The sequence below is a fragment of the Apodemus sylvaticus genome, chromosome 1, assembly GCF_947179515.1.
Source record: "Apodemus sylvaticus chromosome 1, mApoSyl1.1, whole genome shotgun sequence".
In the NCBI taxonomy this organism is placed as follows: domain Eukaryota; kingdom Metazoa; phylum Chordata; class Mammalia; order Rodentia; family Muridae; genus Apodemus; species Apodemus sylvaticus.
Window position 1 is genome coordinate 75,125,647 of NC_067472.1, and position 257,337 is coordinate 75,382,983.

At 41.7% G+C, this 257,337-nt stretch overlaps 3 protein-coding genes and 1 pseudogene across 13 annotated transcripts; 3 read left to right on the forward strand and 1 right to left on the reverse strand.

The window, feature by feature from the left end:
- The first annotated feature begins 61,585 nt into the window (after window positions 1-61,585).
- LOC127679367 (protein transport protein Sec61 subunit beta-like) lies at window positions 61,586-61,919 on the forward strand (annotated as a pseudogene).
- Window positions 61,920-64,316: 2,397 nt separating this feature from the next.
- On the forward strand, window positions 64,317-80,334 carry Nsmce4a (NSE4 homolog A, SMC5-SMC6 complex component). The gene is made up of 11 exons (XM_052197178.1): window positions 64,317-64,678; window positions 65,659-65,736; window positions 69,011-69,141; window positions 71,568-71,719; window positions 73,806-73,905; window positions 74,635-74,725; window positions 75,996-76,090; window positions 77,587-77,635; window positions 78,986-79,077; window positions 79,165-79,251; window positions 80,168-80,334. The coding sequence occupies exons 1-10, from the start codon at window positions 64,396-64,398 to the stop codon at window positions 79,237-79,239; spliced, it is 1,146 nt and encodes a 381-aa protein (XP_052053138.1). The 5' UTR covers window positions 64,317-64,395; the 3' UTR covers window positions 79,240-79,251; window positions 80,168-80,334.
- A 4,263-nt stretch (window positions 80,335-84,597) lies between these two features.
- Window positions 84,598-88,955, reverse strand: LOC127679416 (putative uncharacterized protein ZNRD1-AS1). Its single transcript, XM_052175351.1, has 3 exons — window positions 88,747-88,955; window positions 86,869-86,944; window positions 84,598-85,434 (listed from the first exon to the last, which is right to left on the reverse strand). Exons 1-3 carry the CDS (start codon window positions 88,953-88,955, stop codon window positions 84,598-84,600), a joined length of 1,122 nt encoding a protein of 373 aa, XP_052031311.1.
- An 11,037-nt stretch (window positions 88,956-99,992) lies between these two features.
- Window positions 99,993-225,193, forward strand: Ate1 (arginyltransferase 1). 11 transcript variants are annotated; one of them, XM_052197275.1, is made up of 13 exons: window positions 99,993-100,115; window positions 103,818-103,881; window positions 106,257-106,319; window positions 109,747-109,850; window positions 111,441-111,695; window positions 112,903-113,129; window positions 115,513-115,641; window positions 116,479-116,607; window positions 130,082-130,114; window positions 142,841-143,022; window positions 146,182-146,281; window positions 189,146-189,266; window positions 222,072-225,193. In XM_052197275.1, the coding sequence occupies exons 1-13, from the start codon at window positions 100,031-100,033 to the stop codon at window positions 222,248-222,250; spliced, it is 1,671 nt and encodes a 556-aa protein (XP_052053235.1). In that variant the 5' UTR covers window positions 99,993-100,030; the 3' UTR covers window positions 222,251-225,193. The 11 variants fall into 11 exon arrangements, with proteins under 11 accessions (XP_052053235.1, XP_052053174.1, XP_052053192.1 ...); XM_052197265.1 differs by lacking the exon at window positions 99,993-100,115 and adding an exon at window positions 100,430-100,643; XM_052197214.1 differs by lacking the exon at window positions 116,479-116,607 and having other exon boundaries at window positions 99,994-100,115.
- The last annotated feature ends 32,144 nt before the right edge of the window (window positions 225,194-257,337 follow it).

A 257,337-nucleotide genomic window follows, 5' to 3' on the forward strand; every position in this document is an offset into this window, starting at 1 on the left:
TACAGTAGGATTAAATTATAAATCAATAACAGACAGAAATCTGAAAACCCACAACCACCTGGAAGTTTAGAAGCTTGTTTCTCAATGGTCCGTAAGTGAAGTGAAGCAGAGGGGAAATGGGAAACGCTTTAATTGAATGGGAATAAAAATATAAAACTTTATGAGATACGGCAAAGACGGAGCTTAGAGCAACACGCGCAGCACTGACAGCTGGGCTCTATAGAGATCTCAGATGAGCTCGGCTTCCACCTCAGAGCACACACAATCTCGGCACGCTGGCAAGCACTCTGAACACCACAGCTTAGAAATGGCGGAGGTGGAGCAGGAGAGATGGCTTAGCAGCTAACAGTGCCCTGACCAGCCTGAGCACCTGAGTTCCCAGAACCTGCAGTGTGGAAGTAGAGAACTAACTCCCAAAAGTTATCCTCTGGTTTAAATGCACGCATGCACGCACATGGACACACACTTTTGAAAAAGATGAAATTGAGATGGTAACTTTCATGCAGTAATCAACATTTAGCAGAATATTAAAATCGACCACACACACCATTTAATCCCATTTCTAGGAAGAGTTAGGGAAACCAATCAGCGGTGACAGGAGTTGGAAGAACTCTTGCTCTTGGGCAAGAACTCAACCGAGACAAAAGAGAACATCCTGGGATGATAGATATGTTCTCACTCTAGGTTTGGATGTGACCACACAGGTATGGAGGGGTATAAGTGTTCACCAACTCCTCAGGTTTAGGCATCTGCCACCCTCCCAAAGAGGCAGGCTCTCCCTGTATAAACTAGCTTGCTAACCCGGATCTCTCTACGTAGACCCAAGCTGGTCTTGAACTCACAGAGACCCACCTGCCTCAAGGAGCTGGAATGAAGGGCCTGTGCTACCACACCTAGCTATCATTTAACAATAACACAAGAAGAAACCATAAGGAATCCTGTTGGAAGGTCAGTGATGGAAAGGATCAAGGATGGGGAACAGAGGAGGAGGAGGTGACTAGGTGAACCCCGAGGGATATACATGGCAGGAAACCGTTCTGCAGGAACAAGGCAGGACAGGTCTCACAGCCCCACAGTGGGAGCATCAGGGTGAACCTCAGTGTAGATGATGCATGGCAGGGGACAATCATCCTCCAGCAATGACTCGGTGATGAGAAGAAACACACCAGTGAACTCAAGGCATTCGCTGTAACAGAGAGCACACAGAGGGAGAAAACAAGGTGCCTGGGGACTTTCCATACTATCTTCTTCCTCCTCTTCCTTCTCCTCCTCCTCCTCCTCCTCACTGTTTTTAAAAGCTTAGACAAGGAGACTCATGCCTTTGCTTTTATTCTAATTATGCATGTGTTGGGGAGGGGTGTCACATGTCACATGAGTGCAGTGTCTACAGAGCCAGGAGAGGACATCAGATTCCCTGCAGCTGGAGTTATAGGAGTGAACCCAACTTGCGTCCACTGCTCTTAACTTGGGAGCCATTTTTGCACCCTATACTATCTCCTAAACATTTCTGTACATCTAAAACTGTTCTAAGAACAGCCCATTATTTTAAAAGTATTCATAAATGTATATATGTGAAGTGTGTGTGTGTGTTCGTGTGCGCACGCAAAAAATGTAGGTTTCTCATACTCAAGAACAGAACTGGAAAGCAATCCCAGAAAAACATGAGAGACCCTAACATTTTGATTGTAGTTAACTACAGACAGGAAGAATAGGAGAGGTTCCTCTGCCTTCCATTCTCCTCTATGTTCCCAGCTGTCCCAATAAATGGGTATTGTCTCATGACAAAAAAAAAAATAATAATAATCCCCTTTCTCCTTTTAAAGCTACAGCGGCCTGGTGCTCCTGGATGGGCAGAGAGCAGCCGCCTTTAGTCAGGTTGCTTCCAACCAGCAGCTAAGGGGCAGGCTCCCAGCCTCCCTTCCACTCGCCCAGGGTTCCTTCTGGCCAGAGATCATAAACAGTGAGTCAGAAGGACAGAGGCTGGCTCTCTTCCTCAGGCAGAGGCCCGGAGAGGAGAGATGGCAGGCTGGAACAGGATGGCAAGACAGTGCTGCGTGCTGCCTGCTACTGAAGAACCAGTCCACAGCTGCTCCTCGTTCCCATCAAATTTGTTTACAGCGAAATTGGGATACTAAGGATTACAGGTAAATCTTCTCCAGGGAGACGGGGACTACCACTCCCTACCAGAGTCCGTTTCCGTTGGTGCATCCCCGCCCTGCTCCAGTCCTCAGCTCTGTACTATGGTTTAGAGTCACTGAAATAAGAATGCAGGGAGGAGCTGGCCTCTCTGAGAAGAACTGTGTAAATCACAGAAACCACAGTAAGGACCTCACAGGATTTGGGGCCATAATCACCCCATTAAACTGTCACTCTCCCCTACTGCCAGGGGCTTGCTTAAATAAAGGCCAGATCAGGAGCCTCCGCAGCCAGTCTTCACTCCACAGTCTTTCCCTCTCCACGTCTAAGTTAATTAATTTCTCCACAGTTGCTCACAAGTGGACTGCCGGGTTTCTTTGGGGGTTCTTGGTTCCCAACTTTAGCATCTTTGGCTCATCGATTCCTCTTCATCCCCAGGTAGCACCAAGTCATGAGATCATAGGGAAGTCTCCCACATACACTGGACAGAATGATAGGCTGGCCTAGAACTTAACAATATAGACCAGGCTGGCTTCAACCCCTCACCCCAACTCCAGAGGTCTAGAACCTCTGCTGCTGGCATTAAAGGCATGTGACATCACGCCCAACAATATTCTCTTTTACAGAGATTTCAGAGGAGAATGCTAGCAACCATGCTCGAGGCCTAAGCACGGCTGACCTTTGAGAGTCACTGTCCTACTCCTGCCGGCTGTAAACAGTAATGATTATGAACCTTGTTTATAGTCAAAACAAATGCCTTACCTTTCTTGTGACCTTCTTATAATAAGGAGGTCTTTTTGATGTATTTTTTTTTTAACCACCCTATAATCCTCTTCAATGTGTCTGAGGAACTACCCTACAATCTCATTCCCATTAGAGGAAAAGAAAAGAAAACAACAATGACAAAAATGTCCCTTACAAACACTATGAATACAGCCAGGAAGACGGTGCCCCGGGTAAAGGCACTTGCCACCAAGCCCTGTGACGTGAGTGAGTTTGATTGCCCAGAACAACATGGTCAGAGAGAATCAGCTGCCACAAATTGTTCCCTGACCTCCTCAAGTGTTCCATGGCAGATGCATACCTCAATAAATAAAAGCAATTATAAATGAAACCCTGTGAACAATGACTTCAGAAACCATCACCATCTCCCTATATAATTGGTGTTAAGGCGGTCACATGCACCTGCCCCCTGTGAGAATCCTGTCTTGAGTGTGCACACTCTCTCATGAACATCTTTCTTCTCTAACACATGTGCTTAAATCTAACTTAGTCTTTAAAATTATTTTTAAAATGTATGTGTACATGTATGTGTATATGCATGTGAATCCATGTATCTGCAGAATCTGGAGTGCTGGCTTCCTTGGGGATGGAGTTACAGGCAATTGTGAGCCTCTCAATATGGATGTTGGGACCTGAACTCTGTTCCTCTGCAAGAGCAGTAAGCAGTCTTAACTGCTGAGCCATCTCTCCAGCCCCCTGAATCTATTCTAAAATCTTTTTCTTATTACACTCTAACTTTGCTTCATATTGAATCCTGAACTTTTTTTTCTGTGGCAGAGTCAAAAATCCTGGCTCCACCTGAATAGAGGTTTCTCCAGAGTCACCCCCCCTGGGGCTACTGCCCTGCTTCCTCCATAGTGGCCTCATAGCTCAGTTATTCTATGAAAGTTGTATGACAAGATCAGGGCATGTTGTAGGGACACCATTCTTGGTCGTTGGTACCTAAGGAGGGAAAGGCTCCGGCCTGTGATGGACTCGGAACTAGGCAAGATGCAGACATCTGGGCCAGCTGTGCCGGGTGGGCATGGGAATCAGGCAGGGGTGTTACCTGGATTAAACTAGCTTCACCCTGGAAGGCAGGACTGACCTCCCTCAGGAACCCATGTCCAGCCAGGGATGGACACTAACTGAGTTTGGAGTATGCAAGGTCAAGTTATAACAGTGACACCGTGTGGCAATCAGGAAGCAAGGCTCCTCTGTCAGCTACCCTAGGGGACATGTAAGCCCCTAGTTCTCCTATAATTCAAAGAGGGAGATGGTTCTTGAGGCAAAACAGGGACTTTCTCCCACTGATGCAGATATGTAAAGTTCCAAGTCTGTGACCTTGTTTGTGGGGTGAAGATAAGCCTGGGTAGAGAGATAATCCTTGGTAAGATTAATTTATACCTTTCTCCCTGTATATTCTACCTCCATATTTGTTGAGAGCTGGCTCTAGGGCCCCCTAAATCAACTGGTATTCGAGTATGCATGACACAAATCCACCATGTATTCTCCCAAATACCTTAAATCATCTTAATTCCTTATTTAAACCTGTCTGGTTGTGGTTTTTGGAAACAATGTCTGGCCGTGAAGTCCTAGCCAGCATGGAACGATCAGTTGTAACCCATACCAGTCTCTAACTCAGGACAATCCTTCTGCCTCAGCTCCAAGTACTGAGCTAGCAAGCATTCACTCTAACATGCCCGGCTAGACCACTCATATCCAACAGGATGAAAATAGATGCTACACTGTATTGTTTAGGAATCATTTTTTTTTAAGTCTGCATAAGCTCATTACAAATGTGTTTTCTCCTGTCCACAGTGGATTGAACCCACAGATGCAGAGCCTCAGAGAGGCTAAAGAGGACAACTGTTTTCCTCCCACACCTCAGCTGCCACAGGCCTTTCTGCACTTCCTGTCTCTGGAGTTTTGACAAGTAGAAAACAGTCTGAAGTTCATGGCTAGTCCTAGCTCCTGTAAGGGATTCAGAGTAGATGCCGATTGTCCCACTGGGCCACTGGAGAAGACAAATGAATTTGAAGATGAAAGAGTGGAGAAAAGTCCTGGAGCAGGGTAGGGTAGGGAGGGTAGAGGTATGTGTTGGGGAATGTGGTAAGGGAGCCCTCCCCTGGCTTTCTGACTGTATTCTCAGGCTCAGAGGGGGATGAGCATTGAGGAACAGCCCCAAGGGAATGCCATGAGGCAAAGGTGACAGGGAGAAGCCTGGTCATGTGGTTAGTGTGGCTGGACCAGCAGTGGATCTCTTGGTAGCACAGGAGGGGGATAACAGCCTCAGTACACCAGGCTTTAGAGAAGGGGTGTCAAGTCTGCAATGGTGGCTAAATCTTCAATCCAAGTTATTGGGAGGCAGAGGCAGGTGGATCTCTGTCAGTTTCAAGGCAGCCTGGTCTAGGACAACCAAGTCTATGTAGAGAGAGGCCTTATCTCAAAAATAAAACAAAATAAAATAAAATAAAATAAAATAGAAAAAATAGAAGAAGACAGCAGTTGTGGGAATTCCCCCCAGCCTGGCAGGGTTAAAGATTCAGAATCAGAACCTTATTGGTTCAAAGAAAGCAGAATTTTATTTTGTATCCGTAGCTCATGTGGCACTGTGTCTGGCACCCATCTGCAAGTGAGTGTTAGATGCTATTGTTATCCTTCTGAGTGATGCCAGGCTGGTGTGACTCACTCAGGAGCCTTACCCCATCTTGCCTCCTACAAACATCCTGACTGCCTGGTGGATACATTAAGTGCCTGGAGAGCAGGGGAGGGGAGCTTTGGAGTGGATTTGGCCCTGCGCAGGCTCAAGCGCTCCCTTACTGAGGACTGCCCTGTTTTCAGCTATGAACAGGCTTTTGCATTTTCCCAGATGTTGGCTCTTTCATGCTCAGTTCACATGCCCATGAGAGAGACAGTTCTTTATGAGGAAACAATAATTGACTGAAGCTGAGGAATAATCAACTAGAGACCTCTGAGCTGCTGTTACTCATCAATCTGTCTGTGACACAAACTGGGGACAAGTCCTCTGGTCTCCTAAGAGACTCCCTGAGGATGAGGTGGGAAGAATTGGACCTTTAGTGTCAGTCAACAGTAGGTTCTCTTATGTGGGATTCCAGGAAAAAAAATTCTATTAGTCTTACAGCATTGGAGCCAACCGAGATGTCTGGTTAGATCCGGATACTAAAAGTTTTGTCCTATTACTTAGACAAAGGTAAATCAGCTGATAGGGATCTGGTGAGACAAGGAGGCTCCCACGCTGAGACCACAAAGATCATAGGTACAATTCAAAATATCACTCCTGTGCCCAGACAAGAGCTACATGCCCAATCCCAGCTCTCCAGAAGTAGAGGCAGGTGAATTCTTCAGTTCTGGGCCAGCCTGGTCTAGAGATAGAATTCCAGGCCAAACAAGGCTTCACAGTGAGACCTTATCTCAAAATCAAACAATTGCTGTTGCTACCTAGCTCTGTCCCATCTGACTATTTCCCTAAAGACAGTGAATGTCCATGCCAAGAAGACACAAGAATCTCTGGACAGCCCTACCCAAACTACCCAGAAGACACTCACCCTCTACATGTGGCAATTCCTGCCATTAGGGGCCGCTCTTACATATCCAAAGCAAACAGTGTCACCTTTTAGATGTAGGCTTGAAAATACTGAAGATTCTTACAGAATAACCTGCTCCTGCCAGTTCTCTAGAGAGTATCAGGAAGTAGGATCTTCCCCATGTCAGATGTGGCAGGTCTACCACATCCGACGAAATAGGGCAGTGGTAGCCACTCTGGAAATCAGTTTGGTGATACCTCAGGAAATTAGACATAGTACTACCTGCAGACCCAGTTATACCATCCTGGGCATATACCCATTAGATGCTCCTACATATAATAAGGACACATGCTCCACTATGTTCATAGCTGCATTATTTATAATAGCCAGAAGCTGGAAAGAACCCAGATGTCCCTCAACAGAGGAATGGATACAGAAACTGTGGTATATATACACAATGGAGTACTATTCAGCTATTAAAAACAATGAATTCATGAAATTCTTAGGCAAATGGATGGAACTAGAAAGTGTCATCCTGAGTGAGGTAACCCAGTCACAAAAGAACGCACATGATATACACTCACTAATAAGCAGATGTTAGTCCAAACACTCAAAAAACAAGTTACAATTTACCTAGCACAGGAAACTCAAGAAGAAGGTAGACTTAAGTGAGGGTGCTTTGGTTCCTCTGAGAAAGGGAACAAAATACTCACAGGAGCAATAAGGGAGATAATGTGTGGAGCAGAGTCTGAAGTAAAGGCCACCCAGAGACTGCCCTACCTGGGGATTCATCCTATAAACAGTCACCAAACCCCAACACTACTATGGACAAGAAGTGTATACCAAAAGGATCATGCCATGGTTGTCTCCGGAGGGGCTCTGCTAGAGCCTTACAAATACAGAGTCAGATGCTAGCAACCAACTATTGAACTGAGCATGGGGTCCCCAATGGAGGAGCTGGAGGGTGGTCCAGAGGAGCTGAAGGAGTTTACAGTCCCATAGGAAGAACAATGATTTCGGCCACCCAGATGCCCCAAGACTCCCAGGGACTGAACCATCAACCAAGGGGCACACATGGTTCTAGCCAAAAATGTGGCAGAGGGAGGCCTTGTTGGGCATCAGTGGGAGGAGTAGTCCTTGGTCAGGTAAAGGCTCAATAGAGGCCCCAACAAAGGGAAACCGGGGGGGGGGGGGGGGAGGGAGTGTGTTGGGTAGAGGGGCATATATGTGGAGGCAGGGGGTAGGAGGAGGGGTTGGGGGTCTTTGGGGAGGGGAGAAATCGGGAAAGGTTTTACCATTGGCAATGTAAATGAAGAAGATATTCAATTAAAAAAAAGAAAGAAAGAAAATGCTGATAAAGCATGTTATGGTCCAATTTCACTGCCTGTGACAGGGGCTAACTCAACTTTGCAGTTTTGGTTGTTCCCTCAATACCTGTATTTACAGACTCCTGGGAGCTGCTCAAGAGAGTTAAACTAACCAGATCTAAGGCCTAGTCAGGACTTGAACCCACATGTGGTCCCTAATGGGCTCTCCTATGCTTGGCCTGTGTTCCTGTTGGGACCAAGTATTCACATCTACTAGCTCTTGGCTTGTGAATACCTTTACAGTCATGGTCACAGAACACTGGGTAGAGCAAGGTTTGGTAGGTAGCCATGAGCAAACCAGGCCTGGTCATAGGTCATGATGAGGACACACTGACCAATGGGCTACACCTGGACTGGCCACATGCCATGGACACAGTGTGGCTGTATTGGCTTCTGGACTTCATCTCCCAGCCTTACTGGGTGTCTTGAGGAAGGCCTCCTGGGTCTGCTGTTCTGTGGTCTAGTCCTTCTACCCTGGAATACAGACTACATATAACCACATATTAAGGCCCTTGGGAGTTTCTTTCTCCCTTAGTCTTTCTTTCTCATTTTTAGTTCTGATTATAAAGCTGAGCTAGTTGGAACATTACTGGAATGGAAATGTATGGTTACTAATTTCATCTTTGGGCAGAAAAATATGAATTTTCCAACCCTGCAGGCTTAAGTCGATCACAGAGTTCCTCGAATCACTGAAAGCTCACCCTTAGGACTTCTGAATGGACACCTCTGAATTTCCCAACACAAATGCATTAAAGTAAATGCTGGAGCAAGCAGTGTGTGTGTGGGGGGGGAGGGGGCATGCTGCAGGCTGCGTTTGCCCTGCTCCGGAGCACGCTCCCTACCTTTCAGCCCCAGATCCAGGCGCGTCTCCTTGCTTCTTCTGTAGAGACTGACTGTTCCCGGGAGACTGCAGTGATCTTGGACTCTGAACTGAAGAAGGACTCTAAACCAGAAAAAAAAGATATTGGAAAGAAAGTCAAAAATCTAAAAAAACCACAGCAATATTTTTTAATAGGCCACTGACCAAAGGCATGCTTGATACAGCCCGTGGTCCGAAGCAGCTCTCCTATGAGGCAAGGAAGGGAGCGAGGATCAGAGGATATGTGGAAAGCCAAGCAGAGGCAGCACAGTTCTCTTCAAGCACACAGTTCCAGTCCAGCAGGATGACTGTTTCAGTGTGAAACCAAGAGCTGGGTCTGGAGAGATGGCTCAGCGGTTAGGAACACTGGCTGCTCTTCTGGTAGATCTAGGTTTAATTCCCAGCACCCACATGGCAGCTCCTAACCATCTATAACTTCAATATCCTCTTCTGGCATTCATGGGCTCTGGGCATGCTGCACATACATACATGTAGACATAGGAAGGAAGGGAGGAAGGAAAGAAGGAAGGAAGGAAAGAAGGGAGGGAGGGATGGAAGGAGGAAGAGAGGGAAGGGGAAGAGAAAAGGGAAGGGGAAGGGAACAGAAGGGAAGGGAAGGAAGATACCAAGCCTTGAGGATACCTATCAATCAAACTCTGAAGGGTCCCTGAAGAAAGAGGGTAGACTTTGTTAATTTATTTTTATCTACAGTGCTAGGGGTTGAGCTCAGGACCTTGCATATGCTCGGCACAGACACGTGTTTAGTGACACATCTATGTTCCCAGCCACTATTGGTTTTTAAAACCAAAGTGCAAAAGCATCATGCTCAGAACTTAAGTCATGGGACAGAACAATGAGATTTTGTCCTATCAAACACTCAGCTTCAGGGATGCTTGCTGAAGCACAACTCAGAAATCAGGGGGGGTGGGTCCTGGAAACCCTAAGCCCTATTTCCAAAGGCAGTCACTGTGTTTTGTCTTTCCAGGCCTTGCACCCCCATCTCGCCACTAAACAACACTCCCTTTGGGGATGGTCTGCCTTTGTTTAAATGTTCTACCTATGCCCCCAGTCCCTCAGGATCTCTTAAGAGAATGTAAAGTACAAATACCCCTAGCCCCACCCACTGCAGTGGGAACAGACACAGGTATGGCCAGGTCCTTCCACAGGATTCCTTGAAGACATAGAGATGGTGGTGGTTGAGTTTCCTTTGACTTTGGTCATGGTGGAGAAGGCACCTGACCTGGTAAGCAAGGGAAAGAAGGTCACATAGCACAAAGCTAGGAGAGTGATCTGAGTGTCCGGGTCTCATTTTCAGGACCCTTGGATCCATCCTTCCTTCCTATGTATATGAGCACAATGTAGCTGTCTTCAGACACATAGAAGAGGGCGTTGAATCCCATTACAGATGATTGTGAGTCACTGTGTGGATGCTGAGACTTGAACTCAGGACTTCTATTAGAACAGCCAGTGCTCTTAACCGCTGAGTCATCTCTCCTTGCCCATCCCCCAATCTATTTTAAGCTGGCCCGCCTGCCTAGAGGTGATAGAAAACGGCATTGAACTATTTACCTTTCTAGTACAAGTTGGACATTTGTTACTTGGCAACCAAAAGATATCTGTGCATCTATTACTTGTTCAACTCGGAAGGAAACAAAGCTGTCTGTGGTCAAATGAGTCTGAGGTATTGCTAGAGTCCATGGCTCCCTTTCAGAAATCCATGGTGCATGTTAACATCTTAAAGGTTCTATGGGGTCCCACATGAACTCAATTATTGAATTTTTTTAATTTACTTATTTATTTTGAGACAGTCTTATTATGTAACCCAGGTGGGCCTGAAATTTGTGGTCTTACTGTCTCTATTTTCCCAGATCTACTATTACAGATATGTACTACCATGGCCAAATTAGTTTATTGAACTTTAACTCAGAGCACCCAACAGTCTCTTGAGCACCTGTATTTCTGATCCACCTGGTAATGTCTCATTGAGCTGGTGATGCAGGCACACACTTTCGAAGGCTGTTTACACAAGGCCTACTTCCTCCTGCTGTTGCCTGCTCAATCTAGAGGACAATCCAAATCCTCAGACTAAGAATCTCTTTGGTGCCTCTGGCTTTGTAACTGGGAGGGTGGCATTCCTCAGGGTCAAAGGCATGGCTTGAGAGCTGGCTATGTCTCTTTGGGGTGTTCTTGCCATCTCGAGGGAGTGGCGGGAATGGCACTAGAATCTGCACTAGAAGAAATTCTGCAGTCCCCAATGCTACCTGCTCACCATCTTCCCCACCTCCATAGCACTGTCCCTCACATGGCCCAGGGAGAGAGACCTCCTTTGTGCCTCCACTTCACTGGGGCAACCACAGACGCAGAAATCCTCTCATGAGCCAACCAACTCACCACCACAGACCTTGCTGCCCTAGAACATTTGATGAGTGTCTTCTCTCGCCAATAGTCTGGGATAGAATTATTTCCACTGGCTGTTGATTCATCCAACTACCCAAGAAACATCTATCTAAAGCCTGCCGTGGACCAGAAAGTGGGCTTGGGAACATCTTTCTCCCCTGAGCTGCTCACAGGTTAGGATGGCATGCACACACTGGTACCATGGCTGGAGGCTGCAAATCTGAGGGACACCTAGCAATGTCTCCCAATGTGGAATGGCACACGGCCTTCTTGTGTGCACATTCTTGTGTGCACATGCACATGTGTACCCCCTTCCTCCAAAACACCCTCCCAGCAGGGGATTTTTGGAAGTTAGTTTTGAAGTTTTAGGAGGATGGATCCATGAACCTTCTACCCTCTCTGAACTTGAGGCTCTTGAGACCTTCGGTCTCCTGTTACTTGGCTACAGCCTTTTCCTGGCTTTGCTTCCTCACCTGTTACATGCCCCCCAGTGGTTATCTGGGTTGATTCAATTGTATCCAAAGATAAACCACAAAGGGATGCCTCAGTAGCCGAGAGCCTGAATGGTCTGGCCCGAGCATGAACACTGCAATGGAAATCTCCCTTCGCTTTAGCTGACAGATGAGCAGCAGATGCCTGCTTCTAACCCTAGCCCTCAAGAAGGAGGATGGTGAGCTTGAAGCTACAGAGCAAGGTCGGGTTTCAAAAATAAAGAACTATGGGTGAGAGGAACAACAAGCAGTCACTCACAGGTGCTGGCTGGCATCTTGTCTTGACATCACAATGGCTGGCCTCTCAGCAAATCATCGCCACTTACAGGAAGACGCTGTCTACGTCCCTGCTCTAGGGCCAGGGCCTCAGAGGGTCAATAACTGGGACCACAGAGCAAAAGTCTGAACAGACCTGCTACTCTCTGTCCCCACAGCTGGGACAGGCCATTTCTTGTCCTGGCCCCCTCATTAAGGAAGTGTAAAAGGAGGCAGACAAAGCTGCCACTGGGCCCCCACCTTAGGGGAGGCCACTGCTGCAGCCCTGGGGAGTGACTATCCCCTTCCCTACCTGCAGAACTCAGCCTCCAGCTGAGCACTTAGGGAGCACCCATCCCCAGGGCAGGAACAAGATGCACCTTTGGATCTCTACTCTTCAGAGGAAGGGTCCTCATCCATGTGCACTCTCCACCCTTGCATGCATGGTTTTATATCATCACTCAATCCCAGTACGAGGGGGCTGGAGAGATGGCTCAGTGGTTAAGAGCACCGACTGCTCTTACGAAGGTCCTGAGTTCAAATCCCAGCAACCACCTGGTGGTTCACAACCATCTGTAATGAGATCTGACTCCCTCTTCTGGGGTGTCTGAAGACAGCTACAGTGTACTTACATATAACAATAAATAAATCTTAAAAGAAAGAATCCCAGTATGAAAGGAATGACATTTTTATAATAGAGTCTTGGATGTTTTAAGATTTATTTTTATTATAATTGTGAATGGGAGGGAGTCTGTATGTGCCCTGTGCACATGTATATGGGAGCCTATGGAAGTATCTCATCTCCCTGGAGTTGGAGTTACAGGCAGACTGTTGTGAGCCGCCCAATGTGGTTGTTGGGGACTAAACTCAGGCTCTTTAGAAGAGCGCTCCTGACTGCTGAGCCATCTATCTAGCCTCAGGGACTTGAAGTTTTAAAATCACTACCCAGTTCTTGCTTTCCTGGGTGTCATCCTGTAACACCCGCACCCAGCCCCCTTCTCATCACTACCATATCTGGGCTGAAAAACCCTGTTAATAATTGGCATGAAAACCTTCTACCCCATGTGCCTTGATCAAGGTTTCCTTCAAGTAACTTTGGAAACTCGTTAATTCATCTAGCAGCTCGAGCAGACACAGCTGACAGAAGGAGAGGAGGCCGCAGATCTCTGCTGCAGCGAGAGGCAAAGGGAATGGAGTGAAGCCTCAGATCCGCCTCTGGAGGAATCACAGGGTCAGGCCTTTCCTCTGTCAGCAGCTCAGCTCCTCTGCAGGCACAGCACTGGTCTCATAGCAGAGACCGGTCTCATCAGAGTTCAAAGCACAGCACAGGGATATCACTCAATGATGGAGCACAGGCTGGGCTTAACCCTCCCTCCTTTGACATAACAGCCATGGTCCCCGCTGTCATCATCATCAAATACAAGCAAGAGAGCAGACCACATAGGTGGCATATTGTGCTTTTCAAAGACACCCCATGACTCTTGGCAGAATTCCTTCTTACTAAACAAACAGTAGAAAATGTTTTCCATTTTCTAGATAACAAATAGAGGATTAGGGATTTGTCCAGATCTTCTGACCAAAAGTCGGATGCTCCTTCCATAACAGTAGTAACAACTGCCACTTAGAGAACATCCTGCTATGGCAAAAAAAAAAAAAAAAAAAAAAAAAAAAAAAAAGCAAATGTAGTATTAGACATACCCACTTGACTATTTTACATATTTAATCCTGATAAATTAAAAAAATCTAATTTAATCCCGGTAAATAAACACACAGATAAACAGAGAGGTTAAGACACTTTGCCAAAGATCATAAAGATCACCATTGAGGTAATGGATTGGACCTGGATGGTCTGTACTTTTGTTTTAGGTTAGAGACAGGGTCTCTCTATGTATCCCTGGTTGGCCTGGAACTCACAAAGACCCATCTGCCTCTGCCTCCTGAGTGCTGGGACTAAAGCTGTGAACTACAATGCTCAACTCTGTGGAGTTTTACCACACAGTGGCAACAGTTGCCTTGTGATCTCTGCCACATTGTCATGCTACATCATGCTCCTGAACGGCTGGGCCTTGGGGACTGATACAGCCCAAGAGCCTAGATCCAAAGCCTAGATGTGTGTTGACTATGAAACATAACTTACATCCATTCATTCTGGTAGATATGTCCACAAAAGCTGCCGCCTTTGTTCAATTTCCTACAGTGCCTCTGAACCCCCTTCCTGTTTCCCCTTCTTGGTAAGTAAGACCTACTGCACTGGGGTCCCTGGTCTGTCCCGAGCATCACTGTATACGTGGCCCCTCCCTCCACTTCCAACAGCAGGCTGGGCGAAAGTGCTCACACGACAGCCCGGCTGCTCAGTTGCTTCTTCATGACTCCTCTGAACTGTCACTGCTTGAGCAAACAAACAGCCTTTCCTGGCCCAAGAATACTCCAGAGCCCTCAGTCTATCTTAAAGCAATCCTTAGAGAGTGACAGCATCTTTCCAGTCCTGAGAGTATTCTCCATCCAGAGTATTTACCATAAAAAAAATATAAACGTTTTTAGTGCTCTTACCTTTATACGTACTCCACCTCTCTAGACCATGCCAACAAAGCAGATTAAAGCATGCTTAATCAGCACAGCTGGACCATGCCTAGTGCGTCTACCTGCACTGTCCACTCTGTGAATAAACTTCTGGGGAGCAGAACAAGTGCAGGTGAATGCTGGGAAGTAGATCAAAGGTCATCCCCATGGTACTAAGAGAGTCAGATTTCAGAAATAACTGCCAGGCTGGCCAAATATGGGAGATGAGCACATGCCCGTGCTGGAGCCAGGAGGCTGCCCATCTGCCTGTCAAGTGAAGGGAACTGCTCGTACCAGTTCTGATCACCCTGTGTCTGCACCCTAAGAGGAACACAGGAAAGGACAGACTCCCCAACACAGGCTGAGAGGACACCCCGGCATCAGGCAGTGGACACTTCAGTTAGGTCAGCAAGGGAGAGACCCTCAGGGTGGGATCTCAACCCATCAGACCTCAGCGTTTTCTAGTGTGAGTCAGCATGAGGTCCTGGGAGGAAATTAACAGGCTAAGGGGACAGAAAATAGGTCTGAGTCCCTGCTCCTCCCTGAATGGATGGAAGTTCAGAGTATGTAAGAGTGGTGTGTGTGTATGTGCGCGAGCGCGGTCGAGAGAGAGACAGGGAGACAGAGAGAGAGAGAGAGACAGAGAGAGAGAGAGAGAGAGAGAGAGAGAGAGAGCGAGCTGGCACATGAGCCATTGCTAGCCAGTAAGAGCCCAAGTACTCAGCAGACATAGATGTACCGTTATCAATGGAGGTGGCAGCAGTTATAGAAGCTGGTGGGGCATCCACATAAGAAAGCGCTCTCTACATTATTTGAAACTTTTCAATAAGTCTGAAATGCTCTAAAAGTTTAATTGTAAAAAGGCATAAGGCCAGGTGTGGTGGTATATGCCTTTAATCTCAGCAATTGGAAGGCAGAGGCAAACAAAAGCTCTGTGAGTTCAGGCTGCCTGATCTACCAAGTGAGTGCCAGGCCAGCCTGAAGTATTTAGTGAGATCCTGTCTCAAGATAGATAAGTAAACAAATAGGCACGAGGGCGGTCTGGCTTATAAACATCCCACCACAAAGCAGGGGAGGGGCCCCTGAGTCCCTACCCCTTCCTGAGAATGTCCGGGCAGTTAATGGTTGAGGAGAAAGAGAAACATTTTCTTCATTGTTGAAGCCACAAGCACCTGCAAATTATCCCTCATCTATGCTCCCAGAAGTAACTCTAAACAAACTCAGAGAGTCACCAAGAGAAAAACACACGAAGACAAAAAAGGGACTCAGTAAAAGTGACAGGGGAAAACAGAGGGTAATGGAGGGTAAATATAAATCATATATGATAATATAATCAAAGCTATTAGTGTATATAATCAATACATATTAATAAAACCATTTAAAAGACCCGTTTCTTTTTAGAAAAGGATTTCTTTTTAACTTTTATTTATGACTGTATGTGTGTCTGTGTGCATGTCACTACATGTAGGTACACAGACCAGAAGAGGGTATTGGGTCTCCTGTAGCCAGAGTTACAGGTCACTGGGGAGCCTCCTGATATGGGTGCTGGAAACTGAACTCAGATCTTCTGTAAAAGCAATACATGCTCTTAACCACTGAGCCATCCATCCCTCCAGCCCCAGTGAGAGCCTTCAGAGTCCTTCCTTCTTGATCTTCTATAGTACAAGTACAGTGAGCAGTTGTTACCGACAGTCACAGAGCTTCTTGCTAGAAGCTGGAACCTAGCTAGTCACTCATCACCACAGGCCCACTCCCCTCCAGCCCCCTTGGTCTGTGCTAGCCTCCGGTCAACTATTGATTTCTGTGATATGTTTGTTGAGCTCATGAGAGCAAGCTCACACAGCATTGTCTTTGTGTGCCTGGCTCACGTCCATTGCCATAAAGCTGTTCAGTTCTATTCGTTCCTTTACTTTCTGGCTTATTTGTTTATTCACCTGCCTGGTTCCCCAACTGCATGTAAGCTCCATGAAGCAAGGGTTCACCTTTAAGGGTGGTCCACAAAAATGATCTTCAAATGGGAGTCTGTGCCTGAGTCATGGGCTCTGCAAGGGATCATTGTGCAATGTCCTAACCTAGAAGACCAAGCTGCTGCTATCCTGGCAGAGGCACTTAGGAGCTTAGACCTGAGGCTTCCAGGACAGCCTGTTGTCCTCAGTTTGTCACAGGTTTAGGGAAATGGGCAAATGTCTTGACCTTTGGAACAAACACACAAAATTGAAAAACAGTGGAGATGGAAATGTGAAGTCTTCCAGTTTTGACTCCAAGCCTTAAATAAGCCCCATATTAGGCAAGCTGTCCTGGTTAGTGACCTGGATTCTCCTGTCAACTTCCTCTTTGACCTTGGGCCAGTCCTTAAGGCTAGAAGAACTCAGATTGGAAACCACTGGCCCGGGGCCTTTTTTTTTTTTTTTTTTTCAACTTGCTAGAGGCCAAAGTTACAATCTTTACTCCTTTCATTCAAAAGTCTAAACTGATTAACTACCAAGCCCCCTTTTCTGTAAAATGTGAGCCATCCACCCAGGCTGCTCACTTAAGGGACAGCGTGTGTGCAAACAGGCCTCACCACGCTCCACATGAGCAACTGCGTCACCACACCACTTCAGAACTACCGGGTTACGGGAGACAAATACTTCAAGCACACCCACCTGGCAGCCACCTTCAGGGTGGTGGAGTAGCTCTCTAAAGCAGTCCCGGGTCACCCGAGGACAAACACACTTGCACAGGCAGCACTGGGATTGTAGAACAGGCCTCCCCTGGCCACCCCTTGGAGGCACTCATCCCCCAACTTCTCCAGATAGATCCCCTTCCTTTCAACTACAAACACCTTGACCGGTCACCATGAGCTCAGTAAGCTGCATTGCTCTGCAATGACACCCACAGCTGATTCTGAATTGAAGTTTTCTAATGACAAATCAGTTTTGCCCACTGGCATGGAAGGTAGAGCCACCACACCATTTCCCAGCCTCCCTCTAGGACAAAAGAAATCAAAGTGGAAGCCTGGGGGGGCGGGGAGGGTGGAATTAGTGCTGGTTCACAGCCTCTGCATTCTGTTCTGTTGACAACACAGGCCTTATTCAGCACCTTTTGGCCTATCAAACCAGCCAGTTCTCAGAGAGCTACATTCAACTTGTTATTTCTAAAATTCTAAACCCGAGTTGCTGATTTCTAGTGTGTTTTGCAACTTAATAGGGATGGATGGGGATAGGCAAGAGAGAGGTAGGAAAAAAGCTAATTATTCCAAAACCTGAGCCACGCCCATTGTCAGGAGCCACCTGGATGTTAGACAAACAAAAGGCTAGCCATGCAAAGCACGCACACCTGTTCCTGTGGAGGGACAGGGTTTGGAGGCCACAGGATGGTGGTGTGTGAAGGAGAGTCCTCCTGTGGAAAGCAAAGGGTCTTCCTGTAAGGACTTGGCATGAGGAAGAAGCATTTGTAATTCCTGCCCAGGGTGTTCTTGCTCTGCTCATGGCTTCTGTCTCTCTTTTTATAATTTTTTAAAAGATTTATTTATTATTATATGTAAGTACACTGTAGCTGTCTTCAGACACACCAGAAGAGGGCATCAATATCATTATGGATGGTTGTGAGCCACCATGTGGTTGGTGGGATTTGAATTCAGGACCTTCAGAAGAGCAGTCAGTGCTCTTAACCACCAAGCCATCTCTCCAGCCCCACTGTCCCTCTTAAGTTCACTATTGTTGTGATAAAATGCCGAGCAAAAATAACTTGGAGAGAAAAGGGTTTATTGCATCTTCCAGCATGGAGTCGATCATCTAGAGAAAGTTAGGACAGGAGCCTGAGATAGGAACTGATGTAGAAACCATGAAGGAGTATCGCTTACTGTCTTGCTCAGCCTGATTTCTTATATTGCACAGGACCACCAGTCTAGGGTAACACCACCTATTGTGGCCTGAGCCCTCCCTAATCAATCAAGAAAATGTCCCACAGGGTTGCTCACAGGCCACTGTGGTGGGGGCATTTTCTCAATGGAGGCTCCTTCTTTCAAAATGATTCAAGCTTGTCTCAAATCGACTTAAAACTAGCCATCACAGACACCCAAGGGAATCAGAGAACAGAGGGAGAGGAAACTCTTAACATAAAGATGTGAGAAACAACCAGGACTAAGATTCAGCAGACTGCCCTGGTGACAAAGTGGGTTCTTAATCTGAGGACAGAAGACCCACAAAAGCTTACATCTTCTAAGAACTCACTTTTAAGCAGAATACAAGAAATCCTCCAGCTGGAGAGATGGCTCAGTGGTTAAGAGCACCCTCTGCTCTTCCAGAGGTCCTGAGTTCAATTCCCGGCAACCACATGGTGGCTCACAACCATCTGTAATGGGGTCCGACGCTCTCTTCTGGTAATGTCTGAAGACAATGACAGTGTACTCACATACATAAAATAAATCTTAAAAAAAAAAAAAAGAAAAGAAATTTTAAAAAATCCTCCGCTGAGTGTTTCTTCATGGATGAAGAATCTAGACAGAGTGGATGCTTAGGCCGGACAGGGGTGTGGGAGGAACCAAAGCTGCAAGAATGCAGGTGTGAAATGAAAGGGTCATGGAATGTCAAGCGGCAAAGTGGCTGCACAGGAGGATGGAATGGGTTTGTTTTTTGAGAAATTGCTCTGAGCAATGTCAACAGACAATGTAGGGTTGCCATTGTGCCCTACAATGTGGATGAAAACCTTGGGGTAGACTATTTCACATATGAAAATATCTGACCCCCATAGGGGGACTGTGACACACTCAGAATGGATCTGATTCTTTACAAGGGTCAGGTCAGGTCAGACCATTAACTGGGAGAAACCCTGACATCTTTTTTTTTCCCACAGACATCTTTTTTTCTCCCCCACCCCCTACAAGCCTGAAGACACCCCCTGAACCTTAAGAACTGAGAAAAATAGAGCAAGATCTAGAGGACAGAGCTTCTGCAGTATCCACTGGAGCTCTGGACTCAGCCAATATTGAGATGGTCTTCTCAGTTCTATGACCCAATACCCCTTCTCTAGTTATGGTCATTAGAAATGGGTGCCTGTCTCTTAGAATCCTCTAAAGACCTAAAAAGAAATTCACAAGGATAAATGGCCAGGCTACCAATTAATTAATCAATTAATCAAGGGATGATGTATGAGGTGTGTCAGGGGACAGTAGGTAACGTCAGGGTGACCCTCAGATTGATTTTCACATGGCAGGAAAGCCCATGTTAGCCGGGAATAGAAATGAAGGATGAGAAGAAGAATGATGAGAAAAGTTGAGTTGGATCTGAGGAATTCAGGAGGCTGCGGCCATACCAGTAGAGGCATCCAAAAGACATAAGATATCTCCATAAGTAGCCCCAATCTGCAGCCAAATGTTCCCACACTGTTTCTCTGTGGAAGGCAAACCTCATTCTGTTCCTGTAACCCTAAAGACAACCCTACAAAGGCTCACTGGCTTGTGCCTGGCTAGACTAGAGATGTGGAAATATTCCCTGTGTATTCCAGGAAGGCAGAGCTAGAGGACAGATGAGGCTGGAGCTGGGAGGAGGGAGGAGGGAGGAGGGAGGTATTTCTCATTTAAAACATCTTAACCTTGAAACATTAAAATAAACAGTGAAATATGGTGAGATGTGGTCAAAGAACAAGACAGCATCACCTTGGAAAGCATTTTACAACATGCATACCAAGAACCTTGCAGGATTCCTTGCCCCATGACCCAGGGGTCCCATCTCTATGGAATCTGTGCTTGGTAAATAGTAAGTAGCTCATTCTGGACAGCATGATTTTTAAGAATAATAAGGAGAAGATGTGAACTATGCTAAACTGCCAGAATTAAGGTTAAAGTTCATCTTTAGTAAGGCAAGTATGGTAGTTTGAATGAGAAAGGTCCCCATAGGTGCATGTTTGAATATGTGGTCTGTGTTTTTGGATCTCTTTGGGAAGGATTAGGAGGTGTGACCTTGTTGGAGGAGGGTTCAAATATACTATTCTCTGTGTGTGTGTCTCTCTCTCTCTGTGTGTCTTTCTACCTTGTGATTGTATCTTAAGATGTTCTCAACTATTGCTCCAGGGCTGTGTCTGCTTACCTTATGCTGTGCTCCCCACCATAATGGTCATTGACTCTAACCCTCTGAAACCATAAGTCTCAAATGAAATTCTTTTTTGTTTTTGTTTTTGTTGTTTTTCTGTGTTTATCTGTGTAGCCCTGGCTGTCCTAGAAATCACTCTGCAGACCAGGCTAGCCTGGAACTCAGAAATCTGCCTGCCTCTGCCTCCCAAGTGTTGGGATTAAAGGTGTGTGCCACCACTGCCTGGCTCTTTTTTTCTATAAGTTGCCTTGACCATGGTATTTTGTCACAGCAGATTTGCTCATTATCCCTATGGTTGTATTAAAAAATTTACAGCAAGTATTCCTCTAGTCTAGAAACATTCTACAACCATGACATGGATGATGGCTTATGTTAAGATAATTCTTTTGGGGCTGGAGAGATGGCTCAGCAGTTAAGAGCACTGACTGCTCTTCCGAAAGTCCTAAGTTCAAATCCCAGCAACCATATGGTGGCTCACAACCATCCATAATGAGATCTGATGCCCTCTTCTGGGGTGTCTGAAGACAACTACAGTGTACTTACATATAATAAATAAATAAATCTTTTTAAAAAAAAGATAATTCTTTTTTGGAGACACTTCTGCTTTGTAGAATAGTTTGCACAATTCTGACTTATGCCATCTACAGACCAATAACATCTTTTATCCCTGTGGTGAAAACCAAAAACTATGGCTCAGTATTGTCACATGACCCTTAACCATGGATGACAACATGATTCCTGGGTCAGAACTACTCCCCTGTTTGTAGATACCAGTGGAGCCTTGGAGTTTATATAGAACTGCTAAGACCTCAGAGGAGGAACGTTAGCTGGTGTACGAGGAGGAATAGGAGACAAAGTCTATCTAGTGCCCCTCAAGGGCTCTCAACTGATGGCCTTGCTCTCTTCCACTCAAGCTCATGATGGAATGTTCCTGTAAGGGATAAGTCCAAGGAGACTAACCTGGGACAACCCCAGCCAGCAGGCACCTGTATTGACTCACAGAGCATTGAAAAATAATTGAAATTAGTTGATAACATGTTTTTATTGTTTTGAGAGGGTATATCTTGTTTTTTGTCTTTGTTCTTTCTTTGCTTGCTTGTTTTGTTTTTGAGATAGTGTCTTTCTGCTGTGTAGACCAGGCTAACCTTGAACTCTGAAGAGATCCACTTGCCTCTGCTTCCTATTAAAGGCATGTGCCCCCATGTCCAGTTATGAATATGTTTTTAAATGTAGGATTTCTCTTCTTCAGTCTTTGAAAAACACAGGAGTAACCATTTTCCCATTTGTTTTGTGAGGTTGTAATACTCAGATACCAAAACCAGACCCCAAAAATCTTCCTTTTTGGATACAAAAGTCCAAAAAATACATTAGTAAAACAAAACACTGTAACATGCTGCCAAAATAATTATAGACCATAGCCATGTGAGATTTATTCCAGATATTCAAGGAAGGAAACATTGTAGTTGTGCCAAGTAATGCAGAGAAATCACTAGCAAAATCCAATTTAATGACTTAAAACATCATAAGGCTGGGCAGCAGTGGCATATACTTTTGATTCCAGCACTTGGGAGGGAGAGGCAGGTGGATCTCTGAGTTGAAGACCAGCCTGGTCTACACAATGAGTTCCAGGATAGCCAGGGCTAAGCAGAGAAACCCTGTTTCAAAAATCAAAAGATAAAACCAAAACATCATAAGTAAACTAGATGCCTCAACAATTTGGTAAAGGGCATTTGTTTAAAAAACAACTTACAGCCAATATGTTCCTTAACACTAGAAAACTCAATGTTCTCTGCTTGAGATTAGGAATAATCTCTACCCTTAGTTAACAAAGCAATGGGAGTGGTTGTTACTGTAAAATGGAAAAAGAGAAAAAGTGAAACTGGTCTTTGGTACTTTGTGGGTTCTTTTTCTCATCTTTATTCCCTGCCCCATTTCAACTCCCTCAACACTAGATTAGAGAGAAACAAGGATAGAGGGTAAAAGAATGAAAGAAGGAGGGAAGGAGGGAAGAAAGGAAGGAGGGAGAAAAGAAGGGAGGGAGAGAAGGAGGGAAGAAGGGAGGGAGAAAAGAGAGAAAGAGTGAAAGAGATCCATGAATCTAATTATTTCTTTTTATTTCTTCTTTGACTACTAACAAATCACAACCAATCCTAAATGACCACAACCACTAACCACCTACTGGGGATCTAGCATATATTTATGCTTTTATATATATAAAAAGTTCCCAGAATTTTTTATATATATTACACAAAGATTACACAATTGTAGAAACTGCAGCTGGCAAAACCATGCTTTGGCCAGAGCATGAGGCAAATCACAGTCAGCTTCTGCAGGCAGGCCGAAGCAGCCCACATCCCACACCTGGGATTAAAATGAAAGCACATTCTTAATAATATGTCTGTGTTTTTTAAAACCAAATTTCCAGAATTCCCACTACAAGAAAGGGCAAAGAAAAATAAAACTGTTGAGAAGGGTGTGTGGGGAGTAAAGCTCTATTTACAATCACGATTTTATAGGAAATCTCAAAGAAGTAATGAATATAGCAGCCACAAAAATCATTGGAGCTCATAACCGAGTGAATCAAACTACAACAGTATACAAAACTAAGAGTCTACAGACAAATGTGTGACCACAAAAATGATTCCCTACTATTCATAGGCATTCTAAAGTAAAATGTAGTTCTTGAGTAAAAACTTGGCAACACATAGGCAGGACCTGTTTGTTAAAGATTATCAAATATTTTTTTAAAGGCCAAATAAATGGAAACATGCCATGGGTTCATGGAGTAGGAAATTTGACATAGCAAGGAAGTCAATTATTTTCTACTTACTTTACTCTTTAGAGTGATTCTTACCAAAATCCAGCAACTCTGTTGTAGACATAGGTTTATTCTAGTGTTTATATGGAAAAACCATCGACCCTAGAGCAACTAAGACAACGTTCTTTGAGAAGAATGAAGTGTGAAGACTATGTTTGACTTCAAGACTTAACACATAACCACCATAATCAGGGGGACAATCACACCTTCCATTTTTGATGACTGTTTAACTGTACAGAAGGTCACTGAAGTGACTAGACTTTGAATCTGGTTAATGTTGGTGTGATGCTTTTATTTATTTGCAAAGTTTTTAAAAATGAAGTTTATAATATTTTAATCTAATTAAACAGCCAATGTTATAGAACAGAGAACTTAAGCTAAACCCACACAAATATACCTAACCAATTTGTGACAGATGTGACATCCATTCATGTGAGGCAGGTGGACTGTGTCACCAGTCAGAACTGGTAAGGCTGAGTGAGGCCAAATCCCATGGATCTCAGAATTGAGAATGGTAGGAATGAGGCCAACTTGCTGCCTAATTCTACCTGCTCTAGAACACATAACCAGGACACCCCACTGAGGACTATGGCAATCAGTCATATAGCATAAAAACCTGGAGTTCTCCATGCTAATGAGGTATCTAAGGCCCCATATGTTCAGTCAATGAGTTTTCCTTTCTGCAGAAAGTGTTTAATCTCTGGTTCACCCTGAGTAAGGTGTATGCATTCACATCTGCCATCAGTTTGAACAAGTGGGGGTGGGGAGGCCTTCATCTGTAAAGAGGCACGTCTAAAGGCCCCTGAACCCCTCTGAACTCTGATGCACCCCGCCCCACCTTCCCTTCTTGCCCAGTATGTGGGCGCCCTGAGGGGAACCCTTGGATTCCCATTCCCAACTCCCAGCTGTCTACTAGCAGTGCCTGAGTACACAGGGAACAACAGCGATTGTCTTAGATTCTGCTGTTTCTCACCCAGACTGAGGACCCCCATTACAGACTGGGTTCTGCCTCCCCCGAGTGGTGTCCCAGCTGCTCTCCAGGCACCCTAATGGGCAAGGTAGACATGTTCTTTTCAACAAAAAATGCTGGGGCAGAAACATTCATGGCCAAAACAAGAAATGTCAAAAGAACAAACCCCCATCTTCAAGAGAATGAAACATAAAACCAGAAACTGGGAGAAAGCATTTGCAAAGGAAACATCTAAAAGAGGAGTGCTATTGAAAATATATTTAAAATGAACCCTTACAATTTGATAGTAAGATGCTGAGCATGATGGGGAGACGCCTTTAATCCCAGCACTCTGCGAGTCTGAGGCCACGAGTCTAAGGCCAGCAAGTCTAAGGCCAGCCCAATCTGTACAGCAAGTCCCAGGCTAGCCAAAACTACATATTGAGCCCCCAAGAGGACATGAGTGTGGGAGAGCCAGCCCTGCCTCTTGACTGCTGGGAGGTTGTATCAGCAAGGGAGAGATCCTCTCCCTCCCTTTTGCTCTTGCCACAGGCCATGAGGCAAGATTGCTGGTGCCCAGTGGGATCATGGATCAGGAGAGCTAACCCTGCCCCTCACCTGCTGCAGTACTTTGGAGAGCAGGCCCTGCACCTCACTTGGGCAGCAGAGCAGAGCTGACACTGATGGTGGAGTTGGGGGTGAGCATGGGAGGAGAGCTGGTCCCCACAACTTGCCTGAGGCACAGCTGCATGGTTGAGAGAGAGATGCTCTCCTTCACCCTTGGCCTTTGCCCCTTATGGCAGGCAGGAGAGCTGACCCCAGGGTCATGAGAATGAGAGAACGGGTCATGTTTCTCACCAGCTGCAACACTCGGGAGAAAGGGCCCTGTACCTCACCTGGGCATCAGCCTAGAGGAGTTGGGCTGACCATCACTGATACCTCTCAGGCTCAGATCCAGGGCTTTGAGTTGGCCCACCCCAACACCTACCCCACTGATGAACTGCTGGAGTACACGAAGGGACTGGTTCTATAGATCCAAAACTACAGGATCTCCATGACACCCAGGGCAGCAATGGGATATCCAAGAGGAGTTCCAGTGACGTTCTAGGATTGATGAGTAGCAGAAGCCAGAGGCCTCGAAGCAGACCAATGAATCATTACAGTGAACATTTGCAAGCAACGAAGTGTGGACAAAGTGTGTACTGTGGGACACACTGTGACACACTACAGCTTCCATGAGATTCTTTTTTTCTAGGTTGGAAGGGAGGTTGCAAGGGCAAAGATGGGTCCAAGGGAGGGGGAGATGGGTGGGATTGAGGTGCATGATGTGAAATTCACAAAGAACCAATAAACAGGGTTAAAAAAAAAATGGTTCCATGACTTTGAAAGCTCACCAAAGGAGACACAGAGGCAATAGCACAGGACAGGATGTTCCTCATTATATACCATCAGGAAAGTGCCAACTAAAGCAACAGTGAGACACCAGTACACCTGTGAGGATGACTGAGATCTAGATCCCTGCCAATACCCAACACTGGGGAAGAGATGAAACAAGAGGAAGTCCATTTGTTAGCAATGGGACTTGAAATGGAATAACATTCTGAGCAGGGAGCTGGATGGCTTATGAAATTAAACGTTCCCTTATCACGTGATAGAGCAACCACACTCCTTCATATCTACCCAAAGGAGTTACAGCGCATGTCCTCCTAAGACATCAACATGGACGTTCACTGCAAGTTTGCCCAACACTTGAGAGTATCCGGCATGGTTCTGGGCAGATAAGTAAACTGTGTCTAAAAAGTAGGATGCTATTCAGTACTGAGAGAGGTGGGGGAGAGAGGGGAAGAGAGAGAGAGAGAGAGAGAACTATTAAGATATGAAAAGAAACAAGACTTTTAGACAGATGTGGCTAAATCAAAGAAGTGAATCCAAAAGCACGGTGCACTATATAATTCTAATTGTATGATACTGAAAAAGATACAACTGCTGAACAATACAAAGAATTGTGGTTGGACCAGCAAGATCGCTTCTGGACTCTGTCATACAAGCCTGGTAACCTGGATTCTTTTCACAGAACCCACATAAGGGTAGAAGGAGTGAACTAAGTCTATAAAGATGTCCACTGCACACACACACACACATGATGCGGCATGTATATGTACATACATACACAAACACTGATGAGGATAAAATATGAAAGTAAGTGGTTTTGAAGATCTGCAGTTGCTGGGGCCTGAAGGATGGGCAATGGTCAAGTATAGGGGATTTTAGGAATGTGACACTCTGCACAAAGTACATGTGGTTATGTATGTCAAAGTTCACAGAATGTAAATCATCAAGAATGAATCTTCATACAACATATGGACGGTGAGTGATAAGATATATCAATATGGCTTTGCCACTTCTAACAAGCATGCCACTCTTGTGGAGAAGCTGATAATGAGGATAGCTATGAAACTTAAACTAACCTAAGAAAAGAAAGTCCAGTATGGGTGGCACACACCTGTAATTCTAGCACCAGGAAGTGGAGGCAGGAGGATTAAGAGCTCAAGGCCATCCTGGGTACCTGAGTCCCTGTTGGAGTTGGGGAGAGGAGACAGAGACCAGAGTCAAAGAGGAAAAAGGAAAAACTGTTGAACCTCAAACCTAACTAAGCCTTGTACCTACCTTATGAAAGTTAACTCATGGGTCACCATGGCTTTAAATATAAAATGTTAAACTTTAAAGATTTTAGGAAAATAGCATTAAAGAAAATCTCCAGGATATGGTGCTAGGCAGAGCACTTAGACTTAACAGTAGAACTATCTGCAAGAAAAAAATAGATACACTGTGCCTCACTAAAATTAAAAATGTTGTTTTCGCCGGGCAGTGGTGGTGCACGCCTGTAATCCCAGCACTCTGGCAGGCAGAGGCAGGTGGATTTCTGAGTTCCAGGCCAGCCTGGTCTACAGAGTGAGTTCCAGGACAGCCAGGGCTACACAGAGAACCCCTGTCTCGACAAAACGAAATCCAAAAACCAAAAACAAACAAACAAACAAACAAACAAATGCTGTTTTCTATAAGACCTTAAGAGAATGGAAAGAAAGGCTATAGCACAAGGAAGCATCCACAAACCACAATTTCACTTCTAGACTACATAAAGAATTCAAAAGCAAGCTCTCAAAACCCATCACCAAAATAATAATAACATTTATAAAACAAGTAAAAGATATTTTCACCAAAGAGATTAGTTGTCCATTATCCACAGGAGATACACTCTTAGTCCCTGGTGGTTGCCTCAAAGGTGGGTAGAAATTATGAGCTACCCAATCCTGCGTTGATTATACATGTAGACCTATGATGAAGTTTGCTTACAAAGTAGTCAAGAAAATAACAACAGTAACTAATAAAAAAAATTACAACATACTATATAGTAAGTATTATGACTAGTCCCTTTTCTGATTGTTTTGTTCTTTGAGACAGGTTTTACTGTGTAGCCTTGGCTATCCTGGAGCTCACTCTGTAGACAAGGCTGTCCTTGAACTTACAGAGAGCCACCCACTTTTGCCTCCAAAGTTCTGGGATAAAAGCTGTGTACCACCACGACCCAGCCCATAATGGGCTTATTTTTTCCCCTTCAAAGCTCTTTTTAAAATTTTACTTGTGTGTATGCATCTGTGGGGTGGGGGAATCTGTGTGTATGTGTATCTGTATATCTGTGTGTCTCTGTAGAGTTATGGAGCAGATGCCAAAAGAGGTCAGAAGAGGGTACTGAGATATCCTGGAGATGGAGTAACAAGGAGGTGTCTGCTTGATATGGGTGCTGGAAACGAAACTCCTCTCCTCTCTAAGAGCAGCAAGTGCTCTTAACCTTTCTCCAGACCTCAAAGATCTTATTGTACTGTGTGTGCCCTCCATGTGATGGTGTAAGATGACAGTGTCTATGGGGTGGTAGAGAAGTGCATGGTGGCACTGTGATGTCACCTTGGGCTGCTTGAGAGGACAGCTTGAAGACAAGCATGCGGTATGGTTGGTCTGACACTTGAGATGGTTACTAAGTGACCTGTGCAGCACACATAGCTTCTCCAGTGACTGATTTCATGTCCCAGAGAGCCTCTCAGATGCAGGAAACTGATCATTCATTATATCATGGTGGGAAGGTAAGAAGGCACCGTGACTGGGAAACATCATGAGTGGGACAAATCTTTATGAAATAAACATGTAATCATTATATGAGCCAGAAACTGAACACTTGGGTGCCTATCTCAGAGAAGTGAAAATGAATACATACACACTCACACTCAAAGATTCACACTCACAATACTCACACACACACTCACATTCATACTCTCTCACACACACATACTCACACACACTTATACTCACACACTCACACACACACACACATACACACTCACACACACATACTCATACACACACATGCTCACCCACACACTCACACTTTTAGACACACACACACACACACACACACACACACACACGAACGTGAGTGCATGCATGCCTGTACACAAATGCACATGGCAACTTCATTTGGAATAGCCAAAAACTAGAAACAAAACAAAAATGCTTTGGGGGGGAGGAGATGATGACCTGAGAATAGGATTGCATCTTTGTGGCAGGGAATACAACTTTATAGTATAAGAAAACAATACATAATAGCTTGGGTGTGTTGCAAGAGCATTCTGCCTGCTGAAATAAAACCAGTTTTGCTAGTTCTAAGAGACAACATGCTGCCTGACCCTATGTCTATAATAGTCTTGAAATGATAAAACTGCAGCATACTATCAGCGGCCAGAGTGGGCGTGGCCACGCAGGGCAGCCTAAAGCATCTGGCTATAGACAGGTTCCTCACTCTTGGCCATCTCAAAGTCTACACGGTAAAACTGCAGAAGAATTTTGCAATATGTCACCCTTGAGGCTCTCTCTTGGTAATTTTTTTTAAAACTATACATAAACTTGCCACTGTCTTAAGTTAAAAAGCTAAAATAAATAGCCAACAAGCTATTGCTGGGTTTTGTCACTTTACTTTGTTTTTTTCAAATTAATATTTTCCTGCCGGGGGGGGGGGGGGAGGGACTTTACAGATTGAAAAGAAGAAAATAAGAAAAATATGCTTTGTATTTTTTAAATGTGTGTGTATGTGTGCAACTGGGCTCATTGTGTGTAGGACACTCTAAATCCTGGATGTCACTCCTCAGGTACTATCCACCTTGCTCTTTGAGACAGGGTCTCCCACTGAAACTAAAACTTTCCCAGGGTGCTCCCATCTCCACCTACCCAGTGCTGCCGCTGTACCTGCGTTCTGTTCTGTGTGATTGTATGTAGGTTCTGGAGGATTGAATTCTGGTCCACACAATTGGGGAGCACACACTTCAACTAAAGTATTCCCCAGCTGCAGGCTGCTTCTAAAATCTAATTTCTCCAATCAAAGAGGCCCATACCATTCATCCAAAAAATTCACACTCTTGAGAGACAATGGGAGAGTGTCTGCCTTTGTTCACCAGGGCACTGAGCTAATATCTTCAAACTTAAAGTAAATAATGACAGAATTTGGCTATGTATTATTAACCCAAGCTTACAGGATGGAAGTTAAAAGTCCATTCAACTGTGAAAACCTTGTCTGACTCGAAAACAACTATTTGCATTAAATCAGCTCTGCATTCGTACATTTGCAAATCATTTTAATCTCTGCCTAATCTGTGGAAGTTGCTGAATAGGTAAAATAGGGAGGAAATGTGCTCAATTCCCATTATAACAGTTTTAAAAGCACAGGATAAAAAGGAGCGCGAGGTACTAAAGGAATTCAGAAAATGTAAGGAAGGAACAAGGTACAAATACACCACGTGGATCCAGGCGGAAGATGTGTCCTCCCTTGCCTCTTGCTGGAGAAGAGATGTTGGGGGGCTAGCTGGTGGTGTCAGCAAAGAGACCTGTGCGGCAGGAGGCGGGAGAGCTTCCTGAACCCACCTGGTGGTCCGAGGTGCTGTTCTCGTTGCCCATGGTGACTCAGGGTGCCCAGCGTCCCTCAGAGTGCTGGTCAGAGTGACTGGAAAAAACGAAAGGGCATAAACACCTGGAAAGGGGAAGGAGAGCTGAGGCTTTCTCTTCTGCTCATCTCCCCAAACTCAGAGCCAGACAGCGAATGTTTATCTCTTCAGCCACATCATGGAAAATCACTTTGGAAGGGCTTTCTTTTGCAACATGCCGCCCAGACCTCTTTCCCAATACGGGCTGGTGTTTTCACTCCCCGCCCAGGGCTGGCTGCAGCTTCTGAAAGGCAAGTTTGTTCCTGAATCTTAGTTAGCCCAGTGTGCACATAGATGCACATACACAAACGAGGGACAGCTCCCCCACCTCAACCGCAAATGCCAAGTAGCCTGGGGTGCACCGCTCCCGGGAGGGTTTTCTGTTTCCACCAGTACTCAGTTTGGAAACTCAGAGTGGCTCCTCTCTCTGTTCACGACAGCACAGCCTGCTGTCAGACACTGTTTTCCTGCCCTTGCCTCTGAACACTTGTCTCATCCACCCTGCCTTCACTTCTGTGTCTGAGGGCTCCTTGCTGAGGGAAATGGCGATCTGGCAGCCAGGCTGGGAACAAATACCCATATGAAGCTGCGGAGGGGCCGTCAGTGATATAGGAACAATCCTCCTAACGAAACTGGGCCCTAAACTATGATCAGGGAGGCACTATCCCTTGCCTGACATCACTTGCTAGATTTCAGCAACCAACCTGGCACGCTCACTTTCTTTATAGAGAAACCAAACCATAGAAACTTTAAACAATCAGATGCCTTTTAAAGCCAGTGCCTTAGGGACCACCAGACACACACAGTGAAGAGGACCAGAGTTCAAGCCCTGGAACCCATATAAAAAGTCTGATGGGGTTTCATGCATTTGTAATCCCAGCAATCTTATAGCAAGACAGGAGGCAGAGGTAGAAGACTGGAAGGAAGCTTGCAGGACAACTAGCCTGGAGAGGGCCCCAAAGCAAGAGGGACCTTCGTAGCCATGGTAGGAAATGGTGAGGAGGATTCCCGAACATTGTCCTCTCACCCCGACGAGTGAGCAATAGCAGGAGTGAGTGTGCTCGTGTGTGTGTGTGTGTGTGTGTGTGTGTGTATGCACACAGACAAAAATAGGAACTAATTAATTAAAAGAAAACTTAACCTGTTGGCTTGCTTAGTCATTCAACTAATATGTAATAACCAGTACAAGCTATGCATACTGACCAATCATTGACCAATAGAATGTAAGTATTGCGAGCAGGACCAATTAAACTTGGGATTGGGAATGGGGGCTCAGTGAAAGAGCCTTTGCCTAGAATACACAAGGCTTTGGTTCCATCCCTAGTACAGCTAAAATGAAATTCTTCAAAGTATATGACATGGCCATGATGTCAGCCTCATACTCAGGTCCCTTGCTCCTGATTCTTAAATTAATAGAATCCAGCTCATTATTAGTATCTGAAAGCATTATCATTATAAAAGTCAAGATATCAAGTTCATATCTCACTTAGTAATACTGAAATCATTATTAATATGTGAAATCAATAATTTCAGATAACCTGCTTTGAATACTCACTCCACGTATATATCATACTAAGCTGTAGAATGATTAAAAACTATCATCAATTTTAAACTGATCTGTTCAGTTCAATTTTTATTTTCATTTTGAAGATAGTTGCTCATAAGTAAATAACATTGCTAGAACCATTATCTCCTAATCAACTAGTAACTTCTTTATATGTTCTAGGCTAAAACACGTGATATTAAATTTCATAACATCTATTGTAATATTCCTTTTTAGCTTTTTTGATACAGGGTCTCTCTACATAGCCCTGTCCTGGCTGTCCTGGAACTCACTATGTAGACCAGGCTGGACTTGAACTTTCCTCTGCCCCTCATGTGCTGGAATTGAAGGTATATATCACAACATCAAGATGAAATATTAATTTTTGATACTCATTTACTAAATAAACTAAATTTTGCTTAAAACCATAAAAACTAGTTTTTTTTAAAGTGCCCTCAAACTCACAATGTTGCTAAGGATAGCCCAATCCTCCTGCCCCCACTTCCTAAGTGCTGTGCTGGCTTTTTAACAGACTAAAGCAAATGGCAAATCTTCTGGCATAGTATGACTGAGGCAGCAAAGAGAGACGCACATTGGAACCCTCCTGGGACTGCAGGACTGGCCTCCTCAGCTGCCCCAGGCCAAAAAGGCAGGCTCCCCTGCCCGTTTCCACTTACCTGCAGGGATAGTCTGCGCTTTGAAGGCCCACAGAAAGTTTGCTTTTTTTGAACAACTGGACTTTCTCCTTATCCATTCAAAAACCTGTGAGGGCTAAGCCAAGCCCTGCTCCACTTGTACAAACAGCTGTTCCCCACCCTGTCCTCATACCTGGGCTGTCCTCATACCTGGGCTGTGGCTGAGCTGAAGGAGGCCTTTCTGCCTGGGAATCTGTACCTCCCAGCTGGTCACTCCCAGGGCCTTTATGCAGAGCATTTTCCCCAATGGTGATATCAGCAGAGGCTCCTTTCAGGACAGGCTTATTCTAACCATCTCTGCCCCTGATTGGTCATACTTAGCACTGCTTGCTTTTGTGCATGAGATCAGGGAACAGATCTCTTTCTAGAAAGAAGTCACATGTTCACGGAGCTTCTTGTGCACACCTGGGGAAATTCCACTGCAGATACTATGGAAAGACAAAGAAAACTCGGAAACCAGATGACAGCGGCAGTCTGGCACCGTCGGTGTGTACAGAATGAACTTATCCAGGCGTGGTTTGAGTTTCAACAAGTGAAGTCATAAAAAAAGCACTGCATGACTGGATTTGCTGATAGGCGGGCTGCCTGCCCTCTGGGGTGGAGGAGACCTGCAGACCTGAAGAGTCACAGGCACCCAGCCAAATGGTCTCCTGCCCACGGTCTCCTACTCCCACAATCCCTTCACCTTTTACTCCCCAGTAAGCGAAAGCCCCTCCCCACCCCCCCCACCCCCCGCAGAGAGCCCCGACCCTGTGACTAGACAGAGTCACTCTGGGAAACAAGCCAGTGTTTTGTCCAAGGATCCCTGGATACCAGGGAGAATACTGCATACTCCCTGGAGGTGTTTAAGGCCCTGGGGGGGGTGGGGGAAAGTTGTCTCCAACAGAGCTCAGTACCCTACTTTACATTTAAATAGAGGCAGAACTGTGTAGGTGTGGACAGACCAGGTAACCACACCTTTTTTTCAAGCTGAACAACGAAATTTTATTTATCCATCAAAAGGAAGCATTGGTTCATGACCCAACTTTGCTAATTGTCAAAAGCATTGAGAAGTGAACATAGACAGACACAATGGGCCACACGTGTGAACATAGACAGACACAGTGGGCCACACGTGGTGTGAGAAGTGAACATAGACAGACACAGTGGGCCACACGTGCGAACATAGACAGACACAGTGGGCCACACGTGGTGTGAGTCCACTCATTCCACCAGCAGAGAGTGAACATAGACAGACACAGTGGGCCACACGTGGTGTGAGTCCACTCATTCCACCAGCAGAGAGTGAACATAGACAGACACAGTGGGCCACACGTGGTGTGATTCTACCCATTCCACGAGCAGAGAGTGAACATAGACAGACACAGTGGGCCACACGTGGTGTGAGAAGTGAACATAGACAGACACAGTGGGCCACACGTGGTGTGAGAAGTGAACATAGACAAACACAGTGGGCCACACGTGGTGTGAGAAGTGAACATAGGCAGACACAGTGGGCCACACGTGGTGTGAGAAGTGAACATAGACAAACACAGTGGGCCACACGTGGTGTGATTCCACCCATTCCACGAGCAGAGAATTCCCAGAATTGACAAATCCACAGGGACAGAAAGTGAGGCTGTGGTTCACGGGGGCTAGGGGGAAATAACTGCTGAGTGGGTACAGGGTGTACCTGATGTGATAAAAGTGTTGTAGAATTAGAGGTAACAGCTCCACGTGCGACACTCCGGAACAGTATGTGCACAGAATGTCACTGAATCACCCACTGAAATTACTTAAATTTACATTATCTGAATTTCATAATTATTTTGAGTTTTTGAGATCTGTACTCCAGGGTGGCCATGTAGCTCTGGTTGGTCCTGAACTCCTGATTCTTCTGCCTCCAACTCCTAAGCATAGGGATCAAAAGTGTGCACTGTCATGCCTACCTATAATGTTTTTTAAAGTTGCGTTTCACATCTTAGGGTTCTGTGTAATACATAGTTTTGTGGTAAGGAAGAATTCCAGCACAGCTGGGGAAAGGATGGAAGACCATTTCTTTTGTGCTTATCAACACCAAAGGTGTTCAGAGGAATGAGAAACGAGAATTCTCTCCTCTGTACCCTTAAATGACAGGGGAATTTTTCTAGGGTAGAGAAAACCCTATTAAGCAAAGGTCTTGTGTGAACACTTGTGGATGAAGAGTAAGTCTTCTATAAGCACAAAGCACAGTGAAAGTTGGACACTGAGAAGAAAGAAGTGGGGATCTGTTCCTGAAGGGGAGAACCATGAAAACTAGCCAATTCTGAAGGACGCTGGGCCCTGGATGTGGGCATGCACAGTACCATACATTTTGTGACGTCACTTCCTTTCACTGCCCCACCCCCACCCCCAGCTCTACAGATTATACAAAAAGGTGTGAGTGTTCAAGATTTTGCCAAGTGTGAGTGGATTGAGGGCCCAGAGCCATGGAGGGACGGCTCTGAGCAGGGAACCCTGGCTAAGTCACTGAGGCTCATGCAGGGAACGCTGTGGATTTAGGTATACACAGCAGTGAGTCACCCTCTCTCAGGGCTGGTGCCTTGGGATGCCTTTCTCTGCCAAGAAGAGTTCTGTCTTCTTCTTGTACCTTCCCGCAGTCGTCTCTCAGTTGCTGTCTATGAGGACACCAGACGAACTATAGATTAAGGCCCACTTTATTTTAGCTCCTCTTTCAGGGCCCTGTCTCCAAATACAACCATACAATACAAACACCCAGCCTTATGAGCTCCAACTACGAATTCCAGGAAGATACAAAATTTGAAATCCACCAGAAGAAATCTGGAGAGAAGACACTTGGAAAACACAGAACCAAAGAATTATAAGAAGCCTTTGGGAAGGCAAAGACACTAGCAGGACTCAGGGTGGAACAGATTAGACATCTGTATTGTGAGTCTAGAGGTCACTAGGCACATGGTCTGCTTGGGGCTGCTAGGGTATAAAGTGCCAGATGGAAGAAACAGCAGACCTGGCTTGGAACTGGGAAGCTGTAAGAAAGAGGAAGATTCGAAAGGGAGAAAGAGAGTGGAATTGGGCAATTGTCTGGTCAGCTTGATCCTGGTGCTGGAAGATTACAGAGTCAGAGAAGAGGCTGGGGGGACAACGCAGCCATGCAAAAGCCCCCAGGCACCTTGCTCAGAACCATGCTACAGGCAGTTGCTCTTAAGAAACAAGCACCAGCCTTGAATCTGTACCCTCTACTAGGCCGCAGCCAGGGCCTTGACACAGTATTTTTGTTTCTTTTCTGCTGCTGTGATAAGCAACCCTAAACCAAAGAAGCTTAGGAGAAGAAAGAATTTATTTGGTTTATGATTCCAGGATAATCTCCACCAGTGAATGCGTCAGGGCGTCACATCCCTTAGAAATAGGAGGGAGACACAGAAGCACAGGACCCTGTGCACAAGAGTTTCTCCTCAGCCGTTCTCCTCCTGTCCTCCATTGATCAAAACCCGCTGTCTAGGGAAAGGCACTGACCACATTCAGGGTGGCCTTCCCACCTCAAACATCAAAACAGAGCCCGGAGGTGGTGGCTCATGCCTGTAATCCCAGGACTTGGGAGGCAGAGGCAGGCGGATTTCTGAGTTTGAGGCCAGCCTGGTCTAAAGAGTGAGTTCCAGGACAGCCAGGGCTGTCTCAAAAAACCAAAACCAAAACAAAACAAAATACTAAAAATCATAACAGGCCCACACAGACATGCCAACAGGCCAGTCCTCATTTCCAGGTGATTCTTGGTTGGGCCAGGGGGACAGCTCAAAGTAATTGGCACACACAAGCATGTGCTGCCCTTGTAAAGACTCAGATCTAAAATCCAACTGTTTTAGGTTGGACACAAAGAGGGCCTCCTCTTCGTTCCCCTGAGAGCTAAAATCCCTGGGCACCTTGGGACCAGAGGTTTTCATCTTATGACTGTCAGTGAAGTGAGGTGACTCTTCCTGAGTAGTTATTGCTTGCTGAGGGCTCGCCATGGTCCTGACGCTGTGCTTGATTCCAGTGTAATCTCTGTAACAAATCTGTGTAGTCAGAACCATTATTGCTCTTTGCCAAGTGAAGGACCAGAGGCTCGCTAGGGTCAGAATGTGGCCAAAGGTAATGGAACTAGAATTCCAGGGAGGTCTCTTTGATCCTCCCCCATACCCCTTTCTTCTCAGGGCTGGAGCACAGGAGGGATTTCTCCAGTGTGTCTCAAACATAAGATAGTTGCCCAGGGGGAAATATATGCTTCTATGGATTCATCCTAAGACAGAATGTATCGATGGGCTGTGTCTCAGAGGGAAAACAAACACACAAAAAACAACCAAACCAATAAAAACAACAAACAAACCAGAAAACAAAACAAACAGACCGAAGTGATTGGGGGAGAACCAAGAAAAAAAACCAAACCACCGGTCACATTGCCCAGCAGGGTGCATCGCTATCTGGCACACACAGGTCGCTCCATAAAGCCAAGAGCTCATGGTTGGCATGGAACAAGGAAGCTGGTGGGCAAGCAGGTCAGGACATTCAAGGCGGTTACAGCTTCAATTGTCCCCCTTGGACATATGTGGCTCTGTCTCAGGATGGCCTCCAGGTCCTGGGCGTCAGTCCCTGCTACTGTACCTGGCTCCTGCCTAAGGCACCTACGTTCCATCCCACACACTCCAGCTATGGCCTCAGAGTGCAGACAGCTGCTGTATCCAGACAAGGGAACCTGGGGAGCATGGGATGGGCCACACTCATGGAACTGAGGGCACTGAGGTTGCACAAGCCTGAGCCACTGCCCACGACTAAGGCCCGTGCCAAGAATAGGCCTGATTGGACATTTACTTGTCTTATCTCAGTGGTGGCTTCTGTAACTACTCTTGGTGCCATCACTCGACTTGGACATGGCCAACAATCACCATGACTGTGGCTGCTGGATATCCCCTCTGACACCTGCCCTGGCTACCATCAGGCACCCACGGCTACCACTGCCAAAGTGGAAGAAAGCAAATTAATATTAATGCATAGACCATGCTGATGACCTTTCTTACTGTGATAAAGTATATAGCAGGAACATCTTTTGGGGGGAGGGGGATTTTTTTTTTTTTTTTTTTTGAGGCAGGGTTTCTCTGTATAGCCCTGGCTGTCCTGGAACTCACTCTGTAGACCAGGCTGGCCTCGAACTGAGAAATACACCTACCTCTGCCTCTCAGAGTGCTGGGATTACAGGCGTGTGACACCACCGCCTGGTGGCCAGCAGGAACATCTTATGAACTGATTTCTTTGTTGTGTCTTACAGTTTTACAGCAGGCAACGAGTGGCCGTCATTCGCCAGATGGCTCCACCCCAAACTCAGTGGCACCAAGACCTTGAGGCAGGTTGTTGTTGCGGGAAATATTTAAAAAGACCAACCCTCTTGGGGAAAAAGAAAAAAAAGACCAACCCACCAACTCTTGTGCCCTGCCATGGCACAGCACCATGTCTTAGCAGGGTCCCGCTCTGCAGGACCCCAGCTCCCCAGCAGTCCTGCCTGGCCACATCTCTAGTGGGGTCCCACAAGTTCGTCTTGCTATTACACAACGACCCACACATCCATGGTCTGCCAGATCACCATCCAGTTACCCAGTAGAAGCATGACTCTTAAAGCTTGAGTAGTTAGCCAATTAGATTTATGTATATTATAATCACAATTACAAGATGCCAATACAGTAAAGCCTTATCCCAATATTTCTAACCTTTTGACACAGGAACACACAGAAAAACATCAGAAACCATGTTTCTTCTCTGACCTCCCAGACCTCACTCTCCCTGCTCGCCCTTTTCCCACAACTCCTAGCTCCATCCTCTATTTCCCTGTCCAATCACAGACCCTCTCTGTACTGATGAAATTGAACAGGAAAATTTCTGCAACAGGCCGCCAGCTCCTGCATTGGTAGATTAGGAAGCAGACAGACCTAAGGCCCCACCCATAGGCAACCTATTTTCTTCAGTAAGGTCCAACTTCCTGAAGGTTCCACACCTTCAAAAACAGTACCAGTATTAGGGATCAAGTGTTTGAATACATGAATCCTTGGGGGACATTTTGCATTTAAACTATAATACAGACTTTTTATCTGTTACCCCAGAACTGGGTCTGTGTCTCTTAAGATTGATGAGGGTCTGGGTATTGAAACAGAGGCTCAGCAGTGGAGCATCCAGAGTGCCCCAATACTCTCCCCAGTGGCAGAATTTCATTGGGGTTCGGGCATCAGCTCTGTGATACCCCACGATGTACATGAATCGTGGCAGGTCAGCTTCTTCCATTGCACACTGGCTTGTCTAACCCAGACATGGTACAGACTGGCCAACCACCCACCCTGACAGATAGCATGTGTGTGAGGGCTTGTCCATCCATCTTTCAGAATAGACCCACTAGGAAGGTAGCAGGCTTCATTATCGAGGAGACTCTAGGGCCAGAGTCTTTCAGTACAAATACTAATTCTGCTGCTCACTTGATATGCAAACTCTGGCAAGCTGACCTCTCCTGCTCAGTTTTGTCACTTCTGAATGAGTATCACAACAACCCCTAGAACTCACTCCTGTAAAGCTCTTGAAATCAGACCTTTAACGAACCATGAACTGGTTATTTGCAGTGGGTCACTTTGGCCCACTCCTCCAGGCAAATTGCTCTATACAAGGAAGTTTTTCTCCCCAACAGAAAAACTGTGATTTTTCAGATACAACTAAGCAGTTACACTAGAAGCAGGTCACATTTGCAGTAAAGCACAGTCAATTAACCGATGCACTGGTGGAAAAGAAATACTTTTTGAAAAGTTAAGGCCTGATGAGAAGAAAGTAGATGTCAGAAATTTTTCACCGAGCCATTTATACTAAAATAATCACTGTGCTAGTGACTGGGCCAGTTCCTTAGTGTGGCTACTCCTGGGTATTGGATGCTCATATAGTTACAGATCCATCTCTCTGCTTTCTGACCCACCAGGATATGACTACACCATGCATGGGCTTCTGCTGCCATGTCTTGCTGTTATAATGGATTGATATCCCTGACACCAAGATAAGTCCAGCAGCTTCTGTCAGGTATTCTGGCTCAATGATGAGGAAAAGAACTTACACAGGAGCCAAGGGAATGCAAGGGGACATAAGGTGCGGAAGAGAACCGCTGTGCAGGGCCTCTGGTGGGTAGGCCAGGTGGAGATTGCTGGTGCAGCCCGAGATTGTGAATCCAGGCTATGCAGGCGTGGGGAAGAAGAGAACTGGAGAACAGACATGAAGAAGCTAAGTGGGAACAACTCCATCCATGATAGAACAGCTGCACAGGGAGGTTTCCCAGCCCCACCCTGGTAGAACACTGTAACCTACTGGGCTTGTGGATATCTTAGCAGATCAATTATATTATTCTATTTTAAAAATTTCTCCTTTTCCTTGATGTGCTAGAAAGCATGTGTTTCAGTCGATGATGATTCTAGGGTTTCTCCTGATAGAGATGGAATGCGGGGAAAATAAGGAGGTCATTTTCTCCACTGCTTCATCTGTGAAGAACTGAGACTCAGAAGGTGTCAAGGATATCCCCCAGTGTCTCTCAGGATGAAGGGCCTGGGCCAAGGACAGCCTCACGTAAGCTAGTTCCAGGCGGTCTCAGCTGACTCGCCCCATGCCTGCAAGGCGCTTCTCTCTCCAGCAGGAGCAGAGAGGCCAGTTCAGGTGAGAGAGAGGTCTGTGTGCTGCCTGCATGGCCTCTGGCCATCAGGCCCTGGCGGTTGGGTGTGCACTAGTAGAAAGTGGAGCCCAGGTCACATGACTCACCATGGGAAGGTCACGGTATTCTCCAGCTGCTCGCTCAGTCCAATTGCCCACACCAGGCAGTGGGTCCTGCAGACCAGCGAGCCCTTGTCCTAGGTAGCCAGAAGCCTCGGCTTCTCTCTCCCGGGATCCAGTTCAGTTGTTCTGACACCCTACCTTGCACGGCTAAGCAAAGAGCTACTTATAGCCCTGTTATCATATTCCTACTTTAATACAAACAAACAGCTGTCGCCCGGCAAAGAGATTTATGAAGAGACATTGCCTGCTTTTTACTGTGGCAAGGGACCTTCACAAGCACCACAGATCCGCTTACTCCCTGACATCTGAGTCAAACGACAGCTCTTCCCTCACGCACACCCCGCCTTCTCCCCTTGGGCCTCTTGCATTTTGTCCTTCCTCCATCCCTCAGGCCACTGAGAATTTAGATATCCAAAGTTCATTCCCACAGAACATTGGAGTGCTGTGGTAAATATTTGTTTTACCTTACTTAGACCATAAAGTTCCCAAATAAAAGACACAGAACCTTTATATTTGTAATAAACCTTCAAGCACTAGAGCTGGGCAGATATCAACCCTCCAGGCTATTTTGCCACCTTCCCTGTTAATAACACTGAGATGTCACTTGCTATGTTTCGATCTGAGTCACTCCTCCAACTAGTCAGCCCTCAGGGCCATGAGCTCATCATCTATCTATCTGTCCTTCTCCTTCTTCCTCCTCTCTCCCTCGTAGTCCCTGCCTGAGACTCCAAGCCTGGGAACTTTACTGTGCCCTCTCTCTTCTGCCCAGCCCAGGCTGTAGGCATCTTTATGGCCCAATCAGGAATAACTTGGGGATCAAGGTTTATACAACAAAAGGTGGTATATGTGAAGACCAGGGACAACCAGATCTTGGGGACCAGTATATAGTAGTACCAGACCACAGGACCTTGTGATCAGAGACAAGACAGACATATTCACTCCTGCTAGGAAAAATATACAGCCTGGACCAGCTTCTGAAAGACGTGCTCCACACGGGCTGTGTCATTTGCACCAGTCAGCTCACACCAGGAGCACACAGCTTAGTTCTAGCCACACAGCCCAGTCATGCCGGTCTGCACCAGTGGGGAGAGGCATCTTGACGTTCCCTGCCTCCCACCACACACATACACATTCACTTTGTCTTGGTAGGGCCTACGGGGGATGAACTGGAAGAAGCAAAAGCCTGAAGGCACGGCAAGCCAGAGAGGATGAGCCCTTGGGAATACATAATCTTGGATAGACCTCAGAGTTCTATCTGTTGTGCAGACTTGAGCTTGAGTCTAAGAGACAGAAACTCAGGTGACACCTGAGGAGACATATAGATGTTTATACCATACTGTCTTAGTCAGGGTTTTGTTTTGTTTGTTTTTTTTTTTTTTTTTTTTTTTTTTTTTTTTGGTTTTTTGGATTTGGTTTTTTTTAAGACAGGGTTTCTCTGTGTAGCCCTGGCTGTCCAGGAACTCACTCTGTAGACCAGGCTGGCCTTGAACTCAGAAATCTGCCTGCCTCTGCCTCCCAGAGTGCTGGGATTACAGGCATGCACCACCACCGCTGGCTTAGTCAGGGTTTCTATTCCTGCACAAACATCATGACCAAGAAGCAAGTTGAGGAGGAAAGGGTTTATTCAGCTTACACTTCCACATTGCTGTTCATCACTAAAGGAAGTCGGAACTGGAACTCAAGCAAGTCAGGAAGCAGGAGCTGATGCAGAGGCCATGGAGGGATGTTACTTACTGCCTTGTTTCCCCTGGCTTATTCAGCTTGCTTTCTTAAAGAACCTATGACTACCAGTCCAGGGATGGCAACACTCACAGTGGGCGCTTCCCCCTTGATTACTAATTGAGAAAATTCCTTACAGCTGGATCTCATGAAGGCATTTCCTCAACTGAAGCTCCTTTCTCTGTGATAATTCCAGCTTGTGTCAAGTTGACACACAAAACCACCAGTACACCTTCTTTCATTCCCAGAGCCTCATGAATGTAAGTCATCTATCAAAAAGCTAGACTCAGCCGGCGGTGGTGGCGCACGCCTTTAATCCCAGCACTTGGGAGGCAGAGGCAGGTGGATTTCTGAGCTAGAGGCCAGCCTGGTCTACAGAGTGAGTTCCAGGACAGCCAAGTGAGTTCCAGGACAGCCAGGGCTACACAGAGAAACCCTGTCTCAAAAAAAAAAAAAAAATTTTTGGCCGGGCAGTGGTGGCGCATGCCTGTAATCCCAGCACTCTGGGAGGCAGAGGCAGGCAGATCTCTGAGGCCAGCCTGGACTACAGAGTGAGTTCCAGGACAGCCAGGAATACACAGAGAAACCCTGTCTCGAAAAAAACCAAAAATCCAAAAATAAATAAATAAAAATAAATAAATAAATAAATAAATAAGCTAGACTCAGCCGGGCAGTGGTGGCATACGCCTGTAATCCCAGCACTTGGGAGGCAGAGGCAGGTGGATTTCTGAGTTCGAGGCCAGCCTGGTCTATAGAGTGAGCTCCAGGACAGCCAGGGCTATACAGAGAAACTCTGTCTCAAAAAATACAAAAAAAAAAAAAAAAAAAAAAAAAAAAAAAAAAAAAAAAGCAGCTAGACTCCCAAGCCATGTGGTGCTGGCGCATGCCTTTAATCTCAGCACCCAGGAGGCAGAGGCAGCAGGATCTCTGAGAGTTTGAGGCCAGCTTGGTTTACAGAGTGACCAGGGACAGTCAGAGATACAGTGAAACCTATTTCAAAAAACAAAAACAAAAACCCACAAAAGCAAATCCTGATCTTGAAATGGTCTTTTAAAACACTTAACAATAACATAACAAGATTTCCCCATGTCCACCAAAGAATGTTTTACAACTCTAGTGAACCCCAAGTTGTTTCCCAGATTTATCTGTTTACAAGCATATCCCTAATTCTCTGTAGCTTGTCTCTGTCTGGGATATTGATGAGCGTATACCAAGGGAGCCCAGGCCTGCCTTTGGTGAGACCAAGTGAGAGATTGTTGAGACAGGGGAATTGTGAACAGAGGACAGAGCTGAAGCAGGTTCCAGCTGACAGTGTTAAATGTGAGCAAGGACCAAGTGGATGCACGCAAGTGGGGCAGAGAGCAGGCCACGGCTGGAGAACAGGAACACAGGGTACTTGGAAGAAGGAAGGAAAGGCTGTAGCCAAACTGAAGACAGAGGCTAGCGCAGGAACAAGAGCTCCTGGAGGCAGGGGAGCTCTGCCCTACACCCCCCGTGCTGCATTGTAATGGGGAGACAGAGTACTATTGTGGGGTAAGTGGAACCGTGCCACCAGACAGAAAAACTGGTAAGATCAAGCAGATTAAGGAACTCCAGCAACTCTCATAATTGAGAACAGCGGGCATTCGAATATGTTCCTGACCCGGCTCCTATCCAGGGAGCAAATGACCATGACATGTCACTAAGAGGACGATAACACTTCATCACGTAGCATAAAGCCCAGAAATCTCCATACTAAGGAGGTATCTAGATGAGCCCGGAGAGTTTAATCAACAAGCTTCTCTTCCTGGGCATTCCTTCCTGCAAAAGGTATTTAATCTCTGATATACCCTAAGTTAGGGGTATGCATCCTTGTTTCTACTATAAGTAAACAGTTTGGACAAGCAAGGACTGTCTCTCATCAAGAACCACTGTGGGGGGAAGCCTTGGTCAATACAAAACCTGCAGAAGGCCCATCCACACTCCAGACACTCACCCTGAGGTTCGCAGTGGTGTTTGGGTGCATGTGAACATGAGAATCACAGCCTCGGTCTTAGCCATTTCTTACCCTGAGGAACATGGCTGGGATCCCTATCTTAGTCTGCTTTCTGCCTCCCCTCAGCATGCCAGGAGCCAACACCCTGATGGTGCTGGCAAGGAAGGAGCGTAGCAAAGCACCCCTGTGTTAAGTCTCCCAGAGCAGTGTCCCGGCACCCCAGCATCGAGGTAGAAAGTGGACCCACATGCTATGATGGGATGTTTGAAGTAGGTCTTGATGGCCCAGTCTGTCAGCTGCCATTCTTTGGGAATGAAGGTTCAGTTATTTTTGGCACTGCTGTCTGTCAAGTTATGACCCTTTAATGCAAACCTGGGCTAGTTATAGACTCTCCTACTATTTGGATATTGCTAGTAGTGGGAAGCCCACTACCTCCTGATGGAGTAGACACTCTGGCTGGAGAAGACCACTCCGGATCTTTAAGGACTTATTTTCTTTGGGAAATCTAGATCCCCCCTCCCCAGGATTCTGCCAAGTACTGCCCCAGAGCTCTCTGAGCTATGGTGATGACACTGGGTATGGACTGGACAGCAGTCGGTGGTGGAGCCTGGGGACTAACGGGAAGAATCTCATTGTATGCACCACCATCCTAACTAGGTTATAAGCCCAACTTACATTTGCCTTCTTCTGGGATTACACTGAGCCAGCATGTCCCTCTGCGTCTAGGACTGATTCGTGGTAGCTGAAAGCCAGCCAGCCCATAGTTGACCACAGACATATGAGAGATCCTGACAGAAACCATGAGAACCACCCAGAAATACAGATGGCCCAACTAAAAAGAGAATAAAAGCTAAAGAAGTTTCTCTTGTTTAGACCACCAAGCTTTGGGGTAGTTTGTAATATAGCCTAAGTTAGTCAATCATATTTCATCACAGGTCCTATTAACTCTTTTTCACAGCAGCCTGTACCCAGCCCTGGTTGGCCTTGGGAAGACCTGTGCATCTGATCACAACGTGTGTTGCGCAAGGGAGGTCTGAGTGACTGGTCTCTCAGTGACAAGCATGGTCTTTGCCTGATGGCTACTAGTGTTCGTCTGGGCCAGACTTAGACCTCTGGGGATGAGGCTCTGAGGATCCTGTTCTGGAATAACAAATGTGATATTAACTGTACAGAGCCCCCCGGACCCCAGATAAAAATATGAGCCTGCATCTGGATTTGCAGTACAGGGTCTCTGTTCCTGCTACGCAGATATGTGAGGACACGTTCCAGGATGTGGTTCTCTTATTCACAATTTCCACACGTCCCTCTCTGCAGAGGAGATTAGCAGAAACCAGACTGCTTATGAAAGCAAGCTGTAGTGGCCCACAAAACGTCCAGACATCAATTTGGATCCAAAAGCTGAACTGTGCTGTCACATTTGGGAATCAAATGCAGTATCAATCTAATTGGAAACTGTGAGCTAAGGGGAGGGTTGAGGCAGGATAGAGTGAGGGTGGAGACTGTTCCAGGGCAAAACCACATGTCAGGGAGCTTAAGTGGAGGCAGGATGGCATTGAGTGCCAGCAGAGCCAAAGGTATCCGTGCTAACAAGACATCCGTTGAGGCCCAACCGAGAAACTGAAGACATCTGCCCTCCATATGACATTGTAGGACTTTGTAATACAGTTATCAGACTTCACAGTTATTATATAAATTGGAAGTAGTTTTTATTTTTAAAGGATTTTGAAATTATTTTTAAAACCAGTTTATGTCTGTACGTGGGTATGAGCCCATGAGTGTGGGGGCCCTTCAAGGCCAGAGGTGTCAGGCCCCCCAGAGCTGGACTTCTGAGCTGCCCCATGTGGGTGCTAGGATCAGCAGTTAAGAGTGCTTCCTGCTCTTCCAAAGGACTCAGATTCAATTTCCAGTACCCACATAGCCACTCACACCCATTTCTAACTCCAGCTCCAGGAGATCTGATACTCTTGTCTGGCCTACCCAGAAACAGGCACACAAGGGGTCCATAGTTATTACATGTAGACAAAACACCCATGCACATAATTTAAAAAAAAATCAACTAGAAATCTAATTATTATATAATCTCAAGGGTTAGTAACTGAAAAGTCCGGAGTGGACCGAGAAGTTCCTGAAGGGAACTTGAGTTGACTGGTAATGCCCGTAGAAGCTGCTAATCAGGAATTCCACAAACGAATATCGCTGATATCTGCTGTGTCCTGACTTCAAGGGAGCCGACCTGTGAATGGACTCTTCTGTTCCCAAACTTCCCACTTTTCCATCTTACAAAAATCCAAGCCCCCACATGTCATGAGAGCATGGTCTCCTTTGTGCAGGGGAATGGGGCCCTTTACTTCTTCTGAATAGAGAACAATTCTGCCCGTGGGGACACCTGCCTGCTCTCTTTCATTCCCATGTCACTCCAGCAATTCCAGCGTTACTCCATCCATCCAATCTAACATAACCTAAAAGTCTGAGCCAACAGAGTTTGGTAAATGCTGTTTGGGTCAACTATACAACCCCCACCTCACCCCATCCCCATCCCCATCCTGTGCAGTACATTTGCCAGTTTTTATATTAGCTTTCCAGGTAAAAGGAAATAATAGAAGCACTCCAGCTCACAAACTCCTTTCCTGTGTGAGGAAAAGAAAGGAGGAGAGTGTACACACAAAACAAGCTCTCTGTCTTGAGGGACTAGAAAGAGAAGGGTAAGCACGCGTGGTGGTTTGAACAGGTATGGCCCCCATAGACTTTTGTGTTTGAATGCTTGGCCCATAGCACTATTAAGAGGTGTGGCCTTGTTGGAGGATGTGCGTATCACTGTGGGGGTGGGCTTTCAGGTCTCCTCCTATGCTCAAGCTCCACCCACTGTGGAAGAGAGCCTCCTGTCTGCCTGCTGAAAATGGTCTCCTCCTGACTGCCTTTGGATGAAGATGTAGAACTCTCAGCTCCTGCAGCATGAAGCCAGCCTGCATGATGCCAGCCTGCATGATGCCCTGCTTCTGCCATGGCAATAATAGACTAAACCTCTGAACCTGTAAGCCAGCCCCAATTAAGTGTTGTCCTTTATAAGAGGTGCCTTGGTCATAGTGTCTCTTCACAGCAATAAAACCCAAGGTAAGACAGCACTCTGCAAAACAACTGTGAATAGAGTGTAATCAGAAAACTCTAGCACATGTTGTCAATTTTTGGCTTCATACTCCTTTGAATGTTTATAAGCAACAGGCTGACTGACATCCCAAGAAAGTCATAGGAAAGCAGAAGCAGGTACTGATGGAGCCTAGATTGAACTAGAATTCATGTCAGATCCTTTAAAATGGCCAGAGGAGGATTAAGAGGGAGGGGTTTCAAAACATAAGGGACTTATAGGGACTGGTGGAAGTTAAAGACAGTCCTCAAATGCATGGACTCTGGGGGAGAGTGCAGAAACAAAAGCACCCCTTGTGTTGAAAAGAACATTATGAGCCGGGCGGTGGTGGCGGCGCACGCCTGTAATCCCAGCACTCTGGGAGGCAGAGGTTGGCGGATTTCTGAGTTCAAGGCCAGCCTGGTCTACAGAGTGAGTTCCAGGACAGCCAGGGCTATACAGAGAAACCTGTCTTGAGAAAACCAAATCAAAAAAAAAAAAAAAAAGAAAGAAAGAAAGAAAGAAAGAAAGAAAGAAAGAAAGAAAGAAAGAAAGACAAGACAAGACAAGACAAGACAAGACAAGACAAGACAAGACAAGACAAGACAAGACAAGACAAGAACAAGAACATTATGAGTTTCCCAAAAGGAAAAACCGAACAAAACAAAAACAAAAAACACAGAGTCAGAGGCCTGGGAAACTTCCTCCACACTTGATCACAGAAATCGTGGCCTCTCAGGTAGAATCAGAGCCAGGACTGACAACCAGGAGTCTGGAGATGGCTCAGGTTGACAAAGATGCACAAAACTGTCTACAGAGCATGCAGAGCCAATGAAAAGAAAGTCAGGAGACAATTCTTCACAGACATCATTAAAAAAAAAATCTCTTCTAAACACACTAAAAGCAGCCATGAAGTAGAAAGAAACTGTAAGCTAGCACTCTCAAATATTTGAATATATGAAAAAGTACCTTGAATAAGAACCTTAACAGTGTAAATAGAAATGAACAAAGGTATATTAGGAAAAATCAAAGATCAAAAACTTACAATTATCTGTGACAGAACAAGGGTCAGAAATGATTGAGAGACACGGAAAAGAAGGAATGGACCGTGAGTAGGCGGGATCAAAGAGTATTGATTAAATGCAGGAAAGACTTAGAGAAAAAGACAAAGCTATTCTGGAAATAACTAGATCACAGACACCCGAGGAGGAATAACTCCAAATCTAAACTTAATAAAGGTATTTGAGGAACGTGAGGACATAAAGAAATTGGAGGATTACACAGAAGTAAATAAAAAGGGTCAGGGAGAAAGGAAGACAGTGAGACGGGCAGGAGGAGGAGGAATATAGGTGAGCCTGTATACCTGTGAGAAAAGCAAACAATAGAGGCTGTTTTGTATGTGCGTGTATATAGCTTGTGTGTGTGTGTGTGTGTGTGTGTGTGTATATACACATATATATTTTTCATACATCTCTATCCACACGTAAAGCAAGGTAACAGCTGAATGAGTTTCTAGAACAGCCAAGGGCTAGAGGGATAGCTTTAACAGAGGCAGTGAAGGAACACTACTTACTGACTTGCTCCACATTGTTAGGGTCACCAAGTCATCCCAGAATGGCAGTACTGTTGGCAATGTTTTAGAGCAATGGCTTCATCCACATCTGAACTGGGCTTCTCTGGGAAAAAGAAGCCTAAACCAATTCTCCGAAACTGTCAGCACCTTGTCTGTCTGAACGTCTCCCCACTCTAATCTGACTTTTCAGTTTCTGAGAGCTTTCCTCTGCCATAGACCCATATAACCCAGCAGGTGTTTGCAACTGCTGCCCAAGGCAGCCTGGCAGGCTTGCTTGCTTGATTGGTTTCAAATAAACTGCTTTATATCCAAGGAGTGGCTTTGTTAGGTGCTTTCCTGCTGAACCTACTTACATTTGGTGTTGAAATCTGGAAGGTATGGCTGGATGCCCCTTTGGGACCACAGTCCCTTTTAAGTTAACCAAAAATGCCAACTTGGCCTTCCTGTGGAATGGATCATTTACCTCTCCTGGCCTCTGTCACCCACCATATCTGGTTCGAAATGTTAGAGTCTGTCTTCAGCTGTTTCTCTCCTTTGCGCACTCTACCTACTTGTGTCTCCTCACTTATTCAGATAAGAATCCTCTCAAAGCTGCCTGCTCTCCTCTGCCCTCCTCCTCGTCCTCCTCGTCGTCGTCCTCCTCCTCCTCCGAGCCTGCTATAAAAGTTGTGCTGGTACACCAGGCAGCCTCCTTGTGCCCTTTTGGGTGCCCCATCACATGGAAGATGACAGCACCCAATTGCAGCTGTCTTGCAGCCCCTCTCCCTTCCCTCCCCTCCCCCTTCCCTTCCTCTCCCCCTCTCTGTGCCGCCATTCCTACACCTCTGGACTCTTCCCTCTGGCAAGATTCTTACTTACAGCTCCCTTTCTAAGTCTCTCCCACCCCCACCTAGCTCTTGGGAATCTTTTACCTCACCCTTTTAAGGATGTCTCCGCTCTGCGTTTCCCGCCCTCTGGGAGTTTTCTCTATCCCTCTGGAGTCTGAGCCAAGCACGGCACTAGACTCAGTGGCCCCTCACCTGCCTTCTCTTGTCTCTTTCCTTACACTCACACCCCATTAAGCTTCACTGTCTTACTACAGAGGGCTCAGTCTCAGTACAAACCAGATAAATTAGTCTCAGTGGCCAGAAAATGACAAACTTGGTTTCTAAATTCTCAAAGATTGTGACAGTTTCTGACACTTCACAAGCAAATGGTCCCCAAACCCCTTATTTCTAAGCTTTATTTACTCCCTGTTCTCAAAAATGTCTTATTTCTAAGTCTTCTTTGCTCTCTGCTCCTATCCCTCCCTCCGATCATTGGATTCAGTTTTTCAGAAATTGAAAGTCTTTCAGGTATGAATAACGTAGAACTATCGACACATACTGTTCTACTCTGTTAAAAACTGGCTCTGGAGAGATTGCCATGCCTGTTCCGGACCCAAGTATGTTTATTTAAAAGTTTCCTCCAAAGTCTTTGTCCTGGGTGTCAGGCTGACCACCTGACTGTGACTGGGAGAAGTAGAACAAAGTCAAACATTCCAGAAAAGACACTGCATGCTTGGGAACAGCTAAGGAGAAAACTGTTCCCATAGAGGTACCAAGTGACAAGGTATTATTTCAATTGTTTAGCTCTCTGAATACCACCTCCTTTCCCTTGATTTTGTTTACTACCAACCTTGGTTGAAATGTAAATTTTCTTTATCTTAGGTTCTATAGGAATATTGACACTGTTTAAAAAAAAAATCTCTAAAATCTGTAACAGAAAAGGTTATCTTGAAACTTGTAACAGGCTGATAGTTAAAAATCTACATATAGAGCCCAGAGTCAGGCGGGGTGGTGGGGCAGAGGCCGGCAGATCTCTATGAGTTTGAGGCCAGTCTGGTCTACAGGGTGAGTTCCAGGACAGTGAGGGCTACACAGAGAAACCTGTCTTGAAAAACAAAACAAAACAAAACCTGTGTAGGTAATCTTAATTTGATATACCATACTAAAATAGACTTGCTAAAGCATACAATGTGTATAACTTAGATTCAACTCTCATTTATAAAAAAATAGAACTTACTAGCAACATGTGTTTGATAAAATAAGGTTTATGAATTCCTAGGGTTATAAAGTTCTACCTGAGCTAATGAGATGACTTAAACATCTACATCTAACCACTCAGTCTTTGCTAAGTTTAAGCTTTAGTTTTTTGGGGGAAAATGCATAGCAGAAGAAACTGTGATATTTTATACTGGTGTACTATGAAAGGATCAGGGACTTGAGATTCCTAGTCTCTCCATGGACTGTATTTATGGTTTAAAGTTTATTCTGATACTAAAGAATCTTCAAGCCAGGCGGTGGTGGTGCATGCCTTTAATCTCAGCACTTGGGAGGCAGAGGCAGGTAGATTTCTGAGTCCGAGGCCAGCCTGGTCTACAGAGTGAGTTCCGGGACAGCCAGGACTACACAGAGAAACCCTATCTTGAAAAACCAAAAAAAGAATCTTCAATACAAAAGTACAAATTTTAAGTCTCAGACTTAACAGGGATAAAATTACGAAAACCTTCTCTTATAAAAGCTATTAATTTGTTATAAAGTGTTAAAAGATAACTAAGGTGTGTAAGGTATGTAAGTTACTGGACAGTCAGTCACCTTACAAATGATCAAACTCTTTAACATGCTCAGAATTACTTTTGTAGTCATGCCAAATCCAAATGTAATACATTTTCAGGGATGAGCTTTAGTCTTCTTTATATCTTGTATAACTTACATACCTTAGTTATCTTTTAACACTGTATAACAGCTTAGTAGTTTTTATAAGAGAAGGATTTCATAATTTTATCCCTGTTAAGTTTGAGACTTAAAATTTATACTTTTGCATTGAAGATTCTTTAGTATCAGAAAGTTAAGACTAAAACAAGTAACCGAAAATAATGTTTGTTTATTATAAAAATAATATTCAAATCAGGTATTTTTAAGAAAGCATTTAAGAGGCTAGACAATGAGCCTCAGCCTTCTTTGGAGAGAACTGCTGAATGTAATGTTTGAGTGTTTACTGAAAGAGAAGAACAGGAAAAGATTCCATGGCCTCCTGTAACAGACAGATACCAGATTCTGGCCACCTCTAAGAAAACTGGGCACCAACAGACTCAACGTCAAACCTGCTGCATATTTGCCAACATTGATCACTGGACAAAGAACTGCCTTTCACCTCCCCTGCTGCCAGTACCCTGCCCAGACTGTCAACAGGCAGGATACTCGAGGGTTCACCGTCTTCTTTTGCCACACTAATATAAGTCGGTCACCCAAGTTCCTCTTCTGCACAAAAATCTTGCACTGCTCTGGGACCTCAGCCCCAAGAGCATCACATGGGTGCTGAAAATCAAACCCAGGTCCTCTAGAAAAGCAGCCAGTGTTCTGAATGGTTGGTCGATATCTCTATCTCCCTACCCTCCTTTAAGACAAGGTCTCACTTTGTAGCTTTGGCTGGCTTGGAACTTACAAGGAAGATCAGATTGGCCTTGGACCTGAATGATCCGCCTGCCTCTGTTTCCTGAGTGCTTTGGTTACAGGGATGTATCACCAAGCCTGACATATTCTGCATTTTCCAAAGTGAATTTATCTGCTGTACTGGAGACAGGGGAACCATGGCCTCCAGTGAACTCTAAGTTTAAGAGTTGTTTCCCAAGCTCTAGCTCAGTCCTCCTCCCATCTATGTGGGTTTGGAACACTGTATCTGACCACGACCCACTCCAGAACTTGGACCTGGGGACTGTTCTTTCCATGTGTGAATGCATCTTCTAAGGATATCTCTTTGATTTCCCTTGTGCTCATACCTATCTGACACAAGTTATGCTGCCAATCATAGCCTGTGGGCTTGCATCATCTCTTCCTCAACTGCTTTTCTCCAGTTGGTATCTGTAGACCAAGATACCAAGATCAGCTGAATCTCTTTATGCTAAATGAAAAGATGCTTGCAAAAATTAGAAAATTCTGGGGCAGCGAAGCAGGCAGGAGCTGGAAAAGGAGAGGTGTTCCAGACAGATGTTTGTTGTTGTGGATTGGTTTTAATACTACTTGTGCTAATTTGGCTCTCAAAATTACACAGGAACCCACACATCTGTGTGAAAGATGCTGAGGGTCCCTGGCCCCAATTGGCTTTGATTGATAAAGTTGCCAGCAGCACAGAACTCCAAATACAAGAGGGGAGGGAGACAGAGGCAGGATTCTCAAGCAAGGGACTGAAGAAGAAGGGGAATCACCATTGCTAGGAGAGACAGAGAGACTGGCAACATAAGCGTTGGGGATTGAGACCAGGGAGGGCTGCAGGCCTGGGTCTGGGGTAGCGAAGATGGAATATAGATTTAGTAAGTAATAATTCAGGAGTATTGGAGTGGAGGTGTTAGCAATGTGGAAGTTTGGGTGAGGCCTAGCCATTGAGCCATGAAGGCATATTAAATAGAAGGGTGTGTGTGTGTGTGTGTGTGTGTGTGTGTGTTTCATTTGAGAATCCAGAGCACTGAGGCAGTAGTGAGGAGCGGGCACTGGTACCACTGGTGAGTAGAGGGAATTAATCAACTACAGCCCAGCAGTCTGTCATGGATATTCCCAGAGCAACGCAAACATATCACCACCAGGCACTATTCAGAGGCCTGGGACACATGACACCATGATCTTATGACAGATCAAAATCCAAGGCGTAGTTGTTATTTCTGTTTGCTATGAAATATGACACACAATATCACGGTCAATCCTGTGTCACACCTCACTATCCATCTCAGCAGAAGCATATTTAGGGATAGTTTTTGGAAAGACCGAAAGTTAAACTAGAGCAATATTGTTGTTATTCTTGTTGACATTGTTGTGATTGTGTTTTTTGAAATGGGGTATTATGGAGTGCATCTGGCCTCCAACTAACAATTTATGCCTCTGGCTCCAAAGTGCGCCTGTGGCACCACACTCAGCTAGAACCACATTTTCTTTTTCAAGCTCACGGGTTCACTTATAAAATTAAGTCCCCTCGAAATGAAAAATTGTGTTGTACTTATAAATGACCAGTCTGGTTTCACAGACTCTACTTATAAATGACCGGTCTGGTTTTGCAGGCTCTATTTTAACCCTTTTAAACTCTGTTCGCTCTATTTGCTTCTTCATATGCAACAAGTCTCCACTCTCACCTCCTCACACCCCTCCATCGCCTCCTCCCTTTTCCTCTCCTTCACTAGGCCAAGATCCCCATCAGAGCCAACGCAGAAGCAAGCTACTTCTGTCCAGCAAGAGAGATCTCAGAGGCAATGGCAGCAGGGATCTCTGCGTGGCTCTTTGCCGGGTTTAATCTCTTCACGATTCTTTGGCACCAGTACTGGCACAGAGCCCTGCCGACACTGTTCCCTGACTTGAGTGCAGAGAGAATTTCCCCTTTTTAGGTCACAAATTCGGAGCCTTCACACATCACAGCCTCTCTCCATGGGGTCAATTTTAAACACCGACATTAATAACATTCACGGAACACTGGCAAGTACAGTGATCTTGACTCTCTCCTGCTATATACAGGCATCTTGTTGGATTAAAACTCAGGGACAAATCTGCCTCTGCAGGCTAGGCGTAACAAAACACCGCCTTTAAACACAGATGAATTAACCCAGGGCTAAGAGTCCCAATGGACAGAGACCTACAAAAGACACCATTGACAAGCTTGTACCGGCTTTCAACTCTGCTGCCATGAACCACACACTTGAACAGCCACGTCTAGAGGCTTGTTTTTATACTTCACTCTGAAAACTCACTCAACCCCTTTCCACCTGTTACCTCCCAACCCTTTCCACATCTTCTTACTGATTGAGTAGCTTTGGGCCACTACACATACCCGCCTCTGGGTACTACTAGTATTGGTACCAGGACTAGATTCTGGCTCAAAATGGGTCAATCAGATATTCTCTCCGTATAACTGATAGGAGCCCTGAAAGTCAACCAAAAGAGTCTCCTAGTGATAAAGGGTAAAGATCAGTGACAGAGAACTCTCCCCTATACTTACTGAAATTAAGGAGGGCAGGACAAGGAAACCAGCTGAGACTAGTCTCCCTAAGAGCTAATAGAAGCCATCACTTGTTGAAGCTGATGTGAAGGCTGCAGTAGGCTGCTCTCTAGCCGCACAACAAATTCTCCCAACCTTCTCCCAGATCCCCTCTCAGGACCTGCACAACAGGGGCCCCTTCTGGCTCCACCTTCCTCTTCAGTCTCTTCCCCTTAAGCCTTTACTTAAGGTGCTGTTCAGTCCTGCGCTTCTCATGTTCTTCCCACCTCCCAATAACTCTGACTCCTGAGAACTGGGACCCGGTTATCGAGCTTGATCTGTTCCTAAAAGAGTCCATAGACTGCCATGGACTTCTCACTTCTACCCTCTTAATCTCTCTCTCTCACTCTCGCTCTCTTGCTCTCTCGCTCTCTCGCTCTCTCGCTCTCTCCCCTGGGTATCTCTACTTCTAAAAGAGTCCATAGACTCCCATGGACCTCTCACTTCTACCCTCTTAATCTATCTCTCTCTCTCTCCCTCCCTCCCTCCCTCCCTCCCCCCCCTGGGTATCTCTACTTAGTGACTACAGCAGACTAATCTATTTAAAAGTAAATTCCCCATCTTCCTCCCTAAGAAAGTCCCTGTTTTTTGCCTTTCCATTTCTATTTAGAAAACCCATTCTTAAAGTCACAGGGCCTGAGACCACCGTAACTCTGTACGTCATGGTGATGGTCTTCTTCATATCTGCCTCATCCAGTAGAGCAGGAGCTCTGTGTGGGTGGAGCTTATGTCTGTGTGGAACATAACCATGACATTTCTAGTTCAGAATATCGAAGAATGGTACCCTTGATTGTTGCTACACAGAAAGAAGGGATGGATGTCTGGCTCCTGCTCATTCTTTGTTTAATTTCTCTTGCTTTTTCATACATAACCAGTTTCCAGTTTCTGGATGCTGGCTTCCTCAGATCCGTCCACTGTCTCCTCTCCTCCCCTTCACTTAGGCGAGATCCCTGTCAAGGACCCCACAAGCTACTTCTCTCCAGCAAGTAGAGTTCTCAGAGACAATGGCAGCAGGGATCTTTATAAACTGCCCAAGTCCTGTCTGATACACCTGCAGATCAATGAGATGCAAAACCGGAAACCTAGGACCATATTTATAGCAAACTAGCTAAGAAGTTTTCCTGTAAACCTAGCTATACATGAAGAACGTAAGGGAAGCCAACAGGGATCTGCCAGACCTGAGCACAGAATCCCAAATACAAAGGACAGTGAGCTGATTTGAAAGCAAGAAGCAACTAAACCTAGAAATGTTATGCTGCTTTTGGGGGAAGTGGGGGGACCAGGCCTTAGGTAGCTTAGGCTGTCCTTGAAACCTCTGTAAATTGAGAGGGTGATCCTGGAGGTCTTACTCTCCTGACTCCAGTGTAGAGTTCTACATCTTACCCACCACTCCTGGGTTATGCAGTATTGGCCAGGTGCTGGGGATTGAAGCAAGGGCCCCTTGTATGCTAGGAAATACTCTGCCAATTGAGCCACACCCTGTCTGAGTTCAGCCCTCTGTGCAAATGTAGAGGCTGCTATTCCATGATAGATCATAGGTGATGGAATCTGGATAAGGAATTCGAGTCTCACTGCCCTTATGATTTGGGGGACATGGTAAAAAACAGTACATAAACACACATACCCCTTGGAGTAACTGAACTGATTTTGCCTAATTCCAGCTTTGACCTGATGATTCAACTGTAAGTGATACCAAGTTAAACTCAGAAATGCAGCCTTGGAGAGACCAGATGGCAGCTCATGGAGTTGGCAGCCACAACATCAACAAAAGGTCTGAAAAGCTACTAATGAAAGTTGACAGAAATATATTCTCAGCTACCTCAAGGCCAATAGCAAGATGGATTTTAAAATAACAGTTCCCTCTGTCTTAGGGGTTCTCAAGTGCTTATTCTGCACAACCACCAACACTTGAAAAGAACAGAACCTCAGAGCCCACGAGAAATGACTGTAGTTTTCTACTGCCCCGATCCCTCATTTTATAAACGGAGGGACCACAGTCCAGCTCCATGGGTTTGTATTCTACCCAAAGTAACCAGTAATGTATTAGAAAGAAAGAAAGGCAGCTCACTTGGTTTAGGAGGCTGTGTGGGAGGAGGGGAAGCACAGATGTGCTTTGAATTTCACTTTATAAGGAGAAAATTGTGAAACCCTCTAACCTCAGTAGCCAAACCAGGTTACCAGCATGCATCAAAAGAATGAAGCCATCCATCTAAGACTCACTTACCCAATGTCCTCTCGGTGTGGAGAGAAGTAAGAGGGTAAGAGGCCTCTCTCTGAGGTCACATCGAAGCACTGTCCTCTGGCCGTGGTCTGCCTTTCACAGGATCACATGGAATTGTTCTATAAATGTGTACTGGCTTAAGGTTGGGAACACTGGCTTGGAAGGCAGCGGTGTGTAAGCAATCTTACCCATGCCAGGCGGCAGCTTTCCAGAAGGCTCTTGCAGCCCGGGAGGGGAGTGGAGAGTGAAGAGGAAAACAAGTAGCAGGGAGCTTGCAGGTGCTGCCCAGCCCAGCTGCCTCCTCCTTGTTGTCCTCCAAGTTCACCTGGAATAGTTCATGTCTCTGGCCACAGGCTGCAGTTGAGTCCACCTGGAACGGTACCACATTGAGGGAGACAGCTCCTTTGCAAAACAAAGCAACCTTAAATAAACATGCAAGGACATGAGAAGTGTTGCTCATAAATCAGACAGGTCCTTGCCAGCGTTAAAGTGTCCTTACTAATCTCAGGTGGTCCTTTCTGAAATGCCTGTAGGCTTCCTTGAGAAAAGAACGAAGAGCTATTTCCAGTGCACCACTTCTGAACCACATGCCTACGATCCATCAGTCCTTAATGGAGAGCAGGAGCGACCAGGCAATGGCAAACTTGAAAGGGAGATGGGGATCTCACTGGGCCAACACTGAAAATTCTCTAGTCACAAGTGACACATGTAAGGAGCAGAGAAGTGTCTAGAACATGCTGTCACATGCTGTCACTGGTGCAAAAGAAAGGAGAGCGGGGCTGGCCTTGATCTTAGGTGATTCTTTGCCTCACTCCCAAATGCTAAGAAAAAAAAAAGAGAGTTTGTAGGGACAATAATGTTACAAACTGGAGAAGCTGTCTGTTTATAGGAGGCGTCTCTGTGTGTGTGGACATGGAAAGTGGGTGGCAGTCTGGTCACAGAAACAAGCAGGAGAAATAAGGCTCAGTCTAGAATGGGGGTGACATCAAGGTAGAAGGGACCCAAGTAGACAAGATCCCATTCCTGCCTCTACTTGCCCATAATACTTGCTTGCTTAGAATTGCAAGCAAGTAAACCTTCTTTTCCCTAAACCACTTTTTGTTACTATGCTTTTATCACAAGAGAAATGAAGCCAGAACACAGACTGTTACATAAAGCTACTTTCCATGAAAGGTAGAACAGGGAGGGGCACAGAACATAACTGACGTTCTTGTTTTAAAAGAGAGAAAACTTTATTCCATGCTGCAAAGCTGGCCTGCCTGGGAATTCGGCTGTTATCTCTCCAGCTCCTGCTTCCCCAGGTCAGTTACACAGCTTGCTTCTATCTTGATGATGAGCCACTCCACTGTGTTCTGGTCTCTTGATCCTAGGAGCTCAGTCCAAACCAATATCCTCCTATGCAGAGTTGGGTCGGAGGTCTGCCAGGTGCCGATGGGGCCGATAGGAGATACAGGCTTCGGCTGGGAATGCAGGTGTGGCCTCCATGAGGTCTGTCCATGTGTCTTAGGTTTTTTTACACAAGATGGCAGGTGGGCTCCAAGAGTAGGGATTCCAGCAGACAGTGCAGAAGCTGTCAAACTCTTCCAGAGCAGATCCAGACGCTGGCATAGCGGGCCAAGCAAGCACAGGAAGGAACTATGCTGGGACTCCATTTAGCTTGAGCCTTCACACCCCTCTAATGATGCTCTGGGCAACACCCGACCCTCATCTGCACCCAGCTGTGCACTGGCCCCACCCCAAGCACTGGAATACACCAATCAATAACTTCCCTTTCCTAGACAATTTCTACTCAAATGTATTCCTGGGTAGATTGAGGATTAAGAGGGAGTAGATCTGTCTTAGAATACCTGCGTGCCTGGGTGATAAGGCAAACTGCATCCTCTGAGTGATTTTTTTTAGGAGGAATCTTCTAGATATCAACGATGCTTATGCATACATGGGAGTATGTACAATTAAAATCAGATGCATCAGCTGGGTGGTGGTAGCGCACGCCTGTAATCCCAGCACTCTGGGAGACAGAGGCAGGCGAATTTCTGAGTTGGAGGCCAGCCTGGTCTACAGAGTGAGTTCCAGGACAGCCAGGGCTATACAGAGAAACCCTGTCTTGAAAAAACCAAATCTACAAAACCAAAAAAAAAAAAAATAAAAATAAAATAAATAAATAAATAAATAAATCAGCTGCAACACAAGAAGCAGATGCACAACAGAGGAAGGGTTACGTAACCCAAACCTGTCCAAAAACCGAGCCTCTTACTAACTGACTCCTCCTCCTCTTGAATCCCATTAAAAGAGGCTCCAAACAGTAACCTGGGCTTCTATATCCTCTCAGGGAGGCTTCTGCCTGGTTAAACTGTTTCTGACCTATAGTAACCCTTTGCTTTTGAATAGTTTCTTTGCTACTTTACTTTTATTTCAATTCCAAGAACCCGGAAGCAGATGGTCCAGATACTGAGCAACAGGGAACAGATCCTGAATCATAAAGGAATTCATGGCCATCTTTTGTCCACTATAACTCCTAAATATTTACAGAAAAAAAAAAAACAACAAACCGAAAACCAAGGGGTCCGAAGGGGTCCAGAACCTACCACAGTAACAAAAGGATCATTTTGAGCTGCAGATATCTGAGACTCAGAAAATGCAGAGGGGAGTGTTTACTGAACTCCCATTGTAGGCCTGAAAGCAGACCCTCCAAGGAACAAACTCATCTGTTTTCAATTCTCTCTACCCGGCTTCCATCAACAAAGGGAGATTGACTCTTAGCACAAGACTAGAGATCTGTCAGCACTACACCCAGACAGTACCACACATCCAGATGACAGACAAGCCAGAGCTAACTCTTATCTCTTAGAGATCTTCTTAAGGTCCTTTTAATTTTAATTTTTTAAAGACAGCATTTGGCTGGAATTACTACTTTCTAACCAATTAAAAAAAATCTGGTCCTGGAGAGATGGCTCAGTGGCTAAGCTCACTGACTGCTCTTCCAGAAGTCCTGAGTTTAATCCCCAGCCACCACATGGTGGCTCACAACCATCTGTAATGAGATCTGATGCCCTTTTCTGGTGTGTCTGAAGACAGCTACAGTATACTCATATGCATAAAATAAATACATATTTTTTTAAAAATCTAATAACTCTTGTCCCATAAAGGAATCAAAAGATGAAAGCATTTGTTTAAGCCAGATCAAACTGAACCGATTCAAGCAAGCAAACAAACAAACAAGACTTTCCTTATGCAGCCCCAGCTGGCCCAGAATTCAGAGATCCACCTGCCTCTGCCCGTAGGTGATGGGATTAAATGTGTGCCACCACTCCCAACAATTTAAAGGACACTTTTAAAGTTGTTTAGTTTTCTTTGGGACAGTGTCTTTCGTGTCTTAGGCTGGCCTAGAACCCATTTGTAGCCGTGTCCTTGAATTTATGATCTTCCTGCCTTTACCTCCTCAGCCCTGGTTGTCCAGCTGTGCGCCATCATACCTGGTTTTAGGAAATGCTGAGGTTGGAAATCAGGACTTCCTGTTCCATAGACAAGCACTCTACCAATTTAGTCACATGTCTGATCTAGCACAGAAATTTTTTATGGTTTGGGGTGGGTCATCACAACATGAGGGCCTGTATCAAGGGGTCACAGCTTTAGGAAACTTGAGACCCAACTGCTCTAAGCAATGTCTTAGAAGGAGGCCTCCTTTAAGTTCTTTATCAAAATTAATTTTCAACTAAATGTTCTATATATGGTCAATTCACCAACCAAATTAGGGGGTAAAAATAAAGATATTTTTCTTTTCATTTATTTATCTAATCTTTTCAAGACAGGGATTCTTTATTATATAGTCCTAGTTGTCCTGGAATGTTCTAGGAATGTAGACCAGGCTGACACAGACTCACAGAGATCCATCTGCCTCTTCCTCCTGAGTGCTGGCATTAGGAACATGCACCACTATGCCTCACACAAAGGCATTTTTCTGGACTCTTAAAACTGTTGGGGTTCAGGAATCGCCTCACAAACCACAGGAAAACTGATCTCAGCCAGGCAGTATAGCTTACTGAGCATAGGCCTCAGGACTTGTCGACCAGGGCCACGATCCAGACTCGGGAACTGGACCATGAACCTGAGTTAAGATCCTACAAGGTTGTTAAGCCTTAAATCCACAAACGTCTGTGCCAAGTTACTTCACCAATCAGGATCTAGGGTTATGGGATTTCCTTGGGAATGTGTCTTTGTTGTACACTTATCCTGCTCCCATTGGTTGGGTACAGTGACAGGGGACTTGACTTGTCTAACATTCATGTCTTTACTTGTCTACCAGGATGGGTAGCCTGGCCCTGCTTCTTTCCCTCCTGTGCCAGCAACTGCCCTCCTGACCTGCTTTCTGGTCTGTGTCCAAACCTGCTTCTTGTGCTTGGGTTGTGAAGGGGGCTCCTCAACTCAACACAGGCATAGGACAGGATTTTGGAGCTAGACCACTGAGCCACCCGGATGCTGTCTGAATTGTCCTTGGTACAAGGTAACAGTGCAATGTTAAATGCTTTCACAGTGGTGGCTTAAGTGGTACTATGGGAAGGAGATGGGATAGCTGGGATGTATCAGGTGTTAGAGATGTTAAAAAAAAAAATGGTGGCCACAAGACTACTGCTAAGCTTGATTAACACTTTGAAAAAAAATAGCGCCCCGATTACCTTCTTCGCGCCTCCTGTACCCACTGTTCTTAGACATTAGCATGCCGGGTCCAACGCCCAGTGGCACAAACGTGGGCTCCTTTGGGCGCTCTCCCAGCAAAGTGGTGGCCGCACGGGCAGCGGGATCCACTGTCCGCCAGAGAAAAAATGCCAGCCGTAGAACCCAGAGTGCAGGCCGCAGCACCTCTGCAGGGATGGGGGAATGTGGAGATTCTACATGCAAGATTCCCCAGGGCTCAAAGTGGGCCCTGTCCCAGAGCTGGTGATGACTCTTCTGTTCATCGCTTCTGTATTTATGCTGTACATTTGGGGCAAGTACACACGATTGTAGATTGGGCTACATCCATCTGTCATCTGAAGAAAAAGAAGAAGGACAAAATCCAACATATCTTGGATCAAAAGTGTAGTGATTTTCTGATTTTCTGCTCATGTGTATTATTTTACAGAGAATAAGAATTGACTTGAAATTAGTTTTTTCTATGGCTAATAAACTTCAGCATTGCTTTATAAAAAAAAATAGCAAAAGCTGAATGATTCATCAGCAACCAAGAGAAGCATGAAAAGCTAAGAGCCTTGCATAGCAAGGATTGCTACAAACGGGAGGATTAGGTAAACAAGGAACCACACTGATGATAATAGAAACCAGACTTCTCACTGTTGAGGAGGAGTTTATAAATATAAAACCGAAATGTATCTGTCAGGGCTCTCTAGAGACACAGAACCAACACCATTTACATAGATACGAAGGAGGAGTTTTATTGTCTGCCTGGCCTCACAGTCAGAGAAGCCAAGAAACACCCCCCCACCCCCCCACCCCCCGCCAACCACTGTGTGGTTTGTGTTCGAAAGCTGAAGAACCAGGGCTGCTGGTGGGTTCTGCCTAGTCCAGGGTCCAGGGCGTGAGGATGTGTGATAAGGAGGACGGGGCAGTACTGTAACCTAGAATGAGGAGTCCAATGTCTGATGTCCCTGCTCAAGAAGAAAGATAGAAGGTTCTTTTTGTTGCAGCCTTGTTCTTCCATTGACTAGACCCTCACGAATCAGATGGTGCCCAGCCAGGCTTCTGAGGGCAGAGCTTCTGTAGGGATCTGAAAGCCACCCACAAATAACATTTTTGCCAGCGTTCTGGGCATCCCTTATTAAAGTTATCATGTAAATAAATGCAGTGTCCAGAGATACTGCAACAAGCTTGTGTTTTATTTCTTAAAGAGATTTGCTGTGTGTGTGTGCATTTGCTATGTGTACACATGTGTCCCTGGTGATGCTACATGCATCACATGTGTGCAGGAGTCCAAAGAGTGTGTTGGATCTTCTAGAACTGTTGTTCTAGACAGCTGTGAGCCACTATGTGGATACCAAGGACTGACACCAGTTCCTCTGTAAGAGCCGTAAGTGCTCTTAACTGCTGGGCCATTTCTTCTCAGTAGTCTGTGTTAATATAGAGAACAGTAGATTTCATCGATCACATTCACCCGTTCTTCCCTACATACTCTTCTGGGATGTCAATGCAAATTTGTGTTTGAAATTAACCCAGCAATATAAAATATAAAGAGATGCAGATATATTTGTGTAAGGGGTTTATGCACACCATCCTAGCTCTTTTTTCTCCTGCTTTGGAGGCTCAAGAAGCAATTATATTTCAGTAGCAATGGGCCCACTAGGCTTTGGATCTTGATTTCAAAATCCACTCAGCCCTTGGGAGGTAATTAGATTCAAGAAGATCAGGAACTCAACATTATCTTCAGCTACAGGGTCAGTTTGAGGCCAGCCTGGGTTACATGAAATCCTATCTGAGAGGGAGGGATGTAGGAAGGGGAAGGAGAAGTGGGAGGGTAGATTACCTTAGGATTCCTAGGGTGGCATAAAAACTGGCACATGGCAGTATGGATCTATAATCCTAGTGCAGTGGAGGTGAAGACAGGACAATCCCTAGATCTGTCCTGTCAAAAAGATGAATTCCAGATTTAGCTAGAGATACCTTATGGAAGAAGATGTGGAGAGTGGGCTGGAGAGATGGGTCAGAGGTTAAGAGCACTTGTTCTTACAGGAGTAGGGTTCCATCGCCATTATCCACGGGGCAGCTCACAAACCCTTCTTAACTCCGGTTCCAGAGGGGGTCTGCACGTCCTATTCTGACATCTGAGGGCACTGCATGCATTTGATACACAGTGTGCGCACGAATAAAGCACGTATACACAAATAGCAAATCTAAAAAAAAAAAAAAAAAAAACAGTGGAACTGACCAAAAAAAGAGGAAGACCCCTGAAGTCAACCTCAGGTCTGTATCCGGAGATGCACACTTGTGCATATGTATCTATGCACAGTGCGCGCGCACACACACAATTACATGGAATGAAATGTATACATGTATTTTTGAAACCACATTGCTCGTAATTATCTTCCTCAGACCTGTTATTGGGTATTTGTAGTTAGAGAATCAGCTGTGTGCCTGCCGGGGTGGTGCAGGTATTTAGAAGGATGTTTAACAGTTTACTATGATACAGTCAAGGAACTGTTTTGTTTGTTGTGTACTCCACAAGGCCAGAGGAGCCAAAGAAACAATGGGAAGAGGCATGGCTAAGTGGGGTGGGCTTTAGCATCAGAGATCCAAAGTCCTAAGTCTTTTGCTTGCCAGGCACATACACAGCCAACCCCGCCGCGGGCCTCCGGGCCACAGGCGTCGCTGTGCGCTCGCGCGGCAGTCCCGGAGCTGCGTTGCGCCTGGAGCCGGCGCTCGAGCCCAGCCGGGGGTTTCAGTTTCTGGCGCGAACTTCCGCCGCTCCGAAGTTGCAAGGCGAATTGGCGCGATGTCTGGCGACAGCAGCGGCCGCCGGTCTGAGGGCCGGGGCCGGGGCCGCGATCCTCACCGGGATCGCACCCGTTCCCGTTCCCGCTCGCGGTCCCCGCTGGCCCGCCGCGGCGCCGCGCCGGATCGCAGGGAGGCGGCGGAGCGCCCGAGCTTGGAGGACAGCGATCCGTCTGATTCCGGGGACGAGTTGATGGACCCGGCCTGCTTGGAGGCCGAGTACGACCAGGGCCTGTGCCGCCAGATCCGCCATCAGTACCGCGCTCTCATCAACTCCGTCCAACGTAAGGTGGCGCTTTGGGGCTGCGAGGGCTGGCGGCCTTCAGTGGCCCGGGAGGGCGGCGGAGGTGCGGGCGCTGGCCGCGCCTTGGCTTGTTTACTAAGAGCACCCTACGCGACCTTGGCGGCGGGCGCGCAGGTGCTCTGTGGCTGGCTGGACCAGACCTGGTAGTGACATGCTTGAGCAAAGCTAGCCAGTAAGGAAGACAAGCAAATAAGACCAGGTGCTTTTTGTTCAATCTAGCTTGCTCCGGCGCCTGAGCTACGGAGTCCCTTGGGATTGCTAAAATGCACATTTCCCTGCCTAGCTCGGATGCACTTAATCAGAAATGCTGGGTAGGCCCAAGCGTTTGTTGTGTGGCTCTCCGGGTGAGCCTGTTGCTCGAGAAGTTGACAATCACTTCTTAATCGAGCCCTTGTATTGGGACGTAGAAGCGGCATCCTTTTGGAGTAAGGTTACATACGGGGAGCCAGTGTTTCCGGTCAAGAGTTCAAGTTTTGGGAGCTAGGGAGATGGCTGAGTCGGCAAATGCTTTTCTTGCAACCTTAATTAGATTCTCCAGAACCCCTTAAAGTGTCCCCTAAAAATAGTGCTGTAAACCTGTATCTTCAGCTTTGGGGAAGCAGAGACCCTGGGTCTCTCTGACCAGCCCACCTAGCCTTGGCTAGTTCCAGGTTAGTTGAGATTCTGTCTCAAAAGGCTAAGGTGATAGTGAGCTGAGGGAAGGACAGCTAAGGTTGCCCCCAGGCCTTCTACACACACACACACACACACACACAGAAAGAGAGAGAGAGAGAGAGAGAGAGAGAGAGAGATTCAGTTTGCTTGAAACAATAGCATTTTGTTTGTGTAAAAGATAAAGCCTTTTTCTGTTAAAGAGATGAAGACCTTCTAATCGTGACTCAGGAAGTAGGAGCGGGACTAAGCGGCTACTTCTTAGTGACGCCTGAGCACAGCTCCCTAAGTGTGTATTCTTTTAAATAGAAAACCGGGAGGACATCCTGAATGCTGGTGACAAACTAACGGAGGTCCTCGAAGAAGCCAACACTCTGTTTAATGAAGGTAATTCATGATTTTAAATCTGTCATTGCATCTTATACTCAATGGAGTACTTTCACAGAAGCCAATTATTGTCATGCCACAATTCCCGTTCACTAGCGCCCAGGCCCAGGGCCGCCTTCCCTTTAGCAACAAGACTCTCTCGCCGTGTGCTTACCATTTAGCTCAGCGTATACTTTAGGGTTCTTTCGGATTTCTGGGTATCAGGGAGGAGTTGTACAGTCTGTTTTAAGAAGCCTCCTCCATGAGCTGAGCAGTGGTGGTACATACCTTTAATCTCAGCACAGGGGGCTGGGGGGGGGGGCTGGTGGCAGAGGCAGGTAGATCTCTGAGTTCAAGGCCAGCCTGGTCAACAGTGTCCGTTCCTGTGCATCTACAGCTACACAGAGAAACACTGTCTCAAAAAAAAAAACAAAACAAACAAACAAAAAACAACAACAACAAAGAAGCCATGGTTCTCTTGCTGGCTTGAATTTGAAAGTTTCACTTGTATGTTCCATTAAGCAGATAGATGAACTAGAGAAGACTGCAGCTAGCCTCAGAGAGCCTTTCTTTTCCTTCCCTGGTCTCCACTCCTTTAGCTGTTGGTCCACCTATAACCTAGTGGAGGTGATCTTATCTACGCGCACACCTATTGTGTGTGGTTGCGGGCAGTGGGGAGGAACTTTCAGAGTTGAATTCTGGCTCCTGGGAGGTTTTTATTTGTTTGAAGTTGTGTGTGCGTGTGGGCTTGTGCACACGAATACAGTATCTGTGGTGGCCACAAGAGGATATTGGATTCTTGTTGGTGCTGGAGTTACAGGGAGGCTGTGAATTGGCTGACAAGGGTGTTGGGAACCCAAGCCAGAGGCCCCTTGGAAGAGCAATACTCTGTGTTAACTGCTGAACCTCCTCCCCAGCCCCATGGGGGCTTAACACTGCAATCTTAGTTTGAATTAAAAGCAGCAGCAGTTGGTTGTCGTGGCAACCGCTTTGGCTGGCATCCAGTGATGGAGGTGGATACACTCCCTGACGGGAAACCAGGACAGCTACACAGACCATGTCCTCTTCAGGCGTCTCTCACTGCTTTGGGCACAGACAGGGGCGACTGCAGTGATGAGGAGAGAAGGCATCCCTGCTAACCACAGCTCCTCGTGCTTTTGCAGACAGCTTGCTCTTAGTCATCTAGGATGCCTGGTTGGTTGTGTTGTGTTAGTGAGTTGTGTTGTGTTAGTGAGTGTCGCCCTTCTGTCTTTTCTGCTTTGGCTGTGGCCTCCTTACAGTTCGCTTCTTGGTCTAGAACATTCACTAAATCACCTCCAGAACTTGAAGGACCGGGGCTCCTCTTCCACCTTTCCGCGCTGTCAATCGTTTTCTTCCATCACCGCCTGGACCCAGGGTCTCACTTGTGATTGGCTCACTCTCCCCCCTACTGTCAACCATCCATTTACTGACTTTTTCCACGCTGCCTTCCTCCGCTGCCTTCCTCCGCTACTGCCCACGTCTAAAGTAGAAGACAAAATTATTCCTTCAGCTGGGCCCTCAAGAGGCACCCCGCTGGGCAGCCATGGGTTACACCTGTTTTAGTTCTATTGGGAACTTGCTCTCGTCCAGACAGAGCTGCACTTTTCTTGGTGTAGCCTATGGGTGGGGGGAGGGGTGGTAGACGAGAGCCCAGCAGCGCTGCTCTCCCTTTCTCCGTCTCTTCTGCAGTGACTCTTGAAATTATTAAAATCTCTCCTTCTATAAAGAGAAATGATGGGTAAGAATGAACGCCAGAGCCAGCGAGTTTCCCAGCTGTGTGTTTTCCTACTTTTGTGAGGATTCTTTGGGAAATCAATTGGCTCAATCACTTTCAGTGGCCTTGAGGGGCATGTTGGACCCAGGCATTTCTGTTTGGATTTGTCACGGTTTGTTGGACTTGTCTTACATTAGAGTCTTCCTAGACTACTATTTCAGATCCTCTGTGACCCATAGGATACGGGCAGTAAGACCTAGCCCCCTTAGCGTAGGCTGTTGAACCCTCCCTCTAGAGAGCCCGTATCATCTCTCCCTATCTGTAGTGGCTGTTCCCTGGGAGTTACATCAGCTCAGGTGAGGATGGCGATTAGAATGTGGGAGTCAGAGAGACAGGTGTTATGCACCACCCAAGTCTTTGTTATACTGGGATTATTACGAGACTATGGTACGGTCAGTGTTTTGGGAAATACTAAACATTGAACCGTCACGTTCCTGCACTTGTGCCTCTGCCCCAGTTGCCTCGCCAGCCATGCACTGGCGCGCAATGGTCGACCTGTTTTTAAATCATGGAGACTGACTCAGAACTCCACAATCTCTTCACCCAGCTCGCTAGGTTCCCACTGTAGAGTGGCTATCACATCAGCCTCATGATTCAAAACCCCCACAACCTTTGTGGGGCACCTCAGGCAAACCCACCATGGCCGCTGTATCTTTCTCTCTTGAACCCAGAAAACGCAACACAAATTTCATTCAGAAACAGTGGTAACTCAGTCTCTGGGCACAACTAAAACTTAGTCTTGTAAGCCTTATTAAAATCTGAATCCTCCGGTGGCAGATCCTAGCGGATACTGGGGAGCTCTAGCAGCTACATCTTACCCATATGTTGTCTGTGTTCCAAAAGAGAACTTAACTCTCTCCTGCTTCTTTGGTCCAACCCAGAAGTCCCACCTACTCAGCCCAGTGATTGGTTCCTTTATTCATTAAGGGATTGGTTCACAAGAAGCCACCTTAGTACCTGACTCATTCCTTATTCCAGACAGCCTCTCTCGGGAGGGGAGAATTAACCTAAAATACAAGCTCCACAGAGCCATCCACTACAGGTCAGGGCTGGAGAGATGGTTCAGTGGTTAAAAGCACCTCTTGCTCTTGTAGAAGACCTGGGTTTGATTCCCAGCAATCACCTGTCTACGCATAACCATCCATAACTCTAGTTTCAGGGGATATGTTGACCTCTTCTGATCTCCATGGGCTTCAGGTTCACACATATATGCAGGAAATACTCATACACATAAAATAAATAAATCTAAGTGAAGAAAGAAACCAAGATACTGGTTCAGTGACCAGGAATATGCAAGCTAGAGAGAGGCTATAAGACTGGTCAGCCGGGGTTGAGGTTTTGGTGTGGTGGGGAGGGAACTAGTTTTAGAAGCCCATGGATCCATTTCCAGCCTTGTGAGGATTACTTTGGCCTAGTGGAAAGATCCTAATACGTACTCGGGAATTTGGGGGAGTACCGTGGATTATGTGGGTTTCTTAACATGTATTTCTTGTTCTCCAGTGTCACGAGCAAGAGAAGCAGTCCTAGATGCCCAGTTTCTCGTTCTGGCTTCAGACTTGGGCAAAGAGAAAGCCAAGCAGCTGCGCTCTGACCTGAGCTCATTTGATATGTTAAGATATGTTGAAACACTAGTAAGTTCAAAGCTACAGAATTTTAATTAAATGCTTCTTTAAAATGTCTTATTATATAATTCTCTACTTGCCCATATCAGTTTGCAGATGGTTTCCTCTTTTTTTTTTTTTTTTGGCCTTAGAGTATTCCACAGAGGTCTTAGAGTTTTCTATGGAGGTCTTAAGACATTAACAGATTAAACAGATCTCTATGGAACTCTGTGGTCTATCTGCCAGCCTCTGCCTTCTGAGTGCTGGAATTGAGGCTGTGAGCTTTGAGCAGTTGGAAACCTCTTAGTGTTCTCTTCTGAGACTCTGGATCTTCTGGTTGTTTAATAGCCATTTCCTCTGTTACTTCCTAAATGTTTTAGGTCATCCTAGGACATCTGTCCTGAGCTGGACCAGAGCTCACACTGTGGAGATGGAGGTTGAGGGCAGCTCAGGGTAGAGGGCAGCTATAGATGAGTTAAACCTTCTTGTACAGGCATATTCTGTCTTGGAAAAAAATTTTAAAACCATACAAAGATGATGGGCAGTTTTGTATTGATTTTAGTTTTTAATTCACCTACCTTTGCCTCTTAACAAATGTGAATCATTGGTACCTGGAGTTTTCAAACTTTTTGATGCATTCGTCCAAGAATAGAATCACTTTTTTTTTTTTTTCATGTTTTTGGTCTTTGCAGTCCTGGCTGTCCTGGAACTCACTCTGTAGACCAGACAGACCTGGAACTCATGGAGATCTGCCTGACTCTGCCTTCTGAGTGCTGGCATTAAAGGCGTTACCCTACCACACCTGTCGGAACACTGAATTTTGTCAGTGTTTTTATGCTTAAAAGGTTATTAGAATGGTTTAAGCTGTGTGTGCTGGGACAACTATGTCATCTCAGCTACTCAGAAACCTGAGGCAGGAGGATTTTAAGGCTAGGTTATATGAAGAGGCCCTCTTAACAGTTGCAGAAAAGGGGGTGTTGCTCAGTAGTAGAGCACTTGCCTAGCATCTCTAAGGCCCTTGGTTTAATACCCAGTGTTGGAAAAAGTCAGCATTTGTGAGGTTGGACCAGATAAAGTGGGTGCGGGTTATTTGCATTTTATTTAAAATCATGAGGGTGCGGGTTATTTGCAATTTGTTGTTTTTAAAGTTTTAGTTTTCTTAAACTAAGTCTTGTGAAGTACAATGTATTTTGGAAATGTTGGCATACACATGCTAAGTGTTTTTAAATAAAAGTTAGTTACGCTTTAACCTTTAAATAACATCACATCAGTTAAAGTCTTAAAGCAGGAAGTAGTTTTCTGGAGTCTAGTATAACTCCAGTATAACATCCAAGTATAACATCACAATAAAACATTAAAGGAGAAGGCTGGGTATGGTGGCTCACGCCATTAATCCCAGCACTCAGGTGGCAGAGGCAGGCAGATTTCTGAGTTCGAGGCCAACCTGGTCTACATAGTGAGGCTCTCTGGACTGGATGGCAAAAGAGTGGAGGAGAACCAGTGGCCACTCTGATCGGGGCCCTACAGCTTCCCTTCCTCCCTTCACCTGGTTGCATTGAAGGTTTTCTAATTATTGTTTATATATACTACTACCTTAAGAACTTTTAGGCATATAATATATGTTATTTCTTAAGAATTATTTCTTAAGAATTATTACTAATGTAATATAATACCCACTACACCTGGCTGTAATAATTCACTTCTGTAAAATAAGAGACAAGAGAATTGTTTGATTTGTTGCCAAGTCTCCTCAGGAAGAGACACTGTTAGGAGTTTCTTGTGTGTTACTGCTCTCTGGATATACTGAGGTCCCGTTTACGAAACTGACCCGTCACTAGGATTAAAGAGACAGCTAGACTTCTGGTTCTATACTGTAGTGCTTGGTTTGGGGTCTTCAGTGTCCCTGCTAGCTTTGCTCCTGGTGGGGTGCTCCTGTACCCCAGTAGGCCTCTATGAGCTCAGTGCCTGCCTTTCTCAAGCCCCTTGGGCTGGAGTAGAAAGGAACGGGGTTTCTCTGCCTCAGCACAAATGACATTTGGGCTGGGTACCGCTCTATTCTGAGTGCTTCTACTGTGCACTATAGGATAGTTTCCCTGGTCACTACCTACTAGGTGCCATAGCATGTCAGTTGTTGACTGCCAAAAATGTTTTGTACTTCCAAAACATCCTTTGGAGGCAAAATGCCTTGTTTGAGAACGGCTAAGCCAAATCATCTCACTGCCCACCCAAGTTCTCAGTATACTGAGGAATATCTTCTCACAACAGAAGGCACTTTTGAATAGAGATCTATATGTAATATTATCTTTGCAATAAGAAGTCGAACTAGTATGAAGACAGGTATTCCCTCTGGCCTCTATTGACTTTGGAGAATGTTTGCCTGTGGTTTAACTTCTCTCTCTCTCTCTCTCTCTCTCTCTCTCTCTCTCTCTCTCTCTCTCTCTCTCTCTCTCTTGTAGCTGACGCATATGGGTGTAAATCCACTAGAAGCTGAAGAGTTCATCCGCGACGGAGACAGAACTGATATTGAATTAATTGTCTATGACTCCTGGAAAATATCAGGCAAAACAGCAGAAAACACCTTTAATAAAACCCATACATTCCACTTTCTGTAAGATTATTTTCAAAATCCAACAGACTAGCCATAGTCATAATTTGTAAATCTTAAGTTATTTTTATGTAGGGACAAAGATTTCTAAGTAGTAAGGAAGTCGCAATCATGAAGCCACTGTTCAGAGACTTCCCCGACTTGATCAGAAGGCCATAAATGTCACTTGAGTCAACAGGTCTCTGCCTTCCCTTAACAGGAAATGTCAGGGGCAGGACCTTACCAAGGGATTTGGGGATCTGTAGCGTGTTACTGAATCTGTTTATGATACCTGAAATCTTTATCATGCAGGAGGATGAAGGCTCCTACTGAGAGAATCTTGAGATTGTGGCAGGTTATTATTTATTAGAACCTCCTTTTGCATGATCACTCACTGTATTTGAAGACTGTTTAACCAGCTCATTGTCTCGACTTAAGAAATGAAGTGGCTGATCTAGTATGTGACAAACCAAGGACGGCTCTTGCTGTCCTTTTAAGACAGCCTATAAGTGTATAACCCCTTCCCCAGTAGATCCTTTCCCGGGGGCAGCTGGCCAATGTGGTCTAGTCCTTTTTTTTCCTATAACGCTAGGATACTGGTCTCTAATTCTTTTTTTTTTTCTTTTTCTTTTTTTCTTTTTCTTCTTTTTTTTTTTTTAGACTTTATTTATTCATTTAATGTATATAAGTACACTGTTGCTGTCTTCAGACACACCAGAAGAGGCCATCAGATCTCATTATGGGTGGTTGTGAGCTTCCATGTGGTTGCTGGGAATTGAACTCAAGACCTCTGGAAGGGCAGTCAGTGCTCTTAACCGCTGAGCCATCTCTCTAGCCCATCTCTAATTCTTTTAAGCCTGAGATTGGTAGAGTCTATATTAGAATGATTTGTGGAGTTTGGGCTGTGGCAGGGCTAGGGCCTGGCCCAGGCATCTATAACACACCTCTGGCAACTGAGATGCCCAGAACTATTGTATAAACTATACACACTTTTTAAGACTACACTTTTAATGTGTGTGATAAATTCCAAGTCTGCTTTTGTTCAGTGCTAATCTCTATGTCTTAAGTCCTGGCATCTAAAGGGAAAGCCTCAGCCTTTGTCATCACCCAGCCCAATTTGTAGCCATAGGAATTGTTCATAACTCTGCCCCATATTCTGTTGCCTTGCCCTCTGATGTGCATCCCCTCATCTTCCTGCTAAGCTTAACTTACCCATTGGTCCTAACCTGGATGCCTCCAGCAAATTCTCCCTAGGGAATATCAACAAATGATCAGATTTCCCAACTGGGTCTTGTTAGCGTTTGGGTAGCTATTTCTGCCAAAAAGGTTTTCTTAACACTATAGGAGATATCACATTGAGGTGATATGCAGATTAATCTCACTCCATCTGTATTACATATGTTCATTTCAAATATATCAAGCAAATGGGACTAGATTCTAGAGACCTTGAACTGTACATGATACATGAATTACTGCAACTGAAGGCTATATTAGGATTAGTTTTTGTTGTTGTTTGCTGGTTGGTTGTTTTGTGGAGGAGAGGATAGCGTCTTAATCATTATGACTGGTGTCTTTAGGTGTCCTCAGCTGCGAGCCACTACCCTGGCATACCTAGACCTGTGCTCCTCTTTCTGAGCACAGTTGGCTCTAACCGGATGTGGTAGCACATTCCTTTAAGCCCAGCACTTGGGAGGCAGAGGTAGGCAGGCAGATCTCTGTAAATTTAAAGCTAGCCAAGTCTACAAAGAGTTCCAGGACAGCCAGCTCTACACAGAGAAACTCTGTCTTGAAAAACCCAAAATCCAAAACCGAAACCAAAAAAAGTTGCCTTTGTGTGACAGGTAAGAGGTTAGTTTGGAGGGTTCCCCAAATAATTCAGCAGCTTACTGTAGTCCAGAGCACCCGGAAAGTGTCAGAGAGGGCATCTGATCGACAAACTCAACTTCTTATAGAAACATAGATGGAACAGAAAAGATGTCGCCACCTGAATTTCTGTCTCTAATGCCTGCCCTGAAGTTGACTACACTACACCAACAGCTTTTATTTAGTCAGTGAAGGGGGTTTGTGTATAAAAGAAACAAGAAAGACATGAAAGCATATTTTTCACTAGGTTGGGTTCAATCCATGGGGAATTTCCTGTGCCGAAGCCACGGAGTGATCGGCCGAGACAGCCTCGCATGATAGAAGAACAGCGTGCAATGCCCGCTCAGGTTTGCTCTTCAAATATTGGCTTTTTAGACTAACCTATGTTTACTATATATGAGGTTGGGTGTTGGTGGAGTTGGTGGCCAGCTTTGCCTGCTTGCCAGCTCTAGGCTAACTGGAACTACATAGTAAACACCCTGACTCCATTTAACAAAAAAAAAAAAGTCTTAAGTATCTAAGTGTTATGGTCTAGAGTCAGGTTCTTGTCATTCAACTATTTTATTTCAGATGTCTCTTAACATGCTGTTGGATTGTTCACTTTCACTTATTTGCATGATTTTAATTACTTCTCCCAAACCTGAGTTTCTCAACCTGAGAGATGTCAGCCCTAGGGCTGCATGATTCCTATTGTGAGGGAATTGTCCAGGGCATTGTTAAGATGTTTAGAATTCTTGCCTCTACTAACTAAATACTAATAGCACTACACCAGCTATAACCAGAAAATGTCTCCAATATTGATCCCTGTGGGACAAGATCACGTCCAGTTGTGAACTACTTGTCCTTAAACCATTGGTTGTGACTTTGTTTAATCTAAAGACAGTTGAGCTAGCTGTTTAGTGCCATTGCCTGTCTACTAAGAATATAAGGATTTTACTGAAATGAGAAAACTTTTATGACACTGGAAAGTTTAAGACATGTAAGTTTAAAAGCTAGCAAGCCCAACCAAAACTTTGAGCTTTGGATGTGCAACAGAGAAGGAAAGATTGTTAACTGCCGTGTGACTTGTTTCTCAGTTGAAATGCATGGAAGAATCTCATCAAGAAGCAACTGAGAAAGAAGTAGAGAGGATCTTGGGATTGTTGCAGACATACTTTCGAGAAGACCGTAAGTATGGCGCCAAGTTAAAAAGTGCTGCCAGTGGTGTGTACTGGGCTTGCCGCTTTCTACAAGGTTCTTTTATTTAAAAGGCACTTTCAGTTGTATATATTTGAGTTATTGTGACTCCTCCCTGTTTTTCTTTTTTAAAGTATTTATTGCCCAGGCTGACCTGGAACTCAGTAGTTTAAGCTGGCCTCAAACTCACGGGTGTCTGCTTGCCTTAGCCTCCTGAGTGCAGGAATTACAGGCAGAAGATACAAACCTGTCTCACTTTCTTTTTTTGGTCAAACAAATGAAGCTTTTCTTCCTTAATACCTCATGTGGCGATGATAAATTAACTTAAAAAGTGTTTAGGTCACTATTTTTTTTAAAGATTTATTTATTTTATGTGAGTAAGTCACTATTTTTTTTTTTAAAGATTTATTTATTTTATTTTATGTGAGTACACTGTAACTGCCTTCAGACACACCAGAAGAGGACATTATGGATGGTTGTGAGCCACCATGTGGTTGCTGGGATTTGAACTCAGGACCTTCGGAAGAGCAGTCAGTGCTTTTAACCGCTGAGCGGTTTGTTATTTTAATTTTATGTGTATGGGTGTTTTGCTTGTCTGTATGTCTGTGTGTCTGTGTACAACATACGTGCCTGGTCCCATGTTCTTAAGCTTTGAGGCATGTCGCCAGCCCCCAGTACAGGCATCTACCTGTCTTCTATTCCTCATGGTGGTCACTTGTCAAATGGGTGCCTGCTTTAACAATGTTTTCTGTTTATTTCATGTAAATATACAGGTTGTTAGTTTTTGGGGAGGAGTACCTTCGTTTTCCTTTTCTTTATTTCAAGCTAATCATGACACACACTTTCTGTGGTATGGCTTTTTCCTGAAGACTTTGTTTGACATCCCCCAACTTGCGCTTGCTCTTTTCAGGGTTTCCCATGTAAATATAGTTAATAATCCTTATCACTGGAAAGGTTCTTTGTTGCACTTTCCTGTTGTACTGCTGAGGTGGGATCTTTGTCTAAGTTGGTGTGTTTGAGCCACTATCGATGAGAGCTGCTCTTTGGGTGGCTGACAGGTCAGTTATCTGTATTTTAGTAGAAATGCCCAGCTGACCTTCAGAATAGTTTACTCCCCAGAGCAGGAGGCCTGCGTGTTCCTTTTTGTCTGATGAATGTTAAGGCATAGATTTTGATGTGAAACAAATAGGGTTTTTTGTTGTTGTTGTTGTTATGTGTGTGTTTTGAAGATTGTTTTTTTTTTCTTTTCTTTTTTCTGCAGCTGATACTCCAATGTCATTTTTTGATTTTGTGGTTGATCCACATTCTTTCCCCCGTACTGTGGAAAACATCTTTCATGTTTCCTTCATCATACGGGTAAGGTTTTAGATTTCTCTAACATCTTTTATGTTTTTAAAATGATATACAACTGATAGAGGTATTTGTCCATTGTTGCAGAATTTTATTTGGTATGTAAGGTAAGCATTACTAATCTGAAATTGGAAAATTTCACAACTACTAAAGCAGGCCTATTAAAATAGGATATGAAGTTACCCTCTGGCAGTGTAGAGTATATATGGAGCAAAGATGAATTTCAGGCTTAGATTAGGTCCCAATTCCAAGATACCTCATTGTATTTATGCAACTAGCTCCAAATCCCCCCAAATTTGAAATACTTTTCGTTCTAAGTAAAATGGTAAAGCTTGAATATGAAATGACTACAATATGGTAAAGTTCCTGAAGTTTTCATGCTATATAAAAATAAGCTTACCAGGCAGTGAAGGCATGTGCCTTTAGTCCCAACACTCAGGAGGCAGAGGCAGGCATATCTCTGTGAGTTCAAGGCCAGTCTGGTCTACAGAGTGAGTTCCAGGACAGCTAGGACTACACAGAGTAACCCTGTCACAGGGTGGGGTGGGGAGTGGGACAAAAAGAAAAAACTTACTCCCAAGAAACAAGAGACCAGCCGGGCGGTGGTGCAGCACGCCTGTGATCCCAGCACTCTGGGAGGCGGAGGCAGGCGGATTTCTGAGTTCGAGGCCAGCCTGGTCTACAGAGTGAGTTCCAGGACAGCCAGGGCTACACAGAGAAACCCTGTCTCGAAAAAACCAAATCCAAAAAAAAAAAAAGAGAGAAAGAAAGAAAGAAAGAAAGAGAAAGAAAGAAAAAGAAACGAGACCAAAGAAGCAGGAGAAAGGAACAGTCTCATATCTCTCAAGTAATAATAATAATAATATAGAAAGAAAGCAATAAAGTTAATGTGGCAAAACAGCTGGCAGATATGGATAGAGGATCTATGGGAGGGCTTTACAGTCATTTTGTAGCTTGTTAAGGGTGGAACATTTACACATCATTAAACCCCTTTCAGTCTGTTAAAGATCCCTGAATTAAGCCTTACATCATGTTGCATTCTTAAACATGTAAGATAAATTTGGTTTTTAAATTTAGACAAAAGCTTCTATTTACCCATGTACTTTGTCAAACGACAGAGGCATGTTTGCCAGTGGTCCCAGTAACAGAATACTGCATATTAAATTCTGCATTAAAATGGAATGGAATGCACAAATCAGCTAAAGGGGAAGATGGTTGTCCCTGACAGTTTCTCACGCTCCTCAGGGTTCACATGATGGGAGGAGAGGATGAGCTTCACAGGCTATCCTCTAAGTTCCATAAGTCCACATAGTGCCGCGTCTGTGTCTGGTAAAAATCAGGTAGAAACGTGAGCAGTAATCTTCGTGAAGGCGATGTGCGAAAAGCCTTATCTGTGACTCAGGGTACATGCTGACTGCCTGAAGTAGAGATTTTCCTAAGTGATTAAGTATTTGTATGCAGTAGACTTTGGTGTTTGCCTCAAACCATGCTTTTTGTTTTAGGATGGTTTTGCAAGAATAAGACTTGACCAAGACCGACTGCCAATAATAGGTAAATTATACTATGTTCATAGAAATCAGTTTTAGAAAGTATTAAGAGTTGGGGCTGGAGAGAAGGCTCAGGGGGTAAGAGCACTCATTGGTTGCTTTTCCAGAGGTCCTGAGTTCAAATCCCAGCACCCACATGGTGGCTTACAACTATCTGTAATGGAATCTGATGCCCTCTTCTGGTGTGTCTGACGACAGCTATAGTGTACTCACATATATAAAATAAACAAATGAATCTTTAAAAAAGTATTTCCAAAAAAAATATTAGAGTTTTTGAAATGCATTTTATTTTACTAAATGTAAGGGTTTTTGTTTTGGTTTTTTTTTTTTTTCCTTTTCTTCTCCCCCACCCCCCCCAAATGGCTCAGGCTAGCCTAGTCTAGTCTGGCCTTAAACTCTCAATCTTCTTAGTACTGGAATTAAAAGCTTCTGTTTTGTTTGGTTTTTTTTTTGTTGTTGTGTTTTTGTTTAGGGTTTTTTTGTTTGTTTTGAGACAGGGTCTGTCTCCTTAGCCCTGGCTGTCAGGAACTTACTGTGTAGACCAGACAGACCTGGTACTCAGTGATCCACTTGCCTCTGATCTTCCTGCCTCTGTCTCCCGAGTGCAGGGATGGAAGGCTAGTGCCACTACAATTTTTTTTCTTTTTTTTTTTTTTAAACCAAAGAAGTTCAGTTACTAAGATGGTCTTACCATGTGTCCCTGGCTAGCCTAGAACTTGCTATGCAGAACACACTGGCTTTGAACTCAAAAAGATCCACTTGTTTATGTCTTCTGGGTATTGGGATCAAAAGCATGTGCCATCTTGTCTGATAAATTCCCATTTCAATAAAATTTATATAAACAAAATGAATCTGTCCTAGTTAACTGAAAATTGTGAAAATAGGGTGGTTTTAAAACTATCTGTTTTAAAGATTAGCAAAATGGTGAGTCCCCCTAACTGTGAATGTTTGTAACTTCTGACCGCCACTTGTCGGTGTTGCCAGAGCCTTCCGTCCGAGGTTCTGCTCTCCTTCCCTCTTACCTGCATACAGTCTCTCTTGCTCATGCCCTTCTGAAGTCCCTGTGGAGAACTCAGGACTTCCATGGCAGTTACTTGTTAGGTGCTCTCAGCTTCATCTCACTAAGGTTTAGCTAAGTGGCGAGTGCATAGATACGCTAAATGTTTAGAAAAAGACACTGCGATTAGTGGAAATCAGCGGGGTTCCTTGCTGCACTACTAAACTGCTTATGGTACATGACATCTAGAAAGTACATACAAGTATCTTCTCAGTGCAAACTTCAATCCTATGATCATTTACTGTTCAAGCAACCTGTTCTGACTGATAATGTTTTAAATCTTTGTCTTTTAAACAGAGCCAGTGATTAATGAAGAAAGTGAAGGAGTTGACCAAAACATTCAAATTAGGAGTCAAGGAATTATAGCTTTGAGTTACCATGACTGGGAGGTAAGGCCCTGCAGGTCACCCCAGGGCGGTTCTGACCTGAACCTTCCTCCCCATGAACCCACTGCCTAAATGTTTGTTTCTGAGCAGGAGATTGTGAAGACCTTTGAGATTTCTGAGCCCGTGATCTCTCTGAGTCAGAGCCAGCAGCGGCTAAGTGCCTGATGCCAGCTGAAGGTAACATTTCCTACACAGACAGCCACAGTTGTATTAAAATTTTATCAGGCAACCTGAGCCCTAAGAGGTCCTCATTCCCGTAACATCTGGAGTTTGTCTCCCTCTAGCGTCCCATTCCTGAACTGCGGTAACTGGTAAAGGCAGGCAGCAGCATGAGGCCAGCCAGCTACTGTGGTTGGTGTTCTTGAGATCTGTAGATGAAAGAGCAGTACAGGGGAATTCTTTGTGGGTTTTTCTCACTAATGATAAGTGAAATATGGAGACCTCCACAGTGTTGTGACAGCACAAAGCAGAAAAGGAAGATGGAAATAGTTCCCTCAGACAGATGCTAGTAAATGCACATTTCAGAAATGAATTATGCTATGAAAAAAAATAACCTTCATTTTTACAAAGGGTGACATTTCTAGAAAGAAATCTTAGTATCAATGAAGTGGTATTCTGTCCTGAAGACAGCCATGGGTGGAATCGATCTTGAATCTGTTGGCCCTGCCACTTGATTTTTTGGGGTCACTTTGTTTTATACATTTATTTTCTTTATCTGTAAGTCTGTTTATAAAATAAGTAGATAATCACTCTAGCTCCATAATTTTCTAATTTTGAGAACTAAAATGAGCTTTTAAAGTACTTTATATAAATTCAGTGTATTTCAGTATTCAGTATTTGTCTCTGGGAGCGTGTGTTGGGGAGTGGGGTCCTCATTTTTGAACTTTTGTTCCAAGAGAACTTACCTCTGTCAGACTGTATTGAGAGAAAGGGAACTAATTCTGTGAGGAGTGCAGCTGTTTAACCTGGCTGTACTTGTCAAAGAGGGGCTAGTCACTAGTTTGCATTTATGTGTATACCGTGAGCTTTGGTTTATCAGCTACTAACCAGATATCTTCCCTTTTTTTGTATTTTTTTTATTTTTATTTTTTAGAACTGGAGGCAGTAGTGAAACGCTGAAAGGAAAGCGGCATGTATTGTATATATGTATGATTAAATGTTTTTAAAGATGAAGCTTTGTTTCCAGTAAAATGTAGCTTTTGATAGTTCTCGGATTTGTCGTGGTTGTCTTTGATTAAAGGAAATCCACCACCATGTTCACCAATGATTGTCGTTATTGTCTGTGGGAGTGTGTGTTCGGGGGTGGGGGGGGTGGGGGGGTCTTTTTGTCTAGTCCTGTCCCAATAAAGGTTTTGCTTAGGATGTTAGTGCCTGATAGATAATGTAGTGCTTTTTATGTCTCTTTAGTTTTAAAGTTAGCTGGCCAAGTCAACAGATAGGTTGTGCCAGATGAAAAAAATTTTTTTTCTTTTGCAGGTTAAAAATGATGAAATGTTTTTGATGTGGCTTGGCCTTTGCTTTACACCCTAGGAGCTATACCGTCGTCGGGTGGGTTGGGCTGGACCGAGCCCCTAGCAGCACCAAGTGTCGGCCCATCCTGCTGCACGCTCCTCTGCCCCGCTCCTCCATGTTGGGCCCTTGATGTTTTCTGGGTACCTTCTCCCGAGCTTTCTGCTTTAAGACTTTGCTTATTTCAGGTTCTCTTTCAGCAGAAAGCTCTGGGTTCAAGTTCTTCCTGTCTCCCAGGAGACTCCCCTAGCGGTCTTCTACTTTGTCTGGGGGTGGGGGGTTACCCTTCCCCATACTTCTCTCTTTAAAAAGTAAGATCTGTCAGGCAGTGGTGGCTCACGCCTTTAATCCCAGCACTTGGGAGGCAGAGGCAGGTGGATTTCTGAGTTCAAGGCCAACAACAACAACAAAAGATCCTATGATTCGCATGAGGCTGTCTTACTTCTTTAAATAAGAATCTTGGCGGCTGGAGAGATGGCCCAGTGAGTGAATGCTTCATACCCACGTTAAAGCGGAAGGAGACCATCAGTTCTGCAACTCTGGGCCTCCACCTGTGCGCAGTGCGATGTGCCCCCTCCCCATGATCTGCCCACTCAGTAATAGATGAGAATTTAGTAAGAATCGCTTGGAAACCTGTCTGCTTGCAAACCCTGGCAGAGGAGTTCCTCATTTCCCGACTCTCCTGAGTCTGTGTTTTGTCACTTTTTACCAGTTTCTTTCCAGATGAGCTCAAACAGATAATGCTGTGTATTTGATGTGAACTTTAATACCTTGAGTTTACATTCTTGATTGATGTCTGTTTCTCCCTGGGTCCCCTCCCCACCTCACCCCCACCCCTGCTGTTTACGCCAGTGCTTTATACAAGCATGCATCTTTATTGGGAATTGTCCCAAAACCTTTTATGTGCCTAAACTTCAAGAGGCTAGATCTATGTTAACTGATTATTGGTCCACTCATGGGCCATTTAAAAACATATACTAAAAACCACTTCCCAAAATCTTAAGATTTTTGTACCAACATTTTTACCGTATTTCACAGGATTCTTAAATTCTGTAATGCTCCCCACCTTTCCCATCCCTAACCAGTCAATACTTTCCTTGTAGTCTTTTTGTCCATCTTGCACAGACTACTGCTTAGACACCTACTTAGTATCCATTAGTCTATCCAAACCACTTGCCAATTTCTTAATGATTACCACACTACCTTCAAGATTTTATTTCTTTTTGTGTATGTGTATATATGATATGTGTGTGTGCACGTGCAGGTCTCTGCTTGGGCACATGTATACCATAGTGCACATCTAGTGGTTAAAGGATAATCTTTGGTCCCAGGCCACTCCCGCCATGTTTTTTGAGGCAGGGATTCTTTTATTTGCTGCACTGTGTACTACTTACTGCCCAAAAGGTTTCTGGGGATTTTATTTCCACCTTCCTTCTAACTATGAGAGTACTAGGACTGCAGACATGTGTACCCATGTCTGACTTTTACATGAATTCTGGGGCTCTGAACTCAAGTCCTGTGGATTGGGTAACAAGCACCCTTGCCTGCTGAGATGTTTCCTTTGCTCTGCCTTTGGGGTTTTGAAAGGGTAGACTCTAATGATCTTTAGGATCTTGGCAGGATGATAGGCCCTTTGTCTACTGCCAGGAGATCCTGGCTGAGGTGTTTCTTCTTGAAGCAGTGTAGGGGGGAAAAGCATTGTTGGGGGTAAGACTTTGCCTTACAAAAAATTTAGGGTTGCTATATAATAAAAAGTTTACTTATCTAAGTCTAAATTACTATGCTAATGTAGCTGACCTGCCTTCTGTGTTCCTCTGAAGCCAGAGACTGCAGTCTCAGGCATTTAACACCTCATCCTAAAACAGCAGGAGATTAAGTAAAGGATTAGTTGCTAGAGCCTTTTCCCTATTGTCCAGATGCCTCTTGCTTGTCAGTCTAGGGGGAAGTTAGGAGCAATAAACTTCTATTGAACCAGGAGAAGAGAATAACACTTGCAGAAAGAAAAACTTCTACATAAGTGAATATGCATAATCTCACATAAATTCATACATACATATTTCCAGGCAAAGTCAGTTGGGCCCAGCTTGCATGCATTCTCACAATTTCATGCTTATACACACATATGCATACATTCTCACAATTACATACACACACATCCATAATTACATATGCATATGGAGCAAAAGACCAAGCACCGGTGCAAAAAGAACTCACTCATTCTGGATGAAAAATCCACTCCAGTATTTATTGCTTTGAGAAAGAAAAAGCTTCCACCCTTTTAATGCTAAATGAATTAAATCCATGTTTCTAAGAAAAAAGCTTTGTTTCTCTTAATAAGACTGAGCCTGCCTTGTCCTTACCATGGGGCCTGTCCTGTCCATGGTAAGGAGAAGCCTGCCTGCTCCTTCTGCTCTCTGCAACATCTTTTTTCTTCTTTCCCACTGCTTCCTGCACATTGTTCTCTTAATTATTTTATTTTACCTCTAGTTTCTAAGTTATTACACTCTGCATTCTCCTTCTAATCTTGTTCTCTTCTGACTAAAAACTTCTCCCTCAGTTCAGTTCTTCTCTCAGCTCTGTTTCACCTAAATTCTTCTGGTCTCTCCTCTCTTTGTCCTCAGCCCTTATACATCTTTCAGAATACATGATCACATGTAACAAAGTTCATCACAAGTTCACACAAAATACAAAGTCATAAATTGAAATAGAAGTTTACAACAGAGAATGTTTGCATGCATATCCATTAGGAGTAATTATCTAGCTAGACATCCATCATTTGTCTTCTCTACAGGTTCATAGAAAGTTTCAAACCATAACCAAGTTATTAGTGAAGTTTTGTATAGATAAACCCAGTCAATAGTTTATCTTCTGTCCTAGCACCTATAATAAATTGTTAGTTCCCTTTTTACGACTTTGGTTAATTGGTTTACAACCTCTTGGAATGTTCTCTGAGTAGGAGAAAGTCTGGTTGCCATCTAAGAGCAATTAACTTGTGACATTTAGGAGACTGGCAGAGTTCTCATTGTAGTTTTGACTATCAGAACAGGACCTAGTAGCAGTCCCATTATAAAAGAACTTAATAATCCCAGATAAAATTTTAGGAATTCTTATAGGATCATCATTAAAACTTAAAGTCACCTATTTGTCTACATAGCATCACTATAAGACAGTACATCTTCGTGAATCTGCAGAGATCTGCTCCAAAGGGGTGTACTATTACTTATTGATTATTATGTATGTTTAATAATAACAGGAAAAGCATATTAATAGCAGGAATCTTTCCTAAAATTAGTCCCACACAGCCTTGCTGAATGTAGGCTCATCCTTCGCAGATTCTATAATAATCCAAAGCAGGCATTTCAGGATGCTCACCTGCTAGTATATTAGGTTCTCCTATTATGGCTCCCGACAGTCTACATTGTCAGGATTACTCTAAACACTAGCAATCCTTTCTTTTTCTCTCAAAACAGTTTGGATGAGCATATACATACAATCCAACTCAATTAGGGTGTGGTTTGGTGTCTTAAAATCAATTAATGGGACATGCAACCATCACCCAAAAAAAAAATACTACAGACCCTCCTCTCCCAATCTTATACCATTAGCTGTCATTCTGTCTTCATTTAAGTTTCTTTCTTTTTTTAAAAGATTTATTTATTATATGTAAGTACACTGTAGCTGTCTTTAGACACACTGGAAGAAAGTGTCAAATCTCATTACAGATGGTTGTGAGCCACCATGTGGTTTCTGGGATTTGAACTCAGGACCAGTCAGTGCTCTTAACCACTGAGCCATCTCTCCAGCCCTTCATTTAAGTTTCTCACTCCTAGCCCAGAGACGACTATGAAAATAGCACCATATAGCTTGAGGTCTCAAACACCACCAGGCTGTGTTTACAGCACCAGGTATGTGTGTCTAGAGCTGACATTCCCCTTGCTTCCCTTTACTGTCTGGTTTCTAGGAGTTCACTGTACTAATTACCATGAAATATGCTCATCTAAGAAAGAACAGTAATCAAGGAAATAGCTTAAGTTTTTTATTTTTTTCTAGTTGACTTTTCAAAAACGGTGGCATACTCAGGAGTTCCCTTTGGCGATCCCGTCGGGGTGGCTTTTGCACGTTTTCCGCTTTCGACTTTTCCATCAGAACAGTCACTTCTATAAGTTTTTCATTGGAAGGCTGGAAGATGGGATACGCCTTGACCTTTTCAAACTCTTTCTCTTCCTCTTTCTTGGCTTTTGGTTTCAGGTGAGGGCGGGCGTGGCCAGAGAGCTTCGGCGGGGCCTCCCGTTGTTGGTCCTTTCTCTGGTCGCTGAGCGCTCTTCCTCTCATCATCCGGTCTTTATGTTGCTTCATCTGCTCCTTTGCCCAGGCCATTTTAGGCTTTCTGGGTAGTACAGTTTTATGTGGTTTCTGTGGTCTCGGGATATTTTTACTCTTTTCATCCTCTGGTACTAATGGTTTTGGGGAAAGCGTTTCACTTGAAACGTTCTGAGAGATAAGTCGGTATTTGTGGTCCCTGAGGCCCCGAGCCCGCTCAGCTCTGTGAATGTGTTTCTCTATGTGATTCATTTCCCTCTCAGGTACTAGATAGTCCCATTTTTTATCATTCTCTTTTTTTTTGCTTTTTGGCTTCTGCTCTTCCTCCGGGCTAGCGTCCCATTCTGCATCTGGTTTACAATTCCATGCTCCTCTGATCATTTCTTGTTGCTGTTGATAGTAGTAGGAATCTGCTTTAGCAAACCGGAAGTCAAAAGACATGGTCTTAAGTTTATCAACTGTTTCACTCTCCTGTTGGAACTCCTGGACTAACAGTTTTCTCACTCGTGAAGAATGGGTGCCACCTAAACACTTGTCAGAGGGAGTAATCAGAACTCTTTAAGTTGGATGTTCTTTATTCTAGTTCCACACTACAGCTGTCAATGGGCTAACACCTCTGCCTGGCACGCCTACACCCCTCCCCCACACCATATTCCCTCCTAGGTAAGGAATCTGGTTTAGACTTCCCCGAGAAAATGGAAGCACCCAGCACTGGAGTCCTTCGTCAGAGCACTTTCCCTTTCCCACCATCAGAGCCACCCACCCATCTACCTAGACTCTGCCTTCTTGCTTTTATACCGGAGACATTATTGTCTATCAAAAGCAAATTCTTCACCTGTGCCTATTGAGCTTCAAAGACTTCATTTCTGTATCATCAAAACTATCTATCTACTGGGTCACTTTAATGAACACATGAGACACCTCAGCACAAACGCTCTCCAATAAAAGAGACTGTTCCTTACTTCATATTCTTGACTTTTACCTGTCTGCTATCTCATTTGCTGAGTAGCCCTGCTCTTTTCCTATGTTATGGCTACCCCTCTGTCTGCCTTACTTGTCTGTCCTTAACACCAACACATTTAGCCTTTCCTATATGGACACTCATTAAACGGTGCTCCTCCGTGGCTTAGGTACTGATTTCAAGCAGCAGTAGGGCTGAACCAATCTTATAAGGCACATTGACAAGGCACGTTCCTGCCCTCACCTCTCAGCTTCAGCCCTGGTCACTGTATTTGTGACATCGCCACTTACTCCTTTCTCCAGTTTCCACCATTTCAATTCTGTCCCCTGCAGCTTCACTGTCTTCCCCTTTAATCTTCCTGCCTCCACCACGGGGTGTTAGTCCACACTTATGTTCCAGCTGCCCCAAGCCCACCAAACTAATCACTGTAGCCAGAGTGATCTTTTTACTACATAAATCTGAGCGTGTTACTTTCTTGCATAAACCTTGGGGCGGAAGCTACTCCATTTAGGAGAGGACCTCGAATCTGTGTGGTGTCCAGAGCCTCCCATTAACTCACAAACCATGTTTTCAGCTCCCTGTATATTCTTTGTGCTTCAGCCACACTAAATTTTGTTCCCTAAGAGTCTTTCCCATGTGAACACATTCTTCCTAACCACACACCAGGAGTTCTACAATAAGCACTTTTACAACTTTTACAATCTGGGCTGCCATACAATTTCCTCCATCCTCCCGTAGTCTTTATAGAAAACCCAATCCTGTTGTGACATCACAGTTTGTGGAAACTGTTTCTTTAGTATCGTCTCTTACTAGAACTATAGTAGTATTTGTTCTGTCCGATGCTGTCCAGCCAGCACTGTTCAAAGAACCAAGTATGGAAATAAACCTGGGGATGGACTGTCCCCCTTGACCTTGGGCCTTTACCTTGGGCCCCCTTTACCTCCAATAAACTTTATATGATCTTATTATAGAATCCAAAGTCCATGCCAAATATATTTCCTCACCTTAATTTTCTTTTCTAGTGGGGAATAGGGACCTACTGCAATTCGAGGGTCTTGAGTACTCTTAGCCCAGGCCAATCTAGAAGAAAAGAGAAATTATACTGGGATTGGAGAGAGGTGTGAGGAAACATGATCTGGGATGAGCTCCCATAGGGAGTTGATTTGGGACCTGCTCTTAGGTAGCAGAGGCCCCTCTCTGCCAGCATATAGAACTCTATTGTGTGTGTTTAGCTTCTGTCTACCCATGAGGAAGGAATGTTTATGATTTTGATTGAAGTTTAAAGAAGGAGCCATATTTTGTTTGAGGATATAACTGCCAGAAATGCCTTTAAAGCTGGAGAGGAAAGATTGAGTTGCTATTACTATTTCAAATACCACCATCCGCTCTATTTATATATTGTAAGAAGAAAAGTTTTGATATGAAACATTTCAACTTTTCAAGAACAACTTTAAGTTACATAGACATATACTATAGATTTCCCACAATACTTACCTAACTTTATGATCCATGATTTAATCACTTAAATTTGACTATTTAGTTTATTGGTTGTAAATCTCACTTTTAATGGCTGAGCCATCTCTCCAGCCCCATTTTTTTTTTTTTTTAAGACAGGTTCTCGCCATGTAGTACTGACTGGCCTGTAACTCACAGAGATCTGCCTGTCTCTGCTTTCACTATGCCTAACTCTAAAATTTACACTTAAAATAGATTGATTATAAAACAATTGGAAGGCAAGTTTTTAAACTGAATGAAGAAAAATATTACTGGGCGGTGGTGGCACACGCCTGTAATCCCAGCACTCTGGGAGGCATAGGCAGGTGGATTTCTGAGTTCGAGGCCAGCCTGGTCTACAGAGTGAGTTCCAAGACAGCCAGGGCTATACAGAGAAACCCTGTCTCGAAAACACCAAATCCTTCAGCCATTAGAAACAATGAATTCATGAAATTCTTAGACAAATGGATGGAGCTGGAGAACATCATACTAAGTGAGGTAACCCAGTCTCAAAAGATCAATCATGGTATGCACTCACTGATAAGTGGATATTAGCCTAGAAACTTTGAATACCCAAGACATAATCCACAAATTAAATGATGTCCAAAAAGAATGGAGGAGTGGCCCATGGTTCTGGAAAGACTCAATGCAAGAGTATAGGGAAATTCCAGAACAGGGAAGTGGGAAGGGGTAGATGGAGGAACAGGGGGAGGGAAGAAGGCTTATGGGACTTGTGGGGAGTAGGGACACAGAAAAGGGGAAATCATTTGAAATGTAAATAAAAAATATATCAATAAAAAAAAGAAATACAAAAAAACCCCAAATCCAAAAAACAAAAAACAAAAAAAACAAAAAACAAAAAAAAAAAACAAAAAAAAAAAGAAAGAAAGAAAAAAGAAAAGAAAGAAAAAGAAAAAGAAAAAAAGAAAAATATAGCTGGGAAATTTGTTCTTTAGGATAAAAACACATGCAGACATCGTGGAGTTATTAACCTGATTAGTGGAAATTAGTGCTATGGTATTCAACTTAAGAGTATTAGCAGCAGAAGGGTTTTTATAACAGAACTACACATAATCTTCATCATATGTCTTTAATTTCATTTCCAATACTACTTTAAGAGTTTATGTTGTTTCTATAACAGCATGTCAGATTACAATAGATACCATTATATACGTATATGTGGAATTACTTAATATTCCAAACAGTCTTATGAGGTTAGTATTCATTATTCCTATTTATGAAAGAGAGGATGGAAGCCACGAAAGTTAGTGGCTTGTTGGTGGTCTGGGTGTTAGTTTCTTAGGCCAATGAGTCCTATGGGACTCCATTGGTTCCCAGATGTGGACATACAGTCTTTTGCCTATATCCCAAATGGAGGGAACACTTACTGTTCCTCTGCACTCAAATCAAACCACTCTGAGTCTGTGACCATAGGTGACTGAGAGGTGACAGCCCTCAGTGTTGTGTTCTGCTGTGGTAGTCTTTCGCTGCATGTTCTTGAAGCCTTTGTGGTCACTTGTGATGGCTCTGTGGTCTGGCTCTTTTTCTTCTCAATGCTCTTGGTCTTAGCAATCACCCTACTGTTTCCCAGCTTCATGAAGAGCGTCACTGTTCTTTACTCTTCCTCACTGCCTCTTCTCCCTGAGCTCTAATGTCGCATTCTCTAGTCTGCAAAGAATTTCTGCCTTCAGTTCAGATTTTCAGTTACGTACTGTTGATCCTTGAGGATGCCTTGGGTTGATTTCTAAGGCAATACAAAGCAGTCAGTGCTTCTGTGTGTCATCACTGTCCCAGAAGGAGCCCACTGTGAGGTGGTCTATGATGATATAGCCTGTTGGCAAGGGATACACTTCCCTCTGAGCTGCTCAGCAGCTAGAAGGAACCATTTCTGAAGACATGGGAACTCAACCATAGTATATGTAGTCAGAGACAGATCTAAGAGCACTGAGGCCATCTTTTTGAGTTTTTGTGTTTAGAATATAAACTGTTCTAGAACCCATGTGAATGGAACCAGTAGAAATAACTTGGTAAACCTACATATCTAGGTTGTTGGTGGCTAAATGGGTGTGCTGCTGGTCCAGATATGGTCTCATCATTTCCCAGCTGGTATGCCACTCCGCTAAATACTATTTTGACAGAGGTTTTAATTTAGCTTTAGTCACACTATTTAATTTATGCTCATAGCTGACAAACATTTAAAGACAAGGAAGCAGAAAGTACCTCATTGCTAAAAAAACAAATTAGTGAAAATTATATTCAATTCATGACATTTTATGTGTGGAAACTATTGGGATAATTTTCATCCCAAGAAAATTATCATGTAGCCCATTGAGATATCTCTAGCGCTCAGATATACAATGCGAAAAGGAGAAATTGTGCTCAATTACAACCTGGCTTCTTATCTATTAGAAATAAAATCTGTCCCTCCCAAAATGGGTTGTCTGAAAAATGCTTGAAACTGCAAGCTTCAGATAAAACATTGAGAAGCAAGGCTGTAAAGGCAGACTTTGCTGACACACAGGAAAGGTGACTAGAGTTGTAGTTTATGGTAAATAGATTTATACTAAATTTTAATACTTCATACAAATCACAAAATATCTTTAGTTATGAGAAATCCTGGCTCATGAAGATGGTTTCCAAAGAAAAGTTGACATGTCAACTGAACTTCACAGTGTAATGTCAGAGTAACTTCTGGCATTGGGATAACTTTTTGTAGGGGTTCATTCTTGGGCTTTCCTTTCATCAATATCACACTGTTTTGAATAATATAGGTATGTGTATGTGTGTATATGTGTGACTATCTGTGCAAAGACCCAAAAAAGGTATATTTTTCCTTTGAGGAGAAGTATCTCCAGAAACTGGGGCTCCTGTCTTAGCTATGTTGGAAGTCAACAAGCCATAGTGTTCCTCCTGGTTTTGCCCCTTCTCAGATCTGATTCGTGAGGATGCCCTGCTTGTTATGCCGTCACGGGGATCTGAACTCATATCTTTTAGAACAGCATTTTTTTTCTTCCTTTCCTTTTCCTTTCCTTTTCCTTTCCTTTCCTTTCCTTTTTCCTTTTCCTTTTTCCTTTCCTTTCCTTTTTCCTTTCCTTTTTCCTTTTCCTTTCCTTTTTCCTTTCCTTTTTCCTTTCCCTCTTTCCTTTTTCTCTTTCCTTTTCCTCTTCCTCTTTCCTTTTCCTCTTTCCTTTTCCTCTTTCCTTTTCCTCTTTCCTTTTTCCCTTTCCTTTTCTTCTTTCCTTTTTCCTTTTTCCTTATCCTTATCCTTATCCTTTCCTTTCCTTTTTCCTTTCCTTTCCTTTCCTTTCCTTTTTCCTTTCCTTTCCTTTTTCCTTTCCTTTCCTTTCCCTCCCTCCCTTCCTTCCTTCCTTTCTTTTCTGTGTTTTTTTGTTTACTTTGTTTTTTGTTTTGTTTTTTTAAACAGTTTCTCTGTGTAGCCCTGCTGTCCTGGAACTCCCTCTGTAGAACAGGCTGGCTTTGAACACAAAGAGATCTGCTTGCCTCTGCTTCCTGAGTGCTGGGATTAAAGGCATGGGCCACACACATTCTTTTTTTTTTTTTTTTAAGATTTATTTATTTATATGAGTACACTGTAGCTGACTTCAGATACACCAGAAGAAGGTGTTGGATCCCATTAGAGATGGTTGTGAGCCACCATGTGGTTGCTGAGAATTGAACTCAGGAAGAGCAGTCAGTGATCTTAACCGCTGAGCCATCTCTCCAGCCCAGCCATAAACATTCTTAACTGCTGAATCATCTCTTCACTCCATTCCCCAACTAATACAGTTTTTACAATAAGTTTTGAAGTCAGATAATGCTAGTTATCCAATTTTGTTTTTCAGTATTTTGGTTTTTCTGGCTTGTAGGGCTTCCCATACAAACTTAAGACAGCTGTTTAAAAAATAACCCAGCTTGTCTATGTTCATAACATTTTAATAACTTGCTGTGTTTCTGACTGAATTTCATTACTTTAAAGATCAAGCTATCAGGAACTGGTATTGAAATGTTTTCAGATTTTTAAATAAATGAGCATTATTTTAACATTTACTCAGATCTCCTTTCTTTCACTTCAGATTCGTAGTTTTTAAGAGTGTAGCCCTTGGAGCTGGAGAGATGGCTCAGCTGTTAAGAACACTGACTGCTTCCAGAGGTCCTGAGTTCAAATCCCAGCAACCACAAGCATCTGCAATGGGATCTGATGCCCTCTTCTGGTGTGTCTGAAGACAGCTACAATGTACTCATATACATAAAATTAAAAAAAAAAAATCTTAAAAAAAATCAAAACAAAACAAAAGTATAGTCCTTGCCTATTTTTGTAAGATCTGTATTTATGCATTTGATTTTGGATGCCAATGTAAATGGTATTATTTTTAACTTCAAATTCTAAATTTCATTTCAGACATACCAGAAAGCAAGTAGTTTGTGCATTAATCTTCTACTCTATATTCTTGTTATAATTGGTTATTACTTTAGATTCCCTCCACAGGCAATTGTGAACAAAGACAGATGAATTTCTTCTTTCTACTCTCTATGCCATTAGTTTGTCTTATTGCATTGGCTAGAATTCTTCCTATGATGCTGAACAGAAGGGAGTAGTGTGAAGGGATATCTTTGTTTTGTTTCTAATTATGGAAAAATAGTTTTGTTTTGCTTTTTACTGTGGATATTAAAAAATAAACTTATTTATTTGTTTGCTTATTTAATAGACAGGGTCTTCTTATGTAGCCTAGAGTGGCCTGGAACTATCTATAGAGTCCTCTTGTCTCCACATCTTGTGCTATGGAGTGTGCGTGTACGTGTGCGTGTGTGCACACGCATGTGTGTGTGTGTGTATGCGCGCATGTGTACACACGTGTGTAGATGTTCTTTATCAAGTTCAAATTCCTTGTTCTCTTTTGACAAAGTTGTAATCAAGGATGAGTTCCTTTGTCTATTACTAATATCATCATGAGTTTTCTTCCCTTCCTTTATTGGTATGATAAATTATATTTGTGGTTTTTCTAATGTTGAGTCACCTTGGGTATCTGAACCCCGCCTGGTGATTGTAATTTTTGTGTGTGTGTGTTGGATTTGATTTCTATTATTCTGTTGATTTTTGCATGGGTGTTCATGAGAAACAATGGTCTATAGTTTTCCTTTTATTCTTGGTTTGGATAATAAGGTAACGGTGGCCTTTCGGAAAGGCCAGAACATATTTCATTTGCTTTTCTTTTCCATAAAACCTGCAGAGAATGGGGATAATATTTTCCACAAATACTTGGTAGAACTTACTAGCAAACCAATTGGGACCTTGTATTAGATTTTATAGCTGTGAGAGACACGAAATAAAGATGAGATGATGGGTGGGCCTTTCTCCTTTATTGATAGGCACAGGGGGTGGGCCTTTTACATTTAACCCATGATAGGCACAAAGTTCTCTTTTCAAAGGCCATTAATTATTGACTCAATTTCTTTAGTAACCATAGGCCTATTCTTACTTGTCTTTTATGGTTTTTGCTCAATTACTTCTTGTCTTAGTTAGGTTTCCTTTACTGAGATAAAAACTATGACCAAAAGCAACTTGGGGAGGAAAGGGTTTATCATCTAGTTCTTATGTAACACTCCATCACTATTGGAAGTTAAGACTGGAACTCAGCAGAAACTGATGCAGAGGTCAGAGAGGAATGCTGCTTACTGGCTTAATTATACACCTAAGGACAACCTGCCCAGGGGTGGCACCATCCACAATTGGCTGGGCCCTCCCACATCAATCACTAGTTAAGAAAATACCCTACAGATTTGTCTACAGGCAAATTTTATGAAGGCATTTTTCCCAGTTGAGAGTACCTCTTCCCAGATGACTCTAGCTTGAGTCAAGTTGACTTAAATCTAGCTAAGGCAGTGTCTTTTAAGGAATTAGTCTGTTTCCTCTAAATTGTCATATTTGAGCACAAAGGCATTAATAATCCTTTATTACCCCATTTAAATGTTCATGGTATCATTAGGGATTTTTTTATTGTCCTCTTCTGGGGGCCAACCCTGGGTCCAACAACTCTTGTTCTCCCTTATCTCTGATACTAGAATTTTCTTTTTCTTTCAAGTACTTTTTTTAAAAAAGCTTTATTTATTGTTATAAGTACACTGTAGCTGTCTTCAGACACCAGAAGAGGGCATCAGATCTCATTATGGATGGTTGTGAGCTACCATGTGGTTGCTGGGATTTGAACTCAGGACCTTCAGCAGAGCAGTCAGTGCTGTTAACCACTGAGCCATCTCTCCAGCCCTATCTTTGTTTGTTTTTAACTTACTGAACTTTATCCCCTTTTTGGTTTCACAGATTTCTCTCTTGATTTCTTTAATCTTACTGATGTCTGCTCCAATTTTTAATTTCTCCCAGTCTTGGATTTAATTTTTAATTTCCCAAACAAGAAATGTAAATTATTAAATTTTTCTTTTGTATTTACATAATGCTTTATAATTCTAAGTGTGGCTTTCACAAATTCTAATTTGCAGTTTTAATATTTTTAAATTTGTATTGAGAGTTGACTCAAGCTTGCTTGCTTTCTTTAAGACAAGGTAGCCTTAGCTGGTTTGGAATTGCTGAGTGCCTGGGGCTGAAAGTGTGTACTACCACACTCCTCTGTGTTACTGAGAAGTGTTAATTAGTTTCGGAATTTTCTAGAGCACTATTATTGATGCCCTAGTGTAATTTCACTGTGCACATTGTACATAATTTCAAATTTAAGGTATTTATTTATTATATGTACACTGTAGCTGTCTTCAGACACCAGAGGATGGCATCACATTTCTTTATGGATGGTTGTGAGCCACCATGTAGGTGCTGGGATTTGAACTTATGAGCTTTGGAAGAGCAGTCGGTGCTCTTACCTGAGCCATCTCTCCAGCCTTAGGTAGTTTTTTCATAGCCAGAATATGGTCTATTTTGGGGGTGCTCTGTGACCTTGAGAAGAATGTATTCATTCTACTTTCATTGGATGAAAAATTTATAGGTGACAATTAAATCCAGTTGGTTGAGTACCCCGTTCAATTTAATGTCATCCTTACCAATTTTCTTCTACCACTTTTCTTCTGGATCTGTCAGTTATCGAGAGGGAAATACTGAGGTCTCCAACAAATACAAGTGGACTCACCTATTCTCTTTCAGTTCTATCAGTATCTACTTCATATGCTTTGCTGTTCTATTATGTGCATACACATTCAAGATTGTTGTGCCTTCTCAAAGAACTGGTCATTGTATCATTCTGTAATGTTTCTTTATAATTTGTGCTATTGAGCCTTTCCTATGAGAGTGACAAAGTTTCTCAAAGCCTGTCTTTACTCATTTTACTTTCCATCCATCTATTGTTTAAAGTGAATTTCCAGTGGATATTATTTATTTTGAAAATGCCTCTTATGTAGACCAGACAAGCCTCTCCACTTGTTTTCCTCCTACCTCCATTTTCTAGCTGATGGGATTACAGTTATGTACCACACAGGTAAGCATTGTATCATGCTGTGCCTGCCCAGGGACATTTTGTTTTTTTAAATGATGTATTGAGGTCACTGACATTTAAAGTAATGATTGATTGGATTGTTGCCATATTTGTTGCTTTTCTATAAACTTTTTTTTTTTTAAAGGTAGGGTATGGTTATGTAGCACTGACTGGCTGAACTGATCTGATCTCCTTGTAGATCAGGTTGGCTTTGAACTCACCAAAAATCTTCTGCCTTTGCCTCCTGAATACTGGGTTCTGGGACTGAAGGCATGAGCTATCATTCCCAGACATAAGTTTGTTTCAGCATCTCACTTTTCCTGGATTTTAACAATTTAATGATTAGGATTCTACTTAACTTAGCACATCTACACTTGCCCTTGAATTTGTAGTATATGTTTACAATTAATCCAAGTTCTCTCTCAAATACACTATACTACTTTCTGGATTGTTTGTTTTTGGTCTTTTCGAGGCAGGGTTTCGCTGTGTAGACCTGGCTGTCCTGGAACTCACTCTGTAGACCAGGCTGGCCTCGAACTCACAAATCCTCCTGCCTCTGCTTCCCAAGTGCTGAGATTATAGGCATGCGCCACCACTTCCTGGTGCTACTTTCTGGATTGTGAGAGGGCATCTGCAGTTCCTGTCTCCTATCCTTATAACCCTGCTGCTATCCATTTCCAAAGCTGTAATTACCTTATTCATAACTTGTCTACACTTATCCATAAATATAATTACTGAATACAAGTTGCTATTATCTCAAATCAGCCATTATGTTTGAGCAATTAAGATTTAAATACAAATTATTTTACATCCTTTTTTCCTTTGTCTGGAGGTCTTCTTTTCCTTAGAACATCCCAATTACCCGTCTTCCTTGATTTCCTTTTTCTGAAGAATATACAATTTATTCCAAGCAGGAAGACACCTTCCTTCATGGGAAACTCTAGATTTTTCTCTCATGTTTGAAGGATAAGTTCTCTGGATATCGAACTCTAGGTTTTGTTTTTCTTAGAATACTCAGAATATTTCATTCCTGTTTCTATGGCTTCTGAAGAGAATTCTTTCTGCATTATTGCATTGTTTTCTGCAGTTTGAGTATGATAAAACTCTGGGTTGCTTTGAAAAAAATCCTTTTCTGTGTGCGTGTGCGTCTGGTGCATTTTTCCTAAAGTGGGAGGGGAGGATTAGAAGTCAGACCTCTCTTACCATGTGGGTCCCAGGGATGACATGTGCAGATGATCAGACTTGGCAGTAAATGCCCTTACCTTCTGAGTCACCTCACCAACCATTTTCCTGCTTGGTATTTGTTAACTCTAATTTTGCTTCCCAGTGATACAAGCTACATTTTAGGTGTTCAGTATCTTCATGTAGTTAGTATGTAGCAGACTGAGGTGCCAGGTCTTGACAAGAGGGAGTTCAATCCAGGTCTCCTGAGGACAGCATGTTCCGGGACTCTGCTGCCTCTGGTGCTCCTCACCATGCTACTGCCCCCTGTAGAATGCTCTGCTCTCTGCCCTCAAGTTACCTGTTTGCCTCAAACCCATTGTTCTCTGGCTTAACTTAGGTTCTCTCACAGAATCCTCTGGAGGGAAAGGAGAATGGCTCGAGTCCCTTACTTAATTGCACTGTGTGGGCCTGCTAGTCTCACACAAAATCTTCCACAGTTCCAGTGCTTGGTGATTTATAGACCTGATGCTTGGTCATGTAAACCAATGTTACTGAGTTACTGAAAGTGAGCAGCAGTAGCAGCTTCATTCTGTTAAGAAAACTAAAAACAAAGAACTCTGTATTGCTCCTTTAATAGAGAGGCACAAATAAATCAATACTTTGCTGTTCCCTTCTTTCATCTGGCCAAGAGTAGGAAAAAAAAATGTGTCTTTGGCTTTTAACAAAATGTAGCCACCCAGGAACCATTGTCTCACATAGGTCGACACACCTAGGAACTTTGGCTCTGTTTCTGTTTCTCCCCAGGGAAGGTCTCATTGCCTAACTCTGGCTAACTGGAACTCACTATGTAGATCAGCCCTCAGATTTACAGTGATCCAATCTGCCTCTACAGTGCTAAGATTAAAGGCGTTTGCTTTCTTTTTATTACTGTTTCTCCCCTGTATGTCCCTTACTTATTGCAGGGCATTCAGCAAGCTATTCAGTCTGCTTTACAGCTTCCATCTGGCAATGCTGTTGTAATACAAGGTGAATTAACATATATGCCCAAGGATTTGGACATTCTCATTATTACTGTACAAGGTTGGAATAGTCTAGAGTGCACTGGCTCAGGCTGAGTCAAAGTGAGAGGAGAGTACAGTAATTTCCTTTTATCTTTTTTATATCTATCTTATCTCAAGACCCCCAGTGCATATCTGAAACTGTAGATAGTACTGAAGCTTATATATATATTGTTTTCCTCCCAAACTATATCTTTAACCAAGTTTAATGTATAAATTGGTCACAGTAGAAGATTAACAATAGTAGGACCATTATGACAATGTACCATAACAGCAAAAGTATGTGAATCCAGTCTATGAAAACTAAATATTGTTTGTGTCGGTAACTCTGTAGCTCAGGCTGGCTCCCAATTTGTGATTCCCCCTGCATCAGTTCTCTGAAGATGTCTTATTGCACTGTATTCTTACCTCAGCGAAGAATTTTTTCTCATTAAGTGGAGAGTTTTTAGAGATTACAATAGCCTGACAGTCAAGGATGGAGAGTAACTGATGAGAGGTAACACACACAGCATAGACCTGCGGGACAGATGGTTCACATGCCAGGCAGGCAGGGACAATGAACAATTCCATCACCTGACACAGAAAGACACTCAGCTTAAAACTTCTGAGTTGTTCATTTTTTTTTGAATATTATATACTCTAATTCTGGTTAGTGGTTGACAATGGACTAATAGAAATCAAGAAAAGTGAAACCAGTACTGGTCATCATAGTGGTGCATTCCTTTGATCGCAGCACTTCAGACGCCGAGGCAGGCAGAGTTTGAGAGTGTCTGGTTTACACAGTGAGTTCCAGGACAGCCAGGACTGCATAGTAAGACCGTAACTCCAAGGGGGGGAGAAGTGCACCGAAGGGCTGAAGACATGGCTCCAGCTAGAGCACTTGTTGCCATGGCAGGGGACCTGGGATCTGTTTCCCAGTGTCAACAAAGCGGAGCACAACTGTCTGTAATTGTAGTTGCAAGGGGTCCTATGCCCTCACATGGATTCTTTTTTTTTTTTCCCCAAGATAGGATTTCTCTGTAGCCCTGGCTGTCCTGGAACTCACTCTGTAGACCAGGCTGGCCTCGAACTCAGAGACCCGCCTGCCTCTGCCTCCCAAGTGCTGGATTAAAGGTGTGCGCCACCACTGCTCAGCTCCTCATGTCGGTTCTTTGGTACCAGGCATGAACTGGTATGCACATACATACAAGCAAAACAATCATACATAAAAAATAAAAATAAGTAATGTTTTAAAAAAGTGAAGTCATGCCGGGCGGTGGTGGCGCACGCCTGTAATCCCAGCACTCTGGGAGGCAGAGGCAGGCGGATTTCTGAGTTCGAGGCCAGCCTGGTCTACATAGTGAGTTCCAGGACAGCCAGGGCTACACAGAGAAACCCTGTCTCGGAAAAACCAAATCCAAAAAAAAAAAAAAAAAAAAAAAGTTAAGTCATTTCCTCAGTGTGGGATGGGGAGCTATTGTTCAAGAAAAGGTCAAAGCCTTTCTTTGCAGCTTCTCAGTAGAGCATGGCATTCTGCCCTTTTGGGTCAATCCATTGATCCTTGCTATAAAAAAATAAAACAGATGAAGTGTTCCATAAAAATATGGGCGCTGAGCTGCAGCAAGTTCTCTCTCATTTTACACTTCTGTATTACAAGGCCACCTGTTAGGTTCTTGAACAACTATGAGCAGTGTTGATCACCAGGCCATGAATTATTAAACTTAACTAGATATATCTTCAGCACAGAAAACCTTAGGGTCAAAACCACTGAGATTTCCTTTAAAAGTGTATAAATTTTGCCAGGTACAGTGGTGCACACCTGGGATTCCAGCACAGTGGAGCCTGAGGCAGGAGGGCCCAGAGTTCTAGGTCACCCTGGGCTTCATTAATAGTTGAAAAATAAGTTTGTTCACCGGCAGGAGAGATGGCTCAGTGGTTAAGAGCACTTGATGATCTTGCAGAAGATGAAGAGTTTGGTTCCCAGCATCATATTTGATCTTACATGGTGGCTCAGAATTATCTGCCAGTTGGGTTTCAGAGTCTACAAGGCCTTCTGTATTCCTCCAGCATTGGCTGAAGGTGGTACACATATCTACTTGCAGACTAAACACCCACAAACACAATTTTTTAAAAAAACATTTGTTTCCTGATTGCACTTTCTAGACACTGCAAAAAACGAATTAACCATATTGTCCACTATGGAAATTATGCCAGACAGTCTTAAAGGTCTGTGTACCCAGAGGGAAAAGCTAAGGAATACTGCCTTGGTAGAAGTATGCACTCATTTTTATACTCTGCCTCATAACCTTATTCCCTAAAATATGCTCTTTAAAACTGGTTGCAGCTGGGCAGTGGTGGCGCACGCCTGTAATCCCAGCACTTGGGAGGCAGAGGCAGGCGGATTTCTGAGTTCGAGGCCAGCCTGGTCTACAGAGTGAGTTCCAAGACAGCCAGGGCTACACAGAGAAACCCTGTCTCCAAAAAATCAAAAATAAGTAAAACTGGTTGCAAATTGGAGACCCATGGAATGAGTTCAGATTATGTAAATGTTCAGCCTGAAGGGTTAAAAATCCTTTCTGGGTGATATTTAAAAGTCCCTTTAAAAGATGAAAGTGTCACTTCGTCTTTGGATATCTGGATCTGGCAGAGTTGTTTCTAGAACCCTACATCAAGCCAGCTTCAGTTCTTCATCCCTTTCAGGTGGTCAGGCGCAGTCGGAGAGGTTAACCTTCAACCACAGAGCGCAGAAGATGACTGGGTCAATCACAACCCGGAGCCTCAGTTTCCTTATCTGTAAGCCGGGCTGATAAATCACATCAGTGACAAGGACGGTGGTAGATTGAACAATAAACTGCTGGGCAACCCAGACTGGCGGCCAGAGGCCGGTCCTGGGATCCGGCGGAGAGCCGCGAACCCGGCAACCCCCGCGCTCTCGGCCCTCCCGCCGAGGCTCCCCGCGCTGAGAGGCGTGGCCGCTCCTCAAACCCACAGCGGCGGCCATGGCCTCGGTGGTGGAATACAAGGGCCTGAAGGCCGGCTACTACTGCGGCTACTGCGAGTCCAGGGAGGGCAAGGCGTCGCGTGGTGAGTGTGCCGCGGTCCAGATCGCCATAACCGGCTCCAGCCAGGCTCTCGCCAGGTCCTGGCAGGTCTGTAGCGCGGGTGAAGGCCGTTGGTCACCCGACCCCAGCTTCCCGGTCCCATTGGTCTCTCCTCAGCCTGCTTCCTTCCCATCCTGGTCTTCCCGCCTTTACTCTCACAGAGGGTAGCCGCCCCTCAGTGAGGAGGAACGGAAATAGCGGACAGCTGCCCTCAGTCAACATGGCGCGGGCGGCGTCAGTCACGTAGGGTACCAGGTCCTGCCGGCCCGCGAGCGCTCGGGTGGCTTCGCGCGATCTTCGGAGGCGCGCGCGCTGCATTGTGGGGTGCTGGAGGCGAAGGCCGCGATAGCGGCTTAGCGGCAGCTGCGTGGGGCTGGGTGGCGCAGCGGCAGCGGGGCCGAGGAGATGGCTTCTTGGAGCGCGCCTTCGCCTAGCCTTGTAGAGTATTTTGAGGGCCAGACCTCCTTCCAGTGTGGCTATTGCAAGAACAACTTTGGCAGTCGTTCCTATGGTGAGCGAGCCGGGCCGGCGGGCGTGTGCTTCGCGGTCGGTGAGGGTCTTGGGTGGCCGCAGCCTGGGGATCGTCGAGGAGAACCGGGTGTCCTCCACCCCTGCTCCCTCAGCTGCTGGTCTGGGAGACGGGAAGGGAGATCGGGAGGCTCCCTGGAGCTGACGGCTGCCCTGCTTCTGTCCCCGCGACAGCCGAGGCCTCTTGCTGCTCGTGTAGAGGGGCGTGTGCATGCACACCTGTTCACTGTCATTTTGGATAAAGTGTCAGGGAGAACGTACTGGAAACCGAGATCTGCTTGCTATTTTTATAAAAATACCTGCTCGATTATTATTATTTTTTTAAATCAGGGATGTATATCATGTCACTGTGTCAACCCTCCTCGAAGACCTCAATAACGGTGTTCCGTCAGGATTTAGGTTTCTTTTCTTTACATATATGTATATATGTATGTGTGTGTGTGTGTGTGTGTATATATATATATATATATATTTTTTTTTTTTTTAATATGGCTTACCGAGACAGGGTTTCTCTGTGTAGCCCTGGCTGTCCTGGAATTCGCTCTGTAGTCCAGGCTGGACTGGAATTCAGATATCGCCTGTTCCTGCCTCCCGAGGGCTGGGGTTTAAGGTGAGGGCCACCACCTCTGGGCTAGGATTCAGGTTTCTTAAGGAAGATTTGTTTGTAAACCGAATATATACTTACCTTGTCTGCCGGGTCACGATTGGCAAATACAGAATCTAGGATGGATGATTTAGAATAATCCTGCAGGTGGAAAACAAGATAACTACGAAAATATAAGACATTTGTCCATTTTGAAAGACAGGTAAGTGGGGAATGATGTTGCTGAGCTCGGTATGCTGGTTTATGGGTGCATTAAAAGTGTTTATTGGGAGAAAGTGTATTATTAGGTGAAGCGCGGTCTTGGGTAAACAGTTACACAATCATCAGACCCACGGATTACAACGACCAGTTAAGTGGAAAAATGCTTGGAGCATAGGGTTAAATAAACAGGATGCAGATGACAGCTGAGAACACGTGACAGACAGCTGAGAGGAATAAGGCCCAAATAAGGCCAAGAAAGCACATCAAATGACAGTGGCTGCCTTTGAGAGATAGAATTTTCAGAATTTTTATATTTTGACAATAATTTGCCAGTATCATAAATGTGACTGAAACTAATATTTTAATAGGACCTTGCCACCCCTCCCCCCAGTAATTGTATTAGAGAAAATTGGCCAATATAAATGCTTTCTGTTTCAATATTTGTTGAAGAACAGTTTTAACATCTAGAAAGATAATTATAAATTCCCAGCATTTCAGTTCAGCTGTAAGGCACCCTTCTGTTGGGTGACTGTTATTCCTATTGTAGGAACTCCGATTGTATCTGAGTGGCCTCAAAACCACAGGCTTCATTTGAGGCTCAGATTAATTTGGTGTCAGTGAAGGACTACCTTTTAAAGTTGTTACTAGATTGCTCTGTATTGCTGTGATAAACACCACAGTGCAGTTTGTGGAGAAAAGGGCTCATTTCATCTTAGAGCTTACACTCCAGTGAAAGTTGTAAAAGAACTGGTATAATGATATTTTTACTAGACCCTGACACCATTTTCTCCCCTCCTGCATGACATTCTATAAAGTATGGTCCTATATATAGCTGATAGAATTTCCTAAGGAAGAAAATATCTGTCCTTTTAAACTAAGTTCAGGTATGTCCTTTACATGTTAATCCACATTATTTTTGTTCCCTCCCCCCACGGTGTCACAGTGTTTCACTGAATTGATAATCTCAGAGGCACTGTCATCATCATCTTGTTCCCTTGGGATCTGAGTTACTGTCAGTTCATTTATTTCGAATGAGTATTTCTATATATGTTTGTCCTGTTTTTAAGGGTCAAGCCTGTGCTATACATATTATACATATCAAGTATTAGAACTAACATAGCTTTGTGCTGGTTAGTTGTCAGCTTGACACAAGCTAGAGTTATCTGGAAAGACGAAACCTCAACTTAGAAGATGCCTTCCTCCCATGGCCTGTGAAGTCTTTTGTGGCATTTTTTTTGATTAGTGATTATTGTAGAAGGGCCCAGCTCACTGTGACTGGTGCCACCTCTGGGCATGGGCTACTGGAATGTATAAGAAACCAGTTTAAGCAAGCCATGGAGAGCAAGTCAGTAAGCGGTGTTCTTTCATGACCTCTGCTTAGTTCCTGCCTCTAGATCCCTGCCTTGAGGTACTTGTCTCCAGCTCCCTGCCTCCAGTTTCTGCTCTGACTTCCTTCCCTGATGGAATGTGGGTTGTAAGATGAAATACACCCTTTCATCCCTAAACTGTATTTGATCATAGTGTTTATCACATAGCAATAGAAAGGTAAACTAATGACAACTCTCAAATAGGTGAGACCAGTGTATTAACTCACTGGAGATACTATGAAAGTTTGTGTGATGAAGTCTACAATCCAGTGAGAATTTAGATTGAGGTCATAGAGATGATTTATTAATTTTTAATTAAATGTAGTTGGAATCACATTTGATTTTTTTTTTAGATTAGATTTCTTTTTTTTTTTTTTTGTTCCTGTTTTGAGACAGGGTCTCTTATATAGCCCTGGCTGGCTAAGACTCCTAGACTTGCTTTGTAGCCAAGGCTGGCCTTGAACTCATAGAAATGTTTCTTCCTCTGCCTCTTGAGTGCTGGGATCGAAGGCATGTGCCACTATACCTGACTTAGTCTCCCCCTTCCCCCCAGGATCTTATGTTACTCAGGTTGATTTCAAATTTATTATGTAGCTGAGGTTGGTATTAAACTCTTGTTCCCTCTGACTCCACCTGCATTTAACTCCAAAATTCTGGGATTACAGGTTTGTGTCACCACTCCTATTTTGGAATTAATATATCTTATTTTTGTTTGTGTTGTATGTATTATGTTAAGTGCAAAGTACATGCAAACTTTTTATTACTCAAATATGAATGTGCTAAAATTTTGGTCTAAATTTGCCATTTTTATATTTAATTTATTTTTTACACAGGGTCTGACTAGGTAGTCCAGAGATCCACCTGTCTCTGCCTTTGCATTTTTGCCACACCTAGTCTAACTTACCTCTTTTTTTCTTGAATACTGAAGAGTGTTAACAAGAAGATGATGCAGTGTGGGGAACTAGCATGGCTCTTACTTTTTCAGGCATGTGGGCACATTCCATGACCGTGCAGGATTATCAGGATCTTATCGACCGAGGATGGCGAAGGTAAAGTTCTGTAACACAGATGCTTTCTGTTATTGCTTCGTTGCTTCTCATCACTGTACAGTGAGAATTGCCTTTATGATACTCTTTTACAGTATAAGAAAGTTTAAGGAACTGTTTATTATCTTCTTTTGTGTACTGTAGTGATTTGTTCTCAGAAACTTATTAGCAAAGTTAAAAATTATCTATAAGGTAAAATACATTATAACAAACCTCGTGTGCTTATTACTAACCTTTGGCAGTTACTGGAATTCTTCTAGTCTGCTAATTCTCTGTGCTCTTCCTCCTCTTCAAAGCGTTTGACAGCAGGCTACATGTTAGCTATTATGGCAGAAAGCATATTGCAACATATATATCTGAGAAGAAATATTTTTTCTTTTAACTTATCTACCATGCCTTTATCATCTTATAAAATTAATAGTAGTTTTTGCTGAAAGTGGTGTCCCATGCCAGTAATCCCAGCACTGGGAAGCAGAGGTAGGTGGATCTCTTGTGAGTTTGAGACTAGCCTGGTCTACATAGTGAGCTTCAGGCCAGCTGGGGCTACTTGATGAGGGCCTATCTCAAAAACAAAAAAGAAAAATTAATGTAATTTTTTTGATGAATGCTAAGTACCTGGGTTTTGTTTTCTAGATTTACTTCTTTTTGTTTTTATACATGTTTGGGTGTACATGTGTATACAGGCTGACTTCAGAAGTTTTCCTTACTATACCCAGACTTAGTGCCATTTTGGCTAGTTGGGCTAGCCAGCTTGTTCCGGAGTTCCTATCTCTGCTTCCTGTAGTTGCCATTACACACCTGGCGTTGGGGATCTGGACTCCAACCTTCACGCTTGCACAGCAAGGGCTTTTATTTCTGCGTCATCATCCCAGTTCCTAGGTTGCCTTAAAAAATGTTTCCTTGTTTGTGTTGGGGGATGTGCTTGTATGTGCTACAGTATAGGATGTGCTTGTGTGTGCTACAGTATATATGCAGCTCAGAGGACACCCCTTGGAGGGTTCTTTCCTTCTACCCTGTGGATTCTGAGGATGAGATCAGGCCTTCAGTCTGGCAGCAAATGCCTTCATCCACAGAGCTATCTCACCGACTCAGGAGACACAGACACACTCCAGTTGGTTAATTGACTCTGTAATCGTTCATACACTGTGTTTTCTTGGTAAGCTTTTTTTTCTTTTGAGATAGGGTTTACTATGTGCTCCGGACTGTTCTGGTACTCTGTGAAGGCCTGTGTCTGCTGCCTGAGCACTGGGGTTAAGGTGTATGCCACCAAGCCTGGCTTGATAGTGATTTTTAAGTAACTTTTGGGAAATAAATGCAAATAGTATTAAGCATTAAGTACCGCATGCTGGTGTTCTCTAAAGCTAGGATTGAGCAAACCAATTAAAATGTTAATACTCATTTTAAATTTAATATGAGTCTCAAAATGTAGAATGAGGGTCAGATGTTGTAGGATTTTGGATGACATGATAGGGATCATGTTTAAAGTGAGGAGGAGACATTCAGAGATTTTATATGAGAACGATGTGATGTAATTTGTTTCAAAAGGTTCATTTGTGTGTCAGAGAGGTATTTGAGAGGCAGGAAGACAGAGTTCCAGAGAAGAAACCAAGACTTCTATCTTATCTTAGTGTCGATGAGGAGAGGACAAATTTAGGTATGTTTTACACATAGACATTTTCAGATAGGAAACAGAGGTGAGTTACAGAAATAGTCTAAAGAGACTCTGACTTGAGAAATGATGGAGTGGTTCTACCCCTAACCTGGCTGCAGTTTCTATGACTGAGGCTAGTTGTGTGGTACTGAGCTATGCAGGCAGTGTGTGCCTGTGTCATCCTAAGCAGGCTTTGTGAGTCCTATAGCCTCATGGACATTTTTTTTTATTATTATTTTCAAAAGATTTTTATAAATGTAAAAATTATGTGTCTGGGTGTGTGTGTGTACGGCAGCATGCACATGTGAAAGCAGGTGCCTGTGAGCAAGAGGAGGTGGAGCCCTGGGGACTGAAGGGAATGGGGGTGGGGGTGGGGAGGGTGGGAGTGCTGAGAGCTGAACTTGGGTCCTCTAGAGAAGCAGTCCATGGTCATAGCCACTGAGCCAGTGCTGCAGCCTCCTCACACGGCAGTTTCATTACTGTCCCTGTGGTACAGGGACAGTAGCAGCTGAAGACGCCGAAGCTCGGAGCTGTGGGTGCTGGCGAGACCATGAGAGGACTGACCTTGTAACACACCTGTTAAGGTTTAGGAAGGAAAAAGTTGCTTTTTGGTTTTTTTTTTATGCTATTGAGTAGATTTTTCACCCTTATTTTAGGGGTTTTCTAATCTATTTTGGTACATGTGAAAAGTACATAAGAAATTAACAAGCTATTTTTATAATTTTAGAAGTGGAAAATATGTGTACAAACCTGTCATGAATCAAACATGCTGTCCTCAGTATACAATAAGGTAAGATCTACAATGAAAAGATTGTGTGTATTTAAAGTAGAATTTTAAGACTTTTAAAATACTATTTCTAGTTTAATTAGACATTGGAAGGAAAAGGAAAGTAAATGAATTGTCTTTTGTACATACTGATTTGATTCATGTATTGACAAGTAGATTCTAATATTGTTTAGTCAGTTTAGTCCTGATACAAAGATGATAATAAAAATCTTTGGTAGGGCAGTGGTGGCGCACGCCTATAATCCCAGCACTCTGGGAGGCAGAGGCAGGCAGATTTCTGAGTTCCAGGACAGCCAGGGCTATACAGAGAAACCCTGTCTCGAAAAAACCAAATCCAAAAAAAACCAACCCCCCCCCCCAAAAAAAACAAAACAAAACAAAAAAAACTTTGTTATATAGTGGATATTATGAAATATTGCTGAATATTTAAATTACTTTGTTTGGAACAGGATTTCTCTGAGTAGTCCGGGTTGCCCTGGAACTAGCTCTATAGACCAGGCTGGTCTCAAACTTAAGAGATTGACCTGCCTCTGTCTCCTGGTGCTGGGCTTAAAGGTGTTTGCTACCATCCTTTGGCAGTCTTTTTTTTTTTTTTTTTTAACGGAAGAAGTAAACTCTTTCCTTTGCATGTCAGTGTCAGTTGTTGATAGTTTCTTGGCTGGGGTGAAATTTCCTGCTTCCTTTTCCCTCTTAGTTCTGGGTCCCTGTCTTAGTTAGGGTTTCTGTTGGTACAGTGAAATATCATCACCAAAAGCAAGTTAGGGAGAAAAGGGCTTATTTGGCTTATACTTCCACATCGTAGTATATCATTGGAGGAACTCAGGATAGGAACTCAAGCAGGGCTAGAACTTAGAGGCAGGAACTGATGCAGAGGGCATGGAGGAATGCTGCTTACTGGAGCAAGCCATATTCCCCATGGCTTGCTCAGTCTGGTTATAGAACCCAGGACCACCAGCCTAAGGATGGCACCACCCACAATAGGTTGGACCTTCCCCCATCAATCACCAATTAAGAAAATGCCCTACAGTTGGATTTTATGGAGTACTTTGATCTATGACTCAACTGGATGTAACCTACTCACTGTCTGTTTCACTTGGTGGCAAAAGATGTCTGGCTGGGGCTTTGTCTCCAGTATTTGGTAACTCCATTTATATTTCTTTCATATAGTTTATATTTTAGGAAACTTCTAGAGTAGTGGGTTATCATATGACCCTTAGTGTTAGTTGTTCCTCCACATTCTTACCATTCTTATCCTTTTATCCAGTTCCCCCCCCCCCCCCCCCAGAAATATATATCTACTTCTCTGTCCTTGGGGGAATCTGTTTTCCTTCCTTGGTCCCTTTCTTAATGCCTAACCTCTGTGGCCATATGGGCTATAGTATGCCTTTTGAAGGCTTAAAAGCTAACATCCATCCATATGTAAGGAAAAATGTACAATATTGTATGGGAGATTTTTGGAGACAGGGTTTCTCTGCATAACAGTTTCGGTTGTTCTGGAACCCACTTTGTAGATCAGGCTGGCCTTGAATGCACAAAGATTTGTCTGCCTCTGCCTCCTGAGTGCTGGGATTAAAGTGATGTGCCACCATGCCTGGTGACTTTTTCCCCCCTTATTTCTTTGTCTGAAATGTATTTTTTGAAGTCTTTGTCCTCAGTGCTCTGGCATTTCAAGTTTAGTCTTATGTCTGTTTTCATTAGTCACATGTGGATATAAGAGGATATGAGAAAGCCCTTATCCGAGGTGTTCTCATTGTATCCCTCAGATTGGAAGCATTTGCTTGAAATACTTTGCCAATAGGTTATTTTTTGTCCAGTGCTTCTATTTAGATATTGAACCTGTAGTTTGTTTTCTTTACTTTTCCCCCCAGTTTTTCATCTCTCTCTCTTTTTTAATCTTTTGAGAAATTTCCTTTATTTTTTAAATCTACTTAATTTTTTTCCCCATCATTTTCTACAACTGAAAACAATTTTTTCTTGGGGTGTGGTGGTGGTGGTACTGCTGTTGTGGTTGTAACAAGCTTAGAAAAATAAGAGATTTCCTCAAAGAAGTTTTTGAGTTTTTGTTCATATATATATATATATATATATATATATATACACACACACACACATATTATATATATACATATATATGTATATATAGTCTGTATTCTTCAGTTTGGGACTTATCTTTGTAGTAGAGACTCTGCTCAAGTGTTCTGACTCCAGCTTTTCAGCATCCCAGTAAACTCATCTAAAGAATGGGTCATTTTTTTCTATAGGTGTCAGATAAATTGCGTTAGGTGAGCTAGTCTGTGATGTAAATATTTTTAGATCTGATCACTTTTTCGAGAGAACGTGTGCAGTACTTATGGCCAAGGGTTAGATGTATGTAGATGTCATTCTGCTTCCTGTTTTAAGTATGTGACACACAGAAGGCCCTGCCTGTCTTTTGCTCTCCCCTGAGAGCTGACGTGTGTAAGGAGTCAACTGTGTGGAGCTAAGGAGGAGGTCTGACATGGGACTGTCTTGAAAACAGATTTTGAATAGGTCTTCTTAATTTTAGACCCAGCTTCAGCACAATTTCAGAGGTATCACATATCAACAGTATGTAAGATTTTTAGAGGTAATATATAGAGCAGTGCTTCTTTTAATGCTGTTGACCCTTTAATACCCATGTTTTGGTAACCCCTAACCATAAATTTATTTTTGTTGCTCTTTCATAACTGTACTGTTATAAATTGTAATGTAAATATCTGGGTTTTTCTATGGTCTTAGGTGTAACCCCTGTGAAAGGATCATTTAGTACCCAGAGGGGTCATGACCTGCAGGTTGAGAACCACTGATAGAGGGAAAATTGAATATCTTACTGTTTTTCCCATTATTGAGTTAGGATTGGATTTTGTTTACCTAAGTCAGTTACCACACACCTACACACAAACGTGTGTGTGTGTGTGTGTGTGTGTGTGTGTGTATCTTGCTATCTACCTATCCACCCATCCATCCATCCATCCACCCATTCATCCATCCACCCATCCATCCACCCATCCATCCACCCATCCATCCACCCACCCATCCACCCATCCATCCATCTATCCATCCATCCATCCATCTATCCATCCATCCATCCATCCATCCATCCATCCACCCATCCATCCATCCACCCATTCATCCATCTATCTGTTTTCCACTTTCCAGTATTTTTTTTTTTGCCTTCTCTTTTTCCTTTGGCTTATGTTTTTTTTCTCTTCTTCCTTCTCTTTTTTTCTTACCTTTTAAAGAAATCCCTTATAGTTACAGTGAGGTTTGGAGTAGGATTAGAGGCCGCCTTAAGTCTCTTCTTCACAAAAAACCCCAAGCATGAAATTTGCTGCAATCTACAATATACTATCCTCAACTGATCTTACTAAAAGCTTTAGTTCACTTTTAAAATATTTATTTGCTTTCCTAGGTGTCATCCTTTACAGTTTCAACCATCAAAATCTCACAAGAAAGTTTTGAAAAAAATGCTGAAATTTCTGGCTAAAGGGGAGATCCCAAAAGGCAATTGTGAGGGTAAGATGAGATCTGGTCTGGAAACTATTTGCTGTAAACATTAAAATGTATCTCTTCAATGCTCCCCTTTCACATGTCTAGCTCAGGTCAGGCAGGGGAAGGAGGTTTTTATAAAATAATCCTATACTCATATCATAAGGCCAGGGATATAGTGACACCACCATTTGTCCCACTAGACCCTCCAATAAGGATGTAGGGAGTACATACTAAGAGAGCCTGTTTTTAAAAGAAAATTAAGGGTCATTGTAAAATGTTGTGAGTTTCTTAAATTTAAGTGTTTTATTCATATGCTTTGACAACTGGTCTGACTTGATTCTAATGATGTCTTTGTGAGCAGATGCTCAAATGAGGGAGAGATGACTCAGCAGGTTCTGCTTAGGTGCCTCAGGTATGCTGTGCAAGCCTGACTTCCTGAGTGGGATCCTGGAGTCCAGGTAAAAAGTCAGAGCTAGTGTTGTGTAACCCTGGCATTCCTAGTGAAGATGGAGCTGGAGATGAGAGGATTGCCCCAGGCTTGCAGCCAGGACGTAGGCCTGGGGTGCGCAACACAGTCCAGCACAGCAGGAGAGAAACAAGGTGGAGGGCAGTGGCTGACTCCACACGGAATGCATGACAAATACAATAGAAAAAAATGCTTTTCTTCACTAAACAGTATTTTATGAAACTGTCTTAGTTATCTGATCAATTTTAAATTATCAGTGACTTCCCTATACCTAAAAGATTATTACTATCATTTAATTTATTTTACTTTTTCAGATTTTCTTTTCAGTGTTTTAACTATTAACCTTTTAAGTTCTCCTATAATTGATGCCTACTTTGGGGAGTGTCATTCTCTGAGCTCTTTCTCACTACTGCCATAGGCAGCACCTAATCCTCCACCCTAGTTTTAGCTTGTTCACTCATTCCACAACCACAAGTAGGTTTTCAATGCCTGTGGTTGTTGTGGTAACTGTTTTGACCACTGGAAAGACAATGGCTGGCCAAGCAGGTGAGTTCTTTGGGACTGTCCTAGAGTAGGTGTGGCTTAGCTGAGGCCAGCAAAACGAGGCCAGAAGACTTGGGTTTAGAGGTTAGGTGCTAATTAGAGGCTTGGAGATAGTTTCGATGTTTCTCTGATGGAGTATATTATATACATAGTTGTAAGAATTAAATAAGTGTTGAATTTCTTTTGGTGTCTAGAAATCACAGTCCATAGGTGAATTGATTGCTTATGTTTCATGCGGCTTGCAAACTTGGCTCTTGGTTTAACTTGTTATGGGCTTCTCAGTTGTGTTTAAACTGATCTTACAGGTGATAGAGTCACCAGGCCAAGGGGGAAAGGTTGAAATCTTAGGTCACAATTTTCTTTAGGTGAGACAAGATTCATTCCATCAGTTGGGTATATCCCATCCTTGGGAGCTTGACCACAGCTGGCGCAGTGACATATTTTCCTGCTAGAGCACTATGTCTCAGGTGAAGTAGCTGCCTTGCTTTGGAAGGCAGGCCATGGATTTGTTAGCTATAGAAACAAGATTACTTACAGTTATATAATCCTAAATGTGTCAAATAATATAGCTGATGATGGACTTTCCATTGTTTTCTCCTTTGTAGATGAGCCCATGGATTCTACAATGGAGGATGCTGTTGATGGTGACTTTGCATTAATGAACAAGTTGGATATAAAGTGTGATCTTAAAACACTTAGCAGTGACCTCAAAGGAAGCATAGAGAGTGAAGAGAAGGAGAAAGAAAAGAGTTTAAAGAAAGAAGGATCTAAAGAATTAATCCATCCACAAGCTATAGAGGAGAAGTTGGGCTCTGGTGAACCATCACATTCAATCAAAGTTCATATTGGTCCTAAGCCAGGTAGTGCACATTTTATATCACTTGATAGTTATACCTGGAGACTTTGATTAGATTTTCTTGTGTTGTGATTTTTTGTTTTGAGGGGGTGGTGGGGATAAGGTTTTTTTCCCTTCCCTCTTTCCTTTCCTTTCTTTTCCTTTCCTTTCTTTTCCTTTCCTTTCTTTTCCTTGCCTTGCCTTTTCTTCTCTTCTCTTCTCTTCTCTTCTCTTCTCTTCTCTTCTCTTCTCTTCTCTTCTTTTCTTTTCTTTTCCTTGGTTTTTTGAGACAGGGTTTCTCTGTGTAGCCCTGGCTGTCCTGGAACTCACTCTGTAGACCAGGCTGGCCTTGAACTCAGAAATCTACCTGCCTCTGCCTCCCAAGTGTTGGGATTAAAGGAATGTTTTACCACACTTGGTTTGGGGAAAAATCTTAATCAGATTAGCTAATTATTTATTTGAGGACAGTTAATATTACTTTAAAGAACTTGTATGTTCTTCCAGGGAATATGTAATGTTTGGGCTACTCAATTTTTATTGGTTACAATAGGATGCATTAATTCATGGTTTTAAAAATTAACAGAATTCATCAACCTTGAATTCTGTGAGCACAGAGTGTAATTGCAGACACAAATATGTTAAAATGAGCAAGGATTTTTTTTAAAAGATTTGTTTATTTTTATATATGTGAGTACACTGTAGCTGTCTTCAGTCACACCAGAGGAGGGCATCGAATCCCATTATAGATGGTCGTGACTCACCACGTGGTTGCTGGAAGAGTATCCCTGGAAGAGCAGCCAGTGCCCTTAAGCAATGAGCCTTCTCCCCAGCCCCAAGGATTCTTCATAATTAAAAGAAATACTACAACAATCCCCCACCAAAGTTTGTCCTAGATTCAAAATGTCCCCAGAAATGTGGGCCACAGAGGTAGAAGATTCTTGAAGTGCTTATTTCTACTTGCAGAAGCAGAAGAGTGGGCAGATGTTTAAAATGGATGAATAAATGGATGAATGAATGAACAGATGAATGTCTTTTGGTAATAGAACTGCCTTGAGACAGACATTTGTGTGACCTTTAACCTTCTTTGACAGCTGTCTCTAGGGTAGAATTTTAATGATCCTGTGAAACTTCATTGTGAACTCTTTGGACTTATTCTATTTAATCTATAGTACTTGAAAAAGACATTTCTAGAGGCAAATGCCATTGGTCTAATATTTTGACATTCTTTTTAGGTAAAGGGGCTGATTTGAGTAAGCCTCCATGTCGAAAAGCAAAGGAAATGAGGAAAGAAAGGAAAAGGTTAAAACTGATGCAGCAGGACTCAGCTGGAGCCTTCGAGGGTTTCCAGGCCCAAGGCCAGCCAGTGTGTTTGTTACCAAAGGCTAAATCCAACCAGCCCAAGTCTCTTGAAGATTTGATTTTTGAATCTTTACCAGAAAATGCATCGCACAAGTTAGAGGTACTTGGAGGGTTTTTATGACTGGTTGCATTGTGTTTTGTGTTGGGTACTTATTTTCTTTGCACTATTACTTACCAGTTAGTATTTTCCTATTTAGCATTTCTGTTACCATAAGTCAGCTGCTATTTGAGAAAATTCTTTAGGAGCTTTTGAAAATATTTTAGGCAACTAGTAATATCGTTTTAAAAAATTCATTAGTAGCATGTTTTTAAGCAGGGTACTCTGGCTTTTTGTGTTACTTGATTGCAATTAAATAGTTTATAAAAACAGAAATATTATAAAATTAATTTTATCTTAGAAATTAGAATGATAAAAGATAATTTAGATATTAAAAGACTAGAACATAATAAATAAATTGGTTTTATCGTATTTCAAGCTAGGTTTTGATCAAGGTAGCACTGTTGCCATATATACACACCTGTACTAACTTATATTACTGTCCTAGTCAGGGTTATGTGCAACCTTTTATATATGCTGTGATAAAACACCATGACCACAAAGCAAGGTGGAGAGGAAAGAGTTTATTTGGCTACACTTCCCACATCCCTGTTTATCACTGAAGGAAATCAGAATAGGAACCCAAGCAGGGCAGGAACTTGGAGGCAGGAGCTGATGCAGCGGCTGTGGAGGGTTGCTGCTGACTGGCTTTCTTCCCATGGCATGCTCAGCCCCCTTTCTTACGAAACTCAGGACACCAGCCTAGGAATGGCACCACTCGAATGGGGTGGGCCCTTTCTTATCAATCGTTAATTTAAAAAATGCCCTACAACTAGATATTATAGGAACATTTTTTTTCAATTGATGTTCCTTCCTGTCAGATAACTCAAGCTTATGTCAAGTTGACATAAAATTAGCCAGCACAGCTACCAAATCCTTTCTAATTAAGAAATCTTAGCCAGTTTAGCTAAAATTTTTTTTGTGCCAAATTTCCATTTTTCTCAAACTTTTATGTTTCAACAACAAGTTAAAAATGTCAATATTAATTATATATTAAAATTATTTTAAAAGCATTAGCCATAATGTGTAAAAATATTCTCATACTTGATTTGAGTTTGTAGCTTAATATCCAAGGACATTAATGTTAATCTTAATGGGGCTAAAGTGATTGTTCAGTGGAAAGAGTGAAGACCTTAGTTTGAATCTCTGGCTTTCTTATATTCATGGCTGTGTGTGCCTGTAACCCCAATTTTGGGGGGTTTAGGCAGCCGGATCTCAGAGCTTGTTGGCTAGCCTACTTACCTAGACAAAATGGTGAGCCTCTGGTTCAGTGAGAGGCATTAATGTGTAAGGCAATGGAGCTGTACTCCACTTGCCAACCGTAGGGGTGTGTACCCACACACTCATGTGCATGCACTGCACACACAAACATCAGAAAGATAAAAAGCTTTTATCCAACAAATTTTAACAACTTTGACCATTACAACTACTTGTTACTTTGATACTGTTAATAACTTTCTTCCTTCCAGACTTGTAGAGAATTGAATATACTACTTAAAATACAAAGGGGCTTTTATCCTTTGATCATAAGTAGGGAATTCAGGGAATCAGCCACACCCTAAATAACAGTTCTGTAGGTCTCAGCATTTACATTTTTAATATGGTAGTACTCAGAATGTGAGGGATTTGTTATCTATCCACTGGATGTCACTCTTTTTCCTTTGCCAACATGAGATGCCCCATTATGTCCTCATTGCATTGCATTTAATTTCCTTTTGCTGCTATTTTACTAATGCATCTTAACTGTTAGTAATTAATGTTAAGGTAAATGTTAGCTAGTCCTGTGCAGAGTTATCATTTTTAACTTATGCTCATTTAAGGTCCTGAAAGCTTTGATTTATTTATTTATTTATTTATTTATTTATCCATCCAAGATGTTGACATTTTAAGATAATCGCAAAGGAAACAAAATAGTGCATTTAACTCTACAGTGACATGCTCACACTTTGTGAGAGATTCCTCTCATAGTTACACAGTTGTAGGTTAGTTACTAATGATGAATAAAGGTACCTAAAGGTATATTTACAGTTTTTAGTGTTTCTGACTGATTTTTAGTAAGTTGTGGACAACTAAAATTTGAGAGTGTGTTATCACAGCTAAGAGGAACCTGTCAGTTTACAGTAGAGATAGGTGTTTATAATTTGTCAGAGGTGAGGCTTAAATTTAGAGGGGAATCTTCTTTTGCTTTCTTTAGTAGACTGTAGATTGTAGCAATAACTTTTTCTTCATTTGCTAACTTAGCTAATTTTTAATGTTAAAATTCATGTTTATGCTTTAATATTATTTGAAACATGGTTTTTTGATAGAGCGTTTCTGATAGTGCATATTCTGTAGAATTGAATCAGTGGATGAATTAATAAACATTGTTTTTTAACTCCTTCTGAAGGTGAGGGTGGTAAGATCTTCTCCACCAAGTCCTCAGTTCAAAGCCACATTTCAGGAGTCTTACCAGGTCTATAAACGTTACCAGATGATTATTCACAAGGATCCACCTGATAAGCCAACTGTGAGCCAGGTCAGCAGGCCAAGTATGAGATTTTGGTATAATTGTACTATACTTTTGTTTATATACAATTTGTAGCATAACTGCGCAAAGACTGAGTGAGTGAACATTCTGTAAATGTGAATTCACTATCGTCATGTGTTAAGTGCCAGTCACACAGAGTTTCAAAATGGAAAGTCATATGCTACATTGCCTTTATTCAAAGCTGCAGTCTGTTTATTTATATTTATCTACAAATCAGTCATGTAGCTTCAAGTTAAATACCCTTGAGAAGAAGGTGCACTTGGCCTGGTGTGTTGCTATACTTCATTCACGTTTGAAAGTCATCTAGAGTTGATAGCAGCTCATTTATTCATTATTAATGGAATACCCATATATAAAAGAGATGGACTGGAAAAGGAAGAAGGTAGAGGCCTTTAATAGACTCCTTGTCCACTTACAGTTTTATATAGCAGATGATTTAAAAAGAAAAAAAACAATATCTGGGAATGAAAAGAGCCTAAAGCACTTCATTCAGTAGAGGTGGCTGAAGTGCTGGCTGAGACCCTGAGACCAGCTCGCAGCAGTAGCATTAGTGAATATGACAGTACTGCTGGTGAATAGAGAAAAAACAAAGTAGAAATAAATTGTCTGTCTGGCTCTTGTGAGTTTAAGGTTGTCCTGAATGTTGGTAGACAGTTGGCACTTAGGACTGTGCCACTCCATTCCATTCCTGCTGCTTTATGACAAATCTGAGGGCTGAACTTTGGAAGTGGTTTGCAGAGATCTTCTTCTAGCCTCACCTTCAGAAGTGTGTCAACAGGTAGAGTTGGTTCAATAGCATTGGCTTATATTTTCCTTGCTCTGAAGGTGAGGCTAGTACCTGCCTCCTTTGAGGACCCAGAGTTCAACTCATCCTTCAACCAGTCCCTTTCTTTATATACCAAGTATCAAGTGGCTATACACCAGGATGCACCTGTTATGTGTGGAAAGTCTGAGGTACTGTCTCTTAAACACTTTTTCCCTATATTGACAAGGTTTTAAAGAAGCATGATCTGTCTTAACTATTAAGTAGAGCTGATTGATGACTCTGAGTATCTCTTACTGACCTTTGTGGAAAAGATTAAGACCTAGCATTTTGAATCCTTTAATAAAAATAATTGTAAATTCAAAAAGTTTTTTTTTTTTAAACCAGGAACCTGAATACAGCATTATTAAGGTTTTGTCCTGCAGCCTAAGTCAGCAGACATTTACTGACTAAACCTTGAAGTGGAAGGAGCACTTTGAGATTGTTGTATAATAAGCACTTTTTGAGGTCCTCCATTTCCCAGGCTGTGGATCTTAAATGAGTGACATATTCTACTGTTGTGACAGGGATAGAAGTGTGTTGGGATACAGAAACGGACAGGTGCAGGGGTGGCACTGAGTCAGGCATGGGCAGATGGGTAGGAGTATGTCTGGCCTGGAGAGGAGAAGAGTGTTCTTGGCAGCAGTTCAACCATGCTCAGCAGTATGGTGGCTCAAGTACATAGTATGTGTGAGGACGCACCCCTTAGCTAGTGCAAGACGAAAGAGAGAATGAGTAAGCTGTGCAGTTTTAATTACAAGCAAGACTTCTTTTTAAAGTTATCTTAAAAGCACGAAACACCTAAATGCCATTAATCATTCAGCAGTTCTCAACATGCATGTAAAGGTTTTGTTTCCCTCTTCATGTTCTTTGCTATTATGTTGGATTATTTTGTTCCAAATCTTGGCTGCTGTACCATTTTTTTCTATAAGTACTTTAGTATATATCGTACTAAAATGTTTGTTAATGAGCTAAGGCAATCTAGGAAGAATTAAAAACATGTATAGAATAGTTTAGTACTTAAGAAAAATCAACTTAGTAGGCAGAGGAAACCAAAGTTGAACTGATTTTTTTCTTGTGGTGCTGGATATTGAACTTTGTATATGATAGGCAAGCATTTTACTGTAGTTTAGCTCTTGAAGTGATACTATTTTTTTTAAAAACAAGGAAATTTTACTTGTATATGTAACTAGCTTTATTCCTCCTGAAAATATCAGGTCTATGTCTTTTCTCATTGTCTTCCAGCTCCAGTTTTCTCTACATTTCTTTAATCGTAGACTGACTCATGCTGGTAGAGATGAATAATGTTAATGTAGTGCTTATCATTCTAACAGTCTAGAACTCAGCTTTTAAAAACATGATTCTTTTTTCATTTTCCTGATGGCTTCAGTGAAAAAGTTGCAAGGATGTTGTATATTCTAATCCTGGGGCCAGTCACAGAAGCTGGGGCAGTGAGGAGCTGGAAATTGATGGGTGGTGGAGGCTCTCTACCTGAACCACAGTCTTGAGGAGGGAGTGGTTACTAGCATGCTGGCTCTTCCAAGATCCTGTCTGGGCTGAAGTCTCCATGGTGGAGATATACGGAGGAAGTCAGTATTCAAGAACGAGGAGTCTGAGGGCAGAGCCCAGAAGGCTTGATGGGTTTTACTGCATTTTTCATTTCTGTGTATCTGTCATTTTGTTCCTCTGATTCTTATTACTGCTTTCTTTTTAAAACATGATTAGTTTCTTGTATGACATTTAAAGTCCTTTCAAGATTTTTTTAATTTAAATTTTGAGACATAAAAATTTCTATAAAAGTACCTAATCTATAACTTATCCCATGGATTTTACTTTATTGGGTCTACTTCAGTTCTATACAAACTTTATTCCTTATAAATAAAGAAGTGTCATTTCTGTGGTTCTAGTTTCTTTTGTCTAGTCCCTTTTTGTGCCATTCTGTTACTGTTAACACAAGTTTCATGTATGTGTATTATAAATCAGTTATATTTTATATAATTTAAAAATACTTCATAATAAAATATTAATTTCTGTTTTATACAGAAAGAAAACCCTGTCTCGAAAAACTTTAAAAAAAAAAAAGAGAGATTTACCTCCCTTCCTTTGCCTCAGTGCTAGGATTAAAGGTGTGCACCATCACAGTGTATTTTTTGTTTTGTTTAATCTTTAAAAGGTTTTAAATAATGAACATGTGATTTTTTTAGAGCAGTTTTAGGTTAAAGGCTTTCTTTAAATGTTAAAAATTCTTGTGGTTTCAAGACAGATTATAGCATGGGGGCTCAGTTTTTATTTTGAAGTTATATCTCTGACTTTAAAAGGTATATCTGAATTTTGAATTTTTACTTTATAGTTAAGACGTTTTAGAAGTGGCAGCTCTTGTGGGCAATGCCACATATACCCATTATCCGTGACTGCTAAACAAAGAAATTAAAACCCGAGTTAACTTAGTTACAGTAGAAGTCTTAGTTAATTTTATAATAATAAAAAATGCTTTTTGTGAGCAGTTCCAAAGTCAGGACTTGATTGTATAGTATAGCCTGTCATAAACTGTAAGAATTTGCTACTGATAGTAGTTAAATTGCCAATGGCTTTTTATTTCTAACATTTAAGAAATGAATTAACATTTGCTTAAATTATTTGTTGCAAAGGTACTCTTGAATTTTCAGCATAATGTTATTAGTACTTTTGGGGAAGATGCAAGGAAAGGGAGTTCAAGCTAGTTCAGGGAACATTTGTTCTTACAATTTCTTTTGCTTAAAATTTCCTAAACATTGTTTTAGGTCACAAGTCAACATCATGTATAACATTAGATAAAGCTCTTTATAATTATATGTAACTGAACTTTTCTTACATATAATAGAGAATTAAAGAATTTATCCAAAGAACCACAAATGGTTAGTTCAGGGCAGCATGTAGGAAAGTTAGTACTTTTTATGTAAAACTATGGGCCTGAAGTTGGCCTAAATAATTAATATAGACTAACCAACATCAATGAAGTATTGAACTAAACAAATTTTCCAAATAATTGAAGCATTCTATGTTCTCTGAAAATTTAAAATGGAAGTCCTTCCATAGCATATTTTGTTCTTGTCTGTTCTCAAACAGAACACTTAGCAGGACCTGCCTGTTGATAGTGACTTTCATGTCTTTAGGAGAATTATTTTGCTTTTGCTATGGTTCAGTATACCAGTGCTCCCACCATTTCTTCCCTACAAAGTTACTGCTCTGTGTCACCTCTTATCCTCTTTCTTGCTTTCAGTTCTTGTATTAGTTTGTCTAGTATTCAAATTTGTTTCCTTTTTAATTTTTTGATAATAATTGTTAAAACAGGTATTGTGTACCTCCTAGTAAGGTACTGTTTCAAAGGCATTAGTACAGTTAGCAACTCAGTGAACAATCAGATAAAGATCCCTTGGTTATTAAACAAGCATAATGAAGTAGTTAGTAGTTTGCAGGGTAGCAGGGTTTATTTTAGAAAAGGTAGATGTAAACATAGTTTAGAAATACTGGTCATTAGCTAGAAAACTAGGCCGCCAAATTTGTTGTTAGTAATTTAGAAAGTGGAAAAAGATGCTTGAGAGATGTTTTAGTAAATAAAACAATTTAAAATATTTACTGGAGCTGGAGTTACAGGCAGCTGTGAGCCGTCTAAAGTGGGATTTGAGACGCTGACCTCAGGTCTTACAAGTGCAGTGCGAGCTCCTAAACAAGGAACCATCTCTCTAGCCCCAGACACTTTTTTTGTTTCTTCATCTTAACTGTCACATTGTTTTTTTCAGGAGTTTGGTCTTTGGTTGAGTACCTGAAGTTCTGGAGCAGTGCTGTGCCTGAGCACTAGTTAGGTTTAACTTACTAAGTACAAGCATATTGACTACTGCATGTAATCTGTGCACACTTCTGTTATTTCTGAAAGTCGAGGAATGGAACGAAATAAAAAATGTGAAATGATTTGTTTGGTATGAAAGGGATGGTAGTTTTTTTTTTTTTTAAAGTTTATTCCACTTTTTCATTTTTAGGAGAGACTGGTTGAAGAGCATGTGCTGTGATGCTTATGTGGAGTTCAGAGAACAGCTCTTGGGAGTCAGCTCTGGTTCTTTCAGATTTGCTTGTTTTATTTTATTTGTTTGCCAGCCTGCATGCATGTGCATACATCATTGGTGCTTATAGAGGTCAGAAGAGGGCCTGAGATCTCTGGGAGTGGAGTTTTGCCTGGCTGTGAACCACCCTGTGGGTACTGGAAATTGAACCCAAGTCCTCTGCCTTTCCAGCCCATGATGCTAATTCCTGATGAACCATGATTGTCTAAGAGCAAATGTGACCAGTGGTAAATTGTTTGGGTTGGTGATATGAGGTGATAACAGTTTAATTCCATCTGTCAGGGTCAGAATATTGATGGGCTGAAGAGAACCAAGGGTGAGGTATAAACTCATCAGTTTTCTGTCTTCAACAGTAGCCCTCCACTTGTTTCCTGTGTGGCTCTGAGAGAGTTCCCAATCCTTCAGCTGTTTTTGCTGTTTCCTATTTGTGCAGCATGGAAGAGGGAATACAACAGTGCTTATTGTGAGGGGGAGAAATAAGATCATCCTTGTAATGGTGTCTGAACCCAGGATGCGGATTGGTGGTGATGTACATTTGTGCTATAAGGAGTCATCAGGATGTCACAAATATCAAGACTACTGAGTTTTCCTGAGGGGTTTTCAATCTGGTAGCCACTGATCCCTTTCTCCGCAGCTGTTTCTTACAAACAGCCTGCTCTGCTGCTTACTCACTGGACCAGAGCTCACTGGCTTTCTCAGGAAGGTCAGGAGCAAATAGATGAGACTTCTTCATTCACTCAGCATTGTCAGATAAAATTATTTTCACGTTGCTTTGTGTTTCCACATACATTAGCATATTTGTTTGAATTAAAGGTCACATGTTTTATTTGGTTACTCTTTTTTTTTTTCAGTGTTGAGAATTGAACTCAGGGCCTCATGTACATTAGCTATGTAAACTCCCAGCCCTAGTTTTGAACTTTAGTATTAATTTTTTCCAAAAGGGGGAAAATAAAATTCATCAACTTGTAAGAAAATTTTATGCTATTTTGACTCAATCTGTTACTTCACAGGAAACATGAAGAGTCCCACTAGTGAGCTTTGCATTTGTATTTCTTTTCTTCCCTTAGAACTGGAGAAAGAAAACGAGGTCTCTCTTTCATCTCATGGTAGAACTTGTTTAGACGTGGGCTAGTTCTGTTGATAAATTAGCTATATTGGGTCAATCAGTCATATACTCTTGCTTGTTATTCCAGTTTGGAAAAAATGTTTTGACAGAGCTGGAAGAAAGGCACAGGACCCAGCAGTGTTCTGTAACACAGAGACCAGGGAGCTTTGTCCTGTGAATCGACAGTTTTTCAGAAACAGCTGGAGAGAAATTTAGTTGTTACCAAATTGTAAATGTCTCAGGAAGAAAAAGGAAAATTTGAATGATGTCTAGAGCTCTTGACAGTTGTCTTCTTATAAGTAAAAGCTGCTTTTAATTTTCTGAGTGTTGAGAAATTTATCTACAATGAGTCACGCCCGTTTTAGTGTGTGCAGAGCTCTTTGGAGGGAGTGATCTTGCTGTGAGTGCCATTTGTCTTTAGGCTTTCTATTAGGTCTGCTTTCCCCATTAAATCCAAGGATCTTGTCAAGTGAGCAGTACTTCCTACTCATACCTGATCCACCCAAGGAAGGGTTGTGCTTTTGCTACAGTAACTTGGTATGCCAAATAATCTTAGGTAACTGCTTGCATGATTTAAAAGTTGGTTTTCTTCTAGTTGGTAATTACAAAAGTAAAAAATAATACTTATCTAGAGTATAATTCTACCTCAAAGTATGTCCAAAAAGAATATCTATATTTGTGTTGGTTTATAAATATTGGTGCATCTATTTTTGGCCTCTTATGTGACAGTCATTCTGAAATAGCTCAAAAAATTTACATTTAGAACATTTCCTATATTTATTTCCCCTGGGTTATAAAGGAATCTAGTTCTTTTATTCACCAAATCATATGAACATTTTAATTTCTTGTGTGTTTTTGTCATTATGGTAGAAAGATACCTCAATGAATAGAGCATAGTCTTACATATCTATAATATTATTCACGATACCCTAAATGTTCAAGGAATCTGGGCTTTTAACATTTTAAATTCTAAAAATTTAATAGCCAGTGCTGGAGAGACAGCTCAGAAATTAAGAGCAGTGACTGCTCTTCCAGAGGTTCTAAGTTCAATTCCCAGCAACCACATGGTGGCTCACTGTGTTTGTGTGTGTGTGTGTGTGTGTAAGTAAGAGGTTAAGCTGGTCTGCAGAACAGAATAGAAGGTCACATAGAACCACACAAGCTAAAATCATCTCAGTTATTATAAAGATGCAAAAATATGTGCTGGAGAAATGACAACTTTGTTAACAAATGAATAAGATTAGATTGTTGTCTCTCACCCTTCACAGCAAACAACTCCAAATGGATCAGAGATTATAATAAGACCTGTAACTCTGAAACTAGTAGAGAAACTGTTAGAGAAATAGAGAGATGTAGATTAGAAACTATTAGAGAAAATACTTCAAGATTCAGGCATAGGAAAGGACTTTCTGAATAGGATCCTAGTTGCTGGGAAATAGGGCCAACAATTGACAAATTGGACCTCATGATAAAAAGCTCTGTACAAAAGAAATTAACAAAGGAAGTTGTTAATTGAATAAAGAGGCAGCCCATCCAATGGGAGATAGTCAGCTGACAGAATTAATATCTAGAATGTACAAAAAACTACACAATATAGAAACAACGTAATCCAAACAAGGAGCTGGCAGTTTGTGAAAAAAAATACAGATGGCCAGTAAACATGAAAAATGTTCCAACTTCACTATCCATCCGAGATACAAATCAAAGCTATATTGAGATTTATCTTATTCCAGTCACACTATCAGTCATTAAGAAAATAAATAACAACAAATGCTAATTTTGATGTGTAGGTTTTGTGGTATTTTCTGTGTATCCTCAATTTATATTATTCTGATTTTTGGAAGGTATGTTATTTTTCAAGGCTGGCTTGAGTTCTGTGAGTGGTTGTGTCTGTGTAGAGGCCCGAGTTTGATGTGGGTGTCTTCATTCCCACTCTACCACATGCTTTGAGATAGGCTCTCTCACTGAGCCTGTGGTTTTACTGAATATTTTTGAAGCCTCTTTAGGACAAATTTAGAGAATTTAAAAGAAGAACATTTCCTTTTAAATATAGCCTAAATTTTAGCTATACAACATGTTGATTTTTTTTTTTATATATGTGAATTCTCCTATAGTCACCACTCAGCATAAATGATAGAACATTTGCTGCATGCAGAAAGGTTTGTTTTCTTTGATCAGTGTACTACCACTCAGAGGTTAACTACTGTAATTTTAATTATTTTGCACAGATAACCAGAATCTTTCAAGAGTCATTTTATAGTTATTCCTATGATTGTTGGTCCATTTGAGAATTCCAAATATTATTACCAGGATTCGCTTGAAGGGTATCATTGGGTAGAAAGCGGAACTCATTAAAACAATTTTTTTTTTTTTTTTGGTTTTGGTTTTTCTGAGACAGGGTTTCTCTGTGTAGCCCTGGCTGTCCTGGAACTCACTCTGTAGACCAGGCTAGCCTGGAACTCAGAAATCTGCCTGCCTCTGCCTCCCATAGTGCTGGGATTACAGACGTGCGCCACCACCGCCTGGCTAAAACAAAATTTCAAAGTTATATTTTAATTTACTTTATGTGTTTTTGCACAGAGGTTGGAAAACAACTGGCTGCAGTTAGCTTTGTTTCCATTTGGATCAACCTTGGGTTGTAGACTTCATGGTAGCCTAGGTTCTTTTACCGGCTGAACAACCTCACAGGCTGCAGAAAAGACCTTTTGATTTCTTTTTAAATGTATGTGTATGGTTACTCTGCCTTGTGTGTGTGTGTGTGTGTGTGTGTGTGTGATGTTTCTGACATCTGTAGGGGTCACAAGAGGGCATCAGACCTCCTGGAGCTGGAGTTAGAGGTGTTTGTGAGCTGCAGTGATTTAAGTGGATCAGATGAGCATATAGATACAAAGCCAGTGAGATCCATGTTCCACCAGTATTTAATGCATTACAGTGCAAAGATTTTCATTGTTGGCATTTAAGATTCATTGAGGCTTGTTTTATGCAAAGTTCTGGTCAGAATATAGTATATATGATTAATCTTTCAACTGATTGTTAACATATGGATTAGAGAATATCTGTAACATGAATTTAGGGAATCTTTTTTACATTTTTATTATTTAAAATTTTTTTATCTAATTATGTTTTATGTGCATTACTGTGAGGGTATGAGATCTTCTGGAATTGGAGTTACAGACAGTTTTGAAGCCAGTGCTTTTAACCCCTGAGCCATCTTTCCAGACCCACTTCTTCTCTTAGTAGAATAAACAATCAGTTGTTTTCAGACTTTAGTTTTGATTCACTATTATGTCAAACCCTCTTTTTCTTGAGAGACTTTTAAAAGACACTGCTTGTGTCTTTAGGTTGTTCCCAAAGGCTTTTTTCTTTTTCTTTTTCCAGCATAATATAAAACTTTGTTCCTTTGTTGAATTAAATTTCTAAGACTTGTATATTTGTGAGAGCCACATTCATAGCATAAAAATTTTATTCTGCCTGACAACAACCAGCTTAAGATAGTGTGAATATAAATCGTAGGGCATTGCAAAAGTGTGACTCAACACAGTGACATAATGTAGAATGGTGGCTGATTTAAAGACTTCCAAATTCCTAAGAGAACTGAGGAGTTTACTTTGACGGTGATTTCAGTTTAGTCATAAAATTCTAAATAAAGTGGAGACAGTATAAACTGTAATAAGGTAGAGATCAAGGAACTGTGACAGTAGAGATGACTTCTTGTAAAATGAGATTCTGGGTAGTTGATTTGAACAGTTACAGGACTGGAATTGCACTTGGAACGAGACAGCTCACTGCTGTTCTTTGTTTTGGAAAAATACTGCTTTTTAAAATTAATTTGGCTTTTTTGAAACAGGGTGTCACTATGTAGTTCTTGCTGTTCTGAAATTCTTTCTGTAGACCAGGCTGGCCTCAAACCCAAAAGAGATCCACCTGCCTCTGCTTTTCAAGAGTTGGCATTAAAGGCATGCACCATTATGCATGGCTTAAAAAAAGTTTTTAATGCAGTTTATCTTTATAAAAATTGCATTTTAATGTTCAGTATTTTCTTTAAAACACCAGAATTTAACCATGGTTCCATATTAAACAGCATTTCAAGAACATGAAAGGATTTATCTGTTAAAAATTTTTAGTACAAAGATAAAATAGTTGATAACTTGACTGTATTTCTGACAAAATTAGAAGTGTATACTTCTCTATTCTTTCTTTTCCTCATTCAAAACAAATAACAAGTCTCAGTACAAGAAGGACTTTTTTAAATGTAACATACTTTATTTATTTATTTATTTATTAGGGTATTTAAATTTTTTAATTTATTTTTATTTATTTATTTATTTTTTTGATACAGGGTTTCTCTGTATAGCCCTGGCTGTCCTGGAACTCTGTAGACCAGGCTGGCCTGGAACTCAGAAATCCGCCTGCCTCTGCCTCCCAAGTGCTGGGATTACAGGCGTGCGCCACCATTGCCCGGCTTCTTTAACATACTTTAGAGGACAATATGCACTTGGAATACTATGTAGGAAATCAGTATAAGCATTTCTTGCCTCTCTGGAAGGTAGTGTGAGACAGGCTACCAGTGATGGATAGGGTAGTGGTTCCAGGATTAGAAATCAGAATGCTCTTCCCAAGCACGGTGGACCAAATGCTACAAAAAACAAATGTTGATGTAAACGCTTGCCTGCCTTCCTTCCTCCCTCCCTCCCTCCCTCCCTCCCTCCCTCCCTCCCTCCCTCCCTCCCTTCCTTCCTTCCTTCCTTCCTTCCTTTGTTTAGAAGTTTAAAGGATTTTTAAATTGGAAATTATACATTGTATGTTGAATTTTGAATATAGACCATAATTGTTGATGTTTATTGGGAGTTTCTGCCTGCCTCTCTTTCCCATTTAGCTCTCGAATATAGGACATAGAAACCTGGTATTTTATTTACAAGCTGCTTGCACTGTGCTGAGCAGGTTCTGAGCTATAATTTGCCACTGAGTCTTGCTCTGTTTCATGCGTGTCCTCAGTGCAAGCTTCCTTTGGACATGTGCTCATGGTCCATCCATCTTGGTGACCTCCTCCTCTCTTCTTCCTCTTGTGGTTCTTTCTTAACTGAAAACACCCTACTATAGTCCTGCTTTCCTCTCTCACCTGCTCAGCCATAGGTCCTAGCCTTTTATTAATTAATCAGAGACTGGGGAATAGGGAATATTCTTGTTAGCACATTGACTTAGTGGTTAAGAGAGTGTACTATTTTTCCAGAGATCCTGAGTTTGGTTCCCAGCACCTATGTAGGGTTGCTTATAATTTTTTGTAACTTCAGCTCCAGGGTAGACACATGCACATGTGCACACAATTATGAAATACAAAATTTTAAATTTAAGATAGCTAACAGTTAAAATTTTATACACATTTAAGTGATGTCTATGATTGAAAAGCTAAATTTCCAGTTCTACCTGATTTCAATTATATTAAGATTTTTTTTTTCCAGAAAGAATCTTTAAAATGGATAGGTAGATAAGGGATATAGATTGATAAGGAAGGTAACTGTATTTTGCATCCTATTGTTTCTGGAGTGATGAAGTATATTTCTATAAATCAGTAAGGAACTTTATACAACATTGTAAAAATGTTTATTTTCTCAACAGGACTGAATATTTTGAGTAAGGTCTTATAAACTATTAACTAGCATGAGGATACCCTAGCATGGTAGACGTGGCATTGAGGTATTTATATGGGTTACTTACTATGGCTGTAGTAATTTATTTTCGAGGACTTAGCTTTAATTTCACAACAAAATTGAACATAGTCATTGTCTTACCTTGACCAGTTGTTAGGATGCTATTTGTTGAGAGGAATCTGTTTCTGTAGTCAGTCTTAGTGGATATACAAAGGTCATTTTGCTGTTTATTTTTCAAGATATCAGCATTTGTACTGAGAACATAACCTGTATAGTTTTTTTTTAGGGCTTCTCAGAGTAAATGACTGACGGAAATGGAAAAAAGCAGCAAGTTTTCCTTTCATACTGATGGAAAGGAAGCATTTCTGGAATCTTTATCATGTCGTAGGAATAGTGTACATGTGTGTTGTGATTTGTTAACTCTGTTTTTGCTACTTCAAGGTGGAGAACTTTTATATATTTCATATCTTGGCAGTTCAAACAGGATAAGGATTTCAAATTTCTTATTTTGAACAATAAGAATTTCTTATTTTGAAAAAAAGTTAACAGATATGCATGCTAAGGTGTGTGTGTGTGAATTATTGACCTCAAGAAGACATTAGCTTCCTTAGTCTTTTCATAGTTCCTGTTTCTTATTTGAAGTGGCTGCTATCTTTCCTGATTGATGCATCAATTACTACTAAACCTGGACTAGGCTGCTTTCAAATTCAAAGGCATGCATATAATGTAGTGACATAGACATATAGTAGTAAAATTTAGAAACCTTAAAATAGCAAAGAGAATACAAATTCATTATTCCCCTTTCTCACTGTTAAAATGGTCTAGTGTCTCAGCTGGCACTTTCTGTTATGGGGAGGAGGAGAATTGATTCTTGGCTGAGCTGTTGCAGTAGACCCCAACACCATACAATTTGCATTTTTATAAAATATTAGCATTATGAAACAACATTTTGGTGTACTTTATACTTTTAGAAAAGGTTTATCAATAGAATTGTGTTTGATATTAAAGAAAAATTTCACAGTATCAATATTTTAATGCATCTTATAGTCTAGAGCCTAGTTGATACTAGTAGCTTTGATATGCCTGGTATTATTTTAGGAGGATATTTGTATACTTTGGGGAGGATGTAGCTGATAATTTTTAAAAACTGTATTAAGGGAAGTTTCTTGTAGAAAACCTAAACATTCACTGAGTGGAGCTAATCATATATGAAGGAATCCTCTGTCTTCATCTCTTACCTTCATTAGTTTAATATGAATAGTCTTGTTTTATTCAACTTTTATTAGTAACCTCGACACCTTTCCCCAGTGATGTAGAAGGAAATCCCAGACATTATATAAGTTTACTGATAATTTCACTCTTGTCCTTTCCTATTATGGGGCTCAGACCCAACACCTTTTGCAGGGTGGGCAAGCACTCTTTTCTTTTCTTTCTTTCTTTTTTTTTGTGTTTTTTGTTTTTATTTATTTATTTATTTATTTATTTATTTATTTATTTATTTCTCGAGACAGGGTTTCTCTGTGTGGTCCTGGCTGTTCTGGAACTCACTCTGTAGACCAGGCTGGCCTCGGAACTCAGAAATCCGCCTGCCTCTGCCTCCTAAGTGCTGGGATTGCAGGTGTGCGCCCCCTCACCTGGCTGAAAGCACTCTTTTCACTGAGTTATACCCCGTACCTCTTCAATGTGTATCTCAGAGAGAACAGAAATTTGTACTTTCTGTGTGTACAAATTAGCTTTGTTTTGTTTGGTTTGGTTTGGTTTGGTTTTTGAGACAGGGTTTCTCTGTATAGTCCTGGCTGTCCTGGAACTCACTCTGTAGATCAGGCTGGCCTTGAACTCAGAAATCCACCTGCCTCTGCCTCCCAAGTGCTGGGATTACAGGTGTGCGCCACCACTCCTGGCACAAATTAGCTTTTTTGTAGAGAAAGTCAAGAGTGCTTGGAAACAGGCAGCTCACTGCAGCTTATTGTAGTTAATATACATTTAGAAAGATGGATTGATTTTACTTGGATATTTGATTATTGTAGTGAATCTCAAAGGATTTAGAATGTTGATTCCATAAATATATCTGTCACATGAATCTGCCATGTTGTATGTTTGAAACATCTGAAAGTTTACATTGTCAGTAGTTCTGTCCCTCCCTCTAGAACTGTTAACATACTCAGAGACAAGCAGGGTCACGTTGTGATGTTTAGTGCTCTGTTAGCCTGTGTGTGCAGCATTAATCAAAGAGAGGTGAAGGAGAGTAATAGGGAAGTAGGAGAAAGGGATGGAACAAGGAAGAGAGGGAACCTGGGGTAGAGCGAGCGATTATGGGGTAAGTGTGTCAGCACAGGTACACAGTGCGGGGAACCATACTCCTCCTCACTCTCCACTGTGTCTTTCCACCTGTCCTTGGCATTAACTAAACCTTGCTTTTACATTTAGGATATGAAAAATTGTTGATTCCTCTCTTCCTGGGCATTTTTGTTGTTTTATGTTCAGAGATTGTGAGGTCAGATTTAAAAGCTGAACTATTTTAGGACTAATTGTGCTGTATTTGTTTTTACACAAATATTTAGTGTTTATATAAATTAATTCAAATAGTTAGATACTGCTTAGGGGCTGAGTTGAACTGTCTGCACTCTAGATGAATTGTAGAAAATATTAACTTTGTACAGACTTTTGCTTTAGCTACTCTTACTAGAAAATTGTATAATAACTTTTCTTTATATGTTTTTTTTACTGCCCCAATCTTACTGGATGAAATCAATCCTATTCATACTGGACTCTGCAGTTTACAAGATTCCTTTGCAACTCACCTTTGGAGGTAAGAGACTGCTCTCCGATTTTCATGTTAGCATTGCCACATTGCCAGTAGAGTCACTCTGCATGGCTCTTTTTTTCAGGCATTTATTTAATTAAAATTGAGTAGTGATTGTTTTAAAACAGTACATTTTTCAGTAATAGTAATGGGTTGAACACAGCTTTTTTTTTTTTTTTCTTTTTTCTTTTCTTTTTTTTTTTTTTTTTGGCAGCTATTCACGGTTTTAACTAGTCATTGCTCCTTTAGATACATTTCCTTTTTGGTAAGTAGGGAGGACTCAGCCCTAGACTTTATTTCTGTGAACCCTGTGTTGCTTTGACCCTACTTAAGTCACTATCATGCTGCAGCAGAGCTGGATGGGCACAAGCTGTCATCAAGGAGGCTTTACCTGTATAAGAGACCAGGGGACAGAGAACCTGCCTGGGCTGAGGGCCGAGCATCCGTTAGAACACAGGCACTGTTCCTGATGCTTCCTTTGCTTCCCATTTAGTCTTCGTCCTGGTTCTCTTTTGGATCTCAGAAAGGGATAAACTGGGAGGTTAAAAAAAAGTCACCGAATGTTCAGAGAACCAGAATCATGTGAACTGTGGTTCCAGAAAAGCTTGTAGATGGTTGTGGAGACTTAGAAAAAGCAAAGTGCTGTTGAAAATGAGGCTGGGCTTGGAGCCTTTCTCAGGTTTAAGGGAAAGGCTTTACTTTACTTACTAGCCACATGACACTAGAAATCAAAACTTCCCTGAGCCATCTGTTGAAATGATGAGGCAATATATTTGTGAGCAGAATTATATTGTTCAAACCCTATAATATTTTCCACTCTCCTCTTAATTTATTTAGTTTTGTTTTTGTCTTAGCCTTGTCTCTTTCTTTGCTTCTTTCTGTTGTTTATTTCACTTTAAGGGCCTCCTTTCCCAGTTCTCAGCTTCTGCAATCACACTCCTTTTCAGGGTTGAACTGTGTAGCCTTGTATTTTTCTTCTTTTTCTTTTTAAAAAGATTCATTTTGTTTATATGAGTACACTGTCGCTATCTTCAGACACACCAGAAGGGGGCTTCAGATTCTATTACAGATGGTTGTGAGCCACCATGTGGGTGTTGGGAATTGAACTCAGGACCTCTGGAAGAGCAATCAGTGCTCTTAACCACTGAGCCATCTTTCCAGCCCCTAACCTTACATTCTTTCTGAGACCATCTCTGATCACTTTACACATTGAGAGTTGTTCCTTTTTCTGATCTGTGATGTTGTATTCATTTGGTTATTGAAGCTGTTCTTTATAATAATGAGTGATGACCTATGACCAGTTTGAATCATCACCATGGGAAATGGACCAGACCAGAGAATCTGGTACCAACCAGGTTTGGTCACATTTTCTAATCCTTCAGTCTTAAGATGGAAGCAAAGAATACAGTGAAAGGGTGCTGGACTGTGAGTTGAGAGGGATGTGGGTAGCCCGTGGGTGAGTTAATTCTTCTGGGTTGCTGCTTTCTAATCTGAAAATGGGAGTAACACAAGGTTATTATAATTAAATAAAGTGATTTGTGCTCAGCACTGAGCATAGTACAGGAAAAAGAATTTTAAATAATAGCATAGAAATAAGAAATCTTAAGACTCTTGGAGGCAGTATACATTCTATTATCTGCTGAAGTTGAAAAAAGTACTTTCTGACCATAGAAGTTAGAAGTACCAGACAGAAAAAGCTAGAAAATTTTGTTTGGCTGTATAAAGAGAGTTAATTTTGTACATGAAAATAAATGTAGTTAAAGGTAATTTAGGGCTTAGAGAGATGGCTCCCTTGTTGCTCTTAGAGAGGACCTGGGTTTGTTTCCTGAGCATTTGCTTAGTGGCTCACAGCTATCTCTAACTCTGTTTCCAGGTACCAACACCCTCTTCTGTCTTCTTTGGGCAACAGGTGTGCATGAAGTACACATACAGACATGTACATAAAATACTCTTACACATACAAACGAATAAATTTTTGAGAATTAAGGCAGTGTAGGAAAACTAAAAGGGTTACTTAGTATCGTAGAATCAATAAAACTCTTTGCTATTTTGTTTAAAATTATGTTAAATGCTATGAATAGTTGATAAAATAAGTGCAAGTGATAAATGATAATATAATTGTGTATTAGTAATGTGAGAAATGCAGCTTAAAACAGTAAAGTTAGGTAGAGTTGCTTCCATGTATAGGATTTTAGTAAGGAGGCTGATTCACATCCATCGTCAGTTAACACTCAGATCATCAGTTGTTCTCAACCTTCTTATTGCTGTGACACTACATGTTGTGGTGACCTCAACCATACAATTATTTCATTGCTGCTCTATAACTGTAATTTTACTGCTGTTATGAATCAAATGTAAATATCTGATGTGCAGGGTATCTGATAATGTGAACCCTGTGAAAGGGTTGTTTGACCCTCAAGGGTGTCACAACTCCTAGGTTAGGAATTGCTAATTTAGATGATATTGACCATTTGCAAAAATGCTTTTAAATGGGTCTCATCAATAAATTTCTCTTAAATGTTCAATGAGAAGAGTACCTTGTTTCTCCATGTTTGTATTTTTAATGTAGTATGTTGTACATAGTAGGTACTGCTTTAGCAAATACTTGTTTGGATGGGTTGATGGATAGATGGGTGAAGAGATGACTGAATGAAATTGGTATACTGAATGAAGTTAGATGTAGCAGTTTTTTATTCATAATTTGACAGTACTTATCTGACAGTAAATGAAGTTTACTGTCTGTATTTTAATATACTTAGCTCTCTTGTCTTCTCAGCTTGACTGAGCTTACTTGACACCAGAAGCACTGTCTTTTTACCTTTGGATGTTATTGGTTGTAGAAAGGGCTTGGAGTTTACCAACTTCCCTACAGTGGACCAACCAGTAAAGGTTTTTAAATCCCCGGTCACTACTCTGGTTAAATACTGGTCTGACTTTATGGAATCTGCAGTCTGTGGTGAAAAGTGTAAAGGAAGAGCATCGTGATCAAACTGAGTGATAGCTTGTTATTTTCTGTTTTCTTGGTGATTTGGAGATGTCTTGCATCTTGGCAAAGTTGATTCTTAAGGCAAATTTTTGTTAGGCTTATGGGTACACAGGAGGAAGATGAAATAATTGAAAATCCTCACCCTGCCCTAGATTCTCTGGTAGTAAATACCTTGAGGGTTTCTGTTGCTAGTCCATTAGCTTGGAATTCCACAGATGCTGCTTTCAGTGGCTTTGAGCTCAGTCAGGATTTGGTTCCATTTCACTACACTGTCTGAGAGGCAAACCAAAGCTAGGCATGGGAATGATGGAAGCCTCTCTGCATGTTTAATTTTACTGTTAAGCTTATGTTTTGGTCAGAGGTAGATATTTTCCTAAATTATAAAACAAGAATAATTCCAGTAGAGACAGTAAAATGTAGGAGACTTGCAGTTCACGTAGCCAGCTTTAAGCTTCACTCTGTCCATAAGAAGTCATGTGAGTGAACCAGGTCCCTTTGTTGTAAGTCCTAGCCATTTAACTGCCACATGAATCTAATGAAATTGTCAGGTTATAGTAATTACACCGGTAATCTGATATGTTGTCACTTGAATGGACCATGTGTGGAGAGCCAGTTACTTCTCTCTGTGGGATTGACTCTTTTCATTCATGAAGACTAATAGCACTCATTAAGCTTTATGGGAAAAAAGCTTTTATCACTTTGTCAAGCCAGGCAGTGCATTTCTATTATATTTCTAATTTTGTGCGGTTGTATGTAGCTGCTGATGTATACTTCCCTGCTAGGTTTAGAGGACTTCTGCCTTATAGACATTTGTGAGTGTGAGTTACATTTTGTGTGGCACCATTTACAGATGTCTTCAATTAAATGCAGGTAAATAAATGGGATTATGTATCAGAGGTCAAGAGATTACTGACATTCTCTTTAGAGTTGGACTTTGCCAGCCAGTTCAGTAGGTTGTGGTCTCCTTGTCATGTTTGGAGAACAGAGGAAGCTGAAGCACAGGTTAACACATGAGATCATGTGTCAGTGTGGGCATGTGGGCATCTCTTCATGTGTGTCCTTCTGAGCCTTCATTTCAGATTCAAGTCCTCTCTCTTAGGAGTTATAATACTTACTGTAACATGCAGGACTGTGCTTATTACATTCCTTATATTCTCACAGACAGGTAGATGACACTAGCTAATGGCTGAGAACCACAGCTAACAGTATGGGTCAGGAAAAGCAAGGTGAGGAGATGACAGAATGGCATGATTGTGAGATGCTCACATTCTCTTACTCAGAGGAAGCTAATAATCAGAGATAGATTTACTGAGCTTCAGAGTAGAATTTATGAACCTTCCCTCTACACTTTGTTGTGAGGTGCTGGGTGGCTCCGATCACAGTTGGAAGCTTAGCTGCACCTCTAGCTACTGCCCACTAGATGCCAGTAGCACTCTCTTCGCCAGCATGATAAGCACAGTCCTGTAGACAGTCCTGTAGTCCTGACAGACTGCCAAAAGTCCCAAAGAGACAAAATTGTTCCCACGTGAAAATCATTATGAGATGTGTATTATGTGTATTACAAAGAGATAATGTTAATGATCCAATAGTGAAGCTAAGATACAGTAGTAGATTGTTTTCAGTTCAATAAAGATTTAAAAAAGGAAAAGTGAAATAAAGTAACTGGAACAAATATAAAAAATTGTAAGACCAATGACAAGATGGCCCTCTTAAATCCAGTTACTTATTACATTAAAAATAAAAGCCTAAAACCAAACTTGGCTGCATGGGAAATTTTATTTTTGCATTGTTTCAAACCAATTTTTGACTATACATGGCTACTGTATTAAAACATTTCCAGATTTTTGTTTTAGTTACATTTCAATAATCACATGTGGCCAGTGGTTATGTTGTTGTACTGTGTAGGGCTACACACTCCATTTAAAAAGTAGAGATTGTCAGACTGGATAAAAGAATAAAAAGCAAGCTCTACGCTTAAATATGAAGATACCGATGACTTACAGGTAAAAGACTGCAGTAACTTATTCCCATGAATATTTACCATAAGAACATTGGATGAGCTGTCTTTAAATCAAACGAAGTAGTCTCTATCTGATAGAAACTGAAGACAGAAAGATGCTTCATAATGAAAAAGAAGTCAAGTATATTCTAAAATGCAACCCATCAAAAATAATACCCTTAAAATAAAAATAAAAACTAATAGAGGTGAGGGAAAAGGAAAAATTGTCAAATCAGTGACACTTAAACATTTTAGGACAATTTCTTGATACTTTGAGAGAACATTTAGACGAAGTTAGAAATAATCTAGAAGACTTGAACAATGTGGTCACAGTTTTATTAAATTGACGACTATCAATACTATACTCTTTAGTGACAAAAAGCCAGGTTTAAAGTCAAGCAAGTCATAAACTACAGATAGCCTGGCTCCTTTGGAAGCATTCCTGCTTTAACTGGCTTCCCAGATGCTGCTCTTTGTTCTTTGTTTCTCTCAGTACTAGAGATGGGATCCAGGGCCTGGAGTGGCCTAGGCAGGTACTCTGCTACTCAACGACATCTCCTTCATCCCTTTTAAAATTTAAGCTAGCATGCCAAGTGATGGGTTTCATTGTGACATTTAAAATAGGTACATTTTCAAGTACACCACACCAGAACATATTCTGGAGTATTTTACAAAGTTCACTAAATTGAAGAGGATGGAAACTGTAATTAAATTGGCATCAAGAACTAGCAGAATTCAATAGCACTCTAATAACAACAGTAGAACCTAGTTAAAAGTGGATAAGATACTTACTGTTGTGCTTCTCCAAAGGAGACAGATGTCTAGAAAACACAAGAGAAACAGTCTGTTGATATTCGTTTGGGAAATGGAAGTTAAAAACAGAGAGAAATCACCATGAACTCACTAAATGAATAGAATCAAATGACAGACAGGGATTGGCACAATGTGGAGAAGTTAGAACTCTCTTACTTTGCTGGTAGGAAAGCGAAATGTAGAGCCATGCTTCAGCTATTTCTCAAAACATCACAGTTTCTTTATAATTCCGAAACTTACCTCTTTTGATTATGCGTAAGTGAAATAAAAATGTCTCCACAGAAAGAATTTTACTTCTGTCAGCTGGTGAATGAGTACAGTGAGAATCAAAAGGATCAGGGATGAATCTTAGATTGTAATAGATGGCATGGGTCCGACACAGACTGTACTGGTTTCCTCTCTGCAACTTATCCAGCTGAGATCAGGATTGAAGTTGACAGGCTTTAATTAATATTTTAGCACTATGTTATTAATCCTCATAATACTAGCTAACAAGCCACGAATAACTCTTAAAAGCGTTCAAACCATTTTCAAGATTTTTTTTTTTTGAATGGGGAACTGCTTGGCTTCTGGAAGAGACTTAGGAAAACACTCTGGGAAGACACAGGAACTTCACTTGTCTTCTCCCAGCATAATATTGTGAGGTAGCTTCCTGTGGTAAGGCACTATCAATGGCCAGAATTTGGAAAAAGAAGTGGGATGGAGAGAACTGAAAGAAGCCTTGGAGACATGAGGGGAAGGGCCGAGTTGTTAAGCTGGAGTTTGGATAATTTTCCTTAGCGTGGAGTACAATGACGACCAGATATGCTGGGAGCTGGCATGAGGGTGGAGTGCTGTGGAGATGGCTAGTCAGTGAATTGGTAGACCTGTCTCAGTCTAGTGCTTAGGCCCAGCTTTATTTGAAGAAGTAGAGCCAGGAAGCAGGATAGTTATGTGTAGGTGGTGGCCAACAGTCTGTTAGTGATAATGAAAAATCAGAAGAGGAAGACTGGGCCAAACTAGAGAGAGCGGGTTTTTTTTTGTTGTTGTTGTTTTTGTTTTTTTGTTTTTTTGTTTTTTTGTTTTTTTGGTATTGTAGCTGTATATATTAGGACAGAATCCTGTAGTTTCAGATTGTGTCCCATACACTTGAATTGGGAATTGAGTGTTATTACTCAAAGGTATCAATTAGAAATTAGGTTGTCATTTGGTAGCTGTTCCCTTCCCTTGCACCCAAGGCCTGTTGGGCAGTTCTGGCTTGGGCAGAGCTGCCAGCAAGGCCAAACAGTTGAACTGAAGACATCCTTTCTTGTCTTGAGTTTGCTGTGTTAAGTACAATGCAAGTGTCTTGCCTGTTTGGCCAGATAGTGCTCCTGAAGCTGATTGGTCAGGAGGTGGATGGTCTTCAGTTAAGTTTTGGGCATCATGTGATTGTTGAGACAATATAAATGAAAATGCGTATTGCTTAGTGAAATGAAATGACAATTACTGAAGGAATTGTCACCCTTGAAAGAATCCTAGGGTGACTATGTAAAAGTTGATTTTGAGACAAAGAAAGCATGCTTAAAGTAGAAATTCAAACACTAAATAGGAAAATGCCACGAATTTGTCTTGTTCAAGATTTTTCTGTACAAACTTGAGTTAGTTTAGGGATCTTAAAAATTCAAGATATTTTCTTGCTGGGTTAGTAGCTAGCTTTCCTTCAGCAAGTAGAAGTATTATTCATCATTACTCCCAAGACCTTTTTAGCCGTATTCAAAATTAGGGTCATCTTCCCTGACAGTTTTCATTGCCCATTAGTTGTGCGTGAATGCTTCAGAAAAACGTTGAATAGTAAATCCTGGGGTGGATTAGTCTCCATGGGGACATCAGTCTTGTTTGATCTCAGCATTCATTGAGTTCTCAGTCTGCTGTGTCACCATGGGATATGTGCTTCTGTAAGAAGGGCTCCGAGAGCAGGAGCTGCCGGTTGAACAGCAGTAAAGGACGCTCAGACCAGTCACTCTGCAGTTCGAGGTTGGTCATAGTGCTCAGTAAACACTGTCTAGCTGGGAGAGTCCACGTTTGGAATTCCATTACTTTTGGTAAACCATTTGGAAAGTGCCTTACTTTGTAAAGTCTTTTTATTGAGAGAGTTAAGATTTAAAATACACAAAAATCAGATTAAGGCAAAGCACTTAGCATTAACAATTTAATTTTTTAAAAAATCTGTAAGTTCTATAGTAATAATAGCTCTTTTCTTTCTTTGTTTATATACTTATTAAAACCATTTGTGGTAAGTCTTTTATCATAAAATTTAAATCCAGTGATAGTGCTTATAAATATAAGAAGATAATACTTTTTTCTTAAATTAAAAATTTAATGCCAGTGGATTTATCCAGAGTCTCTTTAGTTATTTATATTTATTTGAATTCTTAAAATTGCTTCTTAAGCTGTTAGTTTCTATAAGGAGCTTGTTTTCTGTGAATTTGAAGACTGATTTATATACCTGCTGGCTTATCTCTATAAATCAGCTTCACAGAGCTCATATGTGAATGCAGTTTAATATCACTTGGAAGTGAGGAATCATCACAGAAATACAAGTTAAAGCTTTTCTGATTATGGACAGACATGTAAAAAACTCTTCATTTCTGTAATGTTAGCAATATGTCAAACACAATGGTATCGGGTAACAAAGAACTGTTGTATTAATTGATTAAATTTACAAGTACACAAATAAAAATAGTAAAAACTCCAGATTTCCCATTTTCTGTTGTTCAGAAGAGAATAACTTTTCATCCTCTATCCAGCAGAGACATGGTCAGACCCAGCGCCTAGTACAGTAGTGGGGATCTAATCCTGGTCCTGAAAATATAATGCAGACCCAGTAGGAAGGAAGACACAGCAAAGAGCAAGCAGTGGCAGCACTGCAGGGGAGCCACTTTAGGATGCTTGGACCAGGGTGCTTGACTGAGTGCTTCTCCTGTAGCCTCCATCCAGTGAATCACCTGAGCTTCTCATGGAAAGACCTCTAGGGCTCTTAACTACAGGTTTTTAAAAGATAAAACAATAATCTTACCCAGACAGTGTAAACACGTCTGACTTAATAGACGTGGTTATTTGCTATAAAACAAGTAAATATTATAATTGTTTCAAAGGGCATTTGCATATAATTTAATGAAACAGGAGAATGAGATTTGATTGCTAGTAGATTAAAGCAACTACTAATTATCTAACATTAGATAGTTAGATAATTTCATTCCCCTCAAAGAACTCTACAGGTTAACCTCTGTCCCTACCAAGTTGTAAAATAACATACTCAGAAGAAAACCAGTAGTAGGTTTTTGTGTCCCCGAAGAACAGTTTGGAAGAGGTGGTTTTGGGTTGCTTTGGAACGGAGGACGACTCAGGTTCTGTCCTCTGAAGTCTTTTCCCTCCTCATCTTTACCCCCTTTGGAAAATCCTCTCAAATGACTTCCTCTTTGCTAATTACTATGAGCCCAGCTTGTCTGGGGCATCACATCACGAAAGCACAGGAAGGCAGGTGGATGAGCAGACAGGTGTATTTTGTTAGGATAAATAAGCACTCATTTGGGCAACAGTTTGGCTGAAAGTGAGACCTGGTCTATTAATATTCATGTCATCTCTACATGGTGCTTTGGAAACGGAAGCTGCACTGCATAGCTCATTAATCACTAAAGCTCAGCCATTTTCCCCCTGAATTCAAGGTGAATTTTCTTTTGTATAGCTGAGGGGAGCTTTATTATTTTTTCCTGTTATCAGCTAAATCGTTGAAACAGAGGATCTTGTGAAAATTTTCTGATTTATTCCTTTGCATAACCTAAACTGCAAACTGCAGACTTGGAAAAAAGATTAAGTATTGCTAACCCCATCACCGGACTCATAGGGAAATAAAAGGTAGCAGTTGTAGTTTACACGACTTTGCTCTTAAGTGCCCTCTAACTATGCAGTTGTGTAAACACAGGGTCTTTGGGAATGTGCCATTCAGACAGAACAAAAGTTGGCCTAAGGTTGCTTATTGATCTTCTTTTATTTGTATCTTGCCATTATAGTCCTGTTGTTTGTTTGTTTTTACCTTAAAGTTTGTAGGCTCCTTGTATTTTAAAGACAGAAAAAAAATGTGGCTTATGCCTTGCTGCAGGTGTCAGAGGTCAAGACCAGTGCTGTCTTCATAGTGCTGAGGTGCCATTATCCTTCCTCTCACTTTCTCTGAGTGTACAGTTTTCTAGAGGCTCCATGACGTTAACTGATTAAATACACAGGCAGACAGGAGACTCAGGTGGTATGCTAATACAGATTTGAAAAAAATGTAGAACCATGTAACTGTCCTCTTGTATTGTTTTTTGTGTGTGTTTTGTCTTTTTTTTTTTTTTTTAATTTCACTAAGTGCAATATCTTTTCCCGTATCACAGATTGGAACTTACTGTTATTTTTAAATGAATTATTAAATATATTTTTAAAAGTCTCACTTTTGATAAATTGGTGAATATCTGTAAATGTATTCCATTAAACATAAACTTTTGGGAGTGCTCTCTACTTTTCTGAGTATAAAGGGGTTTTGAGACTTGTTAACTTACATGACGTCATTGGCTTTAATGCGAATAGCCCTTTACTTTCTTCTCAGTGTGCTTTCTTATGTAATATGTAATTTTTTCTCCCACTGTGTTTGTGACAGTTGAGTAGTGTTGACAAAAGGCCTTAACTAAAGACATTTAAGACTGTATTAGCCACACCTTAATGAAGTGGTATTCTCAAGTCAGTAAGCATTGGTGACATGGGGATGCTTCTTTAGCAAAGGCTCCTGAGCTTTGTGAAAAAAGGGAACTGTTAGTCTCAGACTTAGCTCTTTCTGATCTCATTGAAATGATGGTGGAAGAGGAGAGCCAGGCATGTCCAACCTTTTGATGTTGTGACATGATGATGTCACCTACAGAGTTCACACTAGAGAACCACTCAATTGAACTAGAGAAAACAAAGAAGCAAAAGAAAGAAAAAAACACCAGGCCTGCTTTATGCATATCTTATATTCCCTTGGCTTCAGGGCAGAATATCTATGTAAATTTAATATTTTTCTGCAAGGGAGGTTTCTCTCTGTTGTTTTATTATTTTTCAATGATACATAGTAGTATGGATACATGGATTTTATACTTGGGGTTTTAGATCACTTTTATTTTGTTGCTTAAAATAGTGTAGTAATAAATTATCTCTCTTTGTTAACTCCTGTGCTCCTTTGAGTGGATCAATTGCTTGAGTTCTGACATGGAGATCTCATAAGCTCATTTGTATATTTCCTGCCCAGTCCTAAAGCCAATAACTTTAGAAAAGGTACTAAGATCTTGGCAGTAGGGTGTGTTCATTTCTCTTTGGGTGTTTCTTTCAGGTCCTCACAGCTGACAAAAAAAGGGATGTGTGTGTATAGTAACTCTTGAGTATGCACATCCTTATAGTATGTACATTTCTGTGTGTAACCACCTGTGTTTACAGCAAGCCAAGCATGAGTTCTCAAATTCGACTGTAATCCGTCGTCGCTTGGATCATCCTAGCCATAGCAGTGAGAACCCTACCACATGCCACCTGTTTGTTTGTTTATTTCACATATAGCAGTGTCAAAATTGTTAACCTGTATCCTGTGGGAAGCAGTTTTATCAAGGTGAAGTAAGTCCCTGTACTTCTTTTTGTTTTCACCTGTACAGACCGCTTGCATTCCCAGACTTGATTATTCACCTCTCTTTGTCTCCTTAGCTCTTTTAGCACTACAGTTACATTTTATTGTTAAGTTTATGTGCCATTGTAGGACCTTCTAAATGATTTCCCCAGCAACCACATGGTGTCTCACAGCCATTTGTAATGGAATCTGATGCCCTCTTCTGGTGTGTCTGAAGATAGTGACAGTGCACTCACATAGATAAAATAAACAATAAATAAATCTATTAAAAATGTATGTGTTGTTCCATTTATTTAGGTCTTTGACTTCCTTCATAGGAGTTTTTACTTTGCAGAGAATAGAATCCATATATGTAAGCTTTAATCTTAGCTTTCTTTTCATTGTGCTTTTAATTTTGCATTCCCGTCATTGTTATTATAAAGGAAAAGAATTGAATTTCACATCTTAACCTTTCAGTCTAGGCTTTGCTATAATTACTTATTAGTTACAGTTTTTTTCCATTCTTTGGGATTTTTACAGTCAAGTCATCTGTAAAGAAAGAGTTGATTTTTCTCTTCCTTACTCTGAATTAATTCCCTTCTTCCTGCTGTCCTTTTTTTTCCTTCCCTTCCCTTCCTCTCCCTCTTCCTCCTCTCCTTTTTTTTTTTTTGCTCCCTTCCCCACCTTTTCTCTCTCTCGCTCAGCTCTTGCACATACCACCCATCTACTTCCCGGCTCCCTTTATTCCCTTCCTTCTGCATTCTCTTAGCTAGAACCTCAAATCCGACACTATTAGGACTCCACCCATCTTCATAATCTGAAGTGGGGAAGGAGAGAGAAACATCGAGTTTCTTATTGTTAACTACACTGTTAACTATGGATTTTGTGGATGTTTTTAAACAGCTTGAGACATCTCTTCCTTGTAGCTTGTAGAAGTTTCTTGTCAGCTGCTGGAATGTGTCACATATTTCCTGATTAATGGATTCATTGTTTTCTTTGTGTAGTCCTGTGGATGAGGGGGTCACATTAGCTACCTTTCTCTCGTTCTTTCTTTTTTCCCTTTCTTTTATTCTTTTCTCTTTCTCCCCCTACTCTTCCCCCTCCTTCCCCTCCCTCTTTCTTTCCCATCCTTCTCTTTATTTTTAAATATTGAGTTTTTCATGCTAACTCACTCTTTATCTGGATGGTGGTCACAACAAACCAAATTTTAGGACTTACTAACTCAAAATAAAAGCTTATTTAGATTAAGAGATCTTTTTAATGTAAAGAAAATGACTTCCCGCTGATATTTCTGTGTCTGCTCTTTCATAGGCAGAGCACCCTGCTAATGGACCGGAGTGTGGTTATGGCTCTTTTCACCAGCAGTACTGGCTTGATGGGAAGATCATCGCTGTGGGAGTGATAGACATCCTTCCATACTGTGTGTCTTCTGTGTATCTGTACTACGATCCTGATTACTCATTTCTGTCTTTGGGTGTCTATTCAGCATTAAGGTAAGGCTGCTTTGTACAGTTGTAGTGAATTATACCAATTTGTCTATATTTCATTGTGTAATAGAAGGAGTCCCTTTTGATAGTATGTTAATTTGCTGGTACAATAGTCCCATAGCTTTATATTAATATTTAAAAGTAACAGTTTTAGGGTGCTGGAGAGGTGGCTTAGCAGTTTAAAGCACTTCCCATTCTTTCATAGGATAGGAATTCAGTTGCCAGCACTCTTAGGTAGCTGCTGACAACCACTTGTAACTCCAGCTCCAGGGAACCCTGCTGGCCCTCTTCTGGCCTCTATAGGAATTTGCATGTAACATGTGTGTGTGTGTGTGTGTGTGTGTGGGCACGTGCGTGCGTGCGTGTGCATACTAGCATGTACACATGAGCATGTATGGGGGAATAAAATAAACTTTTCTTAAAGATAGCTTTAGAAATGATGCCATTGTTTGATGGCAATTTTTTTTTAGCTTTTAATGTTTTTATATATTCTATGAGTATAAGAAATCATTGTGGATTCCTGTGAAATTGCTTAGCAGGTAAAGTTCTTTCTGGGTAAGCCCAATGTTCTGAGTTTCATCTCTAGGACTCTTGTAAAGGTGGTAGGATAGGAGTGAGTATAAAAAGGCCACGGCATATTCATTCTCTTCACCCCCATTGTACACACACAATGATAGTAAATATATGTGTGCGTGTGTGTTTAAAGATTTATTATTTATTTGATCTATATGAGTACACTATATGAGTACAGATAGTTGTGAGCCACCATGTGGTTGCTGGGAATTGAACTCAGGACTTCTGGAAGAGCAGTCAGTGTTCTTAACCACTGAGCCATCTCTCCAACCTCATAAATATATTTTTTAAAAAGAAACCATGTGTTTGTTTTTTTCATATATATTCTCTCAGTATGAGTTAAAGATATAACAAATGTGGTATGGATGAATTAAAGAAACGTGCATCTGCTGGAGAAATACAGTTGGAGAGTTGCACATATTTTTTAAGGAAAGGAGCATGTTTGACAGTCATTTAATTAGGCACATGGTTTTGTGAAAATCTAGGGTATATACCCATGGACTCAGATGGTGTGGGGTCATTAAGCAGACTTACATATTTAGTCTGCTGCTCACTGTTGAAGCATCATGAAGGATGTGGATGACCAAGCATACAAATCAGCAGTGGGGAGTTCCTGATCGTCTGCTGGGATCTGTGGCCCTTGTTACAAAATGGTTTCCCATTTGTGGCCGTAGTTCCAAATACATGTTACACAGCACAGATGTCTTTAATGGCAAGAAGGTTGTGGTGGGGTGTCTTCTTTAGAGTATTTGTTTTCTGTTCTTTTTCTGCTTGTCTGTATATGTATGCAATACAACTCAAAGGAGGGGGTTCGTAACATGCTTTGCTTTGTTGTCAGGTAGTCTGAATCTCTTTTTCCCTCTGCTCTTTTCTTACTGTGTTTGAGTCTTACAGTCACATTCTTACACTATTATGAAGTATGCTGCCCAATTATCTTAGTTTTATATATGTATTGTTTTTCTGAATTATCAAAGTTAGAATTCTTGATGCTTTTCTCAAAATTAACAATTTGATTTTTGTAAGTTGGGCTGATACTAATTTTCCCTCTGTCTTACTGCCCATTTGACATTGCCTGCCTGACATTTTTCTTTACATTAATGTATCAACAAACTTTTATTACACAAGGTTTGTAACTGGTCTCTGTTCTGTATGTGAAGCAATTTAAAGGCTAGACTGTCTTAGAGGTAGTGAAGGTGTTCAAACTCAGGCTGTATTTTGAAGAGAGAGCCCAGTGACATGCTGGATAGTTGAGAGTGGCCCGTGGATCAGCTAAGTGGTAGTGCAGTGATCCAAACTAGGCAGGGCTGAGGAAACAAGTGCTACCTTGAGTAGCCGGTGTGTGGTCAAGAGCTGTTGTGTGTGGGTGGCTGGGTCTGTCGGGATTTGCTTGGATACATATATTCTTTCCTCAGTTTGAATCTTGAAAATTGATTAGTTCTAGGAACAGTAACACTTATTCTGTTAAAGAAATATTTTAAATATTTTTTTGATAACCTTTCAGAGATTTAAATTTGTATTTGCAAAATGAACAGAGTATTCCATCAATTAGTACCTAGGAGGTTGGGATTGGAAGATTGCGAGTTTGAGGCCAGCCTGGGCTACAAAGCAAATTATGAGATAGGCTACACTACAAAATGAAACCTTGTCTAACAGAAGATAACAAAAGCTCTTGAATATTATATATCCATTGCTACTATTAAAAAGAAAGAAGAACAAGAAAAAATACTTTGAAAAACTGTTCTTTATGCTTTAGAAATTATTAACACTCTCCTATACAGCCTGCTTATTCAGCTGGACAAGTAGGGAAATTTTGTGCCAAGATTTATCTTACTACAAATTACAATTGCTTTTATATACAACCTTGCAGTAAAGACTAGCCTCTCTGATTGAGCAGTCCTCATCTCTGCTAACAAATAGAGAAGGCATGGAGAGAGGCATGTGCTGAATCGTTCCTCTCATTCTAAGGAAATTGTGTATCCACTGTACTATACAAAGAATTATGATTCATATATGCTAAATGGGCTGAGTGTAAATGGATATGTAGTTTTTCCAGAAACTTATTGACTATTACATTTTTTTTTTAGATTTATTTCTTTTATTATATGAATATACTGTAGCTGTCAGACATACCAGGATAGGACATCGGATGCCATTACTGATGGTTGTGAACCACCATGTGGTTGTTGGGAATTGAACTCAGGACCTTTGGAAGAGCAGTCAGTCCTCTTAATCTCTGAACCATCTCTCCAGCACCGGCTATTAAATTTTTAGAATTTTGTTGTGCTGTTAAAAATAGCCCAGATTCCTTGAACATTTAGGGTATAGTTATAGATACCTTTATTTTATGTCATATTGTAAGGTTGTAGATCAGTTCTTTTTTCCTATTAAAGTATAAAATCTGAGCTTAGAAGTATTTATTTGAAATAATTTAGATGTTATTGGGGGTATCTCTGTAGCAAAAATCATATTGTCTTTTTAAAAATTTTTTTTTCTTAAGAGTTGAATATTTTGATTCTTTCCATTAGGTTATTTGAAGATTGAAACCAAAATTAACTGTATGGCTTTTGTTTTTTTGGTTTCTTTTTTTGGCAGAGAAATTGCTTTTACTAGACAACTGCATGAGAAAACATCGCAACTCAGCTATTATTATATGGGTTTCTACATTCATTCCTGTCCCAAGATGAGATACAAGGTAATGTCAGTTTTGTGCCTGTGCCAGTTTTCATTACAGAAGATGAATTTTCAGTACAGTGTGCATCTTGGCATGTAGAGGTGGGCATAGATTATTAAGGAGACAATTTTGCTTGCTCATAAGGAATTCTTTCTGAAGTGAGAAAGATCATAGCCTCCACTATGCTGACTTGATCCTATGCATTCATTGTTGTGAGATTTAAGGATGCTTTGCATTATCCTTTTAAAAAATAGTTGTCAACAGTGTCTTTAGTGAAGGCCGGGTTGATACTTTTTCAGTGGTAGTGTGGAGCTACAGAGGCTCAGACTGCGCTCCACTGAGACCATCCCTCTTGTCTGCTTCACTGAGTGGCGGTTTGCTCTGAAGACCATAGAAATACAGTGGGACCTCCCTTTTACAGTGTGTATTGCAGGTGATGCTGGGGAAGTTGTCGCATAAAACAGAGTCATGCAGTGGTTGGTAGATGGCCTAGGATGACATGGGATTTTCTTCCACAGAGTGGAGGAGAAGGAAGGAGGGACTCAAATGAAGAGTAGTAGGTGTGATGGGGAGGCAGGAGTCAGTGCCAAGCCCATGAGGCCTTCATAGGAGACAGAATAGAACACTTGGGAGACCTGTCCTGTCTAGAAATAGCATTTATTTTTTTCTAAATAATGTGAAACAGTTTAAAGACATGCAAAAGCAAAAGCTGTTTACTGTGTGCCTGCTACTCTGCAGGGACTCATCTGCCTCCTCGCACCTGCTCTCTCACTCAGTTTCTGCCTTCCATCTCCTCTTAGATTATTTTGGAACATACTAAGAACAGCCCTTTTTTGGAAGTCAGGGTGTAAATCAGATGTAGTTGGCCTGGAATTTGATATGTGAACCTTGCTAGCCTCAAACCCTCATCTGCCTGCCTCCCAAGTGCTGGGATTAAAGACATGAGCCACCATGCCAGCCACAGATGCCTTTTTAAGCTGAAGAATCTAGGACTGCTTTTTTCCCCCTCTTTTTTTTTTTTTTTTTTTTTTTTGAGACAGGGTTTCTCTGTATAGCCCTGGCTGTCCTGGAACTCACTCTGTAGACCAGGCTGGCCTGAAACTCAGAATTGCACCTGCTTCTGCATCCTAGGTGCTGGCATTAAAGGCATGTGTCACCACTTCCTGGCTACCCCTCCCCTTGGCCCCCTTTGTATTTTGAGGTGCTAGCAAAAAAGCCAGGACCCTACAAGGTTAGGTATGTGTTCTACCGTGAGTTATACCCGAGCCCCAAAGATCCTTATATTTGTAAATGTTTTAATGGGTATTTATAAAGCATAAGCACTTTGAAAATGATTATAGTCTTAATGCCACACCTGAAGAGTATTGACAGTGTTTCTATGATACAGTCAGTGATCCTATTTCCTGTTTCATAATCTGCTTCACCATCAGTTTAGTTGACTTAGGACCTGAACAAGGGTCATGCATTATATTTGGTTAATGCATTTTAAATCTCTTTAATCTATTTTTTTTCTTTTGTTTTTACTTTTTTCTTTTCCTTCCTGTGCTTTGAAAGAATACTGGACTTAGTTGTGATCTTGACATTAAAGCTTTGAGGCTGAGTATTGAATAGCTGGTGGTTCCATTGTCAGCAATCCTGGTCTCTGAAAGCAGGATTGACTTCGGTTTCCTCAGCTATCATTTCTGCATTTAGGAATTGCTTCTCCTGCAGTGTATACTGGATGCTAAAACTAAATTTGACATTCATATAACAGCATTTCACATTCCCCACCCCCAAATTCCAGGGTGTTCTGTTTTTATATTCCAGGTGAAGTCTTTTAATAGTTATTTTCATTTTGTTTCCTAGTTAGCTTTGCTGCATAGTAGATTTTGTGCATATGTGTTCATGTTTTTGTGTTTGTGTGTGTGTGTGTGTGTGAGAGAGAGAGAGAGAGAGAGAGAGAGAGAGAGAGAGAATATGAGAGAATGTGTGAGACTACACGTACATGCACTAAAATGTAATTGCTCAGGTTCTATCTGATTTTTTAAAACTGTAGGTTTCTCACTGGCTTGGATTTTACCCAGCGAGTTGATCTCCAGGTCTGGTCTGCCTGTCTCTCCCTTCCAGCTCAGGAACTGCAAGCATGTGTCACCATGTCTAGTCTTTTATTTAGGCTCTGGGATCAGACACAGGTTCTCCCTAGCGCCTTACGAGCTGCATCATCTCTCTAACCCTACGTAGTTTATGTTTAATACTTCATGAAAACTTGTTAATGTACAGAAATGCTAAGGAGGAGGTCGCATTAACTATCAGCTATGTAGGATGGCAAGAAGGTCATTTGTGGAGTGTGTTTAGGGTAGATTTTTCTTTGCAAATATGTTGTAACACAGGGACAGGCACACAGTTATTAGAGAATGCGGTAATTCCGTGATTCTGGTTATGGAGTGAAGGTAAGTACTTGGATGGCAGAGACGGGGCAGCACTGGAGTGTGAGTGGAGAGGTTGTTGGACCACAGCTGCTCTCACTTCATACCTGTAAAGTAGGGTGGCTCAGGATGAGATACAGTTGGTTAGTATTGTCGTGTGAATATGTGTTCTTTTCAGTTGGAGAGTTAATTGTACGGACACAAGCACACAAACTCCCAGGGAGCTTGCTGTCAGCTGGACCTGCACTTCAGATGGAAGAGGCTGACTTTGCCTTTCTGTGAACCGTGTAAAGCTATGAGCACTTGCCTTTGCTCCGAGGAAAGTGCTACTGAGCTCCTGCTGCTGCTGCTGTTGACACATGCAAGGCTTACTTGTTGATGTGGGAACATGGCCTTTGTGCTAACACATAGCAAAGATGTTCTGAGGAGTGGGACTTTCTAAGCCTTCTTGTGTCTTCCTACAGTCTAATTTCCCGTTAGCCCCTTTACCTCCGTGCCTCAGTGTCTTCCTTTCAGTAGGGTCTTCTAGAACCAGAGGGTGACAGTGTAAGATGCTGTGGAAACTTGTGTAGAACATGTCCTCTCACTGAAACACTTCATCTCAACAGACTGTGCAATTAGCACTTCCTCTGTGATGCTGAATTTAAAAATACTGCCCAGAGAGGTTTTTATGTATAAATTATCCTGGTGGTTGGAGAGACAGCTGAGTAGTAAAGAGCACTAGCTCTCCTTCCAGAGGCCCTAGCTTTAGTTCTCAGCACCCACACCGCAGCTCCAGTTGAAGAGGATTGGGTATTCTTTCTGGCCTTTCCTGGGAATAGGTATGCACATGGTGCATGTGTGTACATGTAGGCAGAACGTTCATACACATTTATATACATGAAATAAAAGTAAATAAACCTTTTAAAAAAAACCCTCAAACTCTAATTTTTTTTTAAAAAATTGAACAAAAGAAACATAAAGACTAGAATTTATTCATGGGAATTCCTTCCTGGCATTTTGATATGTTTTTGAAATCGTGAATCCTGAAGAAAGCCATTTGAAAAGTCAGGAAATTGAGGAAAAGTATATAATTCTTTCATAAGAGTTACATCTGAAAATTCAACATTAAAGTGTTACTTGTTTGAGAAATCCCTGTCTATCAGATGGAAGGAAGGTGTAGAGCCATGACTGAGGGAGATGACAGCTGATGTGGCATTGAAGGAAGCAGGACAGGGTTGTGGTGGAGGAAACTGTTTGGTGTAATGAAAGACATGCTTATGGCTGCTGCTGTTACATCCTTCTTACAGTAGGGATGGAGCTGGTCGTTATCAGTGTAAATAGTGAATGCCACAGGGGGCATCAGATCCCTTTATAGAAGGTCATGAGCAGGGAATTGAACTCAGGTCATCTGGAAGAACAACCAGTGAGTGTGCTTAACCACTGAGTCATCTCACCAGCTCACTATAAGAAGGGATTTTAAAACATACAGAATTAGGTATGGTAGTACACACCTGGAATCCCAGCACTTGGGAAGTTGAGTCAAGAAAAATACCAGTTTGAGGCCAGTCTGGGATAACAGTGGATGTGTGCCAGGCTATTTAGGTCTAGGGCTACACAGCACGACAATGCATCAACAGCCAATGAGTAAGTGAGAGAATGGGGAGAGAGAGTAGATATCGGCCGGTAAAGACCCTTAACTCTAGGCATGCTGTCTTCCATTCAGTCCTTAGGATCACATAGTGGAAAAAGAGCCAGTTCTTGCATTTTTTCCTCTGACCTCATGCACACCATGGCAAAGGAGTTCATACACATGTACACAATAGATAAAATAAAAGTTAAACATCCCACATTATCTGTATTCATTCCTCTTTTGAAGGATATCTGGGTTCTTCTAGCTTTTGGCTATTATAAATAAGGCAGCCATGAACATAGTGGAACATGTGTGCTTATTACATGCTGGAGCATCTTCTGGGTGTATACCCAGGAATGGTATAGCTGGGTCCTCAGGAAATATTATGTCCAATTTTCTGAGGAACTACCAGACTGATTTCCAGAGTGCTTGTACTAGCTTGCAATCCCACCAATAGAGGAGTGTTCATCTTTCTCCATATCCTCACCAGCATCTACTGTCACTTGAGTTTTTGATCTTAGCCATTCTGACTGGTATGAGGTGGAATCTTGTTTTGATTTGCATTTCCCTGATGACTAAGGATGTTGAACATTTCTTTAGGTGCTTCTCAGCCATTCAATATTCCTCAGTTGAGAATTCTTGCCCCATTTTTAATAGGGGTATTTGATTCTCTGGAGTCTTAACTTCTTGAGTTCTTTGTTTATATTGGATATTAGCCCTCTATCAGATGTAGGATTGGTAAAGATCTTTTCCCAATCTGTTGGTTGCTGTTTTTGTCCTATTGACAGTGTCCTTTGCCTTACAGAAGCTTTGCAATTTTATGAGTTTCCATTTGACCATTGTTGATCTTAGAGTATAAGCCATTGGTGTTCTGTTCAGGAAATTTTCCCTGTGCCCATGTGTTTTGAGAGGCTTTCCCCCACTTTCTATTAGTTTCAGTGTATCTGGTTTTATGTGGAGGTCCTTGATCCACTTGGATTTAGCTTTGTTCAAGGAGATACGAATGGATCATTGTGCAGTCTTCTATATGCTGACCTCCAGTTGAACCAGCACCATTGGTTGAAAATGCTGTCTTTGTTTTCATTGGATGGTTTTAGCTCCTTCGTCAAAGATCAAGTGATCATAGGTGTGTGGGTTCATTTCTGGGTCTTCAGTTCTATTCCACTGATCTACCTGCCTGTCTCTGTACCAATACCATACAGTTTTTTTAATCACTATTTGCCCTGTAATACTGCTTGAGGTCAGGGACAGTGATTCTCCTACATGTTCTTTTATTGTTGAGAGTAAATTTTCCTATTCTGTTTTTTTTTTGTCATTCCAAATAAATTTGCAAATTGCTTTCTAACTCAATGAAGAATTGAGTAGGAATTTTGATGGGGATTGTGTTGAATCTGTAGATTGCTTTTGGCAAGATGGCCATTTTTACTATATTAATTCTACCAATTCATGAGCATGAGAGATCTTTCCATCTTTTGAGATCTTCTTTGATTTTTTTTCTTCAGAGACTTGAAGTTCTCTTCACACAGATCTTTTCTCTTGCTTGGTTAGAGTCACACCAAGGTATTTCATGTTATTTGTGACTTGTGAAGGGTGTTGTTTACATGTTACATTTACACAGTGGAGGTACTACTCAGCTATTAAAAACAGTGACTTCATGAAATTCTTAGGCAAATGGATGAAACTAGAAACTATCAACCTGAGTGAGTAACACAGCCACAAGAGAACACCCGTGGGCATGCACTCACTGATAAATGGATATTAGCCCAAAAGCTCAGAAGACCCAAGACACAATTCACAGACCACATGAAGCTCAAGAAGAAGGAAGACCAAAGTGTGGGTGCTTCCATCCTTCTTAGAAGAGGGAACAGAATCCTCGAGGGAGGAAATACGGAGACAAAGTGTGGAACAGATACTGAAGGAAAGGACATCCATAGACTGCTCCTCCTGGGAATCCATCCCCTATACAAACCCAAACCCAGACACTGTTGTGGATGCCAAGAAGTGCTTGCTGACAGGAGCATGATATAGCTGTCTCCTGAGAGGCTCGACAAGAGCCTGACAAATACAGAGGTGGATGCTCACAGACTGAGCACCAGGACCCCAATGGAGGAGTTAGAGGAAGAACTGAAGGAGCTGAAGGGGTTTACAACCCCATAGGAAGAACAACAATGTTGACCAAACAGAATCCCCAGGGACTAAAGCACTAACCAAAGAGTATACATGGAGAGACCCATGGCTTCAGCCGCATATGTAGCAGAGGATGGCCTTGTCAAGCATCAGTGGGAGGAGAGACCCTTGGTCCTATGAAGGCTCAATGCCCCAGTGTAGGGGAATGTGAGGGCAGAAAGGCAAAAGTGGGTGGTGGGGTGGCGGAGCACATAGAAGCGGGGGGGGGGGGGGGGGGGGGGGGGAGGGGGGGATGGGTGGCATTTCCAGGGTGTGGGGTGTGGGTGGTGGGTGGGGGGAAAATGGGATAACATTTGAAATGTAAATAAAGAAAATATTTAATAAAAAATAGATAAAAGTTTTTGGTTTTATTTTTGTTTTTTTTAAAGAAAAGTGTTATAGAATGAATGTTCCAAATAGTAATAAATTTTGTAAGCAAAATCACACCATAAATTGGCAATCTGAAATTAAGATTCTGTGTAGTACTACTGACCTACATTCTAGGTGTTAGGTTATCAGAATAGTACCAAGTAAGGTTTGCTGGCATTCTCCATTGCTTCAATACTTGTATTGTAAGTAATAGTATATATTAGTATATAGTATATATTGTATGTAATAGTATTACACTTTAGCATTTCTTACTTGTTAAATGTTTTTAAAGGTATCTATAAGGGTGAGTGGAATTCTAACTTGGAGTTCCAAGAAATTTCCATTGCTAGAACCTCCAGGTCAGTATTTGTTTAGAATTTAGAAATACTATCAGGACTGTAAAATAAGATAGGTATTGTTAGGGGATGAATTGGAAGTCAAAAACATCCAAAACAACAACAACAAAACCGTTTGATTCTTTTTCCATTTAATTTGTGTCCACCTTTTTCCTTCTAGGGAGAGATGTTTTCTCATCAAGTTGTATCATTAGTGATTTTATAGATCTCTTTGGTATGTTAGAATTTCTGTATTAATTTATTTTTTAATGCCAGCATTTTCCTGGAGTCACTGTTTTTGAGTACTTGGGTTTTCAAGAAACTACTAATTTTTATTTTTATATTGTTAGTTCACATTGTTTCTTAGGGACTGGGGTCACTTCTCAGTAGGTCAAGTCTCTGCTGAGTGAGCATGCGGACCTGGCTTTGCTATCCACCACCCATTTAAAGAGTTGGGTGTGGTGTGTGTGTGTCTGCAACTCCACTGCTTGGGCACACGGATGACTGGCAGATAGTGCACTTGCTGGTGCAGACCAGTGAAGAGAAGAGATTATGTCTCAAAAAATAAGGTGAAGATGAAGGAAAATAAGCCAGATCCAACCGCTGTCCTCCACACAGCCATGTGCTAAGGGAATTTACAGCTTGTTTGTACTTATAAGACAGTACATAGAGCAGTATACCAAGTGTATTTAACTATGTTTGAAGATGCAGTAATTTTTTTTGTCCAAATTTGTCCAAATTAATAGTCCTTTCTATGTATTTGTTATATATAATATATTATACATATAAAAGCAGGTCTGATATTGACAGAATAGCTCTTTTTGCCTGCTTTGTATCACTGAGTAAGAAACTGTCATAGAATCATGCTCAAATGATAATTCTGTCTTTTCCATGTAGAGTTGATTAAAGGTCTTCATGGTCATTGCCTTTTCCCTGCCTGTCAGAACTAGTGTTCATTTGCCTCCGACCTAGATGGGACTGGCGTGGTGACTGATTTTCACTGACTAATGTAAATTGTTGTTTAGGGTTTCTGGGCTATACCCTTGAAGGACCAGCATTTTTCACTTCTATGTTTTGAGCCAGATGTCATGTAAAAGATCCAGCTACTCTTCTGGAGAGAGAGGCCTGCCTGTGATGCCCGAAGCTATCTTGGAAGATTCAGTGCAACTGAATGATTGTTGAATCTAGAAAACCAACAGCAAAGCACCAACTTAGTTCTAATCTGCAAGGAGTCCTGAGTTATAAATTACTGTTTTAGGCTACTGAGTTTTGGAGCAGTTTGCTACACAGCAATAGATGACAGAACTGTGGTGTAGATACGGAAATCACCATGTGTTCATTATGTAGGCTCATGTCTTAGAATAAGCTGATTTGGGCAATTGTTATGGTAGCTCAAAGTGAGAGGTTTTGCAGAATCACTGAATTTTTCTGTGGTTATCCCAGATATGCTGTGTAGTAAATGAGAGTTCATCTTTATAAGGTTTTTATTGAAAGCTCTTATTTAGCAAGTCACTGTCACATATCAACAGATTTTGCTTTTGTTTGAGTTACTAATGATGACCACTACAAGATGAAATCACCATGTGGTCATCTTTATAATTATATAAACAGCACGTGTTATAGTAAGTTCTCCTCTCTGCTTATGGTTCCTTAGTTTACAGCATTTATATTACTGAGGATGGTTTGGGTTAAAGATATATTTTTATGTGTGGTGTTTGACCTACATGTATGTCTTGAGGAGGCCAGAAAAGGTGGCGGATCTTCTGGAGTTAACAGACAGCTGTGAGTTGCCTTGTAGCTGCTTAGAATCGAACCTGAGTCTTCTGGAAGAGCAGCCAGTGCTCTTAACTGCTGACCCATCTCTGTAGCCACTATATTTTAATTTTAATGGTACATTGGTAGAAATGTGTTTCTGTAATCATATTATCTTTATAACCTCTATGGTTATAGAGTAAGTCTTTATTAAAAAAAAAAATCCTTTCAGCTTTTGTTCAGATTTTTACTTTGTGTTTGGTGAATCTTTTTTTTTTTTTTTTTTTGGATTTCAAGACAGGGTTTCTCTGTTAAGCCCTGGCTGTCCTGGAATTCACTCTGTAGACCAGGCTGACCTCCAACTCAGAAATATGCCTGCCTCTACCAAGTGCTGGGATTAAAGGCATGCATCACCACTGGTGTTTGGTGAATCTTAATTTCTTTTTTTTCTTCTAATTATTCCATCTTTAGTGTGTTATTTTCTAACACACCAATTTCACATCATAATACTTATCCTTCTCTATTTATGTATATGTGTTTGTTTCTGTTCTAAAATGTTTTATTTCAAAATTTTTACTTACTTTGGTAAAGCTTTTCAAAAAGCATTTTCCAAGTCCTTACTATTTACATATCAAACTTATATTATATTTGCCTTTTTATCTGTTTTTGATACATTTAAAAACGACTTGATATCTTTTCAAAGTAAAAATGTAGTATTCTGCTGGGCGGTGGTGGCGCACGCCTGCAATCCCAGCACTCTGGGAGGCAGAGGCAGGCGGATTTCTGAGTTTGAGGCCAGCCTGGTCTACAGAGTGAGTTCCAGGACAGCCAGGGCTACACAGAGAAACCCTGTCTCGAAAAAAACCAAATCCAAAAAACAAAACAAACAAAAAAAGGGAGTATTCTGAAGTTAGGCATAATTTAAAATACTTTGCTCAATGTTATCTCTCAGTGCTGCCTAGAGGCTGTTATGTATTCTGAAAGGGGTGTTGGATGAAGTTCTTCAAGCAAACCTGTATGCAGGCCAGAGTAAACAGTGATTTCAAGCCGGCTTCTTTGGTGTCATGACATGGCCAGACATCAGTGGAAACACCAGAAAGGGTTCTGAAATAGCAGAAAAGGAACAAAGGGCTAATTCATCTTTGAGCAGTCCTTCTGTTACTGAATGCCTCAGCTGGACCGTGGGCAGACAAACCCCTGGAATTCTACAGGACTTTGCCCACAAGAAGGTTTTGGCATTATTCTTATAAAAGCTTCTATAAAAATGTTACTTGCCATTAACAGAGCTGCGTTAGCAAAATCCTGTGCTACTGAAACTCCTGAGCTTCAAAGTTTCTTGACCAAACAGACCAGCAAATGATATTTTACTACACAAGCTCAGGGTACATGTGGTAGTGACTTTTTCCTATTGCTGGGCTGAAAGAAATACAAATGATCTCATCAGTTAGTTACCCATAGCACAGAACATTATACTTGATTCTTTTGATTCAGCATCTCTTTTCTTTTTAATGTCAACTGTCCAATGGATTAGACATAGTAAACCAAATCACTACCGAATAACTTTAGTAAGGGATTTTGATGCCTCCTAGAGGCACTGGGAGGTAAAGAATCTGGTACTCATCACAAATTTATGTTTCTAAAATTGTCCCAAGTGAAGACATGTGGTACATTGGAACCAAAAGTAGTTCCTTAAGGGTCATCTGGTCTAAGCTCATTACACATGAGAAAATTAAGATCTAGGTGGTTGATTTGACTTGTCCAGTGTTTGCATTAACTCACATTTATTTTTAGGAACACAAAGAAACATTTAAACCAAAGATGACTCTGGTTAAAAGTACTTGTTGCTCTTGTGGTAGAAGACATGAGTATGGTTTCCTCAGCATCCACATCAGGCAGCCTACAGCCATCTGCAACTCAGCCCAAAGGGGTCCAGTTCCATCCCCCTCCCAGGCACTCCTGTGCACGTGGAACACTCACACACGTATGCATATACAATAATAAAGATAAATCTTTTAAAAAAGAATTGGAGTTCACATAAATACTATTATTTATCAGATTTCAATAATTATGTTTTTCTTTTTGAGCTATCCTAAAAATGCTTCAGTTGTTTATTTAGTTTTACATTTATTATTTGTTTGTGTGGGTGAACAAGAATGTCATAGCATGTGAGAGGGCAGAGGAAACTTGTCCAAGTTTGTTCTCTCCTCTCATCACGTGGGTTTTGAGTCTAGAATCAGGCATTGTAACAAGTGCCTTTACCCACTGAGCTAACTACTTTTTGAAGTTTAATATTAGCTGGGGAAAATCACTCCTTTTAAACATATGCCATATTCTCTACTTCTATCATCTCTTGCAGTGAAAGAAAATGTTTAGGGGGTAGTCATAATGCTTAACCTTAAAAAAAGTAGTCTGTAGTTTTGGAAAAATACTAGTGCCTGAATTTTATCCTGATTAAAGAAAAGTGTTTGCTTCCCTCTTCAGTGTCATCCAGTACACTCACTTCCTTTGCCCACTAACTTATTGCCTCTGGGCTTTTTGCATTGGAATTTATAACCGGACTATCTTGGACCCGCCAAAGATATAAATAATAACACAGAGGCTTTTTAATATTTTTATGCTTAGGCCTTTTGTTAGTCATTCGCCAGACTACTCTAAACTTGACTAATCCTGGCACCATCAGCTCTATCTCTCCTCCTCTCTGGTCAGTCCACTGACCTCCCTGTCCCTAGCAAATCTGCTTCTGCTGCTTTTCCCAGTGTCCATCTCTCTGCCCGGAAGTTCCACCCTCTACTTTTTGCCCATTGGCTCTCAGCTCTTTTTACAGCCAATCAGATATAATTCTAGATTGTTTCTAGGCTAGTAAGAATGAGTATTTACAAACTAAGAGACCTGTGTTGGACCTTAGAAATAACAATACCAGGATCCTACCAGCATTTAGCTCTCCACCAGTACAGAATTAACAATTGAATACAGACAGACACACAATGTATTCCAACAGGATATGTTTTCTCTCCTCGTGTCAGGGTGGTGCTTTCTTTCTAAATCAAACTTGTGCTACCATAAAGTTGGTCTCCGTTTCTCTCCTAGCAATTCCTAGCACTTTCATTCTTACTTGGCAAAGCTAGAGGTGTAATATTTCTGCTTCTGAGAGTTCTTGTCAAGTTTAAGGTCTTTATCTGAAGCTTCTTTGAGCCCGGACTTATAGATGTATCTGCTTACTTCATGTTTGTGGAGGACCACTCTATCCAAAAGACCATGATAGGCAAAGGAAGATGGTCAGACAGGTTCCTGCTTGTTCATCTCCAGGATGTCTGGTCTATCAGTGTTCAGCTAACTTATTGATAGATTGAAAGTAGGTCAGAATATATATATGCTTTGCATAGGAAAGGCAGAAGAGTGTCTGTGAAGATAAAACTGGGAAGTAAAAGGAAGTAGTGAGTCTGCATGCAAAGCAGGTGGGCCGAGCGGAAACTATGGATGTAGGAAAATGTAGGATTCTCATCTCCAGTTTAGCTTATTTTTTTTCTGTTAATTATTTTTACTTTTACATATAAGTTTTTAATTTTTGCCCCCTTTTTTCCCCTTTTAGATAAGATCTCACTGTGTAGCCCAGGCTGGCCTGTAACTCATCCTTTAGACTAACAGACTGGCTTTCAAATCAGGAATTTGAGTGCTGAGAATAAAAGTGTACATCACTGCGCCCTGCTTGTAATTAGTTTTTGCAAAACCAGACTTATTATTAGAGCGTGGTTATATACATGTTTCACGCACGCACACACACACACACACACACCACACTACATTGGTCTTGATACATTTTGACACGGCAAACATCTCCATGTCACCTAAAACAAGAAACAGCATGGCTAGCACATAAGGTTCCCCTGATTACTTGACATTCCCAAAGATTACCGTTGTCTTCTGACCTTATTCTAGCCTGTTTTTGTACTTTATATAAATGGTAATATATGTAATATTTTAACTGGTTTTTACCCAGACATTGTGTCTATCAGATTTAGCCATCTGTTTGTGTGTAATGGTAGGCTATCTTCAATAGGAGACCAGAGTATTGTATTTAATGAATATATTGCATTTCATGGTGAACAACGACTTACATGTTCTTGCTGATTCCGATTCTAAGTTACAAGCACCTTTTATACACTTTTTTAGAGGGCAAATTTCAGTAATTGAAATCATCCTGGGAGGGCACTTTCGTCCCCAGAGGGCCCAGGTGTCCTTCAGCAAGTATACTTTATGGTTTTTCTGGGAAGTATTTTATCAGTGTCTTTTCTGGGGAATTGTCCTGGGACAACAACTCTCCCTTGGGGCCTAACGCCCTTTCCTGGAGTCATCTCTGAGTTGGGTCAGAGTTGTTTAATCTTATCAAGAACAGATGCTGGGTTTAGGACAATAGATTCACTGCTAATGGTTGTGTCATTCTGCTTAATTTGAAAATTAAGATTGTCTGTTGTTTTCCATTCAAGCCATTCAGGTGGGCGAGTGATAGGGCACAACAGCATGGCAGCTGTGGCATTGGCAGAACCAAGCCAGGGAGGGTGAATGGTTGGTTGAACGCTCCAGGTGTTTGCAGGAGGGACACCTGCAGGGGCAGCTTAGCAAAGCTGAGAGAAACAGGCAGAGGACATGGTGTTGCCATTGCACCGGGCTAGGAACAGACAGAGACCAAAGATGCTGGCACCTAGCCAGCACAAGTGTGGGTCTTTAAAAATTACACGCTACACAGAATTTCACAATCCAAATGTTCACCAGTTTTGCTTCATGATGAAAGTTGGTACTTTGGTGTCTATGCTAAGATGTTTTTACCTTTCTGATGCCATGGGAATGCCTTATTTAGCCTGTTTTTTTCCCCTATATGTTTTCTTGCTTTTGAATTATGCTTTTAAAAGTCTCTCAGTGGCCTGCATGTTTAAGCAATAATGATTTAGGTGTCCATTATATTATTAGGTGGCAAAGTACACCAATATCATTGTCTGATGCCATGTGTAGTAAATATGTGAAAGATGTCCACTGACACCTTAATGGACTGCTTATAAATGAGTATCACTACCTTTGAAATGTCACTGATAAGGTATATTAATATGGGGTAAAAAGGGACAGAAATCCACTGGAAATGCAGACTGTATAAAGTGGATGGTGCTTCCTAATGTATCACTTAGCTGCTCCCTGTGGAAATTTGAATGAAGACGTCCCCCATAGACTCCTATGTTTGAGTGCTTTGGCATCACCAGTTACTGGAACTGTTTGGGAAGGAGTAGGGTGTGGTCTCATTGATACTTATGTTACAAGGGGTGGGCTTTGAGGTTCCCATTGTTTCTCTCTATGCCTCCTGCTTTTGGATCAAGATGTGAACTCCTAGATGTCCTGCCTCCATGCCTTTGCTTTGTCCTCACTGGGACTCTAACCTGCTAAACCAGATAAGTCTAGGTAAATGCTTTAGTTTTTAACTTGCCTTGGTCATAAGTTGTCATAGCAATGGAAAAAAGTAACTAAAGTAACTAAAATACTACCCTTAATTTAAGTACTTCATTTGTGGTTTTTGAAGTTAATGAAAATGAATTAATACAACAGTAAGTTACTTCTTTTATCAATACAGTTTTAGTGTTTCAGATAAAAGTTGAAGTTTATATGTTATTATGTGGTGGCAGGCCTTCATGTGTGTAAACTACATCCTTAGTCCTTGGATGTTCTTTCAATAGTATAATAAGTAAATAGCCAGTAACTTGACACTGAAATTTAATAACTAATATTTCACTCTTCCCAAGAATCAAATTGTTTTTGAAAGAGAAATTATGTTTTTTGTGTGAATTCTAAAGATCTAGTATTTCTTGTGGAACTTTTTTTTTTTTTTAAGTCCCTTTTTGTTTAGGGACCTTTGGTAAGAGCTGTTTTTGTCACTCCTAGAAGAATCTGTGTGTGTGGCCTGTGGCTGTAGCTTCTGCTTTCATGTAGTATGTTCTCATTCTCAGCTGATAGTTTGGTTCTTGTTACCCTCTCTTTCCTCCTCTTCACCTTTCAAGATTCATCTCAAATCGGCCTCCTTTTGAAATGTTGCTTCCCTTCCACCTGGAGTGTGTTGTTTCATTGCCGTGTATGTTCTGACACCAGTGTTGATGGCATTGAGTTATGTCCTTCCCCGCCTGTTTCATTAGCTTCTCCGCTTTTGGACAGTTGAGTTCATTAGATTTTGTAGCACTATCTCTCTTTTGTAGTATATGTTCAGCATTTTTTTAGATGTGTAAGTATAGATACATGGCTAATGAGTCATTTGGTCACTGGTTAGGGGAAATGCATACCTGTGTCTGATGTTTGCATTGTTGGGCATTTCTACAGGTTATCTTATTTTGGTAATATTAAGGACATGTTCACTTTAAAAAGAGGGATCTCTTAATGAAATAATGAAAACAGTATGTGTGTTGTCAGAGAGAGAGGCAAGCTGTGCTTATATTTGTGTTCTTTAGATTTTTCTCAGACATTAATTTAGAACATTTGTAATTGTGAGTTATAATTTATTAAATTGTTTTAGAAATATTTCTTAGTATATTTATACTGCTGTTAAAACACAAATAATAAACTGAACACCTGGGACTGAATATCTTAAAAATAGCCCATTTCCATGTAGTGGCACATGCCTGTAGTTCCTGCTTTTAGGAGGTCCAGGCTGGAGAGTCAGGAGGATCAGGATAAGGCCATCCGTAGCCGTGCATTAGGTTCCAGGCCAGCTCATGGAGCCACATGAGACCCTGCTCCAAAACAAAAAGCAGGGTCAGTGAAATGCCTCAGCAAGTATGCCACTCACTGTAGAAACGTGGAAACCTGAGGGTGAAAGAAGAGAACTAGCCTCCCGTGGCATGCCTGTTTCCATTTTATGTCTTAAAAATTAAAAACAAAATCCAAACAAGCCAAGTGATTCATTCCTCATATTTATGGAGTCTGGGAAGTCTGAGATCCAGGCAGTTTCTGTGTCTGCTGAGAGCTATTCTCTCTGCTTTTAAGATGGCACCCTGACCTTCCTGTCACGTAGAAGGAACAGAAGGACTTATAAAAGCAGCAGTAGCAGCACAAGTAAGAAATTCTCAAGGGTCTGATTTCTTAGTTTTTAAGAGTCATTGCAGATGTAAAAATAAATTTGATGACATCACAACAGTCTAGTCAGTTGGATTACTTTCACTCAGGCAGCAAATGCAGTTCACCTTGTCAGTACACTGAGCACACTGTTGGCCTAGGACAGCATATAGTTTTAAATGCTGTCATTTTTAACTTTCTGAATCAGAGATGTCAGGTACATTTTTTGTTTGTTTGTTTTTGTTTTTTTGAGACAGGGTTTCTCTCTGTAGCCCTGGCTGTCATGGAGCTCACTCTGTAGACCAGGCTGGCCTTGAACTCAGAAATCCGCCTGCCGCTGCCTCCCAAAGTGCTGGGATTATAGGTGTGTGCCACCACCGCCCAGCAGGTACATCTTTTTTTTTTTTTTTTTTTTGGTTTTTTGGATTTGGTTTTTCGAGACAGGGTTTCTCTCTGTAGCCCTGGCTGCCCTGGAACTCACTCTGTAGACCAGGCTGGCCTCAAACTCAGAAATCCGCCTGCCTCTGCCTCCCAGAGTGCTGGGATTACAGGCGTGTGCCACTACCGCCCGGCCAGGTACATCTTTTAATATAGTTAAAATTAAGTTGTTTTAGGGGATGGGTTGAGACTGCTCAGTGGTCTTTAGAGGACCCAAGTTTGATTCCCAGAACCCACATGATAACTCACAACTATGTGTGACTCTAGTTCCAGGCGTCTGATGCTCTTTTCTGGCTTCTATAGGCACCAGTCATGCACATGTTACACGGTATATTCCAGGTAAAACATATATAAAATAAGATTAAAAATTAAAATGAGTTGTTTTAAAGAAATGCAAGTTTATGCATGTGTATTTAACTCTTTTGGTTTATGATATACCTCCTTTATCCATAGAGCCCATCTAAGATCCTCAGAGACTGGGAGAGACTACAGATAACTCTGAAACTTGTATTTTTTTCCTATGCATACATATCTGTGACAAAGTTGGTTCTTTGTAATTTAGGAATAATAGTAATGGGGATAGAAAGATGTTGCCGTGGATAAAATGCTTGCTATGCAAGCCTGGTAACTTGAGCTGGATCCCTGAAATTCATGTAAAGGTGAGAAGACCCAACTCCATGAAGTTTGTTCTCTGACCTCCATATGTCTGCTGTGACACACCTCTATCATGTATTTGACCGTGCGTGCTCAACACACACACAGATATTAACATTCACTAGTATTAAAGTGCAGAGATTCTGTCAGCATACTGTATAGTAAATGGTATGTAAATGGGTTCTATTAAAAATATCTTACCACACTTTGACCTTTCATACTAGAGGAAGAACTTGATGGCCTTTCCTTGGTATGTTTGAATCGCCAGCATCACTTTTGTGCTTAAGGGTCATTATTAAGTAAAATGTGGTTATTTAGATGCAGCAAATGCTTCTGGGACAGTCTTTTTTTTTTTTTTTTTGGATTTGCTTTTTTTTGAGACAGGGTTTCTCTGTATAGCCCTGGCTGTCCTGGAACTTACTCTTTAGATGAGGCTGGCCTCGAACTCAGAAATCCGCCTGACTCTGCCTCCCAAGTGCTGGGATTACAGGCATGCGCCACTGGGACAGTCTTATAACCAGAGACTACTACATAGTAACTAACAGGTAGGTAGCATTGGGTGTTCTGTAGACAGATGGATGATTTATCCCCCTTTAGAGTAAAACAAGATGGCTTCATATTTTATCATGGTACTTAGAATAGCACACAGTTACAAATTTCCTCTAGAATTTTCTGTGTTAACCATAGGTAACTGAAATTGTGAAAAGTGAAGTCATGGATGGGTGTGAGCACTGTTGTACAGTATCCTACCTGCTTCTGTTCTTAGAGGTGAAGCCAGCTTTCTCCCTTTCCACTGTCCTGTCATAGCTTAGGCATTGGAGAGAGGGGTTTTATTCTTAACCTCTTCAGCTTTCCTCATACAAGTAGACCATCTAAAGACAGTGTGGTGACACATGCTTGCAGTACAGGCACTTGAGAGGTAGAGTATGTATCAAGAATTAAAGATCGTCCTCTGCTTTTGTTGCTACTTTGTTTCCAACCCAATTCCTTGGTAAAAGAAAGCTCAACTCAATCAGTTAACAAAACAAGCTACAAGCCTAGATTGGGCAGATCTCCCACTACACTACTCTATTTCCATCTATATTATCCCATATAACTTGCAGTTTCTTCAGGCCAGGAGTTTCTCTCTCTGTGGCCTGCCTCTCCCTTGATTTCCCATAGATCCTTTCCCTCCTGTTTATCCCCAGTCGCTCCTCCCCTAGACTCTCAGCTCCTCCTACTTCCTCCTGCCCAATCATTGGCTCAAGCCTTTATTTGAAAAGTTAAGGTGGGGAGAAGGTTCACCAGGCCACTCCTCATCTGCTGCCTCTTTTGAGGAATGGAATTAGCATTAAAATACAAGCCCAGGGCTATCCACAGCCCTCAGCTACATGGGAAGGAAGTTTGAGAACAGTCACATTATATGAAACTGTTTCGAAAAACCAAAACCATTAACAAAAAGATAGAACCTTTGTGAGATATTTTTCATGCTAAATGGTTTGCTTGTTTGTTTTGAGAGTCTTGCTGTGTAGCCCTGTCCTTAACTCCCTGTGTAATCCTGGCTGGCCTCCAATTTGTAATCCTTATGTCTTAGTCTTCAGAGTGCTAGCTCTAAAAGATTTTACCTGCCACATCTAAATTTAATGCATTCAAATGCCTTATTGTCAAACTTCTTGTCATCAACAAACTCTCAGCAGCATAATTATCTTAGCCATGCAGCAGAAAGTCAGAAGTGCTCCTGACAGGAGGACCTTCAGCAATTTCTGCCAGGTCCCTGCTACTGTCATTTTTGTGTGACCTGAGACATGTGTTATTTAAAGATGACTTATGTGGTAATCATTTTGCTAGAAATCTGTATTTCATGTAGTTCTCTTAAATTCAAGTTCCTTTGCTTGGTCTTTGAGGGTTTCCTGTTCTTCCTGATTCTTCCCTGTTTGCCTTGAGGCATATTATTATTATGCAAGTGTGCTTCCTTATTCCCTTTCTGCCAGTACATTGCAGTTATTTTATAGTTAGTCTGTAACCCATTTAACATACTGTAATCCTTCAGGTGGTTTTCATCCCTGTTATGTTTGCTCTTTATTCAGATGTATGCTATGTCCACATGTCTTTTCTGAGGAAAATTGCTATCCCATAGACTGTTGAAGAAAATGTTGCCTTTGACTCTAGGTCAGTGTACTTAGTACTGTGTGACCCTGACATCTTGGCTTGGAGATGGGTACCTCATGCAATGTTAGCCAGCTGTTCTAGGGTAGATTAGTCATGCTTGGCTCAGCATTAAAACTTCAGCTCCTGAAGAGTAGATGAACAAAACTAGGAGGTCCTTTTCTTTAAAGGTAACACTGGGATTGGGCTATGAAGAGGATCTTTGGTTACAGTGAGGACATTCACAAAGAGAAAAAGCAAGCAAACAACATTAGGTTTTCTAACCGTGCAAAATTGGACATTATAGAAAGCTTTTGTTAAAAGACACATTCTCTAGAGAGTACAGACCTTGACTTTCTTTTATCTGGTTTTCAAAGGGGCAAATGAATCAAAAGATAATCAAAATGAGAGAACCTTAGATGGCAGGGGAAGCAAAAGCTGAGAGTTAGGAGCAGATGAAAACACAGATCGGGGCTTCCTGCTGCCGGCGGGACATAAATAACTGCTTGCCAATTTCTGAGTATCATTTTGGATGCGCGAACCTTTTGTCTAGCCTGGTTTCCTCTTGCTAGATAGACTGGAACTCTCTGAGGCCTGACTCTGTACCTAATATTTCTATGCTTGTCTCTATAAGTATAGGTATGTAAAAGTGTGTTCTGTTTGTATATTAGTATAAGCTTCTTAAGGGGATCATGAGTGAATTTGTGTCCTTAAGTGGACACTTGTGTCCACTGTAACAACTTTGTTTACTAGCAGGGGATGTGCTGTAAGGGGAGTAGAAGCTAAAGCAGACCTTTCTTCTTTTTCCCAGGGTGCTAAGTATTTGTGACCAGTACCACTTAATCTGCCCAGTTTAATGTTGAATGATTAGTGGGAAGGAAGGAGCTTGGTAAAAGTGAAAGTTCTATGGATAGCATATATCATGCACGCCTGCTCAGTCCCACGGGACTAAAGCTGCCTCAGGAAAGGCATTCTTGCAGTTATGGGTCATGCCAATTGAACTGCTCTTTAATTTGAATGCTTTATTTTTTAGCAGAAATGAACAATTTTGGGTTTTCTGACTTGACTGTTTGACAGATATTTTCTCAAAGTGAATGATTAGAGCTTGTGGTGCTAAAGAAAATAATTGCTTTTATTATATGGAATAGGAAATATTCATAGCTATGACTTTAGAATGTACCTTATGAATAAACTTTAAATAAATGTGAAACTTGTGAAATTATCAGTATAATTTAGGGTATCATCAGTGAAGAATAGCCACAGTTATGAAAAGACGGTCATAATACCTATTTTTTTCCAGTTATCAATGTTTAAGATAGACTTTCTTCCCATACATCAACCAAAATAAACAACATATTTTAATAATCTTTAATACTGTTGCCTAGGTTCAGTTCTCTCTCTCTCTCCCTCCCTCCCTCCCTCCCTCCCTCCCTCCCTCCCTCCCTCCCTCCCTCCCTTACAATAAAGCTGGTTTTGTTTTGTTTTAAAGTTTTTAGAAGCAGAGCCATTCTATTAAGTGTTCTTATGACATCCTTTTGGAACCATGTGTACCTGCATTGTATTCTGATTATTTGCAAAACATATGTGACAATCCAGGGATCGTCTACTAAATCAAAGATTAAAATAGAAAGTGTGTTAATTCATTGACATAAAAGTTGCTTTAATTTTGTACTTTGAGGGTTGGAAAGATATCTCAGCAGTAAAGAGCACTGATTGTTCTTCCAGAGGACACAGGTTCAATTCTAAGTGCCCATGTAGAACTCCAGTTTCATGGGGATCTGATGCCTTCTTCTGGCCTCTCTGGGTACCAGATGAGCTTATGACACCCAGGCATACATGTAGATAAATACTCATTACTATAAAAATTTAAAAGTTAATACTTTGAAAGATTGAATTTTTAAAAATAATTCATTTAGAATAATTTTTCATTTATAAAGGGAATGCAGAATTTTTTATTTTCATCTTAATTTAAAATTTTTTATGTGTATGGATGTTTTGCCTTCATGTATGTTTGTGTACCACATGCAGTCAGTGCCTCTGGAGGTCAGAAGAGGGCATCTGATCCCCTGGAACTGGAGTTAGATTCAATTGTTAGCTACCATCTAGGTACTAGGAACCAAATAGGGTTCCTCTGGAAGAGTAGCTAGTGTTCTTAGCTGCCGAACCATCTCTTCAGTACCTGTTTTTATTTTTTGAAACATAGTCTTAGTATACAACTCAGATTGGACTTAGAGTTAATATTCTCTTGTTCTCACAGATATTCTCACAGATTCCTGAGTATTTCCATAACCACTCACCCAGTTTGTTCCTTCAAATATATTGTTAAAATCAGAGAAATCATTGTTGGGACCTGATTGACTAATGAACATACCCTATTTAGATTTCACAAGGTTCTACAGTAATAGCCTCTCTCCATCCTAGATCCATTCCAGGTCACTAGCTGTTTGTAGTTGGGTGCCCATTCTCCTTTGGTCTGTGATAGTTTCTTAGTCTTTCTTGCTTTGTTTTTGACATTGAAAATCTTAAGTAGTGCTGTCAGATACACAGGAGAAGGTTGCCTAGGGTTGTGAGTCTTCTGGTTAAACTGAATTGGTGGATTTTTATGAAATAATGCGCAGAGATACAGTTCCCTTCTAACAGTCCATTTGAACTATCAGAACTAAGATTGATCTCTTAAAAGAGAGACTAGATAGTATGTATAAAGAGAGTCTGCTTTCATTGTGTCCCAAAGATTTGTGTATGTTGTGCCTTCATTTTCATTAAATTCTAAAAAGTCTCTGATTTCTTTCTTTATTTCTTCTTTGGCCAAGGTGTCATTGAGTAGAGTATTGTTCAGCCTCCATGTGTATGTGGGCTTTCTGTTGTTTTTGTTGCTATTGAAAACTACTCTTATACCATAGTGATCTGTTAAGAGGCATGGGATTAGTTCGATCTTCTTGTATTTGTTGCAGTCTGTCTTGTGACCAATTATATGGTCGATTTTGGAGAAGGTACCATGAGTTGCTGAGAAAAAGGTATATTCTTTTGCTTTAGGGTGAAATGTTCTATAAATATCAGTCAAATCCAATTGGTCCAAAGCTTCAATTAGTTTTACTGTGTCCCTGTTTAGTTTCTGTTTTCCTGATCGGTCCATTGAGGAGAGTGGAGTGATGAAGTCACCCACAATTATTGTGTTAGGTGAAATCTGTGCTTTGAGCTTTAGTAAAGTTTCTTTTACGAATGAGGGTGCCCTTGCATTTGGCGCATAGATGTTCAGAATTGAAAGTTCTTCTTGGTGGATTTTTCCTTTGACCAGCAAGAAGTGTCCCTCAGTGTCTCTTTTGATGACTATAGGTTGAAAGTCAATTTTATCTGATATTAGAATGGCTACTCCGGCGCGTTTCCTGAGACCATTGGCTTGTAAAATTGTCTTCCAGCCGTTTACTCTAAGGTAGTTTTTGTCTTTGACATTTAGGTGTGTTTCCTGTATGCAGCAAAATGTAGGGTCCTGTTTCCTTATCCAGTCTGTTAGTCTATGTCTTTTTATTGGGGAATTGAATCCATTGATGTTAAGAGATATTAAGGAAAATGAAGGCACAACATACCCAAATCTTTGGGACACAATGAAAGCAGTGCTAAGAGGAAAACTCATAGCCCTGAGTGCCCCCAAAAAGAAAATGGAGAGAGCATACACTAGCAGCTTAATGACACACCTGAAAGCCCTGGAACAAAAAGAAGCCAATTCCCCCAGGAGGAGTAGAAGACAGGAAATCATCAAATTCAGGGCTGAAATCAATCAAGTGGAAACAAAGAGAACCATACAAAGAATCAATGAATCCAGGAGCTTTTGAGAAAATCAACAAGATAGATAAAACCTTAGCCAGACTGACCAAAGGGCACAGAGAAAGTATCCAAATTAACAAAATTAGAAATGAAAAGGCGGATATAACAACAGAAACTGAGGAAATCCAAAAACTCATCAGATCCTACTACAAAAGCCTATACTCAACACAACTGGAGAATCGGGAGGAGATGGACAATTTCCTTGACAGATACCAAATACCAAAATTAAATCAGGACCAAATAGATCATCTAAACAGTCCCATAACCCCTAAAGAAATAGAAGGGATCATAGAAAGTCTTCCAACCAAAAAAAGCACAGGACCAGATGGTTTCAGTGCAGAATTCTATCAGACCTTCAAAGAAGACCTAATACCAATACTCTTCAAACTGTTCCACAAAATAGAAACAGAAGGAACATTACCCAATTCCTTCTACGAAGCCACAATTACGCTGATACCAAAATCACACAAAGATCCAACAAAGAAAGAGAACTTCAGACCAATTTCCCTTATGAACATCGATGCAAAAATACTCAATAAAATTCTTGCCAACCGAATCCAAGAACACATCAAAAAGATCATCCACCATGATCAAGTAGGCTTTATCCCAGGGATGCAGGGTTGGTTCAATATACGGAAATCCATCAATGCAATCCACTACATAAACAAAGAAAAAAACCACATGGTCATGTCATTGGATGCTGAAAAAGCATTTGACAAAATTCAGCATCCTTTCATGCTTAAAGTCTTGGAAAGAACAGGAATTCAAGGTCCATACCTAAACATAGTAAAAGCAATATACAGCAAACCGGTAGCCAGCATCAAACAAAATGGAGAGAAACTTGAAGCAATCCCACTAAAATCAGGGACTAGACAGGGCTGCCCCCTTTCTCCTTATCTTTTCAATATTGTACTTGACGTACTAGCTCGGGCAATTAGACAACATAAGGAGGTCAAAGGGGTACAAATTGGAAAGGAAGAAGTCAAACTATCATTATATGCAGATGATATGATAGTCTACCTAAGTGACCCAAAAAACTCCACTAGAGAACTCCTACAGTTGATAAACAACTTCAGCAAAGTGGCAGGTTATAAAATCAACTCAAGCAAATCAGTAGCCTTCCTATACTCAAAGGGTAAGCAGGCTGAGAAAGAAATTAGGGAAATGACACCCTTCACAATAGCCACAAACAGTATAAAGTACCTTGGGGTGACTCTTACCAAACATGTGAAAGATCTGTATGACAAGAACTTCAAGACTATGAAGAAGGAAATGGAAGAAGACCTCAAAAAATGGAAAAACCTCCCATGCTCATGGATCAGCAGGATTAATATAGTTAAAATGGCCATTTTGCCAAAAGCAATATACAGATTCAACGCAATACCCATCAAAATCCCAACTCAATTCTTCACAGAGTTAGAAAGAGCAACCCTCAAATTCATCTGGAATAACAAAAAACCCAGGATAGCTAAAACTATTCTCAACAATAAAAGAAATTCTGGGGGTATCAGTATCCCTGACCTCAAGCAATACTACAGAGCAATAGTGTTAAAAACTGCATGGTATTGGTACAGTGACAGGCAGGAGGATCAATGGAACAGGATTGAAGATCCGGAAATGAACCCACACACCTATGGCTACTTGATCCTCGACAAAGGGGCTGAAAACATTCAATGGGAAAAAGACAGCCTTTTCAACAAATGGTGCTGGTTCAACTGGAGGTCAGCATGCAGAAGAATGAGAATTGATCCATCCTTGTCTCCTTGTACTAATCTCAACTCCAAATGGATCAAGGACCTCCACATAAAGCCAGACACTCTGAAGCTAATAGAAAAGAAACTGGGGAAGACCCTTGAGGACATCGGTACAGGGGGAAAGTTCCTGAACAGAACACCAATAGCTTATGCTCTAAGATCAAGAATTGACAAATGGGACCTCATAAAATTACAAAGTTTCTGTAAGGGAAAGGACACCATCAAAAGGGCAAATCGGCAACCAACAAATTGGGAAAAGATCTTCACCAACCCTACGTCAGATAGAGGGCTAATATCCAATATATATAAAGAACTCAAGAAGTTAGACTCCAGAAAACCAAATAACCCTATTAAAAAATGGAGTACAGAGTTAAACAAAGAATTTTCACCTGAAGAACTTCGGATGGTGGAGAAGCATCCTAAAAAATGTTAAACTTCATTAGTCATTAGGGAAATGCAAATCAAAACAACCTTGAGATTTCACCTTACACCAGCCAGAATGGCTAAGATTAAAAATTCAGGAGACAGCAGATGTTGGCGAGGATGTGGAGAAAGAGGAACATTCCTCCACTGCTGGTGGGGTTGCAAATTGGTACAACCACTCTGGAAATCATCTGGCGGTTCCTCCGAAAACTGGGCACCTCACTTTCAGAAGATCCTGCTATACCACTCCTGGGCATATACCCAGAAGATTCCCCATCATGTAATAAGGATACCTGTTCCACTATGTTCATAGAGGCCCTATTTATAATTGCCAGAAGCTGGAAAGAACCCAGGTATCCCTCAACAGAAGAGTGGATGCAAAAAATGTGGTATACCTACACAATGGAGTACTGTTCAGCCATTAGAAACAATGAATTCATGAAATTCTTAGGCAAATGGATGGAGCTGGAGAACATCATACTAAGTGAGGTAACCCAGACTCAAAAGATGAATCATGGTATGTACTCACTAATAAGTGGATATTAACCTAGAAAACTGGAATACCCAAAACATAATCCACACATCAAATGAGGTATAAGAAGAACGGAGGAGTGGCCCCTTGTTCTGGAGAGACTCAGTAAAGCAGTATAGGGCAAAACCAGAACAGGGAAGTGGGAAGGGTTGGGTGGGAAAACAGGGGGAGGTAAGGGGGCTGATGGGACTTTCGGGGAGTGGGGGTCTAGAAAAGGGGAAATCATTTGAAATGTAAATAAAAAATATATCGAATAAAAAAAAAGAAAATGAAAAAAAAGAGAGAGAGTCCGCATGAGCTTTATATCTGCCCTTCATTTCTTTATTCATAGTATGAATGCATGGATATTAACCGTAAACTCTGTGTTATCATCTAATATTATAATACTCATTTTGTTTCTCAAGTTGTTTTTTCCTTTTTATATTTGACACTATGACCGTTGTTTTGAATTTTAGCCAACTTGGTAGATGTGTGATAGTATTTTGTGGTTTGTTGTTTCTGAGACAGCTTCTTGTCTGTGAAACTCAGCTTAGCCTCAAAACACAGAACAGCCTTTGTGGTATATAGTTCATATCCAAACCATGACAGAAACTTTTAGTACCATGAGAACAGACATGGGTTGGAGATAGAGTTGAGAGATGTATGTGTTAAGATTGACAGTTATGAAGCTTCAGAGCTACAGGAGAGGTGTCAGACCCAGGACCTCACATCAGAAGACTTTTCCTGTCCATTTGTTTCAGGGTCAGCAATATTGAATTAGCACACTTGGAGACCATTTTTTTTTAAAACAACTTTTTACCTAATGGTAAAGTCCTTTTCAATTTCTGAACACTTAGCCGGGCAGTGATGGTGCATGCCTGTAATCCCAGCACTCTGGGAGGCAGAGGCAGGCGGCTGTCTGAGTTTGAGGCCAGCCTGGAGTTCCAGGACAGCCAGGATTATACAGAGAAACCCTGTCTCGGAAAAAAACAAACAAACAAATAAACAAACAATGTTTGAACACTGGTTTATAATCTTGGTAGTTTGTGAATGTTTAACATGCATTTTTGCATTCTTAATCAAATGCTGTTGAAGCTCTATTATACATACTTACAGAATTTAAGCATTTTAATTTAACATTTTACTATAGAAATACAGAGTAATGATGCAGTTTCCAAAGATACAGAGCTGAGTTCAAACCTTTTTCTTTTTTCCAGAAACAATGGTAACTCAATCTCTGGGCACAACAATTAAAACCTAATCCTGTAAGCCTTATTAAAATCTGATCCCTCTGGTCTCGGATCCTTGTGGATCCACCATGATACTAGGAAACTATAGCAGCTACATGTTACCCTTCTGCTGTCCCAGCTTCAAAGGGAAGTAACTCCCTCCTGCTTCCTCTCTTCTCTGTACAATCTGGAAGTCCTGCCTACTTGTCCAGTGATTGGCTGCTTTACCAAGCCCATCCACAAAACTTTCCCCCTTTCTGTTCTAATAAAAACAAAACCTTTCTCTCAGTATAGAGCACAACTGTTAACATTTTGTAATTTATAAGGTATAGATAAACCTATAACACCAAGTCCATCAATTTTGTCAGTAAGAGAGAACATTGTCATCTATTCTAAATTAAAACACTTAATATTCTACACCTGACTCATGTCCTGGCTTTAGATTATAAGCCATCTGAAAACCATCCTCTCAAATTTATATTATCTTTCTCAATGCTAAACAGCTTGAGTTGGCTATGAGACTACCAGTCTTCAACCCCATCAGAAATCCAAGAATGACTGACATTAACTGAAAATATGTAGCCTAACACAGCTGACCGTTGTGATCATTTGGACCGTTGATCATTTGGACAGTCCCTTCAGAATGTTGGAGCATCAGTCTTCAGCCTTCTGATGAGGTTCATCTGACAGACCTTAGAGATACAAGAATATTAAAGACTAGCCTATTCTGTTTCGGCAGAACCAAGCTGTCCTAAACCTGTAATTGTGTCCTTTCTTTGGACAATATTATGTCTGTAGATGAAAAGAGGCAGTTCTTGCCTAGTGGCTGTCTCGCTGCAACTGGAGTAACACATACTCAATTTCTTCTTTGAATCCCAGACAGGGAAAGCTGTCAGGAGCAGACTAGTCTCAACAACAAGTGAATAAAAAACATTAAATGTCACATTCTGTGGATTTCTGATGTTTTTGAAAACCAACTCTCTATGAAAAGTAATCGGGACAGTTTTCCATTAACTACTCTCAGATATTTCTAAGTAAAATCTTGAAAACACCCTAACAACAAACTCAGAGCCATTAATTTGCTATTTGGCCCTAAACTCACAGGCTTAAACATCTCAGATCAGTTTATAATAGCAGTTATAGAAGGACCGGGTCTAAGTCCTGTACTTTTAAAATTTTTATATCAATAGAAGAAATTTATACCAATGGAAAACTTGATTTTTGCGTCAAAATAAATTCTGTTCCAAAATAAGAAACTATGACTTCAACTTAGTAATAATTAAAAAGATTTCTACCAAATGAGATTATGGCTGCACAATCAGTTCTATCTGTTCCTCCCTGTTCCAATTAAGACCATTTCTACATTCCCTAGAAAGACAACCAATAATAACCACCCTGCATCCCCAAAGTTCAGGGAACTGGGTTGGCGACTCTTTATAACTTCTTCAAGCTGAATGTGGGCGTTGAGATATTCTAAGGGGGCTGAGGGGTAGGGAAAATAGGGGAGTTGGTTGGCCTTAAGAAGGCCACACCAATGATTGATTTAGTCTCTGATGCCTGTGTACTGACTGGATCTGGCTGAAAGTCCAAGACATCAGGAGTTCAAGCAGGTCAGTTTAGCATGTCTGAAAATGAGACTCACCAAAGCTGTATATTCTGTAATATAGAAATCTCAAAGCAAAATTTCAGTATCATTAAGATAACCTTTTTGTTTGATTCTCTGGAATCGAGTTCTTCAGGGGGTCTCCCTCTATCAAATCTGATCCATATAACTCTGGAAGGTATAAATACCTTAATTACCTTTTCCAAAATCACAAAGACAAAACCTTTTTCCCAAATCAGCATATCATTGAGCCAGTAACCCAAAAAAACCTTCATTTTGATCTCTCTCCCAGAGGAATAAATATAACCACAAAACTCAACATCACACCCATTTTGAAAATTAAAACAATCCAAAACAAAGAACTAAACTAAGATACTATATGTGTCTATACTAGGCCTTTCCTATATTGCCAAGCAGGAAATGATACCCAAAATTCCTGTGTAGACAACGTTATTAAGAATATGATCTTCCTCTGGTTTAGTAAACAATCTACACCATCTTTCCATTTGGCTCTCTGCCCAGAGCCACAGACATTTGAACATTTGAACATTTGAACAGGTATTTTATTAATACCTGTTCAGAGCAGGCACTGGTTATCACTGCACTCTCTACTCTGGAGTCAGTGACTAATATTCCCTATCCTAGTTCAAATTAAAACAGTCTAATACAAATGAAGTAAACTAAGATACACTATGTGCCTATACTAGGCATTTTCTCTCTTGCCAAGTAGGAAATGACACCCAAAATTCCCATGTAGACCACGTTAGAATACAAGCTTCCCTGGTTTAGTAAACAATCTACACCATCTTTTCATTTGGCTCTCTGCCCAGAGCCACAGATGATATTTTATTAATACCTGTTCACTGCCCTCTCTGCTTAACATCACTGACAAATTTTTCCTATCCTAGTCCCAAACTGCAGGCAAATTCCCCACATGATTTGGACAAAATCTGTATATAAATCTATCCTAAAAGCAAATAATACCAATTTTATAAATTCACAGTTCAATCAATCTCTGATCCAAGAAGTAGGTAACTTCCATTCTATAGCTCTCTGACTCAGAGCAGCCTGCAGTCCCCACAGCCGGGGACCTCAGAGCCTGCCAGCAGTTTCTTTGTTTCAGCTCCTGCACTTGAATCCATGTGACTCATCTTAGCACTACCCAGCTGCCTGAGGTTCTCCACAAAGGCCATGGGGGAGCAAAGGGTTGGTGAGATAATAACCCCACTCTCTTGACAGAGGGCTAATATCCAAGATATACAAAGAACTCAAGAAGAAGGTAGACTCCAAAGAGCCAAATAATCCTATTTAAAAAATGGGGTACAGGCCTAAACAAAGAATTTTCACCTGAGGAATATCGAATGGCTGAGAAGCACCTAAAGAAATGTTCAACATCCTTAATCATCAGGGAAATGCAAATCAAAACAACCTCACACCAGTCAGAATCAAAAACTCAGAAGAAAGAGAAAACAGGTGCTGACGAGGATGTGGAGAAAGAGGAACACTCCTCCACTGCTGGTGGGGTTGCAAGCTGGTACAACCACTCTGGAAATCAGTCTGGCGGTTCCTCAGAAAACTGGACATAGTGTTACCTGAGAACCCCGCTATACCACTCCTGGGCACATACCCAGAGGATTCCCCAGCATCCTCTGGGGACACATAATATGTTCATAGCAGCCACTATGTTCATAGCAGCCCTAGTTATAATAGCCAGAAGCTGAAAAGAACCCAGATGTCCCTCAAAGAGGAATGGATACAGAAAATGTGGGATATTTACACTATGGAATACTACTCAGCTATTAAAAACAATAAATTCATGAAATTCTTAGGCAAGTGGGTGGAACTGTAGAATGCCATTCTGAGGGAGGTGACCCAATCACAAAGAACACACATGGTATGCACTCACTGATAAGCGGATATTAGCCCAGAAGCTCAGAATACCCAAGACACAATTCACATATCAAATGATGCCCAAGAAGGAGGAAGGAGTGGCCCCTGGTCCTGGAAAGGCTCAGTGCAGCAGTGTAGGGGAATGCCAGGACAGGGAAGTGGGAAGGGGTTGATTGGGGAACAAGAGGAGGGTAGAGGGCTTATGGGACTTTTGGGGAGGGGTGGGAATCCAGGAAAGGGGAGATCATTTGAAATGTAAATAAAAAATATATCGGTGGGCCGGAGAGATGGCTCAGCGGGTAAGAGCACTGACTGCTCTTCAGGAGGTCCTGAGTTCAATTCCTAGCAACCACATAGTGGCTCACAACCATCTGTAATGGGATCCAATGTCCTCTTCTGGTATGTCTGAAGACAGCTACAGTATACTCATATGAATGAATAAATAAATAAATAAGTCTTTAAAAAAGAATATATTGACTAAAAAAAAACATTTGAGCCACCACCTCATGAAGGAAAATGCAACACAAACTTAGTTGAAAAACAGTGGTAACTCAATCTCTGGGTGCAACAACTAAAAACTAATCTTGTGAGCCTTATTAAAATCTAAACCCTGGCGGGTCCACATGATACTAAAAAACTAGCTACATCTTACCCCTCTGCTGTCCCAGCTCCAAAGGCGAGTTGAAACCTTAATATGCCTCAGTGTACAGCCTTTCTGAGCCTATGTCTATCTGTGAGTGAAGATAATAGCCTCCCCTATATAGAATAGAGTCCTTGGGAAGATTAATGTGATAATATGTAATAGCAGGCAGGATAGTGATTAGTTCACAGTAGCCAGTGGATACTAATTTGTTATTTTTACTAATATAAAATTATTTAATTATATATCTATTTAGCAACATTTTGTAACTGTTTTTAGGGACAAGAAATGGAAAAAGCATTTTTAGGGACAAGAAATGGAAAAACTGATAGATTTAGAAAAACTCCATTTTTTTTTTTTTTAAATTTGTCTCTACCTCTAGTAGAGATACTTTGAAAAGCTTTATCTTAAGCTTAGACCTCTAGTAGAGATGCTTTGGAAAACTTAGGCGTGGCTCTGTCTTGGTGAGTCTTTGTGCTGTGTTGTAAGTGCTTCCTGCTGTTTGTGCAGAGATAATGAGTGCAGTGCCCAGTGATCACTTTCCTCTCAGAGTAAGTAGCTGCAGGAAGGCTGAGTGTATCTGCTGATAGATCTTCAGATCCATAGCTCAGAAACGTACAGTCAGATCTGAGGGTTGTTAAGAAGACATTAATAAATAGTCTCTGAAGATAAAAAGAAGTCAGCAAGTATGGAAGCTATCATAAACTACTAGAGCTATGTTGGAAACATAAGACATCTTAAATTGGCTCCCACTGGCCAGAATGTGTACAGATTGAGCATCAAAAAGGGGCAACTGCAGTGGAGTCAAACATATTCAGTATCTTCAGTTCTGTGAGTTCATGCTGATATAAAAAGCATTTCTAGAATGTGTGTTTGCTACCACTTTGGGTTACTTAGATGCTATGTTAACAAAAACCAATAGATTAGCAGCTGATAGGTCCTTGGCCTGTGTATCAGCAGCTTCCAAACACACTCAACATCCCAAACTTGGAATCTCTCTGAAAAAAAAAAAAATAGCATGGTTGCAGGTTCTGTGTAATAGTAGCTTGTCAGGATTACACTTTCTCACATCTGGAAGTTGTAGATTTCAGATTCAATTGTATCCATGCTTTCTCCACAAATTGCTGATGTGATAAAATGGTAATTGTGCTGTTTTGATTTCTGCAAACTGTTACTAGATGGAAAGGTGGCAGTTGGCCCTAAATGATACTTAGAAACCACATATGAAAATATTTAAAATAGAATTTAAAGACATTTTTGGTGTTTAATGCATATGTGACTTTGTAATGGTTAATATAATAAATAGACAAAATTCTAATGTTTATGGAGACAGTGATTGCTCTGTTCTTACAAGGTTTCACACACTGTACTTGTGCTATCAGGGTTGCTAATTGACTTTGGATGTATGTGCCCGAAGTTGTATAATTATGTACAATATTCACTGAAATTTACTAAAACCTGAGGCTCTTTGGACTTTGTATCACAATCATTCTTTCACATTTATTTAAATAAAATTCAATGAAATTGATGATTTGTTCATTTTATGAATTAAAAGGACTATGTAATTAATAGTTAATTGATCATTAGAAAAGAAGGCCACCAGCCAAGCAGTGTCTTTAGAATGTGCTAAATATAGACACTACAAAAGCTGTTAAGTTGTTGTCTTCATAGGCTTACAGAATACTGGTGGCATCTAAGGGAATAGAATGTCATTTCTGCCAGGTCCCCTGCTGCTACACAGTCGAGGGAAAGAAGGTTATCCTAAAACCTGAATTATTTAAGTCATTTGTGATGAATTTTCCATCAGGCAGGAGGAAAAAAAAGAATGATTAACAAAGATCACACCCTTGGGACAAATAACAAGGTTAGGCAGCCAGCTTCTCATTGTCCTCAGTTGTGCAATAAACAGACCTTTATGATTTAAGATTTCGGGGCACTGGGAAACATTTGGTGCTTTTATATTCTGGAAAAAACACAATAGTTACAGTTAGAGATAGTTTACTGACTTTATTAAAGCTATATATTTGCTGGAAACTTTTAAAAACATTTGTTTGACTTGGAGCTTAGAGATTTTTAGAAGAATGTGAAAAAGTAAAAAGCAGGAGTCTGTTCCTGTGGAGCCATCTCAGAGACCGTGTCAGAAGTGTCTCTAGCTGGCCAGTCTTCCTCCATGGAACTGAGCCCTACTGCCTTGGGGCGGAGGTGGGTGCCTGTACCGCCACTGATGTTGTCTGGGGAGTCTGAACAGAAAAAGAGTATTCTACGGTTCTCATCTTGGTTTCACTAATAATTAGACCTTTCTGGCTCATTTAATTTTTCCCTTCCCACCTCTTCACCTTTTTCAAAACCTTAAAATGAAACAGACTAATAACAAGGATTCTCTGATGCTCTTTAAGAAATATAATTGGACACAATTCATCTTAATAAGTATTTCAGTAAGTATTTATTGGAAACTTCATCTATAATAGCATTTTTAGGGATAAGAAATGGAAAAACTGATAGATTTAGAAAATACTACATTGGGGTTTGGGGAGGAGGACCTGGTGTTGAAGGACAAATAGCATACAGACAGAGAACCCCCAACAGATTGTTGATGTTTCCCAGAACAGGAACTCCAGCCCTCAGGTCTCACTTAGGCTTCCTTATTGTTCTGATGAGGTTTTCCTTGATAGTATTGCCATACTTCATTATAAAGTTTAAGCTTATGTTTCTATATGACAATTACCATAAATTTCGTCTTTCCCCTTAGATTACAAGGTCATTGAAAACCCAAACTGGCAGAAGTCACAATGGCATGAATAAGACCTTTGTGTGAACTCTAGTATGTGGTAGGCATTTTAACAGTGACCCACTGAGTGCAAAATGACAAGACAGAACATGGTTTCGCCTGGGATTTGATACTTGTATAGAACTGCTTGCAGAACCAAACAGCTGCCATTTGGGGGAGTTCATTTGTGCTTCTTTGCAAAGAGGTCATTCCAACTGGGCTTGTTAAGTGTTTACATCCCTTCAGGGAGGGGCAGGAGACCCTCTCCTGAGTATCTTCTCAACTGTTGTATGCAGCTCTACCCTAATTCTATGTAGCTTCAAGGAGGGTATGCTTGATAGTTTTATGTTAACTTTGACACCAGCTAGAATCATCTGAAAGGAGTGAACCTCAGTTGAGAAAATGCTTCCATAAGATCTCTCTGTAGGGCATTGTCTTAATTAGTGACTGATGAGGAGAGCCCAGCCTTTGGGGCTGTCAGTCCTAGGTTCTTTATGAAACCAGGGTGAGCAAGCTATCATGACCAAACCAGTAAACAGCACTCTGTAGTGGGCTCCTGCCTCATGTTTCCTGCCTTGTTTGATTCTTGCCCTATCTTCTTTCAGTGATGGACTGTGATGTGAAAGTGTAAGACAGGTAAACGCTTTCTTTGTGTAACTTGATTTTGGTCACATTGTTTCATCGCAGCAATAAAAACCCTTAGCTAGAGCTGAGGGGCTAGAATAAACAGACAGGGAAAGGCTAGAGAAGCCTGGTGGGAGAGTCCCTCTGTGTGGCAAGTGATTATCTTTATTGGGTAAAGACTTCCCATGGTGCCTTTCTGAGGCAGCAGGCTGTGTATGTATGGAGGACCCATAAGTAGCTCCCTCTGGTAAGTGACACCTCACCTACACTCTTCAAGTAACTTATTGGCTCCCCAGAGTAAACGCTGATAGAATTGAACCTCGGTCTTCTGTTGTTGGGACCTTATGAGGAGGGGTAGACATTGTCTCCTCAGGCAAGGGATTTTGGTAATAGTAGTGAAGTGAAAGGATCCAAGGAAGTCTACTTAGTAAAGATAAAGTATGTAGTAGTAGTTGAGTTTGGTTTTAAAAGGGGAATATCACTCGTATTCAGTGGGTGGGCACCAGATAGCAGCTAGCCTATACCCTGTTGAGTGCCCTTGGGCTAGTGTCTTCCAGGTGAGGGGCTGCATGGAAAGCTTGACTTCTGTCATGCTCATCCCTGATTTATATGAGGATCCTGACTGGAGGTTTGTGGGTTCATATGTACCCACATGTGATATCCACCCAGTATCCAGATGTAGACTTGTTCCTGAGGGGAGTGTGTGTGAGTTCTGTAGAGAACATGTAAACGGTACGGATTACTTTATAGATATCTAGGCAGCTTGTGTTGTGATTAATAAAAACGAGGCTCTTCAGTTTGTGGTGGGTTTTCATCATGTATAATTTCTTATCATCTTTAACTAAAGTCACAGCCTTCATAACTTAACCTTCAAATACTTTAAAAAGAAATTGTTCCACTTTGCTGTGGATACTGGGGAGCTGTAGGCAAGGATTCACACGATCTGATCTGATTGGTTCCCGTGAGAGGATGAACTTGAGGAGAACTTGAAAACCTCCTCACTGCTGGCCACCTGAGAGTGGCTGTTTTGAGGTAGTGGAGAGCAAGGGCTCTGAGTGCTGTTTCTGAAGCCTGAAAAAGCAGATAACCTCTTGAATGATCTCTGTTCTCTAGCATGGCGAATAAATACCACACCACACACACATACACACACACGTATCAACAGAAATTAAAGCTTTGGATTTTATTTTTTTCTTTGAATATTATTTTCTTTGTCCTGTTTCATTCATTTTTTCCTTATCCTTTTCAACTTGTGACCCTTCCGTTGAAATTAAATTTGCACTGTAAGTTGACTCCCTGATTCTTTTCTTCACAAGCTTTCTTTGTATTCTCCAGAAGAAAAAGGATTAACTCAGGGTTTCCAAAGTAAAAGCAAAGATTGTGATTAAAACTAAATTAGAATCTTTATTCTCTATTATTTGCCAATAGCAAAATAAATATCCTAGTCTTAAAGAAGCTTTAAAGTAAGTCCTGGAGCCTTTGAGAACCCTTGGATTTTAATTAAAGAAACACAGAATGCCATCACTTTCTGTTTGTCAGTGGAAAAAATATGTATTTTTAAAATTTCAAAGCTTGGCCTAGCAGCACATGGAGCACATCTGCTGGTGTTGAGAATTTGGGAGCACAAATGGATCCAGATGTTTAGGCTTTGTCTTTACTGCCCCAGCGCACCTCACCAGCTGAGTGTGGCACAACCACAGTGCTTGAAAACAGAGCTGCTCAAGTTACTTCTAAAGCACTCTCTTGGGAACCGATAAAGTCAATCTCTGTTTATGTAAGGAAGTCAGGAGCAAGGGTCTGCTGCAGTACTCTGAGATGAGATTCCATTGGTGTTGTCTTTCAGGGAAGGGACTGGGTTCAATAAGCCTGAATTTCTGACCTGAGGGGCGGGCGGCACAGTGCAGCTCACTCTAGTGGGTCCTTCTGAACTATTTTTGCTTAGGTATAGAGCAGTTCGTTTTAGTAAAGTGGATACATTTACTGTGGAAAGTGAGATACTGATACCAGTTTTACCTGATGAAAGACTTAAATGTCTGAGACTTCTTGTAAATTGCTATTGGTGTTTAGTCGGGGGACAGGGAGGTGAGTGGTCTGTTCAGTGATCTCATCTTTTTCTCTATACTTAAATTTCAGTTTAACTTGAACTTTCAAAACAGACTCTGGTAGTTTAACCTATTCCCAAATGCTCATGAAATCCTTCCCATTTTACAAAATATTTACAAAGTATTCTTGAAAGTAAAATCTCATAAAAGTCTTTGGGTTGGTACCAGAGTTCAAAGGCAAGTCCGTTTGGTTTTGATTTGAAAACTGTAAAAACAAAATACCCTCAAAATGGCAGGGTGTGAATTGGTAACTTCAATTTTATTACAATCTGCCAAGCCCATCCCCAGATGTTTCCATTTAAAAGCCAAGAATGTAACTTGAGTGAATATCATATGAAAGCATTTCTTTACTTTTCTCTGATTTTTTTCTGAGAAAAATAAGTCTCAAATCCTTTAACTTTAATTAAAGAAATAACTTTTCATTTAAATGTTTAAACTTTAACAAAATATAATATTCAAAGAGATTTTTTACATCTCAGCTTTGCAAGCATGCATGGCCCCAAATATATAAAGGTTCACATACTTCATTTTCCAAAGGCCACAAAGAGAATTTGAAAAGATGTTGAAGCATTTAGAAATGTCTCTGAATTTACTACAATTAAAAAGTACTTCTTTTAACAATGTAAATTATTAAAGAGGTGTATTTACTCAGTTTATTGCTTTCTTTGGGTATGGAGGGGACATATTCCATTATACAGTAAAGACTACAATGTTCTTTCATTTCTGATCAATTTTGTGTTCAGTTGTAAGCAGTGCTTTGATGGGAATCTGGGAAGGCAGGAGATGAAACAAGGTGAAAGGAATCATAATACCGTTCTAGAACCCTTATCTCATGACACTTCTCTAGATAATAGCAGGTTATATAGAGATCTACTCATGAGCTTGAACCTTGCTTCGGAAGCGTCAGTCTATGTTAGGAGGAAAGGTAGTGGCAATGAATTTGACTGTATGGAAATTGTTGGGGATTTTTCTCCGAAGAAAATGAAGTTATTCTTTATTACTAACTCAACTTTCCCACTTTAAATGCAAGGCCCATGATTAATTTGTTTTTGAAGCTTGCTCAAACCAGGAAGATACAGGACCATATAACTAACAGTAAAGATGAAATAGTTATTTCTCTTTTCATTTCCTGTTTGGAATTTTGGTAGATATAGATTTGGCATGCCAGGAGACAGCAATGTAGTCTTAGATCTGTATTTGCTGTTGGGAAGGGCTTATTCTGTTGTTTTGTTTTGTTTTTAAACTTTTGATATGATGCTATTTAGCCTTTATGACATAATGCACAGGACTATTTGCTGCTGCTTCGAGAAAGCTGATTCTTTGACCCTTGATGCACTCACTACCAGCTTGTGTATAGTCCTCATTCTTTAAATACTGCTGTGCTGCAACTGTTGTGCTACTGTCTGGCAAGTCACAACACAGCTGCTTCCCCTTCCCTCATAGGCAGTGAGCATAGGGGCAGGGCCAATCCATCTTGTCATGTTTGATGCCAAGTGCATATATTGAACTGGCTCTGAGTTTTAAGACCTGGAGGTTTTGTGAATAACTTTAGATTAAGCTTCGATTTAACAAAGGAAATGTTGAATAGTTCATAGCTTATCACTGACATTGCATGATCTTGCTGTTTTTATCTCTACAGTAGAAGTAGTGTCTGAGATATAGGACTGTGTCTTGGGTAGAGTAAGTACTTGTAGCCATGCCAAGGGCCTGGGTTTGGTCCCTAGTACTCTGCCTCCACCATTGAAAAAGAAGAATGCTATTTTCACTAGTTTTAAAGTTATCACAAGATTTGATTCAGATATTATGAGGATTATTCTCTTGAGATTTTATTATTTTATATGTATAGGTGCTTGCCTACATGTTTTGTCTGTGTAGCATGTGCATGCCTGGCACCAGAAGAGAGTGTTGGATCCTCTAGAAATAGAGATATAAATAGACAGTTGTGAGCTCCGATGTGGGTGCTGGAAATTGAACCCAGGACCTGTTGAATTGTAGCAAAGGCTCTTCACCACTAATCTGTCTCTTCAGCCTGAGGACTGTGCTCTTAACCAACACAGGGAGAAAGTGTAATCGTTACCAACAGAAGCCAAGAGGCCCTTTCTCAGTCGCATTTCAGCTCTTTTCTCTGTGTGAAGTTTTATAGGAAAGACCATGTTCTTCATTAAAAAGAAAATGCAAAGTTTTTAAAAGTAAATGTTTTGAGAGAAAAAGTGAAATTGACATGGGTCAATTTCATGGGTGGGTAGTTCCTAACTTTATTAGCTATGAAATGTCTTTAATTTTAGTGATGTTTGTAGGCCCTTTGTGATAGTGAATTTGGCCTTTCAGCATTTGGGCTTTTCCAAAACTAGTTTCCAGCTAGTTTTGTACAATATAGGTGCATCCACAGTGTGAACTCAACAACTGTTGCTCCACTCCTGCATGTTCTATTAGTAGATAAAGCAGAATACCCACCGTGTTTATAGGAAAGAAGCCAAAGTGGGGTGTGGCCCTAGATTCATTACTGATTCATCTATCATTTGTTTACTGAACATCAGTGACAAGCCTAGTCTGAAAATAAAATCTCTGACCCTATATTATAACAAGTTTTAGATAAGTACAAATTAATAAAACATAAGCAAGAGTGTTGGTAAACCCTACAGGAGAAAAATGGTAAGGAAGATTGATGGGCTTCATTGAGGGTGTGGCATCAAGAAAACTTAAAGTAGGTAATATGCCTGGCCTTGTGGTGGAGGCCTGTATTCCAGCCATTCGAGGGCATGAGATGGGAGGGTTCCAACTTCAAAGTTTCTCAGGACAACTTAGTGAGACCCTATTGCATAACTTTAAAAATCATTTTTGAAAATAAAGAATAAAGGAGGCCAGGGATTTAATGTAGCTCTGTGGTATAGGGTTTGTATAATATGAATAGTTTAGTCTCCTATACTATCCCCTCAGACACACAGATACACACACATACAAACAACAACAAAATAAACAGACGTGAGAATGACTAAGTCCAGAGAGAGGCATTGAGAAGCCCTGAGCTGTATGCAGGTCTAGCATGTTCCAGGAGCTACAAAGAAACCAGTGTAGCCAGATCGGCATGATGGAAGAGGGGACAATTGGAGAAAAACCAGGACAAAAGGGCAATGACGGCTTCATCTAGGGCCTTGTAGACTCTGCCACAAATCAGGAATGCATGGAAATCAACTATGCCTGGAAGTATGAAGAAATACTACATTATTTTTTAACTAGTTTGTTTGTTTGTTTGTTTCTACATTTTGGACAGTGACAGGAGTGGGGCCGGATTCATGCATGCCATACTATGTGTGTAGAGGTCAGAGAACAGTTGTAGAAGTTGGTGTCTTCTTCCACTCTGTGGATTCTAGGGATGTACTTGGGTCACCAGGCTTGGTGGCAGGCTCCATTACCCACTTACAGGCCTTCCACGTTTAAATGGATTGCCTATACACTGGGGTGGGGGTTGGGGAGAAACACTGTGAGGACTTATGAGTGTAGGGTTTCTTTAGGACTTTTGGAAACAGTAAAGAAACAGTGGATTCTGTGCAAATGGGAAGATTTTGATAATATATGAATCCCATCAGTAAAAACATGACAAAACAGATGCTTGAGGCTTATTAAACTATTTCTTGTTGCTGCTTCATATCATTAGACACCTTTTTGCTTTTGGAAATTAGGATTTCTAACTAGATATCTTAACTGGAGTGAAATGCCTGTGTTGTTTGCTGTGTTTCATTGGAATTACTAATGTATTAGTCTATCTTAAAGTCTGTTGTCACTGACAGATTGCTGCTGTGCTTCACATCCTCTACATACATGTGGAGTAGGATGTGATAGCAATATGGTTCTTTTAAAAATTATTATTTTTCCATTTATCAATATATTGTCTGCATGTATGTCTGTGCCTTTGGAGGCCAGAGAAGGGTGTTGGATCCCTAGAACTAGAGTTGTAGATGGTTGTGAGCCACCACATGGGTGCTGGAAGTTTAACCCAGGTCTTCTAGAAGTGCTCTTAACCACCAAACCAAACTCTCCAGTCACATGGTGAGCTATTTTAACCTCTGGTTATCAAAATACAGTGCAGTTTTTAGGCTGAATTCTATGTTGCTGGACTAAAATAGGTTTTACATAATTTATTCGGTGGCTCTTTCATAGGGTGGAAACTTTGATCAGTGTGGTAATGCTCTTCAAATTATGATCTAAATCCCACAAGTGAGAAGAATGCCTTTGTTCATTACATTGACCAACACAAAGCAAACAGCCCCCTCTGGGAAGACGGTCTTTATTAAAGTCGTGGGACAAGAGATGCTCTTAGTTGGGGTTTGCAGGGTTCATCCTTTTAGATTTAACTGTGGCATTTTCTAAACTCTTGTTCTATGACAACCTAGTAAAGTTGATTGAAATATTATATGGCCATGTTGTGATTTGTGTCTTTCTTTTCCTTGGTGAGTTTGAGTTTTATAAATAGCCACAAGACAGTAACTGTGTATCACAGCTATATTTACAACAAAATACAACTCTTCTTTAGCAACTTGGACTAGTCAGTCCTCTTCTTAATTGTTCTTCACTTTGAAAGAACTTCTTAAAGAGCTGTGGAATAAGCTGTCAAAGGTGTTACATTTTCAAACTTCTGAGTTCTTCAGAAGTCTGTGCTAACTCAACATTTCTCATTTATCTAAAAGTCAGCACCCTAGGAAAGAATTAATCTGCTTTTACTTCATTGTTCAATCTGAATGAATATACTTAGAGGTTGATTAAATATTTTTCTTCTGACCATGGGGAAAGTCTGTCCAAATCCTTAAGTAATTACATTCTTAATGCAAACATCTCTCATTTTCTTTCAGTAGGGAACAGGCAGGGCAGCTTTCCTATCCCTGTGGTTGTCCTTTGTGGAATGGTGACTCTGAATTGAGCTTTAATCATTTCAGTCACATACCTCTCAACCAGCTTAGTTTAGAAAGCAGTATTTCACAGCAATTTATGCCATGGAACTGCATTCTTTGATGGCTTGAGTATTGAAAAAAGCCTATACTTTGGAGATTAGCATTTAATGAAATTGACAGATTTGATTTCAAATGATATCAAGAAGTCAAAATGTTTTTCTGACCTTTTAGTGAGTAAAATGTTTAAAGAATCAAAAGTAAATATAGTATTTCTCCTATGAACAAATAGGATCTTTGAGAACATTGTGAAACCTAGGCACTTTGAGGTTGTGTGCCTGTCATACATATGTAATTCATGTGTACTTCACCTTTGTGTATTTCTGACACTCCAGTGGATTGATTCCAGTTAGCTCTTGTTCCTGGTGTTTGTTCATGTATCAGTGTGTGTTTATGGAATCTGTCGCAGGGGAAAGGCCTTTGCTTAACTTTCAGGATTCACAGATGAGGGCTGGTTACCCTCACTCCCAATGCTGCCTTAACTTCAGCTTCAGGTTAGAAATAGGATCATGTGGACAGTTGGGGTTTCAGTTGTTATATTAACACACATTTCTCACTAGACATTCGTAGGGGTTCTCTGATGTTCTGTCACTACATGAAGACATGCTCTTCCAGTTTATTAGTTTGTAAATTCATGCCAATCATATTTTTATACAAAATTGAGAACTCTAGAATATTTAAGCAAAATGGAGATTCTACAAGTGGAGTGATAAAAGATTAGATTTATCAGAGAGTAAAATATAACATAAAGATTTAATATTGAAAACTATGTGGCTCTGGCACATGGCAAGCTTAGAACTCATTATATATAGGAATTTAGAAAGAGACGATCACTAGGGGAAGTTAAGAGTATTCAAAAAATCATGTTGAGGCTATTGAGTGAATACAGTAGAAATTAGGTTGGATCTTTCCATATACTAAAATAATTTCTTATACTGGATCATAAGAAAATTACATATCTGCACCAAATTTTAACCTATATATCAAATTTGAATTTTAATATTCAGAGAAAAGACATTTCAAATTTTGAATGAGTTCAAAGAAAATAAAAGCATTGGTTTTTTAAAAAAAAATTTCACTAATGCTTTCTTACAGTTTAATCACACAAGTTTTGTTAGAATTTCTATTTTTAAGCTTTTATTGTACTTCCACTAATTTAGATTGTTAGTAGATGTGTATTACTAGGATTGTATTTTTTAAAACAGCATGAGCTGAATATTATCAGCCTTGAGTCTGTAAACTTAAAAATTAGTGATTGAAGACAGTCAGATTCTACTTTTGAAAACAAAACTTGATTTATATGGCTTTGTATGGTTTTCTACTACCTGCAAAGAAGCTTCGGTCTGTTCCCCACTAGCTTTTCAAAGACAACTTGATGTCTTCCAAAAGTGTAAAAACTCAGCTTCCAAATCAATATAACTTGTTAAATGGTGATATGTCACTTCTAGAGAGCCTTATATCACATGTGCATTCCCTAAACAGAAATGATCACGAGCAGAATGCCTAGTATTCACGGCAAAACTTTTTGGTTGACCTTAAGCCTGCCATCATAAGCTTCCTGGAACCTTAGAACCCAGGAGTTAGTGTTTCTAATGCCTGTGCCCTTTTTTCCTTTTTTCTATTTTTCACTTCTCATTAGGGTCAGTATAGACCTTCTGATTTGCTGTGTCCTGAGACGTATGTCTGGGTACCCATTGAGCAGTGCCTGCCTTCTCTGGATAACTCCAAGTACTGCCGCTTCAACCAGGACCCACAAGCAGGTATGTCTTGAGCAGAGCCCAGCTGCACATCATTACCCTTTCTGTGGCTCTTTGTAGTTCTTACCATATTGTATAGTGTCTATGAATATGTGCACGTGGGGGCTGGAGGGGAAACGAGGCAGGACAGCTGAGAAGTCATGTGGACTCTTGCTGCTTACTGCCTATATTTCTCTTGTTGAGTTAGTTTTCACATGCTTTGAGGGCTGACATTTTTATCTTTTATTCCTTAACAGTTATCACAATATAAAAGTTGCCTACTGGTTTGTTTATTTGACCAATGGAAAGACAGAAATATTGAGCAGCTGAATTAAGCGAGGTTTAATTAATTAGAACAGTAATTATTTTATGAAGTTTTGGGGGTGGTACTTTCTTCTTCCATCTCTCATGAGTCTCCTTTTCTATGCCCTCTTCCACTCCCTATCTAGAATAGCCTCTGTCACATTTTATTTGCCATTCTTCTCCTTTGGATATTAGTCTATATTACTACATATAGACACTAAAAGTGTCGGACTCCCTAAGTTAAGACTCTGGCTTCATGACCAACAAGCATAATGTATACTTTTAGGCAATTAAGAAGATGTCCTGCCCTCAGATTTCTTATTATTAAAATAAAAATAGGTGCCAAGTGTGGTTACATATGCCCAGAATCCCAGCAGTTCATGGTCAGCCTGAGCAACATGAGACTGTCTGTAACAAAACAAAAGATAGTAGTAGGACACCCCCCACACACTTGATCAAAGTATATTATATATATATATATATGAAAATGCCATAATAAAACTATTATATATAATTAATATCTGTTAATAAAAATATAATAAGACTTGCCTTATTGAGTTTGTAACAAGAGAGGAAAATCAGAACCAGATATTAAGAATTGCTCCTCAAACATTGGTACAGGGAGAAAGTTTCAGAACAGATCACCAATAGCTTATGCTCTAAGATCATGAATTGACAAATGGGACCTCATAAAGTTACAAAGTTTCTGTAAGGCAAAGGACACCATCAAAAGGACAAATCAGCAACCAACAAATTGGGAAAAGATCTTCACCAACCCATCAGATAGAGGGCTAATATCCAATATATATAAAGAACTCAAGAAGTTAGACCCCAGAAAACCAAATAACCCTATTAAAAATGGGGTACAAAGTTAAACCTTTATTTTCACCTGAAGAACTTCGGATGGTGGAGAAGCATCTTAAAAAATGCTCAACTTCATTAGTAATTACGGAAATGCAAATCAAAACAACCCTGAGATTTCACCTTACACCAGTCAGAATGGCTAAGATTAAAAATTCAGGAGACAGGTGTTGGCGAGGATGTGGAGAAAGAGGAACACTCCTCCACTGCTGGTGGGGTTGCAAATTGGTACAACCACTTTGGAAATCAGTCTGGTGGTTCCTCAGAAAACTGGGCACCTCACTTCCGAAAGATCCTGCTATACCATTCCTGGGCATATACCCAGAAGATTCCCCAGCATGTAATAAGGATACCTGTTCCACTATGTTCATAGCAGCCCTATTTATAATAGCCAGAAGCTGGAAAGAACCCAGGTATCCCTCAACAGAAGAATGGATGCAAAAAATGTAGTATATATACACACTGGAGTACTATTCAACCATTAGAAACAATGAATTCATGAAATTCTTAGGCAAATGGATGGAACTGGAGAACATCATACTAAGTGAGGTAACCCAGTCTCAAAAGATGAATCATGGTATGCACTCACTAATAAGTGGATATTAACCTAGAAAACTGGAATACCCAAAACATAATCCACACATCAAATGAGGTACAAGAAGAACGGAGGAGTGGCCCCTTGTTCTGGAAAGACTCAGTGTAGCAGTATAGGGCAATACCAGAACAGGGAAGTGGGAAAGGGTGGGTGGGAGAACAGGGGGAGGGAAGGGGGCTTATGGGACTTTCAGGGAGTGGGGGGCCAGAAAAGGGGAAATCATTTGAAATGTAAATAAAAAATATAGCAAATAAAAAAAAAAAAAAAGAATTGCTCCTCAAGCTAGGCAGGAGACAGAGGCAGGTAGGTCTCTGAGTTTGAGGCCAGCCTGGTCTACAGAATAAGTTCCAGAACAGCCAGGGATACACAGAGAAACCGTATCTTGAAAAATCAAAAGAACCAAAAAACCCAAAAAATAAAGCCCCCTGTAGTTTTGGTTCTGTTACCAAATTAGGATAGTGCATCAGATTTATGTCAGAGGCTTGGGTCGGGCATTTACTTCCATTTGCTCTGCCCCTTCTCGGAGAAAGCAAAAAAAACAAAAACAAATGATTGTGCTTTTGTTTACATTTCTGGAGTCTGAGTGCCACTCAGTGTGTAAGTACCTGTTGATTCCAATGATTTCCATATCCTGGGATCAAATCATGGCTTTGTTAAATTGGCACTAGTTTGGTGCTCTCGGGTGACTTATATTATACTGCTGTGTGGCTTCCTCAGAGTGAAGTCCTTTGGTGTTACAGATTGTGCTTACTTACCTTGGTCTTCATGGAATCTACCAATGAGGTGACACCTGATGCATCATTAGGTGTATTCATTAGAATACAGAAGGAAAGAAATGCAAAGCCTGCCAGAAGGAATGAGTAAATGGAAATCAGTGGAATGTGGGATCTAAGGATAGAAGTGTCTCGTTTCTTTCCATTTTTTTTCTCACCAGGTTTTTTTATTTGTTTGGTTTTCGTGGTTGTACGAAATTGGTTCATGAGTACATTTTGTTGCCTTGAAAAACTGATAAATCAAGAGTGCAATGTCTTACCCATGGCAGTACCTTAGATTCTTGTCTAGAATTAGTGGCCACAGGAGAGCGCAGCTGACTCATTTGCCAGGGCAGACATGCTAACTATTAGTGTTCATTGGTTAGAATTTATTGACATGGTGTTGCCCCAGGTTTTCTAGACAACTTAAATCCTACCCCTTAAGTTGATAAGCAGAATGGGGTTGTTTTATTCTAACTTACAGTTTACTGATCAAACAGATAATGTTACTTTAAAACAAACATGGGATTTGTCAGTTAGCTTTGGAGCCCTGTCCATAGCCAGAGACAGTCATGTTTGAGAGGTAAGCCATTAATTACCCACTGTCTCACAACTCAGAAAAGAGTTTTCTCTTTGCCTTCCTCCAGGGCAGTTTGGGTTGAGCCATGTAAGTTGACCTTACACTGAAAGCTGCTGACCACCTTGTTGAATTACTCCATGTTCACTAAGAGCAGCTTGCTCACATCTGACAGTACTGTGATCTTACATTTTTTCCTGACTCCCAAACTTAAGATACAATTTTACTTCCTTCCTTTCTTAAATCTAGTTTCAATTACTTGGAAAAGCAAGAGACTCCGTGGTTTTGGAGACAAGTACTCCGTGGTTTTTGAGGTTGAAAAGGTGACTGAATCATTCCACACATGGAGTGGGCATGGAAATAAAGACTTACTCAGTTTATAGGTCTTAAAATTTCTTTCCAAAACAAGTGTTTGTAAGCATTTGATAGATGAAAAAATTTAACCTTGCATTAATCTTACTGTTAAGAAGACACTATTCTGGTGAGTAATGTTCACTTAGCATGTTATCTCCTGTATTCTGGGTTCTGGTCCTTAGGGCAGACACTCTAGCTGTTACTCTTCGTTTAGAATTCATTTACAGAGTCAGAGTGAACTTCTTTGAGAACAATGCCTTCAAGCAAAGAAGATTTCCCATATGCTGAGTCTTTGAAACTTTGGAGAGAATATAGTATAGTTTTATCAGTATTGAATATCACAGTCCAGACAGTATTTGAAATCACACTTATACCCTGTGGTTTTAGGAAATTAAAATGCAGTTACATGCTGGAATGTATGGAACCTGCTGTGAACCATGATCATCGGAGGTTTAAATGGCAGACTGGTAGCACTCTGCTCCTTTCAGGGGCAGTGTTACTTTCACATGACCCAAACTCTGGCTCAGAAAAATCCACAGAGCCTGATGCGAGCAATGTTGTTAGCTGGCCTGGGTTTGTTTTTCTTGTTTGTTTTGTGTTTTGTTGTTTTGTTTTTTCCTTTTTTGTTTGTTTGTTTGTTTTGTTTAATCACCAGGTCTTTTTCTCACCACAGATGTTCTGTGGTTCAAGTGCCTTTAGAAGGTGCCTCAGCTGATCTCATCATGCTCTGTGACAGTGGCTTCAAGGTGTATCAGTGGTCTCTAGTCAGAAAAATCTCATGTTTTCCCTGCTCTAGATTGCTATCAGACTCTAAAATGCCCATCCCAGTTCTCTTGGTAGTCTCTGCTTTCCCCCTTTCCTCTTCCTCATGGGTTTTATGATTGTTTAACTAGTAAGCCTGTGCAGCAGACCCTCCATATTTACTCTGTTGTGGTACTATATGGGCAAGTGGTACTATATCTTAATTCTAAAACCTCTAAAGAATTTTTTTTTTAATTGTAAATATTTTGTTTTTAGCTTAGAACATCCAATGAAAGGAATCTAGAAGCCTCTTAAATAACTTTTAAGGAAAACATATCCCATTGTTTTTAAAATTAGAAATTGGCTATATTAGACTTAAAATATTTTAGCATGAGTTAGTTACCCTTTGCTTTCTTTAGCATTTATATATTATTGTGTGTGTGTGATGTGTATATAAGGCACGGTAACATGGTGTATGTGTACAGGTCAGGGACAACGTTATAGAGTTAGTTCTCTCTGTCTATCATTAGATAGGTTCAGGCAGTGAGCTCAGGGTCAGGTTTGTGTGGCAGGCGCTTTTCCAGCAGCACAATCTTACCAGCCCATGGTTTACCTTTTTTCCTTAAATCATTTCTTTAAAAATATTTTCTGGGAGCCTTTACAGAAATATAGCCAGGTTGTGGACTGAGCATGTCACCCATTGACAGATGCTTACCCCGTATACACAAGGCCCCAGGGTTAATTAGCGAGGGGAATTGAGAGTACCGGAAGAAGATGCACAGTCCTTGCTACGGCAGCAGTGGTAACGTCTTGTGCTCTCTGCTGCTCTTTCCGAGGTGCCTCCATCTGTGAGTGCTTTATAAAGCAGAACAACGGTCATATGCCAGAATTCTGTGCTTGCTTGTGCTGCTTTACTTTTGATTAAATAAAAGGCATTTTGGTAAGGTAAAAACTACTTGGGTGTTAATTTGACCATTAAGAAAATACTACAGAGGTTGGGAAGTGAGAAAAAAAGAAAACAAATAATACTCTTATGTGGCAGGCACTGTCTTTTACAATTTTTTTATTTGATATATTCTTTATTTACATTTCAAGTGATTTTCCCTTTCCTGGAACCCCCTCCCCGAAAGTCCCATAACCTAACATAGATAGTCCTTATACACACTTTGTTGAAACAGAAGACAGTATTTTGGAGTTGAGTTTTAAGCTATGATAGACTGTGACTCACAGCATTGGGGAAACAATTATTATTCAACGGTATTATAGTCCTTGTTTCAGTGTTTTCTACAGTGAAATTTTATTAAGTAAATATCATTTCCTCAAACACCACCATCCTATTTGTCCCCGTGTTAGTCATTTTATCCTCAAATCTAACATTTCATACTGACTGCTTAATGTTTGTTGTAAAAGCACAGCTAATATTATTTTTTCAAAGAATGAAAACAAATTTTATTCCATTTTTGCTCTGTACTTTTTGAAGTACTTAACTTTATTTTTAGATAATGAATAATTTATATTTCTGTTTTTACTTATAATTTCAGTAATGTATATCTTTTACCATAGATTAGTCTAAACTTTGTTTGGTTCTGTACAGACTTTGAAATGTTTGGAAGAAATTTTCTAGTTTGTTGTTAATGTGACCAAACCATACACCATTGCTTTTAGTTCGTTTGCTATGACAACAATGATAATTTAGACCAAGTGCTTTCTGCATTTCTTAGGATAGACTATTTCTAGCACACCTTGACTCTTCTCAGAGTTGCTGAAACTGCTATGAGAAAGCTCGGTCCTAGTGTGCCCCTGAAACTCCAAAGCTCTACTTGGTGTTATTTTCCTCATACTCCAGGCTTTTTCCTTCCTGGCATGGTTCTCTGGCATTTTCTGACACTTTTGTAGTTGATCTAGCATATGTCCCAGAAAACCCAGGCTCACTCAGTCGAGTGTCTGTGGAAGAGCCAGCCTAGAAAACTTCTGTCCTGTGTTCATTGATCTGAGATGGCTTCCTGAACATTATATTTATGCTTCCTCTGAAGAGTGTATGGAGCTAACACATCTTCTTAATCACTAGGAAACAAACAAACCTAGCAAAAAGGCAAATTTCCTTAGGGGTCAAAGAATCCTCTGCAGTGATAATGCATGACGAAGGGAGGGCTCTGCCCTAACAGGTACAGAGTTGAGGTGCTGTTCCTTTGCACTTCTGAGAATAAGATTGTGTGTGTGGGGGTGGGGGAGGCGTTGTGTCTGTAGCACCATTAGTGTGGCTACCCCCACCTATCTTGTATGTTCCTGGTATTAAATTTAGGTTTTTAGTTTTGTTAATAAACAAAAAGCACCTTTCTTTATTCATTAAGCTATGCAGTGGCTCCCAGTTAATTTTTTTTTCTGTTTTGTTTTTGTTTTTAATTTGATGTCAGCCTAATTATTCAAAGTTATAAAGAGAATCATATTGCTTGAAGGATAGTTAATAAATAAATATTCTATATTGTCCGTAATGATGGTAATGATTAGATATAGCCAGCTGGAGGTTGTACCACAGTACAGGTTCTAAAGGAAATAGGGATCAAAGCAAGAAATAACCTGATTGTTTTGTTCAAATTGTTGGTAAGTCTAGGGAATTTGTGTTAATATGGAAAAGGTAAAATGTTAGAATGTTATGAAAAAGCTTTGCTAGGAACATAGCTGAACACATTTTTGTCTTTTCATGATGTTAGAATTTATGAATGACAACTAATTCACAAGGTTTCAGTGGCAGCATTGTGCCAGATTCTCCCATATTTTTTTGATGGCCACAGCCAAGACAAACGTACGCTCTTTTAGTACAATCTTAATTATTTATATTAACTCCTGACCACATATTACACAAAACACAGAAACTTTATCTGTCTGTCTGTCCATTCGTCCGTCCATCCATCCATCCATCCATCCATCCATCCATCCATCCATGTATCCATGCATGAATGGCTGAAAAATGTTAAGACTGCATCAGAGTTCAGAATGTTTCAGAAGCCCTCAGTTGGAGAATCGGAGGAGGTGAAATAACCAGAAGAAGGTCTTTGGAGAACAGAGACCACCTGCAGGGGCAAAGGGATCTGAGCAGGTTAGTAGGTTGAATGGGCAGATGAGGAAAGCAGGTCCAGATGTGCAGAAGGAAGAGTAAGCTGCATCAGCAGAGGAGGATGAGCCAAGCCTCAGCCCATGGAACAGTCTGATGAACTCCCCAGGTGCTGAGGTGACAGCAGACGGTTGCTGTCACCAGCACAGTGTTAGGTATGCACCTCTTTGTGGAATCCAGGTAAGGAGTTACAATACTAGACTCGATTTTTCTTGATGTAGTTGTAACACATCTGTGCCCTTACAGTCGCAGTTTTTTTCCAGATCAATTTAGGGAAATAATTCCTTCAGCAGATTGTGCCCTGTGGGTGGTTACAGACAGGTAGTGCTGTTGTGTGTCCATTCTGCCCCCAGAAAGGAGCTGCTATAAAGTAGAGTTTGTCAGGGCAAGCATAGTCTGCAGAGCCTCTGCTTCACATTGGATTTTATAACTGTGTGAGCATCCCTGGGTTTGGGGACTTGTGTGGAGTCCTGGACCCAAGTTCCTGCATGTTGGACTTCTGATCTTAAACTAGAGATCTTTGCATGTGTGACAAAAGGTAAAATTATACTGTTTGTATTTTTATTTTAAAATGTCAATGCTCAGACATATTAAGGTATCAAAGCCAGTGTTGGCAGAGAATTTTAGACCAGATTATTGCATAGATGTTTGCTAGCTCATTTCCATTGAGTGAGCTTGCACATGCAGTATATAATTTGGGTTTGAGTTACAGGTAAGCCCAAAGCAATGAGCAACAGTACCCAGGAGGATCTGACACAGAAAAATGCAAACTGATGCATGTTTGTTGGTGTCAGAAGGGGACCATGTGACTTTTTTCATCCATGTGACCAAATACTGAAGACAAAACAAATGAAGGGAGTAAAGATTATTTTATTCACGTGCTGCATCCATCGTGGCTCTGGGAACCTGACTGGACCAATGAGGAATAAAAAGACAGACAGATGGAAACACTGACAGACAAGCTGGAACTGGGTGTGCTGGACTCTGCTGGAGAAACCACAGCATCCCAGAAGCCTGGAATGTTTTCATTCTATAGAGTTGAACAGAAAGGCAGGGTTACCACATACAGCTGAACAAGGAGGTGGGGTTATTCCATACAGATAACAAGGAGGTAGCGTTTATGGTATCCATGACTCAGGACTTCCTCTGCTTCCTACATTTATGAGATCAGAGTACATTAAGGTATCTTAGAAGTGATGAAGCACAAAAGCAATATGGATGACAGCCAGGTAGACTAGCCTCAAATAGAACAGACCACCTTGGCGTGAGTGAAAGGGAGAGTGCTGTGAGGGTGAAGGTGCAGTGGAACCTGGAACTACTTCCCCTGCATCTTTCTTTTTCACTGCAGTTGGTGCTGGGAAAGGAGGGGACAGCAGGATACGCATGGATATGTAGATATGTGTAGATATGACATGTATGTAGATTGGGAAGATGTGTTGAAGTAGCTGCTGAAAAGCATGGCAGACAGCTGACTGCCAGGCCTTGTCAAGACTGGAGTTTGTGGGAGTCTGGATGTAGTGCTTCCTGAGCACGTTGTCTGCTGTGGCCTAGTAGCTGCAGGACTGAGACTTGTCTGATACAGAGAAAAGGAGGGATTCACAGATGGCTGGAGTGAGGAGGTAGTATCTGAGTTCAAGTCGGAAGAAACTGAAGATGGGATAAGTAGAACAAAATGACAAAACATAAAGAGAATGAAGAAGTGGAAGCCTCTGTGAGGATCATGTCTGTGGGCTAACCGAACAAGCCAAACAGCAGGAAATGCTGTTCTGTTTCGGAGACATGACAGATTTGGCATTGGGATTGGAAACGTAATATAGAATTAATGTGAAAGTCATTGAAGATAATGAAGAAGTCACACTGGTGAAAGCCTCTGAGTGCCACCTAACTGTAGGGTAATACATAACCTAAATGAAGCTCCTTTTCATTTACCAAATAGCTGTGACGATACCAGGCCCTTGTAAAGATAAATGCAGTATAGAGTTTGTCCTTTTTACTAATGTGTTAATAGAAAAAAACACTAATCCAAGCTTTTAGAAAAAGAATTTGAATTGATGTTGGTCATGAGGTCATCTGTCTTAGTGTTTTTAAAAGTTCTGTCTCTTCCTAGCCATGTATATGTGCATGTATGTGTATGTATATATGTATATGTCCATATGTTGCTGGAGAACTAGCAAGTAGCTTGAGCCTTCCACCTGAGGTAACATGTGCCTCTTCTAGAACACAGATTCTTAACCTTTAGGGTGCTAACTCTATATGCGGTCACATAACTGAATGTGGAGGTTATGAAAATCCTGGCAAAAATGAGATGTTTCCTAATGTACCAAAATTAATTCAAAATCTGACAAATAGAGGTGTTTTGGTAATGCTTACCCATGTGTGTTGCATGATTTCATCACTGTCTTGCCTCTGAACATGGTATGCTAGGCTTTGAGTTGAGACTGTTGTAGGTTATGAATTGCAGTGTTTTTTATATGCAAAGTTTTCTGTTACAAAATGTTGGTGCATCTAGATAGTGTTAGCAGATATTCTTAGTCTCAGCACTTGTTGTGATGCAAAGATGGATCTCTGGTTCAAGGCCAGCTTTGTCTCCCGAGCAAATCCAAGGAGAGCCAAGGCCACATAGAGAAACCCTGTTTCAAAAAACAAAACCAAACAAACAGAAAGGTATTTAATTAAGGAAAATAAAGACTTAATATTTTTATCGTTCATCAGCATGTATTGAATTAATATACTGCATTATATTATGTTATATATATGTTTTATTTTTAAAATTGCTGTTTGAATTGCTAATTTGAGTTTTATAAACAAGTTATTAAATGAATTTTGGATTATAATTGACATAATTTTCAACCTTTTTGAAGTGATATTATTCATATAAGCTGCTTGTTAAGCATTGATAATTATAAAATCAAAATATCCATCAGATGGGCAAAATATTGAAGATGTTTCATCAGATATTTAGCCAAGATTGAATTCTTTATTTAAAAATACTCAAGCATATCTCAGTATAAAATTTTTCTTTTGCCCTTAATAAATAATAAAATTTTATGTTTAACAGAGAATGCCTCTACAATAAATTTATGATTTATTATGTAAAATGTTTGCCTTGTATACCTATTTTATATACCCATGTACCTGGGACTGTATGAATATTCTCAGGTGAGGCAGGGCTGTGAGTGAATGCCCAGTGTGGGTGCCAGGATGATGCCCAGGGTGGCACGTGTCTTGGTTAGGAAACTGCCATCCACTTCCTGCAACCCACTAAGGAAGAAAGACTTGGCATAGTCCATTATTGTTGCTTAAGCTTTGCAGACACTGTGTCAGTGGCTGTTCTGTGTAGTCTAGGACGCAGAATGGGTGTTTGAGATAGGAAATAGTGTACTACAAACTTTTAGCTTCTTAGCTTTAGGCCAGGAAGGCACAGCTTGACTGTATTTCTTATTCAGGGAACTCAATTGTTCTTCTAGTTCTTTCCTGCTAAAATTGTCGTATTTGAAAGTCTGAGCTGCCTCTATGAGGGTCTTTGTCCTTACCCTGTTCTATAACTCCTTGCCTATCCCAACACATACATACAAGTATGTGGGAAGATTTAAAATTGAAACAAGTTTCATGAAATGAATTTACTCTCATTAGATATAATGCACTCTGTTTTCTTTGTTCATCCACCAAACTGATTGCACAGTCTACTAAAAATCACAACCTAAAGAAAGACTTCAGTTTTTAAAGTCTAAGTTTCATTTTCATGTTGGTGTGAATACAGGTATTAACTCTAACATTGTGTTTTAAGAATGACTTTAATTTATAGGAAAATGGATTCAAAGATTTTTTTTCTAGTTTTAAAAATTAGCATTCAATTCATGAAGATAAGTCTATTAAAAATACATTTGTTCCTATTTGTCAAATCTGAATGCATATTATTTTATTTTCAATGTATAAGGCTTTCAAACTTCAGCAATAATTTAAATAAAAAGACTTTTGAATAACCTTTGATTGCATTTACAAGATGCTAATTCAATTTTTAACATTTAAAATTTTTATAAATGTATTCAATTTCCCACTTAATTCAATTGTCTGACAAAGTATTCTTATAAATTTAATTAGATTTGTGGGCACAATGAACTAAATATTTACCTAGCTTGAAATGCAGTATAAATCAATTAGTTAATTAAGCATTTCCTGTTGAAGTAATATATTATTCTGTACATGAAAAATCTTCAGGCAACCACTGTACAACTACTGAAACTAATAACTGAATTAAACATGATTGCAGGTCATAAAATTAATATCAGAGGTCCGCTGTATTTTACATATTAGCAGCAAACAAAATGAATTATAAAAGAACCCATTTAGAATACTTAAAGAATATTCATTATTACATTCAGAATTACATGTATCAAAAGACACTCAAGACCACTGCATTGAGAACTACAAAGCACTGTTCAGAGAACTAAACCATGTTCTGAGTCTTGAAGACTCAGTGTTATTAACATGACAAATGAAGCCTTGAGTAGGACCTATTGTTGCTCTGATGGCCCAGTTCTAATAGTATTAATATATAATAAATAGTCTTGCATTCCCTTGACACCTTTATTAGGATCATGTGTTTATTCTCATCAACGTTCTCAGAATGCTTTTACAAGGTTGAAGGACACACTAAAGCCATTTACAGTGACTTTTCAGTGGCTCCATATCCCAAAGGAGGTGGTTCTATTGTTCCTGATTAAGTGCTTCCCTGTCTAATTATTTGGTCATGCCAGGGAAGCCTGCGTCTGTTAGCCCAAAGGTTATTTCTTGACCAGTGTTTATCTTTCTTTAGCTCTTAAGATTAACTTCATTTACAACTAAGTTTAAAGAGCTTTGGACCTGATAGAATCCTACATTGAATCATACTCATAAAATTCCTCACATTTTAGCCCTATTCTAATTCTGATTGAATTTCAGGTTCCACTCATTGAGTTTCCTGCATGTTAATAACTTCCAAACACATTCTGTTTACTTGCACATTGCTTATTCCTAATACCTAACTATTGCTAAGTCATTCATGGAGTCACGGCAGTTTCGTGCTTCAGCTAGAAACCTAAAGAGCAGTTCTTTAGTAACTTTCCACAGGTGCTCGGGCTGTTCGATCATTAGTGAAATGAGAAATTCAGATCAAACTACATGAAGTTAAGATCTTATTATATTTTGTGATCACCAATAGTTAAGAGCTTGATGAGGCTTGAGCCCTTTTAAAACTGGGACATATTAAACAAACACAAGATTGTAAGGGTGGTTCAGAACCATCTTAGGTGAGCACAGACCTGATTATAACATTTTTCACAGTTACACAGACTCCATTGCACTGAGCCCTTTACTTGATGTCTTTTCCTCTTTGTTAGCAAATTAAAGCTGCAATTTTAGGTGACGCCATGATTTTCTTGTATTTTCCAAACACTTGATCATTAGTACCTATAAGAAATCATAATAGTGAATAGTGACAATAGTGATTAGCTTGATTCATATTTACTGGCCTAATAAAAGTGTGTGTGTGTGTGTGTGTGTGTGTGTGTGTGTGTGTGTGTGTATCTTATTTGACCCCTTATACTGACGTCATTGGTCTCTCTAAATCCATATTCAGCAGTCAAAAGCTGTTTAGAAACTAGGTTGAGATAAGGTATGAATATTAAAAACTATTGCTGTCACTTCTGGAACCTGTATAAATTACTAACTAGACATTCATAATTTTGCCCACTGGGAATCCTTTGCCAAATGCTGGGTACTATCTACATTATGCTTACTTATACTCAGCTTTGTAACTGAAAGCTGTTGTAAGACCAGTGAATGTGCTGTGACCATATATGATTGACCACTTGTATCACCTATCTGTATGGTGATATTCAAATGTTTGAAATAATAGGTCCATTCATCAAAAGTTCATATTGTGACAGTAGGCAAGAAAAGACAAAGTAAAAGGTCTCTATTCAATAATAAAATCATATTTTTCTGAGATTCTTTTTTCTAATGAGTTGATTTCATTATCTTTTAGTTTTTTTTTTAAAGGATCTGTTTTCTATTTTTAAGATTAGGCCTTACATTTTTATTGCATAATATGTATATATAGTAGATGAGTGTGTGTGTGTGTGTGTGTGTGTGTGTGTGTATGGGTATGTGTTGGGCTTGGGCTTTGAACTTGGGTCTGTTGGGCTTGATAGCAAGTCCTTTTACCTACCTATTAAGTTTCACAAGCAAAGGATCTAGTTTTTAAGGGTCCACTATCAACCTTAGTTAAAGATGTTAATATTTTGTATATAAACTAAGGTCTAATTGTATAGTTTTGTTGGTTAGGCATATTTAAATACAATGCTCCCAGTTAAATATTTAACGGGAAACCATCTATAACTAAACGGTGCTTGCTATTCTATGTACTTTCCACTGTGTTTAACTGTTTTTAAGACAGTTTTGCTTTTGTTTTGTTTGTAATGTAGTTATTTTTGTTTGCCAAGTATCTGGATTCTCCATGTGTCTGCCTTCTGAGAAAGGTGTGACTTTATAAGCTTGAAGTTAAACTCTAGATTGAAATATGTCTGTTTGTATTATGTATTCAAAGGAATACTTGGGAAGTGTTTGTGCTATGTGTACCTAAAGCTTGACATCAAGTTTTTCTCAGTCACTGTCCATCTTAGTGTTTGAGAGCTCTCACTGAGCCTGGAGTTCACCAGTTCAGTTAGACTGGCAGGCAGACAAGCCTGGGGGCTCACCTGTCCCAGCGTCCCAAACGCTGAGATTACAGGCACACCCTCCGTGCTTGCCTTTATATATGGGTACTAGGGATCTGAACTCAGGTCCTGAGTTTTGTCTGGCAAGCATTTTTACCAACTGAATTGTCTCCCAGCTCTGCATTTAAAAACATTTTGTGTATCTATTATGGTTTCCAGTTTAGTGACTTTATGGGATTCCTGAGTGTGTTAATGAGTGGGCCTCATTATTGTGCCTTGTCTTGGGTGTTTTTCCTTCTTTTCATTTTGTCCAATTCTGATGTCTTAGTTTTTGTTTTTATTATTTAATAAAAGAAAAAAATTTACTCTAGTAAACATTATTTGAATGTGTTGGGGAAATTTAAGGGGGTATTTGTTCTCTTTTGGTTCACTTCATTACATTCAATGTATGAGCATTGGATTGCAAACTCTTTGAGATCCAGCTCTGTTTTCTTAGTGAAGCTTAAGTTGTGGTGTGCCTGCTGTGCTCTGCTGCAGTGTGATACAGTGTGTGCCTGTTGTGCTCTGATGCAGTGTAAAACTGTGATACAGTGTGGTGCAGTGTGTGCCTGCTATGGTGTGATACAGTGTGTGCCTACTGTACTGTGATGCAGTGTGATATAGTATGTGCCTGCTATGCTGTGATGCAGTGTGATGCAGTGTGATGTAGTGTGTGCCTGCTGTGCTGTGATGCAGTGTGATGTAGTGTGTGCCTGCTGTGCTGTAATGCAGTGTGATGTAGTGTATGCCTGCTGTGCTGTGATGCAGTGTGATGCAGTGTGTGCCTGCTGTGCTGTGATGCAGTGTGTGCCTGCTGTGCTGTGATGCAGTATAATGTAGTGTGTGCCTGCTGTGCTGAGATGCAGTGTGATGTAGTGTTTTGCCTGCTGTGCTGTGATACAATGTACCGCCTGCTGTACTGTGATGCAGTGTGTGCCTGCTGTGCTGTGATGCAGTGTGTGCCCGCTGTGCTGTGATGCAGTGAGTGCCTGCTGTGCTGTGATGCAGTGAGTGCCCTCTCTGCTGCGATGCAGTGTGTGCCCGCTGTGCTGTGATACAGTGTGTGCCTGCTGTACTGTGATGCAGTGTGCGCCCACTGTGCTGTGATGCAGTGAGTGCCTGCTATGCTGTGATGCAGTGAGTGCCCGCTGTGCTGTGATGCAGCTAGTGCCCGCTGTGCTGTGATGCAGTATGCGCCTGCTGTGCTGTGATACAGTGAGGGCCCACTGTGCTGCGATGCAGTGTGTGCCCACTGTGCTGTGATACAGTGTGCGCCTGCTGTACTGTGATGCAGTGTGCGCCTGCTGTACTGTGATGCAGTGTGTGCCTGCTATGCTGTGATGCAGTAAGTGCCCGCTGTGCTGTTATGCAGTGAGTGCCCGCTGTGCTGTTATGCAGTGAGTGCCCGCTGTGCTGTGATGCAGTGTGTGCCCACTGTGCTGTGATACAGTGTGTGCCTTCTGTACTGTGATGCAGTGTGCGTCCGCTGTGCTGTGATGCAGTGTGCGCCTGCTGTGCTGTGATGCAGTATGTGCCTGCTGTGCTGTGATGCAGTGTGTGCCCGCTGTGCTGTGATGCAGTGTGTGCCTGCTGTGCTGTGATGCAGTATGTGCCTGCTGTGCTGTGATGCAGTGTGATGTAGTGAGTGCCTGCTGTGCTGTGATACAGTGTGTGCCTGCTGTGCTGTGATGCAGTGTGATGCAGTGTATGTAGTGAAAGCTGTAGTGCACATGCCAGTTCCCAAGCTTCCTCAGTGGTGCTTTTCTCATCTGCTGTGTACCATCTTTACATTTCTCAGTAATATGTTGCTTATATGAGAGCTTTGATTTGAAGTTTAATGTCATCTAATTCCCCAACTCCAAATTAAACCAAACAATTTTTTTTTGCAGGTTACTGACTGCTTATGGTGAAGACATTAGATAACAATGTTGCAATGACTAACTATAGACATTTTTATTATCTGAACAAGTTCATTTACCATTTAAAATGTGTTTTAATCTAGAGCTTAAACTGTAGTTATAGCATCTCCTTCTTGAAAAACCCCATTGTTGTAAATCCTTTGATTAAAATCAAAGGTTCTTTTGCAGCACACTTCTTTTTTTTTTCTGAATATATTCTTCATTTACATTTCAAATGTATTACCCTTTCCCAGTTTCTCCCTTCCTGAAAATGCCCAACCCATCCTCCCACCTCCTGCCTCCAAGAATATGCCCCTCCACCTAACCCACTCCCACCTACCCCGCCTCGATTTCCCCACGCTGGGGCATCTATTGAGCCTTCATAGGATCAAGGACCTCTCCTCCCACTGATGCCCAACAAGGCATTCCTCTACCACTCTTTTGGCTGGAACCATGTATACCCCTTGATTGATGGTTTAGTCTCTGGGATCCCTGGGGCATCTGGTTGGCTGACATCATCCTTCTTCCTATGTGGTCGCAAAATCCTTCAGCTCCTTGAGTCTGCCTTCCCACTCCTCCATTGGGGACCCAGCGCTTAGTCCAGTGGTTGGCTGCTAACATCTGCCTCTGTATCTGTAAGGCTCTGGCAGGGCCCCTCTGGAGACAACTATAACATGCTCCTTTCAGTACGCAATTCTTGTCATCCATAGTAGTTTGGGGGTTTGGTGACTGTTTATAGGCTGAATCCTCAGGTAGGACAGTCTCTGTGTGGCCTTTCCTTCGGTCTCTGCTCCATACTTTGTCTCCATAATTGCTCCTATGAGTATTTTGTTCCCTTTCTCAGTGGAACCAAAGCACCCCCACTTTGGTCCTCCTTCTTGAGCTTCCTGTGGTCTGTGAATTAATTGTAACTTGTTTATTTTGAGCTTCGGGGCTAATATCCACTTATCAGTGAGTGCATACCATGTGTGTTCTTTTGTGATTGGGTTACCTCACTCAGGATGACACTTTCTAATTCTACCATTTGCCTAAGAATTTCATGAATTCATTGTTTTTAATTGATGAGTAGTATTCCATTGTGTAAATATACCACAATTTCTGTATCCATTCCTCTGTTGAAGGACATCTGGGTTCTTCCCAGCTTCTGGCTATTATAAATAAGGCTGCTATGAACATAGTAGAACATGTGTCCTTATTATATGTTGGAGCATCTTCTGGGTATATGTCCAGGAGTGGTATAGCTGAGTCCTCAGGTAGTACTATGTCTGCTTTCCTGAAGACCTGCCAAACTGATTTCTAGAGTGGTTTTACCAGCTTGCAATTCCAACAGCAATGGAGAAGTGTTCCTCTTTCTCCACATCCTCTCCAGCATCTGCTGTCTCCTGAGTTTTTCATCTTAGCTATTCTGACTGGTGTGAGGTGGATTCTCAGGGTTGTTTTGATTTGCATTTCCCTGATAACTGAGGATGCTGAACATTTCTTTAGGTGTTTCAGAGCCATTCAAGTTTCTTCAGTTGAAAATTCCCTGTTTAGCTCTGTATCCCATTTTTAATAGGGTTATTTGACTCTCTGGAGTCTAACTTCTTGAGTTCTTTGTATACATTGGACATTAGCCCTCTATTGGATGTAGGATTGGTAAAGCTCTCTTCCCAATGTGTTGGTTGCCATTTTGTCTTATTGATAGTGTCCTTCGCCTTACAGAAGCTTTGCAGTTTTATGAGGTCCCATTTGTCGATTCTTGTTCTTAGAGGATAAGCTATTGGTGTTCTATTCAGGAAATTTTCCCCTGTGCCCATGTGTTCAAGGTTCTTCCCCACTTTCTCCTCTATAAGCTTCAGTGTATCTGGTTTTATGTAGAGGTCCTTGATCAACTTGGACTTGAGCTTTGTACAAGGAGCTAAGAATGGTTCGATTCTCATTTTTCTGCATGCTGATCTCCAGTTGATCCAGCACCATTTGTTAAAAATGCTGTCATTTTCCACTGGATATTTTTCCTCTGTCAAATATCAAGTGACCATAGGTGTGTGGTTCATTTCTGGGTCTTCAGTTCTATTCCATTGCTCTTACTGCCTGTCTCTGTACCAGTACCATACAGTTTTTTATCACTATTGCTCTGTAGTAGAGCTTGAGGTCAGGGATGATGGTTCCTCCAGGAGATCTTTTGTTGTGTAGAATAGTTTTTGATATTCTGGGTTTTTTGTTATTCCAAATGAATTTTCAGATTGCTCTTTTTAGCTCTATGAAGAATTGATTTGGAATTTTGATAGTAATTGCATTGAATCTGAAGATTGCTTTCAGCAAGATGGCCATTTTTACTATATTAATCCTGCCAATCCATGAGCATGGGAGATCTTTTCATCTTCTGAGATCTACAATTTCTTCAGAGACTTGAAGTTCTTGTCTTACACATCTTTCACTTGCTTGGTTAGAGTCACATTAAGGTATGTAATATTATTTGTGACTATTGTGAAGGGAGTCATTTCTTATGAGAAATTCCTAATTTCTTTCTCAGCTTGTTTATCCTTTGAGTAGAGGAAGACTACTGATATGTTTGAGTTCATTTTATATCCAGCCACTTTGCTGAAGTTGTTTATTGGCTTTAGGAGTTCTCTGGTGGAATTTTTGGTGTTGCTTAAGTATACAATCATATCTTCTTCAAATAGTGATATTTTGACTTCTTCCTTTCCAATTTGTATACCTTTGACCTCCTTTTGTTGTCTAATTGCTCTGGCTAAGACTTCGAGTACTATATTGAACAGATAGGGAAAGAGTGGGCAACCTTGTCTGGTCCCCGATTTTAGTGGGATTGCTTCAAGTTTCTCTCCATTTAGTTTGATGTTGGCTACTGGTTTGCAGTATATTGCTTTCACTATATCTAGATAGGGGCCTTGAATTCCTGTTCTCTCCAAGACTTATCATGAAGGGATGCTGAATTTTGTCAAAAGCTTTTTCAGCATCCAATGAAATGACCATGTGTTTTTTTTTCTTTGAGTTTGTTCATGTAGTGGTTTACATTGATGGATAAACATATACTGAACCATCCCTGCATCCCTGGGATGAAGCCTACTTGATCGTGGTGAACAATTGTTTTGATGTATTCTTGGATTGTTGGTCAGAATTTTGTTGAGTATTTTTGCATCAATGTTTTTAAGGGAAATTGGTCTGAAGTTCTCTTTCTTTGCTTGGTCTTTGTTTGGTTTAGGTATAAACATTATTGTGGCTTCATAGAATGAATTGGGTAGTGTTCCTTGAGTTTCTGTTTTGTGGAATAGTTTGAAGAGTATTGGTATTAGCTCTTTTTAAAGATCTGATAGAAAAGTGGGGACTAAACCCTTCTGGTCCTGGGCTTTTTGTTGTTGTTGTTGGGAGACTATTAACAACTGCTTCTATTTCCTCAGGACTTATGGGACTATTTAGATGGTTTATCTGATCCTGTTTAAATGATGACACCTGGTATGTATCTAGAAAATTGTCCATTTCATCCAGATTTTCAAATTTTGTTGAGTATAAGCTCTTGGAGTAGAATCTGATGATTTTTTGAATTTTCAGTTTCTGTTGTTATGTCTCCCTTTTCATTTCTGATTTTATTAATTTGGGTAGTGCCTCTGTGCCCTCTGGTTAGTCTGGCTAAGGGTTTATCTGTCTTGTTGATTTTCTCAAAGAACCAGCTCCTGGTTTTGTTGATTCTTTGTATAGTTCTTTTTGTTTCTATTTGGTTGATTTCTTATTTCCTGCTGTCTACTCCTCTTGGGTATATTTGCTTCTTTTTGTTCTAGTGCTTTCAGGTGTGTTGTCAAGCTGCTAGTGTAAGCTCTCTCCATTTTCTTTTTGGAGGCACTTAGAGGTATGAATTTTCCTCTTAACACTGCTTTTATTTTGTCCTATAAGTTTTGATATGATGTGTCCTCATTTTCATTAAACTCTCAAGCATGTTTTCTTAGAGTACTCCAACTGTGCTCAGAAGTTCTGCATGTAGGCAGAAGAAGAAACCCTTTAGTTCATTTGTACTTTTTGAATGTTCCAGTGGTGCTAGAGGTTGCTTTTGGACATAGTTCTGGCTCTAAACTACATACTATAGACATTTCTTTTATATAACTGCACAGTTTCAAAGTATGTCTGAAAACAAATAGCACTTTTGAAAAACTGTTTTTGAGGAAGAAGGGCCACAAGGAGGGCGGGGCACAGCTTTGCTGCTCTGCTCTCACTCTCAGTGCTTCCTTTTGCTTTTCAAGTTTACGGAAGAAAAATGCTCTTCTATTTTATAGAGTTTAACAGAAACATCTGTGTGAAAGTGAGCAGCTTTGCCGTCTGGAAGGACCCTCTGCTTCCGTAGATTCCTGTTGCTCTTTTAGATAAGGGAAGAGTTCTGAAAGATTAAACTGAGAAACTGGAATTTTAAAAGTCTTGTCTTTAGAGGACTTGTGAGCCTGATGCAAGCTGAGCTTTGTAAGACAAGCTACGTTTACTGCTCTGTGGTCTACTTTGACCGATGTGACTGCTGCTTCACCGTGTAAGACATGAAGCTTACAAGGCCTGTTGCCCCTCAACCAAATGCTTCAAAGTGGGTCTTGAAAAGTGCCAAGTGTAAAGTAAAAATGAAAGCCAAGAGTGCCGGGTCATCGTGGAGATGCAGTCGGAAGCTAGCAAGTGGTCTTCAGCATGAGTAGAAGTGCTTGCTGAAAGCACGTACTCCTCTGAAGTGCACGGATCACACCCCTGCACTGCTATACACAGGAGGGTGTGGACATGTTAAATTAAAGCCCCACCCATCAAACCTGCACAGCTAAACGGTTTCTGAGAGAACATTGCTTCTCTCAATAAGACCACAGCAGAGCTCTTTGTCTATCCCTTTTGTGAATAGAAGTTGCTCTGTGGGGGCAGATTACAAGTCCCAACCTAGTATCCAAATGTAACAGAATCATAACTGTCAGTTTTGTGTGTTGAATATGAAGTGATTACCAGACATTTTAGAGAATTTGATACAGTTTCCCTATATTAATGGGGATATCAGGGTCTTCTCTTGGGTCCTTAATCTTGTTAGTAAAAGAATTTAAGAACAGACTCGAAGGAAGCTCAAGGAAATTTTATTGGAGTTTAAAATAAAAAACTGTAGGGATCAAGCTGTTAATGTCAGCAGTCTTGGAGGAAGGACAGGCCTTTTGAGTCAGCCAGCATGGAGGACACATGGTGGGCATGCAGCCACACAGTGAGCAAAAGCGTTTTAGAGGATGACTCCTGGAGTGTTGGGGAAAGCATGCTTTGAACAGAGGTAGGAAAGGGGAAATTACTGTCTTCTAAGTAATTTGGAAAAGTTTTTGACGCTACACGGCTGTAGCTCTGTAAGCTTCTGTGCTAGGGGACAAGGATTCTGAGAAGGAAAAGTACATTATCTCATTAAGGGGGTAATCATTCTTCCAAGTTCTTTAGCATGGTCTAGACATAAACAAGACACATTTATCACAGCCCCAGTGCTCAAATCTGAGAAATCATTTCTAAGAGCAGGTAGAAAGAGTATTTTAGCCAGAGATAGTTGGTAACCACAGGGAAGCAGTGTTTCATACACACAGCAGGCCAGTGCTATATACAGATGTACAGTATAGCCACTGGCATGACAGCATGCACAAGACTTGCATAAACTCAAGCCAAACAAAGTATGATCAGGAGAGAGGATGGGGACACTTGAGAACCATCCATTCCTAGCTGAGGGGCTGCTGTTGGCTAACGATAGCTACCAGGAGAGGGAGAGCATGTCCTTCAACAGTGTGTCTCTGATAGCTCTGCTGTGCACTGATGGTTGGCCACACGTTGGAGAATATATGGCTGCACAAATTGGACCTGAATTTTTGAATCTTGTTATTAAAGTTGAGTGGGTAGGGAAGGGGTGAATATGATCAAAGCATATTGTATGAAAATCTTGTGAACTTATTTAAAAATTGAGTAAGAAATTGAAAAAAGAAAAAAATTTAGAGTAAAGTTGTGGTTGTAACCAGTCATGATTGTACGCACTGCTGCCGTGGCTGCCTTGCTCTGGGGGCATTCACAGTCTTAAACGGGCTCCTAGGAGGCCCTCCGCGTCTGTCTCTCTCCTTACTGTTCTTTCATTTACTCTTAATTTACTGGCTGTTACTCTCTACAGAATCACTTTACTGAATTATGTATGAAATGAAATGGAACTTGTTATCTTGTATTATGAGTTAGTCAATGAAAACATTACTGTATCAGGATATAAAATACCGTATTTTGTATGCTCTCAGTTGTACTCTTTAAATTTTATACTCATCATCATCATCAACAACATCATCATCAATCAGTGTCTTGGGTGTTCTGTCTGCATGTGTGTCTGTGAACCACTTGCTCTCACTTGTACTACTAAGGTGTGCTGAAATCATAATGAGAACAGAAGTTTAAAATGATTATTGAGTGATCCCAGCACTTGGGAGGCAGAGGCAGGTGGATTTCTGAGTTCCGAGGCCAGCCTGGTCTACAGAATGAGTTCCAGGACAGCCAGGACTACACAGAGAAACCCTGTCTCGGGAAAAAAAAATGATTATTGATTATTGGTATACTGTGCCAGAAATATAGATAGCAAGTTTGTGTTATTTCACAATGTCAGCGTTTATTGAATAACAACGAATTCACAAGCTATCATACTTTCACTAGCTTCAATTTACTAAATAGTCCTAATTTTCCTTGATTGCTGGCTTTTTGCAATTATGATTCTTTTATCTGAATCTCAGTTACTAATATCTCTCAATGAATATACATTCATTACACTTAATACTGTGTGTGTGCGCACGCGCTTGCATGTCTACAAAGAGAGTCAGTGTAGGTGGTTCACTAAGACACTGAGGAGCTGTAGAGCTGTGGAAATAGGACAAGGAGGAGGGATGGACAGACTGAGGTGGATTGCAGTTTGACTAGGCTATGGTAGCTGGTGGGAGAGTGTTGAGTCGAAGCCTCAGAATCTGCCATAAGTCCCTTGACTGTGCCACAAAGTCAGGTGGCCATTCAATGGAACTATTGCGACCACAGTATTAGAAGGCACTCCCTCCCCCACTTTTTTTTAAAATAATGATTACTATGATGTTTATTCTTAAGATCTCTAATTAAATTCTTGCTAGTCATTGTCTTAAAAGGTACTGTGTCTGTTTGGTTTTCTTTTTCAGGATTGGAACAGTTGACCATAATGTTTACCTGCTAGTCTATCCCAAATCCCTTTATTACTTTACAGAGAATTTCTGCATCTCATAACATTAAAATAGCATTGGCAGTTATAAAGTAGCAATGATATAACTTTATGGTAGTGGGTCACCACAACCCAAGGAATTGTACTAAAGGGTCACAGCATTAGGAAGTTTGAAAACCACTGGTCTAAGGAATACTGGACATTAAAAGACAAGGAGTTATAATATATCTCATACACTGCTTTTATTAAAAAATGTTTTTTTTATATATTTGTTACTCTGGTTCAAGTCATGAACCATCATGGTCTCCTTTGTGTACATTCAAAGTGCCCAGAGGTGTCTTACCTAGTGCCCTTTTGTCCTGCTTGATCTTGTGTAGGTCTGTGAGTCCGTGTGTGCAGCAGCCATTTTATTTCACAGCACTCCACCCCACCCTCTGACTCTTACCGTCTTTCTGCCCCTTCTTCCACAGTGGTCTGAGTTGTGAGGACATCTGTCGTGGTGATAAAGATGACTATAATGCTTTGTTAAGGATATAGTCCACTTACTTTGTAGAATATTTCTTAATTTGTTCATCATGTTTCTTTGTAACTAGAGTCAAGTTATGTAGTTTGAGTAAGAGTATTATAAATGATGAACTTATAGCAGGTGACATATAGTGTCACTCATGTGACAGCTGGTGACCTGATGAAGTTACTGTATTATATAGATCAGGTAATTAATAAATATTTTGTTTAAAGATATCTTCAGATCATGTAAGTATCCTGTTCCATCAAACCTACATCTACTAGTTTTTATCCCCTTAGTAGAATGCTTAGGTTCAGAATGCATGAGTAGAAACTTGAGATTCCTTTTTCATTATTGCCCCATAATTTTACAATATCATATATTTTTATCTAAATTTGTATTTAAGATGGGAGAGATGATTCCATTAGTATAAAGCACTTACATTGCAAATTTGAGGACTCAAGTTCAATTCCCAGAATCCATGTGGAAAGCCAGTATGTTAGCACTTGCTTACAATACAAGCCATGGAGAGGTGACTGACAGACAGGCAGATCCCTGGAAGCTCTCTGGCCAGCTAGTCTAGCCTTCTTGGCAAAGTTCCAGGCCAGTGAGAGACCCTGACCCAACAAAAAGTAAGTGTTCTTTTAGACACTTAAGTTGTTCTCTTACCTCATACTCACACATAATTAGGTGTACAATCTGAACCTGCATAGTCTATTAAATCTGGTTGGCTTCCATTCAAAAAAATCATAAAATTGTTTGGAAATTAAAAGAGCCCAGAATAGTTTTTTTTTTTTTTTTTTTTTTTTTTTTTTTTTTAAAGAATGGAGTTAACACTGTTTTTGGCATCCAACTAGAAATAATACTCATTGGACCAGTATTTGGGAGTCATATTTATGACTAATTACTTTTCAAAAAGTGTACTCAGATAATTTAGTGGTGGACAAGAATTATAGTGTTGTCACCAAATGACCCTTGGTTAATGCAGAAAATGAAATTGGTCGGCAGCTTTATATTTGCAAAAACTAAAAGTGAATTGAACCTAAATTAAGAGAGATAAAGTTTAAAACTCTTAGGGAAAAAATAAACACAAAGTAACCTTCATGGCTCTGGACCAGGACTGGTTTCTCAAATATGGCATGAAAAGCACAAGAAGGAAAGAACAAATTAAATAAACCAGGCTTCATTAAAATCATACTGTTAGATACTTCTAGACACTCTTAAGAAAGGAAAGTTATCTGGGCCTGGTGGCACAAGCTCTTAATCCAGCATTCGGGAAGCAGAGGCAGGTGGATCTATGTGAATTTGAAGCCAACCTAGTCTACATAACAAGTTCCAGGCAAGACCCTGTCTAAAAAAGAAAAGAAGGAAGAAAAATAGAAAATTGAAAGTACACCTTTAATCCCAGCACTTGGGAGGCAGAGGCAGGCGGGATTTCTGAGTTCGAGGCTAGCCTGGTGTACAGAGTCCTTGACAGAGTTCCAGGACAGCCAGGGCTACACAGAGAAACCCTGTGCGAAAAAACAAAACAAAACAAACAAAAAAGTGCAGTCGAAAGGAGAAAGTACTTAAAACCCAGATATCTGAACATATATACAAATCAGTAAAAAATCCAGCCAAATTTTAGATGGGCAAATAATTCAAGTAGATACTTTGTGAACAAAACAAGGCATTCATGAAAAGATGCGCAGCATCATTAGCTCTCAGTGAAGTGCACCACATCAGAAGCACCACAAGATGCTGCAGCCGGCTGCTGGGAACCCAGAGGATGCCAGTGCTGGGCAGAAGTGTGACTGTTCTCCAGTATGCTGGCTGCTAACAAACAGAAACTGTAGTTCTCAGATGATGGAAACGCACTAAAACTGATTAGATACTTGGCAGGACTCTAATGCACTGGAAACCATTCTTTTATATAGTTGGTGAGTTTTTTGATATTTGAATTATGTTTTATAAACTTATGTTCAATGATAAGTTTCAAAAAGGCTAAATTCAGGTTTGTTCTAGTTTTCATTTTATCAAAAGGTACTTGTAATGATGTTGCTAAGAGTATTTCTTATAGAATATACAGATGTATTAAAATTCTCAAAGCAAGCTTGAAGAAGGCGTGGGCGACAATATGTCTGAAGACTGCAGTGCTGACCATCTTGTGCTGACCGTCATGCCCCTTGCTGTCTGACAGTGCCCGCGCTGCCCTGGTACCGAGTATCGGGCGTAGGCCTGGGGACTGACAGAAAATACAGACACGGGTCATTCAGTAAGGGGAATGCCAAAGCTTTACTGAGGGACCAGCATTATATACTAGAGGCCAGGGAAGAGAACAGGAAAAAACAATCATAGCCATAGGTTAGGCACCAGGGAAGTCCCTACCACACCGGGAAGGAAAACAGGAATCAAACTAAGCCGCAGGATGTTTTGCTCTCAGGAAACCTGTGCAAACAGCTCAGCTGGGGCATTGAGCCAAGCTCGCTGGTTCCCAACAGCTGTCCTGTGCTGAGAACCTTCTTTCTCACGTGTCCCTTTAGAGTGGCTGAAATCCTCGGCATTCGAGTTGTACTGTGATTGTGTATTTGTCCCCTTAGTGTACTGGTTGCTGTGATACAATACACTGACAAAATCAGCATGAGGGTTTAGAAGGATTCATTCTGGATTTCAAGGGTGTGTGTCATGGTGGGGGAGGTCGAGGCAGCGAGAGCTTAAAGTAGCTGGCCACATCACACCCACAGTCAGGAAGGCGAGTGATGACCTCATGCCACGCCACTGCTGCTCAGCCCCTTCTCTCCACTTACACAGCCTGTTAGTTTAGCACTGTAGGTTTGTCTATTAACACTGTTGTCATGTTTATATTTATAAGTTGATTACGAAAGGGTTGTTTTGAGTTACATTTTCTTCCTACTAAATCATAATTTTTAATGTTTTAAGTAACTTGTAGGATTTTATTTTTTGTTTATGTCTAAATTTCTTTTAATGTTAACTGTGTGGGATATACTAAGAAGAAATTTCTCTTCCTTGAGTATATGATTAGATGGATGTAAGCCACAGGTCAGGCAGCCCAGCAACAGAATGACTGTCTACATCTGTGGTGATGGTCAGGGCTTCCCCGAGTTCATGCACCATACCCATTTCTTTGGTGGTTCCATTTTCTTCCTTAAAGTGTGATAGGAATATGATCCAAAGTTCCATCTTATACATTTAAATGCACTTGATGAGTTCGACACTGGGAACTGGGATTTGAGTTTGAGAAGGAAAGGGAGAGATGTAGGTACAAGGATTATGTATGTGGACTGATATTTCCACTTTGGTTCTGTAATATCTGAGTTTAACAACATAGGTTGAAAGGAAAAGTATTGGCTCAGGACCCTCAAGACCAAGTTCTCAGTCTAGAGGGACAAAGGGTTGGGAATAAGAAACTAAGGCTGGAGAAGGGGAAAGGAACAATGGAGAGGAGGAGAGGTATTTATCTTGGGAAGAAACAGGACAAACAACTGCCTCTGAGTGGAGAGGAGACAGATGTGGCCCATGGGGAAATGGCGGTTTATAAAGGTACAAGAGGAAACCTGTGTTAGGATGAGGTGTTTAATTTTCAATGGGCCTCTTAACTATGTGAGCCACAGGGGGCTTTTGATTGCTGGATTTCAATACTCAGATAACTGGACCTTGGTAGCCTCAGGAGGAGGAAGTGGTCAAATAAAGGAATAATAGACTTTGGGGTCCAGCTTTAGGAATGTAATCTAATGAGTTTTAGCAAGCCTAAGGAAAGGGAGTGAAGGGGAGAAGGGCAAGGCCTGCCAGAGCCGTGCTCAGACTGACCAGAATCCCTTCACAGGTTATACTTTTACTCTTTTAAAGACAGTATGACAATTACTGAGTACTTATTAATTCATTGATAATGAGTTGCTAAGTAGCTTGATGATTCTTTTTTAAATAGTGAGGTTTTTTTTTAAATGTATAATTCCATCTTTCCTCTGTTTCTGTTAAAATGTATCTTAGAAGATATGTGTTCTCTAAATGCTGGAGGTTTTAAATTATCCTTAGCTTTTCTGAGTGGGCAGAATTCTGTTCATATTCTAAGTCTGAATTGTAATTAAGATTTTAAATGATTTACTTGTCTGTGTATGTATGCATGTGCTCTCTGTGTGTAGATGCTTATGAGGAGAGGGCATTGGATCCCCTGGAACTGGAGCTACAGATAGTTAGGAACTCCTACAGCTGATAAACAACTTCAGCAAAGTGGCTGGTTATAAAATCAACTCAAGCAAATCAGTTGCCTTCCTATACTCAAAGGATAAGCAGGCTGAGAAAGAAGTTAGGGAAACGACACCCTTCAAAATAGCCACAAACAATATAAAGTATCTTGGTGTGACTCTAACCAAACAAGTGAAAGATCTATATGACAAGAACTTCAGGTCTCTGAAGAAGGAAATCGAAGAAGACCTGAGAAAATGGAAAAATCTGCCATGCTTGTGGATTGGCAGGATTAATATAGTTAAAATGGCCATCTTGCCAAAAGCGATCTACAGATTCAATGCAATCCCCATCAAAATCCCAACTCAGTTCTTCACAGAGTTAGAAAAAGCAATTCTCAAATTCATCTGGAATAACAAGAAATCCAGGATAGCTAAAACTATTCTCAACAACGAAAGAAATTCTGGGGGAATCAGTATCCCTGACTTCAAGCAATACTACAGAGCAATAGTGTTAAAAACTGCATGGTATTGGCACAATGACAGACAAGTGGACCAATGGAATAGAATTGAAAATCCAGAAATGAATCCACACACCTATGGTCACTTGATCTTCGACAAAGGAGCCAAAAACATCCAGTGGAAAAAAGATAGCCTTTTCAACAAATGGTGCTGGTTCAATTGGAGGTCAGCATGCAGAAGAATGCGAATTGATCCATTCTTATCTCCATGTACTAAACTTCACTCCAAGTGGATCAAGGACCTCCATGTAAAACCAGACACACTGAAACTAATAGAAAAGAAACTAGGGAAGACCCTTGAGGACATGGGCACAGGGGAAAAGTTCCTGAACAGATCACCAATAGCTTATGCTTTAAGATCAAGAATTGACAAATGGGACCTCATAAAATTACAAAGTTTCTGTAAGGCAAAGGACACTGTTAAAAGGACAAAATGGCAACCATCAAATTGGGAAAGGATATTCACCAATCCCACATCTGATAGAGGGCTAATATCCAGTATATACAAAGAACTCAAGAAGTTAGACCCCAGGGAACCAAATAACCCTATTAAAAAATGGGGTACAGATCTTAACAAAGAATTTTCACCTGAAGAAATTCGGATGGCCAAGAGGCACCTTAAGAAGTGCTCAACATCATTAGTCATTAGGGAAATGCAGATCAAAACAACCCTGAGATTTTACCTTACACCAGTCAGAATGGCTAAGGTCAAAAACTCAGGAGACAGCAGGTGTTGGCGAGGATGCGGAGAAAGAGGAACACTCCTCCACTGCTGGTGGGGCTGTAAGATGGTACAACCACTGTGGAAATCAGTCTGGAGGTTCCTCAGAAAACTGGACATGAGACTTCCAGAGGACCCTGCTATACCTCTCCTGGGCATATACCCAAAGGATTCCCCGGCATGCAATAAAGACACTTGCTCCATTATGTTCATAGCAGCCTTATTTATAATAGCCAGAAGCTGGAAAGAACCCAGATGCCCCTCAAAGGAGGAATGGATACAGAAAATGTGGTATATTTACACAATGGAATACTACTCAGCAATTAGAAACAATGAATTCACAAAATTTTTAGGCAAATGGTTTGATCTGGAAAATATCATCCTAAGTGAGGTAACCCAATCACAAAAGAATACACATGGATTGCAATCTCTGATAAGTGGATATTAATTAGCCCAGAAGCCCTGAATACCCAAGGCACAAATTGCATAACAAATGACTCCCATGAAGAAGTATGGAGAGGGTCCTGATCTTGGAAAGGATTGATCTAGCATTGGAAGGGAATATAAGGACAGAGAAAAAGGAGGGAGGTGATTGGAGAAGGGATGGAGAGAAGAAGGTTTATGGGACATATGGGGAGGAGGTATCCGGGGAAAGGGGAAATCATTTGGAATGTAAACAAAGAATATAGAAAATAAAAATATTAAAAAAAAAAAAGAGGCAGAGGCAAGTGCATCCCTGAGTATGAGGACAGCCTGGTATACAGAGCTAGTTCCAGGATATCCAAGGCTACAGAGAGAATTCCTGTCTCAAACCCTAGCCTCCCACCCTTACACCACCACCACCACCCCAAAAAAAAACATGTGAAGAAAGATTCGCAGAAGTCTGATAGACACAGGCATGTGTACCAAGTGTTACAGTGCCTTTTTAATAGGGTGTGATAGTGGGACTAGTAAGAAACAAATTTTTATTTCAGTAAATTAATATATTGATCATTATAATCTGGTGGGCTGGTGATAGAATCAGAGCCATATTATTTGCAGCATTAAAGATCCAAAATGGGTTGTTAAGTACTTGTTTAGCATGTCCAAGACCCTGGCTTCAGTCCTCAGCACCACTGAAACAGAAAGTAAAACAGAAGTCCCACAGGCTTCTGGGTTGTCATTACTACTGAAGAGGAGATGGTTTCGAGATCCATTACCACCTCCTCTCATGATTAATGGCTATTCCAAGCTGTTTGTAATAAAAGGAATAAGGCCTTCTCTGACAGGCAGAATTCCTTCCAATCATGAATTTCTTGTTGGAACATATTTCTATGACATCTCAGTAAGCTGCTAGCTTTCCTTAGGTCTAGTGACAACCATCTTTCATATCAAAATGCCTTGTTCTTTGGTCTCTTCAGGTGCCATCAAGGAAAGGCCCTTATGCCTTGTTAGTTTAGGGCTGTAGATTTTTGTCGATAACCACTGATGTGGTTACTAGATGATTATAAAAGGATTTTTTTAAAGGACTTAAGATACAGTCTTATCCTTTAAGTAAATAAATTTATTTTTAGTATTTGAAGTATCTTAAATAGGATTGTTGTTGTTGTTTAGATTTAAATTAGTTTTAGTATTAGCAATATAGGGTGTACTAAGATTAGTCTGGGTCTGGAAAGATGACTCAGTGGTTAAAAGTACTTACTGCTCTTATAGAATACCCTAGTTTGATTCCCAGCACCCACATGGTGGCTCCCAGACATCCATAACTCCAGGTGCTGGGCATTGGACAGCCTCTTCTGACTTCTGCAGGCACACAGGTGGTACGCACATATTCAGGAAAAACATTTGAACACATTAAATAAGTAACATTTGTTAAGAAACCAAATAATTCTGCCTTTCTTGAGGATGATCATGAGCTGCCACAGGCCATGAAACCTGACAGACAGAATGATGCCCAGTTCCAGACAGGTAGGCAGGTCTGGAGTCTGAGGTTGGAGGGGCTCCCTTTCTCTCTGTGCTTTGGGCAGACAGACAGTACATAGGCATCTGAGACACACTATTCTTCTCTTTCCTGAAATTGATCTACAGTGAATTGTCCTGAGTTTGATGCTGCTTTAGAGCAACAGCTCCTGAGGAAGAAACTTGAAATGTTTGTGGCTTAGTTGCAAATTCCATGTCTGACCGTAGATCACATTGTATTGTCTGACCTTATGGGTATATCACGCTTACATTGTATAAGATGTTCTGGGTCTGGTTTTGGTGTGTAGAAAGCAGTGAGTTTCATTCCCACTGGCTTGGGTTCCTTGCTCAGGTCTCTTTACAAGTGTGCAGGTATTCCACACTCCACTATCTGGCATCTGCCTATACTAAGCACTTTTGATTGGTTGGATTGTGTTTTTGGAAAGAGTCTTGCTGTGTATCCCAGTCTGGCTTAGAATTCTCTATGTAACCAGGGTGGCCTTGAGCTTATGATCCCCCTGCCTCTCACTCCCAGGCGATAGGATCACGGGTGTATTCCACCACATTCAGTTCATCCTGGGTATTTTTGGTCAGAGACGCACACTGCACTGGTCCTTCAGAAGCCACCAGTTTCTGTGCTTTGCCTTCGTTCTCCACTGTGCTGCTGTCTTTAACCAGCTCCTCCCTCTGTCCAGACACTGCTGTAGCACATGTACAGAGCAGCATCTCTGCAGGTGTTACCCTGCTTATGAGCTTAAGAGCAGGACTTAAAGACTTAAGAAAACCATGGTGCTTACGGTTTATTCAGACCAGTTTTTCACTTGGGATTTCTGCAGAAAGATTCCACAATGTGTGGGGACTCCTAAAATCCTTCTCTGGTAATTCCAGTATGAAGTCAGCTATAGGTAGCATGATTCAGTGTTTTAAATGTGTATGCATGTTAATAGATATAGTGTAACACTCTTTGGATTAGAACTAGCAATGAATCCAGTAATAGGAGTCTAGAGGAATGTTTGCTTAAACATTATTTTATGTAACTATCTAGGCACCAGCAACTTAAGTGGCACGACACTTGGTTCCATGAACTCAGAGGTCAGTCCCCGTGTCCCGGTCTTGTTTTCACTTAACCAAAGGGAAGCTCCCAGGCACAAGTTATGGAGCCTGCCCTTGTATTGGTTCATGTACAGGCTGTATACCCTAAAGAAAGGTACAGGCGAGCTTGCTCTTTCTGATAGGCTCTTGCAGTCTCAGAGAACACTACTTGTGCTGACCAGAAGGCCACAGCCGCTTCAGGGAAGGCAGGGGCACAGTTATTCTTCTAGGTTGTTCTGTGCCTTGATACAGGCTATGAGGCCTTGTATATGGACGCTGAGAGGCTCAATAGCAGCAGACACAGCACCCTGTGCTGTGTCTTCTAAGGAAGCTGTGAGAATCTGCCCTTTGCCCTCCACAAAAGCCAGGACTCTTTATGCCTGCTAAATTGGCTGTAAGTTTCCATGCAGAGCCAAAGCCTCGGTAGCATGGTTACTAAAGAGTTACTGGTGACTTAATGTGGACTCTAGAAATATTTGGGAGCACTGTAGATGCCACTGCATTTCAGAAAATCAGAAAGGTAGAGTATGGTAGAGTGGTTTTCATTTGAATGCAATTCTTTGATTGCTCTGTTTTGGCCAGTGCACTGGGGAATGCTTGTTGACTCACTAAAATCCTCTGTTCATTCTTATGATCATGCTCATGAGCACACTGTACAACAACCTGCTAGTCCATCATGTTTCAGATCACACACTTCAGATTTACGTGTGTCTGTCTTTGGTATATGGTGGTCTTTGACCTGTATTTGTTTTTTGCAGAGGATGAAGGGCGCAGTAAGGATCTTGACCGATTACGGGTGTTTCACAGACGATCCGCCATGCCTTATGGTGTTTATAAGAACCACCAAGAAGACCCAAGTGAGGAGGCTGTTGTGCTGGAGTATGCAAACCTTGTAGGGCAGAAGTGCTCGGAGAGGATGCTGCTGTTCAGACACTGAAGGCTTGCAGCCCAGCCCAGCACCAGCCTGGGCTTTCCTGCCACGGGCCTGCCTGCGTCTCGGCTCCTGCCGCCACTCACCAAGTACATTCGTAGAGCTTTTTAAAAATATTTTGTGGAATTGTATTTATGAGAATCTTGTGGTTAATATAAAGATTTTAAAATACTCTGTAATCTAGTCCTTTAATTGGGACTTGTCCTTTTGGAGTTTGCTTCTGGAGCACAGTGTATTAAATGTCTCTAGTAAATATTTGGGGAAGGAAAAAGAACTGAATCTAAGTAATTTCCTCACAGTTACTGTTTTGTCCTGGAGAAATTCTGACACAGAGACTATTCTTTTAGACCAGTGGTTCTTAACCTAAGGTTTCATCACACCCACATGGGCCAAATGTTAGATAACTTGTGTATAAGATTCATTACAATTCATAATTGTAGCAAAATTACAGTTATGAAGTAGCAGCAAAATAATTTTATGGTTTGGGGGGCGTGTCACCAAAATGTGAGGAACTATATTAAAGGATCGAAGTATTAGGAAGGCAAAGAACCACTGGCTAAGACCCATGCAAGACATTAGCTTATGCTGGGAAATTCAGGTGGGGTCAAAGGTGAAGAGCACATTCCATCACCAGGAAATGTGCCTTTCCCACAAACCAAAACTCTGTTACTCTGTTTGATATTAAATTCTGCCAGTGTTGTAGTATATTATTAATAGACAACCTGTAAAGGAAATGTAAACATTGCAAACATTGGGTGTTCACTTTGGGTGTCTGTCCAGGATGGTCCTGCCTATGTCTATTGTCTTGTCATAATTGTTTCCTGTCTCTAGTGTTCCCTTGTACCCCAAGAGTTATCTCAGTTTGGATGATAAAATATGCAGTGACCTTAGTGGTGTTTGTTCTATTTCTACAAATATAAGAAACAACTTTTTAAAGAAACGTAGTAACTCCTGCTTGATCTGAGGCTTATCCAAAGAAAATAGATTCCTACTTTCCATTCTCTGGAAGTCAGACACTCTTGTGGTTAGTGATAGACGTGATTATTAACTAGTCCCGTAGCTGTGCACAAGCTGTAGTGGAGTTGGTGGGGCCTATAGCCTCTGCATTCCTCTTCTTGTGGGTAACAAAGAGTCAGTGCTGCCACTGGTACTTGAGAATGGAGACCAGCCACTTACTTCCATCCTTGTGTTGTTGGGCCTTCTGCTTGCTCACCAAATGCCTGCTGTCAAGGAGCAGGCAGCCAGCTGTTAAAGAGGCACGTCAGACATGGTGGGAGAGGCTTCCCTCAAGTGTGATGAAAGCTGGGTGCACAGGTTAGTTAGCTCTTTGTTCCTTCTCAGCTGGACCCTTCTGTGCTATCTTCTGGCCTTGGATCTGTTGAGCACCCCATCCTACAGTGAGGGTACTGTTACTTTATTTCTTTTTATAAAAATTACTCCAATAGTAGCATCTAAGATGCTAAGAAATTAAAAGTCATTTGAAATTCTCCCAGGCATAGAGAAAGAAGCATTATAGAAACCCACAAATCTCTAGTCCACCCCAAATAAAATCGTGCATTCCTTGCTGTGTAGTCACCCTCAGTGATAACTTGTGACTGTATCTGAGATTGAAGATTGTAGAAAATGTGACAGGCAATCTCAGTATTATTATGTAGAATGGGATCAGCATATATGCCCTTGGCATTGGGGAACCAGGCACCCTGCATCCCCTTTTCCTGGTAGTGGCATATCCATGCTACCAGAGTTTGGGTTAGTCCAATATCTCACCCTAGCTCTGAGTTCCTCCTGCAGAGAATAGAGGGAAATGGCTCATTGTCCCTGTTTCTGTACTGATGAGCCTACCGTAGGGCGGCCGCAGTGAGGCTTCAGAGCAACTGGGGCATGAAAACTCTTCAGCTCAGTTGCTATGTTCTCATTCTCCCTCCCTCCCTCTCTCTATTCAGAGATGTGCCCTTGGGTAGGGCTAAGGAGATAGCCCAGCTAGTAGAGTGCCTGAGTTCAGTTCTCTAGAGCCCATGTAAAATGCTGGGTCTGGTAGGCCAGCGACCTAGCCACTGGGCATTGAGCCACTGAGAGACCCTGTCTAAAAGGAGGTTGACAGCATTTATGAGGACATTGTTGTCCTTTATACATGGGTGACAAAAAGGAGCTTGCTAATATTTTGAGCTGTCTAGTGAAGTGTCCATCACAGCTAGGGCAGGACAGTCAAGAAAAATATCCTGACTTGGCATTTTTGCAAAGTCTAACTGAGGTATCTGATTCTGTCTGTGATGTTCATCTAAAGAAAGATGCGTGGAAGCCTTTCAGGGACAGTGCCTGTCTTCTCCAAGCGTCCAGGTCTGTGTGTTCCATCTTCTTTAGGCCCCTTCTGAGTTCAGGTAGAGTCACACTTCCCTCCGTGCCTGACAGCACAGGGGTCATTTTGGTTCGCAATATACCATTTTTATTTAAATTATTTTCAGTTCTCTGAGATTTTTGTTACTTTTATTACAGGTAATCTGAGCACTTTTATATTCTAAGGTAGAAGCTATATTATCAGATGAATATATCCACTCAATTAAAATTATTTAGATAAAATTATTGTTTTTCTTTCAAGCAATCTATCCTATTTTTATCCATTTGCAAATGCCAGTTTTGTGTGGTTTCTTAGCATATCAAGATTATTATGTAGAAGAATGTTTCTAGCTTTCTGAACAATAAATAGTTTGGTTTATAAATATTGTATTATTTCAGTGTGAATAAAGGTGAGAGAGAATACAAACATTTAACCAAAGTGATTCTACTGTGGCTGACTTAATAAAAGAGAAGAAGGAAATGAGTGGGGACTTGGTATGTTTGAATTACAAGTTATTCAAATGTGTGCTCCTCTCCTAAGGAACTACTAGCTAGAAGGCAAAATAACTGATTGCATTGGATATTTTTGCTCTTGTAAAAAAGCACCCCCCCCCCTCCAAAAAGAATAAAGCTGTTTGTATCTGCAGTGGTTCTTGTCATTCATTACTTAGTAACATATAGATCCAGCACCATAAATGCCTGTAATCCTAACACTGATGAGATAGGAAAGATTATTCAGTGTCATCTACAGGCGTGCACGCATGCATGCATGCATACCTTCGAATACATTGTACCTGTAATAAACATGTAGAAAATGTTGACTATCTGAATTATAAAATTTAGTTGTCAATAATCAGCTGTAGACCATTTGGTTATGTCAAAATATGGGTGGCTTCCTCTCTAGAGAATAAAATGCCAATTTAAGCAAAATGTGTAGAAGTTCACAAAAATTGGGATGAACTTTTTTCTTTTATCCTGAGGGATTTCCAGAGATATCTGTAAAAATATAAGGCCACAGAATATTTACTTTGCAGTTGTATGGGTGGTATACATTTACCAGTGTTTTGCCTTTCCTTGTGATAAAGAGGATCGTGGTAAATTGGTAATAAAATGAACCTTATTTTCAAGAGAGTTAAGTATTAGCCGGGCAGTGGTGGCACACGCCTGTAATCCCAGCACTGAATCCACCCAGCAGGTGGATTTCTGAGTTCGAGGCCAGCCTGGTCTACAGAGTGAATTCTAGGACAGCCAGAGCTATACAAAGAAACCCTGTCTTGAAAAAACCAAATCCAAAAAAACCGAGAGGGGGGTGGGGGGAAGAGAGAGGGAAAGAGAGAGGGAGGGGGGGGGAAGGAGAGAGTTAAGTATTACTTTTAATTTTTCTCCAGACAGAATGGTTATGGTTTTATTATTTTTCTGGTTTGAAAGTGACAGTGTTTGCCAGCTGTGTAATCCCAGCACTCAGGAGGCAGAAGCCGGTAGGTCTCTGATTATGAGGCCAGCCTGGTCTACAAATCAAGTTCCAAGATAGAAAGTCACTTCTCATCACTTTCTGCTGTTCACATTTTGGTATATATTCTTTCAAGCTTAATTTCCACCATATATGTGTGTATATGTGTGTGTGTGTGTGTGTGTGTGTGTGTGTGTGTGTGTGTGTGTATGTGTATAGATGTATATGTACGTGTATATGTATATGTGTGTATATATAGATGCACTTAAACATACACTTTTTTTTTCTTAAAGAAAAGTGAAGTCATACCATGAATATGACCTAATGCTTTTTCATCATTTTATTTTGAGTGTATTAAAATAGAATGGTCTTGGACTAGAGAGATGGCTCAGAAATTAATAATACTGGCTCCTTTTCTGAGGTCCTAAGTTTAATTCCTAGCAACACATAGTGGCTCACAACCATCTATAATGAAATCTGGTGCCCTCTTCTTGTGTGTAAGTATACATGCAGGCAGAACTTTGTATAATAAATAAGTGAATAAATAAATAAATAAATAAATAAGTAAATAAGTAAATGCATCTTTGAAAGGGAATAGAATGGTCTTAATGATTTGGAATACACATTGTATTCCAGTGTGCGTTTGGTCCTGATGCTTGTATCCGAGTGTGTACTTACATCTGGAGAAGGTGACTTACACCCCTTTATGCTCTAAGTGGGCTTTGAGCCCACTTTATGCATAACAGCAATTATAATTGCAGCATCACCAAGTTTTTATTTTGCTACTAATTGTTACTTGTTATGTTTTGAAGAAAACCCAAGCTTTGTTTTTAGAATGTAAAATAATTAGCATTCTATATACGTTATTCAGAAATGATAAACAATCCAAAATGAACATTATTGATCTGTGTAGTCCTAGGGACATGTCCTACCCATGCCAGCCAGGCAAGCATTTCTACCCTTGAGCTCTACAAAGAGGAAGGTCACCTCCAGCCTTGTGAGCTTATCAACATGTAATTAGTGTGAGCACTGTAGTTCTTCTTATTGCATCAAATTACCTAAGTGAAATAAAAGGCTTTACAATATTTATTCATTGATGATTGCATATATGTCTGTAATGTATTGTGAGTATATTCATCCCTTTACCCTTTTGTATCCACCCTTTGCAGTATTTGAAGTTTAGACTATCCATGTCCCTCTGGGAATTCTATACAGTATTGAAAACCTTAGCTTCACTCTGCTAGCTTAGAAGGTGAGGCCCATAGTAGGTCATCAGATCACAAGGGCAGAGGTCTTGTAAGTTTTTCTGGTCCCCTTGTAAAGCCCTATCTCCCAACACAGGGAGATAAAGCAAGCTAGTATCTGTGACTAGATAGTGTGTTCTCATCAGACACGAAGTCTCCTAGCACCAGGATCTTAAACTTCCCAGAAGTTCTTCCAGAACTCAAGAATGAATCACTGTTGTCTTATGCCCTCAGTCTGCGCCTTGTCATGACAGCCCCAACAGACACCTGCTAACATTCATTCCCTACCTGTCTTTGCCTCTTTACCCAAAGCTTCAGAAAAATAAGTTTTGAAAGATGATTGTCTCTCTTCTCATTGTTTACTAGATATTTATGCTACTGTTTTTAAGTTTGTATGCCCCTAAAATATCTTAAGGACTTAAGCTTATTTTAAAGCATTAAGGTTCTGAATTCTTTCAAAAATCAAAAGTCTTTAAGTGGCGTTTATAGAAATGAGTGAGCAACCGCGCTACCACTGCCAAGTTCAGCTTTGTGTTTGGTGCAGTGGCTGTCTTGAGATTTAGCCTGAGGGAATTTGCACTTTTCTATCCAGTCAATTGCTAGATTATCTTGGCTTCCATTAAGAAACTATTGTCTGTTAACTATTTCAGTGAAACCAAGAGCTAAAGTTGCCAAATTACTGTCTCCCAAATTACAAGGTTTAAAAAAACTTTTTTTTAAATTTTTGGTGAATCTCACTTCATGCACCTCGGCCTCATTCATTTCCCAGGCCTTTCCTTTCTGCCCTCCACCCTGTAAAGACTTCCTCCAGTTACCCCACCATGGGAACTAGTGTTTCATGCTGTGTCCCACAGATACCAATGGCATATATTTTTCACAGCCTGCTTAGTAGGGGTTCAACCTCTCTCCTCTAGTCCACCACCTACCAGAGGTAGTGAAAAAGTTTATTAGGATACTGGGGAGAAGTGACCTGTTTAGAAATAGTTCTTTGGGGGAGATTTCAATCTTCATTGTTCTCAGTCCAGTCCATTAGCAAACACCAAACACAAATCAGTAGCTCCGGTCCAGTCTGTTCAGCAATCACCATTCAGGAAACAGCAGCTGCAGATGTCAGCAGACACCACGCAGGACTGCAAGGGCAGTTCAGTCCTGAAGAAACAGTGAGGTTCACCAACTGTCCCGAGTCTACCATAGAAGCCGCAAGACGCCCCGGGAACCTCACAAGAAGTTCTTTGGTGAGTTTTTCTCTATGAAGTCACCACAAGCGAAGCTCAGCAACATAATGTAAGGTGAACCAGTACATGTGTGTCAGCGAAGAATAGTGAGGCACAGTGGAGTGAACCAATACTCGAGCCCCCACTGTCTGTGGGGTTATATTTATATTCTTTCTAAACATCATGTGTCCTTTCATGTGTCTGCTTCAGCAAAACATTCTATAACCTGTATCTGCTTCAGCAAAACATTCTTTCATGAGTCTGCTTTAGCAAAATATTCTTTCACCTGTCTGTCCCAGCAAAACATCATTATAACCTGAGTCTCCAAAGAAACCAGCAATTTCCATGTTAGTATACCCTTTTGTTCAAGCATCTTTACTTAGAAATGTTCTTTGCAATGAGGCATTGGTCTGGTTTGAGGTCTCTGACTTCTGCGACATCATCCATACTGGACCCTCACTCCTCACTGAGACTCCTCATGCTCTGTATCCTGCTGTTGCTCAGTCATGGAGATCCTGGGGCTTTGGCTCTGCAGGACCAACTCACTCTAACAGCTCATAAGCTAGTAGATGTTGGGGTGGACCAGCTCAAAGCCCAGAATTCAGGCCTGCGGGGTAGCCAAGTTGGCTAGGCTGCCAGCTGTCCTGTGCTGCCCAGGCGAGGGGCAGGGGAGCTGTCCCTGAGGGGCTGGTGAGGGGCTGGGCTAGCTCATCACAGTGCTCAGATATCAGCATGGCCTCTGGCAGCAGCCCAGAGACAGCTACATGGGCTTTGATGGTAACACTGGTCTCAGATATAAACATACTGTGCCTGCAATAGGACCATGGACCCAGATGTGGCCTTTAGCAGCAGCATAGGCACTAATGTTACCATGACCTCAGGTGGCAGCACAGGCTACTCAGATCAGTCCCCTTGGCATCAGCATGGCCCCTGGACATGAACATGGTCTCAGGCAGCAGCCCAGACCACAGAGACATCTGAATGCCCTTTGGTGGCAATGTGAGCTACAGACATCAACACAGACCTGGTTGCCATAGAGCCATAGGCCCAGCCGTGGCCCTTTGCAGCATCTGCGGCCTGGGTATCACTGTGGCCTCAAGCTCCGGCACAGGCTCCTCAGACCCACCTGTTCCTCACCACATCCAGTTGCATCTCCAGTTGCACCTTGCTCCACAGTGCACAAACCACTTGGCTTCACACTTTCTCCTATCTCTACTGCACACTCCACCTTCCCCTCTCTTCATCACATGCTCACTTATCACAGTGGCACCTGCCTGGGGGCTGAGGCAGGAGCGTGGGCCAAATTCCGAGTTTGAAAAAGCATTATTATGAGAAAGGGGGTGTCCTGTGAAAGTGAGAACACGAGGGAGAGTAGATGTGTTAAGTTTGGGTGCATATACTGTGGTGTGGAGGTCAGAAGACAGCTTTCAGGAAGCCAGTCTGTCTTTCCGCCTTGTTTATGAGGCAGAGTCTGTTTCTGCCCTGAAGAGAGTACTGAAGGCTTTTGGGCAAGCCTGCTGCCTCTGCTTTCCATCTCTGTAGGAATACTGGAGTTACAGAAATGTACCTCCAAATCTGCCTCTTTTACATAGGATCTGGAGTAGACTCCGCTCCTCAGGCTTGTACAGCAAACACTTCCGGCCACTAATCCATCTCGCTACCCCCCAAGACTATTAGGGGTTTTAAAGCTTCAGAATAGCTTGGTTTCCTCAACACATCTCTCTACTTGCAATATGAAGACTCAATGCCAAGTTAATGTTTTCAACATGGGTCTAGCTAACCACTGTGACAAGACATTTGTGGCACTCGGGAGGGAGTGTCATATCCTCCACAGAAACAGAGGCATCCTTCACTTGTCTGGCCTGCATATAGCAGACTCTTTGTGACTAGCACAAATATTGTCTTGTTTAAGGATCAAAGGGCCATTAAAGTTTGATTAAATGCAGTACGAGAAAGTAGCTTGAAATTTGTGTTTTAATGTTGCAGGCTTTAGGCGTTCACTGAAGAAAGGGCATAAATGCACTCTTGTATAATTTGACCATGTGGTGTAAGATTGAATTTTCTCTGAACTTTAATTTTTGTGCTTGTCAGCCTGAGCCAGGATTTTAAAGTCATTTAACGTAGGCCTTAAAAAAATAGCGTTAAATGAGAACTCATGAATTCTTCATGAGGTCCAATTCATCATACTTTGTTAATTCACTACTCAGTAAGCCTGAATAGCATCTCAACTAAGGGAGTTTTTTGACCATGAAAGAAGAAAAACAACGTCTCAGTCATACATACAGGATTCCACGTGCCTGTCCACTGTCTTCTCAGATATGGAGAGATGGCTAGACTGAAGAGTTATTTTACTAACATGAGTCTGCATGCATGTGTGTGCGTGCCGTGTGTGTGTGTGTGTGTGTGTGTGTGTGTGTGTGTAGGGGGGGGCGTTCAGAGGTCAGAAGAGGATATTGAGTGTCCTGCTTTCTTGCCATTCTCTTTACTCCTTTTGAGACAGGATCTTTTACTGAAGCAGGAGCTAGGCAAAGTCACAGCTACACTGCGTGTGACCCTGCAGGTTCTGCACTCCATGGGATTGTCTGTTTCCGGGCATCACAGCTGTATCCGGATTTACAGTGAAGCAGTACACAGAGATGGGACTCTTTAAAAAAAGAAAAGCTTGAATTGCTCAGAATGTTTTCACATCACTCTAGTATATTTCCATTTTAAAATATTTTATAATTTCCAGTACTCACAGAAGGTGGCTTCCTCCATCTGCAGCTCCAGCTCCAGGACATCCAGCATCCTTTCTGGACTCCAAGGGCACCTGCACACACAGCTGCACATGCCTACACACAGTCAACACATGTCTACACGTAATTTGTGATTAATTAAATGAATATTTTGTCTTACATTTCCTTCCAGGTTTTTAAAGGTTCTAATTAAGTGTTCATTTTAATCAAGTACAAAAGTCTTTGTAAGCCGGGCGGTGGTGGTGCACGCCTGTAATCCCAGTACTTGGGAGGCAGAGGCAGGAGGATTTCTGAGTTCGAGGCCAGCCTGGTCTACAGAGTGAGTTCCAGGACAGCCAGGGCTATACAGAGAAACCCTGTCTCCAAAAAAACAAAAACAACAACAACAACAACCCCAAAAAAACAAAACAAACAAAAAAAACCCAAAAGTCTTTGTAAATTTATCCATAGTTCTGCCATATAGCAATAAAAAGACTTTCACTAGTTTCCCCCAAAAAGTTTACCGGACTTTGCAGAAGAAAATATGCAACTGCCAATGCGCTCATCAGTTAGCCAGCGCAGAATGAGAAGTGGGAGTGGTGCAGCTCTGCCTTTTAAAAAATCCCATAGTTACTGTATTTTTTCCCTATTACCTGGTTTATTTTCTATTACCCAATTTGTTTCCTAAACCATTATAGTGTTTATTTAAGTTTGATCAATAAAGTTTACTTAACTTTATTTAAGTTTATTTAAGTATGATCAGTAAATGATGATTTGCATTTGTATCATCTTTGTCTTTATCTGTGTCTGTATCATCTGCCTCTGTCCTGTCTTTGTCTCTATTTCTTCTGAATCATGCTTGCACCATCTGGAACATTGATCATCTCAAAAAGAGGGGCCAAGAACATGGGTCAGTCAGGCACAAAGGTTTAACACAGACCTGTGCTGGTGTAGGGAATGTACACTATCATGTACAGCAGGGCGGCATAAATGTTTATCTTACACACAGCAATGGCTGGCCAGGCATGCTGTGTGTCCATCCATGAGCTTGTCACGCCCGGTCATGTTTACGTTTCCATGAGAAAATTTCCACCAAGGCCATGTTCCTTCCTCTAAGTCCTTTGGATAAAGCATTCTAGTGAGCTTTAGTTATGATAGTGTGCATGGACAGGCTGGGCAGACGTGCCTTCTGGGGGAGTAGCATGGAGAGCCTGGTGATTTGCTCAGTAGGGAAAGGCTCTTGCTTCTAAGCCTGGTGATCAGAATTTGTTTCCTGGGACACACATGATGGAAGGTGAGAACTCAAATCCTGCAAGATTCTCTGACCTTCACATGTACACGGTGACACACGTGGACATACACATGCAAGCATACAAAGTAATTAAAAGTGGAATAACAGGAAGGCCACAGTGATGGAAGCCTTTGATCCCAACACTCGGAAGGCAGAGGCAGGCAGTTCTCTGTGAGGCCAGCCTGGTCCACAGAGTGAGTTCCAAAAAATAAGCAAGCAAGCAAGCAAAAACAAACAAACAAAGCCCCTTGGCCAAGGAAGACTAAAAGCCCCTCCCCTGCTGGGCTTCATTCAAAAAGGCTGAAACACTTCCAGACCTGGCCTTCATGTACTGGGCAGAGCATATGCACAGGCGCATGCTCTGTGCATATTGGGGTGGGCTGGGGTGGGAGCTGAAGGGTCTAGGATGTGTCATGTGCCTAGTGGCCCAGTGCTTTTGGAGCTTTCCCCAGAGGTCACTAGCCTGCTCCTCTTCTTGGAAGTGTTTTCTTTTTCTTAGTAACAGGCTTTCCCTTTGGGCAGCCCCATCGTTTCTCTGAAGCCCTCTCTTCCACCGTGCATGCATCACCAGGGCTGGGTGTGCCTGCTGTCTTGGGCCCTAGCTCAAACAGGACTGGCTTTCTCGTTACTTTTCTCCATCTTCTCTCCTGAAACTGGCTTATGCTGTTGCTTTTTCTCTCACACTCTAATAAAATGTCCTCAGTACGACATGGTTGTGTTACCAGGGCATTCAGGGTTCTCTTTTGTGTAACGTTTCTCCCATGTACGTCCTGGGGATTTTACACTCAGGCCATCTGGCTTAGGAGCAAGTGTAACCACGGGCTTTTCACCCATGCCCCAGTTCCCAAATAATGACTCAGAGGCTATTTATGTATGAATAAATGCCTAGGCCATAAGCTTAGGCTTGGTCCCCGACTGGCTTGTAACTTATGTAACCTGCTTATTCTATTCTCTGTGTGCCACACGGCTGGTTACCTCTCTTCCTCTTCAGACATCTGTCTCTTCCAAGTTCAAATGGTGAACCTCCTCTGTCTGACTCCCAGAATTCCTATCTCTCTCTCTCTCTCTCTGCTAGATGTTCAACCTTCAAATCCTGCTTCAGCTCATTGGCTATCAGATTTTTATTGACAGATAATACTTTCACACAGTACACAAGAGATTCTTTCTACAAGCAAGTGCCTTTTACTGAGCCCCTCAAAAATATTTATTTTTATTTTATGTATATGGGTGATATATAATGTTATTTCATAAATAATGTTAAACAACATATAATTATATCATATTATATATCATATTGTGTCAATATGTATATATATGTATGTATGCATATGTATGTATGTGTGTGTGTATGTATGTATATGTATGTGTGTGGTGCCCCCTGAGATCTGAAGTGGGCTGGGACTGGAGTTACACATTTGTAATCTGCCTCTAGGTGCTAGGAATTGAACCCAGATCTTCTGTAAGAGCAGTAAGTACTCTTAACCAATGAGTCATTCTTCTAGCCCCTCCCCCTTAAAAATCTCTTTGAAGCTGTGTCTCTTGTATCCCAGGCTGGCCTTGAACTTGATATGTAGTCAAGAAGGACAGCCTTGACGTTTTAATTCTTCTGCTCTACTTCCCCAGTGATGGGGCTTCAGACTCCCACACCTCATCGGGTTTACACTGTGCTGGTGATCAAATCCAGGGCTTTGTATATGCTCTACTGAGCTATAACCCTTAGTCCCTAAATAAAGTCTTTTAAAATTTTTGGGTTTTATGAGTGTGTGTGTGTGTGTGTGTGTGTGTGTTCACTGTGTGCATGCAATGCCCATGGAAGCCAGGAGAGGGCATCGGACCTCCTGAAACTGAAGTTAAAGATGACAGCTTCAAGCCCCCAAATGGGGGTACTGGGAAGTGAACCCAGCTCCTCTGCAAAAGCAGCACATGCTGTTAACCACTGACCCATTTCTCCAACTGTTTCACAAAAGCCAAAGTGCTAAGCCTGTCGTTATTCCAATGTTTGGGACTTAAGTATCTCAGACAGCTCTTGAGCACATGGTCCTTTCAAGCTATTTCAAGCTAATCAGAGAGCTAACATTGCTGAGCTGTCCAGGAAATGGTTAAAATGAGTTCACTTTAACCTAAAAACACCCAGTGCCATTTAAATATTGCCATTCAGAGTCACTTAAGAAATAAGAAGCTTCTGTTACTAGATAATTACAGTTATCTGCAAGTTCACAAGACTGAAACAGGTCTTGGAGACCATGTAATTAGGATCCATTTCAAATAGCCCTTCACAAAGAACAGACCAGTGTTAAAATGGTAAGCACTTACTGATGGCTGTCTTTCCCTAATAGAACATGCATAAACAATTATTCATAGGAGCCTAGGCAGAGACTTGCCCCAGGGGCACCTCGGAGTGGATCCCTGTGGCACAATGGGTGGGTAGGGGGGATAAAATGAGCTTAAGGCCTCATACAGTTATGCATATTTTTGTTTGTTTTGTTGGAGACAAAACCAGCCAACAGGCTGTCTGGAAAATCAGCCCCATTTCATGGGCTGCGGGATTGCCTTGCTCAGCAGGTTGCTATATTGGAACTGAAAATGCCTGCGACTGTTTCCAGCTTGCCCCCGACTGTTCTTGCTTTCTTCCCTTTTCTGTATTATAAATCCACAGGCAGGCATATTCTAGAGGAGGCGTTGCAGCTTGAAATCAGTACTTCACTGAGCCACCCAGGTTAGCTGAAAGCTATATTAAATAGGTCAGGACAGGAAAGCAGACACATGCTTTTTGGAGTGGAGGAGTGTCACTGTGTAGTGCCATTGATGGCTTCTTAAATGGGCAGCAGAGAGAGGTACAGAATGATCCTGGGGGGAAAATGGGGTTGTAACTGGTGTCCCCAAAGGCTGCGTCTGTATTTAAAGCTGTTTGCTGTAGCCTCATTTGAGGTGAAGTCAGCTACGTGCTGAGCAGGGCATCCAGCCTCTGGGGCAGCGGGCCATTGGCATTGGCACCAATGCTCTGCTCCCCAGCTCCCCATGGGAGCTGAACTAGAAATTTGTCAGCGGCCACTGTCCAGCGGAGAGGAGCAGCGTCCGTTTTCCAGCCTCATCAGGATGAGCTACTGTGGGGAGGAGGCTTTCTGCAATCTCCTTCGTTGTTCAGACAGGTCCTGACTCAGTTGACATTGGGTACAGAGTGAAGATTTTACTCTTTCTGCCCTTTTCCTTAATTTTTCCCCAAAACCACCAGGGGGCAGAAGGAGCTCCCCGGTTTGCTTTTTCCCCCCTGACTTCTGACTGTCCATGCAAATGAGCACCTTTGGGCGGGTCTCACTGGGTCCATGTCTTAAATATCAATTTTGATTTTCATGGCTTTGCTTTCCTCAGACTTGAGTAGGCCTGAACGCATTCTTCTGCAGCTCAGGACGCCGTGAGTGACAGGGACTCTTCACGAAGCAGTCCTTACTGCTGGCCATGATTCAGGTGCCCTCTCCTGTGTGTTAACGCAGTGCCATCCTCATTTCTGGTGTCCTCTGCACGTCCAGCCTTGCTGGGTTTGGGCAGCCCTGAGCCCCTGGGGTAGGGACTTTGGTAGTAAACTTTCAGTCAGTCTCCACACGTTCTTTCTAGTCACAGCACAAGATACCATGGGGTTATCTGCCCAGTACATCCTCTATACCTCATCGAGTCCTGACCATGTATCCAGTGAGGATGAAGCCACCCGTCCTGTCAGGCTCATCTTTCATTCTTGCACCCCATAATATCCAGCCCAGCCGTGTTGCTCCACTCTGTCTCTCTTAATCCCCACCAAAGTCTTTCCCCAGCTACCAGGTCTGCATTTCTTCCAGTTTCACCAGTTCAAATCTCTAAAGTCTGCAACAGGCCTTCTCAGAAGCACCCCATGGTCTGCACTACCTACATCCCTTCTTCCTTGGCCGTTTCTTAGGGAGTCTAGGAAGTCAACCTCACAGCTGGCACCATGGGAATGGTGCCTGTGAATGTCTGTCGCATGAGCACAAGACTGGGCTCATTTGAGAGTCCTGTGTGTCATGTGAGTGCCAACATCCAGAATGCAGACTGGGTTTGCTCTTCCCTGACACAGCACTGGGGAATGTCTAGGAAGCATTCCCAAGAAGCGAGACCAAACTAGACCACATTGAATTTCATAGGCTCTTCACGCATTAAGAATATCGGAAACACCCATAAAGAAAAGTTGTAAATTTAAGGCATATAAAAGAATTTTGCTTTATAACCCTAGGGAAGTACCAATCTGTTTGCTTTCAGATGTGCAGTTACTAAGGATCATCTCCAAGGGGAGTGTCTTTTGTTCCGCCTGCTTGTATGGTCACTTGAAGCCAGTAGACAGATAGGTGAGTGGGAGGTGATGTGTGCTAAGGAAACTTCATGTTCATCTGCTTGTCTAGATGACAGCAAGAGAAGGGACCAAATACAAGCTCGCTCCTACAAACAAAGGTGGACAAAGCTCTGAGCAGGGTTCATGCAAGGAGGGCATTTGGTTGTTGGTAGAACAATTGCTTTGCGCAATTCCTGGCTTAATGAGTGTGGAAATCGGTGCTTGTGAGAAGGCCTGTTTTAGGTTTGGTCTTCACATACTTCCACCGCTACCACCACCACCAACAAAACATGCTTAAAAGTGATCAGTATAATCTCCACCTAATTTGGATTTAAGTTCACGTTCATCAAAGCCAAGATATTCTAGCGGTGATGTCAAAGCTATTCGAGTTCTTGCTGACCACACTTTGCTCCGAGTAAAAGCCACTGACATCCATTGGAGATCTTGAGGGAAGGAAGGACAAAGGGAAACCTTGCTGGTCAGCCCCAGCAAATGCAGAAAACAGCTCCAAACCCGCTGAGAGGTTTTTATCCAATTCCCCTTTCTCTTGGAATTTCTCATGCCCTTCAATTCCTTGTTAACATCTGTAATGGGATCTGATGCCCTTTTCTGGTGTGTCTGAAGACAGCTACAGTGTACTCACATACACGAAATCTTTTTTTTTTTTGTGCTAATTTTTTTTATTCGATATAATTTATTTACATTTCAAATGATTTCCCCTTTTCTAGCCCCCCCACTCTCCGATAGTCCCTTCTCTTCCCCTGTCCTCCCTCCCACCCCTTCCCACTTCCCCGTTCTGGTTTTGCCGAATACTGTTTCACTGAGTCTTTCCAGAACCAGGGGCCACTCCTCCTTTCTTCTTGTACCTCATTTGATGTGTGGATTATGTTTTGGGTATTCCAGTTTTCTAGGTTAATATCCACTTATTAGTGAGTGCATACCATGATTCACCTTTTGAGTCTGGGTTACCTCACTGAGTATGATATTCTCTAGCTCCATCCATTTGCCTAAGAATTTCATGAATTCGTTGTTTCTAATGGCTGAATAGTACTCCATTGTGTAGATATACCACATTTTTTGCATCCACTCTTCTGTTGAGGGATACCTGGGTTCTTTCCAGCATCTGGCAATTATAAATAGGGCTGCTATGAACATAGTAGAACATGTATCCTTATTACATGGTGGGGAGTCTTCTGGGTATATGCCCAGGAGTGGTATAGCAGGATCTTCTGGAAGTGAGGTGCCCAGTTTTCGGAGGAACCGCCAGACTGATTTCCAGAGTGGTTGTACCAATTTGCAACCCCACCAGCAGTGGAGGAGTGTTCCTCTTTCTCCACACCCTCTCCAACACCTGCTGTCTCCTGAATTTTTAATCTTAGCCATTCTGACTGGTGTAAGATGAAATCTTAGGGTTGTTTTGATTTGCATTTCCCTAATGACTAATGAAGTTGAGCATTCATCCATTTCTTTTTTAAAAATATTTATTGATTATATGTAAGTACACTGTAGAGGTCTTCAGACATACCAGAAGATGGCATCAGATCTCAATTACAGATGGTTGTGAGCCACCATGTAATTGCTGCGATTTGAACTCAGGACCTTTGGAAGAACAGTCAGTGTTCTTACCTGCTGAGCCATCTCTCCAGGTCCTATTCATCCTTTTATTTAAAAAAAAAAGAAAGAAAAAAGAAAAAAAAGCTTAGTATATCTACTTGTTTATTTATATGTGGTCCCTCTTCTTTATGTTTTTGTTTTTACTACTGGTTTGAGGTGGAGTCTTACTACAGGGATCAGGCTTGTCTCAAGATTCAGAAGCTCAAGATATACTCCCGAGTTAGCTTCCCAGATAGCTGGTGTGTATCACCATGCCTGGCTGGCATTCGTTTCCTTATTGACACATTCACCCAACAACTGAGCATCTGCCCTGCCGGATATCGTCCTTGTCCCTGGAGTAAGCAAGATGGATTAGTGTTGCATGCTAGGGAAACCCAAACCCTTTACAGTGATAAGATCCATAAACAAGGCTGCTGGATGGTGCTCGTAGCATGAAAGATGCTTTGGATAGGGTGATTGGGAAGGGCCTTGTTGAAGTAGTGTCAATAAAGATGTGTGGGGTGAATGCAACCATGACTGCATCAATACCAGGAGTCACTGGAGATGCAGGGGTGTAGTGGCCACCATGATTGCTCTTTAGAAGTTCCCCATCTCAGAGGATAAACTCAACACCAGGAGATGGAATGCAAATTACTCTTAGAGTACAGGTGAGATCCTTTGTATCCTCAAGAAGGCATAGAGGAACCCCCAAGAGAGGAACTCTTGGGCCTGAAGTTGATTTTAGAGATGGAAGTGGGCCAGGCAATCCAGGCAGAAGGATGGAGCCGCAGCCCTGCTGGAGGCAAAAGCCCCGGGCATGTCCAGGGAGCAGTGTGGACTCAGCTGCTCTGCAGGGACGGTGCACACAGAGGATCAGTGTGTGCAGAACCACAGACGTAAGCAAATAGTGGCTGAGAATAATTGAGGCAGCCTCGAGGGACCCTGAGGAGCTGCTATGATCTCCCGTGCCCAAAAGGAGAAGACTTGCTCTCCAGGATGAAAATGGAGCTTTCAAGCCTGAGGTACAACAACCATGTTATAATCCCAGGCCTTGGGAAGGCTGAGGCAGAAGTATCGTGAATTTGTCTGAGTTGCAGAGTAAGACCCTGTCCCAAAAGTCACATGTGATGTGGAGATGGTTCAGTGGGGAAAGAGATTGCCATGGAAGCTGGGTGTGGCAGCTCACAAGTACAATCCCAGAACGCCTGTGCTGAGAGGGGAGGCAGAGGCACGAGAATCTCTAAAGGGTCGTGGGCCAACTAGACTGTCTCAGACGAGATGGGGGAGGAGAACGGATACCTGAGGTTGTCTTCTGACTCCCACATGCACATACATATACATTATACATGCACAAAAATGGAAGGGTCAAAGGAAGGAACAAGGGATGGAGGGGAAGGGGAAAAGAAATGGAGCCCACCATTAGAGTCAACAAACCAGCTAAGTTTCCCCCATCAGCGGGAAACAATGTAGCCCTTATCTTTGCTTCTCTTCTCTACTACAGTAGAAATGTTGCAGGATGATAGCACAAGGACTTCCTTCCTTAAGATTCGATGAGGTCATACCCTCCTTGACTGTTCATTAGCTCTAGATATTTCTTTCATTGACTTTGATTTTTATCATATACTTAGATGCTAAATTTAAAATTCAAACACATAGAATGGAAACAAAAAAAAACAAAACAGAAAATCATATTTTTGTTTTTTGTTTTTTAAGGAGAGAAAGAAATTGGAAGCTGTGCACCACAGATAGGTGTGGGGAATAGTGTAGATCCTGTGGAACCCTGGCTGGCTGTTCCTCGCAAAGTTAGAAGAGGAATTACTATGAGGTCAGGTAAACTCTACTGGAAAAATGACCAGAAGAATCAAAGAAGGGTCTGGAAGAATCACATGTTGACGACAGTCCTGTTCTCAATAGTCAGGGAGCAACTGAGGACATGCTCGTGACAGACGGGTGAGACAATGTGGTCTAGTCACGCAGAGCATTTTATGCAGTCTTGAAAAGGAAGGAATTCTGAAGCATTATATAATGAATGTTCCCCTGTAGACATTATGGTGAGTGAAATGCACCAGACATGTGACAAAGTGCCTATACCTCTCTGAGCAGTCTAGGGTCTCTAGCAAGTGGGTCCACTTGAACTGTTGTTTTTTGGGTACAGGGGCTCAGAGCTGCAAGATGAAGAAAGAATTCTGGACAGGGTTGATGTAACAATCCAAATGCATTGAACACAACTGGGCTGTGTGCTTAAAGATGATTGCTGTGGCAATATTTATATTACATACATTTTATCACAATTTAAGTGACGCTGAGTCTGTGCCACGCCGCCTGAATTGTCTCTTTCACTCCTTTGTAAAGAGTGAAATAAATTTTAGTTTAGGTAATAAGCATCTGCTCTCTGCTATGCCTGAGATGGGAATGTTTCTGTTATTTTTAGATATTTGAATATATATACATGCATACATATATGACATATATGCAAGCATGGTGTCCTAGGTAAAGACTCACATTTAAACACAGAATTCATTTATGTCTGATGTGTGCCCCATCCACACAGCCTGAAGGTGATTCAAGACATTCACCTTTTCTTTATTTATACTTTGAGTGTGCTTTCCTTTTGTCTGAGGCACATCACTTGAGGCCACGTGTGGGATCTATCAGCACTCAGAAAATGTTGAATTCTAGAGCATTTCAAATGTCATATTTGGAAATTAGAGGTGTTCCACCTGTGTGTGTGTGTGTGTGTGTGTGTATGTGTGAGTGTGTGTGTGTGTGAGAGAGAGAGAGAGAGAAAGAGAGAGAGAGAGAGAGAGAGAGAGAGAGAGAGAGAGAGAGAGAGGGAGAGAGAGAAGTTAACATGGAAGATATAGCACTTAGACAGAAGGGATAAACTCTAAGGGCTGAAACTGTTTTTCTAATAAAAAGAAGATGACTTTGATTCTATGTAGTAGACTCATAATAATTTTGGAGATGCTTTTAGACAAATCTAACTGTGATGTTATTCTGACCGGAGTATGACCAAGAGGACACACATGGCTAAGAGCAGAGACTCTCGGGAAGGTAAGTTTCAGAAGTCCATTGGAGACTAGTTGGAGGAGCCTGGACGGGGCCTCTGCCAGTTTATCAGAAGAATTCCCACTCTATTTCAAGAGAGACACACAATAATGAGTGTCCAGGTCATTTTAATAAATACAAAATTCCCCAAATGGCCCACTCTTCCAGACTCTATGGCTCCAACAAGTGCTGTAAAAATAAAGATTAAACTATACAGAGTATTTAGTGTTTTTTTTTTTTCTGATTACTGTTACTTTGCTTTGCTAATAAAAGTCACTAGGCATCGGGCCTAAGGAGTACAGACGGCTCTGACCCTCAGTGCCTCTTCTTACTATGGGCACAGCACAGGAACCCTCTTCCCAAGCTACGGGGGACACTCTAAACCACAGCTCTGCACTGCCCACAGGAAAGAGGGTGACCCGTGCTGTCCTTGGCTGACCCACTGCAGGGAGCCGGCAGAGCTCGGTTGCCACACCAGGGAGTCCTCGGCTTTAGAAGCAGCAGTGCCTGCCTCTCAGATTCCAGATCCCTTTTGCAATCTTGCACTTTGACATAATTTTAAGAATTGGGGAAAATTACAAGATTAGTACAAAGAAGCACTTTGTGTCTTGTAGGAATGAAACATGGGCATAATGCATTATCCAAGGGCACCCAACTTCCTCCGTTTCTCTAATACTGTCTCTTGTAGATTTCTTACTTCAGGTCAGGAGCATTGTGTGCCCTTAGTTAGCATGTAGGGTTCGGTTTTAACTGACAATTAGCAATCAGCCCTTCCCACAATTTCACATTTTTCAACAAAAGAAGTTGACAGTTATAAAGATCTCTTCTTGATATGATTTGGATGTGGCCAATTTTGTGTCTTTTCCAAGGGTTGCACATCCAGGGGCTGACAATTGGGGCACTTTGGCATGCCCTTTGCCTATGTGGAAGCCATTCAGAAAGAATGTATTTTAAAAGTTGTAGGGCTGGGGAGATGGCCCAGTAAAGTGCTTGTCACACAAACATGAAGATCTCTGTTCAGATCCCTGCCAAGGCAGTGTGCACTGAAAGCCCCTTTGAGGGATGTAGGATCCCTGGGGCTTCCTGAGCAGCCAGTTCAGCTAAATCAGCAAGAGACACCCAGTGTCAGCCTCTGGCTTCCATGCATGTGTGCAGGAAGCAGCAGCAGCAGCAGCAGCAGCAGCAGCAGCAGCAGCAACAACAAACACCTGTTCACCTCTCTACGCCTGTGTGGGTCAAGTGCAAGAACTCTATCAGCTTCCCTGGGAACCCCCCCAACCCCCTGTCTTGACCACAATGCCTTTCTCCCTAACCCAGAGTAGCCTTACTCTGACTTTTCTGGTAATCACACATGCCTTCCCCGTCTGGATAGCCTTTTGCTTCTTTGTCTGTTCCCTAGCCATCTTTTCCTTTTTTCTTCCTCTTCTTCTTCATTTTTATATTTTTTAGCATACATTTGTTGAAGAAAAACAGTTGACTTAATCTGGAGAGTTTCTGCCAAATCACAGCTTTTGTGAATCTCCTGTATGTGACACCTTGTCTTGTCCCTGTACTCTGTAGACCCAGGGGCTTTGATTAGACTTGGGTCCCATCTTTTTTTTTAAAGATGTATGTATGTATGTATGTATGTATGTATGTATGTATGTATGTATCTATCTATCTATCTATCTATCATGAGTACACTGTAGCTGTACTGAAGGTTGTGAGCCATTATGTGGTTGCTGGGAATTTGAATTCAGGACCTCTGCTCACTCTGGCTTAAAGATTTATTGTTATATCTAAGTACACTGTAGCTTTCTTCAGACACACCAGAAGAGGGCATCATATTTCATTACGGATGGTTGTGAGCCACAATGTGGTTGCTGGAATTTGAACTCAGGACCTTCAGAAGAGCAGTCTCTTAACCACTGAGTCATCTTTTCAGCCCAGGTCCCATCTTTTTTATTAGGTTATGAGAGATGCTCTGATTCCGTGATGTAAGAGCCTTTAATACTCTAAGCAGGTCCATTCATTCACTGAGGCTTACATATAGCAAAATGACAATATTTTAATGTTATCACTTATTGGTCAGAATTATCCCAAAGGCACACTCTGGTGTCCTGCTTGTGTACCCTTTATGTTCAGAGTAGATAACAAATAAAAGATATTTCCTTCCGTATATAAAATAGTTTTTATGTAACAAGCTTATTTCTCATTCTCTAAAAGTGACCAGTTAGGCATGTGCAAGAATACGCGCACACACACACACACACACACACACACACATCTATATGGTCATGAACCCATATACTTAAACATATTCGATGAATTTTAATCCTTTTGGTTGTGAGCCTAGCCTTTAATGACTGAGCCACCTCTTTAGCTCAAGTTTTAATCCATTTAGATTATTTTATTTAAAATTTATTACTTTTACCATAATTGTGTATGTGTGATATGCGTATTTGTGACACGTGCAAAGACACACATGTGGAGATCTGAGTATAACTTTGTGGAGTGGGTTCTATTCTTCCACCTCTACGTGGGTTCCAAGGATTAAACTTATATGCAGGCTTACACATCAAGTGCCTTTGCCCATGGAGCCCCCTTACCAGCTCCGATTTTGTTTTTTGAGACATGTTCTCACTTTGTAGTTCAGGCTTGCCTGGAACTCACTATATAGACCAGGGTGGCCCCAAACTCATGGCCATAAACCTACCTCAAGCTCCTGAATGCTGGTATTACAAACATGAGCCACCATGCCCATCCAGTCTCAAGTATACATCTCTACCATCACCCCCACTTTCAATTAAAAGGCCTGAGTAGTAGGGGGGAAATTTCTCTGCATGTCTTCAGTTTGTATGTACTCCGTTTGAAAACTGTTGCTTTGCTTTGCTCCAAGGCTCATCTCTTGCACTGTGTCCCCACACTGCCACCCTAGACCCACTAAGGACACAGATGGCTGTAGAAAGTGATGTATCCATTCTGTAAACCAACCTATAAAGAATGAACCCAGTGGGAAGAAGACTCTGGGAAATTTGCAGGCTGTGTCGTTCTCTAAGGCCCTCTACTCTAGTAGCATGTGGATATGAGTCTTGATGTTCATGGAGTCCTTGGTGAGGCTGTCATGGAGCTCTATGAGAAGAGAACTCTTTCAGTCAATGAAGTTGAGAACTTCAGCCAGTGTCAACTTCAAGGGGTGGGGGTGGGGGCAGGGTACACATTCAGGCCCACATGTGTGAAATATCTGGGACCACTGTTTCAATGAAGAAGTTATATTCCTAATCCACTTGCATATATAACTTTGAGTAGTTTCCCAGAGTCACTGGATGACATTTCTCAGTTGAAGGTATACAGACAACTGCTCATTTACAGTGTTTTGATGGTCTAGCACCTTTTGTAAGTTTCCCTGCAGTACAACACTGATAAAGGCCATGCATCGTAGCCCCTTCTCCCTCACAGTATCTGAAGCCCACCATTTTGGGGGCATTGCCATGATGGGCTCCATAGGGCCACCAGCAACAACTATTACTATGTCAATTACTGTTCTTATTGAAGCACATGCTCTGCAAAATCAAAATAAGCTAAAAGACACGAGGTCATTTAGTGAATGACTATTTCTCAGATTCCCTTGCAGCTAGGTGACTTAAGTTCTGGCAGGCAATATGAAGTGCTGTATGAAAGGAAACCTGACTTTTCTACTCTCTTAATTTTTCATTTTATTTATGTGTACACATGTGTATATATATGTCATGTGTGTACACTCGCTCACCTATGTGCTTGTTAAAATGGAATACATCTTTTCATCTAACAAGCACCTAGGTATAGCTGACGCTGTTGGTTCTAGGCTCAGTCTTGAGTCCCACACTCTGAAGGCTCAGACAACTGCTTAGACAGTGTGTCTGCTTAGTGGGGCACTTCACTAGTCTGTCCTTGCTTCTATAGAGATACTACGACTTCACATTAAATACCCAGATAATTGGCCTGCACACAGAGCATAATTACAAGACTCTTTACTTAACAGATTTATGCATTATTTAGTACATGGAGTCTTCTCTTAGGGTTGAAAAGTCTGTTAGTAATAGTATTTCTAACATAACAATAATATAAATGAGTTATTTTCTAAAAGAGAAAACAAATCACAGTAGCATACCAATTTCTCGGCACTATAAATATTTTGATTCATGGCCTTCATCCAGTTTTCTTCCAGCACTTTTCAAAGTGTGAAAAATTATACTTGATGCCAGTATAAATAGCATCTTTATTTTCCACAGAAATCTAAGCGTTTTAAGTCCTTTTAAGTATGTTATCTTTTCAGCTTCGTTAATGAAAATAGAAGTGAGCATCCCTGGACGTTTGCCTGGTCTGCTCAGGCCAGAAACAGCCGTCCTTGCTACTGGTCCTGCTTGGAACTGTTCGCTCTGGGGTGGATAGCCGGTCAGGGTCTTTCTGCCATTTTCAGACCCTGTGTTAGTGGTTCTCAACCTTCCCAGGGCTTCAACCCTTTAAAACAGTCTCACATGTTGTGGTGACCCCAAACCATAAAATTCTTTCACTGCTACTTCATAACTGAAATTTTGCTACTGTTTGAATTGTAATGTAAATATGTGTTTCCCGATGGTCTTAGGCAGCCTCTGCGAAAGGGTCTTTCACTGACCCACAGGTTGAGAACTGCTGCCCTATCTATTCTGGTCATCAAGACTGCAATTTGGAGCTTGAATATCTTGCAATTTGGAGTTTTCTTTTTCTTCTTTTTATGTCTTTGTGTTGTATGTTGTGTTTGCATGTGTGGAAGCACGCCTGTGTATCATATGAACATGAGTGTACATGTGTGCCTGTTTATACTGAGGACCAGAGACTGATGTTAGGAATGGTTCTCAATTTGTCTTCCACCATTCTTTTGAGGTAAATTCTTTCATTAAACCTAGACCTTGGTGATGTGACCAGTCTTTCCTGCCCACTTGCTCCAGGGTCCCCTGTTCTGCTTTTGGAAGCTGGCATTAAAGGCAGGATTCCACAAAATCTGGAACGTGTTCCACACCCTGGTCCACTTTAATAGCCGAGCTACCTCCCTAGCCTGACTAGGTTGCATTTCTAACCAGAAACACCTTTTTCTATTCGGCCTTCAGTGCTTAGGGAAGGGAGCTTTGTCCTCCCCAAGGCATAAGGAAAGCTGTTAGGATGGCAGTGGCGCCCCTTTTGTGTCCTAGAAGGCGGTGTAAATTTAACAGAGCACTATTCTGTGTGGTAATAGTAATTGCTGTTTGAGCTGTGTGTGTGTGTGTGTGTGTGTGCAGATGTTAGCATGGAGGTGTGTATGGAAGCCAGAGGTTGACCTCAGGTGTTTTTCTCAATGGCTGTGTACTGACTCTGATGGTCTGGATTCTGCCAGCCTGGCTAGATAATGAGATGCAAGGATCTCCGTACCTCCCCCCCTCCCCGCCCCCAGCCCCTAATACAGCGGGTTCATAGGGCCACACACCTCCACACTCAGCTTTTTAGGTGAGTTCTGTGGATTTGAACCCAGGTCTTCAGGCTTGCATGGCGGACACCTCACCAACCGAGCCATCTCCTCAGTCCATAGAACACCTGCAAGCGTTTTTATTTCCTCCTTTCAATGACCAAAAGAAGCAGGTGCTCTTGTTTCAAATGGGACACTGAGGGCTAGAGAGATTTGGAATCTTGGTGGTAGACACTCGACTGAGTGGCTGGAGCAGCATTCAGATGCAAGTCTTCAGCCTCTGGAGTTCAGATCAAGAAGATAGCAGAAGATTCTGTGATCCGCTGAGCACATGGCTTGGCTCTCTGTAATCCTGAATCTAGGTGTTTGAATCCTGAATCAGTTTGTTTGTTTGTTTGTTTATTTATTTATTTATTTAGTAATAACCACAACTGAAACCTCCTGGCTTCCCTCACCCCAGCCAGCTTCTGAGGGACAACCTTGATAGGTCCTTCCGATGGTGTAGCCCCGATGAGGCGCTCCACCCGCTGTGTGCTCAGCACTGAGCGTATGCTTTTGTGTTTTGCTGTGTGTCGGGGGTGGGGCTGGGGCGTGGGGGAGGTGGGGAAGCCCAGGATGCCACCTCCTAGAGAAGTCGCAATGCTGCCTCCTGTGTTCTGTTCCAGCCTTTACACCGGAGGGCCAGAACCAAGATTTCCCAATTCTCAGCCTCCATCCAGAGCGTCATTTCTCTTTCCTCCAACTTTGAAAACCACTCACTCTACAACGTATAAGGCATAAGGATGGTTACAGATGCTCGCCTGCTCCTTCCTCTCAGCTATCTCGGGGGAGTGGGGCGTGCGTTTTAAAAACTAGGAAGCATGGAGCTTCTTTGGCGCAGACTTAACCAAAGCAAGCTGTAAATACTGAGGAGTCGCTCCCCCACTCCCCTAAACAGGAGCAAAGCTTTCGTCTCTGCCCCAGGACCTCTGCTCTAGCCAGCTCTGTCCCACCCTCACGGCAGGGTCACGTGTCTGTGACTCGCTCCAGCTGGGAGGAGAGACTAGGGCTGTGGGGAATGCAGCCTGAGCAGTCAGCTTAGTCAAACTGTGCACAGTAAACGTCTTTCTGGGCTGAATTGTTCTGTGAAGTGGTAGTCACTTCCCAGGCAGCCGGGCTGGGGAGGACCCACCATTCTGTTTGTACTAATCACCGTTGCCATGGAGAAAGCCACGCTGTAATGCAATTAACACAGACTCCAGTTACTTTCCATCCCGTGCAGATCCAGAGGCGAGGGGTTCTGACACGGAGCTTTCTCTGCGGCCCCTCCTAAAGGAGGTAGCAGGCCAAACAGGACAGGAGGGGGTCCCAGGTTTATCACCGAGACAGGAAAGAGGGATGAATAAGAAACACGATGGAGTCCTTCAACAAAGCAAAATAAAATAAGGGAAACCTCTGCCTGTTGGGATTTGGGTTTGGAAGTACAATAAAATTCTCTTCCGCCCTCTCATGAAATTAGTAGCCTGGCTGAGTGTAGCCAGGACCCACCAGACACCTCTGGGGTCCCCTGAGCTCACGTCAGCCTCTCTTGGGCTGTTTTAAATCGCCTCACAAGCTCATTTGCAAACCCAGGAAGATAGCGATTTCTCCTTAACTGGGTCATCCTAAGAATCAGCCCCATGGTGCCTGCCTGGCTAAAAAGAGAAATGCTAAGGAAACGATGAGTTTTGATGGTTATGAAATGAGGCTCTGAGGACAAGCTTTCTAACATTTCGAAGTTCTGAGCATCTCCCAGGAGGAGGCTGGAGCTTCGTCTGTCCCGCCTTTCTCTGGTGGTAGAGGAAAAAGGCGCAGGAACAATCCAATTCTCAATTAACAGGGTATTTTTTTTTCTTGAAGATGAAGGAAAAGAAGCTATACTTATGCTCCACCCCCATCTAAAGAATCCATCTAGAAAGAGAGGACAACAGAAAAGTTAGCCAACAAAATGGCTAAGCAAAGGCCGCATCATCTCTAATTAGCTAATGTATTTCTTTCCGGCCTACTCTTGGGGGAATTCTCAAGCGAGTCCCCTGCCGCTCCTGGAGACAGCAGAAAAGCAAATGACACCAAATTTTCCCTTCTTAATTAAAATGTTAAATAGGGTTAAGATGCCAAGCCTCATCGGGAGTGTTTGTTCCCCTGGTGAACTCGGAGCCCTGCCGGGGTCAGTTCAATGGGGGTTCTTTGAATCCAAACGTTATTAAGTTCCCAAATGTAATCAGCCCAGAGAGTTTAATGGAAACTTTCTCCTTTCTTTTAATAAGCATGTGGGGGGGAAAAAGCACCCAGGTTAGGTGCATTACCCTTCTATAACCAAATCACTATGGCAACAGGCAGCTGGTCTCTAGAAAGCCTGGTGACGCAGGGAGGGGCCACCCGCAGAAGCCCAGCTCCCCAGTGCTGTCCCCCAGGTCAGGCATAAATCTCTTGAATGGGATTAGATTGTTTAAGGGGCTGTGAGCTGTGGGAAAACTTTTGTCTGCCGGTATTCATCGTCTCTGCTGTGAGTCTCAACACTTCCACTCAGGGCACAATGGGGTTAAAAGTAAGAGCAAATGTTTTGATGGGTTTATTTTGAATTATGAATGCATGGAGCTGCATAATCGCCTGTCACCATGGCCCTGCCCCTGCCTGGGCCCTCTGAGGACCAGAGCGTGTGTGATGGAAAGAGTAGTGAGAATTAACACTGGGGAGTGACTTCAGCATAGAGAATGAATTACATGGCTGGAAGGGACTGACATTCTGTATCCTAGAGACAGGTTGCCTGCCCACAGTTCTGCGGTGGGGGTGCTCAGAGTGGCAGGCTGTTCTTTGTCCTGACTGGTTGTCCTTACAGAGGTGATTGCTGCCCAGTAGGTTGTTGTGTTTCTGCCTTGTGGCCTGCACGCTCTGAGATATGGCAATCCTAGACTGTGTCCACTCCGGCACCTTACTCCGCATCAATTAGCAAGGGAAACAAATCCTTACTGAGCAAAGTCTGTGGGTTGTCCAGGATTTGGGAGGCATCGTCCAATTTTAAGCAGACCTGATTATTTTATAGAAATGATTATTAAAAGTATATTATCTCAGTGATAAGCACAGGACTAAACATGTTTATTCACTGTGCATGAGGATATGTGAAGGGGGGCATTAAATAACAGATCCTTCCTGTACATTAAAATTGGAGTCAAGCGCATGCCTTTAATCCCAGCACTTGGGAGGCAGAGGCAGGCAGATTTCTGAGTTTGAGGCTAAGCTGGTCTACAGAGTGAGTTCCAGGACAGCCAAGGCTATACAGAGAAACCCTGTCTCAAAAAACCAAAACAAAACAAAACAAAATGGAGTCAATGTAGAAAAACTTGGATTGCAGCAAGAATGTCTTTCCAAAATTCTCCTTATAGGATTGGGAATATAGTGCCATTGGTAGATTGTTTGCTTAGAATGTACAAAGCCCTGGGTTGAGTCCGCAGTATTGTATACACTGGGTTTGGTGCATACATTAGCAGGCCCATCACTTGGGTAGTGGAGACAGAACCGTTAGAAGTTCAAGGTCATCCTTGAACTATAGCAAATTTGAGCCTAACCAAGACTATGTGAGACTGTGTCTTAAGTGAATGCCCCTTGCATGAAGCAAGATCCACCCAGCTGGAGGACAAGGTGCCGATCAGTAATTGAGGCCTTTTTCTTGCACTGGTGGAATACAGCAGTACAGACAGACGACAGACAGACAGACGACTCTCTTCACACATGCACATACATACACGCTGGACTTCTATGAGATGAATGTGCATACCTGCTCAATTGAAAAATCTTCATTCAAGAATCATTTTCTATTTCGTTTAAATTTTATTTATTTATTTATTTTTATTTTTGAGACAGGACTCGGAGTAGACTAGGATAACCTAGAACTGTCTGTATAGTTGAGAATAGTCTTGAACTCTGGATCCTCCTGCCTCTGACTCTGAAATGCTGGAATTATCGGCATGCACCACCGTGGCCAGTGTAAGAACCATTCACTGACTTCTTGCTTTAGGGGCTGCTATGTCAAGTACTTAGCACACAAAGACCACATGGTCTCTGCTCTGTTCTCAAAGGAACTTACCATCTACTAAAGGAGAAATAAACAGCACACATATGCACCGAATGTGGTACAACATGAGATATGAGAGATCTGGCAGTCTCGTGTTCCTGAGATATGATTCCAAAACCATACGCCTACCTCTTGGGACATCCAGCCTCAGTGTGTCAAGGTCACCTGTCATTCTGTTACAAGCTCTAGGGAAGGAGAAGATTCTACAGATGTATGGATACTAGAAATGGAAATGGAATGAAGAATATTGCAAGTTTGTCTTGAGGTTGTGATGTCGGTTTGGCTGACATAATCTCAAAGAAATCTAAAAGCTAAAGAGGGGACAGGCTCTACAACCCAGAGCTTCTGCAGTCTCCTGGGTGGGAATCTGGGATCACAATATCCGAGCAGCTCCAAAGACCAGGTCTGTGTGTCACATCATATCCTGCTCCCTCCAACTCCCCTTCGTTCTCTTTCCCTTGCTTTCCATCTTGAAGGTCATAGGAAGCCCCAGTGTCCCTCTGTCACCCACTTTGTACTGTGGTCTAAGGTACAATTTTAGTTACGACAGTGCCCTATTCCAGAGCCATCAGCATCTGCTAATGCTGGAGGATGTGTATCTGAGTGGCCAACAGAACAGCCCAGTTCCTCAGCATGCGGGGCTCTGTGGTCAGGACTACCTAGCTTTCTGATGTTCACGCATCCACCACCCACGGGCCCTGTCCTTGCTATGCCTGCCACCCACACTCCTTTGCCCTCTTCTCCACTCACCTGCTAGTTTCCTTCACACCCTGGGATGACTCACAGTGAATGGAAAAGGAAGGCCACAAGCGTAGTCATGGAAAACAACGAGAATCATGTAACAAGCAGTACATGGATTACAAAGTAGCAACTCTTCTCAGCAAAATAATTCTAAAGATAAGTTATCTGACATTCGGAGGAGTAATTTCCAGGCAGTGGGGGGTCACATGTATACTTTCTTTTGCTTCCCTCTGCTTCTTTATGCCTCAGTTTAAAAATGTTTGTGTGTACATGCATGTGCCTGTAGGTACCCAAGAGGCCAGAAGAGGGCATCAGATCCCTTAGAACTGGAGTCATGGTGCTTGCGAGTCACCTAACATGAATGCTGGGAACCAAACTCTGGTCCTCTAGAAGGGGAGCAAGTGCTCTTAACCTGCTGAGCCATCTCTCCAGCCTCAACATTTCCCAAACTTTTCATATAAAAATATTTTTGCTTTAACTGGGGGAAGAAAAAAATCAATAACTAAAAAGGGACTTGTATAATAAAAATTTTACATGCATTAGGACCTGACAACTTCAGATGTAAAGAAGGGGAATGAACTTATACAAAGTCAGTCTTCTGCTGTATTCTGTGCTTATGTGCATAGCCAGGAACTCCCTGATTGAATAGAAAACTTAAGAACAGATATGCTTCCTTGCACAGCCCCTCTTCCTGGAAGTCATCCTTAATATGCAAATGTGTGGGGCTGGAGATATGGCTCAGTGGTTAAGAGCACTGACTGCTCTTCTAGAGGCTCTGAGTTCAAATCCCAGCAACCACATGGTGGCTCACAAACATCTGTAATGTGATCTGGTGCCCTCTTTTGGTGTGACTGAAGATAACTACAGTGTACTCATATAAATAAAGTAAATAAATCTTTATAAATTATGCAAATGTGAAGCTGGAGTAGGTAAACCACCTCTATACAGAACTCAGAAACCATCAGGAGAGTGCCAAGACTCTAAGATCCGATGGGAAACAGACACAAACAGAACATGGAAAACCAAGCAGTGATTAACTCACTCTGAAGTCACAGCCAGTAGGATTTTCAGGACTGAAGCTCCGCTTCCCACCATAACCCGTCTACATCACATATTTGAACTGGAGACCATAACAGTGAGCACAGCAGTCAGCAGTAGACAGTACAAGTAGACTGTCGAGGCTATAGCTGCAGATGCCATGACCTCTGACTCCCCCGTTCATATACAAGTGTAATAGCATAGGCATACACCTGCATTAGCAGCCGGTGACCCTTAAATCTGAACTGAATCTCCAACAGAAGCGCTGCTAATGGACAAGACATTCAAGCTGCCTCTGGTGTCTTGGGGGCTTTATCCATGATTCTCAAGTGACTGTTTTGGAGAGCTATTGGTATAAATGGATGGAATATATCCTATGACTTGTCAAAGGTGATGACATTGGCTGTTGCTATGGGAGCTTGTTTTAGGGACTTGGATGATGGTAAAATTGGGGTATCACAGACAATAAATGTGTAGTTATTTAACATCAGTTCTGCATGTTTTTGGAACTCTATATCCTTCTTAAGGAAGCCACATGGCCCCAGGAGATGGCAGATGTGCCACCCAAGCTGAGATGTGAATGGGTTTTCTGTTGCTATGGTTCTGGCAGAGATGTCTCACCACACCCTGCATGATCCCAGGGGCTGTACCATTCTGAGACTGAGTCAGCTGTACCTATGGATTGCCTCTGTGCTTTAAAACGTGTACCCAGGGCTAAGAGTACAGCTTGGCTGTAAGATGTTTGCCTCTCATGCAAGAAGCCCTAGTTCAACTATTAGCACTTCCCACAAACACACACATGCACAACAAACAGTAAGTGACAAGCCAGGGTGGCCATTTTTAATATCTGTGCTGTGACTACTGATTTGGCTGTGGGATCATACTTTTTTCTCACCTTTATCTCTTTCTTGCTCTGAACCTTTTTACCATGCCTGCCTTCCCTTGAGGAGAATGGACTCAGACTCGTCTTTGCAGGATCTCTGTAACCTGAAGTGGCTCTACAAGGCTGGTGGCACCATCTTCTCTTGCTTAGGTGGAGCTGATGGAATTGAACTTTTCTTGCTTGTGGGGTAAGAGAAGCCGCCACCCTCTCAGAAGCTCCAGATAGCCCACTCTCCAGAGGGTAAACCATCCTCACTGGATGAGGGGAATATGCTGAGAGAGGTCAGGGTGGCTGGAGGTGAGTCAAGAGAGATGAGGCAGGATCAGGTCTGACAGAGTGAAGGTATCTAAAGTAACAAGGGCTTTTATGTAGATTCGTTTCCTTCTCTAACTGTCTAAGAAGAAGTGGTCAGTGTTGAAATGGTAGCTTCATGATATTCTTTTTTTCTTCTGCCAGTTTTAACTTGTACCTCAAAGCACAAAATAGCTGCTCAATCTCCACCCATCACTTTCACCTCTTAATTAGTAGAAAGCAAAAGAAAAGAAAACAACAGCAACAACAAACCAACAAAAAACCCTTACTGGACAGAAGTTAGTTTGCAAGCCACACCTCCTTGTAAAGGTATCAGAGAATTGTAGTTTCTGAAGTAACTGTGTCCAGCTAAACACAAAACAAAACAACAAAACTAAACAAAACAAAAAGTACTATTTGGCGGGTGTGGGATGGGTAGGAGTGAGGAATAGGGGATGAGGGGTGCATGTGGTAGGTGGTGGTGGCCATGGTGGTATCCATAGTGTCCCTGGGAATTGAACCCAGGAGGACCCTGTTGATGTCAGGCTTGTCAAGTTTGGTTTTGTTAGTTACCACAGTTGAAGCTGTTAAAGTGCTGTTTATAAAAGAGGAGACAATAGGTACTCTGACTATTTTGAAGGAGAGAAAGATTTTGAGATTTATCTGAAAAGTAGAGACACACACAGGGAAACTTTAATTACAATGCCAGCCACACCAGAGTTCATTGGATGAAAATTGGAAGCAATACCAAACTAGGCAGAGGTGAGCCTCTGTAATCTCAGCTGCTTAGGAAACCGAGAAAGAAGGGTCACCTAAGGCCAGGAATTGGAGGCTAGCCTGGTCAACATAGCGAGACCCATTTCAAAACCACGAAAACAAAAAAGGACTGTCATAACTGCGGGTATAGCTCAGTGGTGCCTCCTCGCCCTCCTAAAATGCACCTCACCCAGAGAAAGAGCCAGGGATTAGGAACATCTTCATCCTATGCCTTCCCTCTTTCACAGATCTTCCTAAGGGAAGAACAGGGGAAAGCAGACCCAGGGCCATATTTTTTCCATGGGCTGCTGTGGGCCAGAAAGAATCTGTGTTTCTTTGTTAATATGGTAAGCAGCAGTGGGCCTGCACATGAGCTGGTTCCCTTACGTGTGCACATAGTAGGGCTGCACGAGAGAGTAGGCTTCCCTTATATGTGCAGGCAGTGGGGCTGCACCGAGCCAGGTTCCCTTAGGTGAGCAGACAGTAGGACTGCACCAGAGCTGGTTCCCTTGAGGTCCTGTCTCCTAATCAGTATCTGGTGTCACAAACAAAAGCCAAGCTGTCATTATCCGTGCCCTACTCTATCAAGCTGATAATCACACCATCCCAGCCACCGACTGGCCCACCACATGCTTCGGAGTCAGACAGAAGCAATTATTAAAGTTTTGATTTTTTTTAAAACCAATTTTGGAAAAAAAATTGATTTTTTTAAAAAAAAGGATCCTAAAGATTTGCTAATTTTAGCCGAGCAGAGAGCTTCAATTCCTCCGCTCTGGAAATCACTGGACCATCCTGGGAGACTCAGAATTTGATCTTTTAGCCTCTTGCTTAATAGGCATAGCCAACCTTATAGATAAAACTGGGCTTCCCAGTGCTGTTATCATTATTAGGGAGACCTGGGGCTCAGGACAGAGGATGGTCACACTTACCCAGGGCCCTCAAGTGTACTTGAAATGACACCTGTGGGAATGGCCTGTGCTTTTTTTTTTTTATTCTAAAGGAAATTGAGTTTCAGACGAGTGGATTTGCAGTCCTGGAAGGTTGCACAGTGAGGGAGTTTGTCTTTCCTCCCTTGTCAAGAAATCCAACAACTTATGCACATCTATCGAGAACAGTCCCTTGGGGAGTGGGCTTCCCTTACTTCTAGTCACTGGTGATCAGGGAGCAAGGTGTCTGTCACCCAGGACAAGCCTAGATCTCAATGGCCGCTGGATAGCTATCCACAGCACCGAATGGAACATGGCTATGACAGTCAGTTTAGACAAGAAGAGTCAGACAAGTTCCAGCAGAGTTGAGACTCCTCTGCAATAGTGCCAAATCTCCCCTCCACCCAGACCCTGCCCTGGGCCAGACAGCAATATAGCAATAGTGCCTTCATAGTGGGGCTGGGTCTCTCTGGATGCTTACACACACACACACACAAACACACACACACACACACACACTCACACACATACACATGCATGCATGCATGCATGCATGCATGCACGCACGCATGAGCACACCCATGTCATACAGTCTTTGATAAAAGGACAGTTCCCATGCTGGAAGCCCCAGGATCCCATCCTCTTCTTCCTCTGGACAATAAAATGAGCCTGGAGAGATGACAGCACTTAGTACTAATGTACCTTGTAAATGAGGGCTCTGTGTCTGAGGCAGGAGGAAGGATCCTTTCCCACCTCCTGATCCACCTTGCCCTGCCTAGCAGCGTGGCTTGACTATTCTATAAAGCAAGTCTCTGCCAACCTCAACATTCCTGTACTAAAAATAATAGTTCCTAGTCTGGGGAGATCATGGCCAGTAAAGTGCTGCCACCCAAGCACTAGGACCTGAGTTTGGTCCCTAGAAGCCAAATAAAAATCCAGGCATGGTGGTGAATACTTGTGATCTCAGGTCTGGGAGGCAGAGACAGGAGGACCCCTGGGGCTAGTGAGAGACTCTTCTTCAAAAAATAAACAAACAAACAAACAAAAAAAAACCGTGGTGTATGTCATGTGAAGGAATGATACCAAAGTCAGCCTCTGTCTACTCCCACCCATGTTCACACACATCTATGCATGCCTCCACACACCTGAGCATATGCATGCACAATTCAATCAATCAATCAATCAATCAATCAATCATGATAGTGTCCATCATAAGGGATTGAGTTAATATCTATATAACATGTAGAGTATGATACTTCTCTCATAAATATATTTATTTAATATCCATGGTTGGAGGGAGAGGCTGGAGATGGCTCAGAGGTTAGGTTAAGAGCACTGGCTGTTTTTCCAGAGCACTTGGGTTCAATTCCCAGCACCCACGTGGCAGCTCAAAGCTGTCTATAACTTCAGTTCCAGAGGATCTGACCTCCTCACACAGATATCTATGCAAGCAAAACACCAGTGCACATGAAATAAAAATAAATAAATTATATAAAAAAACTTAAAACGTAAAAAGGTGGGGAGGCTGGAGAGATGGCTCAGCAGTTGAGGCCACTGACTGTTCTTCCAGAGGTCCTGATTTCAGTTCCCAGCAACCATGTGGTGGTTTATAACCATCTGTAATGGGATCTGATGCCCTTTTCTGGTGTGTCTGAAGACAGCTACAGTGTACTCACATACACGAAATCTTTAAAACAACATCCATGA

Bases quoted from the DNA above. Each gene is read 5' to 3' on its own strand.
- Nsmce4a (XM_052197178.1), top strand. From the start codon at position 64,396: ATGTCTGGCGACAGCAGCGGCCGCCGGTCTGAGGGCCGGGGCCGGGGC. The intron at 69,142-71,567 runs GTAAGTTCAAAG...TCTCTCTTGTAG, and splicing joins TAAGATATGTTGAAACACTA to CTGACGCATATGGGTGTAAA. The intron at 77,636-78,985 runs GTAAATTATACT...TCTTTTAAACAG, and splicing joins AGACCGACTGCCAATAATAG to AGCCAGTGATTAATGAAGAA.
- LOC127679416 (XM_052175351.1), bottom strand. From the start codon at position 88,955: ATGAAGCTGGGAAACAGTAGGGTGATTGCTAAGACCAAGAGCATTGAG. The intron at 86,945-88,746 runs GTAAGTGTTCCC...CTTTTCTTCTAG, and splicing joins GATTTGAGTGCAGAGGAACA to ATTGGCCTGGGCTAAGAGTA. The intron at 85,435-86,868 runs GTGAGGAAATAT...CCCTCTGACAAG, and splicing joins CACTAGAAAAGAAAATTAAG to TGTTTAGGTGGCACCCATTC.
- Ate1 (XM_052197265.1), top strand. From the start codon at position 100,538: ATGGCTTCTTGGAGCGCGCCTTCGCCTAGCCTTGTAGAGTATTTTGAG. The intron at 111,696-112,902 runs GTAGTGCACATT...CATTCTTTTTAG, and splicing joins TCATATTGGTCCTAAGCCAG to GTAAAGGGGCTGATTTGAGT. The intron at 113,130-115,512 runs GTACTTGGAGGG...CTCCTTCTGAAG, and splicing joins ATGCATCGCACAAGTTAGAG to GTGAGGGTGGTAAGATCTTC.